The sequence below is a fragment of the Salvelinus namaycush genome, chromosome 41, assembly GCF_016432855.1.
Source record: "Salvelinus namaycush isolate Seneca chromosome 41, SaNama_1.0, whole genome shotgun sequence".
In the NCBI taxonomy this organism is placed as follows: Eukaryota; Metazoa; Chordata; class Actinopteri; order Salmoniformes; family Salmonidae; genus Salvelinus; species Salvelinus namaycush.
Window position 1 is genome coordinate 13,509,259 of NC_052347.1, and position 288,358 is coordinate 13,797,616.

The window sequence follows — 288,358 nt, forward strand, 5'->3', positions numbered from 1 at the left end:
TGCCAGGTACACAACTGAACTCACACGGAAGGGTAAATCTGGCACAAGGAAATAAACTCCCCTCACTCATTTATTTAGAACCAAATCTACAAAGTAAGCTCAATTATAACATGATCCGATTTTTCATCCTAAAATTGTATCATGACAAATTATTTAAATCCCATCTACAAAGGGGAGACAACCATCACCATACATGTCAACAAAGCCATGTAAACACTGCTATGGTGTGTTTGAACGAATTCTAGCCACAGATCACCTAATTCCATCCTTTTGGTTAGAAATGCGTGCATTTCTCCTTGCTGCTCTGGATGTAATAGTGTTGGGATATTTTCTAGCCGTTAGTGAGGAGTGCTGCTGTATGATGTGTTTGCTGAGGTCACAGCAATGAAAGAAGGTCGACTCCCCCAGCCATCAGTTAGAAGCGTGAGCGGCACTAAATTGTATTAAATGAAAGACAGGTGTCAGTGACGCCTATTCATCCCAACAGTGGAAACAGAGTGGTGCAAATGCTTCCTCTTGTGTGCAGTGGACACAGGATCAGTGCCAAAGACCGTGGTATGGCATTATGGCAATAATCACACAGCAATACAAAAGGGCCTGCAATTACTTTCGTCATTCATTATGCTTTGTTTACAATGACTGAAAACAACTTACTGTCACACCCTGATCTGTTTCACCTGTATTTGTGCTTGTCTCCACCCCTTCAGATGTCGCCCATCTTTCCCATTATCCCCAGTGTATTTATACCTGTGTTCTCTGTTTGTCTGTTGCCAGTTCGTCTTGTCGAGCATACCAGCGGTTTTCCCATACTCCTGATTTTGCTCTGTTTCCCCGGTTTTGACCATTCTGCATGCCGTTCTGTCCCTTGTGACACTACCCTGGATTACTGACCTCTGCTTGCCCTGAGCCTGCCTGTCACAGATCCCTCCGGAACTGTGTCATTACCACACCTGGTCCCCATTTCCCTGATTGTAATTGTATAAATGTGCCCTTTGGTTCAAACCATTGGGCTGTCGATTATTGTTCCAATGTCCGTTGGTTGTGTGAGTACCTGTGCTGTGTTTTGGCTTTTGTGCCGTTTGTATTGCGCAGATGATTACGGGTCTCGTCTAGTGTGATATCATCGTGTGCGTGTATGTTACGGGTCTCGTCCCGGTGTATTTATTCAAGGTACTCCTCGCTCTTTTGTTTGGGTGTCTACCCTGTGTTTTGTATATGTGTTTGTTTTGTCTTCGTCCCCGTGCCTTTACATGGCACGCCGTAATTTGGGTAAATAAAAATCCCTATTACGCATTCCAGCACCTATCTCCCGATCCCTTTACCGATGTGACAGAATAATCAACCATCAAGGGAGACAGCGGGAATTGCCCGTCCGACGACGCTGCGACTGGTCCGTCCGGCGCCGCCGTAACTTCAGCAGCTGCAACTGGGCCGTCCGACATCGCCACATCTGTTCCGTCCGACAATGCAACTACAGCAGCTGCAACTGGCTAGTCCGACGCTGCCGCAACTGGTCCGTCCGACGCCGCCGCAACTTTGGCAGCGGCAAATGGCCTGTACGACGACGCAACTTCGGCAGCTGCATCGGGTCCTGATCGACCCACACTGCGTTCCAGTGATCGTCCTCAGGGCTGGTGTGCGTCAGGGAGGGGTACTGTCACGGATCCCTCCAGAACTGTGTGATTACGCACACCTGGTCCCTATTCCCACTGATTGTAATTGTTTAAATGTGCCCTTTGGTTCACACCATTGGGCTGTCGATTGTTACAATGTCTGTTGGTCGTGTGAGTACCTGTGCTGTGTTTAGGCTTTCGTGCCGCTTGTATTGTGCAGATTACGGCTTTTGTCGTGTGGTATCATTGTGTATGTTACAGGTCTCACCCCGGTGTATTTATTCAAGGTACTCCTCGCTCTTTTGTTTGGGTTTCAACCCTGTTTTGCATACGTGTTTGTTTGGTCTTCGTCCCCATGTCTTTACATGACACGCTGTAATTTGGTTCAATAAAAAACCCTAAGGCGCAGGAATGCGTAAGTCTCCCGATCCCTTTATACCAACGTGACACTGCCTGCCATTCTGTACGTTTCGGACTCTGCTCTGAATTACTGACCTCTGCTTGACCTGTCGTTTGCCTGCCCCCTGTTTTTGTAATAAACCTTTGTTACTTGGAACTGTCTGCATCTGGGTCTTCTCCTGAGTCATGATACTTACTGTACTTTCATTGAGGTGGACGGACGATTCCATGCCACACCATCTTCCGTACTGCTAGTGAATGAGTGTTGTCGTCATAATGTATACCATAATTTGTGTCGTTTCAGTCATGACAGTTATTCAGACAGCAAGGACAAATCAACAAAGTGGTCCCTTAGACCTTTGACTGCTGTTTAAAAGAACAGTATTACAATGATCAATCTGCCACCCAGGGCATTCAAGTTGTTGCTTGATGGATTTTTCTCAATTTTGGAATTTAGGGATCATCTACCTCAGCATGGAACCAAGTCATTTCACCAACCAGTGCAAAATACAATAAAGCATTTGGACCTAATGGAGAAATTCACCATTGTCAAATGCATTCTTCTCATAGCTAGGCTGTGTTTTGTATTCTGTTTTTAATCCCTATATCATTTTAACCAGTTATGGCACCAGGTCACTAAATTTACGACCCCATTTACAGGAGGGGGCCACTTCCTCCCCCAGGCAGGCTCATGTCCAGTAATCCCATAAAGCCCTGCCTGTAACCAACTAATCTGTTTACTAGACATCCCATCAGAGGGGACTCTCACCAGTCCCCACAACACCTTTCACCTCTCACCAGGACAAGGGGAGGGACATTTACATCTGTAGATCCTTATTTACTGGCATAACGGCCCGTTCCGGTTGCACAGCACAGAAACTCTCCAGATTAAATCCACGGTGTATTGCATTAGCATGCTACCTTGTTGTATGGTTCTGCCATCTCGTGAGAATGTCAAAACACGGACATCCTCATGTTATCATGTGGTCTCAGCTGGGTCACAGAAGTGAAATTGACAGTGGGCAGCACACTAAACACCAGGAAAGAGGGGGGCCACTACCATTACTGAAAAGACAATACTATTATATGAAAGGCTAATCCCTGAGCATCCTTGAAGTCATTTTCCTGCTAAATTTTTTTGTTAAATTCCATTGAGTTCAATTTTTATTTTATTAGTTTTTTACTTTTTCTATTGTCGCATTGTTTAGAGGTGAACATGCAAGTAAGAATGTCCTTGTACTGTGTACAGTACATCACAATGTGTTTCTGTCCATGTGACAAATAAACAACTTTAACTTCAACAATTACCATCATATAGGAGTAATCATACATAGATACCAAAGTTTGTTTTGAAAAATGTAATGAGTGCTTATTTGAAAGTTTATTGGAAGAAATGGCTCTCACAATACTGAAAAACAAATCAAAGAAAGCTCTTCACCAAACATTCATTTAAATTATGTGTACAGCAACTCTTGAGAATCATAGCATCAATAAAGAACAGGTAAATGTGTACAGTACAACCTAGACATTTTCTGACTTCAACAATCAGAACTATAAAAATGTTCTACCTTTACCATAAAGACATAAGAACATGTGTTTGTGTTGTGATGTGAATTTCTATTTCTATTTAGCACCTGGAGCTGCAGCATCTCTCTAGATCTGGCATGTGTCAGCCAGGGAATCGATAGTTGGAGTATGATGGTGCATCTTTGGAGTCACCGCTGGAGGCTGCAGGGAGCAGCAAGAGCCCTGTAGTGACATCTTTTTTGCAGCGATCCATTGCCTCCTTGTACGAAATCTTCTCTTTCGTGATGGGGTCAATCAACTCTTTGGTGTGGGCAGACTTGTCTTGGAGGTTCTTGGCTACTGTGCTGTCGATTATCTTGGTGTTAAGAGCATCTTGGACACTAATGCGACCAGCTTTATGGGGGTTCACCAGCCCCCCAGTCAGGTACTGTGCTTCCATGTACCTCATGGCACTATCCTGAGGTATCCAGCCCTTCTCAGCAGCTTGCCCTACTGCGAGACGCTCCTTGGTCACAGGATCCTCCACTCCAGTGAAGGCCTTCTGAGCATTCAGCAGCAGATGCATGTGACTTTTGTCAATGAGACCCAGCTCAACTGCTTTGTGAACAGAGAACTTGTCCTTTCTGTTGAGGTCGACGATGCCACCCGTGGCTGCCTGTGCCTCCAGGAGATTCTGGGCTGTGGTTGGGTCAATAAGGTTTCGAGTCAGGGCACTACGTACAGACATACGGCTGTTGGTGGTGGAGTCCAGCACCCCAGAGATTGGGAAGAGCTCATCACCGCTAGAAATATTCAGGTTGCTACTGCTGCCGTATCTATTGTTTGTGAGACTTGAGTAGGAAGACCTTAGTGATGATGGCATTGTGCTCAAAGAAGATGCCGCAGTGGTCTTTGTCGGTGTCCTTGGTGTTGCGATTGGACCAATGTAAGGCTTTGGTCTGGAATCCCCAGCGACCAGGAGAGCAAATTCTGAGATAGGCATTTTACCCTCCTTGTAGCGGTGCAGATCGGACTGGGTCAAGCGGCCATCCTTTAGAGCATTCCTGACAGAGAACTGCTTTCCACTCTTGCGATCCTGCAGAATCGAGGTCTCCCCATCTGGACCCATTGAGGTGATCTCCTCCCAGTCACATTGTAGCTCCTGAAGGTGGATGTACTTGTTGCGGTCAATCAGGCCCTCTAAGTAGGCATCATATGGTGACATGTATTTGCCAGTCTCGGGGTCAAGGATGCTGATTCTAGTGGAGAGGTTGGTCTCTATGGTGTGTGTCTCAGAGTGGTCGTCTTTCTTAAGATTGTTCTGCAGCTCCATAATGTAGATCTCCTTTTGGTGTATCCGGTCTTTTTCATCCAGGATGTCCTTCTCTAGACGTTGTACCTCAGAATCCATCTTGAAGCCTCTTTGCCTGTTTATCTGGTTTCTCTCACTCATCAGCTTGGATTGCAGCTTGAACGATATGCTTAAATCATGTTTCTCAGACTCCAAAGTCCTCAGTGTTTTGAGGAGATTTTCCTTCTCTCTCATCAGGGAATCTCTATTGAGGGTGATGCTTGTTTCTTCGTGAGAGGTGCTTGACTTTGTTGTCTGGAGCCGGGTCACTTTGGTATTAAGCCTCTGGATTTCATCTTCTTGATCCCGTCTGGAACTTCTTTCCTGCAACACTAGATCTCTGAGATGGTCCCTCTCAGCCTCCACATTCTGGTCCTTCTCCACCCGAATCACCTCTTTATATACAGTCTTTTCAATGGACTTTTCCTTGCGCAGGATGTCCAACTTGATCTTCAGGTTTCGGATGTCCCTTTCCAACCGTCTGATGTTGGTTTCCTCCATATCCATGTCTGTGCGTAAGCCACTGGTTAGTTTCTCAAGCTTGGGGTCTCTCTCCACTTTGAGGACTTCCTCAATAATGATCTTCTCCGCAATGGGTTGAGGGGTATTTTCAAGCTCAAGGACGCGAGATTTGATCTGTCTAAGCTCTGTTTCTACTTGGATCTTTTTTTGCCGGTCTTCCATCAGTGCCAAGTTTTTCTCTTTCTCCTCAACCAGGGCTCTCAACTGTCGAACTTCCAATTCCAGTTTTCTACGGGATTTAACCTCTTCATCCAAGTTCTTGTTCAGCTTTTCATACTCCAGGAGTTGTTTTGGATCCTTCTCAAGACGCACCACATCCTGCATCACAATCTTCTCCTCTGGTTTCTGCCTTTCCACCATGATGTACTTGTTCTGCAGGTCAAAGACAGTTTCCTCCATGTTGCGTCGTTGCTGGATTTCCTCCCTCACATCTCTCCTCAGACGGTCAGCCTCCTTCTCCAGTAGGGGGTCATTTTCGTATTTGACCACCTCTTTGTTAACAAGCTTTGTCTCTAACTTAGACTTTTCGACCTTCCATTCATCTCTATCTTTGCGCAGGCGGCTCAGCAGATCCAGGGTGCTGTCATATGAGACCCGCAGAAGTGAAACCTGGTCGTTCAACCTCTTAATTTCCCTGATGACCTCTGGGCTCTTCTCCTCTTTAATCACTTCCTGGGTCACTTCCTTGTACTCTGACTTGGGTTTCTGGGAACGCAGAGATTTAAGATCCACCATAACTGAGTCGATTTCTTTCTCCAGATCAGTGCGGTTTCGATTAGAGTCATGCAGCTCTTTCCTTAGCCTCACCAGCTCCACCTCTGTCTCAGGGTCCACCCTGTAGATCTCATTGATGATCTCCTTGACCTCAAGCTTGGGCCGTACCTTCTCCACTTCACTGTATCGGATCTGGAGGCTGGTGAGTTCCTTCATCAAATCACTGTTGATCTTGTTCTCCTCTTCCAGGCTGGTGTGGATAGTCTTAACCTCATCAATAAGTTTTGGGTCCTGCTCCACCCTCTTCAGCACTTTGGTAACAATCTTTGGCTGGATTGTGGGAATGATCCTCTCAAGTGTGTTTATTTGGCTCCTAGTGCGGAATATGTCATCATTGAGGGACTTGGATCTTAACCCCTCCTCTGAGATTTCGGTCTGAAAGGTCAGAACTGCTTTCAGCATCTCCGGGTCCTTCTCCAGTCTCACCACCTCCTTTTTCACTACTCTCTCTTTGATAGTTGGTCTCTTCTGTGCCAGAACTGTGATCTCAGTTTTCATGTGGACCGTCTCTGTATCTCTCACCTGGACCTCCTGCTCCAGCTTGCGCATCTCCTCTCTCAGCTTGGTGGCCTCCTTGTCAAGCTGGGGGTCCCTCTCAAACTCAGTCAACACCTTGGTCAACAGCCTAGGTTTGACATTTGTCAGCTCAGTCTCCCGGCGGATGATATTCTCATTGACAACCTTTATCTCGGTCTGGGTGCCAGAGTGTTTTATAGTCTCATCTTGGATTCTACTCTTCAGGGACACCAGGTCACCCTCTAGTTTGGGGTCACGGTAGTACTGCACAACTTCCCTCTCCTCCATTCGTTCCACACCTCTACGGCTTTTTAGTGAAATAAACCTCTTTCTGTATGTTGCTAGGTCATTCTCAGCATGGGAGCGCCTGGTGATCTCATCCGCCAGCTCTCTCTTTAGAACGTCTGTTTCCTCCAGGTCTTTCTGCTGGCTCTGGAGCTGCCGCTGCTGTTTCACCACCACCTGGCTCACCTTCTCGTCATTCTGTTCAGAGCAGGTAACAGTGGACAATATAGTTTAACCTATACTAGAGTGGGTTTTTTAAATAGGAATTACAGAATCCACTGTGTTGATGTTTTAGAAAGTAATTGTGTCATACTTGGGCAATTATGTTCTTAGCCAATCCCATCTTGTTGAGAAGCTGATCATTCTCTGCAGACACCTCTGAGTAGAGGTTCAGTAGAGCTCTTTCCTGAAACAGAAACACACCGCCTCTAGTCAGATCATGGATCTTGAATCAATGCCCAAACTTGAATGCAAATTAAGTCAACTATAGGATGAGGATTGTTGCGGTCTCTCAGGTCCACAATACCTTTTTCAGCACAGCGTCAGCCATGGCGGATGTGTGGCGTCTTTTTGCATCTTCATCATCCACATCTTTCAGTGTACCACGGTACTTATCAGATTTGGCCTCATACTCCTATGAGACATGGTGAATATATATTTTCTCTTTTAAGAACAACATTGACCAAAACCCTTCAACTGATATGGACATTTTTAATGGTAGCTCTGATTAGATGTATTTTTTTTAACTCACATTGAGGACATTCTGCAAGTCACGGGATTGTTTCACTGCTAGGCCCACATCATCTGATTTCTTTTTTATGTCCTCCACCACTCTCTGAAACGAAAGCAAACACACAATAAGAACAAGAGAAATGTACTGCAGAAAACTGACGATGTTCATAGCAGCGACAATTGTTGAGATAAAATAACACAAAAATAAACCCACAAACCTTCTGAGAGTTCTGCTTGAAGTTAATTTGAGAAAGTCCATCACTTGGATTGATCGTATTATTAGGCAGGTTGGTCAAAAATAAGTTCAATGATTGGATAGAGCTCTGGAAGCCTTGATTCTTATTGGTTGCCTCTTGCAGCAGAACCGTTCTATAACAATAGATTTTTTTTAAGCATCAGTATATCATAGACCACAGAAGTAACCACAGACACAAGACATATACAACTCTGACATAAAAACTCAGCAAAAAAAGAAACGTCCTCTCACAGTCAACTGTGTTTATTTTAAGTGTAAATATTTGTATGAACATAACAAGATTCAACAACTGAGACATAAACTGAACAAGTTCCACAGACATGTGACTAACAGAAATTGAATAAGTGGGGGTCAAAATCAAAAGTAACAGTCAGTATCTGGTGTGGCCACCAGCTGCATTAAGTACTGCAGTGCATCTCCGGCTCATGGACTGCACCAGATTTGCCAGTTCTTGCTGTGAGATGTTACCCCACTCTTCCACCAAGGCACCTGTCCAGGTTCCCGGACATTTCTGGGGGGGGGGGCCTAGCCCTCACCCTCCGATCCAACAGGTCCCAGACGTACTCATTGGGATTGAGATCCGCGCTCTTCGCTGGCCATGGCAGAACACTGACATTCCAGTCTTGCAGGAACTCACGCACAGAATGAGCAGTATGGTTGGTGGCATTGTCATGCTGGAGGGTCAGTTCAGGATGAGCCTGCAAGAAGGGTACCACATGAGGGAAGAGGATGTCTTCCCTGTAACGCACAGCGTTGAGATTGCCTGCAATGACAACAAGCTCAGTCCGATGATGCTGTGACAGACCGCTCCAGACCATGACGGACCCTCCACCTCCAAATCGATCCCGCTCCAGAGTACAGGCCTCGGTGTAATGCTCATTCCTTCGACGATAAACGCGAATCCGACCATCACCCCTGATGAGACAAAACCACGACTCATCAGTGAAGAGCACTTTTTGCCAGTCCTGTCTGGTCCAGCGACGGTGGTTTATGCCCGTTGTTGCCGGTGGTCTGGTGAGGACCTGCCTTACAACAGGCCTACAAGCCCTCAGTCCAGCCTCTCTAAGCCTATTGCTGTCACGTTCCTGACCTATTTCTGTTAGTTTGTTGTATGTGTTAGTTGGTCAGGACGTGAGTTTGGGTGGGCATTCTATGTTTTCTGTTTCTATGTTGGTTTAAGGGTTGCCTGGTATGGCTCTTAATTAGAGGCAGGTGTTTGGCGTTCCTCTAATTGAGAGTCATATTTAGGTAGGTTGTTTCACAGTGTTCGTTGTGGGTGGTTGTCTCCTGTGTCAGTGTTTGTCGCACCATACGGGACTGTTCGGTTTGTTTTTGTACATCGTCATTTTGTGTAGTCTATTTTCCCTGTTCGTGCGTTCTTCGTGTTTAATGTAAGTTCATCGTCCAGGTCTGTCTACTCCGTTTGTTGTTTTGTTAGTTTATAGTGAAGTTCGTGTTTTCGTCTTTTCTTTAAATAAATTATGTATTCACAACCCGCTGCGCCTTGGTTCCATCACTACTCCTCCTTTTCGGATGAAAAGGAGGAGAACAACCGTTACAGAACCACCCACCAATCCAGAATCAAGCAGCGGTGTAATCAGAGGAAGGGACAGCGCAAGAAGGAGGAATGGACTTGGGAGGATGTATTAGACGGTAAAGGTTGCTACACATGGGAGGAGATCCTGGCTGGAAGGGATCGCCTCCCATGGGGACAGCTGGAGGCACTGAGGAGAGCAGAGGCAATCGGAGAAGGGAACCGGCGTTATGAGGGGACGCGTCTTGCACGGAAGCCCGAAAAGCCCGTGAGTACTACCCAAAAATTTCTTGGGGGGGGGCTAAGAGGTAGTGGGCCAAGGGCAGGTAGGAGACCTGCGCCCACTTCCCAGGCTAACCGTGGAGAGCGGGAGTACGGGCAGACACCGTGTTACGCAGTAGAGCGCACGGTGTCTCCTGTACGTGTGCATAGCCCAGTGCGGGTTATTCCACCTCCCCGCACTGGTAGGGCTAGATGGAGCATTGAGCCAAGCGCCATGAAGCCGGCTCTACATATCTGGCCACCAGTACGTCTCCTTGGGCCGGCTTACATGGCACCAGCCTTACGCATGGTGTCCCCGGTTCGCCTACATAGCCCGGTGCGGGTTATTCCACCTCCCCGCACTGGTCGGGCGACGGGGAGCATTCAGCCAGGTAAGGTTGGGCAGGCTCAGTGCTCAAGGGAGCCAATACGCCTGCACGGTCCGGTATTTCCGGCGCTACCTCCCCGCCCCAGCCCAGTACCACCAGTGCCTACACCACGCACCAGGCTTCCAGTGCGTTTCCAGAGCCCTGTTCCTCCTCCACGCACTCTCTCTATGGTGCGTGTCTCCAGCCCGGTGCCTCCAGTTCCGGCACCACGCACTAAGCCACCTGTGCGTCTCCAGAGCCCTGTACACACTGTTCCTTCTCCCCGTACTCGTCCTGAGGTGCGTGCACTCAGCCCGGTGCCACCAGTGCCGGTACCACGCACCAGGCATATAGTACGTTTTGAGAGTCCAGTGTGCCCTGTCCCTGCTCCCCGCACTAGGCTTGAAGTGCGTGTCTCCAGTCCGGTGCCTCCAGTTCCGGCACCACGCACCAGGTCTACAGTGCGTCTCAGCCGGCCAGAGTCTGCCGTCTGCCCAACGGCGCCTGAACTGTCCGTCTGCCAAGCGCCGCATGAACTGCCCGTCTGCCATGAGCCTACAGAGCCTTCCGCCAGACAGGATCAGTCTGAGCCATTCGTCTCCGCAGCGCCATCTGAGCCATCCGTCTCCGCAGCGCCATCTGAGCCATCCGTCTCCTCAGCGCCATCTGAGCCATCCGTCTCCCCAGCGCCATCTGAGCCATCCGTCTCCCCAGCGCCGTCTGAGCCATCCGTCTGTCCCGAGCCATTAGAGCCGCCCGTCTGTCCAGAGCCGTCAGAGCCGTTAGTCAGTCAGGAGCCGCTAGAGCCATTCGTCAGTCAGGATCTGCCAGAGCCGCCAACCAGACAGGATCTGCCAGAGCCGCCAACCAGACAGGATCTGCCAGGGCCGCCAACCAGACAGGATCTGCCAGAGCCGCCAACCAGACAGGATCTGCCAGAGCCGTCAGCCAGCCATGAGCGTCCAGAGCCGTCAGCCAGCCATGAGCGTCCAGAGCCGTCAGCCAGCCATGAGCGTCCAGAGCCGTCAGCCAGTCATGAGCTGTCCCTCAGCCCAGAGCGGCTATTTGTCCAGAACTGCCCCTCAGTCCAGAGCTGTCTCTCTGTCCGGAGCTGCCTTTCAGTCCGGAGTTGCCCCTCTATCCTGAGCTACCTCTCTATCCTGAGCTACCTCTCTATCCTGAGCTATCCCTATGTCCTGAGCTATCCCTCTGTCCTGAGCTATCCCTCTATCCCGGTGCTGCCCCTTGTCTCGATGTTACCCAAAAGATTAAGTGGGTGTAATATGAGGGTGGTCATTTGTAGGGGGAGATGTAAGCTGGGATTGACTATGGTGGGGTGGGGACCTCGCCCTGAGCCTGAGCCACCACCGTGGTCAGATGCCCACCCAGACCCTCCCCTAGACTTTGTGCTGGTGCGCCCGGAGTTCGCACCTTAAGGGGGGGGTTATGTCACGTTCCTGACCTATTTCTGTTAGTTTGTTGTATGTGTTAGTTGGTCAGGACGTGAGTTTGGGTGGGCATTCTATGTTTTCTGTTTCTATGTTGGTTTAAGGGTTGCCTGGTATGGCTCTTAATTAGAGGCAGGTGTTTGGCGTTCCTCTAATTGAGAGTCATATTTAGGTAGGTTGTTTCACAGTGTTCGTTGTGGGTGGTTGTCTCCTGTGTCAGTGTTTGTCGCACCATACGGGACTGTTCGGTTTGTTTTTGTACATCGTCATTTTGTGTAGTCTATTTTCCCTGTTCGTGCGTTCTTCGTGTTTAATGTAAGTTCGTCGTCCAGGTCTGTCTACTCCGTTTGTTGTTTTGTTAGTTTATAGTGAAGTTCGTGTTTTCGTCTTTTCTTTAAATAAATTATGTATTCACAACCCGCTGCGCCTTGGTTCCATCACTACTCCTCCTTTTCGGATGAAAAGGAGGAGAACAACCGTTACAATTGCGGACAGTCTGTGCACTGATGGAGGGATTGTGCGTTCCTGGTGTAACTCAGGCAGTTGTTGTTGCCATCCTGTACCTGTCCCGCAGGTGTGATGTTCGGATGTACCGATCCTGTGCAGGTGTTGTTACACGTGGTCTGCCACTGCGAGGATGATCAGCTGTCTGTCCTGTCTCGCTGTAGTGCTGTCTTAGGCGTCTCACAGTACAGACATTGCAATTTATTGCCCTGGCCACATCTGCAGTCCTAATGCCTCCTTCCAGCATGCCTAAGGCACGTTCACGCAGATGAGCAGGGAACCTGGGCTTCTTTCTTTTGGTGTTTTTCAGAGTCAGTAGAAACACCTCTTTAGTGTCCTAAGTTTTCATAACTGTGACCTTAATTGCCTACCGTCTGTAAGCTGTTAGTGTCTTAACGACTGTTCCACAGGTGCATGTTCATAAATTGTTTATGGTTCATTGAACAAGCATGGGAAACAGTGTTTAAACCCTTTACAATGAAGATCTGTGAAGTTATTTGGATTTTTATGAATTATTTTGAAAGACAGGGTCCTGAAAAAGGGACGTTTATTTTTTGCTGAGTTTAGCTGTGGGACAGATGGGGTTCTCACCTCTCCTGTAGCTGACTGTTGACGTTGGCATAGCGGTTCTTCAGGTGTTTGACCTCTGTCTGCTGGCGGCGGATGTCTGGGCAGTACTCATGGAAGCCCTTCTGCAGGGAGCTGCTCAGCTGCTCTGTGGACTCCAAGTCCCTGCTCAGCTTCAGCATCTCGTCCTGCTTTAACGCTACATCCTTGCGCATGTTCTGTTTGTAGGACAAGGGAGAAACACAGGGGACTGATCAAAGAGGATGGATCAATCAAAGCAAAACACTCACTGCAACTTGTAAGAGTCCATCATAATGACATGATGTGTGATGAACTTTAAGTAGTCATATGACTGAAATACTGTTACCTGAAGCTTCTGGATGCGTGTCTGGAGGATGTTGGGAACATCAGGGATGGCAGCATCTTCAGCCAGCTGCTCCTCAAAGCCAGAGACTGAGTTGTCCACCATATTGATCTGCCTCTCCAGGAACATGGAAGCTGTGGCTCTGGTCAAGATAAAGAAATTAGTGAGTGAGAATAATCTTGAGGAATTGGATGTAAATAAAATAAAAACAAGTAAAAAAATAAGAACATATAGTTAACGCAACCTTTACATAGTTTTTTAAAAATTTCACATTGTAAACTAAATTATTACTTTTTGTTGTACAGGTCACAGAGGACGTTGGTGTCGTCAAACTTGTTGTTAAGACCACTCAGTTTGAGTGACAGGGCGGAGGTGGTGGGCCCAAGGGGCTTCTGGGCTAGGATGAGATTCATATCTCTCTGGACCGCTGCCTTCTCTGCCTCCAGGTTCCTAACAGTCAGGGTGTCCCTCTGCAGGGCAAAACACACCATGGATATCACACTCTGGAACCACGCTGTCCATTATAATGATGCTATGTAGCAGCCTGCAGTGGTCTGAAATAAAAAACAATCCCTTCACCTCATGCTCCTTCAGCCTGTTGGCCAGGTCACGTGTGGTGTCACTGCGATCCAGAGGGGCCCTCAGCCGGCTCAGGATGTCCTTCTCACTGTGGTCCAGGTTCTTGCTGATCTTGTCCAGCTGGCTGGCCAGCACTGTGGTCTTTGTGTCCACTGGGGCATTAGCCACAGGGGCTGAGGACAAGCAGAGGGCACAGTGAGAAATAAGGGGACAGGAGAGGGCCACACTGAGTCTAGTCCCCTGTATCTACTCGGGTCCCACTGTGAGTTCAAACTAAGTGATTTCTGCTGAAGTTCTTAGCAAGTGGAGTGATGTTCCACTCACCTGCTCTCACTGAGCGCACCACCTCCACACCGGGGCTCCTCAGGGAGGCCATCAGAGTGGTTCTCTTTCTCTTCAGGTTAGAAAGCTCTCTGTACAGACTGGACATACAAACACACAATGTCATTACAGTTCGCCTGTGATGATGGTTAAGTTTTGGGTCATTGTAATAAGGAGAGTCTTTTTTTCTCCCTCTTTACCTTTCCACTTTCTCAAGGGCCTCAGTGTCTGGCGGTGGGACCAGGAAGCAGGCTCCAGGCAGGGTTTTGGTCTTCCCAGTGCTGGTCTGGACCTCCCACTTCTCATTGTCTAAGTTGGACTTTAGCATGAGCTTCTCTGCTTGAGACACTGAGTCCTAAGGGTGGCAGGAGTTTGCATCATTATATTGTGCTACAGCTGTCAATTGACAGGACATTAGCTTGCCCTTTAGCTTCTCAGAACTCTCACAATGCTATTCTATGAAGCTGTTTTCTACCTCTCCATTGGTCCATTCACACAGGGACACCACAGGGGTGGGTTTGGTGGGGCGGAGACGCCGCAGCTTCAGAGGGGCGATGGTGCTGCTGAACTCCCTCAGGGCTACGAGGCGCTGTTCGTTCCTCTCTATCGCTCTCTCATCACCCTGAGGATATGAGATACAGAAGATATTAGAGAACAGATTGAAATAATGCTGTATGTCATAGAAACGACTGAACTTAGATACAAAGAATAAGCCAAATCTCACCTCAAGCTGTAGCAGGATCTCTGGGTTGTTCTTGTTGTCCAGTGATTTGGGGTCCAGATTAGAGTTGAGTCTCTTCATGGACTCAGACAAGGTCTCTACATCCAGCTGGTACTGTAGGTAGGAACACACATAGGAGCAATGTTACATTGAGCCATGAGAACGAGCCATAAGAAACGTCATTTCCCAGGGTTAAGAGATTACATACCTTCCTGTAGTTATCTATGTTGTCAAGGTGTACCTCTTGGCAGATGCACAGGTTTAGGAAGCTCTGCCACTCGTTCTGCAATGCGTCGCTGTGTGCCTGAGACGAACCAAGCATATTGTCCCATGGAAGATCAGAGTAGATGATGAGGTGAGTAACTCATGGGGTGAGTAACTCAATGTCCTATACTTAAGCTATTACAATGGTAAAAGTTAACATTTTGTAGCCATATAAACATACCCGTATTGTGGAGCTGGCAGGGTGCTTCATTTCAATGAGACGATCCCCATCCATCTGTAGCTGGTTGGTCTCACTCTCATGTGTTAGCAGAGTGTTGTTTTTGAACTTCTCGTACTCCATGCGCACCCCTGGGGGGTCCAGCATGCGGTCGCTCCAGTCCTTCCTGAGGACCCTCTCCTGGTACTCGCTCAGGTAGACCAGCTCCTTACTGCAGCCCTGCATGTAGTCATACAGAGAGGCCAGGTACCTGTGTCTCCACAGGGAGGCCTCCTGCACCACACAGCATGGGGAGAGACAGATCAGTCACACCTGGACTATCTTATAGTCAACGATGGAGAGATAGCACAGGCACAAAGGTTCAAATACAACCACAACAGTGTAGCATTCTGAGCCCCTTTGAGAGCCATACTTTAATGCACACACATATGTATTACATAACTTCTGGACTCACCAAGAGATCTGTGTACTGTCTCTGAATGGTAGACAACTTTGCCTGTGGACAGAAAACAAACCATGAAAATCATTGTTTAGAGTTTCTCCCTAGTTTTGGTGAGATTCAGAATGAAGAAAGCAGCCGAGGGCTTTGTAGTCGTTACCGGAGAGCCAGTGCTGCTGCGGTTCATTTGGGAGCCGTAGGCCTCGATCTCCTGGTGCAGGATGTTATGAGAGGCAATCTGCTTCTCCACATCAGACAGGTTGGGCCCGTACCTCTCTGCACGTATCTGCTTCTATAACACACAGCACACAGGTACAGTAAATCCTCTAGAGTTCAGCTGTATGTTTACCTCAACCACATGTCTTGTTAACTTTGTTTGGCTGTTTTCCCCCTGGGGATAATAAAGTTTTGTACCACTACTACTACATTCAGAAAGATATGTTACTCCAAGCAACTAGGAGCTAATACCAAAGGTTTGGATGCACCAGCAGAAAGCGGTGGTCAACCAAAGTTGTTATATAATGGCAGGACAGTACTGTCTATGGTCATACTGACCTTGAATAGAGATATGGCCAAGGATATGGCAGGCTCACCTGTTTCTCCTCCAGCACCTGAGACCAGTCAATCCTGGGAGTGAGCTCCACCTCCTGCACTGCCTCATACAGGTCCCGGTACATGGTACAGTCCTTAGACCAGCGGTCATGGAGGTTTCTCACACTGAGGAACAGAAAAAAAGGAGAAATCAGAGGCATATTGAAAGAGGGAAAGAGAGAACATGAGTGTTCAGAACGTTCTCTGAGAGCCTCTGGAAAAGTATCTCTTTCACAAAACCATTGTTTCATATATTATAAGTGTGTGTGTGTGTGTGTGTGTGTGTGTGTGTGTGTGTGTGTGTGTGTGTGTGTGTGTGTGTGTGTGTGTGTGTTCTTGCTGGAACTCACTCAATCTCTATTTCTCCAGCCTGTGGGTGTGAAAGCTTCTTGGCCCGGTCCACATCCAGGAACAGATCCTTCAGCAGCCCCTCAGCCCCAGCTAGGATCTCTGTATTCTCCTTCTGGTGCAGTAAGGGCCTGTCCTTCTTGTCATTCACTGTGTCCTGGAACAGAAACGGAAAGGCACTCCCCATCATGACACATTTGTGTTGAATTGCACATTGATAAATTATCTGTGGGGGGATTGAAAAGTTTTTGCTTGATCAAGTGGAATTAAGGGATGCGTATTTCATTAAGTTGGGCATTGTAACGTGTTAGGTAAAGGTGTATGTATAACTGTGTAATTACATACACAGGCAGTGTGTGGGTAGGGATGGTAGGACCTCTTACCACAGCCATCAGCTCCTCAGAGCGCAGCACATTCTTCTCCACCTGGTCTGCATTGCTCTGCATGCGCGCCACCAGCACGGCCACATCATTACCTTGGCTCCTGGGAAGAGAAAAGACAAACCTCCATTCACATCAGTGTAATTGACACATTGTTGAAACCAGTAGGCCTATCTAAGAGAGCTCAGTAGAGCAACCTGGATGTTCAGGAACCAGATTCCAGGTTTGGTAGAATAATCCAAATGAGAACCAGACTCAGGCAGAACAAAAAGTATTCCTCAGCCTCCCCCATCCAACTTTACAAAGGACTCTCACTCATCTACACTCTTCTAGCAATCAACACATCTTTAAGTCTGTATGTTCTTGTACTTATTGTTCTGTCATTCCCACTCGTAGTCGCTGTTATGAAAGTCAGCTATTTATTCATACACACCCTCACATTGATGGATTATTGAGGAGTGTCCTCAGGAATTTACAGTGAATGGGTGACATAGCACATGGAATTCTACTGATGTCCCCATGAATCACTTTGATCAAAGTTAATAGCTGATGAAAGCAATTACATTCCAATGGGACAATAAAATGAATAGTGATAGTGGGGGGAGAGATTTACTGTTTTAACATTGTGGTATCCAGTATCTCACACATGCCTTGTTGACAGTTCTGAGTCATTTAGGCAACTGCTTATCTCTGTTAGTATATGTGGTTAAATGACAAAGTCCACATAGGTTTGGCAGACATATCCTGTCACATCCTAAAGAAGGTTAAAAGGAGTTAGATAATGCATAGCTACCGTACCAAAGCAAACAGCACACACACATGTCAGGGTGAGTAGGAGTGTGACAGGCAGACACTAAAGGGAAGCCTAAAAGTCACCCTGCTGGTTCTATAAGATAGAGAGCTGCAACAGATCCAGACTCTACACCCTGTCACTCCAAGACACCCCCCAGTGTAGGAGTGATGTGGAGGGTGTTCCTGCATGTGGTGAGTGACACAGTGTTCAGTGATGTAAAGGAACTGAAAGATAAGCCTCAGATTATTGATTTATCAATATACACAAATCTGATAGAACCTGTTTAAGCAACAGAACACACAGTACATACCCTCTTCTCTATATAAATATAAATCCTGAGTCTTCCAGCGATGTACCTAAACACATTCCAAATCTGCTGTCTGTCACTCACTTCTGTGAGATCACACTTCTTCAAACAGTGCTTTTATGTGCTCTGGGCTCTTTGTTACCGGGCCAGGCCACCTTAGTGTAACATAGTATTATCCATCAGAGCTATTGTTGCTCTGTCTACATAATTAGTCAGAGCAGCCATCTATTGAATACTGAGAGCAATGTGGAAGATCATTGCACCTTAATGTCACACCCCATTGCTAAAGGCACACATCAGTGGTTACATACAACACAGTCCAAATACCAATGAGATTACTCTTTTCTCAGTAAAGTAAACACATTGTGACAGTTACTACAGAAATGATTGTCTTGTCTCATCATCAATCGGCGACATATATGATATATTTAATGCTTATGTAAGGTAGCCATGAGACGTTACCAATACTAAGTCCTCATAGATCAAATCTGATACTTCATCTAAATCATCTACTGCATTTTCCTGGAAGACTGCAGACTCTCAAAAATACACTATCATTCCAAGTTGGACATAGAAAAGACCAGTCAACAAATGCCCACATGTGCAGTGGACTAGATTCCAGGTCGCCCCTACAGGGAATACAAGCAGGCTGAGATGAAATTAAAATAATAAATAAGAGACAGAGAAAAGAGAAGGAAAGAGAAGGAAACATGACACATCAAAGTTCAGGCAACGGAGGGAAAACTCACTGGGCCACTTTCACCAGGTCGTACTCCTTCTTCTTGCTGAACATCCTGGGAGGCTGTGTGTCCTGTCAGTCCCAGTGCAATTATCTTACTCCTCACTTCCCTCTCCTCGCTGTACCTCTCTCTCTAGCCGTGTCTCCTCTCTCTAGTTAAAGAGCAGCCACCTGTCTCAGCTCCACCCCAATGAACAGGTGTGTCATCATGAAGGCACTAGACCAGAGGAACAGACCGGGTAAACCTGTTCCTCTCTCCTGCTCTCCATCCTACTCTCTCTCTCTCTGTCTCTCTCTCACGTTCTCTCCATTCCTACACACCTGCATTCCTATCTTTTAATATATTTACTTTGTCTTACCTGGGCATAATCAATAAAGATAGTTTTTTTATAGACATTGTTGAATAGGCACTGCTTTTCTAGATCAAGGGAGTCAACACTAAGAGATACACATTATTATAACAGTGTGATTCCTCATTGGTAGACTTCCAATGGAGAAACACTGGAATGTGGCAGGGCCAGTCACCTGTTAGATTCCAGGGTGCTACTAACTCACATTTACTGACTTCAATCAAACCAATCTAAATGAATTTCCACCTTGAAACATTGGAAATTGAATTATCTAGTAATGACATTAAACCACTGATTAGTTGTCATTACAAACAGAATATCTAGATTCTAGACATATTTGGGATGAAATGCCAGAACACTAAAAGGCTATAGTGTAATGCCAAACAATACACCAACATCCACTTCGGCCTAAAGTTCACACTACATAAAAACATATCCAACAAGAATGATCATAGTTACTACTACATACACCTTTATTGAAGGTTGGGCACACCACATTCCAACTGTGCTATCCACCCAACAAGCAAACAGAGAAGGACAATAATGTTTAGAGAGTATCAGACTAAGAGGGTGTGATCTGTGGGTAGTAAAAATATCACAAAAATATCCAAGGGAAACGTAATAGCTATCTGTAGTAGTGTGATTTAAATGTTGTGTTAGCCCACTACAGAAAGGGTGCAGTGAAACTGGACAAGTTAAAACAAGTCTATCTTACAACAACCTAAGATAATAAACAAAACGTGACAACTTGACAAGCATTTGACATCACCATTGATCCTTTATTTTAGGAAGTCAAAACTGTGCAGACTAAAGTGGGTGGTCGTGCTTGTATTCTGTTTGTAGCTTAGCCATAGGGTACAGCATCGGACACTACAGTACAGTAGGCTACAGTTCCCCAGGCTTCTGAGTATCAGTGATTATCAGACACACACCCTGTTGAATTACCCCTCTTAGTATTTATATATATATATATTATTTCCCTTTATTTAACTAGGCAAGTCAGTTAAGAACGAATTATTGTTTTCAATGACGGCCTAGGAACAGTGAACAACTGCCTTGTTCAGGGGCAGAACGACAGATTTTTACCTTGTGAGCTCAGGGAATCGATCTTGCAACCTTTCGGTTACAAGTCCAACACTCTAACCACTAGGCTACCTGCCACACCTAGTATAATGAGTCAAGGTCTCAGAGAGGAATGCAGAGTACCCTTACCGCTGAGGGAAGAGCTGGGGCCTCTGCTGACGGTAGAAAGATAAATATTTATGAGTGTATGTGCATTGTGCCCTCGTAATCAAAAATCGAATCAAATCCAATTGTATTCATCACATGCTTGTAAACAACAGTGAAATGCTTACAGGCCCTTCCCAACAACGCAGAGAGAAAGAAAATAGAGAAATAATCTAAAAATAATAACAAATAATAATACAAGTTATAATAAATACACCATGTGTATACACCATATGCTGCAGTAGTTTATGTGTCGGGGGGCTAGGGTCAGTTTGTTATATCTGGAGTACTTCTCATGTCTTATCCGGTGTCCTGTGTGAATTTAAGTATGCTCTCTCTAATTCTCTCTTTCTCTCTTTCTCTCTTTCTTTCTCTCTCTCGGAGGACCTGAGCCCTAGGACCATGCCTCAGGACTACCTGGCATGATGACTCCTTGCTGTCCCCAGTCCACCTGGCCGTGCTGCTGCTCCAGTTTCAACTGTTCTGCCTGCGGCTATGGAACCCTGACCTGTTCACCGGACGTGCTACCTGTCACAGACCTGCTATTTTCAACTCTCTAGAGACAGCAGGAGCGGTAGAGATACTCTTAATGATCGGCTATGAAAAGCCAACTGACATTTACTCCTGAGGTGCTGACTTGCTGCACCCTCGACAACTACTGTGATTATTATTATTTGACCATGCTGGTCATTTATGAACATTTGAACATCTTGGCCATGTTCTGTTATAATCTCCACCCGGCACAGCCAGAAGAGGACTGGCCACCCCTCATAGCCTGGTTCCTCTAGGTTTCTTCCTAGGTTTTGGCCTTTCTAGGGAGTTTTTCCTAGCCACCGTGCTTCTACACCTGCATTGCTTGCTGTTTGGGGTTTTAGGCTGGGTTTCTGTACAGCACTTTGAGATATCAGCTGATGTAAGAAGGGCTATATAAATAAATTTGATTTGATTTGAATTGATGTGCAGGGGTACGAGGTAATAACTTGGTTATATACACAGGGTACCAGTACTGAGAGGATGTGCAGGGGTACGAGGTAATAACTTGGTTATATACACAGGGTACCAGTACTGAGTGGATGTGCAGGGGTACGAGGTAATAACTTGGTTATATACACAGGGTATTATATACACAGGGTACCAGTACTGAGTTGATGTGCAGGGGTACGAGTAATAACTTGGAAATATACACAGGGTACCAGTACTGAGTTGATGTGCAGGGGTACGAGGTAATTGAGGTAGACATGTACACATAACTAGGAATAAAGTGACAAGACAACAGGATAGATAATAAACAGTAGCAGCAGCACATGTAATAAGTAAAAAAAAGTTTGTGCAAAAAAGGTCAATGCAGACAGTCCAGGTTAACTATTTAACTAACTGTTTAACAGTCTTATGGCTTGGGGGTAGAAGCTGTTCAGGGTCACATTGGCTCCAGACTTGGTGCATCGGTACCTCTTGCCATGTGGTAGCAGAGAGAACAGTCTATGACTTTGGTGGCTGGAGTCTTTGACCATTTTTAGGGCCTTCCTCTGACACCGCCTGGTATATAATTACACAAGCATGTGCAATTAATAGAAAAGTGGGAGGTGGGAGTTTATGTCTGAGTTATATTAACGCTACTAACTCATAACGTGATGTCTATGGCTGACTGAAAGCTGTGGTTTAGCATGCTGTTGAGCATCAGGCTTGACGTAGGTATGTCTGGCTCACATCCATAGCGGGTACAGTACTCTCCTGACCAACGGCAACATGCCAGTAGAGAAACATGCAAGATACTAAAGATACAAAAAGTGAAGAGTGATGAATGAAGAGGGACCTACAGGTAACTGCCAAAATAAAGGAAACACTTGAGTAAATGAGGGATACAAAGTATATTGAAAGCAGGTGCTTCCACACAGGTGTGGTTCCTTAGTTAATTAAGCAATTAACATCCCATCATGCTTAGGGTCATGTATAAAAAGGCCCATTTATTATTTTGGTTACCATGGCTAGAAGAAGAGATCTCAGTGACTTTAAAAGAAGGATTTCAAAGATGCATAGGGGGTTTAAAGGGCATGTGTGTGTCTCAGTCACCAGATCTCAGCCCAATTGAACACCTATGGGAGATTCCTGAGCGGCGCCTAGGACAGCGATTTCCACCACCATCAACAAAACACTAAATAAAGGAGTTTCTCATGTAAGAATGATGTCGCATTCCTCCAATAGAGTTCCAGACACTTGTAGAACTATGCCAAGGCGCATTGACCCTGGCAGCTCGTGGTAACCAAACGCTCTATTTAGACACTATGCTGGTTTTCTATATTTTGGCAGTTACTTGTATGCCATACACTAAATTATCAAAAGTATGTGGACACCTGTTTGTCGAACATCTCATTCCTAAATCATGGGCATTAATATAAAGTTGGTCCTTCCTTTGCTGCTCTAACAGCTTCCACTCTTCTGGGAAGGCTTTCCACTAGATATTGGAACATTGCTGCTGGGATTTGCTTCCATTCAGCCACAAGAGCATTAGTGAGGTTGGGCACTGATGTTGCGCAATTAGGCCTGGCTCGCAGTCAGCGTTCCAATTCATCCCAAAGGTGTTTGATGGGGTTGAGGTCAGGACTTTTGTGCATGCCACACCGATCTCGACAAACAATTTCTGTAAGGACCTTGCTTTGTGCATTTGGGGTCATTGTCATGTTGAAACAGGAAAGGGCATTCCCCAAACTGTTGCCACAAAGTTGGAAGCACAGAATCGACTAGAAAGTCATTGTATGCTGTAGCATTAAGATTTCTCTTCACTGGAACTAACGACCATAATTGCTCCTCCATCAAACTTCTCAGTTTGCACTATGCATTGGGGCAGGTAGCGTTCTCCTGGCATCTGCCAAACCCAGATTCGTCCCTTTATCGTTCATTTAAAAAAGATGTAGGCCTATCTCACTTCATAATCCCAGTTAAAAAAATACTCACTCTGAGTAAAGCAGCAGTGCTGGTGATGACAAAATCACATCTTTCAAAGTTCAGGTTTTCCTAATGTGGTCATAAGGTGTGGGCTACTGGTGCTGCATATTATTGCATTGTAAATGTCCAATCTCATTTACTGACTTAACATGTAACTCAACCACACCCCTCCTCTATCCAACTACACCACAGGGCAGAACACATACCTGGTTAAATTCCACATTATGCAAACCTGGCTGCCATTCATCTGGGAGAGGCTCAGTCAAGAACACACAAATAATTTACAGAGAGAGCACATTTCAGTCAAGGTATGTAACACTGAAGAGCAGGGCTTGAACTACAAGGGTTATGGGAACAAAGCAAACAAGGGCATTCCCTTAATCATTGAAAACATCAAAATGGTCCCCAAGAGCAGGTGTTTAATACTTATGTTGGCCCAGGCCCCTATTTTTAGGGAAATGTCTAGTGAATATCAAATCAAATCAAACGTTATTGGTCGCGTACACATATTTAGCAGATGTTATCGCGGGTGTAAAGAAATGCTTATGTTCCTAGCTCCAACAGTGGAGTAATACCTGACAGTACAAAACAATACACTCAAATCCCCAAAATAAAAATAAATAATAAATATAGAGATATTAGAACGAGCAATGTCAGAATTCGGAACGTTGAATTTCTGGTCCAAATGCCGATCTAATATCCAAAAGTAATTTTCGGATGTAGGTAATAATGCAAGAAATGTTCTGAGCAAATAATGTAAGAAATAACACACACAAAAATATACTGCAAAATTGGTTACGAGCTAGGAACAGGGCGACCATGTCCATAGGCGCCATCTCCGCTAACGTGTCATTTCAACCCTGACAAAGAGTTCTAAAGAATCACTCTCTTTGAAACACTTCTTAATTGCACATTTACAAATTGAGACATGAATGGATGCAGAAGAACATAATACCTGTGTCTGTGATTCACTGTGGCCTGTTGCTTGGGACAGGACCTCCAAAACTGCCACTTGGATTATTTCTCACTGCTGGATCATGAGAAAGCACCAGTCATGAGAGGCGAGGCTGCAGCAAACAAGGAAAGATAAATATAACCAGCTTTCCTAGGCTAAAAAAGCAGGCAGTATTTACAGTTAACATGCCAAACATACACGATATATACAAAAGTATGTGGACACCCCTTCAAATTTGTGGATTCAGCTATTTCAGCCACACTTGCTGCAATCTCCATAGACATACATTGGCATTAGAATGGCCTTACTGAAGAGCTCAGTTACGTTCAAGGTGGCACCATCATAGGATGCCACCTTTCCAACAAGTCAGTTTGTCAAATTGCTGCCCTGCTAGAGCTGCCCAGTTCGACTGTAAGTGCTGTTATTGTGAAGTGTAAACATCTAGGAGCAACAACAGGAGGTGGTAGCTCACACAAGCTCACAGAAAGCGAGGTCCATACAGAAATGGTTTGTCGAGATCGGTGTGGAGTACCTTTATTTGACTAGGCAAGTCAGTTTAAGAACAAATTCTTATTTACAATGACGGCAAACACTGGCCAAACCCGGACGACGCTGGGCCAATTGTGCACCGCCCTATGGGACTCTCAATCACGGCCGATTGTGATACAGCCTGGACTCGAACCAGGGTGTCTTTAGTGACGCCTCTAGAACTGAGAACCAGTGCCTTAGACCTCTGCGCCACTCGGGAGCCCGACAGGCCTCCACAGAGCCCTGACCTCAACCCCATTAAACACCTTTGGGATGAATTGGAACACCGACTGCGAGCCAGGCCTAATCGCCCAACAGCACTAATACTCTTGTGGATGTATGGAAGCAAGTTCCCACAGCACTGGTCCAACATCTAGTAGAAAGCCTTCCCAGAAGAGTGGAGGCTGTTATAGCGGCAAAGGGGGGACCTACTACAAATTAATGGCCATGTTTTTGGAATGAGAGTTTCGACAAGGTGTCCACATATTTTTGGTCATGTAATGTACTTTAGGGCCATTCAGATCATCACGGTTGTGAAAATATGTACCTCTCACCCTCAAGCCATCTAGAAGAAACTGAGCTCATAAGTTCCATGCTTTTCCCCAGCAGGGTCAGACATCACAATATAGTCCCTATCTGCTTGCCATCTAGAATGGATACAGTACAAGGTGTCAAAACCTTTAATACAGTTGTTTCATCTGTGTTGAGCTTGAATAGATTTGTGTCATTTCACCCAAACAAGTCCCTGCCAACGCCTCAGTGGGCAGACAGGGTCAACCAGTTACCCAACCCTCACCAGCTTGCTAGAGGGATGGGTGAAGATGGTTTCATGTGCTGCTCAGTGAAAGCAGGCAGAGAAAGATGTTAGGTAAATACTTGAGTAAATCCAGGCCATAATGGATGGATGGCATCAGATGAAATTGACTGACAATTTTCCTTCCCCCAAAAATAAAATCGAAAGCGGCCACTTGAGTCAATAGTTAGAAGGCTGTGTTCAAGACATGACAGCTGGTATTGTGTTTCCAGTACAGACAGGCCCCTCCCTCCTTTAGGTAAAGTATAACATACACAGCGCCACTAACAGCAGAAGAAACCATGACTCAAAACTTAAACGGTTATGACATCAGCCATACCAGCTGAGAGCCTTTCCTAGCATTGCACAGCAGACACCTGCAAAACCGATGGGGGTGACATTTTATATGTGCACATTTGCCTCGGCATTTAGACAACGAATTAGGTATATGCAGTTACCCATCTGGTCAATTTTAGGGAAATTCAGCTTAGTGGCAGGTCAGACAGTACCCATTATCACTGACAAATGTGGAGGTTGTTTAATCAAAACCTTTAACCCCTGATTTACATAAGGTACATCAATAGGTTGACAATGTCACCATAGCACAAGCAGGGGGGGGGGGGGGGGGGGGGGTGTTATATTGAGTTGCTAGATGAGATAGCTCTGAACTCCTTGCCATTTGCAAAAAATAAATAACTCGAGGAAGTCTTTAAATCCAACAGTACTATTACATTGATTTGGCATAACTGCAAGTCTCAATCCCCAGTATTAACAGGTGCGGTGTAGTCAAGCATAAGCATTCACTAATTTAAGCTATTGACAATGTTCATAGATTCTGCTAGACGGAAGATTACCACTCCCGGGTGTTCAGCCATTTACCTGATGTTGAAGTAAAGCATTCACTGAAATTCATGTAATGGTGTAAAAGAAAAGACAACACGATATGCATTTTTGGTTTTTAATCGAAAGGCCATGCCTCCCAGTTAAGATCTTAACATATCACTTTAAATGGTACAGGTGGGACAAAACAATACATCTGCAAGAACTAGTACAAAATAAGACTAAACATCACTGAGGAATGTAACAAATTAAATAAGTAAAAGAAAGCAAAACTGTGCACCATCACTATTGCTGCAGGACCCCCCCCCCCCCACAAGGACTTGATAGAGGTTTTAAAAAATCAATTGAACCCTGTGTAAAAAATTAAACAGTACAATTTTGGATAGAGTATAGGACTAAACAAGACAAAAAAGCAATAAGTTACCATCTTTACTTTCATGTGGATGTTTACTGTGGGAATTGAGGGGGCATTGAGTAAGGCACCATGGGCTGTGGCGCTTGTTGCTGCGTGAAGGGGAACTGTTGATGGCTCATGCCATTCTGTATACCTCCCTGGTTGGCACTAAACTGTGGGGCCTGGAAGTTCTGCGTTGGGAACGCCCCGGCCTGGCTGGTACCATAGTTTGACTGGCCGTTGCTGCCGTAGCCGCCAAAACCATTGCCGCTTTTGTCAAAGCCACTTGCCCCATAGCCTCCACTCTGTGAATTTGTGCCAAAGACCTTCTTTGGTCCACTGTCAAAACCTCTATCGTTTTCCCTGTCCCTAAAGCTACTGAAGTCACGCCTGCCCCCGGAGGAGTACCTGTCCCGGCGGTCATCCCTAAATCCACTACCACCTCTGCCTCCCCTTGAATGACCTGAAAGGAACAACAAGAACAAATTAGAATGGGCTTTCATGCTAGTTTGAGTGATATGAAATGGGTACATTGGAAAACACTGTAGGGGGGTAAATGAATGGCTAACACAAAAATAAATCAAGATCCCATAGCTTTGACTGTGCCAAACCCATCCACGTCAACAAAAAGGGGGAAAAAAATGGCTGCAGCTGAACCACAGTTCCTGTATCTCACCAATTAGATTTACCTCCTCTGTCCGCCATCTGGAGGAGTTTAGGGTTGATGGCCTGGTTGGCCTCACGGAGCACAGCAACGAGGTCGCTGGCCTGCCTCATGTTGTTGGGGGTGAAGAAGGTGTAGGCTGTGCCAGTCTTTTGGCTCCGGGCAGTTCTGCCGATGCGGTGGATATAGTCCTCAGAGTTGTTGGGGTAGTCAAAGTTGATGACAAATTTCACATCTTCAACATCTGTAGGATGTGTTGCAGTGTGGCAACAAAAAAAAAAAAGCAGAGGGAGCGCACAAAGATGCACACCACAACAGCCAGACCAAAAGAGCAAAGTTAGTACAACCATTCACTGGATGTAGCTGGGTTTTCCACTAGGCTGTAAAGAATAGCATTAGACAACTTCAGAAAGACTAAATCTGTGGGGATACTACGGTGGGAAGAGAGAAACGATGCACACTCCAAATGCTTCCAATCCAGATAACCTCTCAATTAATTCTCAACAGCCCCCACCCCTAAACAAGGATCAGAAGTCTTACCATAAAGGAGTATGCATTCACTAGTCCATTCCCATTGCAGAAAACTCCCCACACAATGCCAAGTGACTGCAGGGTGCTTCTACACAGTAAGGCCACTATGCGCACTGTTGCCTCATGTGCCAAAACAAGGACCTTATGGTGATAACGAAGGCCCTTTCTTCCCACACACTCATAAGAAGCTCGCTATAAAGGCCACACTGCAACGTCTTGCCAAGACCATAAACAATTGGGAAAAGCTAAAAGATGGAGCCACTTACTCCTGTGACCCATAACAAAAGTACCCCCAGTCTCATCAAGAACCAGTGTTCACGTGATCAAATGTCTCTCGTTGGCAGGTCTCGACATGACTTGAAACGCAGGTGAGGGAGGAGTGCGAGCTTGGATTTTGTCCCCAGCCAACTGACATGACCCACTGACACTAAGCGCCAGTAGCCATATCATTACAGAGGTGAACGTGTAATTGGACTTACAACTGCTCTCAAAACAGAAGTTTAGGAAACTGCCACATTTGTCAAACATGTTTGAGAAAAGCTACACCTTCCAGAACTCGATGACTTGCAATACAATGCCCAAACCGACATGCAAGACATGGAAACAGCAGAGCCTGGTGGAGCCATGAGCTTGGGTGTGAAGCAGTCCAAACCGATGCCAGAGAACAGCTGCATTTACAGGGGTGCAGCGGCTAAGGCCCCCTTTTGGGCAGCCCAGCGTGATAGTCAGCACTCAGGCCCCGCCACCTCTGTATGTGACTGGGTGATGTCCCAGTCAGGACACCTCCAAGAGTCCTCCTTCCCCCTCTGGAGACCTGGGCGTGTCATGCCAAGGCCCTGCCTCAAAAGACCGCTCCTTCAGATAGGGGAGAAACTCAGAAGGCAGAAGTTACAGAAAGAACCACTTTCTCAGAAAAAAAGTTGGTACAAGGGACCAAGGACAGAATGAAACTAACCTAGACCCCTGGAAGCGACGTCTGTGGCAATGAGAATTGGAGCCTTTCCGAACTTGAACTCTGAAAAAAGGAAAGGAAATTGATAGCTGGACATAAGAGGTTGTCTCATACTAAATTGTTCTTGTGATAACTCACCATTGAGCACCCAGTCCCTCTCCTGCTGGCTCTTGTCTCCATGGATGCCCATTGCTGGCCAACTAAAAGGAGCAAGTGTCAATTAAGTCCAGTAAAACACATGAGTACCGAGTTTAAAGAACGAAGTATTGATGCCACTTACCCATCCCGCCTCATCCTCCTAGTGATCTCATCACATCGCCTCTTGGTCTCTGTAAAGATTATGGTCTTGTTCTCCTTCTCACTCATGATCTCCTCAAGTAGGCGGAGGAGTCTGGAAGGGGAAGGCCGGGAAGCATTCAATTAGTGACTAAACAAAAGCGTCTAAGTCATATTTTCCACCCATTACATATACAGTACAGAAATACCACAGGACTCACTTGTCTTCCTTCTCGCCATCATTGCAAACATCCACGATCTGCAAGATGTTGTGGTTGGCACTCAGCTGCAGAGCTCCCACATTGATCTGGACGTAGTCCTTCAGGAAGTCCTCTGCCAGCTGGCGCACCTCTTTGGGCCAGGTGGCACTCCACATCAGAGTCTGTCGGTCAGGCTGGAGAGAAGGAAGGTGTCAGAATTTTCCCTTGGCTGTACCAAGTGAGATCAGTAGACTATTAGCACATTAATGCATCACAACAGAACTCACTCTGATTTGGTCCACAATTTTTCGGATTTGTGGTTCGAAACCCATGTCGAGCATTCGGTCAGCCTCATCCAGGACCAGGTAAGTGCATCTGCGCATGTTGGTCTTCCCCGCTTCCAGGAAGTCAATAAGCCTGCCAGGTGTGGCAATGCAAATCTCCACACCTATAATAAACAATCTTGAGCACCAAATTCCATAGATTCAAATCAGCCAAATACATAGAGTGGTTGTGGAACTTACCTCTATCCAGGTCACGGAGCTGTGGCCCTTTGGGCGCGCCCCCATAAACGCAGACAGACTTCAGGCGAGAAGCTCTGCCATACTCTGCCGCCACCTGCTGGACCTGCTGAGCCAGCTCACGGGTAGGGGCAAGCACTAAGCACTGAAAGAAAGATTGAATACCATAAATCCATGTTGGGTGGATGCGAGATTAGATACAAGTCTGAATATCCATGGGTACTTACAATAGGGCCATCTCCACGTTCCAGGAAAGGCTGGTGGTTAATGTGCACGATTGCAGGCAACAAGTACTGCAAAAAGAAAAATTACATTGCAATAAAGAGAAACACTATCAGTCCTCTTATTTTTAAGAGCCATTCTAAGTTGCTGGAATAGTCATCAAGGCTAAGATTCTCACACTTACTGAGAGAGTTTTCCCAGAGCCTGTCTGTGCAATGCCAACCATGTCCTTGCCACTCAACGCCAGTGGCCAACCCTGTGCTTGGATCGGTGTTGGTTCTGACCATCCTGCTTTGTTAATGACATCCATAACGTAGGCTGTGGAAAAAGGGGGTTGTACATGAAAACAAACCCAGATTGAAGACACGTCTGGAACAAAAATAAATATTTCAACTGAATGTGTCAGATATTAGTGGATGTGCATACTTGGAAAACTGGCTTCATGGAACTTCATAATTGGATTAGGGCAGTCCCTCCCCTTCACAGTAACAGCTTTAGTACTTCTGTACTGTGTAACCTCTTGCTGCAATGACAAACATGTAGAGACTCAGATCAATTGGCATGGCAATGCAAAAGACAACTACACCAAATGGCCATTGGTGATATGGGGAAAAAAGGAACCTATGTAAGAACACATGACAATTGTAACATTTACAGAAAATTCAGCTGCATCTGGATTTAGACCACTGGATTACATACCGGAGATCTACGATTAACATCGGGGTGCTCTTGGTAAAAGTTCTTTTCAAATTTAGAGAGTTCGTCAAGGTTCCAGTGCTTCTTGCGCAGTCTATCACCGGGATTACCAAACTTCCCCCCACCTCCTCCTCCTCTTCCGCCGCCTCCAAAACGAGGTGGTCCGCTGCCATAACTGGGGAAACGGATGGTCTAATGTTAGTCACGCCAACCAATGTAAAAGAGATGTAGGTTACCTGTGGATAAACTCGCTTGAGTAAATACAATCAAAGAAAAGTACATTTTAGATTTAACAGAACTAGCAGTCAGCGTGTAACTAATTAAACATTACCCCAACTTCAATACAATGCAGAAACTACTGCCAGCGTTTCACCAAACTAGAAGAAATGCTTGGCTTATTGGACTCTGATTCACGTTAAAAAAAAAACACAGCAATCTTCAATATATATCCAGCACAGGAACAATGAAAAAAAAAACCCGGCCGGCATTTTGTATCCGCATTCAATAATGCCACATGGCGTACAAATATATTTAGTCGGCTAGCTTACCGGTTATCGGACATTTGCTGTACGATGAGGCACAATGTTAATGTTAAGATTAACGTTATGAAAATGTGATAACGTGAATTAAAAAATTACAACCGCGGACTAGCTTGTTCGTATTTTAATAAACAGGCCTCCAGCTAAGACTTTTCGGGTTCAGATCAGGCCTCTTGCTAGTTTCATGACGAAACGAGGCCTTTACAAAAACGTTGGTCCTTTCTGATTCTGAATACATTTCGATAGGTAACATTTTAAAAGTTTTAAAAAACGTCAATCTGAGTAAAAAAATAAAATACGAAATATACCTAGCTAGCTAAACGAATACGCTAGCTACCGTTATCCCGTGCGTCATGTCAGCCATTTCTGGCGAGACAACGAGGTGTTAAATTCGCCTAAAATTAATTCAAACACTTACCCTCTATCTCTACCACGATCTCTGTCGGAAAATCCAGGCATCTTGTAAACAAAGTGTATAAATAAAAACGATAAATAAACTACGCCTGAAAATCCGATATCAAACGCGAACTGCCGTGATGATGCTGAAATGCCGGTGAACTAAAAAAAAGAGATTCGGCTTTTATTGCATGAGGAAGTGTCACCGTCTGAGTGAAGTATTAATCCGCCATGAACTGACTACACCGCAGCACATTGCATAACGTCACATTCAAAGCTATTTGGAAGGAACACGTGCATATTTTGCGTCTATGTTCCGAAAATGTTGTGAAATGGAGGAGGTAATTTTGTCGCAATGTGTTTATAATGTTGAAAGCGCCTTATAGATAAAGTATCTGTATCCCATATGGAAATCTATTTTATAAAAAAAGGTTTTGAAACATAAGCTATGCCAAATTAAATCTCTAATACGACAGAATGCTATTGTGTACAATTGTGGAATTTAGCTAGGTATTATTGTCAATGTATCACATTTTATCAGGCGTATCACAATAACCACGTTTCCATCTAGTTTTATACTAGTAAATTCATACCGTATTAACAGCTGTGACATAAATGCCGACGGTGTGTCCGTAAAATGATTTATGTGAGAAATTCACGCGACGATATGGTATGACTCGGGAAACCATTCAGTTTATTGGGCTACATTTGAAATCAATTATTATGAACTTCACAGGTTGGTAAAAGTTCACGGTGATCTTGATGCTCATTTCCAATAAATATTGAGGGTCTAATTCTGGTGACATGATGATCGATGCTTGACTGCCGTTTGACAAACAAATTCTCGCTTTTAGGTGTATCAGAGCGATATATTTACACATAGCTCTCTGGGTGTTTCACTTGGGATTATTTAATGAAACCTGTTGGCGAAAGCATATGTACAAAAAAAAACAGTTGTGATCCGGTTGCTTTCCTTTTACCATAAGTGACGTCAGTGCTCAAAGAAAGCACATTCAGTAAAAAAAAATATGGCTAGATGGCAGTCTCAAACTAGTGCAGTCGATATGCAGGAACATCTCCCTAAAATTAGAGTTCTGCTGAGTACTTTAGCGTAAAATATGGTAGACCTAAAGCCACTTAATCAGGTTATGTTTTTAATGAATAATAGACTGTAAAGGGTTTTTGGAAATTGGAAAAGCTGCTCTGTAATGTGAAAATGTTGATTTACAGTAAAAGGTCCCTAACCTCAGAACTTGTTAGTGTAGTTCTGGGTCAGATGTCTATATATTTTTTCACTAAAATGCCTTTAATAGGCTACTGCCGTTAATTACAGTGCCTTCGGAAAGTATTCACCAATGGTGACTCTAAAACAGTTACTGAGTTTAATGTCTGTGATAGAAAACTGAGGATCGACCAACAACATTGTAGTTACTCCACAATACTAACCTAATTGACAGAGTGAAAAGAAGAAATCCTGTACAGAATACAAATATTCGGAAACCTGCATCCTGTTTGCAATAAGGCACTAAAGTAAAACTGCAAAAAAAGTGGCATAGAAATTAACTTTTTGTCCTGAATACAAGCATTATGTTTGTGGCAAATCAAACAAATCCCATTTCTATCACAGCCAGTAAACTCTGTAACTGTTTTAAAATAAGCATTGGCCTCATGGTGAAATCTCTGAGTGGTTTCCTTCCTCTCCGGCAACTGATGGTGCATTGATACCGCATCCAAAGGAATATTCAGTGTCTGCTTTTTTTATTTTCACCCATCTACTTATTTATGAGGCATTGGAAAATCTCCCTGGTCTTTGTGGTTTAATCTGTGCTGAAATGCACTTCTCGACTGAGGGACCTTACATATAATTGTATGTGTAGGCTACAGAGATGGGTTAGTCATTCAAAAACCATGTTAACTACTATTATTTGACACAGAGTGAGTCGGTGGAATCTATTATGTGACTTGTTAAGCACATTTTTACTCCTGAACTTATTTGGGGTTACCATAACAAATACTTATTGGCTCCAAACATTTCAGCTTTTCATTTGTAAAAATGTCTACAAACAAAATTGCACTTTGACATTATGGGTAATTGTGTGTAGATCAGTAACACAAAATCTAAATTGAATCCATTTTAAATTCAGTCTGTAAAACACAACAAAATGTGGAAAAAGTCAAAGGGTGTGAATACTTTCTGAAGGCACTGTACGTGATCAAGTTTAATATGCAGAGTGGTGTACCACTGCTTGGATCTACGAAATAACATCAATGTCAAGGTTGGCTGTAGGCTACCACAGAAACAATCTGTTTAGGCCTATACAGTCCATCGCACTACCAAAAATTACCTTATGTATGCCCATTCCTTTGTCTGAGCAAATAGATACTGATACCCCAAGCCCCCTCCTATCACCACCATCATCATTGATGAAAGCACTTCAGTTCACGCCTCTGGTGCTCAGGACATGCCAGACTCATTCTAATTCAAATAAATGCTCAAATTAAAATGAAAAGCTTTACAGCTCCCACTTTGTCAAGATTTAAAAGCTGGTTAAAGGATGACATAAAACATACTAGTGTGCTATAATACTTCATCTTCAAGTAAACACGGCCCTAAACTGACCTGTTTATTGTATCGTGGTAATCAAACTAGTGTAGTATTGTAATAACAGCCGTTACTCCAGATTTTGTTTAACATTTCCTGCTCTTATACTGTATATAAAATGCCCAATGTCATCTTTCTCATTTCCAAAGTAACCCTTCTCGTATCCCCTTTCCTGATTTGAAGTCAGAGACCCGTTAGCAGACAATACTCTTCATGTACTACGCTATTCTCAATTACAGTTGCTAAGGAAAATAACCTCTCCCTCAACGTCAACAAAACAAAGGAACTGATTGTGGAATTACCTTCCAGCGGGTGGTGAAGACAGCCCAGTACATCATTGGGACCGTGCTTACACCCAACCAGGACATTACTCGAAACGGTGCCGGAGGAAGGCACGCTGCATCATCAAGGACCCACACACCCAAACCACGAGCTGTTCTCTCCCTTACCGTCAAGGAGACGGTATCGGAGCATTAGGTTTGATACCAACAGGCTCAGATACCGTTTCTATCTACAAGCCATCAGACTGCTGAACACTTGAACTGGACTGATCACCTGCTGATTCTCTGCACCTTAGCACACATCACAACTGCTGCTACCAGGCTCTTATAATGCTGCTCAAATTATACACTTGCAATTTATACACACCCGAGTCAATACTTAGTAGAAGCACTTTTGGTGGCGCTTACAGCTTTGAGTCGTCGTAGGTATGTCTCGATCATCTTTGCACATCTGGATTTGGGGATTTTCTCCCATTTTTCCTTGCAGATTTTCTCACGTTTTGTTAAGTTAGATGGGGAGTGGCAGTGAACAGCAATCTTCAAGTCTTTCCACAGATTTTCAATGGGATTCAAGTCAGAGCTTTGTCTGGCCACTGAAGGACTTTCACATTCTTGTTTGGAAGCCATTTCAGTGTTGCATTGGCTGTATGCTTGTGGTATTTGTCCTGTTGGAACGTAAATCATTGCCCCAGTCTAAGGTCATTTAGACTGTATTTTGCTCCATTCATTGTTCACTCTATCCTTACAAGTCTCCCAGTCCCTGCCATTAAAAAGCATCCCCATAGCATGATGCTGCCACCACCATGCTTCACGGTAGGGATGGTGTTAGATTGGTGTTGAGCTGTGCCTGGTTCTCTAGACATAGCGCTTTGCATTCAGGCCAAAGTGTTAAATTCTTGTCTCATCAGACTACAGAATCTTTTGCCTTATGCTCTCAGAATCTTTCACATGCCTTTTTGCAAACTCCAGACATGCTGTCATGTCCCTTTTTATAATATAATATACTGTAAATAATATATACTGAACAAAAATATAAACACAAGATGCAAAGTGTTGGTCCCATGTTTCATGAGCTGAAATAAAAAATATTCCAGAAATGTTCCATATGTAAAAAAAGCTTATTTCTCTCAAATTTTCTGCACAAATCCCTGTTAGTGAGCATTTCTCCTTTGCCAAGAAAATCTATCCACCTGACAGGTGTGGCATATCATGAAGCTGATTAAACAGCAGGATCATTACACAGGTGCACCTTGCGCTGGGGACAATAAAAGGCCACTAAAATGTACAGTTTTGTCACAATTGGCATGCTGACTGCAGGAATGTCCAACAGAGCTGTTGCTAGAGAATTGAATGTTCATTTCTACCATAAGCCGCCTCCAACGTAATTTTAGAGAATTTGGCAGTACATCCAACCAGCCTCACAACTGTAGACCAGGTTTAACCACGCCAGCCCAGGACCTCCACATCTGGCTTCTTCACCTGTAGGATCGTCTGAGGGGGTGGTGCTGATAAGTATTTCTGTCTGTAATGAAGCCCATTTTGTGGGGAAAAACTCATTCTAATTGGCTGGGCCTGGCTCCCTGTCATGTTTAATGTATAGATTAGTGCCTAATGAATTTATTTAAATTGACAGATTTCCTTCTATGAACTGTAACTCAGTAACATCTTTGAAATTGTTGCATGCTGTTTATATTTTTGTTCAGTATAATATATCTCAGGAGGAACCCTTCCATAAAGCCCAGATTCATGAATTGCTGTAGACTGTTGCCCTTCTGGCAGGTTCTCCCATCTCAGCCACGGAACTCTGCAGTTCTGTTAGTGGTCATTGGGGTTCTTAGCCACCTCCCTGACCAAGGTCCTTCTTGCCTGATTGCTCAGTTTGGCCAGACGACCAGCTCTATATTTTCTCAATTTCCAATGATAGAGACCATTGTGCTCTTAGAAACTTTTAACACTCTAGAAATTGTTTTATACCCTTCCCCAGATATATTCCTCATCACAATTCTATCTTGGAGATAAAAGGACAGTTCCTTGGACTTCAGGATATAGTTTCTGCTCTGACATGCACTGTCAACTGTGGGACCTTATATAGACAGGTGTGTTTCTTTCTAAATCATGTCCAAACAATTGAATTGGCCACACGTGGACTCCAATCCAGTTGTAGTGACGTCAATGATGATCAAAGGAAATTGAATGCACAGGAGCTCAAATTGAGCTCCTGAATACTGCGAAATTCTGCCCAAATCCTTTGAAAGCCCCCAAAATCTCTCACATACACAGACAAAAGACAAGGCACAGCCACATACAAGGTGCCTCATATTATTTGACAAAGGCAAGTTTAATTAGACCTAAATTACACACAAAAATAAAATACTCTTACAAAAATGATAGTGTTAAGTACATCTAATTGCATCAGTCAGCTATAAGAGATATAGTCCTGCTCGTGGATCATGCAAAAAAATTAAGCAACAAAAAGCTGCATCTAAAATTTGACTTGTTAATAAAAAGTTCCATTCTTCAGGGAGGCAGCTATGGAGTAATGCAGAGAGATTGTGTAAGAAACAGACTGTCGAGGGATCTTTTTGTGCCTTTTAAAGTAAATGAATATGTTTAGATATAAAATCAATCAGTCCATGACCTATCTGGTAAATAGATAGAAGTCACCTAGTACATACGGCGACAAATAGTTCTGTATGTGTGAAAAAAATTAAAAATTAAGTTAAAGATAAATTACAGGTTGTGTGATCCACATTAATGAACAATAACCTATCACAGTACAAAGCACCATCTGAGGACACGTCACTTTGCATACACCTCTATAAAAGAAAAAGATGAGCAATTCATTTTCAATGTATGCTAACTTTAAGAACAGTCCACGGTCATAGATTGCTAGACAGGTAGCCTTTTAAAAAGAAGAAGAAAACATTCAACAATTTGTTTGAATGAGTAGAAAATAAATATGTTCTCCCCCAAACCCATACTTGTAGAGCTAGGTTCAGGTGAGTAGAATTAGGGGGTTCATCTCATTCATTCAGATTTAATTTATAGCCAATATGGAGATATAGAACCCCAACTATCACATGTCAATGTCTACTGTTGGGTTACAATACATATGACAAATGTGGACTTTATAGCCACTCAACATAATGTACTGTATAAGTCATTCAACCATTACAGAGGAAAAGGTTTTGTATCTGACCACGTCAGCTCCCAAATAATACAACAACTAATATGACATCTCCTGAGAATGTGGCTTGAGGTCTGAGTGATGTTTGTTCAATTCATTGCAACTTTTTGTATGTAGTTTGCTATGCGCCCATCTCAGCCCCAGGTATAAGACTGGTTGCCAATATCTTGAAAGAATTGAGCAAACTGCTGTCTTATTTAGCACCAGAAGACCATAACCGGAAGGTAGTAGTAGTTATTTGCCAGAATGACAAGAGTAGCACTTACAAAGGATGTGTGTAATCTTCACATAACAAAATGTATCAGGGTAGCAGGGACTCTTAGCCATTATTTTGTGGGGACAGAGCAGATCACCTTGAAGAAACAATCATGAAATCATGAGAAATTCCTATGGAACTCATCATACATACCCCACCACAAGTACCTACTGGATGATGTCACTGGAATTTAAAGGGTCAGGTTAATATCTAAATAGTTGAAAATATTCAGTCAAAAGTATTATGTCACTCAGAGGACTGTGTGTATTAAAGACAACCCACCCTTAAGACCACCTCTCTACTTACTGTGTAGGAAAGAGGCTATGTAAAGATTTCCCCCACAGCAATCTAAGTGTACTTCTTTCAAGCTTAAACAGTAACACTTTTAATATTGGCTTTTTTTTTCTGGAATAATGGCAAAAGCTTTCTGAAATATAACAGAAATAAATTATATATATTATATATAATTTTTGTGTTTATTTTTTAATTTTCCCATTATATAAAAATAACACCATTCAAGCTATTTATTTAAATTTCCAAACAAGCTTAGATGTCAGACGTGTGACACTGGTTTCTGGGAATGGAGCGCTGAAAACCAGCCCGCTTTCTTTGGACAGGGTCGTTGACAATGGGGCCCTGCATGTCTTTCTCCATAAGGTCAAGTTCTGAACATGTGCTCCAAAGTCCAGCCTCTGAGTGAAGATAGATGCCCCAAGAGTCCTCAGTAGTAGAAAAGGACTCAGTCACCAGGGGGTGCAAAGGAGCCTTCATGCTCCCTTCAGTCCCTGCCTCCAAACATACCAAGCACCATTCAGTGTTGTTGGTAACCGTGGGTAACAATGTACTCCATCAAACCAGTGATACCAGTCTTGTTTATGTGGCCAATGTTTTGTTTAGTTGTGGACTTCATGTTCTGCTTGGTAAGATGGTGCGTAGCTACATGGAATACTGACTATTTTTTATAATGCTAAAACTAAACTTATTAAAAAAAGGAAGAGCCAGCCATTTTTGCAGTTCCACAAGTTAGTAAATAGTCTGAGTTATTAGCAGCTGAAAATGTTATTTTTAAAAGAGGGGGGTGAGGGGAAACCCCTAGACAGACGAGACTGCTCGCTCAGGTCTCCTCTGCCTCCCCCCCTCGGCCTGGCCACATGTCCCTATTGTGGGCGAGAGAGTCCTTGGGCCACTGGACCACAGACGCCCCCTTCCCCTGGGTGAACTGGATGGTGGGGTCTGACTATGGTCGAGTTCCTCCACTCCTTGTTCCTGCCGACCCCTGAGTCAGCAGCGTCTCACTCCACAGCAAAGCCACACGTCTCCTCGATAGCAGTGAGCAGCTTGTCATACAGCTTGTCATAGTTCTCGTAGGGAGGAATGTCGACCCGGTTGAAGCTGAACAAACAGAGGGCAAGAGAGACTTGAGCCTGAGCCTTTGGTATTAGGACCTCTCTATGTTCATGGTTAACATATACATGGGTGGAAACCTAAACCTAAAGCATGATGTTGATATATCAAAGTGCCCTTCCCAGCTTTGACAAAGGCATACATTGTTCCTGAAGGGCAAGCTGCAGGGTCAGAGCAGACAGACACTCACCAGGTGTGGGCTTTGGGCAGGTTGTTGGAGCTGGCATCGATCTGGTGGATGGTGAAGAGTCGTGGGCCTGCAGCACCTGTAACATATCAACAGTTACTGTGAAGCACAACGGCAGAGCACACTTCACTCACACACAAAAGACATTACTGTACTGGACAGCTTGCTCAGCACTCTGCGGCGCCAAGTGTGGGCACTAAGAGCACTGGGTTTGTGTATGTTGTCATCGGCCTGCGCGGACCTTGGTATTGAGACCAGCAGCAGCGATGGTCCTGTTATGTAACATGGAAGAGCAGAGTGAAGCGGCATGCCAGACAGGAAGAGCAGTGGATCACAGTGTGTTCCGCACGCCTGGGTGCTCTCTGGGCATCCTGTCTGACAGACTGGATCTACTGAACTACTGGACTCTGCTCAGCCTGCTCTGCATAGAGGGTTCAGCTCAGGCAACAACAACAACACACTGAGGCCTGCCGAGCTGCCTCGGGGAACAGTAGAGTATAATACAAACAACCCTCACCCATCTCCCTCTGGCATAAACATTCGTTACGCTGTCATAACAAATGTTATAAGCCGTCATAACAATCAATATTACATGCCTATAGGGGGTGGACAAGGGCTAGCTAGCAAGCAACTCTCCCAGTGAAGCGCAGTGAAACACTGAGAACCTAACTATGTAGCTACTGTACATGTCCCAGGAGGGTGAGTGCTGTGAGGGTACCTTGGAGGGCTTTGAAGCCTTGCAGGGGGACCCTGGAGGAGCCAGTGACAAACTGCAGCAACCTGGCCCGGCGCTCCTCATCGTACGACTCCACGGCCTTCCAGAACCACTTGACGATGTTGGTGTCGGTGGTGCAGTGCTTCAGCCGCGTGTTGGACTTCCAGTCGTTGATGTCGATCTTACCCAGGCCACACACTATGAGCTGAGGTGGAGAGAGGGAGAGAGTGAAATGAAAGTCAAAGGGAAACTGTAGGGAGGAAATGGATGGGGAAAATGCTGATGTCTGGGAGAATGCAGTCCTTTGTAAAGGATGGACAGTGAAGATAAGTACTGCTAGTCTGGGGGATGTGTCTCATTCATACCTCCAGCTCTTTCTCGTCGAAGGCCTTGAGGAGGTGCTGGGAGATGACCTCGTTGAAGCCCTTCTGCAGGGCCAGGAACTGAGCCTCGATGCCTCGCAGGAAACGCCAGTTCACATACAGCCTGTAGGGAGCGAGGGAGAGGGAAAGAGAGAGTCAGAGATCGATGATTCATACTGGAACGTGAAGGCAAAGCCATGATTCTGAGCCTCTTTGAGGGGTATAGCAAAGCCTTTCACATATACTTCACTCCCTGATCCTAGGTCAGTTAACTGTGGCTGGTCACTTGCCGCAAAGCTCATCTGAAATCCAAACAGTATCTCCTCCCTGCTGGGCTTGACTGTCGACTGCTAGACCAACCCTCTTCCTGTGTGGTGAGGAGGGGTCGGTGGGGGAGTACTCACCTGACATACTCCTTCTTGGTGTCCTGGGTGACCTGGATGATTTTGCCGTTGGGTTTGAGTTCGTGCTGGATGATCTCCCCGTAGGCATTGTGCTCCACACAGAAGGTGTGGTCCAACACGCCTGTGATGTCATTGTCCCTGAGAGGTGAGAGAGACGGACAGGGGGGTTAGAGAGAGATGGTGCTGGGGGAGGGGGAATGTTAATGTATGTATGGATCAAAGTTCAGTTGAGGAGCTCATCATGTGTAGCTACATGATCATGAGTGGTTATTTTAGGGACTTTAAAAGTACACCAGTAGATGTTATAGTTCACATACACCAAATTATCACCCGATGAATTAAAATGAGCCATTACCAACTATTATCATTAAAAACCATGTTAATCTCTGTGTGCGCATCTTGGTCTGTGTGAGGATGTTGTTCCCATTTCCTTCCTACTCACAGGATCCAGACCAGGCTGTTGTGGAGGTCTGGGTCCACTGACTCCATGTCGTCCAGGGTGATGGGTTTCCCCAGCAGCTGTTTGTAGAAGGGCAGGGTGAAGCCCCCGTCTATGTAGTGGCCGTGGAACACCGCCATGCCCATGATACGACCCACAAAGTGGAAGTAGGACAGGTGTTCCTGGGGAGGGGGACAGAAATACCTTTAGTCCTCTTAAACACTTCATAGTACATCCATTTAGCATGGCATCTCCCAGTCTTCAGAGAATTACCAAGATTGAGCAACTCAAGGCAGAATCCTAATTTAGGATGCATGCATACAACTCAAAGTCATGCATTGATGTCGATGGGAGATTTGCGCTATAACTCAGATTTCCTCACGCATGTCTTAAGTTAGGTTTGAGCCCTTGGTAAATTATAAATACCTGCTATTCTTACAGCTGGGAATTTATTGCAGTGCGTAATCCTAACAAAGGTTAGGACTCAAAAGGTGAGCAGCAGCATCCAAACTATTTGCAGTTGTAAACTATTTCCCTTATGATGGATTTAACAACCAAATGCTATAGAGGCAGTAAAGAGTCTCAAAACAGCAATTAAATAGTTGCCTAATTCACCACCAGTCTCTAGGAGATCTAGCATCTAGCATGAGAACAGCTGATAGGGAAATGGAAGGCCAAACAAATAAACAGGCAGAGGAGAGACAGAGGCAGAAAGATTGTGCAAGACTAGAGCAGATGAGCGGTCCATGTGACCTGGTCTTTCACATTACAGTGGGGCGGGCTGGTGGCGGCGTCTGGGCCTCTGACTCACCGGGTTGACGGCTGAGTCGGGGTTAATCTGCAGGGTGTAGATGTCATCGCGGGAGTACTGGAACAGGCCGTAGTACGGATTCAGCATCTCATGGGACAGCAGATACAGCCACTCCCTGCACACACAGGAGACACAGAGAGGGACAGATAAAGAGAGACAGACGATGAGAACATCCATTGTGAAATCTCTTGATCCATTTAATATTTTTTCAAGGCAGGGAACATCAATTTCAGAAAGTGAATACTCCATGGCAATTTAAAAAGCAGAAGTATAATTCTCAGATTGGGTGCTTTAAATCAATATTACCCCTTGGGGGCCAACCTTGTTTCAGCAGATGGTGGCATTCAAATCAAAATCAAATCAAGTGTTATTTGTCACATATTTCCTAAACAACAAGTGTAGACTAACAGTGAAATGCTTACTTATGGGCCCTTCCCAAAAACGGAGAGAGAAAAATATAGAACAAATAATAACACGAGGAATAAATACACAACGAGATAACCTGGCTATATGCTTGAGTCAAAAGAGTTGGTGCAAAGAGGGTCAATGCAGATAGTCCGGGTAGCTATTTGGTTAACTAGTTAGTAGACTAATGTCTTGGGGTAGAAGCTGTTCAGGTCCTGTTGGTTCCAGACCTGGTGCATTTACTTCTCTAACACACAATAGAAATCTTCTTTGTTCCATGATGATGCATATTGAGCATAACTTAGTTTTTTCCTCATGCTTTGCTGTGGATTCCTACCTGGCCACTCCTCCGTAGTCCAGCCCCTCCTCCCCTTTAAACTTCACCATCAGTCTCTTCCACAGGTCCTTCGGCCTCATCTTCATCACCTGGCGGTAAGACTCCTGTAACACATACAGAGATACACCTTTGTAACGAACGGGACTGGGATGGAGGACTGCATCCCCAAACTTACTGAGTACTTCCATCAGAGACCATCTGGTAAATACTGTGCAGTCCAGGGTCTGTGGCCAGAGGGATGCATCTATCTGCACTGTAACGTCTGTGTGTGAGTGATGCTGGCTCTGGGGACTGAGCCAAAGAATAAACATTCCTGTGCTGTCATTTAGGACCAGCTTGGCTGGCCCCTGCCTGCCTAGCTACGCACTCTCCTCCCCTGCCAAAGTAACCTGAGTGTCCAGTCCACCCTTAATCAAAGCACATTATCAGGAGGTGGGGGTGATAAGAGGACATTCTCCAACGCGACACATTCCACCAAGCGATCCCGTGAGTCTCACCCCAGCCCCACCACTGTCCCAGTCTCAGTGGTTCATGGGAAACGGGGCAGGAATGCAGAGCATGAGTCTGGCCAAGCCCGGCTTGTCTGCCTGTCCTAAACATGCAAACCAAAGACCTGTGCAATTCCAAATGGCTTCAAGCTGAAGACAAAAAAAAACAAAGAAAAGAAGGAACTGTCCTGAAACAATGATGAGAAACACCCCATGTTCCTCGCCAGAGGGGGCTTCTGTAGAACATTAAACACCAGTGTTTTAGTAACAAACTTTCCCCCTGGTACTCAGAGTCTGGGATCATTACACCCCACTCTGGGTTGGTGCGTTCACCCCACATGCCGAGAGCTGCAGACACAGGCCCACAATGTCCAGCACATTCCAAGTATCGGGGACAGTCTCATTAAAAGTGGATTGTGAGAATGACAGTAAACAGACAGAACAGAAGAGTGGAACAATAACACCGCTTTCCCCCCAGAGCTGGTCCACCGTGCCCTCCAGTTACACTGAGGATGTGTCAGCGGTGACACCAGAGCTGGTCCACCGTGCCCTCCAGTTACACTGAGGATGTGTCAGCGGTGACACCAGAGCTGGTCCACCGTGCCCTCCAGTTACACTGAGGATGTGTCAGCGGTGACACCAGAGCTGGTCCACCGTGCCCTCCAGTTACACTGAGGATGTGTCAGCGGTGACACCAGAGCTGGTCCACCGTGCCCTCCAGTTACACTGAGGATGTGTCAGCGGTGACACCAGAGCTGGTCCACCGTGCCCTCCAGTTACACTGAGGATGTGTCAGCGGTGACACCAGAGCTGGTCCACCGTGCCCTCCAGTTACACTGAGGATGTGTCAGCGGTGACACCAGAGCTGGTCCACCGTGCCCTCCAGTTACACTGAGGATGTGTCAGCGGTGACACCAGAGCTGGTCCACCGTGCCCTCCAGTTACACTGAGGATGTGTCAGCGGTGACACCAGAGCTGGTCCACCGTGCCCTCCAGTTACACTGAGGATGTGTCAGCGGTGACACCAGAGCTGGTCCACCGTGCCCTCCAGTTACACTGAGGATGTGTCAGCGGTGACACCAGAGCTGGTCCACCGTGCCCTCCAGTTACACTGAGGATGTGTCAGCGGTGACACCAGAGCTGGTCCACCGTGCCCTCCAGTTACACTGAGGATGTGTCAGCGGTGACACCAGAGCTGGTCCACCGTGCCCTCCAGTTACACTGAGGATGTGTCAGCGGTGACACCAGAGCTGGTCCACCGTGCCCTCCAGTTACACTGAGGATGTGTCAGCGGTGACACCAGAGCTGGTCCACGTGCCCTCCAGTTACACTGAGGATGTGTCAGCGGTGACACCAGAGCTGGTCCACCGTGCCCTCCAGTTACACTGAGGATGTGTCAGCGGTGACACCAGAGCTGGTCCACCGTGCCCTCCAGTTACACTGAGGATGTGTCAGCGATGACACCAGAGCTGGTCCACCGTGCCCTCCAGTTACACTGAGGATGTGTCAGCGGTGACACCAGAGAAATAAGGCCTCTTATCTTTAATAGAATGTACACACTGAGACAGCTTGACAGTCCACCAGCTGACACTTGCCCACACAGTCGTATTTCTAACAGCTCGGCGTGTCCAGAAAAGCGATGAAGTTATGTCTAGCCTTAAAATCCACCCCCATCTCCCTTTCGTGTTGAGATCAGCCAACAAAAATGTCTTCCTTCAGATTAACAGACAAAGCTGTTCCAGCACATTCCATCACATATTTTACGAGGGTCATGTAGTCTGTTGCAGGTGTTGTTGCTCTGATGAGGCTCCACACCTCCCAAACTAGAAAACCTCCCCCACTGAGGAGTGCACTTCACAAAAGCCTAATTTCAAATAAGAGGTCTGCTTTGGATATGAACAAACTCTCTTCACACATCATAGATAATAGCATGGTGGATAACGCCGTGACAGAAACATGACGAGCAACGACCTTGAGAGGAGAGGGAAGTAGAGGATGGAAAACCATTGCTTGAGGTTTGAAAGTGAGGTAAACTATCTGGTATAATAAACTTTTACAAGTGTAAATGAGAGTGAGGAAAATGTCCAGAGTTGATGCTTTCCTTCAGGATCGGGATAGACAACCTCTTCAGTAATACTAATTAAAGACTCAATAATGCTGGTTGTGTTCAAGAACTGAGGGAATAACACTAATTCGACGGTCTCACCTCAAAGATCTCCTCGCGGGACACCTCTATGCGGCAGTGGCCTGCCTGGGGCTGCTGCTGGGACAGCTCCTGGCGGAGGATCTTCAGCTTCTGCACCAGGTCCCTCTTGTACTTGGGCACCGTGAGGCACTCGGCCTCCTCTGGCAGATTACCTGGAGACACCAGTGCCTGCTGGGCCTGCTCCTTCAGCTGGTTCTGACGGCTGGGGATGGAGAAAAAGAAGAGATGGAGAGGGAAAGATCATTGTTGAGACTTGGGGTCGGAACACATACAGGTACACAAAAATAAAACAAAAAAATTAAAATAGAAACCCTAAAAACTCCAAATAAAGCCAGGCAGGAATTCTGTCTCCCTCCTTTTGCTGACTGGAGAACGAGAGGTAAACACACTGAGGTCATCTGGGAAGCACATCAAGTCAAACAAGCTGCCATGTGCCCACAGACATAGGTGGAGGTGGTATTTCTGAACAAGCACACGAGGGGGCAGAGCCAGAGGGTGGTGTGATGTGTCCGTAGGTGCCACATTGTCTGTCTGCTTACAGGACGGAGGTGAGGTGCAGCCAGTGACCCTTCCTCTACGCCCCGCCAGGCTCTCCATACAAACGGCTCTGTCGTACTCTCCTCGTGGGCAACTCCGTGGGCCCCTGCCGTGCTGGGCTCTGCCAGCTCACAGGTGTGTGCCATGCCACCTCCACTCCCCACCTGGCGCTGGACCCACGGTGGTCTCACAGAGAGAGAGACAGCACGGCACAGACAGAGAGAAAATAGACAGTTCTACAGGGGGGGAAGCAAAATGTGGCTACAGCAAGAGACATCTGCAAATAGATTCAGTGTCGGTCTCATTCTGCACTGAGCAATGAGGGTTCAATGAGGGTGTGTCCATAGACCTCATGTCTTCAGCTTAAATTGTTCAGGAAGGTTCTTTATTTGTTTATTAACAGGAGTGACATTTCAATGCAAGTTCCTTCATAAGAGGATACGTGTTGCTGACTATAGGAACCCAATAAATGAACAACCAAGTTGTGTAGGGTCCCTAACAGCTAAGACGACCACCTCAGTGGGTGGCTGTAACTGTGATAACACATCAGTGCTGTAGAACGGTTAACCTCCAGATCAAAAGACAGGCTATGAGTATGATCTGTGGTGGTAGTGAACGAGGTCCTTGACTCCTGCCCAAATCTCTGGCATGAGAGTGAACTTCTGAACCACGGCAGTGGTGGTGGAAGGCTCTTCTGCTCAGAAACACGCATGCACACACACAGACACAGAGAAAGAGAGAATCAAAAGGCCCTTTATGGAGCCAGAAATTGAGGATTATTTGCATGCTGGCCTTTTGCACTTTAGTGGGGCATAGTGGGCACACTCACCCTCTGAGCAGGGTCATAAACACCAGGCTGTACAGCCGGCAACAAAGGGTTGTGTGTGTGTGAGTGAGAGAAAGTGAGAGAGAGTGAGAGAGAGGGGCAGAGTGTGTAAAGACATCCGCATGCTTTCCAGACGGAAAAGTTCAGAAGATCGTGTGCATATATTATGACAGCATTTGTGACGTTTTGGACTTCGGTTAGTTTTCTTCTTCTCTTGTTCGGGCACACAACATTTTCTTGCCGAAGTCAGTAGCTGAAGTCTACACCCCTTTGTCTGTGATTGGTCAACAGTAGGGATTCTTCAGTAAAGTCTTTGTTGTCATTCAACCAGAGATGACTCGTTTTCATGCACATTTTTTAATTTAGAAATATTACTGCACCAAACATCTTAGTTAGCGCTAAGATTTCCTCGGCAAAAACATCTAAATGAATTACAGATTTCTTGAGTTATCTTAGATTAATTCTAACTATTTTGAGGAAGTGTAAACTGGCTACGGCGTCTCAAAATTGACAAACAGTACTATTACTGCTTTCAAGCGAAGGTCTTTTATGGGAGTACGCCAACACACTCGTTCGATTCGCCTCGCTGACTACGGCTAGCCGCCAGGCCGAACTGAAGCATGCTGACGCCTTATGTGTGCGAGAGAGGAGAGTAAGTGTGAGAGAGGGTAAGCAGAGAGTCTGTGACAGGAGAATCAGGGAACAACAACCCATCCTGGCTAAATGGATTTACCTAGGCCCAAAAAGTACAGGATCATATAATATTGGATAGGCCAAAACCACTGAAATCCAGTCATTTCTAACAACTCAGCAAACCTATTTCTGTCTGGGACACCTACCAAACACCTGCCATTCACTGTACTATACAAAACCAGACAACCTTTTATTCGGTATAATGTCATAAAATATGGCAAATACACAATCCTAGCTCTCAAAAATATTTGTTTGGAGGGTCATACACTGAGCAGGAGTAATTGACAGTCATGTAGCAGCCATCCTGATCTTTATATCCACATAATACACAGTGACAGCTTATTCTAAGGACTGACTGCTCTAGACTCCCACCGTCTTTGGCCTCGTCTAGCTGAGCTGACCACTTCCTGCGATCCCACAGAGCAGCAGGGCCCCATAGGGCACTCCAGTCCTCCTCCTCAATCCCTTTATATCCTGCAGACTAGACTCAGAGGGAGGGAGGGAAGGGGGTGGAGGTAGGAAGGGCTGCCTCCGGACAGCACCCATACAGAGAGGAAGCCTCAGACAGGGAGAGGAGAGGTACCGAGCAACAGAGCAGCACTCCCTCCAGTTTCACTCATAAATCAAACATTCCTGCCCGTCACTCACACCACACCACACCACACCACACCACACACACACACACACACACACACACACACACACACACACACACACACACACACACACACACACACACACACACACACACACACACACACACACCGCCTAGTGCGCATTCTCTCTTTTTTTTTAACTTGTTTTAAGAGAGTAAGATGGCGTGGTGTGTTACCTGCTGAAGCTCAGACAGTAATACAGTGAACTCAGTGTAAAGCTAGAGAACACTAGACCCCTGGGAACTGATCCTCTGAGTGTTCATGCCAGAGTTCAGAGGGCAGATCTGAGGCCCAACAAGAATTTTGTTACCTATTGTCCAGTGACCAGGCTTAGAGTCAGGAGATTGCAACATCACAGGGTAAGTCTAACCAAAAACGTATTGTGGCCCGCTGAGGCAATGTCTTTAGCAAATAAAAGGGGTAATAAACTATAAGCTTGAAAGACACGTATATATCAAACATTTTTGTGGGATGACAGCATGAGGGGTGAGAATTTCTGAAATCGTTTTCCTTGATAAAAGGCAGATGTCTTGATGGAAAACCACGCCGGCCTTCTGATATCTTTTCCAGAGTTTTGTCGCTGGTTGGAATGTCACTCCCACCCCTCGTCTCAGCCAGAGTCCAGCTTCTTTGCTCCACAGTGGTCCGTGAGGGGACAAAATCAGAGAAGGTATTCTCAGATAGGATGATCCAGTCAGACTGGGTCAGGCCCATGAGCCCTCTGCTAACCAGCAGACTGCACACTCCAATGTGTGTTACATTAGTGCACACCTAGAGATCCTGTCGGCAGCGTTAACACAGGCAGCCTAATTCTGATATTTTTTTCATTCATTGGTATTTTGACCAATCAGATCAGCTTAGAAAAAGATCTGATGTCAAAGATCTGATGTGATTAGTCAAACTACCAACTAGTGGGAAGAAATCTGAATTGGGCTGCATGTGTAAATGCAGCCTTAGGTTCTCCAAGACAAAGCCAAGGGTTTCTCCCTTTAAAGCAGAACCCAGGGAAGGTATGTGGTTGGACCCAGGGCCCATCGTACATCATTCTAATCGCCACAAACCCGCTCTTGGCTCAGCTTAAACACCTTCCATTTCAATACAATTATTCCTCTAAAATAAAGACATCAATAACCTAGTAAACTCTAATTCCCAACTTTAAAGTGAAATAATAATCGGACCAGTGCTTTTTAAAAAGAAGAAACACTGTGCACTGCTTTTCACACATCTGGACATTATTGTGCTTAAGACAAGATTCCTGCATTACAAACATACATGGCGTGCCAGCCTGGGATTTATATGATTTTCAGAGGACCGCAGAAAAAGAAAAAGCACCAAAGTCCCAAACACGTTCTTTGATCTGTCAGAACAGGGGAAAATAACAGCAGATCTTTTCATCGGTGCATTCCGCCTCTCCCGGCACGGAGCAGGAATGAGGTCACACGGAGGAGGCCCACCGAACCCGCCCGTACTCTGCTCCACCTTTACACTGCACTGTGGGTAATGCTGCAGCTATCGTTACATGGGCCGTGTTTGAACAGCTGCGAGGAAAAATTCTGAAGCGCATGCACTGACGAACACTGCACACACAGGCACGCACCAACACACACCAAGACACACTATCATGCACACACACAATTCAGTCATTGACTCGGGCATCAAATTTATGCTCCGTTTCCTGGACGTAAGACGCTCCTCAGCCACAGACACATCAGTCTTGGTTTGCACATTGTTATCTGATGTCGAGCCAAAATAAGCTTTGTGACGGATTGTGTGCTAAAACCCCCGCATGATCAAAACCGCTGCCGGGCGGTGGAATGCAGCCTTGTGCGTGCAGTGTGTGTGTGTCTGGATGGGTGAGGTTGTGTGTGGGAGTGTGTGAGGGAGAGTGTGTGCACAGGAGAAAGGCTGCTCTGATAGCTGAACCCCAACAGGCGTTTAACACACCTTGGCACTGGACTTTCCTGTAAAGCATCCTGTGTGGGGGAGTCAATATGTCTGTGTGTGTATCTGTGTGTGTCTTTCTGTGTGCAGTCTGTTCTGCCTCCCCAGAACCAAGTGTTGAAGAAATAGAGGTCGGCCACAGAATAGAGGGGAGAAATAGAGGGCCTCACCTGATCGAACTGTTCTGAATTTCGATGCCGCTGCGGGAACCATTGGGGCTTGGGCTGCAGAACACAAAACAAAACACCACAGTTACACAGCCACACTGCCAGCCAGTCATACAGTACAGTTCTCCCTCAACTACTTCTCATTTTATCTGGGCTGTTATGAGGCTCTGGACCATGTTTAATTTGTGGCGCTGGTATAACCCGATACTCACTTAAGGACTAGATGCAGGTTGGCGGAGAGGCGCGGGTCTGTGAACTGCGTAGTGCGGTTGTTGTGGTCCACGAAGTAGACCCGGCCGGTGGCTGTGTTCCTGATCTCCCAGCCAGGGGGCAGTGGGCCCAGCTCCTCACAGTTTACATTACTCAGGTCTCTGGGAAGCACAAATCCCCAACACAGTCAGAGGTGAAGGGCAGAAAATAAAAAGAATCAAAGAATGAGACGTAAGAACAATCAAATTCAAGGTATGAATCAGACCTCAAGGCTGATGGTAACTGGGAAACAAAGAGACACGAGAAAAGATTCCAAAACGACATCACTTATATTCCATTCTTCTTCTTCCCGTCTAAATGATTTATTGCTGCCATGCAATCCTTTCAGCTGGACTCCTTTAGCTGTCTGTGGAGAGCAACTAAGAAATGACAGCAGCCCCACTTCAGAGGTAGTGACTTATCAGACTGAGTCCCAGCCAAATGACCAAGCCTCTCAGCACTGGGAGCTTGGCAGCCCAGCATCTGCTGCACACACAACCAGGGTGTGGCATGACCAAGAGGATAGCATCAAGTGCAAGAAAAACGCAATCTATCACACATATTTCCACGGGGGCAAGAGAACAGCAACGTCTAGGTATTTTTCAATCACTGACTTTCTTTCTATTGAGTCTATTCCCAGTAGACTGACGTGTTGATGTGTGATCTCCTCTGGGCCTGTGGTAATCCATGAGACACACATGCCTGAGTGAATGGCATCTCTGAGCCACATGTACAGTAGGGCTGAAGGCTGTGTGCTGAGGGTATGGAGTAGAGGTCGACCGATTAATCGGAATGGCCGATTAATCGGGGGCCGATTTCAAGTTTTCATAACAATCGGAAATCGGTATTTTTGGGCGCCGATTTGCATATATATATTTTTTTTTACACCTTTATTTAATCTTTATTTAACTAGGCAAGTCAGTTAAGAACACATTCTTATTTTCAATGACGGCCTAGGAACGTTCTGCCTCGACAGATTTTTAACCTTGTCAGCTCAGGGGATCCAATCTTGCAACCTTACAGTTAACTAGTCCAATGCTCTAACACCTGATTACATTGCACTCCACGAGGAGCCTGCCTGTTAGCGAATGCAGTAAGCTAAGGTAAGTTGCTAGCTAGCATTAAACTTATCTTATAAAAAACAATCAATCAATGACTGTCATTGCTCCAATGTGTACTTAACCATAAACATCAATGCCTTTCTTAAAATCAATACACAAGTATATATTTTTAAACCTGCATATTTAGCTAAAATAAATCCAGGTTAGCAGGCAATATTAACCAGGTGAAATTGTGTCATTTCTCTTGCATTCAGGGTATATGCAACAGTTTGGGCCGCCTGGCTCTTTGCGAACTAATTTGCCAGAATTTTACGTAATTATGACAACGTTGAAGGTTGTGCAATGTAACAGGAATATTTAGACTCATAGATGCCACCCGTTAGATAAAATACGGAATGGAATAAATGTTTTGTTTTCGAGGTGATAGTTTCCGGATTAGTCAAAGGTATATGGTTTAGAGAGAAATAGTCGACGCGTTATAATTCCTGTAATAACTTGCGGCTGAATTTGAAAGGGGTTCCTTCATTATTTTACCGTTCATGTCTTCCATAGAGAATGTCTTGATCTACTTCAAATAAGGTCTGTGTTTTGTGCAGGCTTAAACCGCCTCTACGTTTTGATACCCGTGTAAATCTCACTAGGATAAGGTAACGTTTGTCAACATATTTTCATAAATCCACTCTACATTTTTTTTTTTTATCTTCGCTTATATTTAGCCAATATTGATCAGAGTTACCTTTGTCTATGGATATCTACACAGTTATAAAATTGGCACGGTGATGTAAGCCTACACAAAACACAGACCTTATTTTAAGTGAATCTAAAAATATCCTATGGAATAAATGAAGGAACCGCTTTTCAGATTTTGCTAGAAGGTGTCATGGGAATTATGACTCGCACTTTGGTTGTCAATTCTTACCATGCCCATTATTAAAATAGAATTTCCTGCACATAGAAATTAAAGTTTTTGTTTTCAACATTCATCACAGGTAACTTAAACTCTATTTTTATTCAAACAGTTGAGAGTATTTGTCTCCTAAGCAGACTCTTCAGTATCATTGTCACTTCAGAGCTGTGTGTGTGTGTGTGTGTATTTATGTATTATATTAAGTTAAAATAAAAGTGTTCATTGTTCATTCAGTATTGTTGCAATTGTCATTATTACAAAAATGTGTGTGTGTGTATGATATATATATATTAAAAATTTTAATTTTTAAAATAAATTGGCCGATTAATCGGTATCGGCTTATTTTGTCCTCCAATAATCGGTATCGGCATTGAAAAATCATAATCGGTCGACCTCTAGTATGGAGGCAGAGGGCGTGCCAGAGGTGTCTGCTGTGAATCCTCTCAGATCCCTGTGGTTTAACATTTACATGCCATTTAGTGGACTCTTTTATCCAAAGCGGCTTAAAGTCATGAGCGTATACATTTTACATACGGGTGGTTCTGGGAATCGATCCCACTATCCTGCCATTGCAAGCACCATGCTCTACCAACTGAGCTACAAAGGACTATGACACCAGCCCTCTCTCTTAGCTTGTCAGCATGTAACCAGCAGCACAATTACAGAAGGGTCTGGACAAGCCTTAGGAGAGCTAGCCACTGATTGTGGTGGGTATACCTGGGCACTGTGTTTTCAGACAGTGGTGGTGGGTATACCTGGGCACTGTGTGTTCAGACAGTGGTGGTGGGTATACCTGGGCACTGTGTGTTCAGACAGTGGTGGTGGGTATACCTGGGCACTGTGTGTTCAGACAGTGGTGGTGGGTATACCTGGGCACTGTGTGTTCAGACAGTGGTGGTGGGTATACCTGGGCACTGTGTGTTCAGACAGTGGTGGTGGGTATACCTGGGCACTGTGCTTTCAGACAGTGGTGGTGGGTATACCTGGGCACTGTGCTTTCAGACAGTGGTGGTGGGTATACCTGGGCACTGTGCTTTCAGACAGTGGTGGTGGGTATACCTGGGCACTGTGTGTTCAGACAGTGGTGGTGGGTATACCTGGGCACTGTGTGTTCAGACAGTGGTGGTGGGTATACCTGGGCACTGTGTGTTCAGACAGTGGTGGTGGGTATACCTGGGCACTGTGTGTTCAGACAGTGGTGGTGGGTATACCTGGGCACTGTGTGTTCAGACAGTGGTGGTGGGTATACCCGGGCACTGTGTGTTCAGACAGTGGTGGTGGGTATACCTGCGCACTGTGTGTTCAGACAGTGGTGGTGGGTATACCTGGGCTCTGTGTGTTCAGACAGTGGTGGTGGGTATACCTGGGCACTGTGTGTTCAGACAGTGGTGGTGGGTATACCTGGGCTCTGTGTGTTCAGACAGTGGTGGTGGGTATACCTGGGCACTGTGTGTTCAGACAGTGGTGGTGGGTATACCTGGGCACTGTGTGTTCAGACAGTGGTGGTGGGTATACCTGGGCTCTGTGTGTTCAGACAGTGGTGGTGGGTATACCTGGGCACTCGAGGGTCGTGCCATGTGCTGACTCCTGTCTGGGTGTGGAGGAAGTAGACCTGGCCCTGCTGCGTGGTCCTCTGCTCTGTAAGGGGGGAACAATAGCATGGCTACTCATACAGGTATAAGAGGTACAGAGCAATGGTTACAGACAAGTACACACATGTGCGAGATGAGTGAGAGAGTGGATGAGTGAGAGATGAGTGAGAGTGAGAGATGAGAGAGAGATGAGTGAGAGTGAGATGAGTAAGAGGTGAGTGAGAGAGAGATGAGCGAGAGAGTGGGAGATGAGCGAGAGAGTGAGAGATGAGTGAGCGAGTGAGAGATGAGTGAGCGAGTGAGAGATGAGTGAGCGAGTGAGAGATGAGTGAGCGAGTGAGAGATGAGTGAGCGAGTGAGAGATGAGTGAGAGATGTGAGTGGATGATAAGAAAAATAAAGCTGTTAGTTATACATTTGTTCCACTGTGAGGATTGTTATTGGTGCGTCAATGTGCGTGCGTATCTTGATCCGAGCGTGTGTGGAAGCGTAAGAGAGATCACACAGACGGAGATAAAAGCAGGGATTGAGTCAGTTTGGATCCCAGTTGCGGGGCTGACAGGGGGAGAAGATGGTTGTCTGTGTGTTGGTGAGCTCATTCATCACAGCTTGACGGAGATATTTCCATGAGCTTGGAAGCTCTTCTCTGGCATTCCTTAGGACCCACCGCCCTGCCTCTCTAACATATGTGTACATAACTTCCACCTTCCCCCCTCCCCGCTGAGCACCGATGCGCCCAACGCATTCGACACAGAGTGACACTTCTTGGTCGACCTTGGCCCGCCACTGGGGCTGCTAACAGCGGTTCAGAGGAGCTGGCCCAAAAAGAGACAGCACCCTCCTAATCTTGAAGAGCTGGGCTGGGCTGCTGTGATTTACTCCTCTGGCCAGCACTCCTAAATCCTCAGCAAGACTACACAGTGTCTGAATATCAAGCAGCCGCCCATGGGCTGCATGTGAAGAAGGAGAGAGGAGGGGAAGGAGTGAGCGGCTGCCGCCAGCCTTTAACTGCTAGATCGATTCAATTAGTTTTTTTAAAATGGGGCCTGTCAGGCTGCTTATGCTGCGCTGCAGAGTCATGGTGGCTGTGCTGTTGGGACTGAATAGGGACATAGATTAGCAGGATGATTCAGCTGAGCGTTGGGCTGAAGAGAGGAGGAGGGAGGCAGTTAACACCGAGGCATTGCAATGACGACACCGGTCTTAAAACAGAAGGAGACATGTCTGTCATAGAGGATGTTCATAATACAGAATGCTCCAGTCTAGTCTGGCTGTGGGAACCGAAGTGGTAGTCCTATAGTGTGATTGTGTGTATGTTTGTGTATGTCCGGTGTGTCCATATTGTGTGTTAGAATCCTCTTTCCACTAACCGTATCCCTCAGGCAGGTCTGGGGGTGTGTGGAGGTGTGTCCTGCTCATGTAGTTCCTGTGTCTCTGGGAGCGGACGCGTCTCTCCTGGGCCCGCTGGTCGCTGGACGGGACACACGGAATGGTGGGCGTGGCCCCGTTGGTGCTCAGGATGGGCGTGTTCTCATCCACGATGCAGCTGAGAGGCCGGCCCGGGCTGGAGTACTCCGACGCAGGCCTGGGAGAGACAGGGAACAGGAGGAGATCACAGTCAGACAGGGAGGGTGGGCTAATGTTAGCTAGGCTAGGAGTTAAGAATTAAGGTTAGGATTAGCTAATATGCTAAGTAGTTACTAATTAGCAAAAATGCTAAAGTTTGGGTTGCTAGACATTCGCTATATACGCCCACCCATCCTACCCGACCAACCTTCCTCCTTTAGTGTTTTGGCTTCAGTAACCTTGTGTCTTATGTCATCATACCAAACATATCATACTAATTTGAGTGTCACAGATTTACATTTACTATGTTACATAAAGACTTTGAGGCCAGGCTGACTCACCTGGTAGGCCTCTCCCACTGTGTGGTGCGTGTGATGTGGTTCAAGTACTGGATTCGGCCAGACGCAGTCCTCCGCTCCTCCCAGCTGGATGCAGCAGATACAAACACATACAAAGCAGTGAGTGGACATTGAGGGCAACCAAGTTCAGGTAGTACCTCCTGTTTCACTGTTTCAAAACATTTCCCCCCTACTAAACATGACCCAGATATTCCCCACAGAGCGTCTTGCTAGCTAATAGGACACAGTCTCCCATCTGCTCACCCAATTCCTCTGGCGCACACCAACCCCAGACTAGACTCCCTAACCCCAGCCAACATCATTGGCTCAGTGGTGAGGTCAGTCGTGCTAAGCTGGTGAAGTGTCTGAACAGCAGAGCCTCTGGCTACTTAGATTGGAGTCTGGGACACCACACCACATGCTGTCTGGAACACTTTTGGTTGTGGGGCAGTGTGGTTATCATAGGCTCAGACTGGCCCTGCTGTGAGGGTATGATGTGGTGATAGTGGGTCCACTGTCCAGTACGGACAAATGTTAAATGGAGTTGTGGTGTGTTGGTGGGTATGGTACTCACCCGTCTGGCAGGTCATTGTCAAACAGACGGCTGCAGTCCACCACTGGGCCTCCTGTGCCTATCCTGTCTCTGGACTGCAGGCTCACTTTGGACACACAGACACATTCAGATACACATAGGAGAATGATTGGGTGGTAGAATCTCACTCTGTTCATGTCCTCTCATACCAGAGACTAAAGAGGAACTATTTTAAAACTGTGAATTGCTGTAATGCAATACTGTAATGATGTTATTTAGGGCTAAATGAGGAATCCATTTTTAAGAGGATCACATTGTCAAATCCTCTTGTGGGTGACAAGATGATCGTGTCTGGAAGTAGAAGTACCAGCCGTCTGCACTCTGACAGTGGTCTGACCAGTCCCAAATCCCAGTTCTGGAAAGGACCCAAGAAGTGAGTGGAGGGCACGTATCAATGCTAGACTCTATGTCTACTGTAGCTAGCTAACTCTGGCCTCTCTGCCACCACCCAGGCTGTTCAGTGCCCATGTTGGTGGGTCAGAGGTGCTGTGACTGTCTGTCACCATGCCCTGTTGTGCAGATGGAAGTGTGGGCCGTCTGAAGTCAGAGGGAGGCGCTCATCGAGCCTGGTGTCAGAGGCACGGCACGCTCAGGGGCAGCGCTCAACGCTTTACACACCAACGAATCACTGGGAAAATAAGTCCCCCTGCAGGCTCAGGTTACTGGAGGGAGCCTACATGGTGTTGGGAGGGTTTCTTGTTCTCTTTCCTAGTTCTCTTTCTATGCGTGGTGGTGTAGTGAGGTCTTATCAGCATTATAAAAACAACTGTGGTTAGCCTGAGGTTCTAATAATGGAGTGGTAACACTTCAGGTACATAACAGTGTTACGTGAATGTACGTGAGTGTGTGGTGAAAGTCTGTGTGGCCTGCTGGTCACTGCTGTACTCACCCACTATCTGACCCCTCACTGTGTCACTGTCATTGAGGCCCAGCTTGTTCATGTCCAATCTCTGATCTGTGGAGGAGAGAGGGGAAGGAGTAGAGGGAAGAAGAGAGGAGAGAGAGGAAAGGGGGATCGATCACTGTCTGAGAGACATGTAAACTAGCATGTGTTGGGAGGGTTTTTGTCCCCGCAGACAAGTCCCTTTGCTCTGTATCATTTACATCACCCACAGTGAATTCCTCTCTCTCCCCCCTCCCTTGGAGGCTGGGTATGGGATATGCACTGGAACAGATGGTCTGTGGAGTGGCCATGGACCGTAAAAAAAAATCACTGAGCATCGGTACCGAGCAGCCTGCAGTTCACTACAGAGGTCAAACATTTGACAAATCTCTGCACAAAGCCGGCACTATTCCACCCAGACTGAACATGGACATGAACCCCTGCCAATGTCTGGAAACTCTTTGTCTACGTTCTCAGCCCAGGCTGAAAAACAAAGCAAAAAAAAGGACCAAAGAAATATCAGGAATACCACGTTGCCTGCAGATATGAGAAATGCCACTATCTGTTCACTGTTGTCTGAGTGTCATGCAGATCAGCTCAGGATGTACGTCTAGACTAAACAGGGACCAAAACATGGTCGGTCAAACCATTACAAGACTGGGGCAATGAGCGTGCACACACAAACCCAAAGCCCCCTAAAACGCCTGTGGACAGGACACAGTGGACCAGCTGCAAAAAGCACAAGCAAAAGAATGACAAACATACACTTGAATAAGACCACAACCGAGGGACATAACAAATCTATGCTTACATTTAAATAGCTGTACAATTATGCATGTCTGAGTGAAATGACCGGTTGTCTAGATTTGCCGACCGAGATAAACCGAGGTTAGTCACTGTGGCGCATGCATGCTGCCAGTCTATGGGACAGACGAGGGTGGAGGGCGTGAGGAGGGGGGAATGAGAGGAAATGCAGAGGCAAACTACTCACAGCTGACGCACAGGGTTCGGGTTTTCAAGGAAAACAAGTGTCAGGGGCTTCTAGAAAAAGCAGTGGGATTTTGTCCTTTTTCCATCTACAAGACCATAGCAGGCCTATCAGCATAGTATACATACAGTGGGAGGGGGAGGCCCTTTGGTAAAGCCATCACTGGGTCCCTGTCTGGCTGCCACTGCTGCGTTGGCTTGGAGCGCCAAGCCTCAATCTCATTTAGCCATTCGCTTCTGACATGACACGTTTACAGTGATTGTGGGCTGATGCTGATTGTCTTTTCCTGTTCTGGCACTGCAGAATGTGACCCCTCTCACAACCTGGTCTGTGCCCTGTCAGGAATAGGGAGACAGTGTGCGCACTTGTGAGGGTACAGCTCAATGTGTCACTGTGACAGGAGAAGGGGATTATTAGCCTGTGACTCCGCTAGCCTGTGACTCCGCTAGCCTGTGACTCCGCTAGCCTGTGACTCCGCTAGCCTGTGACTCCGCTAGCCTGTGACTCCGCTAGCCTGTGACTCCGCTAGCCTGTGACTCCGTTTGTGGGACAGACAATGGGTCACTACACAGACATTACCTCACAGCATTAAATACACACACACGCACACTAATTCAATCAGGTAGTCCTTACAGCCGGTGTCTTTGAGGCGGTTGATGGCGTTGGATAGAAGGCGTACACAGCCCAGGAAGCCAGCCCCCTGCTTCTTATGGATCTTCTTGTGGTTCCACACGCTGATGGTGATGGAGTCAGACTTGCCAATATATCTGAGGAGAGAAGAGAGAGACCAGTCACTAACAATGTACTGTAGATGTTACTAAAGCCCGTGTGAATGCACTGTTCCAACAGGCCAGTCTTTGCCTGGATGTCCCCGCTGGGGAGGCACACATCCGCTCGGGGCTGCCTGTCACCGCGGGCTGCGTCCCCACAAGGACACAGTCAGGAGGTGTCTGAGAGGGATTTTCCGCCTGTGAGTCATAACTCATCCAAAGGCAGCCCTTCAACCCAAAATCACCCAGAGAAGGAGAGAGAAATGGGAGGAGGAGAGGCTGAAAGAGAGATAGAAAGAGGGATAGTGTAAGTGAGGAAAAGAAGGAGAGAGTGAACAGTTGAACCATGACATTACTCCCTGACTGCCTCTGTTATCACTCTTAGGTACTGTGTGTCAGTCGAGGCCTGGGTATTAAACTCACACTACGTGAACCTGACGTGGCACATCTGTTCTGCCCAGTTCCCTTCCTCAGTGTAAAACTAATCATCCATACAGTTAGCAGACTGCATCCCACTATAATTATCATGCTGCTTACCGAAACTAAAGGGATGTGAAACAATGGGGCTGTGAGTAAGATGTCTGGACATTTTGAGTAGAAGCCAAATGCCTGTCTGGGGTGCTATCTGAGAGCATTAGAATGCAGGACTGATTTGTAGGGGGGAATTATTAAATCCAACACAGATCTGGATATGATTATTGTATCTTATAATAAGAGCAGTAGACTAGATATTGGATTAAGCTTTCCAAAACAAGATACAGTATGTTTACATACACTATACACATGCCAAACATACCAAACTCTCAGATAATATGATTACTTGTAAGATAAGATAAGATAAGAGTTTCTCCTCTTAGGCCATCTCTATGTTATGTCTCTGGTTGGTTTAGTTACAGTATATGGCATATTGCATGGCAGTTGGTGCTAGGCAGGCCAGGCTGTCATACTTCCTCAGCAGGCAGGATAGGACCAGCTGGGTCCTGGGGACACTACCGCCACCTGTTCCCCCTGTCCCCATAGCTGCAGAGATGGGAAAGAGAGGGACAAGGGCCTGGGCCAGGCTATGGGAACACAACATTGTGCATGTGTCTTTTCATCCCAATACTTGTATCTATGAAGGTATAGGAGATTAATTAACATCTCATCATTATATATCAGTGACGTACACAATACGGAAGTGGTCCGACGAAGCAGATGCTAAGCTACAGGACTGTTTTGCTAGCACAGGCTGTAATATGCTTGGCGATTCATCCCAAAAAATTGAGGAGGTTACCACATCAGTCACCGGCATCATTAATAAGTGCAACATCCACATTGAGCTAAAGGCTAGAGCTGCCGGTTTCAGGGAGCAGGACAGTATTCCGGACACTTATAAGAAAAGCTGCTACAACCTCCAACGTGCCATCAAACAGGAAGTTTGTCAATACAGACTAAGATTGAATCCTACTACAACGGCTCTGACGCTCGTTGGATGCTCCAGGGCTTGCAAACTATCACGGGGAACAAAGGGAAACCCAGCCACGAGCTGCCCAGTGACGTGAGCAGACGAGATAAATGCCTTCTATGCTCGCTTCGAGGCAAGCAACACTGAACCATGCATACAGTTCATTGACTATAGCTCAGCGTTCAACATAGTGCCCTCCAGGTTTATCACTAAGCTAAGGACTCTGGGACTGAACACCTCCCTTTGCAACTAGATCTTGGACTTCCTGACGGGCCACCCCCAGGTGGTGAGGGTAGGCAACAACACATCCGCCACGCTGACCATCAACACGGGGGCCCTTCAGGGGTGCATGCTTAGTCCCCTCCTGTACTCCCTGTTCGCCCGCTACTGCATGGCATGGCCGCGCACAACTCCAACACCATCATTAAGTTTGCTGACGACACGACGGTGGTTGGCCTGATCAGCGATGACGATGAGACAGCCTATAGGGAGGAGGTCCGAGATCTGGCAGTATGGTGCCAGAAAACAGGAAACGGAGGGCCGAATACAGGAAACGGAGGGCCAAACATGCCCCCATCCACATCCACGGGGCTGTAGTGGAGTGGTGGAATTATCATGGTCCACACACACCAACACAGTCGTGAAGGCACGACAACACCTCTTCCCACTCAGGAGGCTGAAAAGATTTGGCATGGGCCCTCAGATCCTCAAAAGGTTATACAGCTGCACCACCGCTTGGCATCCGACTGCAAGGCGCCATCCAGGACCTGGACGCCAGGGAACTCGGCCCCAGTGATGTACTGGGCCATTCGCACTACCCCCTGTAGCACATTGCGGTCGGATGCCAAGCAGTTGCCAGTCATGGGAAGGCCTTCAAAATCGTCAAAGACTCCAGTCGCCCAAGTCATAGACTCTCTGCTACTGCACGGCAAGCGGTACCGATGAACTAAGTCTGGAACCAACATGACCCTGAACAGCTTCTACCCCCAAGACAAATAGTTAACCAGCAGCTACCTGGACTACCTGCATTGAGCCTTTTTGCACTAACTCTTTTGACTCATCACTTACGCTGCTGCTACTGTTAATTATCTATCCTGTTGCCTAGTCACTTTCTACCTATGTACATATCTATAATGTGTATAGCCAAGTTATCGTTATGCATTGTGTATTTATTATTACGTGTTTTATTTGTCTATTATTTCTCTATTTTCTTTCTCTCTGCGTTGTTGGGAAGGGCCCGTAAGTAAGCATTTCACTGTTAGTCTACACCTGTTGTTTTCGAAGCATGTGACAAATAAAATGTTATTTGACATATTCATTAACATATTATACTTCTTACTATAAATGTAGTTTGAAGCGTGCTGAACAAGAAACTGATAGGTTTGTCCCCTGGTTTGTCCCTAATAGGGCTACAGAGCCGTATTACAGTCCAGTCTGTCTGCTCCACATACTTTAACTGGGCTGGATAGGAGTCGAGGAGAGGCAGTTTGCCAGCGAGACACAGTCTGCTATCCTTGGCATACAGGCCACTTCCGCAACAATGCTGGCTGGGGTCAGCGGTCACGGGCCAGTCTGTTGGTCTGACCACTGACAGCACCACTGAGGAGGCCCTGACGTGTCAATGTTGCCATGAGCACATACACTTCCTCATGCTGTGCACATACAACCAATGGAAAAAAGCTTCAGTGCCAACTAAGCAAAGGCTTTTCTGGCTCTGCTGAGCGTGAGCACCAGGTGTTTCAGACACCATTTGAATATGTGTGAGTGTGCTCAGCTACCCTCAGTCAATTAGACTCCACACACTGAGGAGAGTCCATGTGCCTTAGCATGGAGTAGTAATCCTTAACCCTGACACACAGAGGGAGGGCACCTAAAGGTTTAACATAGTCATTAACAGGAAGAAACACAGGCAGGTTCCAAGTGAAAAAAAAAAAAAAATGGAGAGGTGTGTGTGCGTGCGTTTGGCTCCGTCTTGGGAGCACTCAGGTCGATGTCCTCCCATCCATCACCGTGTCCAGCACTCTCTCTCCTCCACAGTGGGACTGACTGACTGACTGACTGAGGGCTATGTTTCCCTCCTGTCAAACGGGACATGAACAGCTAATTAAACAGCCATGTTGGGAGAGGGTCTGGTATCCTGAGCAACCAAACAAACGGAGACATGTGCTTCCTCTTTCTGTTAGCTACGCGTGACGGCTGGATAAACACTGGGCAAATACTGGAAACTTTCACTCCCCAGGTTGTTTTCACAAGACAAGCAGTCTTTGGGAAAAGCGACATGGATGCAACAAGACATGCACATATTTCTGCCCAAAAGGTAAATGTTTTTCTTTTTCACGTTAACTACCCCAGTGGAATTGTCATTGCTGGCCTACAGATAAGTGCGAGGACAGACATAAACACAGCTTACTGTAAGGCATTCAGATCCTGCAGAATCAATGTGTGACACATCCCTGATGTACACTTGGCACATTGGAGTTGGGTGAGGGAATGCGTAGATCACAGGAAGTTGGTGGCATCTTAATTGGGGAGGACGGGCTCATGGTAATGGCTGGAGCGGAATGGTGGAATGGTATCAAATACATCAAACACATGGTTTCCATGTGTTTGATGCCATTCCAGTCGCGCTGTTCCAGCCATTATTATGCGCTGTCCTCCCCTCAGCAGCCTCCACTGGTGTAGATATAGCATAGAGGGCACTGGTGATAGTTATAGAGAGGGGCCGCAGTTCAGCAGAATGCTGGTTCATTACTAAATCAGCAGGTTAAGATAAGGTTTCTGTTAGATACACAGTTTCACATCTAGTCACAGCTGCTTCTATATGGATGGTATGTCAAGCGCAAGCTCTGCGCTATCCATTATGTGGGTTGAGTGATGAGGGGACTCACAGGTCGTAGTGCTGGTTCCACTTGGGGTCGAGGGTGTTCTTCACGGTGTCTGTGGAGTGACATTGTCCTGAGCCGTCCACCACCACTTTGGCAAAGGGATCAGGGAGGCCTGCAGGGGAACACACACACACACACTCTGCCTCAGCACACTGGCCTGGCCAAGGACAGGCTGTACTAGGAGAAAATGTTACAGGCATCACTCCATCATTATTTGATGATTTCATTATGCTGATGGAAGTGAGACTATCCGGTTTCTGAAAGGGGGAAAAGAGGTTATCTGAAGAAAACTACTTTTGAAGAATAACATTCTATGACAGTCTAGGAATGGCTGATGTGTGAATCTGATAGTGTGACTGAACCTGAGCCGAGTGACAGATATCTAGAGATACGGGTGGACATGACATTGACACTAATAGACAGACCTGAGGGACCTGTTGGATGACATTTACCTGCACATAGCCTGGGTGTGGTGGACACACAAGCTCACAGACACACACACACACATATGCCATGCAGGCCCACACAAACAAAACAAACTGCACTTAGAAATACTTCTCTCCGTATACATAAACACACTATCCCACAGAGACAAGCCTGCCTTGCTGCCACACAAGGCAGAGTTCTCTCCACCCAGGCCCTGACTGAGTGAGTGTTTACTCAGCCCCTGAGTGCTGGAATGGGAGGAATGGGCACCAGAGAAACCACCTGAGTGAGGGACCTTAACACACTCACTCTCCATGACAGCCTGACCCAAACACACCCAAACACTGGAGCCACTATGGACACCTAGCACACACTGAAATGCTGTGCTGTTTCACTCTGAAATGCACTAGCTTTAAATGACGGTATAAACGTTTTATTGATATCCCATACTTAACCTCTACAGAATTGCCCCAATTATATTTGGGCAGACTTAATACAACATTTTGAACATCCTGCAATGGTTCATTGGATCAGTCTAAAAATGTACACAAACACTGCTGACATCTAGTGGCCAGAATCGAAATTGCATCTAACCTGGAATAATACATTGTGACCTTTCATTGCATTTCAAAGATGATGGAAAAAAACGATTTGTATTATCTTTTAACAGATTAAATGTGTTATATTCTCCTACATTAATATCACATTTACACAAACTTCAAAGTGTTTCCTTTCAAATGGTATTAAGAATATGCATATCCTTGCTTCAGGTCCTGAGCGACAGGTAGCTAGATTTGGGTATGTCATTTTAGGCGAAAATTGAAAAAAGGGTTCGATCCTTAAGAGATATTTCAGACCTGTGTGACTCAATGCATGAAATGTGAATGAAACAAAGGGAATAAAATAGTCCTAGTTTATTGATAATATATATATATATATATATAACATTGATAATAATATTCATAATAAGCTACATCATTGTGACGTGGTGAGCTCATCTTTCTCCCCACAAACATATCAGTAGTAACATTACAGGCTACTAACCCTTTCCTCTTTGCTGGTGTATTGTAGTGGTTGGTTAAGTGTGTTAGCATGGCGTTCTGCTGGTAGGGAACTCTAGCAGCTGGCAGCAGGCCCTCTTTTATCAGCTCAAACTGACCCACATTTCACATTTCTCACGGGGAATACATATCTCACACTGCAGACATCAAAGCCCTCAAGCCCCCTGACTATGAAACTATAAAGCCATTTAACATGGAGTCGAGGATCAGAAACACAGCTTTCACTGGGTTACTTACGAAAGAAATCTTTCTTCACCAGGTTTTTGGCACAGAGGACTGAAAGAGAAGAGGACAATGAGGTGTTATTTTTAATCGTTGCAGATAGACACATATTACACACTGACAGGCTGTTGTGATCGTGTGGTTACATCACAGCCAAGGGAGAGGTTTGTGCAGGGCTGAAGTGATACACTGCTGCTCAGGGAACTGAATCGAAAAGCGCTCCATCTTGGATATGGATAGCCCTGGCTACATTACATAAGCAGCAAGAGCATTTCTTTTATAATGTGTAATGTAAGACAAGTAATGTGACTTTTAGGTGATAGAGAAAACACATGAACATATATCTTTAGCCAGACTGGATTGTGCCAGACCCTATATCTCCACATTTGAGTGTGTGTACTGATCATAAGCTGACAACCAGGTGATGACTCAATGACATGAGGAACTCTCCTGTTCCGCTCCAGAAAATAGACCCACATCAACATGCTTTATAGCTATAGTAGTTGATTAACAGCAACTCAATCAAGAAAGTAACTTGACGATAGTGCATATGGGCACTTGTTGGCGACATGCTGAATCATAGGGCATTCGCACATTAATTCAATATGAACTATTAAAAGGGAGGGGCATACTCTTCCCCACAGCAGCCAGCCTGCAGCAGCAGAGCAGTAGATTGGGCAGATCCCCAGTGAGAATCATGGAGGGGCTGCTGAGGCAATGAGGCAGAGCCACTTAAACACCCTCCACTGGGCCTGGATGAACGGCCACCTGGGTGTCTGGAGCCACCGACACACACTCAGTCACTTACTCAGCCCCTTCAGTACAGACACAGCCACAGGCAATAATGGCCTTTCTATTGTACTTCAATTACCTTTGTGTATTTGGTCTATGTATTTTTTGGGCCATCCCGGTCACATCCCACTGATCAAAATCCACCCACTATGCTCACTACCAGCGCTGTTCAATACCATCCCCATAGACGCCAGCTGCGGTGTGACAGCCGTCCATAGCTGCCATGTGAGTCGATTTCAGATCTTTGAGAGATGAAATCTGTCTCATGTCTGGTGGGCCCCGAGGCCGTTTGTGTGTCTTCTCTCTACAGAGACCCGCTCACATGCAGGTGTGTCCAGACTTTACTTTGTTAACACAAATAAACAAAGGCAGGCCCATAGGGGCAGACAGCAGCCTAAGCCATTGAATCTACAACCACCGCTATTCATCTGCCCCTCCCCACCCACCCACAGCTAAACACAGGGAGAACCACAGTGCTTACACTGCATGTGAAACATAACCTGACTCCTAAATAAATTTAGGGCTGAGCTGAAACAACGTATGAGAGGGAACAGAACACCCTTTAAGAGTGCCATGGACTGAATTAAACACACAAATCACAGACCACAGTGTGAAACACAAACATCTACACATGGTGTTTACTGATACACTCAGCACACACAAAGGGTTTCTGGGTTTAATGAAAATTACACCATTAAGATGGAGAGGAGGGAGAAAAATAGGTCTCAACCGAATCTAAACCCTCTTGGGGGATGGGAAGGGAGAACATGCTCGACAGACGAGGAAGAATTTCTTCCAGCAAACATCCCTGGGAATGTGTTCCGTTCCAGTGAAACCCACCTCATTACTCAAACATCTGGTATGCATCTCTCTCAGTCAGTCTCACACAGACACTGTATGCCAGTCATCACACACACCACAGGCCTCAAAGGGTCCACAACACCTCGCTCTGCACACCCGCTCTAGCTCCAGTGATCTAATTAATTCTTTACAGGCAGAGAAGTGTGAGAGAGAGAATGTCGGGGTGTGAGGTGCTGTGAGGGGGTGAGGAGTTGTACGAATCAGGTAACAGCACTCTGTGATATCACTATTCAGGTCTGGCTTCTTTTACAACCAAATACGGACAGAACGACATACGCTGGGTCCTGAAAACTAGCTACATAGTGTGTTTCTCAAAAGTAGATGATTTAAACAAAAGAAATGGACTCTCAAAGCTGGTAATTTTCTGTATTTTTACAGCTGCAGCGGAGCAAAGCTACAGGAGATGGCCATGAACAGTTAAAACGTTACAGGGAGTCCCAGTGAGAAAGGGTAATGGTGAGTCTCATATAGCCAAATGTAAACTGGGAGAGAGGAAGAGGGAAGAGAGAGGAGGCCGGTGACACAGTAGGCCTGTCTGACTGTGGTAGAGAAATGACACATCACGGAACACCAGAACTTGCAGTAATGTCCCTCTGACCGGGACATGAAAACCAACGGGCCTTCTGTAAGCATACCATTAAACCTAGCCATCAATACAGCAGGAAAACAACACTACACTTATACATGTAAAATATAGAACAGACCGAATTACAGCCGAGCACAGCGGACCCAAGATAAAACCACTGAAATTACAGAGATAACCAGACAATGGCAGCAGAGAAGCCAATGATGAGATAGACTGCAGGACATGAATGGAGCACCGGGCAGCAATCATCATCCAATGTAAGCCAACCATCAGAACATGAGAGGAGTTCTTATTACTAGGGCCCTGTAAAATCTGTGATGCGGAGAACGGCGATGGACATTAAAACAGAATTCAACCATATAAATTGTTTTATTGAACTTAGTAGGGAATCAACTAAATGTTTTGAAAATTAATTAATTTGAGCAAGCTTATCATACATAAGACATGAACAGAATACATCAGTGATATGTATTTCCTGCAACTTTCTGAAGAGTTAAACGAGAATTCCCCATCTGTGTATGCGCAGTGAGGGCGTCTACCACTTCGTATAGTCGTTAGCGATGATGCTAATGAAAAGTCTTCTGGTAGATGGAAAGGCTTTCCAAAAAACCTTCTCAATTAAATGTTAACTACAAAGTAACCTATGCTTAAATGGATTATTTGCATCAATCTAGTGAGTTTTTATTCCATGTGTAACTCTGTGTTGTTGTTTGTGTGGCACTGCTTTGCTTTATCTTGGCCAGGTCGCAGTTGTAAATGAGAACTTGTTCTCAACTGGCCTACCTGGTTAAATAAAGGTGAAATAAATCAAATACCATCACATACACTACAAAAATAACACTAAATAATAGCCTCTTGCTATGTGCTACACCCCAAAATCTACATTTATAAACAATGTCACAGACCTAAAGTGGTCTCCTGATGTGGTTTAAGCATTGTTGTGGACTTAGAACATCCAATTTTGTTGTTTTTCTATATAAAAAAAGTTTGATTTTGAGAGTGAAAACCTGAAGAAAAGTTTGAAAAGAGAAACCTTGAAAAACTAAACTGAGAATACGGAATCAGGCAAAAAAAATAAAACAGATTTTCTAGGGACCTACATTATATACAGACAAGCGTAAACTCAGACACCATGGGCCAACTGCCTCTCCTTCAGTCAATATATAGCCTAACCACCAAAATACGTGGTAGGATAGGTAGGTCAATGTTATGCAGGTAATGAGCAGATAGTCTGACTGATCACGTAGTAAACTAGAGAGTGAAGACCGGCTGTAAACTATAATGATGTACACATATTTCCGTGAGTCCGGCCCTGACTGTCTGATGGGTTTCCCTGGAGAAGGGCAGCTAAATTAACCTACCGTGGCTAAACATGGCGGGCTCCAGATAATGTGAGCGCTGGTTGACCCCAGGAAAGGGAACAACGCCGTGGTCGGATCGGGCTCTATGCCAGCGGCTCAGCAGGCTTCCCCCTTGGACGGACGGACAGACGGACTGCAGTAGGAGCCCGGAGATGGACCTGCTAGACGGTACAGGGTGTCCCGGTCCTCTCTTCAGGGGTGTCATCCCTTATGGGACGGAGGGCTGAATCGCTCGGCTCTGCTTTATACTTTTACAGGGAGAGGATTCAGTGAGTTATTGAATCTTACATGAACACAAAGGGTTATGGGACCCTTGGTTTGTACCTCACTGTCACTCCTTGTGGCCTCATTTTGGTTAGTTAGTGATTTCTCATGGGCTCTTTCCCATGGTAGCTGAGCACTTGCCTCTCGTGTGTAAATCTGAATGTCAAACAGCCACGCTCTTAAATGTTTCCCCGATGATGGTTGTTTAATACTTCTCATGGTGTTACATACACTACATGACCAAGAGTATGTGGACATGTGTTCGTCGAACATATAATTCCAAAATCATGGGCATTAATATGAGTTGGTCCCACCTTTGCTGCTCTAACAGCTTCCACTCTTCTGTGAAGGCTTTCCACTAGTTGTTGGAACATGGCTGCGGGATGGTCTTGCTTCCATTCAGCCACAAGAGCATTAGTGAGGTCGGACACTAATGTTGGGCGATTAGGCCTGGCTCGCAGTCGGCGTTCCATTTCATCCCAAAAGTGTTCGATGGGGTTGAGGTCAGGGTTCTGAGCAGGCCAGTCATGTTCTTCCACACAGATCTCGACAAACCATTTCTGTATGGACCTCGCTTTGTGCACAGGGGCATTGTCATGCTGAAACAGAAAAGGGCCTTCCCCAAACTGTTGCCACAAAGTTGGAAGCATAGAATAGTCTAGAATGTCATGGTATGGTGTAGCGTTAAGATTTCCCTACACTGGAACTAAGGGGCCTAGCCCGTACCATGAAAAACAGCCCCAGACCAATATTCCTCCTCCATCAAATTTTACAGTTGGCACTATGCATTGGGGCAGGTAGCGTTCTCCTGGCATCCGCCAAACCCAGTTTTGTCTGTCTGACTGCCAGATGGTGAAGCGTGATTCATCACTTCAGAGAACTCGTTTCCACTGCTCCAGAGTCCAACGGCGGCAAGCTTTCCACCACTCCAGCCGGCGCTTGGCATTGTGCATGGTGATCTTAGGCTTGTGCACGGCTGCACAGCCATGGAAACCCATTTCATGAAGCTCCAGACGAACAGTTCTTGTGCTGACGTTGCTTGCAGAGGCAGTTTGGAACTATGTAGTGAGTGTTGCAACTAAGGACAGACGATTTTTACATGCTCTGCGCTTCAGCACTCGGCAGTCCCGTTCTGTGAGCTTGTGTGACCTACCACTTCGCGGCTGAGCCGTTGTTGCTCCTATACCTTTCCACTTCACAATAACAGCCCTTACAGTTGACCGGGGCAGCTCTAGAAGGGCAGAAATTTGATGAACTGAAAGTCACTAGCTCTCCAGTACGGGCCATTCTACTGCCAATGTTTGTCTATGGAGATTGCATGTCTGTGTGCTTGATTTTGTACACCTGTCAGCAACGGTGTGGCTGAAACAGCAGAATACACTAATTTGAAGAAGATACTTTTGGTGACGTAGTGTATTTACAAGTAGTTTCTAAATAGAAAATAACTGATGAAGGATCTGAATGTTGAGCAAGGAAGAGAACTGTGGGGGGACAGTCAGAGAACCACCCTGGAGAAAGAGAATGGTTGCACATCCCATCTCACCAACACAGAATATTGCATTAAACGGTCCATAAGCCACTGAAGAAACATAGCAAACACCATATCGCTGACAGAAATATATTAGCCATGTGATCCAACCTATGGAACACCTACTAATCTACTTTCTATCACGATAGCTTTTTTTAATGACATAAATTTAAATGATTGTCCCCATTTCCTGCCAGCACACAGAATTCTTTAAATGTATGGGTTTATAGTCTGTCCTGAAGACAGGAGCCTTCCCTAAGAAAATGAAACCGGCCAGCTTGCACCTACAGGGCGGCATCGTAAATCTATTTTTATTGGTCACGCCGGGCGCACTTTCTCATACTCACACACTGACAAATATATAGCTCTCTCCATCCAGGCACATAAACATGGCCACACACACACATTTCAAGCATTTCGCTACACCAGCAATTATATCTGCTAAATATTTGTATGTGACCAATTAAATTTGATTTGACACACACATACATATAGAGAATGCAACATCATGGGCACTTGCACACACAGACAGAAAAAGCGCTACACTCACAATCCTGGGAAAAAATGTAGAAATGTAAAAAACATTATTTTGGTTAGTTAGAATCACATAATTTATTTCCCATGTCCACTTTTAACAAAATTATGTTCTCAAGGAGTTGCGATCGAGTAATGTATCGAGTAATGTACTTGCCAAAGTGAATAAGGGTGAAGGGTTTGATTGGTAGAGAGCTAGCTGGAGAATCAAAAATTGTACAAAAAAAGTGACAATTCTAACCAATTCCGCCTTATTACCCATGTGGAAGGGTTTTGACTAGATGGGATACAGCTTTTGTCATATTTTTCCTAACAGGTTAAGAGAACTTACACAGAAGGTTAGGAGAATTAGGTTAAGGTAAGAAAAACTTTTCTACTTTTGACGTTCATTTGACAAAAGCAGTTTCCCTTCTAGCCATGACCATGCGGAAGGAACAATATCAGCCATGTCCAAAATCCACCCCTGGTGCAAAACGAATTTTCCAAAAATTTCTCACCCTGTCTACCCCTACTAAACACTCCGGAAAAACATCACGTAACCCTCTGCATCCTGGCGCATCTTAAATCCTCAGTCGCCATAGCGACGGCGGTATCGAGTCAAGGCTGAGAGAAGGGTCTCTCTGTCTGTCTGTGTTTCTCATTCTGGTCGCGCTGCCGCCAGCTCAAAGACCCAACGACTGCAGTGTGACTGACAGGGAGGAAGGACAGCACAATTGAGCTGCTCACAACAGGAGAGGAGTAGGCTAATGAGTGTTGACATTTAAAACTATGAATACAGTAATGGAGAAGAATACCACACACAAACAAACACACACTATAATACAGGCGGGCTGAGGCATTCCTAATTGTTGAATAGCAGTGGAATGAGTTGAGTGTGGATATGACAGGGTGGACAGAGTAGACTTGTAGTGTACTGTTATTCAATGGTGTCAGCCTTGTACCAGGCGCGGCGCTGCAACATCAGTCAACTAAGGTATCTGTGGGGGTGACAAAGTGAGTAATAGCTGCTGTATATCACAGCTTGAATGCTAACGATAACCACGCCGCGCGCCCTTCCCTCCATCACCAGGCTGTCCACACAGCCTTCATAGGGAACCGGGATCACATGCAACTCTGATAAATGACAAAAGCCTTTTAGGCTAACACATTCTACATTTACTCCACATTCTTATCTAAATGGCTCACAACCAAACAGCTGGAGAGGAATTTGAAGCTGCAGCTGGACACACATTCAGAAACCCACCCACACACACTTCCCTCTTATGACCCATGAAGCCTCATCTCTTAATATCCTGTTAAAGATGTGGTATCACTTAATGTCCTCCTACAAGCCTTGAGTCGTTGGCACCGACAGGAACAAACAAGTGGAACATATCTAATGACTAAACTGGAACATAACCGGCATTCCAGCATAGGAAGCAGAGGAGTTGTGTGTCCTCCTTTTGTCGGACAGTCAGTCAGTGGGTTACATCATAGGTTTCCAAATCACAGACCAAACTAGGTAGTTTCCCCAAAGGGGGGGGGGGGGGGGGGGGGTGTCAGCAAACACCACAACTTCCTGGTCTTCTCGGTCAAAATCAATGAACAGATAGGTTAGAGGCAGGCAGAGACCTTGGGGGTAAAGTTAAAGTTCCACCTATAGAGAAAGAGAAGTGGGTGAGTCTCTCCCAGGGCTGGACACAAAGAGACCCAGTGTCCGGGGACTCAATGCACCCCACCACTCAGGCCACCTGGGGAGGGAGAGGTCACATGACACACTGAATGAGCAAACAATCACTAGCCAAAACAAAATGGAGGCACTTCAGCTGGATCCCACACATCTCCCGCTCTCTCTCTCAAACACACACTCAAACTCTACCACTCGAATGATAACCCAGTGGAATGGAACATGGGAAATGGATGCTGTGGGGAAAAAGGGGGATTCACAGTGCTGCCCTGGTGTACAGCTCTGTGGTTAACCATCACACTGGAGTGCCTGTGGAGGAGGAGGAAGTGGGGGTGTGGGAAAAGAGAACTGCCTTACAAAAACCCAACATTACCAGCCTGTCCAAAGTCAAAATCAGGTCTGGAATTTAACAAAAGAAAAAGAGGGACATGTCAAAATCAACCTCTTTCGGTGTGAAATCATAATTGCGTCACCCAAAACAATAGTGCTGCTGCTGCTAACCCCTGCACCACCCTTCCCCTCCACCTGGTTCTCCTAGTCCAGTGCCCTGACCCAATCCACCAGACAGTCTGACATCTCCCTGGAAAGCCCCCCTCCCCCCCTATCCCCTGCCTGCCTGCCTGTCTCTAGCCCTGTTTTGACTCCAGGACTGAGAGCTCTCATTCGCAGCATTGTTCTTCTGTAAACAAAAGGCTTCCTTTTCCCCCAACCACTCCTTCTTTCACTGCGCCTTAAAAAAAGAGAGAAGAAAGATGGAAGGAAGGAGAGGGAAAGAGTTCGGATTAACAAGTGTTGGAGGTGGACCAGGTCCTAATCTGTAATCACCAATCCGCTTCCTTCTGCAGCCTGATCCATCTCCTGGTTTCCCCACTCTTGAGGGCGAATATCCCTCTGCTTCCAGCCAGCCCATTAGGCGCTGGTGGGTTCTCAAATCCGGGCCTAGGCTCTCATTCCAAGAGAATGTGAGTCTTATCTGGGCTGGGGCTTCCATTGCCTCTCCACAGAGGAACAGTGACATGACAACATGATTCACACACACACACACACACACACACACACACACACACACACACACACACACACACACACACACACACACACACACACACGGGTTCAAAGAGAATCGAGACAGTACAATAAAGTCCTCATGGACATTCTATAGGGTAGTCGTAGACTTTAAATGAGGGTAGATCATTTATATGGCCTATGTGTTGTGTGTCATGGTATGTCTGCCTGGGCTGGCTGTGCTAACATGAGCGTGCCACACGCTCCAGAAAGCCCTGCGTAGTGGGACAGTCCCGTAGGTTTGCCGCTGGGCAGGACTCTCCTCTCTATGTGTGCACTCAGCTCTGCTCCGGACAAAAGTGGGTTGTTTTTTAAAGACCTTGCCACACGACTTAACTGTAGACCTGAATGTAGCCTAGTTGGGCAGGGTGGGGGTTAGTGGGGGAGTGCAGAGTAGAATTTCATCAAACCCAACTCTTCAGAGCGCAAGTGTGGAAATGTGGTTGGGCCAATGGACTGGTAGAAAATATAAATATCCATCCAAGGCATTTTTTACATTTTAGGAAATCCACTTATGTAAATATGCTAATCTGATAAGACTTCTGCTGGGCAAATAAATGCTGATATTAAGAGTCTAGGTAGGAGCTGAGTGATCAGGGAAGAGGCTGCCAGGAAAATCTTTAAAATTAGATGTGGGAAAAAAAAACACCACCAAGATCTCATCATCTCACCTGTCACTTCAGATCATAAGGAAAACAGAGAGCAGGCTTTTAAGAAAACATATTTTCACTAGGCTCAAAATCATAGGAGCATTCAAAGACATGCTTCATCTCCCACACTCTAGAAGTGCGCCTAGATAAATTAAGGGTTCTAGCTTTAATATCTCAAATATTTGTCATTGTGCTCCTAAATTTATTTGCGTGTGCCTACATTTTTCACACGTGCTCCTTATAAAAAATGTCAGTGTAGAGCCCTGCAACAACTAGGGAATGGAGAGGAAGGTGGGAGAAAACCTGCTGTGATGTACATTACAGCCACAAAAAAAATACAGCTGAATTGGATCCCCAGGACTACTATTACACACTGATGGACAGTGGAGCTGACATCAGGCACATCTGTCACACAGTCACTGTAAAATGACAACGCATGTTGGAATTACAGAGGACTCAAAATGTTCCACATACAAAAAGAGAAAAAACATAAATGTCAACCATCAGAGATGTGCTCCAAGAAACCTCTCATTATCATACTTAACACACCAGTGTTGAAAAGTGACGACAGAACTGTACATGATCTGATGTGCTCAAACTAAGAACCTGTACAGCCAGGTGACATGATGTCTGGTTGGACTGTAGAGAATGTCCACCAGGGGGAAGGTGGCATTCATTGTTGCCAAACTGAACCATTCTCCTGATGAAGACCATGAGGGAAGCGCTATTTAAAAAATATATTTCACCTTTATTTAACTAGGCAAGTCAGATAAGAACCAATTCTTATTTACAATGACGGCCTACCCCGGCCAAACCCAGACAACGCTGGGGTAATTGTGCGCCGCCCTATGGGACTCCCAATCACGGCCGGATGTAATACAGCCTGGATTCGAACCAGGGACTGCACTGAGATGCAGTGCCTTAGACCGCTGCTCCACTCGGGAGAGACAAGAGTCACACAGAGTCAGTAAAGCAACCTTTCACTGCTAAACATGTCTGACCATGCAAACAAAAGTGCTGACGACATTCTTGGTGTGAGAACATGTCATCCATCTTACATCACCCTTTCCTCCACGAGGCCTTGTGTAATTGCATAAGGAGTCCACACCAACTATTTTGAGAACCAAAAAGAAGGAACTCATCCCCATGTTTTTTTTGCTGTATTTTTGGTACCCCTGCGTAAGTAGGCCTACATGTGTTTTTTCCACTGAGTGATACAATGTGCCTGAGAGGAAGTCATCCAGTCGAGTAAAGTCTTCCACAGCACTGATGCTTAGTGAGGAGTCAAAACAGTGAGCACTCAGCTTCTGCCAGCTTGCACCACTGTTGGCTGGGACTGGGCAGTTTAGAGTGGCTGCATGGCTCTCTAAAGCTCTTTGGCTCCTCTGCACTTTCTGATGTAGACTAATGGAGGAGATGCCGGGGTAGAGCTACAGAGGAGAGAGGGATATTACTAACCTGTTTAACAGGCATGGAGGTCCGCCACGGCCTGGAGCAGAGAAATACTGCTGCTCCCTTCATTTTCCTCCCTGTGAGTTTGTTTCATAAAATGATTTCACAACTCTGTTTGAGAGGAGGGTTACATCATGAGCAAGCCACGATTTGGGCCATGCCAACCATCACACTGCCTCGAGTAGACTCTGATTCTTCTTTTCACCTGAACAGCAACGTAATACAATGAATGTGCTCCATCCCTTAACCTTGACAGCCTATAGGTGAAGACACAACAAGAGGGTAACCTAGGCCCTATGTACCGCCAATGATTTGGGCATAATGTTTTCAAAGTAAAAGAGACAATGTAGTCCACACACACAACATGTAGGCTAGTCACACAACATGTGTATCTGTTTATATGCATTCTTGGGGGACCCAGTCATCCTTGATTGTCAACATTAGGTACAGTGAACTCCAAAAGTATTGGGATAGTGACGCATTCTTTGTTGTTTTGGCCTGTACTCCAGCCCTTTGGATTTGAAATGATACAATGACTGAGGTGCAGACTGTCAGCTTTAATTTGAGGGTATTTTCATCCATATTGGGTGAACTGTTGAGAAATGACATAACTTTTTGTACACATACCCCACATTTTAGGGGACCAAAGGTATTCACGTGTGTAGTAAAATAGTAAAAAGATAAGTATTTGGTCCCATATTCATAGCACAGTGACTACATAAAGCTTGGGACTCTACACATTTGTCAGATGCATTTACGGTTCGTTTTGGTTGAGTTTCAAATTATTTTGTCGCCAATTTAGATGAATGCTAAATAATGTATTGTGTCATTTTGGTGTCACTTGTATTGAAAATAAGAATAATGTGGATGCTACCATGACTAATCCTGAACATATCATGAATAGTGATGAGTGAGAAAGTTAGACGCACAAATATCATACCCCTAAGTCATGTTAACCTCTCCCCATTACAATAACTGGGGAGGTTAGTTCTTTTTGGGGGGTATGATATTTGTGCGTCTAACGTTCTCACTCATCATTACTCACGATTCATTCCGGATTATCCGTAATCATTAGGGATGCACAATATATCAGTGAGCATATCGGAATCGGACGATATTAGCTAAAAATGCCAACATCGGCCCGATGTCTAGTTTAATGCCGATGTGCAAAATCTGACGTGCATACCTATAAAATACAGCGCTACACAGAAGAGGGTTTACATGAAATGTTACATACACAGCTGGACACGATGGAAACGGACACAGTAACAGTGCGTACCGAAGAAGAGAGGCCACGGACAGACAGAGCTGAAACTTCACTGCTTGACATGTATGATGAAATCCTGGTTGAGAATGAAAAGACTGAAAAATTAATAACGAAACAGCACAGCAAGTGAGTGAAAGAAATAGGTTTTGATTGTTTTTCTGGTAATGGGGACATATGTAAATGCAAACAAATAACGTTTTGGTCAGTGTGGTGTGGTGTGTGTGTAACCTATATTTAAAAATAGGCAAGTCAGTTAAGAACAAATTCTTATTTACAATGACGGCCTACCCCGGCCAAACCTGGACGACGCTGGGCCAATTGTGCGCCGCCCTATGAGACTCCCAATCACGGCTGGATGTGATACAGCCTGGATTCGAACCAGGGACTGTGGTGACGCCTCTTGCACTGAGATGCAGTGCCTTAGACCGCTGCGTCTGTGTGTGTGTGTTAACTATACAAGAATGCTTAAAGACCGCTAAAATGTAAGATATTGGTTATCGGTATCGGGTTTTTTGGCAAGGAAAATATTGGATATCGGTATTGGCAAAAAATATCACCGCATCCCTAGTAATCATTGTATCATCCATATTAATGTAAGTGTTTAGAAACATTCTTATATACAATAAAAGTGACTCCAAAATGACACAATACATTATTCACCATACATTTATATTAGGCACAAAATAATCTGAAACACAACCAAAACAAACAGCAAATGTCTCCAACAAATCTGTAGTCACAAACTTGATGTAGTCACTGTGTGCTATGAATATGGGACCAAATACTTACATTATTACTACTTTAATATACATAAGTGAATTTGTCCCAATACTTTCGGTCCCTTAAAATGTACAAAAAGTGCTGTAATCTCTAAATGGTTCACTCGATATGGATGAACATACCCTCAAATTAAAGCTGACAGTCTGCACTTTAACCTCACAGTCATTGTATCATTTCAAATCCAAAGTGTTGGAGTACAGCGCCAAAACAACAAAAAATGTCACTGCCCCAATACTTCTGGAGCTCACTGTATGTGCAGCTGACAGTCATTGAGCTCCATGATTAAAAACCATGAGCGAATGGCATAATGTGCAGGTGTCTACCATAAACAGCTTTTACTGGGTGTTTTGAAGTGTGTAACACGTGTCTACGCACCATTGTGTCATGTCTGTCCCAGCTTTAGCAATTGAGGGATGTGGGCAGAGTTGTGCCATGCTGCTATAATGAGATCATTCCAAGTCTGGGCAGCTCTGATTAGTGTGCAGGGAGATGGGGTTAATAAGGAGGCACGGTCAAAACTTTGAGATCTTATTTCTTGCTCTCACTTTGAAAAGGGTTATGGCCACTTATATGACAGCCACGTTTAAAAGCTCCTTGAACTTTTTGGGGTGTAAGATGTAGCCTAGTGCATTACACTTTAGTCACCTGTGGCCCCTCCCCTGACGAGTCAGACCAGGGCTGTAATTACACATCCCATCTGAATGATAATGCACATTGAAACCTTGACCTCATACTCTAGACTTGACTGGCTGGAGTGTCTGCGGCCTCTGATCCAGCTAAATCAAAATGAATCATCGGGCTATTGTTGTGATTGTTTTAATGGAGCGGTCCTGGATGGGGAAGGTACTTTCATAATGATTTTCCACCTAGCAAGCCACAACTTATTAAGGAGACAGTTACACAATAACTGGGTCAATCTCGCAAACAAGGCGAGTTAAAAAAGTTAAAAAGCCCGAAATCTGACATTGAGAGTCCCTCTTCTTTCTACAAGGATAAGTTTACAGACCTCATTCTGGAGAGTCCCGATAACTCTAGGACTATGGAATGAGTTGAAGGCTGTGCAATCATGTTGAGAGTAGTCCCTGTAATAACAGAGTTAACTGGGTCCTCTCAACGAGACCTTGTATGCAGCCATTTTAAAAGAAGGATACCTGGCCGTCCTTAAGACAGTCAAACAGCAAAAAATACTTGCTGAATTAAGTGTAATTCTATTTAAAAAGGAGAAGGGGCATAATGTTAGGTGACTTTCTAACTAGCCAACTACCGGACATGACACTCTTCAGAAATAGACATTTTAAAACAGTAATTCTCTTTGCTCACATGCAAAAATAATTTACAGGAAGCCTTGGCATATTTGTTCAACTTTAGTGGAAATGCCATTTGAAATGTGAGCTGGTGTGAATATAAACATCTCGTGATCTATCTCCTCAGAGGACCAAGGGCTCAACGGCAGGCTGGGCACAGACAGATACTTTGTGTCAGCTGTGAGTGCCTTGCGGGTTTTCACACCAAGCATCCCATAACACTGGTGACTTAGAGACCTCTATCTGCTCAAGGTTAGAGAGGTATGGGTTAATCACATCAATCCAGGTTTACAGCAGAGCCCAGGAACATTCTAGGTACCCCACCACCTTTTCCTGGAAACGGAAACAAGTCTGGATATCTAGTGTAGAGGTTGACCAATTTAATTAGGGACGATTTCAAGTTTTCATAACAATCGGTAATCGGCCTTTTTGGATGCCAATTATGGCCGATTACATTGCAATCCACGAGGAGACTGCGTAGCAGGCTGACCACCTGTTATGCGAGCGAAGCATCAAAAGGACCTTGTGGCTGTAAGGAGCCAAGGTAAGTTGCTAGCTAGCATTAAACTTATCTTATAAAAAAACTATCAATCTTCACAATCACTAGTTAACTACACATGGTTTATGATATTACTAGTTTATCTATCTTGTTCTGCATTGCATATAATCAATGCGGTGCCTGTTAATTTATCATCGAATCACAGCCTACTTCAACTTCGCCAAACGGGTGATGATTTAACAAAAGCGCATTTGCAAAAAAAGCACAATAGTTGCAGTAATGTACCTAACCATAAACATCAATGCCTTTCTTAAAATCAATACACAATTATATATTTTTAAACCTGCACACGTAGTTAAAAGAAATTCATGTTAGCAGGCAATATTAACTAGGGAGGAAATTGTGTCACTTCTCTTGGGTTCAGTGCAAACAGAGTCAGGGTATATACAGCAGTTTGGGCCGCCTGGCTCGTTGCGAACTGTTGAAAAGCCATTTCTTCCTAACAAAGACCGTAATTAATTTGCCAGAATTGTACATAATTATGACATAACATTGAAGGTTGTGCAATGTAACAGCAATATTTAGACTTAGGGTTGCCACCCGTTCGATAAAATATGGAACGGTTCCGTATTTCAGTGAAAGAATAAACGTTTTGTTTTCGGAATGATAGTTTCCGGATTTGACCATATTAATGACCAAAGGCTCGTATTTCTGCATGTTTATTATATTATAATTAAGTATATGATTTGATATTTGATAGAGCAGCCTGACTGAGCGGTGGTAGGCAGCAGCATGCTCGTAAGAATTCATTCAAACAGCAGCTCTTAGCAATGCTTGAAGCACAGCGCTGTTTATGACTTCAAGCCTATCAACTCCCGAGATTAGGCTGGCAATACTAAAGTGCCTATAAGAACATCCAATAGTCAAAGGTATATGAAATACAAACGGTATAGAGAGAAATAGTTGACACGTCATAATTCCTATAACTACAACCTAAAACTGGGAATATTGAAGAACTGGGAATATTGAACCACCAGCTTTCATATGTTCTCATGTTCTGAGCAAGGAACTTAAACGTTAGCTTTTTTACATGGCACATATTGCACTTTTACTTTCTTCTCCAACACTGTGTTTTTGCATTATTGAGCATGTTTCATTATTTATTTGAGACTAAATTGATTTTATTTATGTATTATATTAAGTTAAAATAAAAGTGTTCATTGTTTATTTAGTATTGTTGTAATTGTAATTTATTACAAATATATATATAAAAATTGTCCGATTAATCGGTATAAGCTTTTTTTGATCCTCCAGTTATCGGTATCGGCGTTGAAAAATCATAAATCGGTCGACCTCTAATCTAATCTAGTAAAACTCACCTGAGCAAACCATTACCTCCCCGAACCACAGAAAAAGAAAACAAGAATCACAAACAAGTAAAACTGATCACAAAATTAACTTAGTAAAAACCGTTCAAGAGTACAGTACCCAGGGATCCCCAGCAAAGTGGAACCCTGAGTGATGGAGCATAGCCTAAGTGATGAAGAATAATGGGGTCATGTGTACCTTTGCTCCTGTGTTAGTGGGAGGAAGGTCTGGTCTGGCAAGGTCAGACTAAACAACAGAGATGAGGAGGGCTGAGTGTCTGACTTAAGGCACTTGGCCATGCTACAGGCCCCTCTGTCCTGTTCTAAAGACTGCTACTGTACATGACCTGTTACACTGTGTGGATTCATATTTATTTATTTTACCTTTATTTAACTAGGCAAGTCAGTTAAGAACAAATTCTTATTTTCAATGACGGCCTAGGAACAGTGTTTCAGTGGCAGAACGACAGATTTTTTTACCTTGTCAGCATGGGGATTCGAACTTGCAACCTTTTGGTTACAAGTCCAACGCACTAGGCTACCTGCCACGCAGCAGTCTTGTCTTGTGTGGATTCATAGACATGTCTGAAGTAAAGCTTTTTTTCTGGATCAAAAAAAGGCTTAGGTGGTGGGCGTGGCAGGGTGCGCGGTCGGCTGAGCAATTTAAAAAACGAAATAGAGGCCCCCCATCTTGCTGGTGTAGAGAAGATTAAAACTTTTAAGCCAATTTCCTGCAATTAAAAAAAACTAAATCCATGTAGTTGAGATACATTTTTGCAAATTTTAGCAAATTTCCTGCAAATCTATACATTTTGCCACGGCTAATGCTGTGCTCTTTTACTCAAACATACTACAATATATACTGCTATATTCATTTCTTTTGGAATTTTCAATTCTCCCTGACCGTTGACCTTTTATTTTGGTGATTGTTAGTTCAAAGATTAAATTATGAAAAAATATATAGGTCCATTATCTTTTCTACATACTTTATATTTGGTTTAAGTCATTAAAGTTTACACTGAAAGTGTCTTTCCATCCCGAAAATTAACCCCAAAAAACACACACACACACACACAAACTCAGAAAAAAAAGAAACACTCTCTCACTGTCAACTGCGCTTATTTTCAGCAAACTTAACGTGTAAATATTTGTATGAACATAAGATTCAACTGAAACATAGACTGAAAAAGTTCCACAGACATGTGACGAACAGAAATTGAATAATGTGTCCCTGAACAAAGGCGGGGTCAAAATCAAAAGTAACAGTCAGTATCTGGTGTGGCCACCAGCTGCATTAAGTACTGCAGTGCATCTCCTCCTCATGGACTGCACCAGATTTGCCAGTTCTTGCTGTGAGATGTTACCCCACTCTTCCACCAAGGCACCTGCAAGTTCCCGGACATTTCTGGGGGGAATGGCCCTAGCACTCACCCTTCGATCCAACAGTTCCCAGACAAACTCAATGGGATTGAGACCCGGGCTCTTCGCTGGCCATGGCAGAACACTGACATTCCTGTCTTGCAGGAAATCACGCCCAGAACGAGCAGTATGGCTGGTGGCATTGTCATGCTGGAGGGTCATGTCAGGATGAGCCTGCAGGAAAGGTACCACATGAGGGAGGAGGATGTCTTCCCTGTAACGCACAGCGTTGAGATTGCCTGCAATAACAACAAGCTCAGTACGATGATGCTGTGACACACCGCCCCAGACCGTGACAACCCTCCACCTCCAAAACGATCCCGCTCCAGAGTACAGGCCTCGGTGTTCCTTCGACGATAAACGTGAATCCGACCATCAACCCTGGCGAGACAAAACCGCGACTCGTCAGTGAAGATAACTTTTTGCCAGTCCTGTATGGTCCAGCGACGGTTTGTGCCCATAGGCGACGTTGTTGCCAGTGATGTCTGATGAGGACCTGCCTTACAACAGGCCTACAAGCCCTCAGTCCAGCCTCTCAGCCTATTGCGGACAATCTGAGCACTGATGGAGGGATTGTACATTCCTGCTATAACTCGGGCAGTTGTTGTTGCCATCCTGTACCTGTCCCGCAGGTGTGATGTTTGGATGTACCGATCCTGTGCAGGTGTTGTTACACGTGTTCTGCCACTGCGAGGACGATCAGCTGTCCGTCCTGTCTCGTTGTAGCGCGGTCTTAGGCGTCTCACAGTACGGACATTGCAATTTATTGCCCTGGCCACATCTGCAGTCCTAATGCCTCCTTGCAGCATGCCTAAAGCACGTTCACGCAGATGTGCAGGGACCCTGGGTGTCTTTCTTTTGGTGTTTTTCAGAGTCAGTAGAAAGGCCTCTTCATTGTCCTAAGTTTTCATAACTGTGACCTTAATTGCCTACCGTCTGTAAGCTGTTAGTGTCTTAATAACCGTTCCACAGGTGCATTAATTGTTTATGGTTCATTGAACAAGCATGGGAAACAGTGTTTAAACGCTTTACAATGAAGATCTGTGAATTTATTTGGATTTTTACTAATTATCTTTGAAAGACAGGGTCGTGAAAAAGGGACGTTTCTTTTTTTGCTGAGTTATATACACTGCTCAAAAAAATAAAGGGAACACTAAAATAACACATCCTAGATCTGAATGAATAAAATATTCTTATTAAATACTTTTTTCTTTACATAGTTGAATGTGCTGACAACAAAATCACACAAAAATGATCAATGGAAATCAAATTTATCAACCCATGGAGGTCTGGATTTGGAGTCACACTCAAAATTAAAGTGGAAAACCACACTATAGGCTGATCCAACTTTGATGTAATGTCCTTAAAACAAGTCAAAACGAGGCTCAATAGTGTGTGTGGCCTCCACGTGCCTGTATGACCTCCCTACAACGCCTGGGCATGCTCCTGATGAGGTGGCGGATGGTCTCCTCCCAGACCTGGACTAAAGCATCCGCCAACTCCTGGACAGTCTGTGGTGCAACGTGGCGTTGGTGGATGGAGCGAGACATGATGTTCCAGATGTGCTCAATTGGATTCAGGTCTGGGGAACGGGCGGTCCATAGCATCAATGCCTTCCTCTTGCAGGAACTGCTGACACACTGCAGCCACATGAGGTCTAGCATTGTCTTGCATTAGGAGGAACCCAGGGCCAACCGCACCAGCATATGGTCTCACAAGGGGTCTGAGGATCTCATCTCGGTACCTAATGGCAGTCAGGCTACCTCTGGCGAGCACATGGAGGGCTGTGCAGCCCCCCAAAGAAATGCCACCCCACGACTGACCCACCGCCAAACCGGTCATGCTGGAGGATGTTGCAGGCAGCAGAACGTTCTCCACAGCGTCTCCAGACTCTGTCACGTCTGTCACATGTGCTCAGTGTGAACCTGCTTTCATCTGTGAAGAGCACAGGGCGCCAGTGGCGAATTTGCCAATCTTGGTGTTCTCTGGCAAATGCCAAACGTCCTGCACGGTGTTGGGCTGTAAGCACAACCCCCACCTGTGGACGTCGGGCCCTCATACCACCCTCATGGAGTCTGTTTCTGACCGTTTGAGCAGACACATGCACATTTGTGGCCTGCTGGAGGTCATTTTGCAGGGCTCTGGCAGTGCTCCTCCTTGCACAAAGGCGGAGGTAGCGGTCCTGATGCTGGGTTGTTGCCCTCCTACGGCCTCCTCCACGTCTCCTGATGTACTGGCCTGTCTCCTGGTAGCACCTCCATGCTCTGGACACTACGCTGACAGACACAGCAAACCTTCTTGCCACAGCTCGCATTGATGTGCCATCCTGGATGAGCTGCACTACCTGAGCCACTTGTGTGGGTTGTAGACTCCGTCTCATGCTACCACTAGAGTGAAAGCACCGCCAGCATTCAAAAGTGACCAAAACATCAGCCAGGAAGCATAGGAACTGAGAAGTGGTCTGTGGTCACCACCTGCAGAACCACTCCTTTATTGGGGGTGTCTTGCTAATTGCCTATAATTTCCACCTGTTGTCTATTCCATTTGCACAACAGCATGTGAAATTTATTGTCAATCAGTGTTGCTTCCTAAGTGGACAGTTTGATTTCACAGAAGTGTGATTTACTTGGAGTTACATTGTGTTGTTTAAGTGTTCCCTTTATTTTTTTGAGCAGTGTATATATATATCACAGGAGGCTGCTGAGGGGAGGACGGCTCATAATAATGGCCAGAATGGAGCTAATGGAATGGTATCATTCAGCTCCAGCCATTACCACAAGCCTGTCCTCCCCAATTAAAGTGCAACCAACATCCTGTGAGAAAGATATATATATTATATATATAGAGAGAGGGAGAGAGAGATTTGCCCTTGAGCAAGGCACTTACCCCTAATTTGCTCCAGAGGCACCATATAACTATGGCTGACCCTGTAAAACAACACATTTCACTGCAGCTATACAACATATAACGCTAGTTAGCATCAGCTCGCGAAACTACCTCGAACTTCCTTCATATTGCACGCAGACATACTTTTTAAAAATGTATTTCCATAATCTCGCATTATCCCTTTAAGACACTAGATATTACGACTAGCCTACATTGGTCAAGGGAGTGAGACCGAACACAACCCATTTCTAAGTACCCAATACTTTCCCTGTACTATTTAACTGAAAAACAACAAGGGCATCTAAAGTGAATCATAGTGAAAAAATACCCCAAAGTGACATTTCTCACTTCAAAGGCAGCGTTTGAGAAAAGAGCGCGAATGAGCATAGGGAGGAAAATAATGGAGTTCAGGCAGCAGTGATATGAGGAGCCTGCAGACAAGCATCAGATTCATTCTCACTAGAGCTCCCCCTCACCGCTAAACCAATTCTGACCCAATAACCGGCTCTGCCAGGTTAACACATCAGGCCTTTGAAGGACAGTGTTTCCTCTGTCAGACAGTAAGGTGGAGGGGCGCTTGTAAATAATGTCAGCCGCTGCCTGGAGAGCACTCATCAGAGAGGGGCTGGCTGCAGATGTTCTGTCGACTGATACTCACGCTCAGCACCTGCTTATCATTGGATGCCCTCTGGTTTCACAAAGAACATAGACTACAGAGGCAAGACAGAGCGGAGTATAGACAGACGGGTTGGTTGACAACGTCAAAACAATGATGCACTCACATCTAAGAGGCAAAAGGCTGTGTTATGATTCTGAATGGTCAGATGGCAGCTTCTTGCCATTGTTGTAGCTGTGGGGAATCATAGGTGGCTGTTTCAGCTAGTTGTCTTGTTTTGCGGTGTTTTGACTTATGTCATGGCTATGCCAACATGGCTAAAATTCGCTAGCTAGCTAATCAACAACTAATGATGCTTTTGAGAGACACCAGTGTTTATTGGGCAAATGTATTTATGTTCTCAATAAACATTAAGATGAAATATGGTTTACATGTCAATAATCCTTTGTAAGCCAACCCCATCTGTGCTGCCCCAAAGTTGTGCACGCATCAGTTCGTTTGGTAAACAAACCACCTGTCTATAGAAAGGGGAATGTGAGGTGGTCTGTGCATTTAGTTTCTAAATCAGACAAGGAAACTATAATCCAGTAACCCGACTTGAATGGAATGTATTGAGTCAGTGAGATAAGCACACAAACCAACCTAAGCCAGCATTAAGTTCAATAAAGAACTCTGAAGTTGGGAAAACAATCCACCACTGAAGATAATAAAGCTCTGTCTGATTGGGCCACCCTATGCTCGGCCTAGCTGGGAGCACCACTCTCCTAAGGTCCACCACTGACTGATTGCTCAAACACATTGCACTGTAGAGAGGACAGGCCTCATAATCCCCCCAGCAATCTGTGCAAAACATGAGGACCAACAGACAGTCCTACTGCGTAATAGGACTGCAATTCTTCACTTTATTATTACTATGAACCTCAAAGGGAGTTTCTCGTCTGCTCCCCACCTGTCAGGGGTGACATTTGGACAAGTGTTCATCTGTAAAGAGCTTCCTCTCCGATGCTGCCCACTCCGCCTCTATTGCTGGCAGCGGTTTGTGAGTGTGACCGCAGAAGCCTTCGTCCTCGTTGAAGAGCAGCTGAACCAACAGGAAAGCCAACCCCAGTCAATTAATTTATGGAAAAATTGCAATTATTGAAGGGCCCTCAGCGGGGGAAGGAAAACATTTACAAATGACGCGCAATAATTGCTATTATTTTGTTTTCCTTTTCTTTAAGCAAAATGTGGAACTGTTCTGCAATGGAGTAGCAAAGTCAACAGTTCCCCACATGTACCTAATCATTGTGTATTTACGATGTATCCCATCTGAACACCCAGATGACGAAAATCACTTCCATACAGGCACTCTGTAAAACGGCCTGAGTCACATGAACACACCAGGCAGACTCGGCACACATTTAGAACTCTTGATCATTAAGTGCTGTGCCTCTGTAGCACCATCTGTGCCCAGCTGCAAGTTTCCCCCCCACTACCTAACATGTTAACCCAATAGGCAGACTAAGGACTACAGAGAATGGATCCTTCATCAGAATTGTACAGCGAGAGAATGTTTAGTCTCGCAATCTATTGTCACAAGATTTTTTTTGGGGCTGCTTTGATTTAAATGAGACAAGTGCATCTGTGTTCTTTCAACAGCCCATTTTATAAGATCCCAGCGAGGTAGCTAGCAACTATAATCGACTAAATAAAATGTAGACATTTCAATAGGTAAACCTGACAAAGCTGCAGCTTTGTTCAATGCTGTCCTCAATAGTAGCTGGTTCCCAGTCAAAAGAAAGATCCAAAACCACTGACTGAGTCAGAGAAACCCAGCACCACACGACAGCTTTCTCTCTCACTGAGGGTGGGGGTGACACGCGCTTAGGACTGGGAGGGGAGCAGTTTACAGTCGGAAAGAACAGGACTGAGTGACTCACAGAAAGAAAGAAAGGGGGATGCTTTTGTGGAGAATGCTAGACAATCCCATAGTCAGCTCTTCCCTCTTTCCTGTACATGGCAAAACCCAGAAGAGTAATATGCATGCTAAACAAAGAGTTGAATCAACTAACAAAGGGTCAGACAATAAAACTAAGAACAGATGGCCCTTATATTTTTTTTTAGAACCTATTGCTAAGCGTTTCATTTTACTGATGCTATGGAGATCTCTTAATCAATGTCTGTGCTGTTCAAATCTGTTGGTGGGTGAGGCAAATTCAGCTCTCGGCTACAAACAGCTGGGGATCAGAGGCCTCAGTGTTAAAATGGAGGGATCACTTCTCCCTTCCACAGCTTCTTTGTTCAAATGACTTTATGGGAGACATAAGTTAGCATGTGCTGTGTCCTGACAAATTTATGGCTGTTTGGAATGGATACCATTTGGTCATGAACCATGTTTGAGTAATACAATTTAGAGCTGATCAGATAAGGTGCTCCGCATTGAGCCATATTTTAACGCTGTAATTTATTACTTACCGGATCATGTATTGTGCCATTAACCATGTTTGTGTGACATAATTTAAGAGTGATCAGCTGTAGAGCCTAATGGAAACCTGTCTTGTGTATTCAAGGGGCAATTCTCACCACAAGTGTTAGTTTTAGCGGCTTGCTTGCCATATTTTTCCAGTTTAAAAGCTGGCAACCGTCTGCAACATCTGGTTCGAATGGATGGGGGTATGTCAGCAAGGAGAAGCTCAGAGGAACGCAAACAGCGACAAGACTGCTCACATGTAACAACTCATCATTCAGGGTTTACCCAATAACAAACTCATCAACAGCAATGTGTCAAAGTCAACAAGCTGCTATTATCAATTCACAACTCATGCTCAGACCTTCATTACTTATACAAACTCACCTATCAGTAAGTAAACACATTAGATTTTCACAATCATGTCATCTTATCATGCCCAAATAGTGATGATTTAGTATATACAATATTTGACAGATGGAGAACAAGCTATGAAGGAAAAATATGAGTTTTGGTGAAGGTACAGCCAACTAGCGCAAAAATAATATTGCGATATTGTCCAAACGATATATCGTCAAATAAAATCCCGATATGTAACGGCATGTCCGATTAATTAGGGACGATTTCAAGTGTTCATAACAATCGGTAATCGGCATTTTTGGACGCCGATTACATTGCACTCCACGAGGAGACTGCGTGGCAGACTGACCACCTGTTATACGAGTGGAGCAAGGAGCCAAGGTAAGTTGCTAGCTAGCATTAAACTTAACTTATAAAAAAATCAATCTTAACATAATCACTAGTTAACTACACATGGTTGATGATATTACTAGTTTATCTAGCTTGTCCCGTGTTGCATATAATCAATGCAGTGCCTGTTTATCATCGAATCACAGCCTACTTCACCAAACGGGTGATGATTTAACATGCGCATTCACGAAAAAAGCACCGTCGTTGCACCAATGTGTACCTAACCATAAACATCAATGCCTTTCTTAAAATCAATACACAAGCACATTAACCTACATATTTAGTTGCCTGCTAACACGAATTTCTTTTACCTAGGGAAATTGTGTCACTTCTTTTTCGTTCTTTGCAAGTAGAGTTAGGGTATATGCAGCAGTTTGGGCCACCTAGCTCATTGCGAACTGTGTGAAGACCATTTCTTCCTAACAAAGACTGTAATTAATTTGCCATAATTTGACAGTTGCGCAATGTAACAGCAATATTTTGATTTAGGGTTGCCGCCCGTTCGATAAAATACAGAACGGTTCCGTATTTCACTGAAAGAAACTGCGTGTTTATTATAATTAAGTCTATGATTTGATATACCAGTGGTGGTAGGCAGCAGCAGGCTCGTAAGCATTCATTCAAACAGCACTTTCCTGCATTTCCCAGCAGCTCTTCGCTGTGCTTCAAGCATTGCGCTGTTTATGACTTCAAGCCTATCAACTCCCAAGATTAGGCTGGCAATACTATAGTGCCTATAAGAACATCCAATAGTCAAAGGTATATGAAATACAAATGGAGAGAAATAGTCCTATAATATCTACAACCTAAAGCTTCTTAACGAGGAATATTGAAGACTCATGTTAAAAGGAACCACCAGCTTTGGGATTGGTCTGCCTGTGTAAACGCAGCCATAGTCTCTCCATCTAGCTCATTTAGTCGCCATCTAGATGCTTCAATTATACAGATTGTGTAGTAGAAATGGCATTGTTTTATTAGCTAGATTAATAGCACTACAAATAAGTCATGTGGGACAGTGACACTTATGGCAAATAATGAGAATGTTAGTTACCCACATGGACATCACTATGGTATATGCATAGTTTAAAAATGAAAGAGGATAATCTATCCTAACAGTGTTCTTACACAAATTTGTGGACGTAATTGAATTTCAGCTAACACCAACTATTTCTTATCTAGAATGATTAAACAAGTGATGTTACTATTTAGTTAGCCAGCTAGCTACTAACAGTAATCCCAGGTGGATTACTTCTGTTTTGCCTGTGCTAACGTCAAATTAGCTGGTTAGCTAACGTTAGAAGCCAACGTTAACAAGCTAGCTATTTAATTTAGCAGGCGTTATAAATCATTTCAGAAACGTTACCAAGTTATCTAGCTACTGTGTAGTTTAGCTTAGTTTGTTTAATTTGTCACATACATAACGTGCCCTACTCGAAATAAAGTGCGCCCAAACTTTTAAACCACAGCAAGCACCCTTTCGAACACACGTTTGTCCTACAAACTAACGTCGTTAGCTGGGCTAGCGACACACAATAAACATAACTAGCTATAGTAGCTAGGTCGCGCTAAGTAGACACATTTGTGGAGGGACAACATTCAACATTTTGGGTCTTACCTGTTAAACGCAGTTTAACCGGACCATTTCGCCGAACTCCTTGGTTAGACATCTTGCTTCCAGCTTAATATTTAATAAGACTAACCAGTTTCAGACAGAAGTAACAATAATGGAGTGAAGGCATTGTTGCCCGGATGTAGACAGCACTGCTGTCATCATGATCACACAATCACTGTCGCGCACAAACAATTACTAGATAGGATGCCACAGAATGCATTTGATTTTGCAAGAGTATTTGGTCATCGGTGTTCCGGCCGACTAATTATTTTAGAGTAAGCAAGCGAACCGAGTTCACACTTCACATCTTCAGCGCGCTTCAGCTTCGGACCGATTGGAATTAAGTCCTCCTCCCAGCCAGACGAGAGTTGAACTGGAGCTCGTGCGCCCTTCAGTGCAGATCCCACTTCAGGGAGGCTAGTAAGTAAATGACCAATGACGACATGGGGATGGAAACATCTGCCTGTACGGCTTGGCTAAAAACTGACATGATCGGATGCCAAAATGCCAATGACTGAGAAAATACAACTTTGTCAGACTAGTGTAATTTAAAAAAAAATAACTGGCTCTGACAGTCCAGATACCGTAGCAAAAACCGCTTATTTGCATTTCGTTCTTACAGGGAAAAAAAAGAGGGTGGAAGCTATAAAGATTCATATTGGAATTCAATGCATTGCCAATCCACCCAAACCTCAAGAAATTACAGCAGTTGGAATCTTAATAAATTTATTTACAGACAATTATAAAACATATGTACATTTCAGACAATAGAAGTCCATTATTACAGAGGACAAACAGTGGCAGTATACAGTAGAGATGAAAGGAAAAGTGGTATTTAGAAGTTGAAAGTGCTTTGGTTCTCACTGATCTGGAATGCATAGCCATCAGTTGTCAATTCTGGAGCAACACATTGGTCTTCCTCTTCCTAGAAAACAGCACATGCAAGAAAAATTGAGGCAAAGGAAATACCATCTATAATAGGACAGGTTCAATTAGTCACCATTACACAATGCTCACCTCTCCAGAGAAATATTTCTCAATCAGGTTGAGGGAGGCCTTGTAGACTAGCTCATTCTCATGGGACTGCAGAGCTTCAATCTTGTCTAGCCCACCACATTCCTCGATCATCATGCACAGCTTTTCTGCTTCACCAATCTTATCTCCAGCCTGATGGACAAAACAAGTTAAAGAATAAATATGTCACCCGAATCTTGCAGTTACAGGGTACAAATGCTTATGTCTACACCGTTAAGATTTATTTACTTATTCTTGGTGAGAAAGTCCCCTTACCAGGAAAATGTTGGTGATGGCATCCAAGATGACAAGGATGGTTTTACTGTCCTTTGTTGAGAGTAGATTCAACAGAGGCTCCAGCACATTGGCTTGAACAAGGTACACAACCTGTTCAACTGTGCCCCCACTGGTAAAGTTGGTTATTGCCCAAACTGCCTCTTTCTGAGTCTTGTAGTCACCCTGTATAGAAATGCAGATGTGTAATAGTATTATAAAAAAAACATCCCACCATTCCTAATTATACAAATCCTATCATATAAGATACTACAGAAAACAAACCTACATACCTTGCGTAGGACATCTACCATGAGAGGGACCAGGCCAGCATTGATGATATCCTGGATCTGAGAGTCTCTCCCTGCAGTGATGTTGGACAGGGTCCAGGAGGCCTCCTTCTGGATGTTACTCTTGTGATGGCGAAGCAGGCCAGGGAACATGGAGAGGGCCCCAGCATTCAGCACAGCCTGAGTCTGCTCATCCGTGCCAGTCACCATATTTCCAATGGCACGCAGAGAAGGAGTCTGAAGGAGACAGGTCAAAGACAGTGGGCACTTGGGTGAAAACAGACATAGTACCATAGATGTTGAAATACACTGCTCAAAAAAAAAAAAGGGAACACTAAAATAACACATCCTAGATCTGAAAGAATGAAATATTATTATTAAATACTTTTTCCTTTACATAGTTGAACGTGCTGATAACAATAACACAAATGATCAATGGAAATCAAATTTATCAACCCATGGAGGTCTGGATTTGGAGTCACACTCAAAATTTAAGTGGAAAACCACACTACAGGCTGATCCAACTTTGATGTAATGTCCTTAAAACAAGTCAAAATGAGGCTCAGTAGTGTGTGTGGCCTCCACGTGCCTGTATGACCTCCCTACAACGCCTGGGCATGCTCCTGAGGCATCTCCTCCCAGACCTGGACTAAAGCATCCGCCAACTCCTGGACAGTCTGTGGTGCAACGTGGCGTTGGTGGATGGAGCGAGACATGATGTCCCAGATGTGCTCAATTGGATTCAGGTCTGGGGAACGGGCGGGCCAGTCCATAGCATCAATGCCTTCCTCTTGCAGGAACTGCTGACACTCCAGCCACATGAGGTCTAGCATTGTCTTGCATTAGGAGGAACCCAGGGCCAACCGCACCAGCATATGGTCTCACAAGGGGTCTGAGGATCTCATCTCGGTACCTAATGGCAGTCAGGCTATTTCTGGCGAGCACATGGAGGGCTGTGCGGCCCCCCAAAGAAATGCCACCCCACACCATGACTGACCCACCGCCAAACCGGTCATGCTGGAGGATGTTGCAGGCAGCAGAACGTTCTCCACGGCGTCTCCAGACTCTGTCACGTCTGTCACATGTGCTCAGTGTGAACCTGCTTTCATCTGTGAAGAGCACAGGGCGCCAGTGGCGAATTTGCCAATCTTGGTGTTCTCTGGCAAATGCCAAACGTCCTGCACGGTGTTGGGCTGTAAGCACAACCCCCCACCTGTGGACGTCGGGCCCTCATACCACCCTCATGGAGTCTGTTTGACCGTTTGAGCAGACACATGCACATTTGTGGCCTGCTGGAGGTCATTTTGCAGGGCTCTGGCAGTGCTCCTCCTTGCAGAAAGGCGGAGGTAGCGGTCCTGCTGCTGGGTTGTTGCCCTCCTACGGCCTCCTCCACGTCTCCTGATGTACTGGCCTGTCTCCTGGTAGCACCTCCATGCTCTGGACACTACGCTGACAGACACAGCAAACCTTCTTGCCACAGCTCGCATTGATGTGCCATCCTGGATGAGCTGCACTACCTGAGCCACTTGTGTGGGTTGTAGACTCCGTCTCATGCTACCACTAGAGTGAAAGCACCGCCAGCATTCAAAAGTGACCAAAACATCAGCCAGGAAGCATAGGAACTGAGAAGTGGTCTGTGGTCACCACCTGCAGAACCACTCCTTTATTGGGGGTGTCTTGCTAATTGCCTATAATTTCCACCTGTTGTCTATTCCATTTACACAACAGCATGTGAAATGTATTGTCAATCAGTGTTGCTTCCTAAGTGGACAGTTTGATTTCACAGAAGTGTGATTTACATTGTGTTGTTTAAGTGTTCCCTTTATTTTTTTGAGCAGTGTATATAAATATGGTGACTACTTCATCATTGTACATGACAGCCCACCACCTCTGCAGGATAACTAGACTGGGCACATACCACAACAGCGATCTCCCCAGAGCCAAGCAGCTGCACCAGGCGGGATATCAGGCCAGTCTGCACCACCACCTCAATGCGATCGTTGGGCCCGTCTGTCAGATAGGACAATGCCCAGCAGGTGTCTGCCAGCACACCCTTATCATCATAGTGCAGCAGACGCACCAGAGTGGGCAGGATCTGCTGCACGGCTGCCAGAGGGGGAGATGGGTTCTTGTTGCGGCACAAGTTTGACAATGTCCAGGTGATGTTCCTCAGGTAGCCAGACTGCAGAGAAGACAAACAAATATTTGAGAGGTGTTCATTAATTGAGTTACAGCACCTCCCAGTGGTCAGTGAGGAAAGTAATGTGGGGGCAAGGAGTTATCAAAAAACAAGACTGATACTTTGTAGCGTGTCATGAACAAGTCAAGTGACTGTCCATTACTTATGAATGGTTGCCAAGGATCACCGCATTAAGTGTCTAGCCACTAAGAATACTTACAGAGAACAAAGAAAGCTCAGGGACAGCGAGCAGACTAAGCAAGGGGGCCACAGCTCCATGCTTGATGACTTGGTCTCTGTAGACTGACCCATCACCTAACAGAATAAATCAAGGATGCAAGGTTAGGGGTGGGAGATCACTTATGCAGTTTAGGGCTCTATACACTGACGAGATGCTGTAACAAAAGAGGAAGGCTTTACCTGCAATGTTACCCAAAGCCCACACAGCCTGCTCACTGATGTGGGGGTGGGGAGATATGACAAGCCTGATGAAGGCTGGAATGGCTCCGCCCTCCACAACAGCACTGGTCTGGTCAGATGTTCCAGATGCAATGTTGGTTAGAGCCCAGGCAGCCTCAAACTGGATAGGGGGTGACTCCAAACCCAAGAAAGCAACTAACTTTGGAATCAGCCCAGCACTGATGATGTGGTCAATGGGAGGATGTCTCTCACGGGATAGCAACTTCCTGTAATGAGAACAATTGAAAAAGCAACAAATCATGATAGCCAACACTTAAAAATAAAAAGATTTCCCAGACAGTTTTACATTGATTACCTTGCAGCTTGCGTGGCGTTGAGCTGGGCATCAAGGTTGTTACTGTTCACACCTGCAATAATTTCCTCCACGGTCCACTGTCGAGTGGCCTGTAAATTAAGACAACAGGTTGTTGCCATTGGAATTATTTTACTAGGCAAGTCAGTTAAGAACAAAATATTTTACGGCCTTCTCCGGCCAAACCCTCCCCTAACCCGGATGACGCTGGTCCAATTGTGCGCCACTGGAATTGTATTAACAGACAGGCCTAACAAACTCACCTGACAGTTTTGGCTTTTCTCTTGAAGTGGGGAAGTTACCTCGTCGACCAAAGTGGTGACATTTCTTCTTTTGAAGATCTGATCGTCCTTCTTTGCCTTGCGAAGTTCGACGTTCACTTCTACTCTCCTGCGTCTAAGTTCCTGCAAAGTGATCAACAACCATCAGTGACTGTGCCTAGCCAGATTCATTTAGCTAGCAAGCCATAAACACTGAAAAATGTGCCATGCATGTCACTTACATTCGCATCTTTTCCTTTATTCTTGAACTTGTCCAGACGGACACCGTTCTCGTTGCTAGCAGACATTTTTGAGCAAACTGATAAAAATGTTCGATGAAGTTTGATAAAGAAAGATTTTTTTGAGCACCTAAACGAAATGCAACAAATAGTTTTATAATACGAATTGCTAGCTAGGATCCAAGAACACGTTTTTGGCTTTTCTATAAAGTTATATCAGTCACAAGTGACCAGGAAGAGTGGCTAGCAAACCCCTTCAACAAAGTAAAGCAGTAATATATAGAAGTACATCGAATATTTCCCAAATATGAGCACTTGACAAGCACTTACCCGGCCGGTCCTTCTTTAGAAATTCTAGCTAATGCATTGAACATTTGTACAGACCTTTAAATTCCTGTCACAAAGCTCCCCGATTGGTCAGTTCGATTAAAAGCATCACCCTATTGGACTGTTTTGAAAAATCACAGGGCGCTCTGGAAATGTTGTCACTAGAGACCTATCGCGAGATTTCAGTACTCCCATGCCCTCATAATACAATTTGTATCATATTAGTATCATATCAGAAACAATTTTACCAAACAAGTTCATGTTGGAACAGTTGTTTTTGTGTTATTAAATATAACTGTTCAAAATGTGTTTTCTGCTTAGGTCTGTGTGTGGAAAACAATATCTACATCTGATGCAATTCAAGGAGTGGTTTCAAACCGCCCAGAAGATACGCTTAAAATCAGAGAACCCAGACAACTAAAATCTGTTAAAATATATGGATAAACATTACACTGACTATTTTGTATCATGACCAATAATCAACATCAACCTCTGAATATAGCATTTACATGTGCTTCCGTATATGCATTACAATCCAGACATGAATGCCTGGAACTGGGGATAAAGGGTCACTGGACTCCTATCTGGTCATACCAGTCCTATTAATGGAAATTCAAATGATATAGATGCAGCTAGTTGATGAGATCATAAGGTCTTACCCATAACTGCCAATTAAATAATGTACAGTGCATTTTGTTACGTTATAGCCTTATTCTAAAATGTATTAAATATTTTTTTATTTCTCACCAATCTACACACAATACCACATCATGACAAAGCAAAACAGGTTTTTAGAAATTTTTGCATATTTATTACAAATAAAAAACAAATACCTTACTTACATAAGTATTCAGACCCTTTGCTGTGAGAATCGATATTGAGCTTAGGTGCATCCTGTTTCCATTGATCATCCTTGAGATGTTTCTACAACTTGGAGTCCACCTGTGGTAAATTCAATTGATTGGACATGATTTGGAAAAGGCACACACTTGTCTATATAAGTTCCAACAAGTGACAGTGCATGTCAGAGCAAAAACCAAGCCATGAGGTTGAAGGAATTGTCCGTAGAGCGCTGGAGACAGAATTGTGTCGAGGCACAGATCTCGGGAAGGGTACCAAAAAATGTCTGCAGCATTGAAGGTCCACAAGAACAGTGGCCTTCATCATTTTTAAATGGAAGAAGTTTGGAACCACCAAGACTCTTCCTAGAGCTGGCTGCCCGGCCAAACGGAGCAATTGGGAGAGAAGGGCCTTGTACAGCAAAGTACAGAGATCCTTGATGGAGTCCTGAGTGCTCTGGAGCAGGTTCTTAGACTGAGGCGAAGGTTCACCTTCCAACTGGACGACTCTAAGCACACAGACAAGACAACGCAGGAGTGGATCTGAATGTCCTTGAGTGGCCCAGCCAGAGCCCGGACTTGAACCCAATCGAACATCTCTGGAGACCTGAAAATAGCTCTGCAGCGACACTCCCCATCCAACCTGACAGAGCTTGAGGATCTCCAGAAACTCCCCAAATACAGGTGTGCCAAGCTAGTAGCGTCATACCCAAGAAGAGCCAAGGTTGTAATCACTGCCAAAAGGTGCTTCAAAAAGGACTGAGTAAAGGGTCTGAATACTTATGTAAATGTGATTATTATTTTAATATTTTTTTTTATACATTTGCTAAAATTCCTAAGCCTGTTTTTACCTTGTCATTATGGGGTATTGTGTGTAGAGGAGAAACAACTATTTAATTCATTTTAGAATAAGGCTGTAATGTGGAAAAAGTGAAGGGGGTCTGAATACTTTGAATGCACTGTAAATGCTTTAGGGAAAAATATTTTCATATAGCTAAAGCAATTTATTTCACAAAAGCATATGCCAACACTTTCAGTAGTGGAAGAGAGCTCAGTCTTCTCCATTTATTATGTTTAATATACATCAATCTCTTCAGCTGTAATACAAAAACAAAAATTCAAAATCTGACAAGTTTTACAAACAGGGCAGGATACCTTCAAATACATATTGTGTTTGTGTCATTACTGCTGGGCAATTAATACCAAATACTTTATTCCTTTCAGCATAGCTTGACTGAAATTCAAACTATTAGTGTCCAAAAAGCTAGTAGGTCCAAACTCAAGCAAGTCCTTCCCAATGAGATGTATCTTTCACACCACCTCTAATAAAGTGATTGAAAGGGTATAGACACACAAGTGTCACTGTGCAATCTGATACACTGAGTGCAACTCAGCTCAACATTTTTCAACGTTCAAACAGGCGTCAAATGTTGTTGTTTTTATGGGCATGGAAGCTTAAGCTTTTCTTAATTTCTTCAACTGGCTAGAGGGGTAACAAAGACTCAAATCAAGAACAAAAAAGGAAACATGAGATCGCCAAAGAAAGTATTTTCTTCAAGGTAACCTTTTTCAGAAATGCCTTTATTCAAACCCTCCATTTTAACCCCTTGTCAAATGTCCATGTGGCAGAGGTGGGCAGGCAGCAGCTCCACCTGACAGTTCTGTGGGAGCAGCGCTGCTGGTCTTACAGGGAGAATCTTCCTTTGGGGGCTGAGTAGTGGGGCCAGAAGGAGGGAGGAGGTCACAAAGCACAGAAGCCAGGTCCCAACATAGATTAATAGTTCAGAATTTAACCCAATTCTCGCAGAGTGCATTTTTTTGTTGTTCAAATATGTGGTATATACTAAGAGGTCGAAGTCTGTAGTTTGTTGTTATGAGACCTATAGAATGTGGAAAAGGGGAACAGTTGAGAACCTTTAAAAATGCTTATGAATAGTTTAAACATACTAACACGAACAAAAACAAAACAAAACAATGATACAAAAAATGAATGCCATGGGGTCAGGAAGGAGATAGAGCAGCCATGTTGGTCTAATTCATTGGGAATGCTTAGTCAATGAAAATGGTGTTTCACGTCTACATCCTGAGGTACCTTCATGCAGTAAGGCATGGAGTCCAATATAGTTAAGCCGTGACATTTTATTTATTATTTTAAGTCTGTATAAATTCCTCTGACCATAGGCTCTCTTTGTTTTAACCATAAAATAATCCTTCACAAAAGGATTAAAAACCATACAATAATAATCTTATTTTAATCACTAAATTTAAAACATCCAAATAATAAATCAACCAGTAGTTAAGCTGTAATTTACCTACAAAACCTGTGCACTATATTAAAATCATGCCCATTCATTACGAATGCATGATATTTAAATCAGCTGAAAGAAAGCCATGAGGAAGAGAGGAACTTAATTTGATAAATATATAATAAAATATACAGCTTTACATGTGGTCCCAAATGTTGTTTTTATAATCTCCTTCTCCATGAATAACTAACTACAAATAAAAAATGCATTTCTGGGTGAAGCTTATTTACACATTTCTAAGTAAAAGCTTCCCTGACACTTATCTTGCTGATAATTGATACGATTTTAAATGGTAAAATTACCAAAATAATAGAGAAAAAGCATATCCCTTAAACTTGATTTGTAAGTGTCAACATGGCTGCCATTTTGTGATTGTCACGGAAGGCATCTTTGGAATTTGGCTTCTATAATTGCAAATGTACTTTTAAGCATGGTTTGTTTCACTGAAAGAACACTTGTTTGTGTGTTTATCTCTTTAAATCTTAAATAATCACACAGAATTTCCACTGTTTATGAAACAGCAAGTTCCATGATTCACTACTAGAGACCCCAGCATCCAGCTCAGACTCCAGCTATTACGTCAGACTTATGACATCACAATCTGCAAGAAAGAGAGAATGAGTGGCATAAATCAAATGCATGCGGTACAGGTGAAAGAGACACAAATGCAAGGTGATGCATGACACAGAAATGGAGCAAACATTAATGAAGCTCTATTGAAAACTATTGCAGGGAGGATGTCTGAGCTGAAGTCAGCCCTGTAGGCTTTGGTAAGACTGCATCCCTCTACCAAGCAGCCCACAAACCACGGCCAGGTCTGTGGGGAAGACCACAGCCAAAGTCAGGCTACTACAACACAAACGGACATGCCCAGAGAGTGCATGAGGCTAACTAGCATGACACGGATGCATGGTTTAATGAAAAAGAAAAGATTAAAAAGGATGTTCTTGGGAAATTCTCAAAAGCAGATTCAATCAAAGTCACATGGAGTGTCATGAACATTATATGACTGACAAGCCATTACCCATGCCCTAATGTCAGATGAGACCATGGAAAGCAGAGGAGCATGACAGAGGGAGTCTTTTGTAACAGGAGACATAATGACAGGGCCTCTGAAGCTTTGGGAGTCATGAGAGCTCTGAACTTACCTGCTAGCTTTGAAACCTTTGAGCTTCTGTACAAAGAATGACTCCAGAACTTCGGCACACTGAAAGAAGGGGGAGTCGTTGGGGTTGTAGTAGCGGCAGTTGTCAAAGACTTTGGTCATGTCCGCCACAAACTCAGTGAGCTTGTTGTAATACCGTTTCTGTAATTTGTCTTCCATTGTGGAGAGGTCTGGGGATGAAACATAGAGAAGAGTGACCAAAGGTAAATGTCTTGGTCAATTATATTTTCTAAACTATCAACATAAACACTAGCCAAGTACACATTTTGTGTCTACTTTCCAACACATTCAAGATTACAATGTTTTTTCTAACAAGCATTTCGCTACACTCACATTAATATCTGCTAACCATGTGTATGTGACCAATAAAATGTAATAATAGCGACAGTCAATGACATTACAGTGATTTAGAGATCTGCCCTTACCCATCGGTTCCTTTATAACGCCATAATAATCAGGAGCATCGTTGGGATCTACTGGTTCAAGGAACGGCCACGCCATTTTGTGAGCCTGTTAACAGAAAAATAGATGTTTCACTAGATTTACAACAGTGAGGTATACTGAAGTATGTTGAGAATGTAGTGCCCCAGACCAGAACACTGGTCCTGCAATGCAACGTTATTTCATTTAATAATTTATTTTATTCAAGACAGGGTACATGATGTGACTCCCAACTCTGGCCATATCAAATGCATTATCAGTAAAGACACTGAGACCACAGGCTTTCATACCTGTAAGGAGCGCAGGATTCTTCTTAAACCCTCGTAGTCCTTGTCGGTTAACGGTGTGAGGACCGTCATGGCGTCCTCCGTGGATTGACACTGCGGGCACACGTACTCGTCTATGTGGGTGGCCTCACTCTGCAGAATGCCCACACAGCGCCCATGGTACCAATTCTGGCAACGGTCGCAGCCAATGTAAAACCTGGGAGAAAAGACATGGGAAGTACAGGTCAGGGATATTTGGACCTATAACATTCAGTTCACCCAAGCTATAACCTTATTAGTATTGTGTTATCATACTGTGTTTCATCATATGGCGTCCGGCAGATGCAGTACAGCTCCTCCGTGGTGCCCTCTGAGTCCTGTGAGTCCTGGCCCTGCTTGCAGCCATTACAGACGTAGTCATCCATCTTCTTGGCCTCCTTCTCCGTGATGCCCACACACGCACCGTGGAACCAGTTGGAGCACAGGTCGCACCCAATGTAGAACCTGAAACCATGTGGACTTAAGTTCGACGTCTTTGACATACATGCTACAGTTCAGTTACATGTTCAGTGTTTCAATGGGAACCCGATATGGTGCATCCGTATCTTACTTGGCCTCGTCATAGGGCGTTTTACAGACACAGTACAGCTTCACTTCCTTCTTGTGATCCTTTGAGGTAGTGGATATCATCTTCTTCTTCTTGGGCTTGGTGGAGGACGAGTCCCTCTCGTCGTCCCTCTTGCGTTTGTGGGCGGAGGAGGGCGAGGCCATGGTGGGGGAGAGGGATGAGGCCACCTGGGCTGTGGCAGCGGCTGCCTGAGAGGCTGCAGCTTGGGCCTTCTCCTTCTCCTTCCTCAGCCTGCTGATGTCCCTCCTCAGCTCCTCCTGAGAGAGAGAAGGACACAGGGGAAAGGAAGGGGAGAGAGAGAGAGACAGGGGAAAGGAAGGGGAGAGAGAGAGAGACAGGGGAAAGGAAGGGGAGAGAGAGAGAATGGTTGACAGTTGGTATCACAATGTAAGGAATTCCTGGGCAGTGGCCGCAATATTTCTCAACACATCCAATATCACACTTCTACACCCTACTGGAGCACTACAATACAGTGGCCTATGATGCAGAGGTGGCTATGGCACTTACCTGAACCTCCAGCTGCAGCTCCTTGTCCAGTAGAGCCCTCTTCTTCAGGATCTCAGCCTTGAGCTGCTCTTTGTGCTTGAAGAGCAGAGCCGAGAGCTTGGTGGCATTCTGCTTGCTGCGTTTCTGCTCCACAGACTCCTCCTTCTTCCTCTTCTTAGCCGCCTGCTTCTCATCCTTGTCGATCTTGTCCAGGATGAACTTCATAACCTGGTTGCAGACGATTATTCTGCTCAGCAGGGGATAGAAGAAGGGAGGGCTTGTCAGACTCATCATGGAATCAGACAAAATACAACTAACACAAAATAGTTGGCGATTGTTGGTAGGATTAAGCATAATAAGGTTTTGGAACTGACAAATAGATAAAACATGTACTGTAATTCATATGAATGTCGTTATGTTAGGGTCATGTCTGTGAACAATGACCGCCATACCTCTGGTTCTCCTCCCGCTCTGCTGGAGTCATGGTCTTCCTCTGTTTCAGATTTTCTATCACAGCATTCTGCTTCATCACCACCTGTTTCTGGATGATGTCGCTGGGGCTGGAGGCCTGCAGGCTCTGCTCCCTTTTGGCCTCCTGCTGCTTCTTCTTCTGCTGCTGCTCTCTGAGCTGCTGGATCCTCTGCAGGTGGTCCTGCACGCTGGCCGTCTGGATGGTCACCACGTTCTGGATCTGGTGGGCCTGCACCTGGCCTCCTGCCTGCTGGATCTGGATAGGCAGCTGCAGCTTGATCTGCTGGGGCACCGCCCCACCCTGCTGGGCCTGGAGCTGGGCCGCAACGTGGGTCTGGATGGTGCCCAGCACCTGGACCTGCTGCTGCAGCCCCGGCACTGTGATCAGCTGGGGTTGGTGGTGGAGCTGCAGCTGCTGCTGGGGCCTGATCTGAGCCGGAACCTGGGGCTGGAGTTGAGCATGGGCCTGAATGGGCCTCACTGTGGCCTGGGTGACAGAGGGGGAGACCGAGAGAGTCTTCATATGGACCGGTTGTGGAGAGGTTGGGATCTGGGCTATCTGCTGGATGGGTAATGCAGTTGGGGACTGGAGGGGGATGTGGACTTGAGTCTGAGGGGGTTGAGTCTGATGTGTGGACACTGGAGGGGGGGCAGGAACGAGGGCAGGGGGCTGGACTGGAGTGATAGCCTGTTGAGGAGGCTGGACTGGAGCGATAGCCTGTTGAGGGGGCTGGACTGGAGCGATAGCCTGTTGAGGGGGCTGGACTGGAGCGATAGCCTGTTGAGGGGGCAGGACTGGAGCGATAGCCTGTTGAGGGGGCTGGACTGGAGCGATAGCCTGTTGAGGGGGCTGGACTGGAGCGATAGCCTGTTGAGGGGGCTGGACACGAGCGATAGCCTGTTGAGGGGGCTGGACACGAGCGATAGCCTGTTGAGGGGGCTGGACACGAGCGATAGCCTGTTGAGGGGGCTGGACACGAGCGATAGCCTGTTGAGGGGGCTGGACACGAGCGATAGCCTGTTGAGGGGGCTGGACTGGTGGTGCCGGTGCTTGAGAGGTGGCGGGAGTCTGAACCGGAGGCTGAGACAGTGCTGCAACAGAGGAGAGAGAGACAGCAGCACAGTATTAACACATCTACACAAACTAGAGACCAATCCAAATGAACATTCTAATTCACAATTCTGCAAAGCCTTGTGTACAATGCTTGTTGAAGTGGCCTGGCCTCATACCTGGCCCTGAGGGTGTTGTTGTGGTGGCTGTGACGGGGGTGACAGCAGCACTGGTCGTGGTGGCGGGGTTGGGGACATGGGCTGTTGCCCCTGGGGTGAAGAGGAAGCGCTGCACCTGGCCGTTGGGCATGGCAGCCTGCATGAGCTGCTGCCCAGGGCCTGGGATGACTGTCACCCCCTGGGGGATGACCTGCAGCTGGCCTGTGGTCTGGCCCTGTCCCTGGATTACTACTGTGAGACCCTGGTTCCCTCCCTGGAACACACAGACACACACAGTCAGACATAGAAACACACAGAGAATACATCCAACAGGAGTGTGAGAGTATGTGTGAAAGTAGGTGTAAAAGAGAGCAGGTGGCTTCTCACCTGTGCCCCCTGCGTTAGCTGGGTGAGCTGGGCCAGGGTGAGTTTGACCTGGCCCTGCTGTGGTCGGCCGCCTTGGGGGGTGGATGGTGATGGGGACTGCCCGGAGGCAGGGGTGACAGGACGGGGGGACGGGGCGGCACCCAGCATCCTCTGGCCTGCGCTGGTCTGCACAGGGCTGGCACTGGAAACTGCTGTGGAGACAGGTTGGCCCCGGATGATCTGAGTCACCACCTGCTGCTGGCCTAGAGGACAGACAGTGAGGCAGACAAACGGACACACAAGTAGCCTTAAATAACAAAAGTGCATGGGACAGTCCCAAGACAAATCAGGTGGCTTATCATGAATGAATTGACTGGAGGTCATACATAAAGTTAACATCGGAGGACTACCAATACAGCTCTAAATATAATATCCATCCGAATAAAATGAATACGTATAAACATATCAACACAAAGCAATGTTGCCGACTGTCTGTAATGTGCATGCTGAGGAGTGAGCAGAGCCATGCAGCCACAGGTTGGGAGGCGGCAGAGGAGAGACCTACTGGCTGGTAGAATACCTTGTTGCATCATCAAGGGGGTTCTGATGATGGTTTTGCCCATGGTGGTGCCCTGCTGCAGGGGCGATCGGATCACCGACATGCCCGGACGGATCTGGGCTCCGGTGGCAATGACCTGGGCCAAAGAAACAAAACACAAATAAATGATACTGTACACATGATTATGCTAATTTCACTACATTCCAATTAAGATTATAACTCAAAGAAAGAGCAGGGGAGAGCATAAGAGGGAAAAAGACAGAGCAATAATATGTAAGAGAGGGATAGATCTGTTTGGATGTCTATTCTCTACCGGCTGAGTGGTGGTTGAGGTGGAGGTGTTGGGTCTGATGTTGATGGTTGCGTTGCGGTTCTGGAATGAGGAGTATGTCCGCTGGTTGCCTGGGGTACTGGATGGAATAATGCCCAGGACATTCTGCTGGACTTGCACCATACCTGTGACGGAGAGGGACTGTGTTAAGCAGTATGAATTCACTACAAGTAGATCAACAGTAGGGTGTTGAACCTCAATAATGAGATTTATAACAAGTCAAACGCCCTTGTTAAACGCTCATGGAACTAGGAATTCAGTTTGCCAAAGAAATACTAGGTTGAATCACATCTCCAAATATACTGGCAAGTCACAGCCATCAGTGGGAGAAATTTCACCTGCCCCTCTTGCAGATGACCTGGACAGACTGTATTGATCAAGCAGAACAGGTCCTTTGTGTTGAGACTGTCTGGGACGCAGCCAGACACCGTAAGGAAGCTTCCATTGGATCAATAATCTGACAGACAGGACAGCCATTACTGTGTCTGTTACTGAGCGAGACAGACAGGGCATCCCAGGGGTCCTCCTTCCTGGAATGTTCTTGTATTAATCAGTGGCATTTTCTACGTATTAGGGCAGCCAGCACACTCAAACCAAAAGCAACACCTCAAAGCCCCTCAAAGGTTCCACTGGGGTGAGATGGTTCATGGTTTTGCTAAGTGGGGGTAGGCCTGCTGAGTGGGGGTAGGCCTGGTCAATGCGATCATAGCGGCTAAAACCTTACAGACGGCAAGGTCATCCATACCTCCTTGTGTGGTTGGCATGTTGACTGTAACAATCTTGCTGTTGGCCGGAATGGGTAGCTTGGCGGTGATGACCTGGCCAGCCATGGTCACCGGGCTGGCAGAGATCTGGAACGTTTGTCCAGAGGTGGTGACCATGCTGTTGGCCACGGTGGCCCGTGAGCAAGTGGAGGCTGCAAGACACACCCCACCTGCAGTCACACACCGTGTGCAAGTGCAACCACAACAGCCAGGGTGTATAGCAGTGGTGTCCACTAGGGGTCCTTTCCCCCCCAGCTTTGATTCAAACAAAGCCGTTGCATAATGCTTTTTGGACTGATTATGATCCTGAAACTTTTTTCTAGGAGTCAAAAGTTAAGGTTTTTAGAATTCCCTTTCCCAGCCCCACACTTGACTGTGTTTCAGATACAGGAAGTGGACACCACTGGCCATTAAGGCATTTCAACATACCGTAAATATCTATCAAAATAGGTCAAATGAAAAAAGAAGAATCCAAACACTAAAATTATCTATGTTGTTGTAACAGTTTGACATCCACGAGTGAACTTCAATGGCCACCATTAAAAAGTGAATGGGGAACGAAAATGCCTTCTGACCAAAAACATGGAAATATGAAAAATAATATTTCAACACTGCTACCAAGGATCACTATCAACTTAAAACACACCCCCACAGTAGCCACTGCCATGATTTTGTATGAGCAGCTAGTCGTCACCAAACTCACCTGGACTACCCTGGCCCTGCTTGACCCAGGAAGCAAACGACTGATGGAAGTTCTTGTTCTGCTGGAATGTGACAGGTGTCCCCAGCTTGGTGGCCAGGACCAGTTTAGTCCCCGGGGTGACCTGGCTGGTCAGGGATGCCGGAGTGCCAGAGGCTGAGGTTGTAGGGGTGCTGGTGGGGGTGGAGGTGGAGGTGGTGGCACCAGGCTTCTGTTGCTCCAACCGTTTCTACAACGCAAAGGTTCAGATGCTAAACCTATGCTAAACCACATAGAAACACCAAACTCATTGGAAAGTGGAGGCCGGAGTAAAAGACTGTGAGTACAGAGTGAACATGTCTCATCTGAATAATACATAACATAACTTCCAATACACATTTGTAATTGCACATGGTTTAAAAGGACAATTATTTGGATCAAAACCAACCCAAACAGGGGCCCTTGAAATGTCCCAGCTCCCAGTGTTTAGTGTTTGTGCCCCCCCAGGTTTGGGCTGAGGGGGGGTGGATTGTAGGGAGGCTAGGTGTCACCATAGTGCAAGGTGAAAACATGTCCGATCTTCCCACCTGCTGAGCAGCCAATCTCTGGTGCTTTAGCTGAGCCTCCAATTGGGCCTTGGCCTCCTCTGCTGTCTTCAGCGTTCTACTAACCTTAGCCTGGTCTGCAGCCTGGGCCTTCTCCCTCTCCACCCTGTGACCACAAGAGGACAAGCCAGTTAGTCATACTACATCCAATGACAACAGACCTGGGCAGGGTTACAACAAGACATCTTGAGGGAAGTATAGGTTCAAAGGTCACATAATATCAAGCAGTACAGCAGCTTATTCACTCCAGCCCCAGCAACAAGGCTAAGGACAGTCCACCTGCTCACCTTTCTGAAAAGGCTCTGATCTCCCAGATCTCCAGCTCCTCCTCGGCCACCCACGTCTCTAAGACGATGGGCCCAGTCTGCTTGGCCGGCTCAGGCTTCTTTGGCCTCAGAGCGCTGGAGCGCAGGCCTTTCCTCTGGGGAGTGGGAGTTTCTACCCAGGAGGACAGAGAAAGGATGAGGTAGAGAATGAGGTAAAGGGGAAAACGACATCTGTCAATTAATGTCATCCTTTCTATTGTGGGATAAACAACTTTCTCAAACTCCATATTTTCACTTACATTGCAAAGGATTTGCCTACTCAGGTACTTGAGAGAGAACACTAGAAGGAGGTGAGGAACAAGCTGAGCAAGGCAATCCAAAGCAAAGATTCATGAGACCACTATAAGATTGTGACAGCGTGATCCTAAGAGAATTTGGGATGCAGTTTCATCCTTTTACCTTTGGGAGCATCGGTAACGCCAACGGGGCAGATGATCTTCCTGATGCAGTATTCAGACCGGATGCCGTGCGGCCCCACATCTCGCCGCTTGATGATCTCTGTTGTGGTGATTGCCGTCTCCGAGGATTCTGGGGAAAGCAGAAAGGAAATATGTCCGTTTGAAATGGTGCCTCATCTTCAAATTGAGAGACAGGAAGGAGAAGGGCAGAGAGAGGTAGAGGAGGGTAGGATTGCTGTGCACACACCTGTGCGGGTGGTTCCTACAGCAGGGGAGGGCTTGACAGCCATGTCATCCCACCTCAGGCAGGCCCAGAGCAGCCGCAGCATCAGACTGACCCCCGCCAGAGACTTCACAGTCTGGAGACGGTATCTGCATAGGAGACCCAAGTCAGTGAGTGTTATCAAACAACCTTTAACCAAACAGCTATATGGACAAATGTACATGGTTCCATGTTCTCAATGGTTTTAGCCCAAGTATTGTTGTCTTTCTGTGTTTTCATTTCAGTGCACGGCATATGAGGTGTCCACTGCGTGAATGGCAGCCTAATGGCTAAGTGACTAACCTCCACGTGATTCCAAAGGTGGGTCTGGGGGAGGGATAGGGCCAGATGTCCAGGGCTGGCTTGGCGTTGTAGTTGAAGATGGGTACCTCTCTGATGCCCCCTCTCCTCGCCAGCTTCTTCAGGTCATCATTAGGCAGTACAAAGATGCTCTTCTTGCTACTCTTGGTGACAAACTTGCGGTAAGAGGGGAGGGCCGTGCCAGAGCGGGTCTTCTTGGAGCGGGAGAACTTTAGCAGCCGGACACGGTCACTGGTGGAGTACTCCTTACTGACTGTCATGGAGGTGACTGAAGAGCCTGAGGGGCCAGATTTGGCATCTGTCAACGTTGCAGTGACAACAGTCTTGGTCTCCTCGGCGGCCCCGAGGGTCGGGGAGCTGACCCTGGTGACGGTGGTCTTGGTCATGGTGGTGAGGGTGGACACAGCACTGCTCTCTGCAGCAGGCGTCACTGCAGGCTTAGTGCTGCTGGAGACCTCGGCTATCTGCACCGTGCGAGACTCTGTTGACATGGTGGTAGTAGTGGTTGTGGTGACTTGAGTGATGGTCTTCAGCACCCCAGTACTGCTACTGCTGTTCTCTGTGGTGTTGTTACTCAAGCTGATCTTATTGGATGCCGTCTGCCCAATCTCCATTGGCTCAGACTTGGTGCTGTTGCTTACCGTGGGAACACCAGTGGGAGGCCCTAACATTGACGACGTGACGGAGTCTGCCACCCTGTCGCCATTATTCTCCAGTCTGGCAACCTTCTGAGGTGGCAGATAGTCAGGCTCGGACACCACAACCTTTCTCTCTACGTCCGCCAAGGCTGGGCTTGTGGCTAACACAGTGTTGTTGACCTTTAACCCGTCCTGAGAGAGAGTACCGTTCATAATGGATTTTACAGGCTCCTTCACTGGCAGTGTTTTGATCTCACCCTCTAACGTCTGGAGCATGACCTTGGTGTCCACATTGTTGGCCAGGTCTAAGTGCATCTTTGAGTCTACAGGAGCCTTGGTGTCAACAGCGTCTTTCCCGTTCACCTGCACTAAATGTTGTTTGCTTTGGTCTACGTCCATGCTTTCTATCTCCCTCTGTCCATTACCTTGCTCTGTCTCCTCATAACCTTGCTTCCTACCGTTTTCTCCTGCTATCGTCACTTCTGCTCTGGGAGGTTTAGCCGCACCTAAAGCCGATTCTACAGATGTCAAATTGACTTTGTTGTTGAGGTCTATGCTTTTCTGGGAGCCTCCATTCAGCTCTGTTTGAGATAACGCATCCCCACCATTGCCCTGAACGCTGCTCTCATGGTTGGCCAACCCTGTGGTGTTGAGGTTGGGGCCTGTGGCTCCTGCTGCCTGGGGTTTACAGGTGGAGCCTAATCTGACGTCTAGATTATCTGTCTCTCCTGAGGGCTGGGATTTCACTGGCTGCTCCTGGTCAAAGTCAAGCCTTTTAACAATTGTGTCTTTAACTACTGAGTCTGCTTGTCCCTCAGCTTTCAGACTAGTGCACGGTGTCACTGCTAACTTGTCTGCTGTAGAAGCTTCAGTCTTGATGGTGGTGGGAGTCCCTGTATTAACTTTCTCCTTGGAGACTGTGTGTTTGGCCAGGGCTGACTGCTGTTTGAGGCGCTCTAGCCTCTGCTTCTCCTCCAGGGTGAACTGTTTCACTCTGCGCTCCAGCAGCCCGTCGAGCTTGGACGTCTTCACCTTCTTCTTGTAGGCCGTACGGAGCTGGAAGCCCTCGCTGACGTTCACCACATCCCAGTTGAATGGGCGGACAGGTGGCTTGGCCTCAGAGTCCTCCTGCTTAGGTTCTTCTTCCTCCCCGGGCTCCTCCTTCACAGCAGGGTCAGTCAGTGACGAGGGGCATTTGCTGTCCACTATACCTAAAAGAGAGAGAACTCAATGAATGATATTAGCCAAAAAATGCAAACTGTGAGACCTGAAAGACAGCTGCTAAGTACCAGATGAATATAGAACACAGCCAATCATAGTAAGAATGGGGAAAATACCAAATGTCATCTAATAAAATGTCTTATTCAGATAAACAGCAGGGGACCCTCTTTGTTTATTGATGAAAAGTAATATCATTGTACCTTTTTCCTCACTGAGACAGGTGTATGGTGGACTAGAGTCAACATCCATCTTGTCCTCAGTCTTCTCCTCCACCTGATCATCTTTCTTCTCCTCCACCTTCTCTGTGATATTTTTCTCTTCCTTCTCTTTCAGAGTCTGCCCCTCTCCTGGTGAAGTGCTCCCAGATGACTCCATGGTGGAGGTTTCCTCCTTGTCTTTTTCTTCAGTAATTGGAGTAGACTCTTCTTTTGCCTGGATTTCCGTGCTTGTTGGTGCTTTGGGCAAACATTTTAGTTTGTTTGGGCCGGATGTTGCATTTTCTTTGCCAGTTTTAGCTGCTGTAGAGAGATTAAAATGAAAACACATGAAGCACCTAATTTATACTGAGGCATGCTGGAGCCAAATTTTCAGCTTGAGTGCCCTTGATCATCATCAGTGAGATAAGACAGAGACAATATGTGTACAGAAGAAACACTTACCTTCGAGTGCTTTGCGGTAGTTGACGTTGGTGTTCCCTGGTAGCCTGGGAACAAAGCGATGGACGTGAGTCTTACTGACCCAGCTCCAGCCCCCGTACCCAGTTACTCTGTACTCCTCCCCCTTCTGCTTCCACACCTTACACACAGAGAGAAAGAACCAGTTAATAAAAGACCACACAATCGCATACAAAAGATGGGATGATTATGTTGTCAGACATCATGCAGTCATAAAAGCCCAAACAGGACTTGAGAGGAAAGTGAACCCAGATTTACCTGGTGTTTGATGGGGATGGTGTACTTCACCCAGGTGGCCTGCTGCATAGTCTCCTCATCCTCCAGTTTTTTCTCTCTCTTTTTCCCCTTCTCTTTCTCCTCCCGCTCCATGGAGGTCATGCGATGGAGCCTGAAGGGAGAGGGAGGGGGGAGAATTAAAAAAAGACATAAAAACGGCAAGGTGACTCTGGCTTGTTTAGTCAGGGCCCCATTATCTTCAACAATGAACCTCCTCTCACTCATGGGAAAAGCGTCAGCTACTCTGCATACACTGCCCACACCACTACAGACCTCTGCACTGAAGAGAGGTGAACAGAATGCTTCATAATCAGCAGAGCAGTGAAGCAATATAATGAATTCAGTTTAGCATTGTACACTAGACCGCAGAGAGCAAGATGAGGGTCGATGTGGGTCGATGTGCTATGACTCAAAACTCAATTCAGCAATTAATTAAGTCATTTGATTCACAACCGATGTCTCTTACCTGGTGTGTCCAAGCGCATCTTTCCAGACAGGCAGCATGACCACTGGTTTGATGGCACACTCCATGATGGCCAGCGCCAAGGCAAACTCCCGAGCCTTACTGCACATCTGCACCGCTTTAATCCAGTTTGTCCTGTAAAATCCCAAACCCACAACCTCACTATATGGCAAAACATGATTTCACACATGACCTTATCAGTCAATAATATTCCATTTCTCCATTGTGTGAAACAGTTCTGAACCCCACTTTCCTATGCCATAGTAAGTAGTCTGTTCTGGAGCCTACCTGTGCGAGGCCCAGTTTGGGTGCAGGAAGGGGGCGGGGACATTGGTCTCCAGCTGGATGATGGTGAGCCGCAGGGTGGAGATGGTCAGCACCTTGGAGCCGTGGATGGAGCCGTTCCACTTAAAATCCCCGGCGGGGGTTAGGCTGAACTTATGGGAGAGGTGGCGGCGCTTGTCGTGGTCCTCACGATGCTGGTGCTTGTTGAGGCCCAGTGTGTTGGTGCTGAACTGGTTGTGGTAGACTCGGAACTTGCCCTCCTGGCCCAGCTTGAAGAAGTTGTTCAGGTTGCCCTTCGCCGTCAATTCTTTCTTCACAGTAGCCAGACGAGCCACTTCACTCTCAGAGCTGGGAGGAGATGTCTAATGGAGAGACACACAGGGGGATATATATACTGAGCTGAATAGAGACACAGCTAAGAAGAGAGACATCGTTTCCATAGGGATTTGGCAATTGGGAGACTACCGGCAGTTCAATTAACTGTGTAACATTGTGTAATAAAGAAGTGAGTCGATGTGGAACAGAGGACTGGATTTCAGTCTAGATGATTGAAAATATAGCAGGACAATCCATTTAATCCTGCTAAGGCTGCCTTTTCCTAATGTGAGAGACTAGGCTGTGGGTGAAATTCCACAGACGACAGAAGGTTAACACAATGTCTGGTTGGTGTCTCACCTCCTTGCTGTCCCTGGATGTAGGGCTGCCATCTCCCTGGGTCTTCTGCTGGCTCAGCTTGCTGTCCGGGTTACGCAGACGAGTCACTATGTGATTGTTAGTCCGTCCAGACACTGACCACTCACCATTCCCACTCTCCTTGCCTTCACCTGCGAGCAACAGAACACATCATTAAGATCAGTGATGATTAATTAAAATAGAAAGGATTCATGATTAATTGGGCCAAAAACCAGCACAGTGGAGGCAATGTTCAATGATACAAACAGTATCTCTAATGTCACTTGGTAGTCAAGGCCCTTGACAGTTGAATGAGTCAGGGCATGCATCAGTAACAGAGTGCCTCCAGAGGCCTGAGTGTATGAATGGTATGGCAACGGCGTACCCGTGTCGTCCTGGCTGGTGATGGAGGATTGAGAGGACCTGTCAGCGAGGTTTGGCTCTTCAGGCCTCCTGAGGACCCCAGGCGCTGAGATGTGGCTGCTGTTGCTGTTCTCGTCTCCAGGGTGTTGTGGTGTGGGAGTAGGCTGGCACTGGGCAGAGGGGTCCTCCTCTCCATGGGACTCTGAGTCTACAGGCTTATCATCTGGGGAGGAGGAGAGGATTGAACAGTGAGAAGCTGAGCAGCACAAACTCCTTAGGCTCCCTTTGTGTGAAAACATGCATCACCAGGCACTAGCTGTCTATACTGACAAAGTATTGCAAATGATGACGGCAATGCAGAGCAAACACGGATAAACAATTGTAAAAAACAGAATGCTTTTGGCTTGATTCCTTCCCTGCCTCACCTGTTCCTTAATGATCATGCAGACTTAACATAACACCAGGGAAATGCTTAATCAGTGAGTCTGAGCAAGAATTTGCACTTCAGCAGTCCAGGCTAACAGATAAGGCTAAAAAACACAGTGCAACACAACACAAGCAGTGCAAAACGCGGCTGCAGAACCAAATTAAGAAAGATATTGTGTATCTGAGCTGTGGGTTAAAATGGCCCTGCTGTATATACTGCACTGAGGTAGCAGGTGGAAGGTTCAGGCAGGCAGCCAGCCTTTCGTTTCCGCTAAAGGAACGGAGGCCAATTTCCCCAATGAATTGGGGTGAGAATAAGAGGCTGGTTGTGACAGACTTAGCGTGGTGGGCGCTGCCTGCCAGGGATGCTGCTGCCGAAACGCCATTATCTGAGAACAAGTTTTCAGTGTGTGGACCAGACAATGCACCGCATCAGGATCCGGCTAACACAATGAATGCATTGAGAAAATAGAACATGTAAGCAATGAACAAGGTGACTAGAATAACAACTGGCTACACTTACAGCCTCCTGAGCACTGTTCAGCCTTGCATGCTGAACACTACACAAGACAATGGAACACAAAATAGATGGCAAGAGCACAAGATCCCCAAAAAGGCACAATGCATCTGTGGAAGGAAGAAAATAACCAGGCAGATCTTGATCATATGAAGATGGATGAAAGACAAATTCTTGGAAAAGAAAACCACAGAAATAAAGGGATACAATAATGGGCTATTTAAACGTTACATAAGCAGATGTGAAAAGCAGAGTGCTTTAAGGAGTAAGAAAATACTTACGACAAAATCTGTTTATTCCTGAAGGATAATGATCTCAGTAAGTCAGCAACAGCGGTCAGTTTAATGAGTGATACTGAGGTGAGCAGTACTGTGGCAGAGTAGAGCCCCCTCTGTTACACTCATTACTCTGGACTGGGCGACTAAGTGAAGGTTGCCCAACAGAGTCCACTCACTCTGTTAGTAATCCATGTATTGAATTAGTAGACAGTAGATAACCAGAAAGGCATACTGTGTAACCGTGTTGCAGCCATTCAAGACACTCTCATCCTCAAAGGAAGCTATGACTTAGCTTTAATGGTCCAAGAGCACTCTTTAGTAGACTTTCTACCAAACACAGCCAATAATCAAATCAACAAATGGTCACATTGAGCAGCAGCCAACCAGCATGAAGATCATCATCTAGCCAAGAAGCAGCAGCAGCAAAAAGCCTGTAACAGTGACTCCAAAGCAATGCACCCTGTGACAGCAATCACATCACATTAAGCACAACTACAGTATGGAGGATGCTTTCAGACAGCCAGAGCACGAGACCGATGATGATGGATGCACACATGCATAGCTACAGCAAGGTGTGACAAGGAGGAGAGGCTGGGAGGAGAGATGCGGATTGCTGGGCGCTTTCTCCATCATGTACCTGGCCTCTCCTGCTCAGGCTCCATGGAGGCCTCCCCACTCTCCCTGCTCTCAGAGACGGCAGAGCAGGACACCTCAGCAGGCTTAGGGGGTTCATGTCTAGGGAGAGTGCCGTCCTGGGTGGACGAGCCAGGCTTAGGGAGGTGGACGGTGGTGTTCTCTTCTCCAGCAGGGGGAGCTGCAACTGCTGTGAAACATACAAGACTCACTCTGGATCTTTAACACACAACCGCCTCACCAGATCAACAAAAAGACGTAGCCATCCTCAAAAAGCTACATGAAAGATGCATCCAGAAAAGGACTTCATAGGCAATACACAACTCACATAGAAGAGCAACTCCAGTCTTCCCTTGTGAGCTTGCGTCCTCTTTATACTCGGGGTCTTGGAGCTCTCTGTGGTCTGGTAGTGGAGAGCAGTGTGTGGGGGTCTCTTCCTCTATCTTGGTGGTGTCTGTAGTGGCCTTCTCTGCCTGCTCCGCTGCTCGCCGTTCCTGCCTGCCCTGCACACGCTCCAGGATCTCATCTACACAAACAACAACACAGCTGATAAACAAATGGCCAACACCCACACACCATGCTAGGTCTGTTTGACCAGAGACTACGTTTCAACTTTATGTGTAAATCAGTAGGTCTACATGTTGTTTATCGTATTATTATGTAAATCAGTAGGTCTACATGTTGTTTACCACATTATTATGTAAATCAGTAGGTCTACATGTTGTTTACCACATTATTATGTAAATCAGTAGGTCGACATGTTGTTTACCACATTATTATGTAAATCAGTAAGTCTACATGTTGTTTATCGTATTATTATGTAAATCAGTAGGTCGACACGTTGTTTACCACATTATTATGTAAATCAGTAGGTCTACATGTTGTTTACCACATTATTATGTAAATCAGTAAGTCTACATGTTGTTTATCACATTATTATGTAAATCAGTAAGTCTACATGTTGTTTATCACATTATTATGTAAGTCAGTAGGTCTACATGTTGTTTACCACATTATTATGTAAATCAGTAAGTCTACATGTTGTTTTTCACATTATTATGTAAGTCAGTAGGTCTACATGTTGTTTACCACATTATTATGTAAATCAGTAGGTCGACATGTTGTTTACCACATTATTATGTAAATCAGTAAGTCTACATGTTGTTTATCACATTATTATGTAAGTCAGTAGGTCTACATGTTGTTTACCACATTATTATGTAAATCAGTAGGTCGACATGTTGTTTACCACATATGTAAATCAGTAGGTCGACATGCTGTTTACCACATTATTATGTAAATCAGTAGGTCTACATGTTGTTTACCACATTATTATGTAAATCAGTAGGTCTACATGTTGTTTACCACATTATTATGTAAATCAGTAGGTCTACATGTTGTTTACCACATTATTATGTAAATCAGTAGGTCTACATGTTGTTTATCACATTATTATGTAAATCAGTAGGTCTACATGTTGTTTACCACATTATTATGTAAATCAGTAGGTCTACATGTTGTTTATCACATTATTATGTAAATCAGTAGGTCTACATGTTGTTTACCACATTATTATGTAAATCAGTAGGTCGACATGTTGTTTACCACATTATTATGTAAATCAGTAGGTCTACATGTTGTTTATCACATTATTATGTAAATCAGTAGGTCTACATGCTGTTTACCACATTATTATGTAAATCAGTAGGTCTACATGTTGTTTATCACATTATTATGTAAATCAGTAGGTCTACATGTTGTTTACCACATTATTATGTAAATCAGTAGGGCTACATGCTGTTTACCACATTATTATGTAAATCAGTTGGTCTACATGTTGTTTATCACATTATTATGTAAATCAGTAGGTCTACATGTTGTTTACCACATTATTATGTAAATCAGTAGGGCTACATGCTGTTTACCACATTATTATGTAAATCAGTAGGGCTACATGCTGTTTACCACATTATTATGTAAATCAGTAGGGCTACATGCAGTAGGGCGGCACACAATTGGCCCAGCGTCGTCCTCGTTAGGGGAGGGTTTGGCCGGGGGGGCTTTACTTGGCTCATCACGCTCTAGCAACTCCTTGTGGCGCGCCGGGTGCCTGCAGGCTGACCTCGGTCGTCAGGTGAACAGTGTTTCCTCCGACACATTGGTGTGGCTGGCTTCCGGGTTAAGCGGGCGGGTGTTTAGAAGCGCGGTTTGACGGGACATGTTTTGGAGGATGCATGACTCGACCTTTTCCCCCCAAGCCCGTTGGCGATTTGAAGCGATGAGACAAGATTGAAATTGGGGAGAAAAAAGGGGGTAAAATACAACAACTAAAAATACAAGGGGATGTGTCAAGTAGCTAATTCCCAACCAGAGAAGCTATGCTAGACAATAAGAAATGGAATGGAGTTGTTTGGCTCACACTAGCCCTAGCCTGTTTGTTGAAATGATGCCTTTATATTACAGGATGGCATTACAAATATAATGGAGTCAAACCATAATTACTTTCCAATATTGCTCTCCTACACATTTTGAAACAATATAAAACCAGCTGGTAAAATTGCAATTGGAAAGTAACATAGGCCTATGTATAATGCTTGTAACATTGTCAAGATCATCCTGTCACTCAGTTAACCCCTTCCATCCTAGTTCTCATAGAAGCAGTCACTCACCTTCAGAGAACAACCACACAAACATATCAATCTTACAGATTGCTAATACACCTTCTAGCACTACTTGAGACTGTGTGAAGAATGAGTGGAAACGGATTGTGACCGGTAATAATAACCAAGTCACAACACGTATGATCACCAGCACAGTTAAATACCAATATAGTTAGCCATTGGCAGCTAAAACCAAGAACAACTCATTAGAACCCATGTCAGTGAGTCACTCCTGATTTGCTGTCTCTACTATTGTTCCCTGAAACGCAACAGTGGGTCAACGTTCCGGAGATGACATTAATGAAACTGCTGTCTGAGCACTAAAAGCAAGAGAGTGGTGGATCAATAATGTGTTCTATGATGATATGGTATAAAATCTCTCCCCATAAAAGGCAGACAGAGAGATTCCAATCTTAATTCAGGGAAATAGATCTAACAAAAAAAGAGGTGGACAGCCAGCAGAAAGCATTATGCCTGTGAAAGTATCCTGGGTCACAGAAGAAGATGAAAAATGAAATCAGTTTCCATTCCCCACCTGCCAACGGTTCATAACTGAGGTTTTCATAGGGAGAGAAAAAGGTGTCTCCACAAAGGGAGGATGAAGCAGTAGGCTTCTGAAGAGGATAAAATACCAGCAAGGCACATTCATCACTACAGATGGTACAGTTGGAACTAGACAGGAGAGAAAAGACTCTGCATTGACTTTAAAGAAAATCTACGTCGTCTTTGGAATATCTGTCAAAGAAAGTCCTCATTGTCTAACAATTGAGGAGACTGATCCCAAAACAGTACAACTAGAACCAAGCAAGCTTACCATATAAAGCTTGGTTTGTGTAAACTATGAAATCTAGTGGTCAGGAAATGCACAAACAAAGGAAGGCTCTATAACAAACAAGGAGGAGTAGAGTAGCCACACAGAGAAACCAACACCGGTTTAAAACCAACCTTCTCCCTTCGATGGAAATAAGAAAAACGCTGTTTGCATGATAAGTAAAAAGGCTGAGAGAGAAAGAGGAATAGCAACATCTATGATGTTTGATGCTTTTTTATTGTCACATACACTGGACAGGTGCAGTGAAATGTGTTGTTTTACAGGGTCAGCCATAGTAGTACAGCACCTCTGGAGCAAATGAGAGTTAAGTGCCTTGCTAAGAGCACAGACTGATTTTTCACCTTATCGTCTCGGGTATTTGAACCAGCGACCTTTCAGTTACTGACCCAGCGCTCTAACCGCTAGGCTACCTGTGGCCCTCTGACAGTTCTAATACATCAACCATCCTAAACATACTTCAGCACGAGGGAGAATGTACTCTCCTCACCAGGAATATATTGGAATGTAATCGCACAGGAGCTACACAACATGTAGCCTAGGGGTCATCATTGACATTTCTATATTGACAATGCATAGAAGCCATGGCCCAGCTAAAAATGCTTCAGTGTGACAGACAGTGATTCAGAGCATCCAGCAGGTGGCTGTCTAGCCTTACCGTTGGCTGCCGTGAGGAAGGCCTTGTTGTTGCCGCGGGCCTTGTTGGTGAGGTCCTCAGTGATGTCCATGTGAGTGTGCACCTCCTCTCTCATCTCCTCGAGGACGGCACACAGGTCGTTTTCCCAGTACTCCTTGTCTAGACACTCTATCAGTTCTCCCAGCTGGACCTTTGTGCTGTAGTACCAGATCTTCTTCTTCTCATGCTCCCCGTCCTCCTCACTGGAATAACAGGTCAACAACCATTATTAGAGTTGTGACAAATAAGATGGAATATAATTGACAATTAGTTTGTTTATAAAAACAGGTTCAAGGACCTTAATGAATAGGTCATGAGATGGCATCATTGTATGGCATATAATGCTGCATGAGGCATTGTTAACCGGGACAGAAAGATATCTTAACTTCAAAGGAAAATCAACACTGAATGCAAATTGGCAATAAGCTTAAATTCCATTCGAACGCATGTTGTTTTTCAGCCCCCTTATTCCTTTTTATTTGCCTCTCGCAAGAGAGACCAAGCAATTGTGAAGACATGTTCAAATGGAGGAGGCAACATGATGAACAAGTGGATACTCCAGCAGCAGTTCAGTAAACTCTCAGGGGGGCTATGGCATCACAGCACAGGAGTTTCACCCTAACTAAGGGCACAATTAACAATCACAGCACCCTCGCTGCGCTGGCTGATGTCTCAAACCGCCACTAATGATCCCTCTGGGACACAGCTTGTCAGATAGATCCCACTCTTCAGATTGAGTCATCATTGAAATCAGCTACATTTTTAACACGCAGTAAATGTTTAATCCAGGCTGCTTCTACATGAATATGGGTGATTACCAGCAACATCCAGCTACTAAAATTCAAGTTAAAAAATATATGTTCCAAGTAGAAATCAGCCCTCTCTGGCAATCTGTGTGTACATAGTGTTCAGCAACAAAATGTGTATTATTCTATCCACAAGACATGACTGATGTTATTCCAAGCAATTCAGCACTGGAAAAAACAACTAAATAATTCTGAAGGCAATCAAATAACTTGTTTTCAAGAACCTCAAGGACATACATCCACTCTCTGACTACATCACAAAACACAATGTATCACTCAGGTGAGATCACTCAGTATGGTATGGAGATGGTGCATAATATTGTTGAAGTCACAACAAGGGAAGTGGGGCGGGGGCCAGTAATTACTTACACAATTATCCTTCGGTTTAGGAACCAGTATTGCCTCCGGTGGCGGTCGTAGCCGATGGGCTCCTGGCGGATGTAGGGTTTGCTCTTCTGCATCTCTGTCACACAGTCTGTGACCCCGGGCACCTTGTGTGCCACGCAGATCTCACACTGCCATTCGTCCTCCGGCACCTCTACCAGCGGCGGCTTCACACACTCCAGGTGGTAGACTGCAGAGCAGGTCTCACAGCACAGCAGGTCCCCCAATCTGTGGCACACCCTGCAGTGGTCATCATACTGCACCACCCCCTCTGACATCAACTCCTCACGGGCGATGTTGGTGGTGAGGAACTGATCCACCAAGAACTGCAGCACCTTGATCTTACTGTCCAGAGGGCCGTAGGGGTAGTCCTCCACCTCCTGGTAGGGCAGGACATGGTGGTACTCCTGGTCGCTCTCGCAGTAGGCACGGACCACCTCGGGCCACGTCATACCATCAATGAAGTAGAGGGTGGAGTTGACGCTGTCCTTGAGGTCAGCAGGACCGAACGTGGTGTTGGAGGTGTCCTCTTCACGCAGGATGGCCTTCAGCAGGGCAGTGTGGGTCTCTGCCATCAGCGTGCACTGCTCCTGGCCTACCAGCGCAGCACAGAAGTCCTCAAAGCGGAAGGGAGAGAGCCGCAGCACCGTGCTGAAGTTGCGCAGGACCTCGTAGATGGAGGACACGTTGAGCAGTTCCTCGCTGGGCACCGTGAGGTCCTTAGAGGTTCTGGGCAGCTCCAGAGGAGGGATCTCCTTTTCCTCAAAGATGGGCGAGCGAGGGCAGTGCACCCGCGTCCTCTTCCGCCCTGCCAGACAGAGAGAGCAGTGAGAGTCTTTAAATCACATAGATTATGGCAAACTAAAACTGAAATTGCATTCTGTAAATCATACATAAAACCCAGACAAAGCAGAATTACATTGTCTCAAGGGCTTAAATCATCGATTAATGAAAATTCAAAGCAACAAGTTGAGGACAGAATTTACACAAGTGAAAAAATGTTAGCCGTGGCCATGTAAAAGGAGAGTTTGCAAGTGTCTCTGAAATCTACTGCCACAGAAATATGTTTGATTCTTTATATTGGTGTCAGGTCCGCTTTAAACAAATCAAGTCGTGGACTTGGCGAAACACTACACCAACTCAAAGTTGGCAAGGGTATTAAACCCAGGAACCAAGAAAATTGAGAGGGGTTATATTATTGCAATTGAGAAAGTCAAGAACAGCAATTTAACACAATGGACATTCCCTTCAATGTAAAAAATTACTTCTTAAAATGGGTCTAATCCAAACACTGTGATAACGTTTTGCAACAGCAACATAACCATTACTTTTCTGCTATTCTACAGATATGTTTTGTATCTTTCTTACATTAATTTGAAAGATACTGGCAAACATACTTTCCAGAAATAATAATGAACTTTAATATAACCTAAATTGTAACTTCTATCTATTGTGTAAGAAAATGTGCATCAAAAGTGTGTTGAAACAAATAACTTCTGCATTTAATTTCCAAAGTTTATAACATGTGATGATATTAAATAGTACAGATATTAATTTAACATTGAAATTAATAATTCCATTATGTATTTTGGGGAATGTAAAACATTATTGTGCTGCATCACTGAAAATTCTTCCTCACATAGTTACAACTGGTGAAATTGAGGGCGCTTATTTTCAAAACAATGGGCCACATGGTACCCTGTCCTGTCATTAGCTCGGGCTGATGTGAATTACTAGCAAGCTAGCTGGGTCCTCCTGGACAAGAGCACAAGCCCATGACATTGCTAACTAGCAAGCTTGAAGAACTCATCTGCTTCTCAGCTGTGAAAATATGCTGGATATGAGAAGCTAATGATAAGTAAGAGTGGGTTAAAGAAAAACCCCAAGTTAATTAAGTCTCATTAAATTTAAAGAAACATTTGACAAAGTATTTAACTAGCTAACGTTAGCTAGACATGCTAAGTAGCTATTCTCCTGCAAGGAAATGATGCATCATCAAGTGTTGTTTTATAATACGAAACACTCCAGTTATTAGTGTATGTTACTCACTCTGGAATGTTAATATAATGTTGTTGGTCATTTTAGTTGTTTCTAAATGATAAATCTGCATTCACAGCTGTTTAGCAGGTTCAGGCATTAGCTTGTTAGCCTAGCTTGCTAACGTTAGATAAGGTATGTTATAACTACCTAGCTATTGCAATAACCAAGTCAGATCCAAAACTAGCAAACACAAGTATAATAACATCTCGCACAATACTGTTAGTTAAAGATGTTTCAGAATTCAAAAATGTGCAATTCGGCTCTCGTGCACTGCCTAGATCGCTAAATGCAAAGCTTTCATTCCATCATCAACAATTTTGAACTCAAACTAGGCCTGTTTTTATACACAGTCAGTGCATTCTCCATTTTGAACAATACAGCTTCCTGCACTATAAGAACTAATGCTAATGAAAATACGCCCAGACAAATTCTAATTAGTTACAATGTCATTGTTTTCTAACATTCTCTAAGCAGCTTGATCAATATTGCGGTTTTACCCGGAGTGCTGCCATGAGTGCTCTGACTCCGAAAGCTGCTTTCAGTACAGTAGCTGGCATCATCATCCTCCTCGAGTATTTCCTCAAGCGGGTCTGACTCCTCGTTGAGGGCCTCTTCTTCCTCGTCTGTTATCGTCTCTTCCTCTATCAACTCGTCCTCCTCAGATCTCAAACTCACAGCATCATCATCTTCATCACTTTCATGATCATCATAAACCACAGATCTAGCGATTGACCGTCTGCCCCTAGTACCTCTGCCACCACCACCTCTGCCCCTACCGCGAGATGATCCCACTTTTCTCCTGCCCCTCGATGATGAGTTATTTCCCCTCTTGGGACTCTCAAAATCGACCTCGGCACTACCTCTCCCCTTTGCCCTCAACTCCCTCCTGGGTCTCAAGCCACGCTCCGGCTCGGATGAAGGCTCCTGCATCCGCAGGGTTTTGGGCGGCCTGCCTCTTTTCCCCCTCATTATATATAAAAGCTATTATTTTCTATTTCAATTTTTGCGTTTATTTAGCCTTCACAGAACCCAGAAAAACGGGTACCGCCAGAAAGCTTGATTTGCGTAGATTCCAAAGAAGTAGTCCCGTAAAGCCCCGGTCTCGGTTTACGTGAGAAAGCTCAAAACGAATAGTTGGCGTCCCGCTTCTGATCGGTCGCAGCCGCCATTTTTCTTCCTCTCCGACTACTGAAAACAGACCGAAGGCCCAGTGCTGAAGTCACGTGGTGACTGTTCTTCCAGTACAGTAGACCTGAACAGGCAAAGGGATTTGTATATACATTGAGTCATTGCACTCTGAACTGAAGTTTGCAATTATTGCCGAATTGCAAAAAATAAAAATACCGAAATTATGTTTCCTCAAGTAGGCTACAAAAGTGAATTATGAATATCTATAAATGGGAAAAAGATATGATACCTAGCTTGTTCCTATCTTGCTTTTCAAATTTTTTTAACAAACATTTGTTGATATTTTCTACATTTTCTCAAGTTATAATGTTCAATTATTATTTTGCCAATGCAAGCATACTCCTTCCTTTTTCATGTTCCTTCATACCCCTTCATGATCTTACTCCTTGAGTCATAGAGGTGAAGTAATTTTTAAAAATGTATTCTGCCAGGGTATGCATTGGTAAATACAAAAGGTCTGATAATGCGTTTTTTTATGTTTAATTTGAAAGGGGTGATGATCAATCTTATCTCCCACCACAATTACTGAAATCACATCATCAGAAGAGGTTATAATCTGTATCGGTCCGTGCTATACGGTATCATTGGGACGTCGCCAAACACCATTGACATTGGTTAGGGTTAAGTAAGGGCTATGGTTAAGGTTAGAGTAATTAATCCTTTGTGATTAAGGTTAAGGTTTAGGGTAGGAATGTCCCAAAGATCCCGGATAGCACTGACCAATCTGTATATCTCATACTGTATATCACAAGATGGCTTGTTGGTGTTGCAATGTATCAAATCATAAACTTATCTCCATCATAACATGACTATGTGTGATAACCTTATCGTAGTAACCAATGATGTACAGTACCAGTCAAAAGTTTGGACACACCTACTCATTCAAGGGCTTTTCTTTATTTTACTATTTTCTACATTGTAGAATATAGTGAAGAAATCAATACTATGAAATAACACATATGGAATCATGTTGTAAGCAAAAAAGTGTTAAACAAATCAGCCACCCTTTACCTTGATGACAGCTTTGCACACGCTTGGCATTCTCTCAACCAGCTACATGAGGTAGTCACCTGGAATGCATTTCAGTTAACAGGTGGGCCTTGTTAAAAGAGAATTTGTGGAATTTCTTTCCTTCTTAATGCGTTTGAGCCAATCAGTTGTGTTGTGACAAGGTAGGGGTGCTATACAGAAGATAGCCCTATTTGGTAAAAGACCAAGTCCAAATAAACAAAGAGAAATTACAGTCCATCATTACTTGAAGACATGAAGGTCAGTCAATGCGGAAAATGTCAAGAACTTTGAAAGTTTCTTCAAACTCAGTCGCAAAAACCATCAAGCGCTATGATGAAACTGGCTCTCATGAGGACTGCCACAGGAAAGGAAGACCCAGAGTTACCTCTGCTGCAGAGGATAAGTTCATTTGAGTTACCAGCCTCAGAAATTACAGCTCAAATAAATGCTTCACAGAGTTCAAGTAACAGACACATCTCAGCATCAACTGGCCTTCATTGTCGAATTGTTGCAAAGACAGCACTACTTAAGGACACCAATAATAATAAGAAACTTGCTTGGACAAAGAAACACAAGCATTGGACATTAGACTGGTGGAAACCTGTCCTTTGGTCCGATCAGTCCAAATTTGAGATTTTTGGTTCCAACCGCCGTGTCTTTGTGAGATTCAGAATATGTGAATGGATGATCTCCGCATGTGTAGTTCCCACTGTGAAGCATTGAGGAAGGGGTATGATGGTGTTGGGGTGCTTTGCTGATGATACTGTCTGTGATTTATTTAGCATTCAAGGCACACTTAACCAGCATGTCTACCACAGCATTCTGCAGCGATACGCCATCCCATCTGGTTTGCGCTTAGTGGGACTATCATTTGTTTTTCAACAGGACAATGACCCAAAACACACCTCCAGGCTGTGTCAGGGCTATTTGACCAAGAGTGAGAGTGCTGCATCAGATGACCTGGCCTCCACTATATCCCGACCTCAACCCAATTGAGATGGTTTGGGATGAGTTGGACTGCAGAGACAAGGAAAAGCAGCCAACAAGTGCTCAGCATATGTGGGAACTTCAAGATTGTTGGAAAAGCATTCCTCAAGAAGCTGGTTGAGAGAACGCCAAGAGTGTGCAAAGCTGTCATCAAGGAGGCAAAGGGTGGCTATTTTGAAGAATCTCAAATAAGAAATATATTTAGATTTGTTGAACAAATTTTTGGGTTATTACATGTTTACATGTGTGTTATTTCATAGTTTTGATGTGTTCACTATTATTCTACAATGTAGAAAATAGTAAAAAAATTAAGAAAAATCCTTGAATTAGTAGGTGTGTCCACTTTTGACTGGTACTCTATATAACAATATAGATCATAACACCATGTATATACATCATTGATTGTAACGTTACTGTATGTATGTGTTACAATGTCTCCAAAAGTGGACATTTCCTCATCGTCACGTTCAGGCTGATGTTGCTTTTAGCAGCAACCTACAAAAAAACTGTTCGTTGTCGGCAGGATTCGAACCTGCGCGGGAAGATCCCAATGGATTTCTAGTCCATCGCCTTAACCACTCGGCCACGACAACATCATACCACTTTATTAAAAACATTACTATCAAATAAATTACATTACGATACAAATTATTAAGCGGAAACTACATTTCATTGTAACACTTTCAACAAGAACTTGTTACGCGTTGTTATATAGATTACAAACATTTTTTAAAGCTTTATTATGAAGTTGTCGTGGCCGAGTGGTTAAGGCGATGGACTAGAAATCCATTGGGATCTTCCCGCGCAGGTTCGAATCCTGCCGACAACGGGCAATTTTTTTGTAGGTTGCTGCTAAAAGCCAATACAGTACACTGTCCAGTCTTGTGGTCTGGTCATAATTGGAGTACAAATGCAGTTCGTTCATACAGGAAAAGGCAGCATTTACAAATTAATCTCGAATGATTCTCGCAACGGACATATAAGGACGCAAAAACTACACCTCATTATCGTAGTGATGTACTTTTACAAAATGTATTTTAACGTTATTTTTTAAAAGAAGCTTTGAAAACATTGACATATGCATACTTTTATATCTAATAAATTGAAAACGGGGAAAATATTAACATTATTATAGCGCTATGCAGTGGTCGAACCGAATGGTGGCATGAGGAAAACAAATTAATTTCAGATGATGATAGCTGCCAGGAGGTGGCGATAATGCACTATGTATACCAGAATAAACATGTCTGTTTTAAGGCAGGGATTGCAGTCATACAAGGATGATCATCTTTACCACAGACCTTTTAATTGCGTCTGTATTTGATGTAATGTAGTGGGTACAACAGATTAGTTTTCCTATTGGCAACTATGTGTACCCATTAAAGGCATTGTAGAACAAACATGTTTTGGCATGGTTGATCTGACAGTCTGGGTTGTAGTGAGACATTTTGACAGTGTCATGGTGGTAGTGTAAAAGTACACCATTGAGATATCTCAGTCTGATAAGTAACGGGGTGACTGGAGTACAAAGAATCCAATGCTTGCATTTCACAGACTATTTGCATGAGGTTCAGTAAGCGGGTGAACATCAGTGGTGTCTTTATTCCTATTTGAATATGATGACAGCATAAAGAATAGCAGTGGGAAGATCTAGAAGGTTTTGCCTTCGAATACTACCTTCCAATAGTGGATCATGAACTGGTGTGGCCCAGGGTGAGTGATAGGATGCCTCCCACATGGGTGTTTAACTTACTCACTACCTTTTGACTTTTAATCCAAGAGACGACAGTAATGTGAATCTATTGTCTTGATCCTCTGAACAGGAGTCAGGGATGTTGGAAAATGTTTGGTGCCCAGGGCCCTCAGGTTTAATTTAATCTCCATACTACAATTGAGGCTTGTGTAGTGTATTACTGCTGTAGTTTAACCTGAGCATCCAATCAGTCCCTCCACCTGCCAAACCCCTACATTGAACACAGTAAAAAAGATGCTCCAGTGGTGTCAAAAACATAGGCCCAACACGTATTTCCACAAATGAAATAGGCCCCAGGAAGTATGACATGGGAAGTTCAGTGTTATTTCACTGTGTGTGTCAATGTCTCTAGATGTCTGAAGGAGAATACAAATATGTATTTCTCTGCACACACACCCACACCTCCGAATGGATAAACTGACGCGCACACACACACACCACGCTAAGCAGAGAGATAAACTGTACGTTGCATCTTTGCAAACAATTAATAATTTATGTAAACACAATCATGCAATAACACGCAGTGAATTGCATCAAGATCTATAAAAAATGTGTTTCCATGGTTTCAAAGCCAGCAAGTCCCTTAGTGGAAAATTTGACAGACAATTGATAATTTAATTGATCCTCAAATGGTGGGAGATAGGGACCCTGGGAAATTGTCTGACACATTTTTGGAGAAGACAGGTTTTGGTAAATGCTTGTGAAGTTCCCTGGCTATCCGGGACGTCATCAAATATGGCTGTTTATATTTATGCTGCTCACTTACATGTCTCTAGACTCCAGACCTGATGAGACTTCTTACAGTACATGACATCCTCAGACTACAATGAATTCCATGGACTGAGGATGGACTACAATGAATTCCATGGACTGAGCACTTAATGTTCCCAGTCCGCTGTTTTGTTAAAGAGTCCGTCAGTGGAAAGGCTGCCTGCATGTGACGCAACATAGTCAGAAAGTGGCCAGATTGGTTGGACGTGTTTAAGGGCTAAAAATAACAGAACACAAAAGCAGACAGTCCAACAGAACAAGGGTAATGCAATGTGTACATTTTCACCGGGCAGCAACCCCTAGTACCGAAGGCTGTGCTTAAAGACGCCAAGCCATCAGCTTCCTCTTCAAATGAAGCTTGTTCATTGCACCCAGAGGGACAGGAACTTGGCATTGGACACGTAGGGGAGCCTGATGTGTCAATATAGGTATTTATTTGTGATTCATGGCTGAACACTGCATGTCCCAGCCCCTACAGGTTGTCAGATGCAAAGCCAGGTAATGGGCTATTCATTTCTATACATTTTTAGACAGATGAATTTAGCCATCAAAAGGTTTGTTGAATCACAAGATAAAAAAATAACTGTATGTGACTATCTATGGACCACACCACATGGTATCTCTTTGTTTATTTGTAGAATTGCATTTTTATTTAAAAATTAAATTAAATTAAAAAAAAAAAAAAAAGAGGCAAAAAAAACAGTATCAATAGGGAAGAGAAGGCAAGATACACTTAAATAAGAAAAGTTCCATAAAAGAAGGGCACAATGAGGGAGGGAGATGTGGGGTTGATGGGACAGGTTGGATTATGTACATGGTTTCTCACTGCAGGATTGACGGGCCCCACAAAGGGGCTCAAAGCAGCAGGTCGGAGACACTGAAACACCAGAGAGAAAGGCACTATCCAGAGAGAACAAAGAAACTAAACACACACAGAAAAAAACACACCAGACCAGAAATCAAATGCTTAACATAAAAAGTGCTTGACACACCACAGACAGAGAAAAACAACATTGGTCAAGCTGATCTCTCAACTTTTAGCATAAAAGACACAATTTTCTCAAAACTGTTTATCACGCCATCATGTGATTATCCAACTCACCTACTTGTCATGTGTGAGTCTAACAAGGAGGGGATTGTTAATGTATGCGCGTGTGTGTTTGATGCATATTTTTCATACATCTCTCTATATAATCTTATATTGACACCATTACTAATTCAGCACTTCTCAGAAATCCCTTGCAGTTGTGTAGTTCAGTTCTCCGACCTTGCTTCCCTCATGTCAATGTCTATGGACTCAGTCAGCTACATTCACGGCCCAAGAGTAAAATGGCTGCAATAAATACATTGGCTTCAAAAGGTGGCTGGCCTTTTACAGGGTATCATAATACAACAGCTCATGCAGCATACATGGCTCTAACTCGCTGCCCGGCGTTAGCTTCCTGACACGATTGGTTTTGTTAGAAATAACAGATTATTCTCTCATTTATTAGACAAGGAAATTATTTCATGTTTTAAATATCATGCCATTTTAACTGGGAGCCCTCAAATAATCCAGGAAAAATTATACTGATAATTCAGTTTATCCCAGAGCTACTATTCCAGACTAACATTTTTTAACATAATTTACAAATGGAAAAAAACAATACAATTTGTGATGACTGGTAAAACACATACAAATATATATTCTTAAAAAATGGATTCTCTCTATACTGTAGGTGATTTATTTATACAGCCCTGGGCTGATGTACAATGCTCACATGCCAATGATCTTGGACTTGGTAACTTTCTGCAGAAAACATCTGTATTTTTTCAATCATTTAAAAAAATATTTGTACATGTGTTTTTATTTAAAACAGCGTTAGGATTTATTGGTATTTCATTTAGGTGATTAAAACATGCAGCAAAAAAGGAAAAGAAACGCAGAATGTGAAGAAGTAGAGGACAGAAGCAGCTGTGGGAGTCTAGGTATAGAATCATTCTCATTATCTTCACTTTTGGTGCACTATGCTTAGTTTCTCTGTGTTTTTTCCTCAATGACAGTTCAGTTCTGACTGAAGCGTTCACTATAGAGGCGAACATTCTCAGTGTTAAAAGTTGGCTTTGCTCAGCTGCCACCGACAAGGTGATGCAGTCCACAGAACTAATCCTCTATTTTTCATTCCTTGTTGCCTTCTCCCTCTCTGTTCCTGATATCTTCTTGATGGGTTGACGGGGGGGTATGGGGTGGTTGTTGATGTTTGTGTGTTTGTTTACATGTTCCGGTTGACTGGTGTGACGTAGTTGCGGGGGAACATGCCCGTCAGCCCGTGGCATCCTCCCTTCCACCAGTTAGGGTCAGAGTTGTCCAGGACCTGGATGAAGTCTCCGCGTCGGAAGCCCAGCTCGCCATCCTCCTGGGGGTCAAAGTCAAAGAGCGCCTGTACATATGTGGGATTCTGTGGGCCGGGAGAGAGAAAGAGAGCAAAACAAATCCATGAGTCCCAGACATGTTAACACAGTCTTTCAAAAGGATAAAGCCTCGGTTCTTCCCTGATTGTGTTTTCTGAACCAACCGTGACTCGTTGGTGAACTGAGCCAATGCCATGACATCCAAAGGTTAGGCCAGCAGGATGAGGGATTGAGTCAGCAACTCTGGGGCCAATCGGTCTCCCTCAAAGCTATTATTTTACACTAATAACCTAGTTTGTTGTTGTGACCATTAAGTGTCCTACAAAGCCACACTGGTAAAGAGCCAGAGATGAAGGTTAAGGGGGATGTGTGCTCACCTGGGAGACCTGCTCAATGTCACGCAGGAAGATCTGCTGGTTGCGGGATACAGAGGTGGAGCGGTGGTAGTCCACCAGCTCGTTGAGCGAGTTGAACTTTACCACCCACAGGAAGTACTTTCCTGCCCCATCACGCAGGACTTTGAAGTGCTGAACGTCATTTCCAAACCTGAGGAGACGGGGGACAGAGGAAGAGAACCATGGGTAGCTGGCCAGCAGCAGACAGACAACAGAAAAAGAACTGCTGAAACAGAACAGAGAAAAGAGATCCCAACGGCCAAAGGAAATACATGTGGACATGTTCTCTTAGCAACACATTAGGAAGACAGACTGTCTCTATAACAGTGTGAACACAGGTCATGACCCCATGGATGGTAACGCTGCAGACAGATATAAAACCAGCCTCTTCCACAGCCATCAGGGGGATTAGTCTCTACTAAGACAAACTCCTTGTTCTGTACTCAGAGGGCAATAGACAGCTGAAGTCACATAGTGATCACTTTAATTATCTTGAATTGTCTATCTAATTTACATAGACAGACACTACAGCAACATGACAGTGAGGGCTGCTGAATTGAGCCTTTTTAAGTAAAGCAGAGTGGAAACAGACTTGGGAAATCAAAGAGTTTGCGTCAGTATTGTGCAAGCTGGAAAGAGAGAGCTGAAATCCTGCTGTAAAATGACTGAGTGAGCTGGAGTTAATGCTCATAGACACCAGGGGGCAGCACAGAACACTGGGTAAAAAAGAAAGCAGCTAGTGCTGTAGTGTATTTAAACACAGGAAGAGAAAGAAGAGAAACATAGCAAATGTTTGTGTCTGTTATCCAATACATTGTACGGTGCGCAGAGCAGTCCCTCGCCCCAACATATGTAGAGCAGGGCTTCTAAACCTTTCGTGTGTGTGTTCATTTACTTGACAGAGAGGGAGAAGTCCCCTGGCGCACTCTCACTCTCTCGGATGAGGAAGGCCCCGTCGTGCCTCTGTTTGTTCAACATCTCCTCTGCCTTGGCACGGGGGATCTTGCCAAAGAACCACCTGGAGGGAGGGACAGCACCACACACACACACACACACACACACACACACACACACACACACACACACACACACACACACACACACACACACACACACACACACACACACACACACACACACACACACACACACACACACACAGGGTCAGGGGAGAGAACACAGCCGGCCCAGCATGAGGCAAACAGACATCTGCTCCCTCACAATCAGGGACGACACATGGTCATCTCCCACTGTTACAGTCCTAAGAGATTATACAGTATTTCAGATAAAGCCTCTGCCCCAGTCAACCGATTAATACTGCAGGTAGGAGAACCAGAACCGTGGGCGTTGTGTACAGTGAGGGCACAGGAGTTGAGGAGTGGGGATTGCATGCTGTGCTGTTGAAGCAGAGCCTGTCTCACTCCCAGCAAGGTCTGTGATAGCAGCCCTGGCTGGGCCAATGGCAGCTGTAGCAGCAGGGGGCAAAGAGAGAGCGAGAGAGAGAAAGCGCTCTCTCCGGTTAATTATTAACCAGAGCAGCCAGAGAGATGACATCTTGGCTCCTTTGCATGAAAGTGAAAATCAATAATAAAATTACCAAGGCTTCTTTGCATTTGTGCCCTCTATCGGCCGGCCCCCGCCTACAGCTCCCTGTCTGATAAAGGTGCCGGCAGAGCAATTAAAGCAGGCACGGAAAGAGCAGCCAGGCCATGTGGAGCCAGACTGGTTGCGTCTCTCTCTCTCACACACACACACACACACACACACACACACACACACACACACACACACACACACACACACAGATATAAATGCCACTATGGAAAAGCAATCTAAAGCTATTTTGACTCACTATAGCAGGCTCCCAAATGTGTTATTACTTACACCACTTCTACTATAAGGATGGTCCAAAAGTTCCATATTTCATGGTCTGGTCTGTGAATACATACCGGGAGATGAAATGCAGGCACATTAACATCTAGCGTTGGCTGAAGCTACTGTATTGCATGTGGATAGTTGCCATAGGGCCAAAACAAAAGTGAACAAATTATTTATTCAAAATTGAAAGTAAAAAAAGATATAGTTGCAAAAGCGTATATCTAAACAATTCAAAATGTTCTGTGGCCACTTTTTATTTTAAATTTGTATCCAATTTAATGAAACATTTCATGCATTAGTGCCTTGAGTTTGTCCTCTGGTGTGACATAAGTAATACTAATATGACGGTTTAATGATTCTCAAATAGACAAGAAAATAATTTTTACTAATTATCAGTTACTTAGTTTTTAAATCAGTAATCAGAGTTGAAAAACACATTTACTTGTATAATGATGATAACCAAGTGTCTCCCCGTTACATTTTGAGTAAAATTGTAATTTGACAAAAACCTAGATAAAAAGCAATTACTTTACTTGTGTACTATGATAATGTTAGCTGCTTCAACAATTATTTTACATTTTGTTCAAGAAAATCAATTTTTTATTGGTGTAACTCTATAGAACATGACGTCCCACCGATGGACAATACACAACAACAATGTTACGGTTAAAAAGTAATTATTGAAACTATGAAGTTTCTGACCGCTCTAAAATGCAACTTCTAAACATCAGTAACGGATCCTCATTAAAGTATTTAAAATGTACTCATAACAATTACAGGACCTCGAAAAAGTCCTGCACTGCTATTTTTCATCACTAGCTCCCCGAGTCGGGAGTGGGTAATTTGTGAGCCTGTTTCCTTCCTTGGATGTGGAAGCCGTTTCTTAGGCTCCGAGCCGGAATCTAACTCTGATTCCACGTTACCCATGATCACCATGGTATGCACAGAAAGTACCATCGGAAATTGATAGGGCACACAATCAAATTAGATGTCAGCGCCACAAAGGGCACGCCACCGATCGAGGTTATAGAGTCACTAAAAGCCTTAGAGTACCTGCATGGATTTTAGGTCTGATAAATACACACATCCCCAACGGTCAGCACTCGTTGGCATGTATTAGCTGTAGAACAGTTATCCAAGTAACGTTGGAGCGATCAAAGGAACTGATTTAAATGAGCCATTGGCAGTTTCACTGTACCGGCTGTGTGTACTAAGCCTGGCATGTCTTAATCTTTGAGAGGAATATGCTACTGGCAGGATCACTCAGGGAGACACCCCACGTGCAGCGATGTGCAGGGGCACAGTTATCCAGTGATGGAGGAGACCCAAACGAACCAGTGGGAGGCCCCTCTCCTACCAACAGCCGAAGCCGTGGGAGCCCGAAGCACCACTTGAGAGGTGTTCTGTTGGAGGGTTTTTGGAGTATATCGCAAAATGGGGTTTGAGAAACACAACGTGTCTCTGACACTGGTGGGTAATAAATTGGAGGCAGGGTTAACAATCTCCAAAGGAGGTGCCTACCCAGGGTGGATCACGTACGCCAATTGGACAGGAGTAATTGGTGGGATAGACAAAGACGGATCAAGGGAATGGATGGTCTAATGCAGAGAGTGATAACCAGTAGTGGGAGCACCACAGCCAGTCCCCAATATCACTAGGGCCATGTTAAAGAACCAGGCTTTCCCAAGCGGCAGAGAGACACAGATGCCGCCGGAGCAATGGTCACCTGCAGTGATTGAAAACCTGGCGTGGTTGCAAAAGGATACTGCACAAATAGGGTAAGTGTACCATCAAAATCTATACTGAACAAAATCAAACGCAACATGTAAAGTGTTGGTCCTACTGAGCTGAAATAAAAGATCCAGGAAATATTCCAAACGCGCAAAAGGTGTATTTCTCTCAAATGTTGTGCACAAATTTGTTTACATCCCTGTTAGTGAGCATTTCTACTTTGCCAAGATAATCCATCCACCTGACAGTTGTGACATAACAAGAAGCTGATTAAACATCATTATCATTACACAGGTGCACCTTGTGCTGGGGGACAATAAATGGCCACTCTAAAATGTGCAGTTTAGTCACACAACAATGCCACAGATGTCTCAAGTTAAGGGAATGTGCAATTGGCAAGCGGACTGCAGGAATGTACAACAGAGCTGTTGCCAGAGAATTTAATGTTATTTTCTCTACCATAATCCCCCCCCCCCCCCCCCCAAAGTCATTTTAGAGAATTTGTCAGTACGGTGGGGTGTTCAGTAGGAGTTTAGACATTTGTAACATTTACTGCTCAAATTTTTAAATTTATTTTAATATAAAATGAAAGACCTCACAAACAAAGTTTGATAACTTTACTTACATGTTTTAAGAAGACAAAAATATTTGATAGAATGTGTGAAAAGTTCCGACTAAGCTTAATGGGTACAGAGTTTACAGAGGGTACCCTTTAAGCCCATGGTTGTTCCAAATAAGCCCACCTCTTAAATAATCAATTTTATTTAGATTAATATAATCTCCCCCAAATTTATAAAAATAAACTGATCATTATTATTCATCATGAAAGTAGCACTCATAACAGGGGGGGGATGTCATATCCACAGAGATCAATGGACTTAGTTTTTTGTTCTTGCCGACCAGTACACACCCGATTCAACTAATCATAGACTTCAATCAAGACATGATTAGTTGAATCATGTATGTTATTGCTTGGTTAGAACACAAACCTGAACCCACACTGGCCCTCTGTGGATAAGAAGCCATGCAACAAAGACCATAACACACACAACTTTCAATGGATTATCTGAAAGATGATTCACATTTGATGTACTGAAAAACAAATTTCAGTACAAGATACAAATCCTATATATCCCACCTCCCGCAGCAACAGTGACTGGCAGCAGAGCTGTGCGCACTGAGTGAAGCGCTGAAGCCACTGTGCACAGACATAAAATCGGTCTAATTTACTTGAAAGTCTACAAAGTGAGACTTTGTCCTCATCTTTCTTGGCTATTTACATTTTTTTCGACGTTAGTTTGAGTCTGCTGCTTCAACTGATAGTAAACAGGCACTCTAATCAAATCCCAAATCTCTCACAGACACACATGACAAGACTTGAGTAGCCACGTTACCACGGTAACCTACCGCCCTAAACCTATTTAATCCCATTAGTCACAATAGTGACCGCAAAAAAACTTTCAGTTATAAGGCTCAGACAATTTTACGTAATGATGTATCAATACATTTCCATCAAATATTGAAATAATAAAGGGTCTCAACGAAAGATGTGTAGTGTCACATGTTTCGTGTAAATTGTCACATGACCAGAGCTGTTTACTTCCTGGTTGCACCATAAGAAGACGATGGCTGCATCAAAGCTCCCAAACAAAAGGTTAGTAAAGTATGTTAACATTAAGATAGGACAAAGATTTTTAATACACATAATCTTTAAAGGTTATATCCAAGATGGCATAGCAGTCAGACGTCCTTTGTCCTCGTCTTGTCCCGTGTATATATACATTTACATCTTTCTTCGCATATCTTTTATATATTTTCTTTTCCAAAAACTCAACTTCAAAACACTCTCCTGCAACCCACCTCACCAATTTAAAAAAGAAGAAGTATTATTTACCTCAAATCTGAAATCCACAATAGAAGCTAGCCAGTTTACTGGCTAACGTTAGTATTCAGCTAACCACGGTTTGTGGTCATCAGCTATCTAGCTCGAAAAGCTATCGCCAGTTTTGTACAACACGACTCAGACCAGAACATACCGGACCGGATCTATTTTTCTCCCCATATCCCCGGATTTCAACCGCAGGCTCTGGACATTTACACCTGGATCTCGCAGCTAGCTAGCTGCTATCCGTGTGACTATTGGCTTACGTCGATCCCGGAGCAAACATCAATTATTCCGGAGCTAGCCAGCTGAAGAGTTCCATCAGCCACTCCTGGGCTACAATCACCTATCCGGACCCGTTTTACTGCCGATGCAGAGCCCCACCGGGCCTTCACGACTGAACTACCGACGTTATCTGCCCGAGGGAGTTATCCAACTGGCCCCTCTGTCGCGACATTACCTGAACGCCCATCTGCGGCCCGCTAATCGTTAGCTGTCTTATCGGCTGCTATCTGAATAGGTCTATCGGACAATTTTTCTTGGGTCACTATAAATATATCTATTTTGCCAATTGGATTGATCCCCTCTACCACACGGAACCCCACTAATCTACCGTCGGAAACGCACGAGGTGGCTAAAAACAGACCTCCATCCTATGCTAGCTTGCTACCGATGGCCCGGCTAGCTGTCTGAATCGCAGTTACCCCAACCAACCTCACTACTCACTGGACCCTTATGATCACTCGACTAAGCATGCCTCTCCTTAATGTCAATATGCCTTGTCCATTGCTGTTCTGGTTAGTGTTTATTTGCTTATTTCACTGTAGAGCCTCTAGCCCTGCTCACTATACCATATCCAACCTTTCAGTTCCACCACCCACACATGCGATGACATCACCTGGTTTCAATTATATTTCTAGAGACAATATCTCTCTCATCATCACTCAATACCTAGGTTTACCTCCACTCTATTCACATCCTACCATACCTTTGTCTGTACATTATACCTTGAAGCTATTTTATCGCCCCCAGTAACCTTCTTTTACTCTCTGTTCTGGACGTTCTAGATGACCAATTCTCATAGCTTTTAGCCGTACCCTTATCCTACTCCTCCTCTGTTCCTATGGTGATATAGAGGTGAATCCAGGCCCTGTAGTTCCTAGCTCCACACCTATTCCCCAGGCCCTCTCTGACTTCTGTAACCGTAATAGCCTTGGTTCCATGCATGTTAACATTAGAAGCCTCCTCCCTAAGTTTGTTTTATTCACTGCTTTAGCACACTCTGCCAACCCGGATGTTCTAGCCGTGTCTGAATCCTGGCTTAGGAAGACCACTAAAAATTCTGAAATCTCCATTCCTAACTACAACATTTTCAGACAAGATAGAACGGCCAAAGGGGGCGGTGTTGCAATCTACTGCAAAGATAGCCTGCAGAGTTCTGTTCTACAATCCAGGTCTGTACCCAAGCAAATTGAAGTTCTACTTTTAAAAATCCACCTCTCTAAAAACAAGTCTCTCACCGTTGCCGCCTGCTATAGACCACCCTCTGCCCCCAGCTGTGCTCTGGACACCATATGTGAACTGATTGCCCCCGTTCTATCTTCAGAGCTCGTGCTGCTAGGCGACCTAAACTGGAACATGCTTAACACCCCAGCCATCCTACAATCTAAGCTTGATGCCCTCAATCTCACACAAATGTATCAATGAACCTACCAGGTACCACCCCAAAGCCGTAAACACAGGTACCCTCATAGGGCACCCTCATCCTAACCAACTTGCCCTCTAAATACACCTCTGCTGTTTTCAACCAAGATCTCAGCGATCACTGCGTCATTGCATGCATCCGTAATGGGTCAGCGGTCAAACCTCCTCCACTCATCACTGTCAAACGCTCCCTGAAACACTTCAGCGAGCAGGCCTTTCTAATCGACCTGGCCGGGGTATCCTGGAAGGATATTGATCTCATCCCGTCAGTAGAGGATGCCTGGTTATTTATTTTTTTAAATGCCTTCCTCACCATCTTAAATTAGCATGCCCCATTCAAGAAATTTAGAACCAGGAACAGATATAGCCCTTGGTTCTCTCCAGACCTGACTGCTCTTAACCAACACAAAAACATCCTATGGCGTTCTGCATTAGCATCGAACAGCCCCCGTGATATGCAACTTTTCAGGGAAGCTAGAAACCAATATACACAGGCAGTTAGAAAAGCCAAGGCTAGCTTTTTCAAGCAGAAATTTGCTTCCTGCAACAAACTCAAAAAAGTTCTGGGACACTGTAAAGTCCATGGAGAATAAGAACACCTCCTCCCAGCTGCCCATTGCGCTGAGGACAGGGAACACTGTCACCACCGATACATCCACTATAATTGAGAATTTCAATAAGCATTTTTCTACGGCTGGCCATGCTTTCCACCTGGCTACCCCTACCCCGGTTAACAGCACTGCACCCCCCACAGCAACTCGCCCAAGCCTTCCCCATTTCTCCTTCTCCCAAATCCAGTCAGCTGATGTCCCGAAAGAGCTGCAAAATCTGGACCCCTACAAATCAGCCGGGCTAAACAATCTGGACCCTTTCTTTCTAAAATTATCTGCCGAAATTGTTGCAACCCCTATTACTAGCCTGTTCAACCTCTCTTTCGTGTCGTCTGAGATTCCCAAAGATTGGAAAGCAGCTGCGGTCATCCCCCTCTTCAAAGGGGGGGACACTTTTGACCCAAACTGCTACCGACCTATATCTATCCTACCCTGCCTTTCTAAGGTCTTCGAAAGCCAAGTCAACAAACAGATTACCGTCCATTTCGAATCCCACCATACCTTCTCCGCTATGCAATCTGGTTTCAGAGCTGGTCATGGGTGCACCTCAGCCACGCTCAAGGTCCTAAACGATATCCTAACCGCCATCGATAAGAAACAATACTGTGCAGGCGTATTCATTGACCTGGCCAAGGCTTTCGACTCCGTCAATCACAACATCCTCATCGGCAGACTCGATAGCCTTGGTTTCTCAAATGACTGCCTTACCTGATTCACCAACTACTTCTCTGATAGAGCTCAGTGTGTCAAATCGGAGGGCCTGTTGTCCCGGGCCACTGGCAGTCTCTATGGGGGTGCCACAGGGTTCAATTCTTGGACCGACTCTCTTCTCTGTATACATCAATGATGTCGCTCTTGCTGCTGGTGAGTCTCTGATCCACCTCTACGCAGAAGACACCATTCTGTATACTTCTGGCCCTTCTTTGGACACTGTGTTAACAACCCTCCAGACGAGCTTCAATGCCATACAACTCTCCTTCCGTGGACTCCAATTGCTGTTAAATACAAGTAAAACTAAATGCATGCTCTTCAACCGATTGCTGCCTGCACGTCCAACATCACTACTCTGGACGGTTCTGGCTTAGAATATGTGGACAACTACAAATACCTAGGTGTCTGGTTAGACTGTAAACTCTCTTTCCAGACTCACATCAAACATCTCCAATCCAAAGTTAAATCTAGAATTGGCTTCCTATTTCGCAACAAAGCATCCTTCACTCATGCTGGCAAACATACCCTTGTAAAACTGACCATCCTACCGATCCTCGACTTCGGCGATGTCATTTACAAAATAGCCTCCAATACCCTACTCAATAAATTGGATGCAGTCTATCACAGTGCCATCCGTTTTGTTACCAAAGCCCCATATACTACCCACCACTGCGACCTGTACGCTCTCGTTGGCTGGCCCTCGCTTCATACTCGTCGCCAAACCCACTGGCTCTAGGTCATCTACAAGACCCTGCTAGGTAAAGTCCCCCCTTATCTCAGCTCTCTGGTTACCATAGCAGCACCCACCCCAGCAGGTATATCTCACTGGTCACCCCCAAAGCCAATTCTTCCTTTGGCCGCCTCTCCTTCCAGTTCTCTGCTGGCAATGACTGGAATGAACTACAAAAATCTCTGAAACTGGAAACACTTATCTCCCTCACTAGCTTTAAGCACCAGCTGTCAGAGCAGCTCACAGATTACTGCACCTGTACATAGCCCATCTATAATTTAGCCCAAACAACTACCTCCCCCTACTGTATTTATTTATTTTGCACCCCATTATTTCTATCTCTACTTTGCACATTCTTACACTGCAAATCTACCATTCCAGTGTTTTACTTGCTATATTGTATTTACTTCGCCACCATGGCCTTTTTTTTGCCTTTACCTCCCTTATCTCACCTCATTTGCTCACATTGTATATAGACTTATTTTTCTACTGTATTATTGACTATGTTTGTTTTACTCCATGTGTAACTCTGTGTTGTTGTATGTGTCGAACTGCTTTGCTTTATCTTGGCCAGGTCGCAATTGTAAATGAGAACTTGTTCTCAACTTGCCTACCTAGTTAAATAAAGGTGAAATAAAATAAAAAAGGTGTCTAGTATTGATATATGCATTTGCAATTACTTAACTTTGTTCAGTGTGGTCATAGAATGAGTAAACATGTTGACGGCAACAATAGTGACCGGCGGGATAACACAGTGCATCCAGGTATACACATACTGATACACATACATAGTTCTTGTTCTAACTTTCTACTCTGTTCTTTCTGTTAGTTTCACTTTGAGTCAAGTTCTGGATATGTTGGATCTAGGTGACTGCCCAGACAAGGCGTGCAACGTTGCAGTTATCCCTCAGTGATTGTGATAGCGATGGGTCAGATATGGACTATGAGGGGGAGACAGGCCATTTGCCAGCCAGGCTGTTGAATGTATATGCAAACAGATCATGACAGGAACAACATTATCAGTGATGATGACCTACCCCTCACCACGCCACACTCTCCTCCCTGAGACTGGGTTGGGTCATAGACCCAGTGTCGTTCTTGGTGTTGCAGAGCAATCTCAGGTGCCTCAAGGTTGCAAGTTCCTTCATGACAACCTCTTCACTTCGCTTGCACTCCTCGATGAAATTACAAAAAGAGGATACGGGAGTTCTGGAACGATAAGGCAAAATTGTCTGATGTCCCATTCAAGCCAAAGAAGGACTTCATGAAGTTACCCCGGGGTCCGGTTGCTGGTCCAGTTGCTGGTCCGTTAGAAAGACAATAACATTGTCACAGTGGCAACAAACATGGAGGAGAAATACAGTGAGACCTCTGTCAAGAGATGGAACAAGGAGCGATGTGCCTTTTCACAAAGTCCCACAACCAAAATGCATCAACCGATACAATGAGCACATGGGTGGTGTTGAACTTCACAACCTACAGGTTTCAAGATACCATATCTCCATCAGGTCTAAGAAGTGGTGGTGGCCCATCTTTGCATGGTCTCCCAACAGTGCACTCGTAAACAGCCATTTATTTTACAGAGATGTTATGGGAGGGACCATCAACCTGGTCACCTTCTCATTGAAAGTGGCACATATGCAAAAGTTTGGCACGAAACCACTGAGCCACGGAAGGAGATCTCTACTGGCTGCTACTGTTGAAGATCAAGCAAGATATGACTAAGCTTCTCACTGGCCAATCAACACGATGCACCGGTTCCATAGATGTCATCATTGTGACGAACGCACTACCTATGCATGTGAGAAATGCAAAGCGCCACTGCACATTGAGTGCTTCAAGATATACCATGGACAGTAGAAAGGGAGATAAGAGCGAATGAAAAAGGGCTGAAAAAGCCAATAAAAGAAAACTAGATAAGTCAATAAAGGGTGAGGAGAAGCAGTACAACGGACTCTAGGAAGAAAAGAAAAGTCGACGAAAAAGGGAAAAAGACCATCAAAATGACTGAAATGTTTTTGGAAAAGAGGATCAATTGATTCAAGACATACTGTATGCCAGTAGGTCTGACTGATCACAGTTCAAAATAGTGATGCACAAACTAATCGTGCACTTGGTTCTGAAGCCTACCTCTATGATATATATGTATGTATGTGTATAATATTTTTTTATTTTTTATTTTGTCCAGTGTAGGCCTCTACTTGAATGCATGTTCTACAGGCTACCTCTATCCTAAATGTTACCTTTATGTTCAATGTGAATGAATGACACGACTGCTATGCAGTTGTCATTGTGACATTTTAGTGCAACATTCACTAACAATGTTAATGAATATTACACTAAAGTACAATTTCAAATGTTACAATAAAGTAACAATATTAATGTTTCGATACATGTTGCACTAAAGCAACAATGTTACAATGTTGAAATACATTGATGGTTGTGTTTTTTTGTTTTTGCTCTGTATTCATATCGGTGTTGTATAAGGATTCTGATATGTAAAATAGCCACACTAGATTGTGATGGGCATTCTAGTGGCAATGCTGGGGACTGACAGTGACAGAGTTTTAAATGTGTTAATAACTGGGCTGGAATAAAGAATTTTCATGACTGCATTGGAGAAATATGTTAATTCAGTATACATCACATTATCCCACCGGTCACAATTGTGACCAACCATAAAACAGACTTTTTCACCTACTTTTCCATGAAAATGTAAAAAAAATTATGATTGATTATTTCAAAGGGTTACTAATGACACAAGATTTTGATATTTTCATGTCTGGGAAAAATTCAGGATGAAATGGGTTAAAGGGGCAGCTGAACATTTTGGTTAAAAGACTCGGGTCACAAAAATGTAATATAATTGAGCAATATACACCACATTACAAAGCATGGTCATCCGTTGTTTTTTTATATAATTATGGCGGAAAAATATTTTGCCGGGTAGCTCGTACATTTTTTCCATCTACCTGCACCAGTGGCTGGTTGGCCAAAAAGTAGGCCCTGATGGCAATGGCAGAAAAGTTAAAAAACTATTTTTTCTGTACTTCATTGCAAAAGAACCCTCCCCAGCGCAATGGTGCCCGAATGCTGGCTCGTTGTTTAATCATAGAATTGGGTCACACCATGTGGACATTGATTACATGTTGTCCCCAAAAGCAAGCAGAACTATTCGGAAATATAATGAACGGACTTGGGGACTGCTATTTCTTTAAACACACTCTGTGTCATAAGAACAAGAGTAGGGGAAGGGAATTGTATTCATTTGTATATTAATTAACAAACAGCAGTCCCACCATTGGACAATTACCACATTTGGTTCAAAATTGTAAGAAAACAAATGACACACTGCATGAAATTACTCATGATCCAAGCTTTTAGTCATAGGATGTCACAATTTTAACCAGTTAAATTAATGTGTTTGCTACTTTGGATAAAAAAGGTCTGTCACGTCAACTACCCATGGACTGTACCCAAAATAAGGCAGGCTAGTTGGTGTGTGTGCGCACTTGCTGCCTGGTGCCACTCCGTCACAGCTAGTCTATAGAGGGACAAAGGGCAAACTCCTGCCCCACTACTACTGGCATGGGATCAGATCACAACTGTCCCAAACACTAAGGCTACACTCAGGGCTTCCATTACACAGACAGACTGAGGGTAGGGACCAGACCCGAGATAACTTGTTTCTGCTGAACATCTCTTCCCCATGATCACAGCCACACCTGTTACTCACAACTCACACTCTGCCCACACCAGCTGACCTGACCTCTGCTTTCTCTCTGCTCATTAACACAGACTATGGATCAGCCATTTCTCACTATCCAAGTCCAGGCATTAATCATCAATAAATTGGCCCTGGAGCAGTTGCTAACAGCTTATACCTGCACTATATATCTGCATTCACTGTACACAGACAGACAAAGCCTAGGAATGGCATAGCTCCTTGGGACAGAGACAGCCAGACCCAGCCCCCTCCATACTCCAAAATCCCACCTGATAAAATCCCAGTGGCGATGAAATAAGGGTCAATATTAAATTAAGTCTAAGAGGCCCTGAGCACACTAATACAGAGAGCACTAATCTGGCACTGTGTGCTCCAGAGGTAATATCCTCTAAGAAACCTCAGTGCTTCAATGAACACACAGGGAGAAGATTCCACTGCGGTGGTACTGGCTATTTCAGCACAGTACTAGGAGTTGACGGGACTGTTCTGTTCAATTCAGACAGTTGTTTCATAGTGCCAAATCAATGTGATACATTGAAGCTGTGGCCCAGCGTGACCTGGCAGTCATGATGAGTCCTGTTTGCCTATACCCCGAGTCAGCAACAATAAGCTGGAGAGGTGAGTCCTCCTGAGTCATATTAGGAGTCTGGGTCAGGTGGTTCATACTTACGGATGTGCTTTCATCTCTATGTAGTTCTTGGGGATGAAGCCGTCTTTCCCGTTCAATTCTGCTTTGTACCAGTTCTGGTCACACTCTTCATTTAATACCTAGAGAAGGGAAGAGAGAGAGGTTAACAATATATCACATCTAGTAAACAGAGTACTTCTCTGGTCACTGTGAAGGGGGGCTGAAACGGTTTTGTATTCACTAATATGGCACAGCCATAAACGACAGACTGAGACACGTTTGTCTGTTGTGAGTACACTCCAAGCAAGCAAGCCTCCATGACACCAGGCCAGCTGTGGGAGCACTCTTGTATGAGAGACGTACGGTGGTTTGCAGGTTTGGGGGCACTGGTGCATGAGTGTGTCTAAGTTTGTGTGTGTGTGGCTGTTGTTGTTGAAAGACATGCACCTGTACACTGGTGCAGTTAGTCATGTAAAGCCTCTGGCTCGAACACTCATAGTCAGATGAAAGAAACTGTCGTCATCAATTCTCACCAGGGTTCTGACTCACAGTAATATATTGACACGTCCCACTCAAAACAAAGATATTCCAACCTCCATCTGTCCTGACTGAACACACAAATATCAGACCTTCCGGCTTCAGTACAGCCTTTCCATTTCAGAAGAAATAGGAGTCATACTAGATATAGTTTAGAATACACAGGTATTTCAATGTGATATGCTGACCACAGGCTTCAGTGTTGGGACACACTTCATGGTCTCTGCTTGGTGTTGAAACACCTTTAAACCATACTTGACAATGTGTGATCAAGGGAGGAACCCGGCCTACATCTTTTTGTCTGCAAAAAAAGTGTTGAGGAAATAGAGTGTGCAACATCCTTCCTGTGCACAGAGCACTGGGAGAGAGAGAGCCAGAGATAGAAAGGAAAGTGAGGCAGAGTGGGTGTGCCACCACTGTCACACCAGAGGGTTCTTAAAGCCTGCAAGGCTTTTTGGGCGACCTGACCAAATTCACATTGAAATGTGTGTTATAGATCTGTAATTCTCATTGAAAGCAAGTCTAAGAAGCAGTAGATCTGTTCTATATGCGCTATTTCTATGCTTCCCGTGCTTAAGTTTCATTTTTTGCATCTTTTACGTTCGGTTTTGTACACCAACTTCAAACAGCTGACAAAAAAATATTTTTGGTTATGGAAAAGATATTTCACAGCAGTTTAGATGGTACAATGACTATCTACACTATACTTGCTTGTTTTGTCACAAAAACTGAAATTAGGCAAACTATCAGAATTTTATCAACCAGGAAAAGCTGGAGCGATTTCTGCATATTGCATCTATCTTTAAACCTAACCTGAAATACCCAAGGGGCGGTTGCATTGCGTGCAGAATCAAACTCTTTTTGATTTACATAGATGGCTGACAGGTGAGGCAGTGATGATAAACTGAGTAACTAAACTTAAGCACCTGAATCCTTCGCAGATAGTGGTTTAGTGTTTAGTGTCTGCGGGTTCACATAACTTGGTCACACAGACCACATCAGAGTGTGTGAATTGGCCTGGAGGACCTGTGAGAAGAGGGGCTACAGATAGACTACAACCTTCAGGCACTCAGCACCTCAACCACATCCAGCAACAAGATGGCTTCTTAAGCCCCCATCAAACACAATACAGGCTCTGATCCAGAGCTATAAAATGATCTTCCAACTATCAGATAAGAGGGTTGCTCCGGGTGAGATTGATCTCACACAGACAGTAATTTACACAGTAGGCGTGTAGTTCCCCTAGAAGGGAAGGCAGACTGGTACAGCACAGTTTAGTTGGCAGGCTGTGTTGAACAGTGAGTTGTGCAGCAGTACAGAGGGCTTCTGGCCACAGAATATTGATCTATGCATTACACAGCGGTTGGGAAACATCTCCATAATGCATACACAACAATGTAAATGCAGCTAGACATGTTTTCTATCAGGTATCATTTTACATTGTTCACAAAAGAAAAGCTGCAGCTATGGTAGAGAGGAAGGACCTACTCATGTCACAACATCTAACCGTCATAGCCCTATCTGACCAGACACTACAGACACCAGACACTTCAACTTTCAGTGTCTTTTAATCCCGCCCCATCCTGTAAGAGTCAAGTTTTTCAGAACTCGTTCTACTTCGGTGTGTAGTGTTGATCTGAAGCCCACGCAAGCAACCAGTCCCCCTGGTGGTAAAAAGCACTATGGCTTAGTGGAAAGAGGCAAGCAGGAGACAACTTTAACAGGAGTCATGTAAGACTACGTGAAGGCATCCCAGGTCATCAGTGTCAGCAGTACAGTGTCAGTGGTGAGATTGACATTAGGTCTATCCACTCTTTCCACCACACCCTCCTACTTCTCAAAGCCCCGATGATGGGGGTCTGGCAATTTCCCCCCCAGCTGTTCACTGGCCTCAGTGCTCTCTGACCTCTCTGCTCCAGCTAGCCTGCAGCACAGCAGCTGTCACTGTGGAACCACAGCCACTACGGCACAAGAGACAAAATTACAGAGGGGGGAAGGAGGGAGGAGTCCATGCCTGTGGCACTATGATAATGTGAGTGAATGTGAATAGGTTGTGAGGAGCACAGGGGGGAGACGGGCACAGTGATGGAAGAGTATGCCTGTGGCAGTGTGTGTGTGGTCTTACAATTGGTGGGGCAATGCAGGCAGGCAGCCTCTGGGCGTGACTGATTGCACATGTGTAGACGTGGCAGACATGCGGTCTGGAACTCTGAACTCCAGGTGATCTCACTTTCTCTACATCTTATTACAAACACTACACTCCACCTTAGTCTCATCACCTACACAGTTCACGACTTATCTACCTCAAACATAACAGCTCACAGACACTCCCTCATGTTCTCTTGCAGATATTACAAAAGGCTTGGATTTTCGTGATTTTAGGGGTAAGGCCATTTGCCCAATCTACCAGGGCACCAAGGCAATTAACCAAAATAGTCAATTAAATTGATTTGAAAACCAAAAAACAACTATTCTCTTAAGAAAAGCATAAGTGTATGTAAATGTAAATAAAACATTAGCCTACATGTCAAAGTGTAGGCGATAGACTGTGTATTGGCTACAGCCTGTCATGTCCAGACCAAAGCTGACATGAGGCGCCTGAAAATGTAACCAAACTTTAAATGAGACTTTTAAACACACACACGGCTAAACACCAGTCATGTTTGACAAATATAATGTAGGATCATTATTAATATCTAAAGGCTTGACAATGTCGACACATATATATATATATATATCACACACACATATACATACACACATACATACATACATACATACATACATACATACATACATACATACATACAGTGGGGCAAAAAAGTATTTAGTCAGCCACCAATTGTGCAAGTTCTCCCACTTAAAAAGATGAGGCGCCTGTAATTTTCATCATAGGTACACTTCAACTATGACAGACAAAATGAGAGAGAAAAATCCAGAAAAATCACATTGTAGGATTTTTTATGAATTTATTTGCAAATTATGGTGGAAAATAAGTATTTGGTCACCTACAAACAAGCAAGATTTCTGGCTCTCACAGACCTGTAACTTCTTCTTTAAGAGGCTCCTCTGTCCTCCACTCATTACCTGTATTAATGGCACCTGTTTGAACTTGTTATCAGTATAAAAGACACCTGTCCACAACCTCAAACAGTCACACTCCAAACTTCACTATGGCCAAGACCAAAGAGCTGTCAAAGGACACCAGAAACAAAATTGTAGACCTGCACCAGGCTGGGAAGACTGAATCTGCAATAGGTAAGCAGCTTGGTTTGAAGAAATCAACTGTGGGAGCAATTATTAGGAAATGGAAGACATACAAGACCACTGATAATCTCCCTCGATCTGGGGCTCCATGCAAGATCTCACCCCGTGGGGTCAAAATGATCACAAGAACGGTGAGCAAAAATCCCAGAACCACACGGGGGGACCTAGTGAATGACCTGCAGAGAGCTGGGACCAAAGTAACAAAGCCTACCATCAGTAACACACTACGCCGCCAGGGACTCAAATCCTGCAGTGCCAGACGTGTCCCCCTGCTTAAGCCAGTACATGTCCAGGCCCGTCTGAAGTTTGCTAGAGAGCATTTGGATGATCCAGAAGAAGATTGGGAGAATGTCATATGGTCAGATGAAACCAAAATATAACTTTTTGGTAAAAATTCAACTCGTCGTGTTTGGAGGACAAAGAATGCTGAGTTGCATCCAAAGAACACCATACCTACTGTGAAGCATGGGGGTGGAAACATCATGCTTTGGGGCCGTTTTTATGCAAAGGGACCAGGACGACTGATCCGTGTAAAGGAAAGAATGAATGGGGCCATGTATCGTGAGATTTTGAGTGAAAACCTCCTTCCATCAGCAAGGGCATTGAAGATGAAACGTGGCTGGGTCTTTCAGCATGACAATGATCCCAAACACACCGCCCGGGCAACGAAGGAGTGGCTTCGTAAGAAGCATTTCAAGGTCCTGGAGTGGCCTAGCCAGTCTCCAGATCTCAACCCCATAGAAAATCTTTGGAGGGAGTTGAAAGTCCGTGTTGCCCAGCAACAGCCCCAAAACATCACTGCTCTAGAGGAGATCTGCATGGAGGAATGGGCCAAAATACCAGCAACAGTGTGTGAAAACCTTGTGAAGACTTACAGAAAACGTTTGACCTCTGTCATTGCCAACAAAGGGTATATAACAAAGTATTGAGAAACTTTTGTTATTGACCAAATACTTATTTTCCACCATAATTTGCAAATAAATTCATTAAAAATCCTACAATGTGGTTTTCTGGATTTTTTTTCTCATTTTGTCTGTCATAGTTGAAGTGTACCTATGATGAAAATTACAAGCCTCTCTCATCTTTTTAAGTGGGAGAACTTGCACAATTGGTGGCTGACTAAATACCTTTTTGCCCCACTGTAGTTCTGTGTATTGATTTTAAGAAAGGCATTGATGTTTATGGTTAGGTACACGTTGGAGCAACGAGTCCTTTTTCGCGAATGCGCACTGCATCGATTATATGCAACGCAGGACACGCTTGATAAACTAGTAATATCATCATGACTAGTGATTATGATTGATTGATTGTTTTTTATAAGATAAGTTTAATGCTAGTTAGCAACTTACCTTGGCTTCTTACTGCATTCGCGTAACAGGCGGGCTCCTCGTGAGGCAGGTGGTTAGAGCGTTGGACTAGTTAACCGTAAGGTTGCAAGATTGAATCCCTGAGCTGACAAGGTAAAAATCTGTCGTTCTGCCCCTGAACAAGGCAGTTAACCCACCGTTCCTAGGCCGTCATTGAAAATAAGAATGTGTTCTTAACTGACTTGCCTAGTTAAATAAAGGTGTAAAAAAATAAAATAATAATAATAATAATAATATCGGCAAAAATCGGCGTCCAAAATTATCGATTTCCGATTGTTATGAAAACTTGAAATCGGCCCTAATTAATCGGCCATTCCGATTAATCGGTCGACCTCTAGTCAGGATGAGCCTGCAGGAAGGGTACCACATGAGGGAGGAGGATGTCTTCCCTGTAACGAACAGCGTAGAGATTACCTGCAATGACAACAAGCTCAGTCCGATGCTGCTATGACACGCCGCCCCAGACCATGACGAACCCGCCACCTCCAAATCGATCCCGCTCCAGAGTACAGGCCTCGGTGTAACACTCATTCCTTCGACGATAAACGCGAAGACGACCATCACCTCTGGTGAGACAAAACCGCGACTCATCAGTGAAGGCGATGTTTGTGCCCATAGGCAATGTTGTTGCTGGTGATGTCTGGTGAGGACCTGCATTAAAACAGGCCTACAAGCCCTCAGTCCAGCCTCTCTCAGCCTATTGCGGACAGTCTGAGCACTGATGGAGGGATTGTGCGTTCCTGGTGTAACTCGGGCAGTTGTTGTTGCCATCCTGTACCTGTCCCGCAGGTGTGATGTTCGGATGTACCGATCCTGTGCAGGTGGTGTTACACGTGGTCTGCCACTGCGAGGACAATCAGCTGTCTGTCCTGTCTCCCTGTAGCGCTGTCTTAGGCGTCTCACAGTACGGACATTGCAATTTATTGCCCTGGCCACATCTGCAGTCGTCATGCCTCCTTGCAGCATGCCGAAAGCACGTTCACGCAGATGAGCAGGGACCCCGGGCGTCTTTCTTTTGGTGTTATTCAGAGTCAGTAGAAAGGCCACTTTAGTGTCCTAAGTTTTCATAACTGTGACCTTTATTGCCTACCGTCTGTAAGCTGTTAGTTTGTCTTAATGACCGTTCCACAGGTGCATGTTCATTAATTGTTTATGGTTCATTGAACAAGCATGGGAAACACTGTTTAAACCCTTTACAATGAAGATCTGTGAAGTTATTTAGATTTTTATGAATTATCTTTGAAAGACAGGGTCCTGAAAAACGGACATTTATTTTTTTGCTGAGTTTATATTTATATAAATACAAAAGTATGTGACACCCCTTCAAATTTGTGGATTTGGCTATTATAGCCAGACCGGTTGCTGAGCGGTGTATAAAATCGAGCACACAGCCATGCTTTCTCCATAGACAGATATTGGCTTTACTGAAGACCTCAGTGACTTTCAATGTAGCACCATCATAGGATGCCACCTTTCCAACAAGTCAGTTTGTTAAAATTCTGCCCTGCTAGAGCTGCCCCGGTCAACTTTAAGTGCTGTTATTGTGGCATGGAAACATCTTGGAGCAACAACGGCTCAGCCGAAAAGTGGTAGGCCACACAAGCTCACAGAATGGGACCACCAAGTGCGGAAGGGCGTAAAAAATTGTCTGTCCTTGGTTTTAACACTCACTACCGAGTTCCAAACTGCCTCTGGAAGCAACTGTTCGTCTGGAGCTTCATGAAATGGGTTTCCATGGCCGAGCAGCCACACACAAGCCTAAGATCACCATGCGCAATGTTCCAACATCTAGTGTAAAGCCTTCCCAGAAGAGTGGAGGCTGTTATAGCAGCAAAGGGGGGACCAACTCCATATTAAAGACCATTATTTTGGAATGAGATGTTCAACGAGCAGGTGTCCACAGTGTACAGGTCCTGTAGTGTACTTGAGGCACTGTTCGTTCACAAAGGAGAGAAAGGCCAGTGCCTGTTGCCCACTGAAACATCACCAACCTTGCAATCTGAGCGGAGGCAGTGAACATTTTTGAAACTATTTAACCATAATTGTAAATGTTGAAAACCTGGACGTTTCGTCATTTTATGAGGCATGTCTTACCATGTTCCGACCATTGGAATGTTAAGGGGATTCTTTTATAAACACTTCCTCATATGCCATTGAAACCAGTATTTCTCTCAGGTTCAACTTTATTTTGTTATCCAGCAGCCAAATTCACAATCCTAGTCATATTAACCCATGCTTGTTGTTGCGTCTTCAGATCTTCCCTCTTTCTACATTTCTGAAGGATATTTTCATCTCTGTCATATTCAACCGCTCGCATTTGCGGTGCACTTATGAGAACAGTGTTTTCCCGCTAATTGTATTTTGGAACATTTGCACTTATATCCTACTGCCGTGTGCGCATTGCTGCGCTTATAATGTGAAGAAATAGCCTAATAGTTGATCAACATTTTAAGCTAAACATTTTGATCTGTTGCATCAGCCTCATTGCTTTTTGAAGTTTGATGTACAGTGGTTGTATTAATTTGGGATCTGTTGTAACAACTGTCCCAGAGTCTATTTGGAATATTTATCTCACACACAGAATGAGAAGCTGACCAGTAGAATAGGTACATTTTTGTACTATGGGGGATAGTAGATTGACATAGGCTAGTGATTTTGCTGTTTGTTACTCATCTTGTTGGCTGACAAAAAGTAAATGTGGACAGTTCTAACATCTTCAATATGTGCCTCGGAATTCCATAAGGACGCGTGTCGTTGCAACTACGATGTGTCGGCTTTCACTTGTATATGCATGTATATTTTTTACAGCTCTCGGGATATAATTATTGTTTGGATAACCTTATTTACTATTATGTATTGTTTTTTATCTTAATTTGTTTCACTCTTTATGCGTTGTGCACTGCAAAGAACACCGGAAGAAGAATTATCACAGTGAATAATTGTAATATTTGTTTATGTGTCAATTAATCCCATAAGGGATGGGTTGCCAACTTGCGATTTGACACGAAAATAAAATGTAATTCACTGCAGCCTACTTCGGAGCTATGATACCTGAGAGAAGGACCAGATCGTGTGTCGGGCATTGAATAATAAGAATTTAGATATCTGAGAGAGCTATGTGAGTGAGAGGTGCTTCGGAGCACGGTGATTGGCAGCCAGGAGAAGGGAATTAGAATTATATTCAGCACTTTGGCCGTAAGGCATGGATTATTTTAGGGGAATTATGGCCATACATGGCGGTCGATGCCGCCGGGAAATGCAAGGCCTGTTAACACATATCTAAACACTCACTGCTGATTCACGCACAGCATCATTTTAAATCTGTGGACTACCAGTGCCTTAGGGGTCCTGGTAAAAGTGTGATCTAATGGTGTGAGTGACTGAAGCTCATGATGTGTGTGGGTGATGGTGTGAAAGAGCTACAAGTGCCACTTTACCCTGCATGGTGACCTAGAAGTGGTTACAAGAGTCAAGTAAAAGTGAGAGTAGGGCTGTGGCGGTCACGGAATTGTGTCAGCCGGTGATTGTCAAGCAAATAACTGTCCGTCTCACGGTAATTGACCGTTAATTAACATAAACACATTTAGCATCTCCTGGCTTCCACACATAGCCTACAAGCCACTGATGCAGGCCTTTGGAACATCTACATTTTAAAAAGTCTAATAAATCCATGTAATATAGCCTACACCTTCACAATAAATCCATATTTTTTTTAGACAGGTCTAAAGAAACATGATATGAAGAAAATATATTTCAGAAGAACAGAATAGCATACTCTGAGTTGTCCTTTTGTTAGGTCCTGATTTGGCTATGCCAAATGGCTGTGGGCTACAATAGTTCATTTAGCAGACAAGATTTGCTTAGAATTCCGTGGCATTATTTTATAGTATGAAGAATACAATTGAAAAAAAGCTGAATAAAATAGTAAGGATATTTTCTCCAAACGATTTGAGGGAGTGCGCACATATTCTGTGTTGAGAGGTTAACAAAGAAATAGGTCCTCCTATATGCTTAATTTAGAGTTATTAATGTAACTTTAGTTGTTCTAAAATGTTGGGCTATATATTTAGATGTTTTATATATTGAAAGGCTGCATGATGCGACTAACGATGATTTGAAAAAAGTAGCTAGAAAGGCATGAGCTCTGCTTCATTTTTTTGTGCAGCCTGTACACACTTTATCAGTCTCTCATTCACAATTTGACAAGCACTTGATAATGCCTCAAATTTCACAACAGCCTCCCCTTTGTGTGGCGTAATGCACCATGCCTTTTGCTGCTGTTGTGCCCTTGTCCCTGAGTTCTGCGTTGTGCCCTTCTCCCTGAGTGCTGAAAAGCACATCTCACTCACATGGCTCTCCATCACATGATTGGGTCTTTCTCACAGGCTACAAGTGAAGACAGACAACACTGGGGACGCAATTGCGCACGTCCTTATCCGAGGTGCATATATATACACTGCTCAAAAAAATAAAGGGAACACTTAAACAACACAATGTAACTCCAAGTCAATCACACTTCTGTGAAATCAAACTGTCCACTTAGGAAGCAACACTGATTGACAATAAATTTCACATGCTGTTGTGCAAATGGAATAGACAAAAGGTGGAAATTATAGGCAATTAGCAAGACACCCCCAAATAAAGGAGTGGTTCTGCAGGTGGTGACCACAGACCACTTCTCAGTTCCTATGCTTCCTGGCTGATGTTTTGGTCACTTTTGAATGCTGGCGGTGCTTTCACTCTAGTGGTAGCATGAGACGGAGTCTACAACCCACACAAGTGGCTCAGGTAGTGCAGCTCATCCAGGATGGCACATCAATGCGAGCTGTGGCAAGAAGGTTTGCTGTGTCTGTCAGCGTAGTGTCCAGAGCATGGAGGCGCTACCAGGAGACAGGCCAGTACATCAGGAGACGTGGAGGAGGCCGTAGGAGGGCAACAACCCAGCAGCAGGACCGCTACCTCCGCCTTTGTGCAAGGAGGAGCACTGCCAGAGCCCTGCAAAATGACCTCCAGCAGGCCACAAATGTGCATGTGTCTGCTCAAACGGTCAGAAACAGACTCCATGAGGGTGGTTATGAGGGCCCGACGTCCACAGGTGGGGGTTGTGCTTACAGCCCAACACCGTGCAGGACGTTTGGCATTTGCCAGAGAACACCAAGATTGGCAAATTCGCCACTGGCGCCCTGTGCTCTTCACAGATGAAAGCAGGTTCACACTGAGCACATGTGACAGACGTGACAGAGTCTGGAGACGCTGTGGAGAACGTTCTGCTGCCTGCAACATCCTCCAGCATGACCGGTTTGGCGGTGGGTCAATTCATGGTGTGGGGTGGCATTTCTTTGGGGGGCCGCACAGCCCTCCATGTGCTCGCCAGAGGTAGCCTGACTGCCATTAGGTACCGAGATGAGATCCTCAGACCCCTTGTGAGACCATATGCTGGTGCGGTTGGCCCTGGGTTCCTCCTAATGCAAGACAATGCTAGACCTCATGTGGCTGGAGTGTGTCAGCAGTTCCTGCAAGAGGAAGGCATTGATGCTATGGACTGGCCCGCCCGTTCCCCAGACCTGAATCCAATTGAGCACATCTGGGACATCATGTCTCGCTCCATCCACCAACGCCACGTTGCACCACAGACTGTCCAGGAGTTGGCGGATGCTTTAGTCCAGGTCTGGGAGGAGATCCCTCAGGAGACCATCCGCCACCTCATCAGGAGCATGCCCAGGCGTTGTAGGGAGGTCATACAGGCACGTGGAGGCCACACACACTACTGAGCCTCATTTTGACTTGTTTTAAGGACATTACATTAAAGTTGGATCAGCCTGTAGTGTGGTTTTCCACTTTAATTTTGAGTGTGACTCCAAATCCAGACCTCCATGGGTTGATAAATTTGATTTCCATTGATAATTTTTGTGTGATTTTGTTGTCAGCACATTGAACTATGTAAAGAAAAAAGTATTTAATAAGAATATTTCATTCATTCAGATCTAAGATGTGTTATTTTAGTGTTCCCTTTATTTTTTTTGAGCAGTGTATATATTTTTTTACCCCTTTTTCTCCCCAATTTCGTGGTATCCAATTGGTAGTTACAGTCTTGTCTCATCGCTGCAACTCCCGTACGGACTCGGGAGAGGCGAAGGTCGAGAGCCGTGTGTCCTCCGAAACACAACCCAGCAAAGCCGCACTGCTTCTTGACACAATGCCTACTTAACCCGGAAGCCAGCCACACCAATGTGTCGGAGGAAACACCGTACACCTGGTGACCGTGCACTGCGCCCAGCCCGCCACAGGAGTTGCTAGTGCGCGATGGGACAAGGACATCCCTGCTGGTCAAACCCTCCCCTAACCCGGACGACGCTGTGCCAATTGTGCGCCGCCCCATGGGTCTCCCAGTCGCGGCCGGCTGCGACAGAGCCTGGACTCAAACCCAGAATCTCTAGTGGCACAGCAACACTGTGATGCAGTGCCTTAGACCACTGCTCCACTCGGGAGGCCCCGAGGTGCAAATTGAAGATATTGGAAGAACTGTCCACATTTACTTTTTGTCAGCCAATAAGATGAGTAGGCCTAAGGAACAGCGAAAGCACTAGCCTATGTCAATCTACTATCCCCCATAGTACAAAAGTTGACCTACTCTATTCTGTGCAAGAAATAAATATTCCAAACACAATCTGGGACAGTTGTGGAATGCGATAGATCCCAAATTAATACAACCACTAGCATTAAAAAAAACTTTTTTACGCAATGTGGCCGACGCAACAGATCAGAACATTTTGCTTAAAATGTTGATAAACTATTTCTTCATTATAAGCGCAGCAATGCACACACGGAAGTAGGCTATAAGCGTGAATGTTCCATTAGCAGGAAAAAAACATGATCAAAAGTGACAGTAAATGTGATTATGTATGTATGCTTTTATTATAAACGGTGCAGTTATGGTGAAAATGATCTTCCCCAAACTTGAAACTCACGCACTGCGTACAGTATGTATGCCAGTTAGACTCTACACCCCTTGTAAAGCACATTAATGTGCTTAATTTTAAGAAGTAATTTTGCCACTTTAGTGATACAAACCTTATCAAAACACATATAGGCCTATGGGCTAGGCTACATGAGGTGTGAGACTATGATTTGAAAAAGTTGCAAAAAAAGGCATTGTTTCTTGCCTTACATTGGGCATCATTCACAAGTGATAGTTTATAATTCACAAGTGATAGGCTAATATTGTCAACCATCAAACTATTATTGATTTAATCTAGTCTTTACATATACTAAATAATATGAGATTTGTTTTGATTTAGAATGGACCATTATCATGCACTTGTCTCAAAACAGGGACATGGGAAAAATATACATGTAATCTATGCACTTTCCTGTGGTTCATTTTCATGCCAGCCTAGTAAGCTATACTCCTGTTGTAAAGACAAGCAATGTGCTTAATATAATGAAAGTTGAGAAATAAATATATTAGGCCTAGCCTATAGAAAGCTGACGGGATATCCCTCTTTTTAAGAGGCCATCACTATGTTTTCTCACGCAATTGCATAGCCTATAGAAATGTTGCGCACCATAAGCTAATGGGCTCTCATTAAGTGTTTGATTAGATATTCGATTACATTTGCATTAATGTCAGAGTGCTGAGTACTAGGCAGAGGAAGTTAGCAAGTTTGGTAGGCTACTAATGACCATCAGCAGCATCAGAGCTTGGAGAAGCCTAATTACCGTGTCTAAACGGTCACGTGGAATTTGACTGCCTTCATGACTCGTGACCGCCGGTGTGGCAGTAATACGGTCACCGCAACTGCTCTAAGTGAGAAGTGGTTTGTAGAGGCAAACAAAACACAGCCCCACCTCTGTACAACCCTGACACTCCATCAGCACCTAACTGCCGCATCCGAGTGAGTATGAGGTCTCAAGTAGAGATATCAGAGGACAGTCAGAACAGATCGCAGGGGTCTCATAAACATGTAAAAAATAGTGATAAATTGAGGCGCCACAGATTGAGAAGCAGATATTTTTTTCTGCGCTTTCTCTGTTCTCAGGTGAAGCTTGCATTCTAAACTTCACCTGAGAACAGAGAAAGCACAGAGAAATACCTGCTTCTCAACCTTGCATTCTAAACAGACCTCAAACTACTTCTCAACCCAACCAAAACCAAGTACATGACCTTGTCAAGCAAAAAAAACAACTCAGTCTCCAGCCGAACACACCCTCATTGTCAACAACACCTCCATTGAACAAGTACCGCATTACAAATACCTGGGCACCTGGCTTGATGAATAACTCAACTTCAGCACCCATATCATTAACCGCAAAATCTAATCCAGACTGGGCTTTCTCTACCGCAACAAATCCTGCTTTACCCGCCCCGCCAATGTCCTGTGTCCTCCCTCTGTTGGACTATGGTGACACTCTACCGCAACACCTCCAAAACCTGCTCTCAAAACTAAATACTCTGTACCGCTCAGTCATCAGATTTTCCACTGGAGCCCCCTACCGCACCCACCACTGTTCCCTCTATGAGCAGTTTGGACAACCATCCCTCACAAGCAGACAACAAATTCATAGGTTCACCATAATTTACAAAACCCTTACTAGCAAAGCCCCCCTCTACCTCTTTAAATTCCTCTCCATGTCCTCCTACAGCCTACATCTCCCTGTCTGTTCCAACATCCTGCTCCAACTCTGGCTCCAAAACATTAACACTCTGCTGCTACTGACTGGAATAAAGTCCAGCAGGACTTAACTCAACCAATTAATCTCCATTCCCAGTTTCATTAACTTTTTGGGGACAGGGGGCAGTATTCGGAAGTTTGGATGACTGATGTGCCCAAAGTAAACTGCCTGCTACTCAGGCCTAGAAGCTAGGATATGCATATAATTGGTAGATTTGGATAGAAAACACTCTAAAGTTTCCAAAACCGTTAAAATAATGTCTGTGAGTATAACAGAACTGATATGGAAGGAAAATCCATCTAGGAAGTGCTATTATTTTGAAATGGCTGTTTTTCCATTGAAAGTCTATCCACCATACAAAGACTTATGACGCAGTTCACGATCCCTATGGCTTCCACAACATGTGGCCAGTCTTCAGGCATTGTTTCAGGCTTTCACTCTGAAAAATGAGTGAGAACACCACTTTCAATGAGAGGCCAGTGGAAATTTCCAGAGATGTGTCCTGCGCGATCCCGAGAGCACGCCCTTCTTGTTTTTCCTTTTCTATTGATGAAGCTATTGTCCGGTTGAAATATGATCGATTATTTATGACAAAAACAAAATGAGGATTGATTATAAACATTGTTTGACATGTTTCTACGAACTTCTATGGTACTTCTTTGATTTTTCGTCTGCCTGCTGTGACTGCGCTTTGTGCCAATGGATTACTGAACAAAACGCACCAACAAAACTGAGGTTTTTGGACATAAACAGGGACTTTATCGAACAAAACAAACATTTATTGTGTAACATGGAGTCTTGTGAGTGCAACCATACGAAGATCATCAAAGGTAAGTGATAAATTCTTTCGCTATTTCTGACTTTTGTTACTCCTCTGCTTGGCTGGTTACTGTTTGTAATGATTTGTCTGCTGGGCGCTGTTCTCAGATAATCGCATGGTTTGCTTTCGCCGTAAAGCCTTTTTGAAATCTGGCACAGCGGTTGGATTAACAAGAAGTTTATCTTTAAGCTGATGTATAACACTTGTATCTTTTATGTATGATTATTATGAGGATTTCTGTTTTGTTGAGTTTCACGCTCTGCAATTTCACCGGATGTTGTTTGAGACAGTGGATTACTGAACAAAACGCGCTAACAAAAACTGAGATTTTTGGATATAAAGAGGGACTTTATCGAACAAAACAAACATTTATTGGGTAACTGGGAGTCTTGTGAGTGCAACCATATGAAGACCATATGAAGATCAAAGGTAAGTGATTAATTTTATCGCTAAAGTATTTTTGAAATCTGACACTGTGGTTGGATTAACAAGAAGGTTATCTTTAAGCCGATGTATAACACTTGTATGTTTTAGGAATTTTTATTATGAGTATTTCTGTTTTTGAATTTGGCGCTCTGCAATTTCACTGGCTGTTGTCGAGGTGGGACGCTACCGCCCCACCTATCCCAAAGAAGTTAACAGGTTAAATTAGCTGGTTATCCACCCCTGGGACTGCTTTTCGAGTAAGTGGCTACTAGTTGTGTCCCCTGTGTTTTACTGATGTGTTATAAAGATGTATTTTTTTTCTTCTGTTTTTGCGTGGAATGTCTGCTTTGTCTGCATGTTGTCATCTGTCTGCATTGCTGCACGGTTACTGCCCTCCCTTGGCCAGGTCATTATTGTAAAATAGAATGTGTTCAATGATTTACCCGGTTAAATAAAAGGTTAAATAAAATAAATAAACAGGCCTGCTTCCTTGCTGGAATATTCCTGGGGAAAGACCCAGAATAAATGTCAGCTCAAGGTACAGTCATAAAATGTAATTTAATTCAGGTTCCCATGAATAATTAACCAAATAAAGACAATATGCAAACTCTGTACATTCAACAGAACAAAGCAAAACCAAAATAAGTTATTGTACCAATATTTTCCCATTCACAATGAAAACCCTGTGATATCAGTATTCTACCAACATCCTGGGGAAGGTGTGTTTAAAGGTTGACTTGAGACCAAGAAGAAAAGTTTTGTAGTGGCAACCAATTTGCAAACTCTCTATCACATTATGTTGTTAGCTACCAGTTGCAGAGGTTTGCTCAGCCTGCGTAAAGAGATTACACTTCTCCCTGGGGCTCGAAGAGGACTGTTTACTCAGATTATGACCGAGTTGCTTTTAAAGGCTGAAAACATTCAATCTTCCATAAGTAGTTCCATGATAACATGAAACCACAAGGCAGTTCCTTTAAACGGTAAAGCCGTAAACCTAGTTGGCTTGTTTACCTCGCTTGGCTTAGTCTGCTTAACCAGTTTTGTTACTGTATCTCTTAACTGACAATGGCTATGAAGAACAATTCTCTCACATCAAATTCAACTCTAGGTCTAGTGCAAACGGTCTGATGACAAAAAAAAAATATGCTGAAAGAGCTGCAGCTGATGTGAAAAAGATTAAAACATTTGCTTTGTAGGCAGTTTCTTTCAGAGAAGGCAACACCAGAACTGTGACTGTGCATTGCTCTGTCTTCATGTGTTCCATGGCAGGCCTGTATTATGTTAATGAAATTCTGTGGGCACTCTGCATTCCCTCCCTCTAAAGAGATTTTTTTTTTTTTTTTTTTATCTGACTGAGGCACAATAGATTCAGGAGTTTCTATTAGCGATGCTAAAGTCCAGGGGATAATCTCCTCCACAGCTGCCACTGAGCAGACCGGCTCCCCCACACACACAGCGCTTCTCAGACCCCCGCTAAAACCCTGGTGGCCAAGCCTGAGACGCATAATGATGAACTCTATGCACCCCTTGGTCTGACTGACTACCATCCCCAAAGCAGACTTCAATGACAACCCAATGCAGATGAGAGAGTAGCTGACATAAACATGTGGAGCGGGTTTCTTCTGACGTTAGCATAGCTTACAGACCCAGCTGGTTACCTGGTGTAGCCTAGCATGAGAGGAGGAGGAGGGGAGGTGACTGATAGCCATGCGTCTGTACTGTGGACGCAATCCAGAGACCATTTCTATGAATCAAGACGGCGGATTATGCTGGAGTGTGAAATTAAGTGAGGCCAGTAGATAAAGATTCTTCAAACTATGGGCCTCCCAGGCCTGTTGTTTCTGTTAATGGACTTCTGTCGTGCATTTACAATTAAAACAACAGAGATAAAAACCCAAATGTTCATCCATCCAGCGATGAAGCAACGGCTGGTTCATTAACTTGTCTACTCACATTCAACTATTGTTCAGCTTTTTGAGAGACCGGAACAGAAAAACGAGGGTTATCTCTATCAGTTTACCCCATCCTCAACGCGCACGGACAATTGAATCGTATCAATTAGGATCATGACGGATAAATCCGCGAACAAGGCCTCTGTTCATCATCTGACAATGCTGCCTGTGTGTAGTGTATGAGCGCACGAGAGACAGTAACTGTATTCAAAATCTGTGAAAGTAACGTGACAAAGCAAATAGTTTGGCGTACATGGAATGCACCCATTGGAAGGCCTGGTATGTTGACACGTTGGCGGCTGTGCTTTGAGTCCAACAGACTGGGGAAGGTCAAGAGCACACTGACCCTCCTTCCCCACAGCAAGGGAGCAGACACTGGCTCTGAGGAGTGCTGAAATGCACCAGAAAGAGAAGCTTACCCTGCCGCTAATGAAGCACTCAAACACTTGTAATTAACACAATGCTAAGGGCCATTACCACATGGGGAGCCGCCTCGCCACCCCACAGCTGCATTCCCCTAGTCAGCTCAAACTCAACTGAGGTGACTGGACAAATACATGACATCATGAAATCACTAGGGCTTTTTAAGTACCACTTCATAAACCATGGCACCAGGGAAAGTAAAATATGAAAGGGTCTCAAGCAGGACTTCTAGTGACGTATATGTAGAGAGCAGAGATGAGGGTAATCCACATTTCAATTCTTGTCTGTTGGATTAGAATTTCTTCATGTCGAGAATTAAAAAGGACTAAATCTGGCACTGTGTACAGCCATCTGTATTGAATGCCAGCTGTTGTATGGAGTATGGAATTAGGGCTCAGCTCTGGTCAATGCCAGCTTTACCAACTGCTCAGTGGTGGAATGGACTACCCATTATTACAATGGCAGTCGGGTCTGTCTACTCTACACGATAATCTAAAGATTGTGCAACACGCTCTCTGAAACAGATAAGCAAGAGGCATTTTGGCTTCCATCATCAGCAGTGGAGGGTTAGAGAACAATTCAGACAACCCCATTACTGGTCGCGCTTGACACATTCTAAAACACTGAGATTAGCTTAGTACTGGAGATTCAGCCTTAACTCCACACTACTTCTGTGTAAGGAGAAAGGGCTCCAGTAGAATGTGCCACAGTGAAGCCAGTCAGTGAGGAGAGCAGCAGTCTGTTCACACCCCCTGCCCAATCCCCATCCCCTGAGGAGGTTTTCTGGGGAATGGGGACTGCCAGGGATGGGAAGGACCAAAAATAAGCAGCAACCCAAAAGAGATTGATACTGCAGGTTGATACTCACCCCTCTCTTCACATGAGCGCAGGAAGGGTGATTTGCATTAACAGGGAGGAGGAGACAGGGGCGGCAGAGGAGTCCTAATTACGGCTTTGACGCACTGCTACGTTGCGAAGCCCTGCTCCTCTCAGGAGGAGAGGCATGATGGACCAGTTCAGAGGAATCACACTCCTTGTGATCAGCTCAAGAAGAGTCCTCCGGGTAAATAGAAAATGAGGGCATCTCTATTTTATGGCAGCAGCCAGCCCCACACGGCGTGTATAAAGTCCAATTTAGCAGTAGCCTATATTCCATGTACAGTTTGTTCCCATGTAAACAATATAAGCAGAGGGAACAGAGAGGAGAACTTCGTGTGTGTGTGTGACAAAAATAAAACGGACAACAGAATAAAAAGATTCTACAAGTCTTTATGTTGGCTAGAATCATCCTTTATCGTACATACATAAAGAACCATTAGATGTGGTTTATCTGCAGCATGGAGGAGGCGGTGTGTCAGATGGTGTGTGTGTGTGTGTGTGTGAGTGAAAGAGAGATGTCTAACAGGGTGTTTATGTCCAGTAGCTGTGATCAAGGAGCATTGGGCCACCCTAATCCCTGCTTTAGAAGGGCGCTTTAACGAGCTTCACATGCCGCCCACAATGGATTACCGTATTAGAGTGCACGCTGGAGCCGCCTCCCTCCCCACTCTCACTAGCAAACTCACTCTCTCCATGTCGCTCTCCTCCTGAGCCCAGCTGAGACGTAGGCTGGCAGCAGCAGCCTGGGTCTGGTGGCCTCCAGGCGCTCATGTTGATGAGCTCAGGGCCAGCCGCTACTGGGGTAGGGGACAGACTAATCTCATCTCTCAACTACAGCACAGTGGAGAGGAGGAGTACGGGTGAAAGGATGACATGAGATAATATATGAGAGCGAGAGAGTGGGAGGTTAAGGGAGAGTGACTCAGTTTGTGTCCACCCTGCAATGCAGAGGACCCTGGGGCTCCATCCAACCCACAGGTGTCTGCCTGCCTCAATGCCCTCGCCCATAAACCGAGGCACACACAGGGAACCTGTGACATTATCTGGTTAGATATTTATCAGTGACTCACACACTCATGCAGCCATCAGGCCCAGTGATGACTGATTAAAGCAATGGCCTGCTCTGATCCCAATCTCCCCAAGAGTGCCACAAGCTGACACTGGGCAGATAGCATTTACTGCTCTGGCGAGCGCAGAGCCAGCAGACACTGTGGATTCTGTCCTTCTGAGGGCAGTGACAACAGGGTGCAGGTGGTGTCATGGACAGAAAGCCTTCCACTGTGTTGCTAAGGGACACCATGTTCACTGTTCAATCACTTCCTCCTCTTAACTTCTGTCTCCTAAACATGACTCACAGCCATGATACACTTCTGCAAGTCAGCCAGGTGCAGCGTTAAAACTCCACATTACTAAGGGGGGGCTGCCATGGCTCGTGTCATAGAATGTGTTCCAAGACAACTTCTAGAAAAGTTCCCCTGCTACCTAATAGGGTCACATTAGCGCTGTTCTGACAACAGAGGGGAGGGGGAGACATAGGCTTATTTAAGCCCCACTCTCATGGGACGCCACACTTAATTAGAGAAACCCCATGACTATCACTAGCTACACTTACAGCTACTGAAACACACAACGTGGCTGGTCCCTTAACACGGCAAGGGAACTTGGAAGGTTCCTGGCTGGGAGAATGGCGAAGTAGAGGCCCTCAGCTGAACCAAAAACTTCACACTGAGCACCACGGCAGGGATTTAACCATTTTCCACTCCTGCGGACTTAAAAACAGCCCGATAATTTAACTGTAGGGTTCTGGGAATAAAAAATAGAAAATACAATTACTGGATCTGATCTGGTTTGAGTCAACTTGTCTGCTCAGAGGATTCCTGATGTATTAATCAGGCTCTGGTCAGAACTGGACTGGAGTGAGGGGAATGATCAGCATAAGAGGGCACAGCAGGCACGGCTCTTCTCTCCTCTGTGGTAAATCTAATGGGAGATGGGATCGATAGCTGCGCAGAGAGCTAATAAGTGATAGGGGAGATTAATCGGAGGCTTAGAAGAAGTAACTGGCTAAAAGCTTCAGAGCTCCCCCTTTGAGAGTAAAAGCTAGTGGATAGTGATATGGAGAGCCCCCCCAAAAAAGGATCACAACTGAGAAAAAAGAACAAACTGCAATTAAAAAGAGAAAGGGGTTGAAAAGAGGGGTTGTCATGAAGTATGATTAAACATACTGAACAAAAATCTAAACGCAACATGTAAAAATGTCAACGATTTTACAGTTAATATAAGGAAATCAGTCACCAGAAATCAATTCATTAGGCACTAATCTATGGATTTCACATAACTGGGAATACAGATATGCATCCGTTGGTCAGAAATAACTTTTTTTTTTTTTTTTTTAAGTTGAGGGTATGGATCAGAAAACCATTCAGTATCTGGTCTTAAATACATTTACCTCGTGTAGTGCGACATCTCCTTTGCATAGAGTTGATCAGGCTGTTGATTGTGGCCTGTGGAATGTTGTCCCACTCCTCTTCAATGGCTGTGCGAAGTTGCTTGATATTGGCGGGAACTGGAACACGAAATGGCACGACAATGGGCCTTAGGATCTCATCACAATATCTCTGTGCATTCAAATTGCCATTGATAAAATGCAATTGTGTTAGTTGTCCGTAGCTTACGCCTTCCCATACCATAACCCCACCACCACCATGGAGCACTGTTAACAACATTGACATCAGTAAACCGCTCGCCCACACGACACCATACACGCTGTGTGTCAGGTACAGTAGAAACTGGGATTAATCCGCGAAGAGCACACTTCTCCATCGTGTCAGTGGCCATCGAAAGTGAGAATTTGCTCACTGAAGTCGGTTATGATGCCGAACTGCAGTCAGATCAAGACCCCGTTGAGGACGAATAGGATGCAGTTGAGCTTCCCTAAGACGGTTTCTGACAGTTTGTGCAATAATTCTTCAGTTGTGCAAACCCACAGTTTCAGCTGTCCGGGTAGCTATTCTCAGACGATCCCACAGGTGAAGAAGCCGGATGTGGAGGTCCGGGGCTGGCGTGGTTACATGTGGTTGTGAGGCTGGTTGGAAGTACTGCCAAATTCTCTAAAACGACATTGGAGGCATCTTATGGTAGATAAATTAACCTTAAATTCTCTGGAAACAGCTCAAGTGGACATTCCTGCAGTCAGCACCCCAATTGCACACTCCCTCAGAACTCAGAAGCATTGTGTTGTGTGACAAAACTGCACATTGTTTAAGTGGCCTTTTGTCCTCAGCACAAAGTGCACCTGTGTAATGATCCTGCTGTTTCAGTTTCTTGATATGCCACACCTGTCAGGTGGATGGATGATCTTGGGCAAAAGAGAAATGCTCACTAACAGGGATGTCAACAAATGTGTGCACAAAATGTGAGAGAAATACATTTGTGCTTATGGAACATTTCGGGGATATTTTATTTGAGCTCATGAAACATGGGACCAACACTTTAAATGTTGCGTTTGTATTTCTGTTGTTCAGTATAGCTAATTCAGCTACTCTTTGGTGATGAGTAAGAGACCCACAGGCTGGTGTATTCTTACATGCCGTTTTGCACTTTGTAATCCTGTGCAGCACTGTAGGTGTAGGGTGTAGTGATCGACTGTGCCGCGGAGACAGGAAGCTGCTGGGGGTGGAAGAGGCTCCAAACAGGAAGTTAGCTAAGCTGTGGTGAGAGCTGCACTGCACACACACTCATGTGCCAGTGCACAAGCTCAATCTGCATTCCAAGGTTCCCAGCACTCTGAAGTAGGAGGGACTGTCCTCTGGCATTTTGCTGACATTGTTCATTACGATAAGTTGCCTACACTATAGAGAAATGTAAAGTTTGAAATTAAATGTTTGCCAATATGGGGGGGTTGTTAATGGGACAATTGATAGGTACAACCATCAAACTAGTAGTTGTAGTAGTTTAAAGGATAATTCAAAAAAGGTGCACATTAAATGTTATTAACTTCAATTTATCGTTATTGCATGAATTCAGGCAATTTATCATGATATAGATTTTTGTCCATATCGCTCAGCTCTAATATAGACCAATTAAGGCCATCCTTTACCATTCACAGTGCCAATGGGAGAGTGTTTGCTCAACACCAGCCTCTAGTTCAGCAGCAGAAGAGTAGACGGGGGAAGAGAGAGGCAGAGAAGGGCCTTAGATCTTGCTCTGCGGGCAGGTTTCAAAGATCTGTTAGGAGCTAAATTTGCCAGCCAGTCAAGCTATTCATCTTTATTTATTTAAGAAGGAAATGAGTGTGAGTGAACGCTGCTGAAGGCTACCGGGCAAACTCTCCTCTGTGGCCTTCTCCTGGCCGTCAGTTATTGCTGCTTTATGGGAGCGAAAGTGGAGCACCGCCTGACTGGAGCTTATATCAGGACGTCAGGTTGTCTTGATAACCTGAGACGTGATTGGATACAAAGCAATAAGGTATCATCCAGCCACTTTCCCAGTGCTTAGGTCTAAAGAAAGGATGCAATATCTCTCAGAAATTGTTGTGTAAAATGGGACTGAGAAATATGTATTTTATAAACCTCTTTTATATACCCCAAAAGCGTGTGTGCCCCAGTTTATTAAAACTGAACTTGATGTGAGAATATCCTTTCCTCCATGTTAACATTTGCCATTAGTGAGAAGAGAGAAAATCTAGGCTGTGTTCAAATACACATACTGTATACTACATACTTAATGAGTATATACACACACTAAATACTATTAGTTCATTTTAGTATACTGTAAACAAACAGTATCCTTTCAGTTGAGCGTACTAGCGCATCGCCTGTCTACCGGAAGTTGTTCAATTCAATCTCAAGTGCCAGAGTGCGCTCTGGGCGTTTGTAAATCCAGAGCGTTGTCAGATTGTCCATTTGTAAATTCAGAGCACACCCTGGATGCTCTGGCTGAGGAGTAGGGTTGAGCCGGGCGTTCTGACCTCACAACGGCAGTCAAGCACCCAAGCTAACTGGCTAGCACGCCCATTTTCTAAAGAATCGCATTATGGGCCCTAAAAGCACGGAAATAGTGTCCACTGCTCGCATACTTCGTATTTTGGTGAATTTAGTACGACATCCGGGAACTTTTGGCATACTAACTATATCCATACGATGACCTATAAGCATACTACATACTCAATTTGAAGTCACAAATAGTACGGTTAGTGCAGTTAGTATGAGCATTCGAACACAGCTCGTGTTTTATTTTTGTAATCTAAAATAATTCAACATAGGACTCATAACAGAATAAATTCCTCACCTTTTCTGGCCGTGATGGGTTCATATTCCTGAATACAACAAACTGCCATGCACATCACTCGTTCAATTGAGCATAAGTGAACAGATAAGTCATGTATTTCATGTTCTGCTGTACGTGATCCCATAGGCAGCGCCGTTTATAGCCTACAGACGGATTGAACAGGTGAACAACAATTTGCCATTATATTCTCTTTCAGAAACTGTCGTCACAGTCCTTTTCTAAATACAGCATACATTAACATTCTGCCAACACAGTAAATAGACCGGTAGCTTATGTAAAATATTTGACAGTATGGGTAGGCTACAGTATTGCTGTGCGATAGGAGCGTGACATCATAAAACTATTTCATCTCAGAGCCTATACCAAGGCAGGACAGGGAAACAATTTATTGATGAACAAAATATTTAACAAATCGTTGTTTGTATAGAAGTATGGGCTGTAGCCTACATTTAAATTGATTCCAACATACAACCAATGTTGCAAAATATGCAGACAGGCAGGATGAATGCTGTTTGGAAGAAAAAAAAGTCACTGCAAAATATCAGAACATTCTGCCCACACATCTACAGAAATGTGATCAAATATGCAATTGCTGCTTCTTTTACAAAACTGCCGTGGCCTAATTCAAAATAGTGCCAAATTATACAGCAAATAAAGCGCGTTATTGTCACCATAAAAGGTGAATGGAGGGCATTTTCCGGGCAGAGTTTTATTGCTCGTTCACGGTGCAGGTCTGGTTTATAAGTGAAACATGAGTATGTATGGCATGCGCAGGGCCTCCCGAGTGGCTCAGTGGTCTAAGGCGCTGCATCACAGTGTTGCTGTGCCACTAGAGATTCTGGGTTCGAGTCCAGGCTCTGTCGCGACCGGGAGACCAATGAGGTGGTGCACAATTGGCCCAGCATCGTCCGGGTTAGGGGAGGGTTTGGCCGGCAGGGATGTCCTTGTCCCATCGCGCACTTCGACTCCTGTGGCGGGCCGGGCGCAGTGCACACTGACGTGGTCGCCAGGTGTACGGTGTTTCCTCCTACACATTGGTGGGCTTCCGGGTTAAGTGGGCATTGTGTCAAGAAGCAGTGCGGCTTGGTTGGGTTGTGTTTCGGAGGACGAACGGCTCTCGACCTACGCCTCTCCCGAGTCCGTACGGGAGTTACAGCGATGAGACAATTGGATACCACAAAATTGGGGAGAAAAGGGGGTAAAAATTAAAAATGTATGGCATGCGCCAAGTTTATCAATCTCAATATTTTTGTACACACAGACTTGTCAGAAATGGCGCACGCAGAAATGTACGCAATGTTTATAAATGAGGCTCCTATGTAATACACGATACAAGAAGTTACTCAAGTCACAAACCTAAACACTACTAGGCTATTCCCCTCTGGTTTTTTTTGTAACAGTGGATGATTTGAGATGGGTGACTAAATGTACAGTAAGCATAGCCTAAAAACAATAAAATGACTTTAAAAATCAGTAACATTTTTATTTCACATGACATACACTGACTGGACGCATCTGGCATCATGGCTCATGTAGCCTTAGCTTCCGTTGTGTTAGAAGAGCACAGTAACGAGGTATTGGCTACCCTGTCATATGGCATGACTGACTTGAGGTGCCCATAGGAAAAACATCTAGGGCAGATAAAAAAGGAGATTTACAGCTCACTGCTTCTACAATATGGCATTGGCCGCATTATAATGACACTCTGGTTCTCAAATAGAGGGCTGTCTTTTGCTGTACAAATAGATCTGAAAAAGCACTGGCTGCATTCATGCGTCTCAAAGGAGAACTAGCCAAGAGCATAAAGAATAGGGGGCCTCAAGTTCCATTGTCAGAGGCAGAGGCCCCATCTTTTGATTCCAATCCCATAATGGCATGAGATATAATAGGCCTCCTTTCCAACTGAGATGTAAAATGACAACTCAAGCAGATCTCGTCATAGTGAGATTAGTGTATCATTTTAAACCCTAACCCAAAAGGAGAATTCTTTGAAACCCCCCAAAACTAAAATGAGTTCCTTCCTCTTTTTAACGCTGATGCAAAATCACATGACACACTGTGAAACTAAGCCAATCAGCAAAATGTGAGGAAAAAATTAACCAGATATTTTTCTTTTTAGCTACGTACATTTTAGTGTGCGCTAAGATTATTCTATTAACACTTCACTATTTAGGTTAATATGTAAAGAAACTACAGAAACTCAAATATCTAACAGCTTTAAAATGTACGTTTAATAAAAACAGGAAGGTAGGAGTTACAGCTCTGTTGTGAACGCCATTTACTGATAAGCAATGTGCAACACCACACACAAAGATGTCTATATGAGGTACATGTTCTTCAATTAAAGTTAGCCTAATATGGACAGTATAATTCAGGGCCAAGACTACCATCAAGCACCTGAGAAAACTATTGGTAAGCTAAACAGAGCACGAAAAAAAAGGGTAGAAAAAAAGGCTTTTTTGTAGGAACATTTCAGCCCTTGTTGCTGTTAGAATGTGATTGTCCGCTTAGTCTGTGTGTGTGTAACAAATAAGAGGGATACATTTTGGTGTGTGACTCAGGGCTGCAAATTAGAGGAGCCCTGGCTGGTCAATCAGCTGTGTGAGTCAGTGGTAGAGGCCGAGGAACAGCGCAACCTGAATGCTCAACACAATGTGAAAACAACAGGACCATACACTGCACACGTCCCCACTGTGGTCAGAATCAAAAGGCAGGTCACATGAGTGGCTATGACCACTCACTCACACAGAAAACACTAAAAAGGCTATGCAGACACTTCTGACCTGCAAACCGATATTTAATTTCAGAATTTGTTCAAATTAGGTGAAGGGTTAGGGTCTGGTTAAATAAAGGAAAAAAAATGTAATAGTAATTTTGCAGGTCATCAGTGTTCTTACAGTCTCAGAAAACACATGAAGGGAAACACATTGAAAGGGTAACATCAAAGAGAACACAAATAGGCTACATATACATTCACACACAAAATGCATGCACAGATTAATTTCCACCAAACTTTCCCACAGCTCAATCATGGTAAACACAGACTTTTTGTCAGCTCTTGTGGAAATAGAACCAGTTTAAGTCTTACTTCCCTCTTTTCGGGCAATGGAAAGAACTCCCAAGAGCACCACGTAATTAGACAATAATGGCCTTCAGAAAACATGTAAAAATCATGACCAGCTCTACTCCAAGAAATACAAATAGCATGGGCTTTAGTGCACCTTAATTATTCAACCAGACATTGCATTCTCGCGAGAGAAATCAGTAACGCAAACTAATAATCCAAAGTGACTGCTGTCGTATTCACACACAAAACCTACTGACTGAATACTGAGGGAAAGAGGATTAAAGATATCTTGATTTCACATAGTCGATCTTTTGAATCTGGATTATAGAATGATTTATATTTCTGTAAAAAGACATTGTCATGTTTATGAAACACAACAAAAGGCTTACACAGCAGCAGCAGCATGAGGCGATTAATGCATGTTACATTCCAATCCCACCCCTTTCATCCCATCAATGGTCGAGCTTTAGATAACTAGTTATGTAAAGGGTCATTTCTAAAAGCAGGCGGAAATGAGGGTGAAATAAATTGCTGTGTGGCACCAGCTAGTCGCTAAACATATTAGCAACTGTTTGGATTAAGAATCCTACTTCGACTTTAAGAGGCCTTCCGTTGATATCCCGTGATTGACATACAGTTTATCAATCACTGACATATACAAGCATTTCTTTCATCAGCTACACCACCAGACTGTAGGCACTGACATCACAGCACAGCTTCTGGTTTGAGAGGGCCAACTCACGATCTTGTTCAGAGGACAGAGACTCTTACAGTCTAGGCTTCAGCCACCCAGAGACTAACAGTGACACACCGAGAGAGAGGTGACACAGAGACGACACATTGTGTGAAACACAAGGGCTCAACAGATGCTCCTGTGTGGTGGAGGGGGGATAGAAAATAGAATACAAACACCACATCTCTCCATGCTGGTGCACTTAAGGTGACTTTGGGGGCTTTGAGTAAACAAAGCCTCAACACAGGCCATCCTCTCGTGAGAGAGACCCCTTGTCTCAAAAGCAGAGATGCTTAGGCTTAGCACTAGCAGGCAGTACTGGAGATAGATGTTGAGAGAAGCGTGCCTCAGACACTGATACTCAATCTTGGATGGCTTTTTGAATGCAATACCCTGCATGCAAACTAAACTGGGTTTAATAATTCAGTAGACAGAAGAAACAGACACTAAGCTTTAAAGAGGTGAAAGTTACACATTATCATGATAAATACCTTGGAATAGATTAATGTAGGTATGTAGGCGTAGGCTAGACCTTGTCATCAATCACAAGACTACTCTACAGTATGTGAACCTGACAATTTGCATAAAACTGCACAGACTTGGAAACAGAATGGCTGAACTACCTAGTTTCCTTTCCCATTTTTAAAATATCACACTGACAGCTTTGTCTGCTATGATACCCTAAAATTAAACTGACTGATGCTTTATCACATATCGAAATGTCCAGACTGAATGGAAGTAGCAGTCTTGGCCAGCAAGTGCCAACTATGACAGACAAAACCAACCAACGACATAAAGCACCCACCAAATGATTATCCATTAAAACAGGCTATTTGGGGGAATTGAGGTTAAGATTCACACTAGGCCTATTTATGTGTTACTTTCCTTTCTGTGCCGTAGAACCAGTCATACAATAAGTAGACTTTATCTGAAGTGATTGTTCTGTACACAGAAATGATCACACTGCTGTTTGAGACATAAGGCAGACGAAAAAGGCCCATCTTGAGCACTAGCCATGTAGCAGGCCATTTAAAATGTGACCAACTCTACCTTGCAACTAGTGACTCTCAGCCCTGCTAGTTTGGGAGCAGGCCAAACCTAAAAAGAACAAATCCCACTCTCCTCAAATAGAAAGCGGCCAACCTCAAACGGTCACAGTGATATGGAACGGCAGCTTGACAAAAGGCAGAACACAACCCCTGGATTTCAAACTGCTGGTTTATAATCCAGGATTAATCTTTTTAAGTGTAATAATCCAGTTATGCTCGGTACTCTGATGATTACCTTACCTCAGGGGAACAATTGGTCTGAAGAAAAACCCATCTTAGCAAATAATGGTTGCTCCAAGCTGCCTTCAAGGTTTAGGTGGATGGCAAAGACTGAAAACACAATCTTAGGCATTATCGTATGTGCACTGCACATGTAGTAACTCTGCAATGGCATTTGCATTGCAGTCAATGAAAGGTATGCCTCACCAATACATGCCCCCCAAAAAACGTGCTAAACCAAAGCAGCCGAAAATAGTCCATCACATGGAAGTTGGTGCGCTCAGCTTCATTTCGTGGTTTAGCCTACATGCTAAACATGCAACGATGTGAGGCGCCTGTGGGCATTATGGGGGATGGAGAGAGAATATGGGCATGATCTGTCCTGTCCCACAGAAAAGTAATCTGGAGGGGAGAACATTCAGACATGCGTCCTGCTATCAGTAGAGTGAGAAAGGGGGGGTAAGAAATTAAGAGTGATAGTTGGAGAAAGGGAGACTTGTCAAGTGAACGGACTACGGTTCCCCTCAAACCTGGTGGTGCCAGATGAGGTAGCCATCAACCAAGCACCGCCTCCCCATTTCAGATTCTGTAGCCCCCCATTTCAGATTCTGTAGCCCCTCTATTTCTGTGAACGACTCTGAAGGGAAACCCTCAGTGAGTGACATTGGCAAGTCACTGCTACTGCAGAAAAACTGCTGTTCTGGGGGGTGTTGCTCTAAATAGGCTGACCATCCCCTCTCCGAAAGTGGAGCTTGCTCGGCACTGTTCTGTTAATGACCCCTCTTTCCCAGTCAGCTCACCCCCTGCACTCATTCACAAAAAACAAAGGCAATTATGATGAAAGGGTAATAAATCCATTTGAATTCAATCACTTTTTGACAGCACATGTTTTGTTTAAACAAAACCTTCCATACATATTTGCCTGTTGTAAGAAAGTTAATTTTTGGACATGAATGCAAAAACATTCAACAGATAAACGTGCTCAAAGTTCACCTATTTTGTATACCTGGCCATACTATGAAACATCAATGTCTTCAACACTGGAAAAGATAAACAGTTGAGATTAATATAATTTTAAAAGGTGTATAAATTTGTGATTTTTTTATTAATTTTTTTCCCAACATTGTCTTTTAACCTTAAAACGTCAAGGACCTAAAAACGCATATTGTTGGTAGAACAGCCATCTTTTTGGTAGAAGTTAAAAGTTTAAAAAAGTTAAAATATCAATTGCAATGGTGTACCAGCTAAATTGCAGTGGTATGAAGGGATAGGTCCATTCTATTAATTATATTTCTATAATTGAAATGAAACCCACCCTGTATCCAAGAGCATGTTGTGTCTCCGCCACACAGATATCCTCAGATATAAAATAGGGTCTAAGCCCAACCCTCTTCCTGGAGATCTACTGTCCTGTAGGTTCAGTCCAACCCTAATTTAGCATATCTGATTCAGCTAGTTAAGGTCTTGTTGAGCAGCTAATAAGTAGAACCAGGTGTGTTAAATGACTGTCCTGTGGGATCTCTTGGAAGAGGGTTGGGCCTGGTCTAAGCTATAACATAAGCGAATATTTTAAAAAAATCTGAGTTTACGTTTTTTTAGATAGGCATTAAAAAGTTAACAAATATTTAATTACACAACAAAAAATATAAACGCAACATGTAAAGTATTGGTCCCATGTATCGTGAGCGGAAATAAAAGATCCAAGAAATGTTCCATGCGCAAATGTGCCGTTTTGTCACACAACACAGTGCCAGATGTCTCAAGTTGAGGGAGCGTGCAATTGGCATGCTGACTGCAGGAATGTCCACCAGAGCTGTTGCCAGAGAATTGAATGTTAATTTCTCTACCATAAACCGCCTCCAACATTGTTTTAGAGTACATCCAACCGGCCTCACAACCGCAGACCGAGCAATTTGCGCTTGTCAACATTGTGAACAGAGTGCCCCATGGTGGATTATGGTATGGGCAGGCATTAGCTACAGACAAGTGTTAATAGCTACAGACAACGAACACTATTGCATTTTATCCATGGCAGTTTGAACGCACAGAGATACCATGACGAGATCCTGAGGCTCACTGTTGTGCAAAAACCTAATGTTTCAGCTTGATAATGCACAGCCGCATGTTGCAAGGATCTGTACACAATTCCTGGAAGCTGAAAATGTCCCAACTCTTCCCTGGCCTGCATACTCACGAGACATGCCACCCATTGAGCATGTTTGGGATGCTCTGGATTGACGTGTATGACAGCGTGTTCCAGTTCCCACCAATATCCAGCAACTTCACATAGCCATTGAAGAGGAGAGGAACAAAATTCCACAGGCCTGATCAACTCTCTGCAAAGAAGAGGTGTCGCACTGCATGAGGCAAATGGTGGTCTGATCCACACCTATCTTTATTTAAGGTGTCTGTGACCAACTGATGCATATCTGTATTCCCAGTTATGTGAAATCCATAGATTAGGGCCTAATTTATTTATTTCAATTGAGTGGTTTCAGTAAAATCGTAGAAATTGTTGCATTTATATTTAGTATTCTTTTTTTAATTATAAAATAGTTTGACAACCCTGTTTATAGGTTTTTATTGTCACATACACTGGACAGGTGCAGTGAAATGTGTTGTTTTACAGGGTCAGTCATAGTAGTACGGCACCCCTGGAGATTTTAAATATCAAACTCAACTGCTTATCTTTTCCAGTAATGAAGACATGGATGTCTCATGGTGGGGTATGCAAAATGGCCAAACATGTATGGAAAATGTTGTTTAAATAAAAAGGGATGCTGTCAACGTGACTGAATTCAAATGGGATTCACCCGTAAGTGAGAAGCACCAATCATTCTACTGAGGACCCCCTGGTGATTCCTAGAAATTGAATCCAAAACATGTCAGCCAAAGAACAAAAGCAGCACACAGAGAAAGGATTATGAGATGCAAGGTTCCAGGGACAAAGCAGGAGGGGCTAGCCAAATGCACTTACTTAAAGCGATTCTCTAGGACAATGAACCCTAGAGCTCCCCATGCTCTGGTAGTGCATACTCCTTTCACATTCAAACTCATGCCTCTGCAAGGTAGACAGGCTAACAATGTCCTTCTCCGTGTTGAGGATCTGATGTGATCAAGTGCTAAAAATTGATTTGGAAGGGTAAAGAACAGACTGTCTGAATTGCCCAATCAAAAAACATTTCACTCTGGGTAGCTTGCTGTCTACTTCTAGAAGTTAACTTCTTTCAGAGTAACACTAACAATTCTGGCTGTGAAAAATTAGATCACTTTTTCCTTCTGAAATTAAATTTAATAGGAACCCTTATATGTAGCTCTACTTTCTATGCCCTCTCTCCCCCAGATGAGATATGGCCTCTTCAAAACCCCACAGCGAACCACGTACGAAGACAAAAAAAACAGGCCAAAATGAATTCATATATTGCCACGTATATTGCTAAAAAGCAAAGTTGACTGCACCTAGTCTGCATACAATCCTTTTCATATTTATAAGTAACCATATTCAAGAGGCATCAGAGAACTCCTCAAGATCTTACTGACAGATACGAAGGGCTGGATGAAGGGAGGCAGAATGGACAAGGCCATTTAAACATTTCTACCACAGATATGAGACGTGTTCTCATATGGCAGGGCCTACTTATTACAAAGTTAGCACTTAGATGAGGGCTGAAATTAAACTGTTGGGGGGAGAACCTTTCAAGTACATGGTTTTTAGATGCCCATGCAATCAAAATTAATTCTGTTACTTCGCTCACACCAGTATTCCACCGGTATTTCTCTGATCTCTGTCGATGATGGTGCCGAGGCCATGTGGGCGGTCTAGCCTGTGGCTTAAGCAACTCCTGCAGGAATTTTAGAGTATCGCTGTGCTGCAGGCTTTGCGTTCTGCCATCAAGCTGCTCGCCGCCTCGCGCTCTGATTAATATTTAAGCAGAGCTCGATGCTGCTGGGGGCTTGGGCGAGGGGGGCGTCGGATCACAGGGGCCCAGCACCACGCTGGCATCTGAGGCTAGGAGGGACGGGAGTATATCTCTGGCTAGCCTACTCCTTGTCACCCCAGCGTTGGACCTGTCCTAAAGCTACAGAGGGTACTGCATATGGCTCAGTACATCACTGGGGCCAAGCTTCCTGCCATTCAGGACCTAAATACCAGGCATGTCAGAGGAAGGCCTAAAAAAATTGTCAAAGACTCCAGTCACAAGAGGTTCCGGAACATCAAGTTTAGGTCCAAAAGGCTCCTTAACAGCTTCTACCCTCAAGCCATAAGACTGCTGAACATTTGATCAAATGGCCACCCAGACAATTTACATTGACACCCCCACCCCTTCGCTTTTACACTGCTGCTACTCGCTGTTTATTATCTATGCATGGTCACTTTACCCCTACCTACATGTACAAATTACCTCGACTAACCTGTAACCCTGCACATTGACACGGTAACGGCACCCCTTGTAGATAGCCTCATAGTTATTTTATTGTGTTACTTTCATTTCATTTTTTCCCTTTAGTTTATTTAGTAAATATTTTATTAACTCTATTTATTGAACTGCATTGTAGGTTAAGGGCTTGTAGGTAAGCATTTCACAGTAAGGTGTAACTCTTTGTTCGTGTCACACTGCTTTGCTTTATCTTGGCCAGGTCGCAGTTGTAAATGAGAACTTGTTCTCAACTGGCCTACCTGGTTAATTCTTGACGCACGGATCCCTTTAGCGGGATCATTTTCATCAACAACCGCTGAATTGCAGAGCACAAAATTCAAAAAGAATTGCAAAAAATATTTATATTCATGAAATCACAAGTGCAATATAGCAAAACACAGCGTAGCTTGTTGTTAATCGTGTCAGATTTTGAAAATATGCTTTACAGCGAAAGCAATCCAAGCTTTTGTGTGAGTTTATCACTCACTAGACAAAACATTACAAACACATAGCAGCAATGTAGATTGGTCACAAAAGTCAGAAAAGCAATAAAATTAATTGCTTACCTTTGATGATCTTCGGATGTTTGCACTCACGAGACTCCCAGTTACACAATAAATGTTCCTTTTGTTCGATAAAGATTATTTTTATATCAAAAAAAAATTGTTTGGCGCGTTATGTTCAGTATTCCACCGCCTTAGGCAGGTCATCAAAGGGTGACGAAAATTCCAAATAGTATCCGTAAAGTTCGTAGAAACGTTTTTAATAATCAATCCTCAGGTTGTTTTTAACATAAATAATCGATAATATTTCAACCGGACTGTAAACTATTTAATACAAGAGAGAAAGAAAATGTCTAGCTACCAGTGTCACGCACATTAACTAATGGAAGGACATTCAGCTATCCACTGACGCGATTTGATAAATCTCGCTAATTTTTCTGAATAAAAGCTTGAAACTATGTCTAAAGACTGTTCACACCCTGAGGAAGCCATAGGAAAAGGAATCTGGTTGATATCCCTTTAAATGGACGAAAGGCACTTCCGGGTTGGATTTCCTTAAGTTTTCGCCTGCAAAATCAGTTCTGTTATACTCACAGACAATATTTTGACAGTTTTGGAAACTTTAGAGTGTTTTCTATCCTACTCTGTCAATTATATACATATTCTAGCACCTGGACCTGAGAAATAGGCAGCTTACATTGGGAATTTTATTTTTCCAAACATAAAAAAGTCTGCCCCCTAGCTTCAAGAGGTTAAAAAAGGTGGGGGAAAAAAGGTCTACACTTATATTCGGCACGTGACAAATAACATTAGATTTTAAATGTTGAAATATTGTGTTTCTGTGGTTATAGGGGTCTTGTGTAAGAGACCACTGTGCTTAACTAGCTTTAAACATTACTTAACTATGCTTTAAAACCCAGAAATTAGATAGTCAAGAACATATTTTCTGAGTGTGACTCATGTTGAAGAGGCTGGGTGGGTTTTAAAAATAAGTGGGAGATGACTACTGATACTGTTTCAACAGCAGAGTCCTCTCCAACTGCATGAGAGGCGGGTGGGTACCTGTTGCCTGTCAACACACACCGCTATTATGGTGTAAGAACAGGGACGGTCTGCACTGGTGTGTTATGTTCATCAAGTGTCCCAGAGGGGAAAACATCTCTGTTGACATTCATCCATGACATTAATACACAAATAGTGCATGAGGAATTCTGATGGGGTGTACGGACTGCTAATAGCCACAAAACACTACAGAATGCCACAAATAGTTCAAAGGATTTAAAGTGTACAGAATCTTACAAACATGTAGTTGCTAGCAAGAGAGAGGTTTAGCTCCATTTGCCACACACACACAATCATTTGAAACGGAAATCAGATAAAACATATGATAGCTGGTGTGCTTAGGCGGTAAATTTACCCCCTCTTTACCTAAAACCCATTGACATTCAGAGGGATTATGATGATTACATTTAAATCCCAGAGCACTTGCATATAATTTTTTGCTCCTAATATCTTGCAGTCCCATGATGATCAAGCTCTGAAAATGGACTGAGCTCTTTTCAGGGAGCATGAGAGTGAGGCTTCTTACTCAAGTAAGATGGCTGTCTGAAGTGATCCATTGGCCCCAGGTTGTCAGATTAGAGAAGTTGCAGGATTGGCATTTCAATACAGTGAAATAAACCCATCCACAAAGCCCCTGTGCTCCCTGTGTGGAGCCCAATCACTCTACTAGGCCTAAACCTTGTATTGAACGTACTGTGATGTTGGCTTATTCATTGAATAAGGTGTAGCTTTAGATACCGATACTATACTGTGTGTGAAGAACGGGCTGAGGAAAGAAAGTGCAAAGAGGAACATTGCAGAAGGCAACAACTCTGACAAATAAACTGTTGTCTAGTAAATAACTGCAACACATGACAAACATTTTATTGTAGCTGGTTTGCAATAGAAAAACATGTTTGTGTAATTCAAACGTAATTTTTCTTGACAATTGAGGGGCATATGATCCCAGAACACCAATTTGATGTGCCGGTAAAAATATAAGTAGATTAACAACCTTCGATCAGGTGAATTATACAATCCTTTAAAGCAGATAACTAGCAGTTACCAAGCCTTGCAATTAATTAATTTGAAGACAAAAAAATGCACTCATCCTACCTTTAGAACTTCCCCACGTTTAAAACTTAACTCGTCGTCAGCAGTGGCTTTGAAATCGTATTTGGCAATGGCCTCCATGGTACTGGTTGTTGGATAACCGTGGGTTTAGGGTACTTGTTAGGGTGAATGCTGTTTTATTCCCTGTCGTTGATGTGTGGAGACCAGCAGTGTCAAAATAAAAACACAGTTCAAGAATTCCGTGATCGGTTGCTTGCTCCGAGTCGCTCCTCCCGTCTATGACCCGTTCCTTTAGGGCTGGATCCTCACATAAAGCTCACAGAAGGTATCTGCAAAAAATGGAGAAACATGCCACAAATTAATATCTAGCATCTCTGTTTATGTCTGGATGTTGTGTCGGTCGACCACTGTATGATGATGGGACTGAAATTGACAGATGTTCTTCTAAAAAGAGATGAAGGCAGACAGTTGACATCTTTCGGGTGTGCACTTGATACATTTGATGCTGATAAAAAAACAAACCAAAAGGCAATGAGATGGGTGGAGCTCGTTTTGCATGGCTGGTGCCCCGGGTGGACGGAGTATATTAATTTTAGACCATTCCATTAGTCCTTAAGTGAAATCTCAACCCACCAGGAGCACCTGGCAATGCAAAACCAACTGTAGCAATGTCAGAATTAAATCCACACTAGTGGTTGGCCAAGATTTGACAATTGACAGGCCATTGTTGGGTCAAGGAATGGGGGAGCGCTAAAGTCTGTAGCTACTTGTTGTAGTGCAACTATCCTCATACGAAGTGGTTTACTAGCCCTCCAATCAGATTCGTTGTTTACTAAACATTTCTTAGCCTGCTTGTTACACACACACACCAATCAAAACCCGCACTGGAATATACCATTTCTGCATCAATTCGATACTTTCCGCTACGTAGGTCACTACTAGTTACCCAGGCTTACTTACCAACCATGCGAAGTACGTTATATTAAGTGACTAGCTAGCTAGTTGGTGAACAACATCTTTCTAGGTTATTATTTGACCATACACGTTATTGGGAGGCTTTCTGGCAACTCTCGTTATCAGTTTGTTTCCATCTGTGACAGAGCTTCCACTTGTAGGCAAGTCAGTTAACTTAGTTAGCTAACTAACGTTAGGTACCCACATTAGGGCCAGTGATATAGCCAATTCTACTACATTTGCGCTAAAGTGTTACAGTAGCTAAATTCACTTATTTTGGTTGTACTGTGAAACACCGTTTCCAGCTGTTTTGAATTAGAGTTATGAGCCAGTTCAAACGCTAGATATCTGAAAGCGGAAGCTAACGTTAGCTAGCAACTAGCCAAAACGAAAAAGCTAGCCGGTTATTTAGTTAGTTACTAACGTTAGTAACAACAAAAACACATACAAAACACCAACCTATTTAACTAACAGTTATTTGTTTAATATCCAGGTTAAATGTTTGTGTGCAGTTCTGCATGTGAATTCGTCGTTTCTAGGAAAAACTGCATGGCAAGCAGGTAGGCCTATTAGCTAGCTACAGTACTATAGCTAACCAAAGCAAAAAACGAAGAAAATACTTTCGTATGCTAGCGGGTACTGTAGCTGGCTGGCTAGCCCTTGCTTAGTATTCAGTAGAACGAGACAAAAACTCACCCGCCAGTTTAGCTGTGAAATGTAAACTTCTTGCTTGATCAAATGTCCTTATTGTTTAGAATCCACACTTTATAGTTTTGTTAGTGGAGGTAAATGTACAAAATCCGTCCGTTTTTGCTTAAACCCGAACTAGCCAGCGACGTTTATTTCCGCTTCCTTCCAGATGCTGCTGCTGCTTCGGCTCCTGCCTCGCGCTGTGAGCAGGGTGTCTGACCAGCCCAAGGGTCTCGCCTGCGATCCACTGGACAATCTATCGCGATACTTTCACCTGACAGCTAGCTGCATAAATCTCTGTGGTTGCATTGCTCGTTTTTTTTTTTTTTTTTAAGTACAGCGAAAATATATGTATCTCTGTCTGTCACATAACTTTGGTATGCCTGATGCAGCAATAGGCAATATAGATTAAAGTGTTGTTGTACTATTTAAAACACATTTCTGTTACATAGCTAGTTAGATGGTGAAAACATAGGAAAGTGCGTCACCTAGTGGCATATGGTGTCCACTACGGTCTACACACAAAATAATAATGCTTACACCCTGGTGTCAAGGGACGAAAGGCAAGGAAATGAATGATTGGAATACAAATAGCTACATTTAGAAGTATTGTCAATGTCCCCCTATCCTTGTGGCACGTTTTTTGTTCTCAGTTGTTGTCAATCCAACAAACAGTGCCATCACAAACGGGCATCAATCTTGACAGTGGCACTGTGTTACTTGTGCACCTAGGGCCTCCTAGGCACTTACAAACTGGTATCACACATAGCCTATTATTGCTACGATGTAAAATCAGTTGTCACTACGTGTCTCTATGTACCCCTCCTCTTTTTCTCTACCATATAGGGCAAGATGCGAAGCCACCATATGAAATGTTGGCAAGGCACATCACTGTAAACCTCACAGGCTCTCTTTCAAGAAGTATTCTTGTGTGAGGGAGTGCTTTGATTAGCAACACTACTGGTGTAAAGATAGAAGAAGACCAATTGGATTTTGAGGAGAGGCTACAGAAATAGAAGCAGGAAAAGGTCAGTTTGTACAAATTCACCCCGTCTCCACTGAATTACTTTGATTGATTGATTCATTGATGTACTAGAATAATTGGAGCCTGGTTCATCACCAATAATTACAGTGCACAGAATAGACAAGGGCGCCCGTGCCTTTCTTTGGGTCTAAGATGTTTACAATTCGGGTTGTAAAGAATGTTGAGTAGTTACAGATGTTTCACCTGAGAAGTATTATTATTATTATTTTGCATTGTTTTATATTTTTGAGACTGTGATGAGGACAAGGAATTTCCCGAATATATTTTGATGTCATTACAACAATTCTTGCCACTATGAAATAATACATTTCACTATTCGACTGCATCTATTTGAGCATGAAGTGGGTTTTATTGACAGTAGCCAAGCAGTACAATAATAGTATAGCCTACTGATGACAGAATATATATTTCTATAGTCTACTCTGATGGTAATTAGGCCTACGTTATTTGCCTGTTTTCACATAATTCTTCATTCAGAGGCCATCCTTTTGTTGAGCTTAGTCTAACTTCGAAATGGACTTCGAAAATGTATCGAATGAGAACTGGTCTCAGACGTCTCTCCCATCATACAACTCATCTGAAAGTCCAGCAGGTAGCCTGTGATTTTCCTGATTTCATGCATGAATGTTATAATGTAAAATCAATGTTAATGAATTCAATGTTATCCTGTGAATTTAGTCCTATGACTTTTACTTTACATTTTAATGAAATTATTAAATGTAAACGCGTGGTTTAATTTAACAACAAGGCCCGAGGTGTGGTATGTGGCCAAATACTACAAACCCCCAAGGTGCCTTATTGCTATTTTAAACTGGTTACCAACGTAATTAAAACAGCAAAAATACATGTTCTGTCCTTCCCCTGGGATACCATCTGATATACAACTGCATTCAGGGCTTGAACCACCCAGTTTATAATTAGCAATGAATATCAGCACCACATTAGTTGACAGCTCCCATCTCTGAGGATTAGTTTGGAGTCTTTGATCTTTGTGATGTAGCAGCGAGGAGTGACATTATACTGTTAGTAAAAATCAAGACTTACTGTATGCAAGCAAACACCTGTCTGAATGACACTGCAACATGAGACTCACTGTAATTTTCCTGTCATACTTACAGAAAATGATGTGCCCTACCACAGCGTCCTAATGCCCAGCATTTTCGGTGTCATCTGCTTCTTTGGGATTATTGGCAACTGCATTGTCATCTACACCATTGTGAAGAAGACCAAGTTCCGAGCCCAGCAGACAGTGCCGGACATCTTCATCTTCAGCTTGTCTTTAGTGGACCTCCTCTTCCTTCTGGGCATGCCCTTCCTCATCCACCAGCTCCTGGGCAACGGTTCCTGGTGCTTTGGTGACATCATGTGCACGGTCATAACCGCCCTGGACTCCAACAGCCAGATAGTGAGCACCTACATCCTCACCGTCATGACTCTGGACCGCTACCTGGCCACGGTCCATCCCATCCGCTTCAACCATGTGCGCACACCCTGCGTGGCGGGGGCTGCGGTGGGTCTGGTGTGGGTGCTCTCCCTGGTCTCCATCACTCCCGTGTGGATGTATGCTGGCCTTATGCCCCGAGGGGACGGCTCAGTGGGCTGTGCCCTCCTGCTGCCCAATCCAGCCACTGACACCTACTGGTTTACCCTCTACCAGTTTGTGCTGGCCTTCGCCCTGCCTCTGGTCATCATCTGCGTGGTGTTCTTCAAGATCCTCCAGAACATGTCTGCCACAGTGGCCCCCTTGCCCCAACGCAGCTTGAGAGTACGTACACGTAATGTGACCCGTATGGCTGTGGCTATATGCCTGGCCTTCTTCATCTGCTGGGCTCCGTACTACATCCTGCAGCTGGCCCACCTGGGGGTTCAGAGGCCCAGCTTTGCCTTCCTCTATGTCTACAACATTGCCATCAGCATGGGTTACGCTAACAGCTGCGTCAACCCATACCTCTACATCGTGCTGAGTGAGACCTTTAAGAGGCAGTTCATTGTGGCCATCCGGCCGAACAATCTTGCCTCTAATTGAGAACCATATCAGGCAACACATTAAACCCAACATAGAAACACAATACATAGAATGCCCACCCCAACTCACGCCCTGACCAACTAAACACATACAAAAACAAGAGAAAACAGGTCAGGAACGTGACATAACCGCCCCCTCAAGGTGCGAACTCCGGGCGCACCACCAAAAGTCTAGGGGAGAGTCTGGGTGGGCATCTGTCCACGGTGGCGGCTCAGGCTCTGGGCGTGGTCCCCATCCCACCATAGTCAATCCCCGCTTTTGTAGCCTCCTCCCAATGACCACCCTCCAAATTAACCCCACTGGACTAAGGGGCAGCACCGGAATGAGGGGAAGCTCCGGACTGAGGGACGGCAGCTCCGGACTGAGGGACGGCAGCTGCGGACTGAGGGACGGCAGCTCCGGACTGAGGGACGGCAGCTCCGGACTGAGGGACGGCAGCTCCGGACTGAGGGACGGCAGCTCCGGACTGAGTGGCAGCTCTGGCTGGTCATGGCTGGCTGACGGCTCTGGCTGGTCATGGCTGGCTGACGGCTCTGGCTGGTCATGGCTGGCTGACGGCTCTGGCTGGTCATGGCTGGCTGACGGCTCTGGCTGGTCATGGCTGGCTGACGGCTCTGGCTGGTCATGGCTGGCTGACGGCTCTGGCTGATCCTGGCTGGCTGACGGCTCTGGCTGATCCTGGCTGGCTGACGGCTCTGGCTGATCCTGGCTGGCGGACGGCTCTGGCTGCTCCTGTCTGGCGGAAGGCTCTGGCTGCTCCTGTCTGGCGGAAGGCTCTGGATGCTCCTGTCTGGCGGAAGGCTCTGGCTGCTCCTGTCTGGCGGAAGGCTCTGGCTGCTCCTGTCTGGCGGAAGGCTCTAGCGGCTCCTGTCTGGCGGAAGGCTCTAGCGGCTCCTGTCTGGCGGACGGCTCTAGCGGCTCCTGTCTGGCGGACGGCTCTGAAGGCTCATGGCAGACGGGCGGCTTTGCAGGCTCAGTACAGACGGGCGGCTTTGAAGGCTCAGTACAGACGGGCGGCTTTGAAGGCTCAGTACAGACGGGCAGTTCATGCGGCGCTTGGCAGACGGACAGTTCAGACGGCGTTGGGCAGACGGGCAGTTCAGGCGCCGTTGGGCAGACGGGCAGTTCAGGCGCCGTTGGGCAGACGGGCAGTTCAGGCGCCGCTGGGCAGACGGGCAGTTCAGGCGCCGCTGGGCAGACGGCAGACTCTGGCCAGCTGAGACGCACTGTAGGCCTGGTGCGTGGTGCCGGAACTGGAGGTACCGGGCTAAGGACACGCACCTTCAGGCTAGTGCGGGGATCAGCAACAGGACGCACAGGACTCTGGAGGCGCACAGGAGGCTTGGTGCGTGGTGTAGGCACTGGTGGTAATGGGCAGGAGACACGCACCATAGGGCTAGTGTGTGGAGGAGGAACAGGGCTCTGGAGATGCACAGGAGGCTTGGTGCGTGGTGCCGGCACTGGTGGTACTGGGCTGGGGCGGGGACGTGGCGCCGGATATACCGGACCATGCAGGCGTACTGGCTCCCTTGAGCACTGAGCCTGCCCAACCTTACCTGGTTGTATGCTCCCCGTAGCCCGCCCAATGCGGGGAGGTGGAATAACCCGCACTGGGCTGTGTATGCGAACCGGGGACACCATGCGTAAGGCTGGTGCCATGTATGCCGTCCCGAGGAGACGCACTGGAGACCAGACGCGTTGAGCCGGCTTCATGGCACCTGGCTCAATGCCCAATCTAGCCCTGCCAGTGCGGGGAGGTGGAATAACCCGCACCGGGCTATGCACACGTAAAGGAGACACCATGCGCTCTACTGCGTAACACGGTGTCTGCCCGTACTCTCGCTCTCCACGGTAAGCTCGGGGAGTTGGCGCAGGTCTCCTACCTGACTTCGCCACACTCCCTTGTAGCCCCCCCCCAAGAAATTTTTGGGCTTGACTCACCGGTTTCCAGCCTCGCTTCCGTGCTGCCTCCTCATACCACCGCCTCTCGGCTTTAGCTGCCTCCAGCTCTTCACGAGGGCGGCGATATTCTCCTGGCTGTGCCCATGGACCTTTTCCGTCCAATATTTCCTCCCATGTCCATGAATCCTGCGATCGCTGTTGCTCTCTCCCACGCCGCTTGGTCCTAGGTTGGTGGGTGATTCTGTAACGATCGTCTACTTCGTCCTCCTCCTCAGACGAAGAGAGGCGAGAAGGATCAGAGGACCAATGTGCAGCGTGATAGTTATATTACATAATGAAGTTTATTAAAGTAAAAGACGAACACGAAAACTCCTTAACAAACTACAAAACAAATAAACGACGTAGACTGACCTAAAACATGATAACTTACAAATACACGAAGAACGCATGAACAGGTACAGACTACATACACGAACGAAAACGAAACAGTCCCGTGTGGTGCGACATACACAGACACGGAAGACAATCACCCACAAACAAACAGTGTGAACAGCCTACCTTAATATGGTTCTCAATCAGAGGAAACGTCAAACACCTGCCTCTAATTGAGAACCATATCAGGCAACACATTAAACCCAACATAGAAACACAATACATAGAATGCCCACCCCAACTCACGCCCTGACCAACTAAACACATAAAAAAACAAGAGAAAACAGGTCAGGAACGTGACAATGCCTTAAACTGAAATGTGTCTTCCGCATTTAACCCAACCCCTCTGAATCAGAGAGGTGCGGGGGGCTGCCTTAATCGACATCCACGTCTTCGGTGCCCGGGGAACAGTGGGTTAACTGCCTTTCTCAGGGGCAGAACGACAGATTTGTACCTTGTCAGCTCTTTCCTTTTGGCATTATCATTATGTAATATGTAAACGATAAAGTAGTGTGTGTGTAGTGCATGCACTATTAGGCAGGCACAGATACTAACCGAGGCATCTGTTGACTTTTCCTGTGGTAATGGATTTGTGATGGTGTTCTTTTTTTTTTTACCCCTTTTTTCGCCCCAATTTCGTGGTATCCAATTGGTAGTAGTTACAGTCTTGTCTCATCGCTGCAACTCCCATACGGACTCGGGAGAGGCGAAGGTCGAGAGCCATGCGTCCTCCGAAACACAACCCAACCAAGCCGCACTGCTTCTTGACACAATGCACATCCAACCCGGAAGCCAGCCGCACCAATGTGTCGGGGGAAACACCGTACACCTGGCGACCTGGTCAGCGTGCACTGCGCTTGGCCCGCCACAGGAGTCGCTAGTGCGCGATGAGACAAGGATATCCCTGCCGGCCAAACCCTCCCTAACCCAGACAACGCTGGGCCAATTGTGCGCCGCCCCATGGGCCTCCCGGTCGCGGCCGGCTGTGACAGAGCCTGGGCTCGAACCCAGAATCTCTGGTGGCACAGCTAGCACTGACCGGTATGATTTTATTAGTAAAGAAAGGACATAGGCCCAAAACTAAACATGAAAACTTTGCCATATTACAAAATGAATGTCTGAACACATTAAAGAACAGTAATAATAACAGTAGTACTAACAATAACAAAAACATTAAAATGTTCACAATCTGTCAATCAATGGTGGTTACATTTTGTGTGTTCTCATGCACATGTTGGACAATACATGGTGGTTGTTGCATGTGCCTGGACTTGGGTTATAGATGAGTGGCAGGTGCTCCACCCACTTGTGCCAAACCTCTCTGATTGCTGCCGGCTTGTCTTGTTGACGGCGGCCTGGTCTTGTACCATGGTTCTCGAAGCGAATCACCCGTGACAACATGTGAAATGTCTGGAGTGACATAGTGGCACAAAAAATTGCCCGACCAGACTCTGCATCCCATATACTGGTGGTAGATTAGTTTCTGGATCTGTACACACCAGCCAAAATCAAGAGACCCACGTATGCTTGGACGTCTGTCTTGTCTACCTCCTTCCAGTTGTCTTTGTAAACACGTCTCCCCTCCAAGTTGGTCATGTTTATCACTATAGTTTTGATTGACTCTGTCAGGAACAGTTCAAATCAGGATTTTATGTCATCAACCCGGGATATGGTGTACCTCGTTGGCCCTGGGGTCATCCTGATAACATTTTCAGTCGACCTCTCCTCTCAGGTGGGGATGAAAACTAGGACAAATTCCCATTCTTTGACCGGAATGTAACAACAATCTCAGCAGGGCCCTCTTCCTTATCACTGGATTGTTCCTCATTGGTTGTCTCTTGGTCTGGATCCTATTCTGTGTTGTCTTCAACTTCTGACACTTCCTCCTCTAATGTATTTTCACTGTCAGTTTCCTGGCATCTCTCCCCTTGCCACCAGTGTCATGATCAAAGATATGACCAAGAGCCTCACATACAGTATATAATTTGGCATTTGTGCTGCCACAGAATGAATTGTGAGCAAGGCCTCAAAAAAGCTTAATATACCAGAGCTGTGAGAAAAGTTATATTATTTATTGAAACAATGTTGCGATTGTTTGTGAGAATGCCAACAGGCGTGGTTCCCGTGGGAGAAAGATTCTATTGGGAAAAGGTTCCCGTGGGGGTTGCCATGGAAGCCAAGTGTCACGACTTCCGCCGAAGTCGGGTCCTCTCCTTGTTCGGGCGGCGCTCGGCGCTCGGCGTCGCCGGTCTTCTAGCCATCATCGATCCACTTTTCATTTTCCATGAGTTTTGTCTTGTTTTTCCTCACACCTGGTTTCAATTCCCTCAATCACTTGTTGTGTATTTAACCCTCTGTTCCCCCCCCATGTCTTTGTGTGGGATTGTTTATTTGTAAGTGCTTGTGCACGTGTTGATTGGTGCGCGACGGGTTTTTGTACCCATGTCTTGTTATTTTGATGCCGTTGGTTTCGCTATTAAACTGCTCCGGCTATTACCTAGTTCTGCTCTCCTGCGTCTGACTTCCCTGCCACCGGTTACGCACCCCTTACACCAAGAAGGGGAGTGAGGTGTGTGTGTGTGTGCTCAAACACACATGCATTTGGGGGTCTGGGAGAGGAAGTGTGTCCATCTGATGAATGGGCATGTGCCTGAACTCAATTTTATACGCTAATTGTAGTCTCACCCATTAATTTCTACTGACCGGTCATTTTTGACCAGGAACACCACAGGTGTACAAAAGTTAAATAAAACATCTAACATTTTATGAAAATCATCAAATTATATTTTGTGTGTTCAGATGCCCTGTGTGGACAAAGTCATGGAACCTTATGACAATCATATTAAATGAACTACATTTTTGAGAGAGAAAACTTGTAAATTGGTCCAATTTGACCGGAACAAAACAGGAGGGTTAAATGACTTGCCAAGGCAACAGACATACTCCAATAACACTTCTCAACTCTTTTTCATCATAATATAAATAATTCCAGACTAAATTGTGATAAATTGATTTAAGCTCTAAATCATTGCAGATCAGTCTTTTGAACAGGATTTGATACTCTCCAATGTGTACATTTTACAACGAAGGCACTGTAAAATTCAGCATAGTAAAAGGAATACATGCATTTCTTTACATGATGTTGCACCAGTGAGTCCCTATCTATGATTATATACACCAAACACCGAGTTTACAAAACATTAGGAACACCTGCTCGTTCCATGACATACACTGACCAGGTGAAACCAGGTGAACGCTATGATCCCTTATTCATTTCACTTGTTAAATACACTCCAATCAGTGTAGATGAAGGGGAGGAGACAGGTTAAATAATGATTTTTAAGCAATGAGACAAGATATGGATTGTGTATGTGTACCATTCAGAGGGTGAATGGGCAAGATAAAATATTTAAGTGCCTTTGAACGGGATATGGTAGTAGGTGCCAGGCGCACCGGTTTGAGTATGTCAAGAACTGCAACCCTGCTGTGTTTTTCACACCAAATTTTCCTGTGTGTATCAAGAATGGTTCACCACCCAAGGATATCCAGCCAACTTGACACAACTGTGGGAAGCCTTGGAGTCAACATGGGCCAGCATCCCTGCGGAATGCTTTCAACGCGTTGTAGAGTCATTCATTAATTACTACCTCAATCAAAACACAATAAAAATGACACATCTGAGCTGACAGCAGTTTACATCCCTTCACAAAACAGAAAAAATGTGCATAGTCCTCCAGGCATATAGATAACTTCTGGTTGGAGTGCTTATTAACTGATAGGGCGAACTAGTCAAATGCTTTAATTAAAAACATCCTCGCTGTGTTTTGAAATGTCTGTTATTTAGAAAAGGGTGATAGAAGCAAGAGCTGAATGTAGAATGTTTCACCTGACATTTCATTGCACTGGGGATAACAAGGAGAGTCTGTATTAAAAATAAACAGAGAGGACCACACAGTTCAAACATGTGAGGTAAATATAAGTTTACTGATTAGATTTAGACATGTATAGCTGGTCTAAACTCAGCCTTTGTCAATCCATACAAACACTTCATAAACACACCATTCAAACACTTAATAAGCACACAATGTTTTTTGAACATACTGTATAGTAAGGCCTGAATTCCAGTCCCCACATCCTTTATGCTCAAAACCATTCATGTTCTGTTCCAATTGTCTGAAATTGAAGGTCTAATTCACTATCTAATGTCCAAATATGTATCTGATGTTCATATTGTTAAAACATTTCTAGCCTGTCTGTGGGTAACAGGCTTGACATGTTATGCTCAACCCGTTCAGTTTTCCACCACATCGAATTGCGGTGCTCCCTATCATTTCAATTCCAGCGATTGATTCAGCCCTTATTTACTTGAACAAAGACTCTTCAAAATGGAATCTTCAGCCAGATTTAAATGAAAGCAAAATGATTACTGGTACTCTGGAAATCAATTTGCAGAGTTATTTAAACTGCACTGCTGCTCCAATCAATATTAAGGCTGCTATGATGCAGTTTAAAAAAGAGTTTGGATCATATTTGAGTTGTACAGTATCATCCTAAGTGTTAGTGGCACTGCAGAATGCCATTAAGTAACCCATTACAGCTGTGTTTTCTTTACTGGAGCAGTAATTACACCCTGCAGGCTACTGAGCGCAGCACAAAGCAAGAGGGGACTGAAGAGACCAATAGCTTTTATTCTACAAAACATAAACATCACATCGGCCAAGAGAATGGGTCATCCATAAAGCTGCTGAACACAACATACACAACACAACCCAACACATACCTGAGCCTTCAGTGTGATCAAGTATACTTGTATGACTGACTTTATGAATTTTATTAGTAGAGTCAGTACTTTACCATCACTTTAATGTGCCAACACATTAGGGATTACATGAAAAGGAAAATGTATACATTTGTATTTTGTGATAATATAATATGTTGAGGCCATCGGTTAAAGCTAGAATCCTTAGATGCTACATCCCTTTTTGAACTTATAACGTGTAAATGCCTCATGAGCTTAGTTCAGCTGTCGAACCCAAAATATAAGCTTGTTTATACTCCAAAGTTTGTTTAAAAAAGTACAAATTAACAAACACTGTATAGCCTCAAAACATGGTTCATACTCCAATTTTGATATCATGGATGGTCAGTCCTTACATCCATAGCTCGGTCTATGAATTTGAGAGTGGTTACATTTCTCCAGGCCCATCCCTCAGCTTTGTTACCAAAACAGAAGAGGAGTGGCCGCTTTGTTATTGTTTCAATTAAGGATTCTAGCTTTAAGTGCATAAAGCTAATGCAAATGATACCGCCTTTCAACTGCCCCATTTCAGTGTCAGGCGTGTAGATTGAGAAATACATACGCCTTTGTATTTTAATTATAAATGTTGTAAACAATCAAGAAGCGTGGCAATATGCCAGAGAAATTACGCTTTGATTGAAGTCATGAAAAAGACTCCAAAATTACAGATGTTGAGATGTCAGTCTAAAATCTAATAAGCACACAAAGGAAGCGTACAATAACAAGTTGATGATTAACAAACACTACCATTTGGACAACCATCAGGGTGAAAGGAAAAGAGTGATATAGTATCTTGTTGAAGCATTTTTCTTTGCATGTCTCAGGTAAAGTGCTTTGTATTGTTTGCTAAACACAGAGGACCCTTACCTTGTGAAGGTAGTAGCCATGAATACATGGCCCTGAATGGACTTATGGGATGTGTGAAAATAGAAGGGAAGATATAACATAGGAAATGTCAACTACTTCTCTTTTGTCCATAACTTTAAGCAACAATCTACCTGGGTTATTGATATTCTTCAACCTAGGTTGAAAATCCTTACTCTTATTAGAAAAACTCTCAGAGATAAGGGAAGATATTTCATTGTTCCATATTCCATTTTGTTCTCTTCACACATGCAATACTGGGTATAACAAAAACTGTAATTATATTTCAATGCATTGTACTGTGACATCCTGCCTAACAAGAGATTGTTGTATCTATAGTTCAGTGATGTGCTTGAATCCCTAAATGACAATATTCTGACATCATAACTGATTATACTGCAGTCTGATTATGAGTGCCTATCTGGCTGCAGTGAGGAACCATAGGAAGTAGTGGATTTTTTAGAACCAGTAATGCTGTATTGTGCTGGTGAATTGGACTATAAGGAAAGGAAAACATGTTGAGAGATTAGAGCACCAAATACATTTAAAAAGACAACCATCTAGAATTATGATTTTCTATGTCTCCTGTCCCTACGCCCCAAAATCTCATCAAAGCCATTGTAAATGCAGTCACTGGCTTGCTAGTTCTCATGGCACAGGTGGGTAACTAGGCTACATCACAGGTTAATGTCCCTATTACATTAAAATACACTCCCCTCCATATGTATACTCTCCAACTTATTTATTTGGACAGTGAAGCTAAAACTAATTTAATTTGGTTATGCTATACACCAGCTGTCAAGCCCTGACCATAGTTTGCTTTGTATGTTTTATGTTTTGTTTGGTCAGGGTGTGATCTGAGTGGGCATTCTATGTTGTATGTCTGCTTTGTCTATTTCTATGGGTTTGGCCTGATATGGTTCTCAATCAGAGACAGGTGTTTTGCGTTGTCTTTGATTGGGAACCATATTTAGGTAGCCTGTTTTGTATTGTGGGTTATTGTCTGTTATGTTGCATGTTTGCACAGTGTTTAATTAGCGGTCACGTTCGTCTTATTCGTTTTGTTGTTTTTGTTTAAGTGTTTTTCATTAAACTTAGAAGAATGTATTCAAACCACGCTGTGCTTTGGTCCGCTTCTTACGACGATCGTGACAGAATAACCCACCAAACAAGGACCAAGCAGCGTGGTAACAGGCAACAGCAGCAGGAGAACCAGCGTTATCTGGAAAGATGGACTTGGGAGGAAATACTGGACGGCAAGGGACCCTGGGCACAGGCTGGTGAGTATCACCGCCCCAAAGCTGAGCTGGAGGCAGCGAAAGCAGAGAGGCGGTGGTATGAGGAGGCTGCACGAAAGCGCGGCTGGAAGCCAGAGAGGCAGCCCCAAAAATGTATTGGGGGGGGGGGCACACGGGGAGTGGTGTTAAGCCAGGTAGGAGACCTGAGCCAACTCCCCGTGCTTACCGTGGAGAGAGAGCGACCGGGCAGGCACCGTGTTATGCAGAGATGCGCACGGTGTCACCGGTGCGTGTGCATAGCCCGGTGCGGTACATTCCAGCACCTCGTATCGGCCGGGCTAGGGTGGGCATCGAGCCAGGTGCCATGAAATCGGCTCTACGCATCTGGTCACCAGTGCGTCTCCTTGGGCCGGGGTACATGGCACCAGCCCTACGTATGGTGTCTCCCATACGTGTACATAGCCCAGTGCGGCTTATTCCACCTCGCCGCACTGGCATGGCCACGGGGAGTATTCAGCCAGGTAGGGTTGGGCAGGCTCGGTGCTCGAGACCTGTAGTGCGCCTCCACGGTCCGTTCTATCCGGTGCCTTCTCCACGCACCAGTCCGCCTGTGGCAGCCCCTCGCACCAGCCCAGTACCACCAGTGCCAACACCACGCACCAGACTTCCTGTGCGTCTCCAGAGCCCTGTATGCCCTGTTCCTTCTCCCCGCACTCGCCTTGAGGTGCGTGTCCCCAGCCCGGTACCACCAGTTCCGGCACCACGCACCAGGCCTACAGTGCGCCTCGGCACGCCTGAGCTGCCCGTCTATCCAGCGCCGCCTGAGCTGCCCGTCTGTCCAGCGCCGCCTGAGCCGCTCGTCTGTCCAGCGCCGCCTGAGCCGCCCGTCTGTCCAGCGCCGCCTGAGCCGCCCGTCTGTCCAGCGCCGCCTGAGCCGCCCGCCCGTCTGTCCAGCGCCGCCTGAGCCGCCCGTCTGTCCAGCGCCGTCAAAGCCGCCCGTCAGTCAGGAGCCGCCAGAGCCGCCCGCCAGTCAGGAGCCGCCAGAGCCGCCCGCCAGTCAGGAGCCGCCAGAGCCGCCCGCCAGTCAGGAGCCGCCAGAGCCGCCCGCCAGTCAGGAGCCGCCAGAGCCGCCTGTCAGTCAGGAGCCGCCAGAGCCGCCCGTCAGTCAGGAGCCGCCAGAGCCGCCCGCCAGTCAGGAGCCGCCAGAGCCGCCCGCCAGTCAGGAGCTGCCAGAGCCGCCCGTCAGTCCAGAGCCGCCCTTCAGTCCGGAGCCGCCCTTCAGTCCGGAACCGCCCGTCAGTCCGGAGCTACCACTCAGTCCGGAGCTGCCCCTCCGTCCAGTGGCGCCCTCTACGATGGTCTTCAGTCCGGGACTCGCTGCAAGGGTCCCCGCTCCAGAGACGCCACCAAAGCGGGTTATGACTATGGTGGAGTGGAGTCCACGTCCCGCGCCGGAGCCGCCACCACGGACAGATGCCCACCCAGACCCTCCCCTATAGGTTTAGGTTTGCGGCCGGAGTCCGCACCTTGAGGGGGTGGGGGGGTACTGTCACGCCCTGACCATAGTTTGCTTTGTATGTTTTATGTTTTGTTTGGTCAGGGTGTGATCTGAGTGGGCATTCTATGTTGTATGTCTGGTTTGTCTATTGCTATGTGTTTGGCCTGATATGGTTCTCAATCAGAGACAGGTGTTTTGCGTTGTCTCTGATTGGGAACCATATTTAGGAAGCCTGTTTTGTATTGTGGGTTGTGGGTTATTGTCTATGTTATGTTGCATGTTTGCACAGTATTTAATTAGCGGTCACGTTCGTCTTATTCGTTTTGTTGTTTATGTTTAAGTGTTCATTCATTAAACTTAAAAGAATGTATTCAAACCACGCTGCCCTTTGGTCCGCTTCTTACGACGATCGTGACACCAGCATTTTTAATTTGAGTTAAGATATTTTACATGAGGCAACAGTACAAAATGTCACCTTTCATTTGAGGGTATTTTCAAACATATCTGTTTTACCGTTTAGAAATGTATGCACTTTGTGTACACCAATTTAAACGTGTCATAAGTATTTGGACAAATTCATTTATCGGTGTAAGAAATTGTATTAGATATTGGTAACTTGTTTTAACAACTTCTCAACATTAGCTATAGTTGACACAATATGCCCACACCCCCTCTTTCTCTTGGACATATGCTGGACTCATTAGACATATACACGACACCCACAACTCCCCTCCCCCATGACAATCACACAGACACACACAACTCAGGGTTGGAGCTCAAGACAAAGAACTATCTCAGGAACCAATGGAACGTGGACACCAGGCCTGTTCAGGACTACCCAAGACCCAGATCGACCAATCGGAAGGCCAGACTCGCAGATCAACCTACTTTGCTTGTTGTCTATATAAAACTGTACAACTGTTGAAACTACCCTCTTTTCCGGACGGTTCCATAAGAATCAGACAGAAAGAGCCTTGCTGCAAGATTTTACTAAGATATCTTTACATGTGATTAAACGGCCTTATTATAAAATTATCCACCTCGTCCTATTGTCTCCTCTTGTTCTCCTGTCAACAGTAAACGATTTATCAACATCGGGTATTACATTTAGTCAAAAGTTTAGTATTTGGTCCCATATTCCGAGCACGCAATGACTACATCAAGCTTGTGACTCAACAAACTTGTTGGATGCATTTGCAGTTTGTTCTGGTTGTGTTTCGGATTATGTTGTGCCCAATAGAAATGAATGGTAAATAATGTATTGTGTCATTTTGGAGTCACTTTTAAGTAAATTAGAATAGAATATACAGAACCTTCGGGAAGTATTCAGACCCCTTGACTTTTCCCACATTTTGTTACGTTACAGCCTTCTAAAATGGATTAAGTTAAAAAATGTCTTCAGCAATCTACACACAATACCCCATAATGACAAAGCAAAAACAGGTTCTTGAAATGGTTGCACATTTATTCAAAATAAAAAAACGAAATACCTTATTTACATAAGTATTCAGACTCGAAACTGAGCTCAGGTGCATCCTGTTTCCATTGATCATTCTTGAGATGTTTCTACAACTTGATTGGAGTCCACCTGTGGTAAATTCAATTGATTGGACATGATTTGGAAAGGCACACACCTGTCTATATAAGGTCCCACAGTTGACAGTACATGTCGGAGCAAAAACCAAGCCATGAGGTCGAAGTAATTGTCCATAGAGCTCCGAGACAGGATTGTGTCGAGGCACAGATCTGGGAAAGGGTACAAAAACATTTCTGCAGCATTGAATAAACACAGTGGCCTCCATCATTCATAAATGGAAGAAGTTTGGAACCAACAAGACTCTTCCTAGAGCTGGCCGCCCGGCCAAACTGAGAAATCGGGGGAGAAGGGCCTTGGTCACGGAGGTGACAGCAAGAAGCCAAGGTAAGTTGCTAGCTAGCATTACATTTATCTTATAAAAAAACAATCAATCTTCACATAGTCACTAGTTAACTACACATGGTTGATGATATTACTAGGTTAACTAGCTTGTCCTGCGTTGCATATAATCAATGCGGTGCCTGTTAATTTATCATCGAATCACGGTCTACTTCGACAAATGGGGTATGATTTAACAAAAGCGCATTCGCGATAAAAGCACAATCGTTGCACGAATGTGCCTAACCATAAACATGAATTCCTTTCTTAAAATCAATACACGGAAGGATAAAAAAAAAAAAATGCATATTTAGTTAAAAGAAATTAACTTGGGAAATTGTGTCACTTCTCTTGTGTTCATTGCACGCAGTGTCAGGGTATATGCAACAGTTTGGGCAGCCTGGCTCGTTGCAAATTAATTTGCCAGAATTTTACATAATTATGACATAACATTGAAGGTTGTACAATGTAACAGCAATATTTAGACTTAGGGTTGCCACCTGTTCGATAAAATACGGAACGGTTCCGTATTTCACTTAAAGAATAAACATTTTGTTTTCAAAATGATAGTTTCCGGATTTGACCATATTAATGACCAAAGGCTCGTATTTCTATGTTTATTATATTATAATTAAGTCTATGATTTGATATTTGATAGAGCAGTCTGACTGAGCGGTGGTAGGCAGCAGCATGCTCGTAAGCATTCATTCAAACTTTACTGCGTTTGCCAGCAGCTCTTAGCAATGCTTGACTTCAAGCCTATCCACTCCTGAGTTTAGGCTGGCAATACTAAAGTGCCTATTAGAACATCCAATAGTCAAAGGTATATGAAATACAAATGGTATAGAGAGAAATAGTCAACACGTCAAAATTCCTATAATAACTACAACCTAAAACTGGGAATATTGAAGAACTGGGAATATTGAACCACCAGTTTTCATATGTTCTGAGCAAGGAACTTAAAACTTCTAAGGGCTAGGCGTCGTACACCTGTCGGGACACCTGTCGAAAACTTCCGGAGAAATTGGAGGGGGCGCAATTCAAGTAAATAATTATAAAAATTATGGATATTAAACATTTAGGTACATACTTATATAGGTTAAACGCTTAAATTATTGTTAATCTAACTGCATTGTCCGATTTACAATAGGCTTTACAGCGAAAGCATGCCACGCGATTGTTTGAGGACGGCGCCCCACATCAAAATATTTTTCAACCAGCACAGGCTTCGTAAAATCACAAATAGCAAATAAATATTCACTTACTTTTGAAACTCTTCCTCTGATTTGCAATCCCAAGGGTCCCAGCTACAACATGCATGGTCATTTTGTTAGATAAAATCCTTCTTTATATCCCAAAAAGTCTGTTTAGTTGGCGCCATCGATTTGCGTAATCCACTCGCTCAACATGCAGAGAAAGGAATCCAAAAAGCTACCGCTAAACTTTGTTAAAACAAGTCAAAATCCACAGGTACCCTAAAATGTAATTAAACTATAATATTTCATACGGAAAGAACTCCCTGTACCAAAACTCAAAATTAGTCCTCGTTTGGGAAGAAACGAGCCTGAAACCTTGAACAAAGACTGTTGACATCTAGTGGAAGCCATAGGAATTGCAATCTGGGAGCTGGAATTGCATAGGAACCATAGCTTTCCATTGAAAGAGCATGGGCTCTCCCCCAAAGAAATATCCGGTTGGTTTTTCTTTGGATTTTCTCCTACCATATCAATTGTGTTATAGTCTCATACATTATTTTAACATTTCTATAAACTTCAAAGTGTTTTTTTATCCAATGGTACCAATTATATGCATATCCTGGCTTCTGGGCCTGAGTAACAGGCAGTTTACTTTGGGCACGTCAGTCAGACAGGAAGTGGAGAAAAATAGACCTTACGTTAGCTTTTTTACATGGCAAATAATGCACTTTTACTTTCTTCTCCAACACTGTGTTTTTGCATTATTTAAACCAAATTGAGCATGTTTCATTATTTATTTGAGACTAAATAGATTTTATTTATGTATTATATTAAGTGAAATAAAAGTGTTCATTGTTCATTCAGTAGTGTTGTAATTGTCATTATTACAAATATATATATATATATATATTAATCGGCCGATTAATCGGTATCGGCTTTTTTTGGTCCTCCAATAATTGGTATCGGTGTTGAAAAATCATAATTATAACCTCTAATTTAAATGACCTTCTTTCATTGATCCCTAATATTCTGAACCGTTCTCTCCATATATTCTAGTGAGTCTGTAGAGAACTCAAATTAAAGGTACACCCAATTTAAAGGGATGGCTTTAGATAAATGTACTGAAAACCCTATTGAATTAAAACTCCACATGGAATTCTGTAAGCCACACCTGTAAAGCCTGTTACAAACCTGCATAACTTAAGTCTGAATACCAACTACTGAGAAGTGAGTAGGAAAGGTGTGTGTAGGAAAGGCATACATTTCCCTAAGAGCACAGCTCACATGGCAAGAGAACTATTTGGAATGTGCTCTCTCAATATCAACAAAACGTGTACGACACACTGGATGATGAATTTAAGAAAAATATGGAATACAATTTTTTCTCCACAATAGATCAACTTTTGTTAATCAGTTGTTCTCTACACCTTGGTTTTGTAAGTTAAGCTGGTATGATGTGGTATGGAAATGAGCAGAACCTGAGGCAGTTCAAAGTCCAAGTTAGACAGATACAATGACATATGCAATTGAATATCTCCTCGTTTGTATTATGATATAATAAAGAGAGTAGTTGTGAGAAAAGCTGTGTTTAATTTGCAATTCAAATAAATTCCAGTATGGTAATAAGCAGATATTAGAGGCAGATACAATATATATGTTAAGTTCACAATTCAAGTCCACTTGTGCTTTATCCTGACGTTGCTCTCTGATCAGAAGCATACATTATCTGATTTGATCATCTGGAGCCTTCATTTACATAATTACAAATCAGGTATAAAATGTAGACTTTTACAAAAGTTGCATATAAAATATACTCAACCCATGCCCTCCCAATGAAAGCATCCTTCATTTAGGGTCATTTCCAAAACAAGTGCTCGTTTTGGTAAACAAAGTTATACAGAAAAGTTAAATAAGGTTGCAGAAACAATGAGAACAAGTGAATAAAAAAAAGGCATAACATTTGAGCTAGTGTCATCAGCCAATGTTGATGGTGTAGTGTCATCAGCCAATGTTGATGGTGTAGTGTCATCAGCCAATGTTGATGGTGTAGTGTCATCAGCCAATGTTGATGGTGTAGTGTCATCAACCAATTTGTCATGATGGTTGATGGTGTAGTGTCATCAACCAATTTGTCATGATGGTTGATGGTGTAGTGTCATCAACCAATTTGTCATGATGGTTGATGGTGTAGTGTCATCAACCAATTTGTCATGATGGTTGATGGTGTAGTGTCATCAACCAATTTGTCATGATGGTTGATGGTGTAGTGTCATCAACCAATTTGTCATGATGGTTGATGGTGTAGTGTCATCAACCAATTTGTCATGATGGTTGATGGTATAGTGTCATCAACCAATTTGTCATGATGGTTGATGGTGTAGTGTCATCAACCAATTTGTCATGATGATTGATGGTGTAGTGTCATCAACCAATTTGTCATGATGGTTGATGGTGTAGTGCCATCAACCAATTTGTCATGATGATTGATGGTGTAGTGTCATCAACCAATTTGTCATGATGATTGATGGTGTAGTGTCATCAACCAATTTGTCATGATGATTGATGGTGTAGTGTCATCAACCAATTTGTCATGATGGTTGATGGTGTAGTGCCATCAACCAATTTGTCATGATGATTGATGGTGTAGTGTCATCAACCAATTTGTCATGATGATTGATGGTGTAGTGTCATCAACCAATTTGTCATGATGATTGATGGTGTAGTGTCATCAACCAATTTGTCATGATGGTTGATGGTGTAGTGTCATCAACCAATTTGTCATGATGGTTGATGGTGTAGTGTCATCAACCAATTTGTCATGATGGTTGATGGTGTAGTGTCATCAACCAATTTGTCATGATGGTTGATGGTGTAGTGTCATCAACCAATTTGTCATGATGGTTGATGGTGTAGTGTCATCAACCAATTTGTCATGATGGTTGATGGTGTAGTGTCATCAACCAATTTGTCATGATGGTTGATGGTATAGTGTCATCAACCAATTTGTCATGATGGTTGATGGTGTAGTGTCATCAACCAATTTGTCATGATGGTTGATGGTGTAGTGTCATCAACCAATTTGTCATGATGGTTGATGGTGTAGTGTCATCAACCAATTTGTCATGATGGTTGATGGTATAGTGTCATCAACCAATTTGTCATGATGGTTGATGGTGTAGTGTCATCAACCAATTTGTCATGATGGTTGATGGTGTAGTGTCATCAACCAATTTGTCATGATGGTTGATGGTATAGTGTCATCAACCAATTTGTCATGATGATTGATGGTATAGTGTCATCAACCAATTTGTCATGATGGTTGATGGTGTAGTGTCATCAACCAATTTGTCATGATGGTTGATGGTGTAGTGTCATCAACCAATTTGTCATGATGGTTGATGGTGTAGTGTCATCAACCAATTTGTCATGATGGTTGATGGTGTAGTGTCATCAACCAATTTGTCATGATGGTTGATGGTGTAGTGTCATCAACCAATTTGTCATGATGGTTGATGGTGTAGTGTCATCAACCAATTTGTCATGATGGTTGATGGTATAGTGTCATCAACCAATTTGTCATGATGATTGATGGTATAGTGTCATCAACCAATTTGTCATGATGGTTGATGGTATAGTGTCATCAACCAATTTGTCATGATGATTGATGGTATAGTGTCATCAACCAATTTGTCATGATGATTGATGGTGTAGTGTCATCAACCAATTTGTCATGATGGTTGATGGTGTAGTGTCATCAACCAATTTGTCATGATGGTTGATGGTGTAGTGTCATCAACCAATTTGTCATGATGATTGATGGTGTAGTGTCATCAACCAATTTGTCATGATGATTGATGGTGTAGTGCCATCAACCAATTTGTCATGATGATTGATGGTGTAGTGTCATCAACCAATTTGTCATGATGGTTGATGGTGTAGTGTCATCAACCAATTTGTCATGATGATTGATGGTGTAGTGTCATCAACCAATTTGTCATGATGGTTGATGGTATAGTGTCATCAACCAATTTGTCATGATGATTGATGGTGTAGTGTCATCAACCAATTTGTCATGATGATTGATGGTGTAGTGCCATCAACCAATTTGTCATGATGATTGATGGTGTAGTGTCATCAACCAATTTGTCATGATGGTTGATGGTGTAGTGCCATCAACCAATTTGTCATGATGATTGATGGTGTAGTGCCATCAACCAATTTGTCATGATGATTGATGGTGTAGTGTCATCAACCAATTTGTCATGATGGTTGATGGTGTAGTGTCATCAACCAATTTGTCATGATGATTGATGGTGTAGTGTCATCAACCAATTTGTCATGATGGTTGATGGTATAGTGTCATCAACCAATTTGTCATGATGATTGATGGTGTAGTGTCATCAACCAATTTGTCATGATGGTTGATGGTGTAGTGTCATCAACCAATCCCCATTAGAAGAAGTTATGATGATGCATATGGGGCATCCCATATGGTCCAGTATATTGCATAGCTACTACTGTATGTCTGCTAACACAATCATACAGTATATGTCCTACACATTAACATTATAGTTTAGGAGAATAGTAAATGATTGTATAATTTCATTGGGTTTAAATTCTAGATCATTTCAGATACATGAAGTCAACTCAGTTGATGGCCAGTTGATGGCCTATGCTTCTCATGGGGTGATGGGCCTAAGTAATTAAGTAACTCAGAAATCTAATAGATAAATGCATTTACTCTAATAGTGTTTTTCCCTTTACAGAAGCACTGTATGCCATTGTGTTGGTATTATGTGTATTACTACTACATATGTCTATATACAGTTGATGAAAGCTCAAACACATGTGCTCCATCCATTGTTGCTGGGAAATCTGCACTGACTAGAACATACACAGAATGTGCATATATCTGAATTGGCATGTACCCTATGGCTGACAATTAAAATGCATTACAGCACTCTATAGGAAAAATTACTAAATGATCTTAATTTAATGTAATAGATCGTCATGTATATTGGAACCTCAGGCAAGAGATGTTTTGGGTTGAAAATGAATGAAAATCAAGACATCCCTGCCCCTCTGCAGAGTACATCAGACAGCAGCACCTTCACAGTTGGTATCTTGAAGGGAGTTTGCCATGGCAACAGGGGAGCAGGTTTAATGCCCCCTGGTGAGTTATTGTGAAACACAGGCAGTAACTTTCTCTGTAGCTCAGCAGTGGGGAGATACAGGGAGTGACATTAAAAGCCTTGAAATGGGCTGTCAGTCTGTCCCTGCTGCTCTATAAGGGGCTTACCTAAACCACCGGTGTGAGGAGGTTCCACAACAGTTCACCATCACATAATAGCACCCATCTAAGTTCACACAAGTCAATGTACAAAACTCTCAAGTGACTCTTTCTGATTATTTTACGAGATTATTTACTAGATTATCTAGACCTTTATCAGGGTCCTGATGAATGTTCTGATTGACACAAACTTTGGTTCAAGATCCATTAAATCTATTGTGGAGTATACAAGACCATCACTGTGCTGGAGTACATGGTGTGCCAACTACCCTCTTTTCAACCCAGTATTTCAATCATGTTAGTTACGAACATAAATCGGCATTTCATTCCTCTACCCTTACTTCTCCTCCAATCACACACCGTCGTTACAGTACGGTAGTCAGTAACAGGTGTGTAACAACCAGGTTATTACAGTACTTGTTTCGTTCAGTTGCCACTGACAGTGGATGATACATGATGAATATTAGCAATAACATAAGTGTGTGAGGTCCCAGCAAACATTTTCCAGTGGAAGCACAGACAGACAATCATTTAATTGAATCCTTTCGTGCAGGATATTCCTCCACGGCTACATCAATAGAAAATCAAGGACAGCATACAACCAAGAAAGATGCTTGACATGTCTGTGGAATAAATATGATCACAATACAGCAGTTGTACCTCTCCATTGTACACAGTCTGCATAGATTCATTTACACACAAAGACAATACGTCAATAAACATCAGTTTTAACAGAGGGTACATGATGCCCTTCAGAAACAACAGCTCTGCTGGCTATACTACAGAGACCTGGTGACCGTCTGGATGTGATGTGTGTCAATCAATAGCGTGGTTCCAGTGTTCAACAAACAATCATTCTGAGCTGTCACAGAGGCACTTACATTAACAGAAGACTATGACAGACAGTTAACTGTTACGCACTGCATTACTGATTTCAGCTGTTGGCAAAGCCTCCCCTAAGAACCTGTCTTATAGTAACAGAGTGACTATTCCTCTGCTCTAGCAGTGGTGGCCAGACTGCTCAGCTCACACTAACATGCTAACCCTGGCAGTAGCATTGGCACAAACTCTAAATAAAGAGACACACACTCCAGATAACTCTACTGCTGTGGCAGCAGCCAGTTAGCTTAGCGGTGAGGAGGGAGTCAGAAGCAGGACTCGGGGACGGGTCTCTGCTGCCTGCCCAGGGAAGTGGTGCTGTAGCGTGCCCGCTGCAGGGTGGCATAGCTGGGCTTGTCTGTGGCCAGGCTGCTGCGGGGGGCCGGGGGAGCTACCTGCCCGTTCTTCTGCAGAGAGGCACACCTGCGCAGGGTCAAGTCCAGTTTGGTCTGGATGTTACTGGAGCTGTGGGCACGCTTGATGTCAGCAGCAGAGCTGTGACTCCCTGCCCTCCCATTGACAAGCTGCCCTTTGCTGTGACGGCAGTCACTTCTAGGGGCGCCGTTGGCCCTCTTTTCCTCCAGCGCTGCGCCATTCAGGGTCCCATTGGAGAGGGAGAGTTTAGACGAACTACCATTTGCCACCTTGCTGGCTCGTCCGTGGCCATTGGCCCGGACTTCCTCCCCCTTGCTAGGTGTACTCTGAGCGTCTTTCTTCAGGAAGCCAGATTTGAAAAAGGACAAGAGGCTGTCGTGGCTCCTTACCTCCTGACCCCTCATCCCCTTCCTCTCCTCAGGGTGTAGACCAGCCTGCAGCACCCCTACCCTGGAGGTCAGCCCTGCTTGGGCCTTGGGCCTCTTCAGTGTGGAGTCCCTACTTGGGGGGGCACTGTGACTGATGTGGACCCCCTCAGTGGAGCCTCTGTGAGGGTCCACGGTTCTGCCCTGGTCCTGCCTGAACCTCTTGGAGGACCTCCGGCCCAGTGAGCTGTCATCCCTGGCTTTAGTGATAATATTGAGCCCCAGGCTGGAGTTCCTCTCTACGGCAGGCCTGCTCTGGCCCTCTGGTACTCTTGGGGAGTCGCAGGCCTCAGAGTTGGACCTGTCCATGCAACTCAGGCTGCTCCCACTGGGGGAGCTGCCCAGGTCCCTGTGCCCGCCCTGGGGTGGGGTGGCCATTAGGGTGATGATGGGGTCCTTGGTGCACCGCGGCCTGCGCCCTGATTCCAGGTACTCCACCAGCTCCCCTCGCCTGGGGGCGGAGGGTTTGGGGCGGTCCTTGGAACCAAAGGACCAGCGCAGGGGCAGCACTTTGCTCAGGGTGTCCTTGGTCTTAGTGGGTGACCTCATGCTCACGCTCCTGCCCTGAGTGCCTCGGACAAATAGCTTATTCTCAAACCCATCTGGACCCAGAAGAAAAACAAACAAAGTTAGGATTTTTCCTCATATTCCTCCTCTTTTATAATGGTTCATTGATCGATTTTTCTACATAATCATCTGCTTTTTAATGATGTAATTATCTCAAAGAGATAATCCTCTTTGAGTAACAACCAGAACTTCAGACCAATCAGACACAGCGAGCCATAGTGGTTTTATTTATTTAGAGAAATGGTGTCCCAATGGGCTACTCACCTGTCTCTGTTTTGAGAGGCTCGTCCTCGAACACAGGGAGCTCTGGGGATTCGGGGGTTGGTGTGGGGCCAGGAGGGTCAGAGGTGGACCCCCCAGAGAACAGGCTGTCCCGCGTCAGACGGATCAGCCAGTGGTCTGACGTGGAGGAGCTGGTGGAGCCTGTAGAAGTAGAAGAACACTGTTATACAGAGCAAAGTGCCTTCTACTGGACTCTCAACACAGCTAATACATACAAACCTGTCTCTTTTTCCTAGAGGGGGACATTTCGGAAGAGTTTGTTCATATATTATGACAACATTTTGTTAGTTGTTGTTAGTTTGGTAGCCGAAGTCTATGCCCCTTCGTCGGTGAATGGTCAGTAGGGATTCTTCAATAAACCTTTCTATGTGAAATAGTGCACCAAACATCTTAGTTAGATGTAAAAATGCACGACTAAGATCTCCTCGGCAAAAACGTCAAAATGAATGACAGATTTATTGTTGAGTTATCTTACATTAATTCTGACTATACGGCGTCTCAAGAGGGACAAACAGTACTATTGCTGCTTTTTTGTCATTTTTTAAGCAAAAGTCTTTTAAGGGAGTATACAATGCACAGATGTTCACTTTGCCTATCCGAGTTCTGCTAGGAGCAAACCAAACCTAGTATGCAGATGCCTTTACTGTACCTCAATCCTATGATGGACAAGGTTATTACACACTGCCAATCATATCCTCTTTCGATTTCAACATTAATGCTTTAAATTTCGAAAAATGTCTGGATACTGTCATTGAAGTGCCATTCATTATTGAGTGATGAAAGCCATCATTTCACCAATAATGGATTTCAGAAGCCTTATTTCCATTACATGGACTTACTTTCAACTGAAGACCTCTAAAGGGCAGTATTCTTCCAGAATTGGTATATATCATCTATTGAAATGACACAATAGAACTGCAGAACATATTGCAGACTGTGGCTTAATTAAAGGACTTGACAACACGGCTCACCTCTGAGAGAGGAGCTGGCTGACCATGGAGGGATGGTGTTGCGTCTCTGGTAGAAGAGGATGTAGGCTCCCCGTGTGCACACCTCCCCCTCTGTGACTGGCTCTGCACTGCTGTCATCATACCCATACCACTGGGCGTCCAATGAGTTCCTGCAGAACGCTGCACAGAGACACAGACACCTGTTCAGACATGCACAACAGTGTGTACTTACATACATACTGAACAAACCACCACCATATCTTTATTATCATCATCATCAAACACATTTTTGGACTGGATCTCACTTCAAGACACCTTGCTGATTAAGACCACTTTCAATGAGATTGATATTTCATAGAACATTTACAGGATGTGAATATGACAGCCAGACAGTCCCTCCATACAAACCTGTGTAATGTCCACCATGCATGCCTCCGTGGTGGTTACACACGGCATAGAGGTCATATAGGAAGTCTGGAGGGGCCACGTCGGGTGGGCAGGGCTGTTTCCAGGCCGGGTGCAGGGGGCCGGGGAGCAGAGGACCGTGGGGGGGCAGAGGACCGTGGGGGGGCAGCCGGGTGCTCTGACTCCTCTTCACCACATGGGGCGCCATGTCTAGGCCGTCCAGGGGGAAGCGCACCAGCGTGGCCAGCTTGTTGCGGCGCTCGCCCACCTGCCGGAAGCGCTTGAGGTGGAGGATGAGGATGTCAGGCAGCGTCCACAGGCTCATCTTCACCATGCCCTGCTGCAGCTGCTTACAGTGGGGACATTTCCATGCATCGTCTGGAGCCAGCTGGCAGAGAGAGAGAGAGAGGGGGGGGGGAGAGAGAGATTTCATCCATGTAAAAAAAAAATGAAATCTTGTCCTTCAATCAACCCACTGAAATCATTTCATAATACTCTCTAAAGGTGCTACATTGGATTGTTTTAAATTTTTGTATTGTAATTTCAGAAAATGTCCATAATATATCTGCCGCTAATTGTGGAATGATAATGTTTCACAGTATTACTTACAGTTTTACTCTCAGTGTTGTGATTGGCTGTGTGCTTTTCCTATTGATTTCTCCCGCCGGAGCGGCAGCTGTTCTGACTTTGTGGCTGTGTTATTTAGTGAAAATCGCTCATTCCTGGTTGCAAAAATTCTACATTGTTAGCTCAATTTCAGTTTATGTGAGAAAGCAAGCACTGAATAGTGTAGGGAATCATTGTACCATCTAAATCACTGTGAAATACATTTTCAATAAGCAAAAATGGTTTTCCCAGCAGTTTGAAGCATGTTTTAGACATGAAACATGGTCTGATACAGGTCGCGGTGGTCTTCAGTGATAGCTCTGTGCATGAGACCGTGTCTGTTTCATCAGAAGAGTAGGTGAAGCCTAATTTTTCAGACTTTCACAACCTGTTTCTGCGGCGACCGCCTCTGGCACTCTAATCCCTCTGATTAGTGTGCATGAAGAAGAGTGGAGGAAGGAGATGGAGGCAGCTGTATCCAAAAACCTTCATGTTCAGTCGAGGATACTAACCTGGTCACAAATGGAGCTAAAGAAAGCTTAGTCATTTGCCTCATGAATGGCAATGGGAAAGGATTCACTCCTATCAGAAGCAGACATAGGACTCAAACAATGCGCAGGAAGAAACTAAAAGAAGGCTCTTGAGGAGGACATGTTCTGGACATCTATCGCACATGTCAACTTTATAAGCTTATTACATAAACCAAATTACAGGCTTTGAAATTCCCGTACACCTCTATTACCTAACTAACATGGTCCAAGCACACCAAGACAGTCGTGAAGAGGGCACGACAAAACCTATTCCCCCTCAGGAGACTGAAAAGATTTGGCATGGGTCCTCAGATCCTCAAAAGGTTCTACAGGTGCACCATCGAGAGCATCCTGACGGGTTGCATCACTGCATGGTATATCAACTGCTCGGCCTCCGACCGCAAGGCACTACAGAGGGTAATGCGTACGGCCCAGTACATCACTGGGGCCAAGCTTCCTGCCATCCAGGACCTCTATACCAGGCGGTGTCAGAGGAAGGCCCTAAAAAGACACCCTAGTCATAGACTGTTCTCTCTGCTACCGCACGGCAAGCGGTACAGGAGCTCCAAGTCTAGGTCCAAAAGGCTTCTAAACAGCTTCTAGCCCCAAGCCATAAGACTCCTGAACATGCCTCCCGGGTGGCGCAGTGGTCTAGGGCACTGCATCGCAGTGCTAGCTGCGCCACCAGAGTCTCTGGGTTCGCGCCCAGGCTCTGTCGCAGCCGGCCGCGACCGGGAGGTCCGTGGGGCGACGCACAATTGGCATAGCGTCGTCCGGGTTAGGGAGGGTTTGGCCGGTAGGGATATCCTTGTCTCATCGCGCTCCAGCGACTCCTGTGGCGGGCCGGGCGCAGTGCGCGCTAACCAAGGGGGCCAGGTACACGGTGTTTCCTCCGACACATTGGTGCGGCTGGCTTCCGGGTTGGAGGCGCGCTGTGTTAAGAAGCAGTGCGGCTTGGTTGGGTTGTGCTTCGGAGGACGCATGGCTTTCGTCTCTCCCGAGCCCGTACGGGAGTTGTAGCGATGAGACAAGATAGTAATTACTAGCGATTGGATACCACGAAAATTGGGGAGAAAATGGGATAGAAAAAATAAATTAAAAAAATACTCCTGAACATCTAATCAAATGGCTACCCAGACTATTTGCATTGTCCCCCCCCCCCCTCTTTTACACTCTTTTACACTCTTGCAACCTTACAGTTAACTAGTCCAACGCAATAACGACCTGCCTCTCTCTCGTTGCACTCCACAAGGAGACTGCCTGTTACGCGAATGCAGTAAGCCAAGGTAAGTTGCTAGCTAGCATTAAACTTATCTTATAAAAAACAATCAATCATAACCACTAGTTAACTACACATGGTTGATGATATTACTAGATATTATCTAGCGTGTCCTGCGTTGCATATAATCTGACTGAGCATACAAGTATCTAAGTATCTGACTGAGCGGTGGTAGGCAGAAGCAGGCGCATAAACATTCATACAGCACTTTTGTGCGTTTTGCTCAAATTGCGCTGTTTATGACTTCAAGCCTATCAACTCCCGAGATGAGGCTGGTGTAACCGAAGTGAAATGGCTAGCTAGTTAGCGCGCGCTAATAGCGTTTCAAACGTCACTCGCTCTGAGCCTTCTAGTAGTTGTTCCCCTTGCTCTGCATGGATAACGCTGCTTCGATGGTGGCTGTTGTCGTTGTGTTGCTGGTTCGAGCCCAGGGAGGAGCAAGGAGAGGGACGGAAACTATACTGTTACACTTGCAATACTAAAGTGCCTATAAGAACATCCAATAGTCAAAGGTTAATGAAATACAAATGGTATAGAGGGAAATAGTCCTATAATTCCTATAATAACTACAACCTAAAACTTCTTACCTGGGAATATTGAAGACTCATGTTAAAAGGAATCACCAGCTTTCATATGTTCTCATGTTCTGAGCAAGGAACTTAAACGTTAGCTTTCTTACATAGCACATATTGCACTTTTACTTCTCCAACACTTTGTTTTTGCATTATTTAAACCAAATTGAACATGTTTCATTATTTACTTGAGGCTACATTGATTTTATTGATGTATTATATTAAGTTAAAATAAGTGTTCATTCAGTATTGTTGTAATTGTCATTATTACAAGTCATTTTTTTTTTTTTAAATCGGCCGATTAATCGGTATCGGCTTTTTTGGTCCTCCAATAATCGGTATCGGCGTTGAAAAATCATAATCGGTCGACCTCTAATAGAGATGGGGCATGACTGTAAACAATATATTGTGGTACAGTATAACTGGGAGCAGGAAGATCAATCAAGCATTCGAAGGGAAAGAAGTATTCTGATTCATAAGTCGTATAGACACCGACCTGGGTGCAGGTACAGTTAAGCGAGAGCATACAGTTCCCAGCAGAAACACAGCCCATTCACAGCTCTAATAGAATACCAACACTCCACTGACGGGAAAATAAAAGCCCAATTGGCAAGATTAATTCCACTACAAGTCATCTTGATTGATTTGACTCAAGGCAGATTTTGTTCTTGGCATCATGCCACAGCATTCACATCCTTTGTTACTGTTGACGTTGCATCTTATAACACTGGGGGGTCTGTAAGAAGCATGATGGATTCCATAATGATGTCCTTAAAGGGATTGTTAACCCAAATAATAAATGTGCATCTTATTTTTAAGGTAGCATACGATTAATGGATTAGCAATTTGGATGAATTTCCCTTAAAAGACTGTTTCAAACTAGAGGCAGTCTCCCCTATAAACAAAAATACAGTATATAATGAAAATCACAGGTAGGAAGGATTTCCTTGCTCCTCGTCAGTCATTCAGTCAGTGGGTTCGGTATATAAGGTTCTATGACACATGTCAAACTCATTCCACAGAGGGCCGAGTGTCTGCGGGTTTACGCTGCTCCCTTGGACTTGATTGATGAATTAAGGTCACTAATTAGGAAGGGACTCAACTCACCTGGTCGTGTAGAGCTTAAAACTTCTTGTCAATAGGGGGGCGCCATTTCGACTTTGTAAAAATTCGTTCCCAAATTAAACTGCCTCGTACTCAATTCTTGCTCGTACAATATGCATATTATTATTACTATTGGATAGAAAACACTCTCTAGTTTCTAAAACCGTTTGAATTATTTCTCTGAGTGAAACAGAACTCATTCTGCAGCACATTTCCTTTCAGGAAGTGAGATTTCTGAAATCGAGGTCCCTGTTCTAGGATCAGTTTATAAGTCCCCATGTAAGCTATGGGGCTACATGCACTGCATACGCCTTCCTCTAGATGTCAGTAAGCGGTGAGAATTTGAATGGAGTGGATTGCACCATCTGGGGCCCTATATAAGACCGTGGAACGGAAGTACCGTTCTTTTCAACGGGGCGCCTGGCGCAAGAGGGACATCACAATGGCGTCCTGCAAAGCTTTCGTTTTAGCAGTTCTATATCTCCGGTCATGTTTTTATTCGTTATAGTTGTTAAAGACATCATAAGGTAGTTAATTTAAACCGACTTATAGCAGTTTATATCAGTTTATTGCGATTTTCTGGGATTTCTTTGTGACGCGCTATCAGGAGTTGGACACCGTTCCGGCACATAGCTAACGTTAGCGGCTATTTCGACAGGAGAAGGGGACATCTTTCAACCAAAAGACGATTGTTCTGGAGAAAGGACACCTTGCCCAAGATTCTGATGGAAGCTCAGCAAATAGTAAGCAGTCTTTATGCTGTTAATTCGTATTTATGTTGACAAATGTCAAATAATAATTCCGCCATGAATTTCGGTGTGGTCTCGCTTTAGCGCACGCTGTATTGCGCAGTAACGTTAATTTTAAAAATCTAACACAGCGATTGCATTAAGAACTAATTTATCTTTCATTTGCTGTCCAATCTGTATTTTTTAGTCAAGTTTATGATTACTTATCGATTAGAATAGGTGCCTTTCCCAAGATTTCTCCTGACATTTTCTTTGCAGCTTGGCTACTTTTCTCATTGTATAACCACGATTTGTGCCGCTAAATATGCACATTTTCGAACAAACTCTATATGCATTGTGTAATATGATGTTATAGGACTGTCATCTGAAGAATTCTGAGCAGGTCAGTGAAAAAATTTATATCTTTTGCTGGGTTATACGTTATCGCTATTTTTGGCTTGAATCAATACTGTTGTGTGGTTTGCTATTGTGGTAAGCTAATATAATGCTATATTGTGTTTTCGCTGTAAAACACTTAAAAAATCTGAAATATTGGCTGGATTCACAAGATCTGTGTCTTTCATTTGCTGTACGCTGTGTATTTTTAAGAAATGTTTTATGATGAGTAATTAGGTAATACACGTTGCTCTCTGTAGTTATTCTAGTCGCTTTGGTGAGAGTTGTGATGGTGGCTGCAATGGTAAACTATGATTTATACCTGAAATATGCACATTTTTCTAACAAAACATATGCTATACAATAAATATGTTATCAGACTGTCATCTGATGAAGTTGTTTCTTGGTTAGTGGCTATTTATATCTTTATTTGGTCGAATTTGTGATAGCTACTGATGGAGTAAAAAACGGATGGAGTAAAAAAAGTGGTGTCTTTTGCTAACGTGGTTAGCTAATAGATTTACATATTGTGTCTTCCCTGTAAAACATTTTAAAAATCAGAAATGATGGCTGGATTCACAAGATGTGTATCTTTCATCTGGTGTCTTGGACTTGTGATTTAATGATATTTAGATGCTAGTATTTACTTGTGACGCTATGCTAGGCTATGTTAGTCAGCTTTTTTACTGATGGGGGTGCTCCCGGATCCGGGTTTGGGAGGAATTAGAGGTTAATTGAAAGGAAAAAACAAAAACCAGCAGACACAAGGCCCTCCGTGGAATGAGTTTCACACCCTCTATAGTGAGACAACATAGTGTACTCAGCAGTGGTTGTTGCCTGCCTGTAGGAGGAGATAATGTACCTGTTCCTCTTTAGTGTAGAGCTGAAAGCACTCGTCCAGGGTACAACTGTGCTGCTGGACGTGCTGCTGATGCTGGCCTCTCACACTCTCAGCATCCTTCACCACCTCCTCCTGGATGTTCCCAAACAGGCTGCAGGAGACCGACCAGACACAGACACAGAGACAGACAGACAGAGTTGGGAACATGCACACAGAGAGAGAAAGAGGCTGCCAGCCATTAATAAAATAAGGCACGTGCAGCAGCATACATACTGTTTTATGATTACAGCTGGTCTACAATAATTCAGGGCTAGAAAGTTATAGACTGTCACTGAGATTGACTGACCAGTCTTTGATTCTGTGTTCCCACTCGATGATGAGCTTCACATGGGGCGGTCCTCCTGAGCCACAGAGATTAAGAGCTCTGGGAACAAAGGGGTCAAAGGTCATCAGATTAGCGAGGTAAAACTTCAGCATAATCCCCTTCGCACACCGTCCACCTATTATTCAGGTGGAATGTACATTTTGTTATGGTGCTTTTCCATTGAGTCTTACCCTCCTCACCAGTGGGCCACCAGTGTTTTATGTTAATGTAGGCCAGCGTTTCCCAAATTGGGGTCGCAACCCCATGTGGGGTCCCCAGATTTGAAGATGGGTCACAAGAGAAACTCTGGAAAAAAATCATGCTTGGTTCATAGAACTGGGGTTATGTCAGTAACCTCCGGTAGCCGCTAGATGTGGTTGTAATAAACAGACATGTTTCTGTTTTCTTCCTACAAATGTGGCTCTATCCTTTGAACGGTTTAAGATACAAAATATTATGACCCCATCACTGAAAGATAAGACTCTCAGGAACACATGTGTGTCTGTTTCCCTCTACAATGCCCACAAGCCTTATTAGAACAGAGTGGACAAGATCAGGCACTAAATCAGGGAAAAAGAATATCATCAATGATTGTTATTTTCTATACAGAAGATCATAGAAAATTATTATCAGACTGATTTATAATAGATTGTCATAGCCCCAATTAAAAAAGTAAACATTGGCCGTTGATTCCATCACTTGTTTTACATGGTGGGGTCACAAAAAATGTTAATATCAAAATAGGGTTGCGGGCCAAACCAGTTTGGGGACCTCTGATGTAAACTATAGCGTTGTTGTGTTTCCATTAGGAGTGTGGCACTAAAGACTTATTTGCGAGCAGAATCATCAAGCTCTGCATCATTCAAGAATACTGTAGTTTTGTGAGAAGGTGTTAAAGTTCAGAATTAGCCATCATGTAAATGCCAGCTGAAAAGTACCCAGGGCTTTGCCATGGCTCCAAGTCAGAGCAGAGCCATGGCCTCGTGAGACATAGGTGCCAGCCCACGTAGATGGAAACAGAAAAGTCTGAGCCTTTTGGGTAAAACACTGGGGTAAATCCTCATTGGAAATGAGAGACCTTTTCAGAGAGGGCCTTTGTGCAGCAGCATGTATTTGTGGACTCTGTACAGCCACTAGGTGTCAGCATGACCTTACAATTAAAGATCCACCACATGCTGGGATTCAAAAAAAGTAGCAGATCATGGATTTCTAGATATTGCTTTCAGAAGTGAGTTTTCAGAGGATGAATATACAGAATATCCACAAACGATTCACACAACAACATAGGTTTAAAGCACAATCGATGGTAAGAAAGTAGTTGAAGAAAAAAGGAATGCCTGCAACTCTGGTATGCTCCCATGGTGATTTAATCAGACGCACAATAAAGATGACCTTTTGATCCGAGTTGGATCTTCGTCAGGTCAACAAAGTAGTTAAACATTAGCTGTTCATTCAGAGTCTGTGTTAACGTTACTGTAGGCCCCTTGAAACCTGGACAGCATTGAATATCATCATGTTGGGGGTCCTTTCCCTTTCCTTTCCTAAAGCATGTTATGAGTCAGATTGATTTCATGTAAAAGTCAAGTTTTATGTGCTTTACCAAACCCTAACAGCTAAAGCAATGCATGAGGCTATTCTTGGTGTGATAGGGCCCCACCAGAAACCCAGCTCCACTAATTGGGTCAGTTATAAATAGGATTTAAATGGTAGATGGGATTTTAAACAATTTGTGACAGATTAATTGGAGATTTTCCTTAATGCTAGTTATTCATGAGCAGTAGAAAAGGTGGAATGGGGACAATACAGAGAAACAATTTATTTTTCAGTCTCTACTACAATGGAGCGTGTTTTCTTGACTCAAATCGTCTGTGACAGTTGTGCTTTTATAATGGCCTCGAGAGATCCATCCAGTCTCAAAAGGACTCAATTATACAGTATTTGAATTCAGAAATATCTCTCAGAGCAGCTGGCAAGATTGTCTACAGTTTTCTTGGCAGAGAGTAGAATAGTAAGTTCACTATCACAATGTCTATGACTGTATAAATCTTGGCTCTGGGGGTCCTTCAGGTAAACTACATTATATTCTGGGCTGAGAGTCAATCAAAGCCAGCTGAACTCTTCAAGCGAACACTTCAAACAGAATTTCATTACACAGTGATCTTCATGGCTATGGGGTGCCTCTCAGTATGAGCCCCAGAGATTTCAGATCTGTAGAGACAGTACATGTATCTCTCCACAGGCTATAGCTGCTTTCATTTACCACCATCACAGCTACTATTATGACTCTACACAGCCCTGCCCGTGATGAAGGCTGGCTATGGACACCCACAAAATAGCAACAGGATAAATGCATCTATACTGGTCAAAGGAGCGAAGTGGGATAGCAGACAACCTATATGCTGGAAGAAGAATTTTCCTTCCTATCGCTTTATTTTCCAAAGTAAGGGAAAGCTATTGATTGAAATGCTAAATGCTTTTACTGATGGTGTTGTTGAAGGTTAAAAAAAAAAGAATCACATAAACCTTTGAGGGGCACTGGTGCAGCAATTTAGTAGTATTACTGAAATATCAATACATTAATGAGTCTTGTAGCACCATCATCAAATAGAAGTGTTCTGAATACTGTGCACACATGCACTTCAAAAGCACCACGCCCCCCAGAAACCATTCAAATGGATGAATGGACATTTCTAAGCAACTGGAGGAATTCTGCCTGAATAAAGCACCCTTTAAAATGGCAATTAGCTTCCACAGAACGTAAACCATTAGACACCCTCTCCTGAAAAGGAACCTTACAAAATGGCTGCATATTTCACTGCTGTAAGAAATGGGCATTACCTAATCCACTACACCGTATGGGCTGCCTCTCAGTAAAGAACTACCAATACTAAATATAGAGGGAAGAAACTGTGGTTTTGACACGTTACTCTTGAAATGCTTAGAAGACTTGCTTGAACACCTCTACTGCTTCACTTTAGCTTGATGAACTGCCTGTTCGCGGCCTTACCTTCTCATCTCACTACCTAACTGTCTGACCTGCAGACGCTTAGCTAGCTACAGTATGTGGCCTGCAGAGGCTGTCTGTCTCACCTGTTCACTGCTGGGTGGTAGAGCGGCCGTCCATCCTGGGGGGAGAGGTAGCTGTAGGACGCTGATCCTCCCACCACACGGATCTTAAACAGCACTCTGGCATTCTGCAAGACGAACACAGGTGAAAAATGATGATTATTGAATGAATCAATATTGGCATTGCCACTGGAGTTAGGAGCAGGGACTAGAGTAATGTACAACTACGAGTGTACAGTATAATCAGGGATCCCACTGGTCTTGGTGGACTTGCATATGGTGATGGATAGCACAGTTCTTTGAATCCTAATTTGATGAATGCAATACCCTCTAAAATCCTGTCTGCACAGGACAGATCAAGGTTTGTAGTCAGTAAAAAGTGCCCTATCATCTGATGTGGAGGTTGAATAATGATTTGTAAAGGCAACATCCCCCAGCAATAACATCCTTCGAATTGGCACTGTTTGTTACGGTCATAACCGCACGGCAAGTCTAGGTCCAAAAGGCTTCTTAACAGCTTCTACCCCAAGCCATAAGACTCCTGAACAGCTAATCAAATGGCTACCCAGACTACTTGCTTTGTCCCTCCCCCTCTTTTACGCTGCTGCTACTCTCTGTTTATTATCTATGCATAGTCACTTTAACTCTACCTACATGTTCCCATTACCTCAATTACCTCGACTAACCGGTGCCCCCGCACATTGACTCTGTAACGGTACCCCCTGTATATAGCCTCGCTACTGTTATTTTACTGCTGCTCTATTTTTTACTTAACACTTCATTTTTGGTTACGGTCTTGTAAATAAGCATTACACCTGTTGTATTCGGCACATGTGACAAATAACATTTGATTTGAATTTAATTGGCTTGAGAAAACACAAAAAGAGATTACTAAAAAGTTGTATGACTTAGACAGAAAAATAGAGAAAATAACCAACTTCTAATGGGTCCGTTTGAAATACTGCCACCAGAGAGAAGATGAGCAGCCAAGCATTCAAATCAATACATTGGAGAGTTAAGAGTTCCAAACCACATTTTTCCTGGCCAAAGCCTCAATCTTTTTGATAGGCTTGGGGCCCTGCACCAAACTTGGAGGATGCTAGGAAAGGGTGGGTCTTTCCAAATGAATCATCATTAAGATTTGTGTTAGTTTTCGCCTCATCTCTGCGAGATATACAGGAGAAACTGTTTACTGAGAACTGTTCTAGTTTGGAAGGTACTACCAGGAACACAATCAATAAAAAAATATATATTTTGCCTGGTTCCAAAGTTTCACAGGTTAATTTTTCGATGTGAAACACCCAATAATCCAAAAGATAATCACCCTCCTTATGCTTGTTTCGATTGCATCTGGAAAATCGAGAAAAAATGTGTTTATATTACTCAGAGACCTGCTGGGATTGGATGTTCTGAAGTGCTTTGCAGAAAATGAAATTGATTTCCTCTCTTTCAAATGAATTCCTGTGAGTTGCTGGCCGGATTCCAGGATAAACAACAACACTGATTCTTGTGAAGAGGAGAGAACCAAAAATAGGTGGTGAAGACATTATGTAAGTAGGAGAACACTGAACCGACTCGTCCTGCAAAGTATTGAAACACTACAGTCCTGAAAATACTGTAAATATTGCAAAGATGTGCAAGGTATTGCCTATTTCTACGATGGCTGTTGCTGCGAGTGTGAAAATGTTGACTTTGACTTTCCATGTCAGAAACAAACTAAAGTAAATCAGTTAATAACATAATAGCATGGCTTTGAAATTCATTAGGCGTAAATCATATAAGATCGACTAAACCTTTCCATTATTATAGCAGGATAAATATGGGATGGTTGCTGTTTCTCCAGTCATCCTGATGGGGGCAGCTCCCATCTGTCCAAACAGCCCTCTCAGGGTTTAACACTTAAAAAGAAAAATTCACTCCAAAACTATATTTTGTTATTATTTTCATTAGTCCACTGTTAATACAGTCCCAGAATCTTTTGCATGTCAGTAGTCAAGTTTTAAAGAAGCAAAGTGTCACTTGGCACATCACCATGATGATGTGGAACATGGTTATTCTGACTTTCAGGGGTGGTCAGAAGGTTTACAAACTCATGCCACCTGTTTAACTGACCCACATTTTCAGATATTGTACTGTTGCTGGTGGTCTGAAGGGCCATGTTCCCACCCATATAGGACATTTACTTGAAACGGTGCCTGAGGAAGTACAGCAGCATCGTCAAGGATCCCACACACCCCAGACATGAGCTGTTCACTCCCTTACCGTCCGTCAGACGGTATCAAAGCATAAGGTCTGACACCAAGAGGCTTAGAGAGGGTTTCTATTTTTTACCCCCTTTTACCCCAATTTCGATCTTGTCTCATCACTGCAACTCCCCAACGGGCTCGGGAGGTGAAGGTCGAGTCATGCGTCCTCCGAAACATGACCCGCCAAACCGTGCTTCTTAACACCTGCCCACTTAACCTCTCACACACACACACACACACACACACACACACACACACACACACACACACACACACACACACACACACACACACACACACACACACACACACACACACACACATCCCAATTGCTGCTATCAGACTCTCATTTACTATTGCTAATACTGCACAATTTCAACACTTCCCCCCTAATCCCCCCTTTCTCTGATACATGTGTAAATATTGGACTATAACTTGTGCTTTCCTGTATTATACTTATTCTAAAATGTTTATTCTATTTTCCTGAGCCAATTACTTTTTGTTCTTATTGTTATCTTTTATTATTTCTTATTGTTGTTGTATTGTCCAGAAGGAACCTGCAAGTAAGCATTTTGTTGTTACCATGTGTATCCTGTACATATGACCAATAAAACTTGAAACTTGAGGGAACGGGAAAATGGATGTCCTTAAATGGATTGCCAAAAGGGGGAGCCACTACTCCTCTTGATGCATTTGGATTGACATTATATTATGAACAAAATTGAAACGATGAAAACAGACAAATCTTTGCAAAGGTATACAGAATGACAATACTAATGAGGAATTATATGTAGAAAGCTGCTATGGGACTGTACATTAGGATGCCGTGTGGGCATACAGCTTGACACCGACCTGTCATGGGATAACCTAGAATAAAGATGCTAGATCTAAATTCTAGGACGTCGGGGGAATAACCAGACCTCATAAAGGAATCTGTGAGGCCTGCAGTTTGTCTAAATACCCTAGAGAGTCTTGAAGAGGGGTTTTTCTATATTTGTGCTCAACCTGAGATAGCGAACACAGAACACATTAAGTGCTCTTATGACTGCTCCAACTGAAATGCCAGAATGGTTTAAAATGGAAGAAGAATGGATTTCCCATTGGGTCATACTGTCCTCTATAAATGCATGTGTAAAGCAGCTACATATTTGAGGTCCTAGTGTTTATCGCATTACCCTCTGGCAGCTTTCCATGCCGTCTCTGGGATGTTTTTTGTGAACGCATTCACTTAGAATACCTCAACCTTCCCAAAGTCTTCAAAGTGAATTACCTGTCAAAAGCTTGAAACGAAAGATGACAAAAGTGGACCTGAAATTAGTTTTCCTCTCATCTAGTACTTAGCCACTTTGTTTAAGCCCTGTTTTCTGCTTAGCATGATAGACTTGTGTCTACATGCAAAGACCACCCATGCCACACACAGATACAGTATATACCCGTGTGTGTGTGCATCCCACCCACTGCGGGCTGCCATCTAAGAATGTGTGAAAAGCACTGGTGTGTGTGAAGCAGAAAGAGGCTCAGCTCAGGTGTGTGTGTGTGTATGTGCGTGTGTGACAGGTGTGTGAGAAGGTATGAGTAAGTGAGAGGGAAAATGAACAAATAAGCACCTAGGATTGGTCTGGCTCTGAGTAATGTCATACCCTGTCAGAATGACTGCTGGGTAGATAGGAAGAAAAACACAGCTAAAACTCAACAGCACGCAACACTACACCTCTGAGCTTCTACCTGTCTCAGCCAGAACACTGCATGAGGCAAGAGGAGACCAAACAATACTGGATTAGACACGAGAGTTGTTATAGTAGCACATGCATTCCAAGAGAAAATCATTGCTTTCAGTTTCTTTCATTCTTAAATTTACCTGGGTTAATTACTGCTTGTGTTAAGAGAACATTATGATTTGGTAGATAGCAACACTATTTACACGTGAGAATAATGTTCTAATGCTTTCCCATTACAATCTAAGCACTGACAGATTTCTGCTTAATCCCTCACATATTACCATAACATCATCTGTCTGTGACTGTGTAACATGGTCTGTCTCTGTGTGACAAATATCCATTCTCCATTCCACATCTACAAATCTACTCATCTCCCGTATTGCATCTTCAATTAAATCTCATCAGTTCCCCATCCTCACAGAGTGTGTCACTGTGAGGACATCATGTAGTGTCATGAATTACAGCTGTGAGTCTGAGCCACAGCCTGCTCAAGGAGGGGTGCTGTTATTCTCTAATTATACACAGTCACCAGCACCATGTCATCTGAATGGTTAGCGTAGCATACGTAGCATGTCACCCTGTCTGCTCTAGTGAGCAGCTCCATGCTGACTGAGATGTCAGGCAACGGAGAGGCAACATCAGGATCCAATCAGGCAGACTGACTGGCTTACTGCCACTGCTGCTATTGGACTCCATTGCTGTGGTCTAAAATTAGATAAGGGTAGAAAATCCACTTTTGAAAGTAAGTGATTGCTGCCATAAACCACAGGTTGACGCGTATCTGTCCTTTCAAGCTCTAGAGAATTGTATTTTTTGGGCAAAACATCCATTTGGAGTGTCTCTCTCTTGGCTGAGGTAGGCTCCTTACACTGATTTTGTAAGCTAGGCTTTAATTAAATAGCCAACTGGAGGTTTAAAAAAGGACAGGATAAATCCAATACAGAGAATTACTGAGAGTTTAACACTCTCACTCTTCCTTCATGGCATCTCTGTCTCTTCTCTCTTCACGGAGTGCTAACCTGTCATTTTCTTTTCTCCCTAAAACATCAGGACCCTTTAACAAACAGACAGACAGACAGACATGTAGTCTGGTGGCCATGCAGCCACCTGACAGAGTCAGACACTAACTGGAAAGCTGTTTGGCGACATGATTAACATCATGCTATGCTGCGCTGAACCGCAATCAGAGGTCACACAGCTGGGCGTATCTAAGCAGACTGTTTTGTTTGCATTTGTATCATTACATGTTTGTCCGATGTTCTGCAGTTGTCCCAACAAAGGTGGAGACAGTGCAAACAAGCCACTTGGTTTGGATCTTCCAGCAAGACAATAACCCCAAGCACACATCAAAATCCACAAAGAAATGAATTGGCCACAAAATCAATATTTTGTAATGGCCATCTCAGTCTCCAGACTTGAAACCCATTGAAAACCTGTGGTTTGAATTCAAGAGGGCAGTCCATAAGCACAGACAAAGGTTATTAAGGATCCAAATGGATTCTGTATGGAGGAATGGTCTAAGATCCCTCCCAATGTGTTCTCCAACTCATAGAAGGCTCAGTGCCGTTATCCTCGCAAGGTGAGGAATTGAAAGGTATTGAAAACAGGGGTGTCAAAAATGTTGATGCCTAACTTTTTGAGAGAAAAAAATATTACTTGTTAGACAAAATCAATTGTTTTCTGAGCAATTGTATTAGTATAATATAATAAAAAAATGTAGCATACAATATAGCTCAGTATTTGAATTATGGATTTTATACAGTAATTTCTGCTCATCTTTATCAATAATTTCGAACCTGACTGTATATGCACATACCGTAAGGTAGTTTTGGTTAGGTGTTTTTTTATACTCAAGAGGTAGCCCATACTGCACTCGAAGACAAGGCATAGAGAGATATGACAGGCAGAAAACACACTAGCACAGGGTTAGAGGTTAGGGTTGGAGAGTCGCTGAGCCATTAACTGTGTGTAAGCTATTGTCTTCCAGTGTTGTACCTGGGCCTGTGCTCCGTTGATCATCAGGTAGTAGAGCTTGCTGAGGATGCTCTGCTGCAGCTGGTCCCAGGAGATGGAGCGGTCCTCCCTCATCAGGAACGGAGGTCCAAACCTGAGGAGCAGATGGGAACACATGATGACCATTCAGTCAGAAGAGAGAGGATCTTAGACAGTTATCAATGGGATACGTGAAGTGAACTGATCAAAAAACTTAATTTCATTGATGAGCATGTTTGTGGTCAACTAACATTTCATTGACCCAAATGACTGTTTAATCAATGTACAGTGAGTGAAAGAGTAGAGTACACATCCTGCATTCACTTCTCACAATGTCATATAGGCAGAACCACACTAGCCCTGCTTAGGTCGCTGGTTTCTTTCTAGTCTTCAGGCCCCCTTCACATATCGTCACGGATGACGCTCAACCTACATAATCACCATTATACCAGAGCTCTCATTACAGTGTATCTATATGAGACACACAGAGATAATTACACATTATAACAATAGCATAGGCATGGCCCTGCATCAGAACTGAAGGATCACATGATGCTTTCATTAAACGGCACCTCAGATTGAGACCATGTCTCTGTCATAAACTCCTCATCTCTAACTGGGAGCGGCTGAGGCTCACACACATAATTGAGAGATTCGTCACAGGGTTAATCAAGTTGCATCTCAATGATCTATCAAATTAAGATTAAATATTTTCCTCAGTGTACGTTGATCTTGCAGGTAACACGACCCAGAGCTGAATATTTTGTGAATATTTTGCAAATATTTCTCTGGCCTTCACTACACGATTTTGCTTGATTAGGTCAACGTGAAAGTGCACGAACCATATCAAAATGTATTTCTCATCTGAGTCTTAAAGTAAAATATTGATTCTGTTCCCATTAACTCATGGAAACCATGTAGATACTCAAGGTACATTAAGTTGGATTATCGCTAACACTGTTCAACATTGTTACCATTAATGTCATTGTCCTCCATTCAACATACTGTACTTTCCACAGATTGTTGTGTAATTGCAGACCCACATTCCATGGTCACTATGAGCAACAGCTGCAACAACCAGGACAAAAAGCCTTTCATTTTCTGTGCTTTGAGGTGTTTGTTCCTTTATTTTCAGGACTTGGTATGCTGTTCAGATCATCGGCCCATAGTCTTGTCAAGCCCTCTCTCTATGGCAGGCCCTGGTACACAGTACTACCCCTCTCTCTTCACCTGAGAATGATGGAAGATTGGAAGTATGTCAAATTGGCTTACAGACGTGTCCATGTTCATCCCACAATGATCCCCACACAGTCTGTGGTGCCTCCGAGGCACCGTTTTAGCAGTAGCGTTGTAAAGTCTTGAGCTACTACAGCAGTCTTGTGAGTTGTCTCTGAAGCAATGTTGTGCTTTATTTGTCTTAGTGTGCACAGAGAAAACAGCAAGAAACAAATTGTCCACTGAGCTGCTGGTGGGCATCACTCAGACTGATGGATTTAAGATGTGAGTGTTGATCGTCAGATGATCGCTCTGATAGTTTTGTGTGGGATCATCCATCTAGAACAAAGGCAGCTGTGAGGACTAGTGCATGGCCAAGCCTGCCAACATCATAACCAAGGCAGCAGAATGGAGTGTAGCTGGGGTAGTGGTGCGATAACAATCCAAAGACATACTACAGAAATACACAGAATTAGCTCCATTGAGACAGACTTTTTCAGAGGACAATTTCACAAATATTTTCTGAAGAAATGAATCGTCATGATAACTAACCCCTGATTAACTAAGAGTATCACACACAGCTTTAAGAGGGTGCATGAATGATAAAGACTATACAGGTCAAAATGGAATAATTTGGGTTCATCTCAGGGCAAGAGCCTAAAAGACCCCAACCAGCTAGCACATAATGTTCTGAGAACGATATGTTTCTTAGAGCTTGGTGAGAGCATGCTTGTCCTATGGTTATTTTGTATACAACCTTCCCACAACTTTCTGGGAATGGTACAGGATAGTTGCTTGGCTTTGGAACATTCTCAGCACATTTAAGGAACTTGACTAAACTTAATCTTCTTGGTATTTCATTACTTTAACAGAAAGTTTCCTAAAAGTTCAAACATGTTTACATTTAATTTCAATTTTGGTAATGTTCTACTGTAGGAACATTGTCCAACTGGTTTGACATTGGGAATATTCTCAAATAGTTCAGAGAACATAAAAAATGTAAAAAATACTTCAGCATAACGTTTCATCATGGTTCTATCTAAAGTCATGTTCTCTAATTGTTCCAAGAATGTTAAGAAACAATGTTCTTCTGTGGGAATTTCAGTAGTTTAGAATAACGTTTCCTTCAGGTTTCATCATGGTTCTATTTAAAGTCATGTTTTCACATTTTTCAGAGGGAGTCTTACAAAAACTTTCCATAAAAACCACAGAAAACTTTAGTAACATTTAGAGAACTTTCTAAGAATGTTATTTAAAAACATATACATTCTGTTCTCAGCATTAACAAAACTCTATCCTCTATCTTGTTAATAAGTATGTTCAGGTGCGTTGGCCGCGCCCACTAATTGGCCACACCTGATCATAATGAGTGCTTGTTTCATATGAAATGGGGTATGTTTGAATAGACTAAAATGAACAACTTTTATTTTGTATGTGTAAAAAAACATGGCATGCTAGCTCAATCCTGGTGGCGCAGTGGACTAATTCCATGGATAGAGAAAAGAAGATTATATACTGGACAAAAATATAAACGCAACATGTAAAATGTTGGTCCCATGTTTCATGAGCTGAAATAAAAGATCCCAGAATTTTTGCATACGGACAAAAAGTTTATTTCTCTCAAATTTTGTGAACACATTTGTTTACATCCCTGTTAGTGAACATTTCTCATTTTCTAAAATAATCCATTCACCTGACAGGTGTGGCATATCAAGAAGCTGATTAAACAACATGATCATTACACAGCTGCACCTTGTGCTGGGGACAATTAAAGGCCACTCTAAAATGCACAATTATGTCACACAACACAATGCCACAGATGTCTCAAGCTTTGAGGGAGTGTGCAATTAGCATGCTGACTGCAGGTATGTACACCAGAGTTTTTGCCAGAGAATTGAATGTTAATTTCTCTACCATAAGATGCCTCCAACGTCGTTTTAGAGAATTTGACAGTATGTCCAACCAGCCTCACAACCGCAGACCACGTGTAACCACGCCAGACCAGGACCTCCACATCCAGCTTCTTCACCTGTGGGATTGTCTGAGAACAGCCACCCGGACAGCTGATAAAACTGAGGAGTATTTCTAAAAGTTTGAAAGGAAGTTATTCAAAAACCTCAAAATAACATATAATTTCTGTTCTCAGAGCATTAATAAAATCTCCCAGGAAAACTTTCAAGGAACCAGAGTAAAACATTTTCAGAACCTCCCTGCAACCTAAAAATAAATGTTCCCAGAACAGGCGAAATGTTCCCTTCTGTTCTCGGTACATTGAAAAAACATTCCTTTTACCAGTCACAAAACGTATGGCTTCGTTCCCACAACCATTGTGAAACCAAAAACATACGTTCACTAACCCACAACTTCCAAGGAACCACATTTTGTAGCTGCGCAGTCTTTGGAATAAATTGCAAAAATAATGCAGAGCTCATATCTCTTAATAATAATTTCACGCTTATGGCAGAGTCAGATTTATTTTCATCTGTCAGACCAAAACAAATGAGAAAGTTATTTGATCCAAAAAACATCTGACACTTGTGATAAGATTATCCAATGGAGACTATGAAATGTGTCAGAATTCCCACTGATCCGCATCGCATCTCTCTCCTCAGCAGGCAGTTTGTCTGCATGGAAATAAGACTCAGCATCTATATGGGTCACATTATGATTTGTTTGTCCTGTTCCACACTGTGCATAATGATGGGATCACTAGGAAAGAAACATCTAAGCAAATGCAAAATACATAAAATCAATATGGGTGAGGTGGCCTGCTACAAACAGGACTGGATTTCAGACTATAATGTCCAGCAATCTGGCTTTGAACGATCTCAGCGAGGAACTCACATCTAAAGCATGCCGTGTCCAGAGATGATATGGATTAGACAGCAACTCTTTGCTGTCTAACATTCTCAACTGCAGATATACTTTTGAGGAGATGGGAAACGCTGCACATGCTATGTCTATGGTACAGGCCGGGTGCATTCTGGGCGATCTGGGACAAGGACCGCTGTCCTTCAAGGAGTGAATGGGAGTAAATTGGGCGCTAGCTCAAAAACCAACACTAGCACTAATTTCGTCAACAAGAAGTACAACATTACAAATATTTACGAGATGTGAGATAACTACGTTGCTACCTGTAATATCGTATAGCTTTGGAATCGTGACATTACGTACTTTAGATGAAAATAGGCACATTTCTCGACATGTACACTGACTTTGAGAAGGGATTGCGTGACGATTAGTTTAGCAACCGTGTGACACAGCAGACAACGTGAACGCGAATGGTCGACAGTCTGCTGGGTGGGGCGTTATACGTTCCTTCATATCTCTGGCAACGGCACCATGCAATGCACCTTGGATTAAAGAGGCAGACAAACAGGAAAAATGGGCTAGACCCTCTGTTAAATAAAACATTTCTCGAGGTAGGAATATTGCAAAAATAAAACAAATGGCTCATTTAAGAGAAGACATCCTCCCGTGTTATGACATCGGCCAGTATTGAAATCTAACATGTATGATAGACGTTTTCACGATCTAAAAGACCTATTCCAGTGTAGTGAGAGTGACTTTACCACAGTGCTACGTCATACCGGACGGATTTCTGCCTGCTTGAACGCCAATAACTCAGATACACATGAAAGGACCCAGGGAATTGATAGAACATCACTCAGGGATGCACAAAAACAATATAACATTCAAAATGGGTGAACCTTTCCTTTAAATTGAGGTTTTACACACGTTTTTATGTTTACAACTCTGGTTGAAATGAGATGAAAACAGTACTGGTTGATTACTTTTTTCAAATCCAATGTATTTTCCAAGTTGAGTCCACATCACAATACGTTGACAAATTACGTTGAAACAATGTTGATTGGTTGTGAAGTTTGACTTCTGACACCAGTGTGTGGTGCCCAGTGGGAGGGTTAATCAGCAATGTTGAAGCATGGTAGAATGTTGAGAGACACTAAGCCTTCTGGATGGGATTGGATTTCTCATGTCCGACTCTGTGAGGTCTCCTGAGCGAGTATTGATCCCTCCACTGCTGTCGGGCTGGATGTCTGATGGATTACTCTATCGTGTCAGATGTCAAACTTCACAACCATTCAGTTGGAGACTCGCCTCTCAATTAGATTGACAAGAAACTCTTAGAGGCTGTGGCTCATTCAACTGTCACATGAGATAGTAGAGGCCTTTCTGTGCTGCATATTTCCCCATCGACATTAAAGTCGTGAGATGTTTTCCTGCTGGCCCAAAGTCGAATGAAAAGCCTACAATTAGAAATGACTCATGACCTTATGTTGTAACTGTAACTTTCTCTTTCACTTCTGAGTGACAGTATGAAGAGGTGAACAACACCAACCGCCCCTTAGACATCAGAGTGTGTTTGAAACAGTCACCTAACCTGACAGCCTGCTGGGCATTCCAGGCGGCGTTGCACACCAGCAACAGGATCTTCACCGGCACACCATGGTTCAGGAACTCTGATGACAAAGTTCCGGATGGAGGTAACCTTTGACCTTCGGGCCCGGAGGAGTACGGCGAGGACGGCAGGCTGTGGTGGTACCCTGCAGGAGAGGAGGAAAGAGGGAGGAGACGAGGGGGGGGGTGGGGAAGTGAAGGAAAGTTAAATATAAGACTTGGCGAGACATTCTATTTGGGGAGGAAGGGAGAACAGATGGAGCAGGCGCTGCAGACTCTCCCAGCAGGAGGTCTTATCTGATGCAGCTTTTCACTCCTGGTGGGTGCCAGCACTTCTCACCAGCTAACTTCTCTTCCCTCACACTGTGGAGTGTGACTGAGCAAAAGCCTGCTGAAATTACAGCACTCACAGACGTGACATTAGCAGATGCTGTGTTACCAACCTACTAACCTCATCCCCACGCACAGCGCATATAAGCCTGGGATATCAACCACTCAAAGTTGGCTTTAGTGAGTGACCATAGAATTATATGCAAGTGATTCTATGGCAAAGTATTTGTCATCATCTCATTTTAGCGAATCACATGTGCTTGTGGTGTGGTGTGCTTGTGGTGCTCTGTGCTTGTGATGTACTAGCGTAAGGGGGAGGGTTAGGGGGAAGGTGTTGTGGGAGATGATTGGTTGGTAGATTAGTTAGATTAAGCCAATGCCTATGTGCCAGGAGTTTCTCCCAGCTCTATGTTTTGGCCAAGTTTGACGCGCTGGTCCACCAGACTCTACGCACATTTGTGCAGGAGAGTCTGGGAACGAGATTACCAACCTAGACAATGCCAACCCATCAGGTGGCACTGGCTCCCCAAAACACTTGGTGATAAATCACATGGTAAATAGGACTGTAGACAGAAACGAGCAGCTATTGATTGGCCCGGCGACAGTGTTCTCCCAAAACCACAGCGTTGTATTAAACACCGCTGTTTACACCCATCCAGTTCACAATTAATCATCGCCAACGGTGAATGTCACGCTTGAAGGCCCCAAAGCCGCCAAGATCCTGAGTGTGCAAATATCCCACCATTCAATCCAGCCACACCACAGGTCTAATACCAGGATATAGGAGAGTGAAGGAATGCATGGAAACAAAGACCTATTCAATATCAATCAGACACTTCATGTAAACAGCTCTGATATGATATGATAGAGCCCTGACCCGAGAGTGAACATAATGAGGAAAAGTATTACTGCCCTTCATTTATTCATGTTCAACTAATGAAGCAGCTGATCAAACCCTCTTCAATCATGTTCTGCAATTTACATAAGCGTTGACCTCTGATCACTGTGAGGATGATTTATGTAAAGAATCCCTTCTTTAATGACTGGTGAAACGTTCAGAATTCAGCAGTAAAATGCAGAGGTCACCTCATGGACTGTCCCCACGTGATTGATGCTGGGAGGAGGTCTCTCATCAGTCATTAAATCAAAGTGTATTTCTTTATGTTTGGGCATCACAAATTTATTGTTTCAAGACATCTCCCCCAAGGTATTTTCACTGGTCTTTAAATTACAACCAGTTTCCTACCTTTAGGTTGATGTCAGCTTTTCAGAATGACGGATGGAGTGTCAAAAAAGCCCACGGCAGATTCCTGTAGATACACAGAAACTTAAACTTGTACACACACGCATGCACACAAATGTAATTTAATATGCCTGTTGATTGTAGTCTCCTGTCATGAGTGATATGACTCTGTATAAGATCATGGAATAGTTGTGTATTCACTCTCCTGTAGTCTAGGGTTACGTCTGAGAAACATTTACATTTTCAATTCCCTGACAGATGTGAAGGACAGGATGAGCCAGCCTGAACACTGTGAAAGCCAGTAATTAAACACCTCTGCCCCCAAAGAGATCCACTTCAATGACTGGATTAGCAGGGTCAGGTATTGACTGGTTCCGAGAAAGCCGTGAAGCCCTATAGCGAAGACAGACACCAAACTGACCACATACCGAGACTGAGACAGTGATTACTAGGGTGGTGGCGGTCATGAAATTGTGTCAGTCGGTGATTGTCAAGCAAATAACTGCCGGTCTCACGGAAATTGACCGTTAATTAACATAAACACATTCAGCATCTCCTGGCTTCCACGCATAGCCTAAAAGCCACTGATGCAGACCTTTGGAACATCTATATTTTAAAAAGTCTAATAAATCCATAGCCTACACCATCACAATAAATCCATTATGTATTTTAGACAGGTCTAAAGAAACAGGATATTAAGAAAATGTAGTCTATTTCAGAAGAACAGAATAGCATACTCTTTGTCCTTATGTTAGGTCCTGATCAGGCTATGCCATATGGCTGTGGGCTACACTAGTTCATTTAGCAGACAAGATTCACTTAGAATTTCGTGGCATTATTTTATAGTATGAATAAAATCGAAAATATATTTTCTCTAAAGGATTTTTGAGGGAGTGCGCACATCCGGCTATTCTGTGTTGAGCGGTTAACAAAGAAACAGGTCCTCCTATATGCTTAATTTAGAGTTATTTATGCAACTTTAGTTGTGATCAAAACATATAGAACAATTGTATTTTTAATACAAGGCTGCATGATGCCACTAATGATGATTTGAAAAAAGTCACATGAAAGGCATGAGCTCTGCTTTGTCATTTGCGCAGGCTATGCACATTTAATCAAATCAAATGTTATTAGTCACATGCACCGAATACAACAGGTGTAGACCTAACAGTGAAATGTTTACTTACGAGCCCCTAACCAAAAATGCAGTTTAAAAAAATACAGATAAGAATAAGAAATAAAAGTAATTAAAGAACAGCAGTAAAATAACAATAGCGAGACTATATACAGGGGGTACCGGTAGATGATAACAACAGACAGTAGCAGTGGTGTAAAAGAGGGGGGGGCAATGCAAATAGTCTGGGTAGCCATTTGATTAGATGTTCAGGAGTCTTATGGCTTGGGGGTAGAAGCTGTTTAGAAGCCTTTTGGATCTAGACTTGGAGCTCCGGTACCGCTTGCCGTGCGGTAGCAGAGAGAACAGTCTATGGCTAGGGTGGCTGGAGTCTTTGACAACTTTTAGGGCCTTCCTCTGACACAGCCTGGTATAGAGGTCCTGGATGGCAGGAAGCTTGGCCCCGGTGATGTACTGGGCCGTACGCACTACCCTCTGTAGTGCCTTGCGGTCGGAGGCGGAGCAGTTGCCATACCATGCAGTGATGCAACCCGTCAGGATGCTCTCGATGATGCAACTGTAGAACCTTTTGAGGATCTGAGGACCCATGCCAAATCTTTTCAGTCTCCTGAGGGGGAATAGGTTTTGTCGTGCCCTCTTCACGACTGTCTTGGTGTGCTTGGACCATGTTAGTTTGTTGGTGATGTGGACACCAAGGAACTTGAAGCTCTCAACCTGCTCCACTGCAGCCCCGTCAATGAGAATGGGGGTGTGCTCGGTCCTCTTTTTCCTGTAGTCCACAATCATCTCCTTTGTCTTGATCACGTTGAGGGAGAGGTTGTTGTCCTGGCACCACACGGCTAGGTCTCTGACCTCCTCCCTATAGACTGTCTCTCATTCACAATTTAAGTACTTGATAATGCCTCAAATTTCTTGGCGTCATCCCCTTTGTGTGACTATAATTCCCCTAAGAAAATCCATGTCTTTTGAGGCCAATGGCCGTTGTGCACTTGGGTTGAATATAATAATTATAATTCCCTTCTCCCGGCTGCGTGCTCCGAAACACCTCTCACTCTTATGGCTCTCTCAGATAGCTCAACTCTTATTAGCCAATGCCCGTCACGTGATCTATCACACCCTGATCTGTTTCACCAATTCACTTTGTGATTGTCTCCACCCCCCTCTAGGTGTCGCCCATCTTCCCCATTATCCCCTGTGTATTTATACCTGTGTGCTCTGTTGGTCTGTTGCCAGTTCGTCTTGTTTGTTCAAGTCAACCAGCGTTTTATGTCTCAGCTCTTTTCCGTCTCTCTTTTCTCACCCTCCTGGTTTTGACCCTTGCCTGTCCTGATTCCGAGCCCGCCTGCCTGACCACTCCGCCTGCCCCTGACCCTGCCTGCCGCCCGGTACCGTTGCCCCACCTCTGGTTTACTATCCATGCCTGCCTTGACCTGTCTATTACCTGCCGCCGTTGGTATATTAAACTATTGTTTATTCGACGTGGTCTGCGTCTGGGTCTTACCTTCATACTTGATAGTGATCTGATCTTTTTCTCAAGCTACAAGTGAAAACAGACACATCAGGGATGCAACTGTGCGTCCTTATCCAATTCCGACTCGCACATTGAAGATATTAGAAGAACTATCCATATTTACTTTTCGAGTAGGCCTAATGAACAGCAAAAGCACTAGCTTATGTCAATCTACTATCCCCCATAATACAAAAGTTGACCGATTCTATTCTGTGCGAGAAATAAATATTCCAAACATAGTCTGGGACAGTTGTGGGATGCAATAGATCCCAAATGAATACAACCACTAGCATCCAAAAACATTTTTTAAGCATTGAGGCTGACGCAACCGATCAGAACGTTTAGCTTAAAATATTGATAAATATTTAGGCTATTTCTTCACATTATAAGCGCAGTAAAGCGCACACGGCAGTAGGCTACACGCGTGAATGTTCCAAAATGCAATCAATTAGCGGGAAAACACCATTCTCAAAAGTGTGATTATGCATGTAATGCTTTTATTATAAAGGTGAATTTTTATGGTGAAAATGATCTTCCCCAAACTTGAAACTCACGCTCTGCGTGATTGTATGCCAGTTAGGCTCTACACCCCTTGTAAAGCAGATTAATGTGCTTAATTTTAAGAAGTTATTAGGCCACTTTAGTTGTGATACAAACCGTATCAAAAAATATATCCCTATGGACTAATGGACTAAGCTACACGAGACTATGACTTGAAAAAGGTTTTTTTTAAAGGCACGAGCTGTTTCTTGCCTTACTGCACAGCTGGGCATCTTTCACAAGTGATAATATATCATTCACAAGTGATAGGCTAATATTGTCACCCATCAGACTGTTCTTGATTTAATTTTGTCTTTACATATACTAAATAATATATGTGTGAGATTTGTTTTGATTTAGAATGGACCATTATCATGCACCGGTCTCGAAACAGGGGCAGGGGGAAAATGGACGTCATCTATGCACTTAAATAACGAATGGAGGGCACTTTTCCCGTAGTTAATTTTCCTGCCAGCCAGGTAGGCTACACTCCTGTTGTAAAGAGAAGAAATGTGCTTATATTAGGAAAGTTGAGAAATAAATATAGTAGGCCTAGCCTATAGAAAGCTGATGGGATCCTCCTCTTTTTAATAGAGGCCATCACTCTGTTTTAGCCTCTCATGAAGTGTTTGATTAGATTTTGGATCACATTTGCATTGATGTCAGAGTGATTAGAGGGACAATATAGTGCTGAGTACCAGGCAGCTTGTCACGCCTACTCCCCCTCCCTGGCGCCAGGCTACCCGTCTTTCCGGTCACAACTTGCAGACTTGTTTACGTGTTGCTGTGCGTTTTGTTGCCAACCTTACTTTGCTACCTGACAACTTTACGGTTTTTACTTTTTAATTACCGTTTATATTTTTAGTTTTTCCCTCACTCAACTTTTTTTCATTCAACCTTTTCACTCCGGACGCTTTATCTGGACATGGTTCGTCAGGACCTCCAACAGCCGAAGCTAAGTAGTAACATTAACATGATGCCTTCTAATTGCAGTCGCTGTACTCATAATATACAGGAGAACGATCGCCTTACGGCGAGGATAGCTGTGCTGCAAGCCCAGCTTCAGAAGCAATCGTTAGGCAAGGGTAATTTCAGTGTAGGAAAGGATGAAACAGCGTCTGTGCCACCAGTAAGTACAGATAGTAACGTTAGTATAAATCCCCTCGCACGGTCCCCGCAGCCGGACAACTTTCTCATGGCTTCTGGAGGGAAATGCTGTAGGAATGCTCAACCGGTGTTGCTCATTCAGCAGACAGAAACTTGCAACCGGTTTTCCCCATTAAGCAGCGAGTCGGAGTCTGAGGCCGAGCCTTCTCTGGTCTCTACTCCTCCCGTTACGGGGTCTGAGACGCTGAAGCTTCCCACCATTAGCTCTGACAAATTGAAAACCCTAGTCATTGGCGACTCCATTACCCGCAGTATTAGACTTAAAACGAATCATCCAGCGATCATACACTGTTTACCAGGGGGCAGGGCTACCGACGTTAAGGCTAATCTGAAGATGGTGCTGGCTAAAGCTAAAACTGGCGAGTGTAGAGAGTATAGAGATATTGTTATCCACGTCGGCACCAACGATGTTAGGATGAAACAGTCAGAGGTCACCAAGCGCAACATAGCTTCAGCGTGTAAATCAGCTAGAAAGATGTGTCGGCATCGAGTAATTGTCTCTGGCCCCCTCCCAGTTAGGGGGAGTGATGAGCTCTACAGCAGAGTCTCACAACTCAATCGCTGGTTGAAAACTGTTTTCTGCACCTCCCAAAAGATAGAATTTGTAGATAATTGGCCCTCTTTCTGGGACTCACCCACAAACAGGACCAAGCCTGGCCTGCTGAGGAGTGACGGACTACATCCTAGCTGGAGGGGTGCTCTCATCTTATCTACCAACATAGACAGGGCTCTAACTCCTCTAGCTCCACAATGAAATAGGGTGCAGGCCAGGCAGCACTGCCAGCTTAGTGGAGTCTGCCACTAGCACAGTCAGTGTAGTCAGCTCAGCTATCCCCATTGAGACCGTGTCTGTGCCTCGACCTAGGTTGGGCAAAACTAAACATGGCGGTGTTCTCCTTAGCAATCTCACTAGGATAAAGACCTCCTCCATTCCTGCCATTATTGAAAGAGATCGTGATACCTCACATCTCAAAATAGGGCTACTTAATGTTAGATCCCTCACTTCAAAGGCAGTTATAGTCAATGAACTAATCACTGATCATAATCTTGATGTGATTGGCCTGACTGAAACATGGCTTAAGCCTGATGAATTTACTGTGTTAAATGAGGCCTCACCTCCTGGTTACACTAGTGACCATATCCCCCGTGCATCCCGCAAAGGCAGAGGTGTTACTAACATTTACGATAGCAAATTTCAATTTACAAAAAAAAAAAATAAGTTTTCGTCTTTTGAGCTTCTAGTCATGAAATCTATGCAGCCAACTCAATCACTTTTTATAGCTACTGTTTACAGGCCTCCTGGGCCATATACAGCGTTCCTCACTGTGTTCTCTGAATTCCTATCGGACCTTGTAGTCATAGCAGATAATATTCAAATTTTTGGTGATTTTAATATTCACATGGAAAAGTCCACAGACCCACTCCAAAAGGCTTTCGGAGCCATCATCGACTCAGTGGGTTTTGTCCAACATGTCTCTGAACCTACTCAATGTCACAGTCATACTCTGGACCTAGTTTTGTCCCATGGAACAAATGTTGTGGATCTTAATGTTTTTCCTCATAACCATTTTATTACGTTTGCAATCGCAACAAATAATCTGCTCAGACCCCAACCAAGGAACATCAAAAGTCGTGCTATAAATTCTCAGACAACACAAAGATTCCTTGATGCCCTTCCAGACTCCCTCTGCCTACCCAAGGACGTCAGAGGACAAAAATCAGTTAACCACCTAACTGAGGAACTCAATTTAACAAAGCGCAATACCCTGGAACGGAAATGGCGCTACACCAAACTGGAAGTCTTCCGACTAGCTTGGAAAGACAGTACCGTGCAGTATCGAAGAGCCCTCACTGCTGCTCGATCATCCTATTTTTCCAACTTAATTGAGGAAAAAAAGAAAAATCCGAAATTTCTTTTTGATACTGTCGCAAAGCTAACTAACTAAAAAGCAGCATTCCCCAAGTGAGGATGGCTTTCACTTCAGCAGTAATAAATTCATGAACTTCTTTGAGGAAAAGATCATGATCATTAGAAAGCAAATTACGGACTCCTCTTTAAATCTGCGTATTCCTCCAAAGCTCAGTTGTCCTGGGTCTGCACAACTCTGCCAGGACCTAGGATCAAGAGAGACACTCAAGTGTTTTAGTACTATATCTCTTGACACAATGATGAAAATAATCATGGCCTCTAAACCTTCAAGCTGCATACTGGACCCTATTCCAACTAAACTACTGAAATATCTGCTTCCTGTGCTTGGCCCTCCTATGTTGAACATAATAAACGGCTCTCTATCCCCCGGATGCGTACCAAACTCACTAAAAGTGGCAGTAATAAAGCCTCTCTTGAAAAAGCCAAACCTTGACCCAGAAAATATAAAAAACTATCGGCCTATATCGAATCTTCCATTCCTCTCAAAATGTTTTGAAAAAGCTGTTGCGCAGCAACTCACTGCCTTCCTGAAGACAAACAATGTATACGAAATGCTTCAGTCTGGTTTTAGACCCCATCATAGCACTGAGACTGCACTTGTGAAGGTGGTAAATTACCTTTTAATGGCATCAGACCGAGGCTCTGCATCTGTCCTCGTGCTCCTAGACCTTAGTGCTGCATTTGATACCATCGATCACCACATTCTTTTGGAGAGATTGGAAACCCAAATTGGTCTACACGGACAAGTTCTGGCCTGGTTAAGATCTTATCTGTCGGAAAGATATCAGTTTGTCTCTGTGAATGGTTTGTCCTCTGACAAATCAACTGTAAATTTCGGTGTTCCTCAAGGTTCCGTTTTAGGACCACTATTATTTTCACTATATATTTTACCTCTTGGGGATGTCATTCGAAAACATAATGTTAACTTTCACTGCTATGCGGATGACACACAGCTGTACATTTCAATGAAACATGGTGAAGCCCCAAAATTGCCCTCGCTAGAAGCCTGTGTTTCAGACATAAGGAAGTGGATGGCTGCAAACTTTCTACTTTTAAACTCGGAAAAAACAGAGATGCTTGTTCTAGGTCCCAAGAAACAAAGAGATCTTCTGTTGAATCTGACAATTAATCTTGATGGTTGGTTGTAAAGTCGTCTCAAATAAAACTGTGAAGGACCTCGGCGTTACTCTGGACCCTGATCTCTCTTTTGACGAACATATCAAGACTGTTTCAAGGACAGCTTTTTTCCATCTACGTAACATTGCAAAAATCAAAAACTTTCTGTCCAAGAATTATGCAGAAAAATTAATCCATGCTTTTGTTACTTCTAGGTTAGACTACTGCAATGCTCTACTTTCCGGCTACCCGGATAAAGCACTAAATAAACTTCAGTTAGTGCTAAATAAGGCTGCTAGAATCCTGACAAGAACCCCCAAAAATTATCATATTACTCCAGTGCTAGCCTCCCTACTCTGGCTTCCTGTTAAGGCAAGGGCTGATTTCAAGGTTTTACTGCTAACCTACAAAGCATTACATGGGCTTGCTCCTACCTATCTTTCCGATTTGGTCCTGCCGTACATACCTACACGTACGCTACGGTCACAAGACGCAGGCCTCCTAATTGTCCCTAGCATTTCAAAGCAAACAGCTGGAGGCAGGGCTTTCTCCTATAGAGCTCAATTTTTATGGAATGGTCTGCCTACCCATGTGAGAGACGTAGACTTGGTCTCAACCTTTAAGTCTTTACTGAAGACTCATCTCTTCAGTGGGTCATATGATTGAGTGTAGTCTGGCCCAGGAGTGTGAAGGTGAACGGAAAGGCTCTGGAGCAACGAACCGCCCTTGCTGTCTCTGCCTGGCCGGTTCTCCTCTCTCCACTGGGATTCTCTGCCTCTAACCCTATTACAGGGGCTGAGTCACTGGCTTACTGGTGCTCTTTTCATGCCGTCCCTAGGAGGGGTGCGTCACTTTAGTGGGTTGAGTCACTGACGTGATCTTCCTGTCTGGGTTGGCGCCCCCCCTTGGGTTGTGGCGTGGCGGAGATCTTTGTGGGCTATACTCGGCCTTGTCTCAGGATGGTAAGTTGGTGGTTGAAGATATCCCTCTAGTGGTGTGAGGGCTGTGCTTTGGCAAAGTGGGTGGGGTTATGTCCTTCCTGTTTGGCCCTGTCTGGGGGTATCATCGGATGGGGCCACAGTGTCTCCTGACCCCTCCTGTCTCAGCCTCCAGTATTTATGCTGCAGTAGTTTATGTGTCGAGGGGCTAGGGTCAGTTTGTTATATCTGGAAACTTCTCCTGTCTTATCCGGTGTCCTGTGTGAATTTAAGTATCCTCTCTCTAATTCTCTCTTTCTTTCTCTCTCTCGGAGGACCTGAGCCCTAGGACCATGCCTCAGGACTACCTGGCATGATGACTCCTTGCTGTCCTCAGTCCACCTGGCTGTGCTGCTGCTCCAGTTTCAACTGTTCTGCCTGCGGCTATGGAACCCTGACCTGTTCACCGGACGTGCTACCTGTCCCAGACCTGCTGTTTTCAACTCTCTAGAGACAGCAGGAGCGGTAAAGATACTCTTAATGATCGGCTATGAAAAGCCAACTGACATTTACTCCTGAGGTGCTGACTTGCTGCACCCTCGACAACTACTGTGATTATTATTATTTGACCATGCTGGTCATTTATGAACATTTGAACATCTTGGCCATGTTCTGTTATAATCTCCACCTGGCACAGCCAGAAGAGGACTGGCCACCCCTCATAGCCTGGTTCCTCTCTAGGTTTCTTCCTAGGTTTTGGCCTTTCTAGGGAGTTTTTCCTAGCCACTGTGCTTCTACACCTGCATTGCTTGCTGTTTGGAGTTTTAGGCTGGGTTTCTGTACAGCACTTTGAGATATCAGCTGATGTAAGGGCTATATAAATACATTTGATTTGATTTTGATTACACGCACCTGTCACCATCATTACACGCAGCAGAGCTCATTGGACTCACCTGGACTCCTTCACGTGGTTGATTGCCCCTATATATCTGTCTGTTCCTCGGTGGTGTCCACATTAATTGTTGTTATGTGTTCCTGTCCAGACGCTGTTCCTGTTCTGTTTCATGTCCGTCAGTTATTACACCTTCACTCCCTGTACCTGCTTCCTATCACCTGCGTCAATCCTTTCACAGTTAGTAAGTTTGGTAGGCTACTAATAACCATCAGCAGCATCAGAGCTTGGAGAAGCTTAATTACCATGACTAAACGGTCATGTGTAATTTGAGTGCCATCATGACTCATGACTGCCGGTGTGGCGGTAATACAGTCACCGTAACAGCCCTAGTGATGACTTCATGGCGTTTGTCTCCTCCACTGAGTGACCTAGTTAGCCAGGCTTCTGAATGTGCCCACGCTGAGGAGCCTGAACTAATTATTGGGCTTTTCAAACAAGCGTTCCACATCAGTTCTACCTAAAATGGAAGCCCTGTCTGTTTGTTAGACAGTAAATTGAAGCACATGTGGAAAATCCCACTGATGCCCTGACAGGGGGAACTCTATGGCCTGGCAGCCAGACAGCATACTGTATTACAACCATACTATATTAGAGACACAATGGACAAACCATGTCATGGTGGGATGCAGGGTCGACTGAGTTTGGATCAGTCATTGATTAGATGAAGTCATGCAATCTGTTATTAATTTCCTTAATATGAGCCTGGTATGAACAACCAAGACACTGTCAACCCAATACAACCTGAAGAAGGGGAATACCTGATGGGGAAAGAACATGTTATCTGTGTGTATGATGCACTTCACTGAATGTGAAATAAGATACTTCTATGAGAATTGCCATGACAATGGAGCTCTGTGGGTACAGAATCAATGTTTACATAAACTGACATAGGAAGTGCTTACACCTCTCTTCCTATTTCACCATACCATGAAAGGTCAGGCAGGAGGAAAAATACTCCCAGACACCATCATCTCTCATGAATCTCTTGTGCCACACTGGGATATTCCATACATTGTAGATAGTTCATGTAAACCTTGTTGACAGTGACTCAATTACTCATTCTCCTCGCTGACAACCACCAAATGAAAATGCTGCCATGCACAGACACACGCACACTCCACCATTTTTTCTACAGGCCGCTCATCAAGGTGTGAAGTGACATTACTGATAGGCTGTGTGTCAAACAGAGGTGGACAGCCCCTGCTTCACATTTTTATGATTTTGAACATGATTCTAGGACATTTAGTGATAGCCATTAGTGACAGCCAGTCGCTGATGTGCTTAAAGTGAGTCACCCTCTGAATTCAACTAATGTACTGTAGCATGGTGCCAAGGCTCTTGTTTTTTTTAGCCATACAGTAAGTGCTACAATTCATTTGAGTTGATGCCTCAGCTTGACAGCTTCTATTGGTACCTGAGACACTCCATTCAGACAGTCTAGGTATTCAGACATATCCAGTTTGTCAAAGCACAAGCCTGCAACACTAGTGTTGAACATCTCTGTCTAGGAGTTATTATACAATTCAGGCGAGCTCAGGTTTTCTGTAACAAGAGCAAAGTCGAACATGAACACTTTAGGAACTTTAACTTCCAGCTATAGAGCCATTATGGCAGTCCTCCTGACCCAGAAACTGGAGAAATTAGCTGCTGTCTGGTCAGTCTTTAGAGACCACTTTACTCAAAGACACTGCCAGCCCTGTACCTGACCAACGCTGTCAATTGCTTATTGAAAGGATTTCTTCCAAGCAGAGAGGCTGAACAGAGCTCTGTAGAGTCCCACATGCTTTTCATACCGAGAGAAGTAGTGAGTAAAGAATGCTGTATGTAAACTAGAGAGTAGTACAGGAGTGGTATAGTAGAGGAGTCTTTTAAATCAATGTAGACACTGTTCTGGGGAAGAACAGATACGACTCCATTCCCATTCATAGTTAATGTGCGTGAGGTGCATGATCCCTAAAGGCATATTGATTTCAAGTACACAAAATGTACCTTCCATTAGCAGCAGTGACCATAAAAGTTTATGAGCAGTGACAACTCATCATGATAAGCTGAGGTGAAGCCTCCTCCGTCAGTACAGTACCACATTTCATGCCCGTCAGCTTTAGGCCAAATAGATAATGATTACAAAATGATTACTCAGTATTCATTGTGTAACAGTGAGTTTGAGTTCTGTTATCAGACTGGATGTGCATGAAATGAGAGGATGCTCTGTTCAGCAGGGAGGTGGTGAGAGAGGCCTCTCCATATCAACCCCACTACGTATACAGTCTGATAAAACATCCCAGGAGGATTCAGTGTCTGCCTGTGTGTGTGTGTGTGTGTGTGTGTGTGTGTGTGTGTGTGTGTGTGTGTGTGTGTGTGTGTGTGTGTGTGTGTGTGTGTGTGTGTGTGTGTGTGTGTGTGTGTGTGTGTGTGTGTGTGTGTGCAGACCAATCAAACTGAGTAGTCTATTATGTGTGGTCTAACCAAAGATGATAAAGGAGAGACAGAAATTTCTCTAATCACTTTGCTCAGTGGTGATGCAAAGAAGTATCATTTTCAGGGACAAACCCAGCTCTGCTCAACCCAGAGTGAAAAATGTGGTAAAACTATCCACACAATCTGGCTTCTGGGAACAATGTCTGTTTGCCCTTCACATGTCATCAGTACAATTACAGAGGAGAGATATTTCAAACATAAATCATTCGATGACAGCAAACCTTTGCGGAAAATGATGGTGATTTGAGTAGATCTGAGCATCTGAGTTTTATTGAAAATGTGTTTAAAATGTGTTTGTAAACACACATGTTCCCCAAGGACTTCTTATTCTACATTGTGAGTTCCTCCTGGAATCTATCAGACCCAAAGTACACAAACAAACATTCATTATCTTGTTTAAAAATAAACAATGCATTTCTCCTCAGTTGTTCATCCTGATGTTTGGAAGGCTTGTGCCAACAGTGCACAGTTAGGGTAAAGGCTACAGTACAAAGAGCATGTAATTATCACCACCAGAGGAAGGACAGACTTTCACATAATACCCTGGTATTTCACAGAGGTTGTATATCCCCATTCTGTTAATACAGTACCTCTGTATGCTCTTGACTGAGAAAGGCTTATTTCATAATGGGACTGTGATGACCCCTGCTAAAGTGGAAAAGGGACAGATTCTATTGGATGATCTTGGTTGATAGTGATGATATTGATCTGAATGTCCCTGGAATATGTAGTTGTTGCTACGGTTACCTGAGAATTGTGCAGAGCCTCCTCTGATGTATAGGGGCGGGGCCTGGAAGGCATAGATGATGTCAGTCTCGGCTATGCACGTCAGATCCTCCTCATCAAAGAAGGAGCGCTGAAAGCCTGTGGTGTAGATCTCTGTCAGGATCACCTGAAAGAGAGAGAGAGAGAGAGAGGGAGCGAGGGAGAGAGAGAGAGAGAGAGAGGGAGAGAGGGAGAGAGAGTGAGAGAGAGAGAGGGAGAGAGGGAGAGAGAGTGAGAGCGAGAGAGAGAGATAGCAAGAGTATCCATTTTATTTAATCAGAGACTTGGAAAATGGAGTGAGAGTGAATCTGAGGATAGTGTGCATCATCAAGAAGAGTGAGACAAGATCACCTACCTGGTCTGGGGAGATCTTCCCCTCATCCGCCAACATCCTTCTCAGAAAGGCCAGCGAGCCAAAGAGAGGCACAGCCAGCCCGATGCGCAGGTATCTCTGGCCCTTCGTACTGAAGACCAGAGTTACACACAGAGGCCTGTCGAGTGAGAGAGAGAGAGAGAGAGAGAGCGAGAGAGAGCGAGAGAGAGAGCGAGAGAGAGAGCGAGAGAGCGAGAGAGAGGAGAGAGGAGAGAGAGAGAGAGAGAGAGAGAGAGAGAGAGAGAGAATAGCCGCTGCATTGAAATCGCTACCAATTTTATTACAGTCCATGACCAGGAAGGGACATATAGTTTTCATGAATTAATCAATACATTTTAGCATTAATAATAGATCATTAGGACAGTTTTTTATGTGTAAGAAATAATGGAATCTGTATTGTGGGTCGATGCATTTTTAAAGCTGAGCACTTGGCTCTTACTTCTCTTTTGCATGGAGAAGCAGTGCTGACATAGGCAGGGTAAAGGGACAAAATGGCTTGTACAAAAACACTACACTGAAGAGATATGTGCCCTGTGATTCACCTGTGAGAGTCTATGTGTGTCTATATGTGAGGACTGTAGTCAGCCGAGTAGACACACCACGCAGAATGTCAGCCTCCTCCTCTGAGAAAGAGAGATATGGGAGCCAATGACAAAATGACATAGGCGGGAGGTCCCAAGTGTACAGCACCTCTATTCTACAGACAAGACTCTTATTTTTTTATTTAAATAGGCAAGTCAGTTAAGAACAAATTCTTATTTACAATGACGGACTAGGAACAGTGGGTTAACAGATTTTTACCTTGTCAGCTCGGGGATTCAATCCAGCAACCTTTCGGTTACTGGCCCAACGCGCTAACCACTAGGCTACCTGCCACCCCTTATCTTCTTACAGTAGAGAGTCCATGCTTACATAAGTACAACTCATATTGAAGGTCTTGTGAAAAAGCTCAGGCTCAATTTTTTATTTTAAATAAGTCATGTTTCTCTTTTGAAGCAAGAAAGAGACTTGTTTCCACTACCTTTTTGCCTGTAATCGACTATGGATGATACACTGTACTTGTTTGCCCCTGTGGCGTCATTACATATGCTGAACAATGTGTCCCATGGGGTGTTGTTACAAACTCCAATGCTTTCACCAATCATTGTACCCTCTATACCAGAGTGGGCTGGCCTTCATTAGCTCTTCAGAGACTAAGTCATTGATATGTTGTTATTTACAAGGCCATACTGAGACAGCTCCCATTTTACCTGTGTATCTACATTGTCCAGCAGACTAATGCCAATTATCAATTAAAGTGAGTTTTGTGATGTCTTGTTGATGACCTGCTCTATAATCCACCATGGAGAAGATTTAACATGATAGAGAGAGTGAGAGATGCCACTGCCAGCACACAGGCATTATCACACATGGGGACAGAGGACACACAGCAGTGGGGGATATACAGTATTATACAACGGGTGGGTCTAATCCTGAATGCTGATTGGTTAAAACCGCATTCCAGCCGGTGTCTATTCCACAAGTTACCACCGGCTAAATCTATGACTTAAAATGCCTATTTACTCTGTTCCATCTGACTGAGCAATCCACTGTCTCATCAGCCCAGACAGGCAATTTATAAACTCCACTATGAAAAGCATCTAACATTTCGTTTTCAACAGCGGAGATTTGTATAAACCTTGCTGCCTGTCTCTCCGACATTTGCAATATTGTTTCAATATTCAAATTTGATCTCCAGCTGTCCCATTGTAATGAACGTGTCGGGAGTCGTGATGAGACAGACAGGTAGGCAGCTTTCCTCAGCCAGTCTAAATCATGAATTAGCATAATTTCTATGGATATATACAAATAACTATCAATAGAAAACAGGTCAAACTAAACAAAGTGCAGCTAGTTTGAAGTTTTTCCAGCTTCAACTTGAAGTGATTGTGTTAGCTGTGTTGTTGGCTAGCTCTCAAACAACAGTGTCCTGACGAGAGAGCACATGTTCTACGCCAGGTGAAATTGTGCATCATTAGCTCATTGTTATGGATGTATCCAAATAAATGTCACTAGAAAACAGCTTAAAATGCAAATGCAGCTACTTTGTTGTTATTCTGGCTGCACTGTCGACGTGACTGCAAGTTAGCCGTAGTTGGCTAGCTAGCAAGCAAGGGATAAGAACGTTGCCAGCCAATATGGCAATGGAATATTTACAACGAACCAGTGGGTAGCGTCCATAGATAAAGAACAAAAAGACTGAACGACTGGGTTGAGTCTCTGGCAACCGAACCGATAGAACGAACGACCAGTCGGCTAAGGTAGCATCCCTAGATTTGTGTCGGGACTATATCTTGTGGAAGGATGAAATAGTATGAATAAATTCATCAAAATAACGTTTTTAAATCATTATTTGAATATGTTGGTGACCCATTGTATAAAAGTGACAATGCCCTCGAAGCCGGTGTTTGGAGGATATGTTGGCACGGTTTGCTGGCCCTCAACTTCTTCTCGGGCCTAACAACACTCGCGCCAATATATCCCCCAAACACCGGCTTCGAGGGCATTATCACTTAAGTAAGTAAAGGGTGTTGAGCTGTGAGATCCCCTGCTGTCTGGACTCAGGGTAACCTCTACACTGGCTGTCAAGGATTCTCAGCACACGCTATAGTGAGGGGTATGGGGAGATCTCCCCATATGATTTAGCCGGTGGCGCACCTGAGTTCATTCCTTTATCTGCCTTTGACTAGGCAGTAGGAACACCAAAACAGTGCCTCATATTATCAAGGTTCTTTTTGTGTCTCAAGACACAAACAGTGAAGGCAGTAGTTAATCAATGGTGCTCTGAGCAGGCAAGCGTTACTAATTCATACTAATTACCTTGTTTGGAACCATTCTGGGAGTGGCAAAACATCCCCACACACTCAACAGCTCAGAACTAGAAAGGCAGGCATAGGGATAATTAACAATCTATAACGTTACATGATGCACCCAATACCTATTATGGGAATTCAATTCCCAGTGACTGAATACTCAACTAAAGCTCTCAATTGAATGGTAATCTGAGTCTATGATTATACTAAGCTACTGCAAATAGTGGCTACATCCCGAGAACACCTTTCAGAGATTTAGCTCCCCGTCTCTGAGTACAAAGCTGAATCAATCATGATAATGAATCGCAAACCTTTTCCTCAGGAGGACAGGAACATTATACAACAAGATCTCTGATGGATCTTTACAGTAATAACATGATGATCTGTAATGAGCGGCTCATTTAGTGGAGTTAATGCGTTTAAATGGAGACGCCTGCCATACCACTCAGTCCATTACATGCTGACCAGATGTCGCATGCGTCGCAAAATAAATTTAGAAATCTATGTTATTCAATTATTGCGCCAACGAGCGTCTGCGATGCCAAGCGCTAAAATAGAAGTCCTTTCTATTTCTGACGCAGATCGCGCTGCAAGTCCTGCCTCTCCCATCTCCTCATCGGTTTATAGAAGCAGGGACCCACGTGCCATCTCCTCATTGGTTATACCCACGTGGGTGATTGAAAGATGAAATGTTTTGCCGGTTCTTGTGGTAAAAGTGTAGATGCCAATCACCATATAAGTTCAGATATGAAAAAAGCCTGGAAGGAGGAGAGATGACTAGAAACGATTCGGTTGGCCGTTTTATGTGTGGATTAATTGTCGAAGTAGAGGACCTTGTGTATTTCAGGTAAAATAACAACTCAATGTTTATATTCCAGGACAAATTAGCTAGCAACAGCAAGCTAGCTAAATAGGACAAATTAGCTAGCAAATGCAAGCTAACTAGCTAAATTGCCATGCATGTTTAATGTTTTTCGACCTGTCCCCAAATGAATGTCATTGGTTCAGAGTTTGTTTTGATATTTGAACCTGCGTGTCGTGATCGCGTTTGGTGTGAGGGGACAAAATACATTTATGCACGATAGCGCACGATGGCGCACGCGCGCAGCCGGTTTGGGTTCCATGTTAGGGTACAACATCAATATGGGTCCATGTCGGGCTGACTCTGCCACACTGGTTAACACACTAGATGATAACTAACCACATACTGTATATATGACATGTGGGAACACATTTCTGTCAGAAAATAGGTACTGTAGCAGTCCAATAAATAAATGTATATGTGTGAGGTTGGGGTTGGTGTAAATGACTGTTGGTGTTGAAAATCTGCACTTTAGTTTGTGTTAGGGTTTATGGAGATATACAAAACTATGACACTTTTTTTTACATGAACAACCATGTACAAAATCTTAAAAGGCAAACCATCTGTTTCTTCCTTTCATAACTGTCTACAGTATTCAATGCCATTAGCCAAAAGCAGAACGAATGAGGCGATTATGTAAAGTTTGCCTGGCAAGCTGTTTGTTAGAGCTAGATTTTTAAAAACGATTCTCCAATTAGCATAACAGTTTGCTTAAGGCCAGGCACCACAGGCTGAAATTAAATTTTTGCATCTACAGTGCGTTCAGAAAGTATTCAGACCCCTTGACTTTTTCCACATTTTGTTACGTTACAGCCTTATTCTAAAATGTATTCAATAGTTGTTTTCTCATCAATCTACACACAATACCCCATAATGACAAAGCAAAAATAGGTATTTCGAAATTTTACCTTAGTTAGTACTTTGTTGAAACACCTTTGGCAGCGATTACAGCCTTGAGTCTTCTTGGGTATGACGCAACAAGCTTGGCACACCTGTATTTGGGGAGTTTCTCCCATTCTTCTCTGCAGATCCTCTCAAGCTCTGTCAGGTTGGATAGGGAGCGTCGCTGCACAGCTATTTTCAGGTCTCTCCAGAGATATTCGATCGGGTTCAATTCAGGGCTCTGGCTGAGCCACTCAAGGACATTCAGAGACTTGTCCCGAAGCGACTCCCGCGTTGTCTTGGCTGTGTGCTTCGGGTTCTTGCCCTGTTGAAAGGTGGGCTCAGTCTGTGGTCCTGAGTGCTCTAGAGCAGGTTTTCATCAAGGACCTGTCTGTACTTTACTTTACTTTACTGCGTTCATCCCAGTTCCTGCTGCTGAAAAACATCCCCACAGCATGATGCTTCCACCACCATGCTTCACCGTAGGGATGGTGCCAGGTTTCCTCCAGATGTGATGCTTGGCATTCAGGCCAAAGAGTTCAATCTTGGTTTCATCACACCTGAGACTGTTGTTTCTCATGTTCTGAGAGTCCTTTAGGTGCCTTTTGCCAATCTCCAAGTGGGCTGTCATGTGCCTTTTACTGAGGAGTGGCTTCCGTCTGGCCACTCTACCATAAAGGCCTGATTGGTGGAGTGCTGCAGAGATGGTTGTCCTTCTGGAAGGTTCTCCCATCTCCACAGAGGAACTCTGGAGCTCTGTCAGAGTGACCATCGGGTTCTTGGTCACCTCCCAGACCAAGGCCCCTCTCCCCCGATTGCTCAGTTTAGCCGGGTGGCCAGCTCTAGGAAGAGTCTTGGTGGTTCCAAACTTCTTCCATTTAAGAATGATGGAGGCCACTGTGTTCTTGGGGACCTTCAATGCTGCAGAAATATTTTGGTACCCTTCCCCAGATCTGAGCCTCAACACAATCCTGCCTCGGAGCTCTACGGACAATTCCTTCAACCTCATGGCTGGGTTTTTGCTCTCACATGCACTGTCAACTGTGGGACCTTATATAGACAGGTGTGTGCCTTTCCAAATCATATCCAATCAATTGAATTTATCACAGGTGGACTCCAAGGATGATCAATGGAAACAGGATGCACCTCAGCTCAATTTCGAGTCTCAAAGCAAAGGGTCTGAATACTTATGTACTTATTTATAATTTCTTTAGTTTATCATTCTACCGTCATCAACATATTAATGCATTTGAACCACTTTAATCATTTTAAAGCTTACAACATTAAATTACACACTAATTTAGAAGCCCATTTCATAGCGAGCGTTACAAACTGGACTATATTTAGAAACTTACCTTGAAGAGATGATGACTGGGTCTAAATAGGCATTTGGTATTCTAAATTCAGTGTACTTTTCTTTAACCGCCATTTCCCGAAAGTCAGACTCTTCCCACACTCCCCCAAAAAATACTCAGCTTCAGAAGCATCTGCATTCACTAAATGTTGTGTGGTTATTAGAGGTCGACCGATTATGATTTTTCAACGCCGACACCGATACCGATTATTGGAGGACAAAAAAGCAGATAGCGATTAATCGGCCGATTTAAAAAAAAAAAATGTTGAAATGTATTTATATATATCATACACACACACACATTTTTGTAATAATGACAATTGCAACAATACTGAATGAACAATGAACACTTTTATATTTTTTATTATTTTTATTTTTATTATTTTTAAATTTGATCCCCTTTTCTCCCCAATTTTCGTGGTATCCAATCGCTAGTAATTACTATCTTGTCTCATCGCTACAACTCCCGTACGGGCTCGGGAGAGACGAAGGTCGAAAGCCATGCGTCCTCCGAAGCACAACCCAACCAAACCGCACTGCTTCTTAACACAGCGCGCCTCCAACCCGGAAGCCAGCCGCACCAATGTGTCGGAGGAAACACCGTGCACCTGGCCCCCTTGGTTAGCGCGCACTGCGCCCGGCCCGCCACAGGAGTCGCTGGAGCGCAATGAGACAAGGATATCCCTACCGGCCAAACCCTCCCTAACCCGGACGACGCTAGGCCAATTGTGCGTCGCCCCACGGACCCCCCGGTCGCGGCCGGCTGCGACAGAGCCTGGGCGCGAACCCAGAGACTCTGGTGGCGCAGCTAGCACTAAGTTTTAGGTTGTAGTGCAGAAAGCAGAGCTTGTCTGCATGGTCCCCTGTCAGTCTGCTCCTCCGCGAAACACAGACCTTATTTGAAGTAGATCAAGACATTCTCTATGGAAGACATGAACGGTAAAATAACGAAGGAACCCCTTTCAAGTTCAGCCGCAAGTTATTACAGGAATTATAACGCGTCGACTATTTCTCTCTAAACCATATACCTGTTACTAATCCGGGAAACTATCACCTCGAAAACAAAACGTTTATTCCGTTCCGTATTTTATCTAACGGGTGGCATCCATGAGTCTAAATATTCCTGTTACATTGCACAACCTCCATGAGTCTAAATATTCCTGTTACATTGCACAACCTTCAATGTTATGTCATAATTCTGGCAAATTAGTTCGCAAAGAGCCAGGCGGCCCAAACTGTTGCATATACCCTGACTCTGCGTGCAATGAATGCAAGAGAAATGACACAATTTCACCTGGTTAATATTGCCTGCTAACCTGGATTTCTTTTAGCTAAATATGCAGGTTTAAAAATATATACTTGTGTATTGATTTTAAGAAAGGAATTGATGTTTATGGTTAAGTACACATTGGAGCAATGGCAGTCATTGATTGATTGTTTTTTATAAGATAAGTTTAATGCTAGCTAGCAACTTACCTTAGCTTACTGCATTCGCGTAACAGGCAGGCTCCTCGTGGAGTGCAATGTAATCAGGTTAGAGCATTGGACTAGTTAACTGTAAGGTTGCAAGATTGGATCCCCCGAGCTGACAAGGTTAAAAATCTGCCCCTGAAGGCAGAACGACAGAGGCAGAACGTTCCTAGGCCGTCATTGAAAATAAGAATGTGTTCTTAACTGACTTGCCTAGTTAAATAAAGATTAAATAAAGGTGTAAAAAAAAAAAAAATCGGCGCCCAAAAATACCGATTTCCGATTATTATGAAAACTAGTGGTTATCCTTAGATATATTCTCCAGACTTGCTCAGAGGGAATTATTGATGTTGTGAAGTTTATATTCTAGATTTTAAAAAGTATTTGAAAAAAACCCGCATTTTACGTACATGTCTTTACTATTTTACAGATAGAAAGATTAAAAATGTATTTATCCACAATCTGCTCCGGACAAGTCTGGTCCTGGAGTGTCTTAATGAAATGAAACCAAATCATTTAGGGTGACTTCATCCAGTGTCCAGAAAAATATATTTGCGTGATATGCAAATATGAGCATACTAATGAGAATTGGCTCATTTGCATATTTTTTTATATAATTCGGAATTATGTTTATACAAAAAAGTATTATATTTGTGTCTACATTCAACGGGTAAAAGATGATTGTGATATGATTAAAGGGAAAAAAATTCTCTAGGAGGGTGTCGTGCCTGGACTTAACGTTTATTGATACTCCAGTTGCTCCAAAGAGACTGAGAACTATTTCAATGACTGTATGTGTCACAAATAGAGAGCTCTAAATAATACCTGTTAAAGCTAGAATCCTTAATTGAAACAATAACAAAGCGTGCTTCCCGCCCATTTATCACTAAAAAGCTAAGGGATGGGGCTGGAAATATGTAACCACTCTCATATTCATAACTAAGGACTCTAGCTTTACGTTGGATGCTCAGTATGAATGACGATCTACAGTATGAGATCAACGTTGTAGTGTCCATTTGTGGTGTAGGATTGGATAGATGAGTGTGTGTTAGGCTTTTGAATTTGCTAGGCACACCCTGGGACCTCAATAGGACACAGCTGCATGCACTTCTATGACACCCCAGCACAGGAATCTGAGATATGATTTAGAGTCAATCGATGAGTTTAACACCTCTTTCCAATTAGGACAACTCCTCCATCTGCACTGGAGAATAAAGGTGAGAACCATACTGTTTTGACTTCAGTTTTTGGTCAGGCGGTGTGTGAGAGGAAACATTATCTTCTGCTTTTAACAAAAAACAAAGTTGTCAAAAGTCTTCACAAAGAGCACAATTAATGAGAGGGTGTAGGTGCTTGAAGAGTAAGGGCTTGGGGGGGACTAACTCCTCAAAAATTGATTTCCTGAACAGGCTAACAGCGGCCAAGCAGGGATGGAGTGATCTTTGTGACCTGGGCATGAATGTGACATTGTTCCTGGTTTCTGAGGTGGTGCTCCTCAGGGCTTTCATCTGGGCTTCAAGTACACTCCATCTCAGCCAGGTCTATTGTTTCTCTGTGCTACTCCAGATCTTTATCCATTCCTCTAACATTATGAGCCTCTAGAGGACTGAAAGGGACGTTAAAAAGACACCAGTGCTTGAGTCTTGTCTACAGTGTATTTCTACGTCTGTACCTAAGGCAAGTCTTTCCGTCTACTACGGCTTTGACTCTCACTGACAGATGTCTCCCAATAGCTGCACGTAGTACCATGGTGTGGTGTGATGTGTTGCATGGTTGTGTATTCAGTATGGTTGGTGCACTAACCAAGGATATTACTCACCTGGTGTGGCGCAGAGGGATGGGAAGTGAAATGCAGAGGAAAGGGTCAAAGGTGTTGCTCTGTTTATGACAATGAGGGCAGGTCAGCGATGACCTGTGGAAAGAAAAACAAGATTGTGTGATGTTTGACGCCTGTTTTAGACACCTGAACATGCACTTCTGTGTCAGGCCAGCAGGAAAGTGCATCTTGCTATAGAAATGGACACACTGTATGTACAGTACGTCTTGATGTTGCTGTAGAGATTTTCTATGGGAAAGATAAGTGATGTAAGGGGGATGGGTAGTGGGAAAAAGCCTCACGGTGCGACTGGACCTTTAAATGGGAACCAGCACGCAGCGATTCCCTAATGATCACCATCATGGGGAGAATAAAGAACAGTCCTAAGAGATGGCTTGTTTCCTCCATATATGAATTTTCAGGCCATAGGACTCAAAGGACAGGAAAAGAGAGCAAATCTTCCAGTCTACCAATATTTCATTCCACACCTGGTTCACACACTGGCTCCAACAGACCTCTTTATGTTTAGGAGAGGAAGTTGCTTATTCTGGAAAATCACTAACTGTTTGAACAAAGAGTCAGAGGGTATTTCCATGGAAGTCCTCAGACTGAAGTGCTATTGAACTTGACTTGAAGTACTTCTAAATCCTGTAATAGTTCTATGGCAAGAACTCCATGACTGGTTATTCTAGTCAGGAAGCGAAAAGCATTTCACAAGGCTGCCTGAAATTATAAGAGCCTTTAGGACTGGAGTGGAATTGAGTTCAACAATGACTTTGCTGCATACAATCAAAACAAGTTGACAAAGCTATGGTTTCTTTGCAAATCTGAATTTCAAGCATAAATGTCCCTCTTCCTCTTTTACCCGTCAAGGCGATGTTTTAAGCCAGTATTTCTCTATTCCTTTGCTTTAGTATTTTTCATTGGATCAGTGCACAGAGCTTTCACTTCTCCAGCCTGCATGTCAGGAACCTTTACAAGGGGTAGCCTACCATGGGAATCTTAGCCAGAGCATAGCTGTTTAAATGTGTTTCCCTTCTAGGAAGGCACCTGACAGACCCACAGGGGCGAGTGGGGGAGAGTGAATAAAGCCCTATTCAACTCATCCCAGCTGACACTGGCTCTGAGTGGAGCTCTCTCTTGGCAGAGTGGATCGCTCCCCTATGGATGTCTTATTCTCAGCAGGAAACAGAGGAGCTGCCCATGTTCTTTGCATACAAATAACACTCCAGCAGCTCCAATAAAACATAGATGTACTGTGCATTGGTAAGGAACACTTAGGCCTAAAGGAAAAGGAGGTGATATTCCCGTGATGCCTAATGGATAAAGTGTGAGCAGCACTTGAGAGGGAATCCCTGTGTTTGAAGCAGTGATGCTGAAGGGTGAGAGTTTGAGTCAGCTTAAACACTAGCCCAGGGGTCGGCAACTAGATTCAGCTGTGGGATTTTTTGACGGAGCGGATGGTGGGGGACCAAAACATAATTATAATAATTTGTACACTGCAAATTGACCCCAACTAAACCCAAAATTAGATTATATTTGAAAATAACAATAATTTCATACCTTATTTACATTGACACACATTCAGATACATTGAGATACACCGAGTGTACAAAACAACCATTTGCCCTCAGAACAACCTCAATTCATAGGGGCATGGACTCTGCAAGGAGTTGAAAGCATTCCACAGGGATGCTGACCCATGTTGACTCCAATGCTTCCCACAGTTGTGTCAAGTTGGATGGATGTCCTTTGGGTGGTAGACAATTCTTGATCCACACGGGAAACTGTTGAACGTAAAAAATCCAGCAACAGGTTAGGGGAGGGTTTGGCCGGGGGAGCTTTATTTGGCTCATCGTGCTCTAACGACTGCCTGTGGTGGGCACGGGTGCCTGCAGGCTGACTTCAGTCGTCAGTTGAACGGTGTGTCCTCCGACACATTGATGCGGCTGGATTCCGGGTTAAGCGGGCAGGTGTTAAGAAGCGCGGTTTGGTGGGTCATGTTTCGGAGGACGCATGACTCGACCTTCGCCTATGCCGAGCCTGTTGGGGAACTGCAGCGATTAGACAAGATTGTAATTGGATTGCAATTGGATATTTTTATTTTATTTTAAATGTAACCTTTATTTAACTAGGCAAGTCAGTTAAGAACAAATTATTATTTACAATGACAGCTTACCGGTGAACAGTGGGTTAACTGCCTTGTTCAGGGGCAGAACGACAGAGTTTTACCTCGACACCTCAGGGATTCAATCCAGCAACCTTTCGGTTACTGGCCCAACACTCTAACCACTAGGCTGGCTACCTGCCGCCCCTAAATTGCGAAACTGGGGTGAAAAAAGGGGGTAAAAATTGCGAAAAGGGGGTATTTGTATCTGTCTCTCTCTCTATATATATATAGAGAGAGAGAGATATACAATAGTTCTTTAACCTGTCTCCACCCCTTCATCTACACTGACTGAAGTGGATTTAACCAGTGACATCAATAAGGGATCATAGCTTTTCACCTGGATTCACCTGGTCAGTCTATGTCATGGAAAGAGCATGTTTTGTGCACTTACTGTATGTTTCCTTTTTTATTTGTTGGAATACTTGGGAACAGATTTCCTAAATTAAACTATTTTCCTGTTAATTTTAGTATTTTATTTACCAAAAACGAACCCCCCCCAAAAAAACACTTGCGGGCTTGTTTTGGCCCACGGGCCGCCTGTTGCCAACCCCTGCACTAGCCTGGGTAAAACTCTAAAAGCCATTTTTCCAAGTATATGGGACATTCAGTGTCACCTTTCCTGAAAAATAAATGAATTAATTATATTTGTTATAACAGCTATTATTAGAACAATCTACTAAAGGAACCAGCAGGGTTCCCCCAATTTGGCCTGCAGGTGGTTTAATTTGGCCCCCCAAATTTTCAGATAAAAATAAATAAATAATAATAATATTATATAGTACCAGTCAGAAGTTTGGACACACCTACTCATTCGAGGGATTTTCTTTATTTGTACTATTTTCTACATTGTAGAATAATAGTGGACATCAAAACTATGAAATAACACACATGGAATCATGTAGTAACCAAAAATGTGTTAAACAAATCAGCCACCCTTTGCCTTGATGACAGCTTTGCACACACTTGGCATTCTCTCAACCATCTTCATGAGGTAGTCACCTGGAATGCATTTCAATTAACAGGTGTGCCTTGTTAAAAGTTAATTTGTGGAATTTCTTTCCTTCTTAATGCGTTTGAGCCAATTAGTTCTGTTGTGACAAGGTAGGGTTGGTTGGTATACAGAAGATAGCCCTATTTGGTAAAAGATCAAGTCCATATTATGTCAAGAACTGCTTAAATAAGCAAAGAGAAAACGACAGTCCATCATTACTTTAAGACATGAAGGTCAGTCAAAAACCATCAAGCGCTATAATGAAACTGGCTCTCATGAGGACCGCCACAGGAAAGGAAGACCCAGAGTTACCTCTGTTGCGGAGGATAAGCCCAAATAAATGCTTCACAGAGTTCAAGTAACAGACACATCTCAACATCAACTGTTCAGATGAGACTGCGTGAATAAGGCCTTCACGGTCTAACTCCTGCAAAGAAACCACAACTAAAGGACACCAATAATAAGAAGAGACTTGCTAGGGCAAAGAAACATGAGCAATGGACATTAGACCGGTGGAAATCTGTCCTTTGGTCTGATGAGTCCAAATTTGACATTTTTGGTTCCAACCGCCGTGTCTTTGTGAGATGCAGAGTAGGTGAATGGTGGATCTCTGCATGTGTGGTTCCCACCGTGAAGCATGGAGGATGAGGTGTGATTGTGTGGGGGTGCTCTGCTGGTGACACCTTCAGTGATTTATTTAGAATTCATGGCACACTTAACCAGCATAGCTACCACAGCATTCTGCAGCGATATGCCATCCCATCTGGTTTGTGCTTTGTAGGACTATCATTTGTTTTTCAACAGGACAATGACCCAACATACCTCCAGACTCTGTAAGGGCTATTTGACCAAGAAAGTGAGTGATGGAGTGCTACATCAGATGACCTGGCCTCCACAGTCACCCGACCTCAACCCAATTGAGATGGTTTGGGATGAGTTGGACCGCAGAGCGAAGGAAAAGCAGCCAACAAGTACTCAGCATATGTGGGAACTCCTTCAAGACTGTTGGAAAAGCATTCAAGGTGAAGCTGGTTGAGAGAATGCCAAGAGTGTGCCAAGCTGCCATCAAGGCAAAGGGTGGATACTTTAAAGAATATAAAATATAAAATCTATTTTGATTTGTTTAACACTTTTTTGGTTACTACATGATTCCATTTGTGTTATTTCATAGTTTTGATGTCTTCACTATTATTCTAGAAAATAGTAAAAAAATAAAGAAAACCCTTGAATGAGTAGGTGTATCCAAACTTTTGACTGGTACTGTATTTTTTAAACATTTTCATTGTTGGACAGTAAAAAAAACAGGATATCAGCTCCAAGTGATTTTAATTTTGAAAATCGGTTCCCAAGTATTCCCACGCATAACAGAGAGACACGTGATCATATACAAATATATGTAACGTTTGAAATTATGATTTTGTAGTCAAATATATCTGTTTGGGCTTCTTGTGGTCAATTTGCAGTCTACAAATGATTTGTAATTATGGTCCGGCCCCCGACCATCCTCTCACAAAAAACATCGGCCCGCGGCTGAATCTAATTGATGATCCCTGGCCTAAAGATTGGCTGTTAATTCTTCTCAGTGAGCCTGCAGCCTCACCTACTACTTGAAGATGTGTGCTTTTGTCACAACACTTCATCTCTGGGTTCAAAAGGTCATGGCCCCTTTAGAGATTGTTGATATGTAAAGCATCATTCAGCAGGTGATCCTGAGCATCCAGACAAAACAAAGGAATTACCTTGAGTCACAGTAATAATCTTAAAAAGGCTTCAAAGCCCTATTTATTCAAACCTCCTGCAGAAATATAAATAAATGAAGCGCTGAGACAAAACAAAGGTCACCCAGTCAAAATGATTCAGACAAAGAGAGGCGAGAAGCTCAGAGAGAGTGGTGGGTTTTCGTGCCGCTGTAAAAAGGCTGGGCTTCCAGTGAAACTACAGTACACCACGTCCGTAATCTGACATGCTCTGCTGCCTGCCGTTTGGTTTCACTCTAATGAGCAGCGCTTGACAGATAACACAGAGATTTTCACTGCATATTACCAATGCTAGGCAGTGAGTCATGCTGTGGGATGAGAACAAAACTAGCTATATCAAAGCTTTACCTTCAAGAACTGAGCAATGCATGATTTGATCAGAGTCTACAGAGTTGTAGAGAAACAATAAGTTAAAAATCAATACTTCCAGAGTTAGAGTAGGCACTTCACTTTTGCGGAGACATCACAGTCAGACAGAGAGAATTGTAATAATTGTACTGTACAGTCAATTGAATGGCACCAACGTGATGAACGACAAATCAAATCAGCATCAAAAACTTAGGAGACAAAAAGCATGTCAGTATATATGAAGCTTGTTTGTACACAGACTAAGTCTTGTCAAGTATAATGGGCCTGGTGATTGTATAGTGACAAACAGACCCATTACAGTGATAATACTCTGGCCTATCAATTGGCCTTGAGATTATATTACATACTGTAGTGTTACACCCAGGACTGCTGGAGGGCAATGAGAGAGGGACAGAGGAACCGTTAACAAACCAAAGATAGGGACTCCAAAGGCTGTTCCTAAAACAAATAGCACAACAAACATCTTAAGTATATGTCACTTATAGTATTATATTAGTTATTAGTATGACAAATATTTAATCATATAAAATACATATAGTATTTTAAAATGTAAAACACCACAGACAGGATGAGGATATTTATATTCGAAACAGGACACTTCTCTAACCACGGGGACTCTGAATTCCACTTTCACACATTATTCTAAAAAAGCTTTGACAGTAGCTTTTCAGTCTTACACTTTCACACCCAGGCCTCAATCCTCATCTCATACAATGATGCTGTTGCCTGAGTAAGTGATTTGGACTGGCCTAAGGGACAAAATCAGATGGTTATGGAAAGATATGGCTATGGAATATTCCTTGAGAGAAATGTCTATATAGTCTAAAGCTCTTTTCCACTGAACTAAATCCATACTGTAGCTCTGAAATGCAAAGTTATGCTGTTTTGAAGTTATACTGCATGTTTTACGGTTTGCTAGCAATCAGTGATCATCAGTCAAGTGTTGGATTCCAGTCTGAATCCTCCTGGCTGAGTCTGGCACAGTGTTTGAGTGGGTGAGCTAGCTATGGCTGCCGAGCTAGCTATGGCTGCTTCCTGTCTAGACACGCCCATTTCCCGGGTGTCAAAGCAGAAACATTCATCAGTGGGTAGCAATTAAGGGATGCGCTCTGACAGATGTATTAACGGCATAACACCAAGCTGACGATTTTTCAAGGAATTAGCAGATGGAGGAAACAAAAACAAGCAGGAAATTACAAAGCAAATGGAAACTTCCAGAGTGGCAAGTGTTCTAATTACTTCACGACAAAGTTAAAAGGTCCAAATATACATCTGTTCTATTGTGCAGTTGTTTGCATAATTCCTTGTCAATATAGTACGACATTAGTCAAGGTTACCCAGAGAAGAGTACAGCTAATGTAAAATTGGGGGCTTGACAGAGATTTACAGATACACTTGGCAGTTGGATGCAGAACTCTCATTGGCGCATTTGTGAGAGGAGTGGACAGCCAAATCATGATGAAGGTACTGCAACAGCTCAACTACCTTCAGCAGCTCCAGTGATCTCCCGACCACAGCTGTGAGATGCATCTGTTTCATAGAAACACTTAGGAGGCTTTATCTCCAAGATTAAATGAACACTTGTGAAGCTTCAGAGGCTCTGGGTTCAAAGCTGCTGTAGCAGGCGCTGAGGGGCTCTGAACACGGATTGAAAGGAATGTTATAAGGACTAAAACTGTGAAAACTCAATCAGATTCATCAATCACAGCTTATCAGGAAAGCTACTAGAGCAAAGATTGTATACGTTTATTCAATATGTAGGTAATCTATGCCTATTCGATTTGTACAGTTGTCGTTTTTCACTTGACCTCAAACAAAAACCAACCACCCCACTCATTTTACTCAGGACCATAAAAGCACTTGAAGGGGTCCCTAGTTACCTAGGAGACATAAAGGTTAGGTGGAGGGGCAGTCTTTCTTGCTGCACTCTGTGCATGGGCCTTGTCAGTATTGATGCTCCAGCTAGGCTCAGTAATTACTGGAATGTCTGCAGTGATTTAAGGAGGTTACTCTTCCTCCTGCTAATACATATACAACCTCTACCCACTTAGAGTTATAATGACATCTCCATTACACATGGTGTATCTGATAATTACAATTTAATCCAATCAATGAGAACTGGATCAATGAGTCATCGGTAATCGAACGTGATGTGGGAAAAAAGCCTCATACCTAACTTTGCAATGGTTGTACAATAATTGTAAAGAACTCATAGGAGAGGTGCAAAACCCAACAGACCAAATTACAGGCAGTGTGACCGATGGACTAAGCGTATACCAAGACAAGCATGAAACTGATTTCCACACAAATGACCATAATTGCATTGAACTGTATAACATATGGTTCATAATTAAAGGAAATGTATTAAAATTAGAATGGGCAACAAAGTTTTACCCAATAAGTTTTTGTTTAGCCAATTTACAAAGTTTTTCTAAATCTCAATCAATCTCTCAACAACAGACTCCCTCGCAACCTCATCCAGGTGCACTGACAGGAAGAGAACAGGTTATACAAAAACACAACTGGCTCCTAATGGAAATAAATAACAAAAGCTGTCACATTGACACTTTTTAATTATTTATTATTTTCTAGAATTATCATCTAAGGAGCAGGTTGAGCCATGAAAAATATTTCACAATGAACAAAGGAAAGACAAGTAACTCTTCTGTTTTACATTCAAGACACTGAATCGGAGGGAAATTGTTGACTGTCACAAATTTGAGAGACAATTCTCTGTATAGTAATTTGTTTATTTTTCACCTGTCCTTCAAGGTGCAAGGCAGCCGTTTTTACATTAGCTCGTCCATTACTTTCCAAATTAAGTGCCAGGGGTTGAGTCAACTGTATTCTACTCAGCTCAGCTCAGATGCCATCAATGCTTGCAGGACTAATGTGTAGATAGTAATAGGGCTATTCTCTAGCATTGCATTGAGAATACAGTATGCTATGGGCAGACCTGGCAAACTGGAAACTCACTTGTATTGTGCCTGGAAGTGTTCCTGTACAAAGCTGTGGCGTGCCCCGGGCTGCTGCGAGTGGGGAGGCTCAGTGACCATCGCCTCCTCTGATATACCAGGGCCCTGGAATAGAGAGTGGACAAAGAGAAACACATCATTGTAACATCTACAATCGCTAACAGTAAGAAAACATCAGGTTCAACTAAATCCACTGCTATTCGGATGACACCCAGATTTACATCCACACCAAACCCACCTCTCACCTGTTTCCCCCATCTCTGATCAACTGTCTCCAGGACATCAAAAACTGGATGACACCCAATCTACTCAAACTCAACAGCAATAAAACTGAGGTCATGCTGGTGGCTTCCAAAGTTCCCCTCAAGAAAGTGGGTGACCTTGTGATGTCCACTGATGGCTGCACCATCTGCCCATTATCTGAGGTCTGAAATCTGGGTGTCATCCTGGACCACTCTCTCCTTCGAGCCCCACATCAAGTCCGCCACCAAATCTACCTTCTTTCACCTCCTTAACATTTATTTTTATTTAACCATCCCCAAAACAAGACTGTGCACCATCGTGGACCGGGCTTTCAGCGCTGCTGCCCCCCAAAACTCTGGAACTCTCTCCCCCCAGCCACCCAAAACTCTGGGGGCATTGCTACTACCTACTAGCGTTAGCACAATGACATACTAGCTCTTCCCATAGATTTCCAGTCATCGAGCTAACAACTATCCATTTAAAAGTGCGTCTTGGCAGAAATATATACTTATTTTTTGCATCAGTGGCAACAATTTAGCGGTGGTCACCGCTGCTAAATTAATATAGGGGCTAACGCTGGACTGAGGGGAGGAACAGATCAGCATAAAATGTATTAAGTGAATATCTGTCTAGTTAGAACATTGTGAAATGTTGTTCAGCAGTCTTTTGTTTTCTATTAAAAGGGGATTTTCAAAGGCAGTGGAAAGTATTGACGTGAATGAAACCCGCTTGGGGTACTTCTCTCTTTATTCTTTAATCCACTCACCTACAGCAGAGCTGAACTGGCCTTGGAAAAAGATAAAAGAGGAGGAAAAAGCGATAAAACTAACAGACTGATCACTGAAACCATGTAAGGTAAAAAAAAAACAAGCTGATCTGGGACGGCACACAACGAGGGCATAGCCCAGCTATGTGATAATGAATGAAATGAATTGAAAATGGTCCCCATCGGTGCTGATTTGACTGAACTAATCCACCTAGCTGCACCATCAACAATAGCAGCAACAACAGCAGCCATGGTCTTTGCTCCTCCTTCATCGTCACTTCTGAGGCTGTCTCAAACACTTTCTAATGGTGGTTTGTGTCCTGTGTGACTCTGTGGAATTACAATTACTGCAGATACTGTAATGGCACACCATCGATGCAGTGTAGACATTTGAAACCAATGTAATGTCAAATCTGAATCATTCTCTCACTATGGTATCAGGGTCATGGCTGCACCATTTCATAAAACCATGTTGTCTTGTGACAGGAGAGCCTGTGTGGTTGTGATGGATATTTTGGTACAGCAATGGTAAAAACGGTACCATACCATGGCACTGAGACAGGATGGATGACTGAGAAAAAGAGAGGTAATACTGTATAATGTCATTAGGGGCATTCATTAGTACCCCTCTCATTTCCAGGGATAAAAAATATACACCAGATAGGTACTGTGAAATGTGTTGTTTTGTGTTGTTTTACAGGGTCAGTCATAGTAGTACTGTCACCTGTGTTCCCTCTCCGGCCTCTAGGTCACCAGACTGCTCGTTTAAGGCGCACACCTGTCACCAGTGTTACGCGCATTTGACACTCACCTGGACTCCATCACCTCCTTGATTACCTGCCCTTTATATGTCACTCCCTTAGTTTTTTTCCCCCAGTCGTCATTGTTTATGTTTCATGTCGGTGCGCTGTTTGTGTTTCTTGTTTTGTTTATTTATTAAACGCATTCCCTCCCTGAACTTGCTTCCCGACTCTCAGCGTACATCGTTACAAGTACGGCGCACATGGAGCAAATTAGGCCTAAGTGCCTTGCTCAAAGGCACATCAACAGGTTTTTCCCCTTGTTGGTTCGGGTATTCGAACCAGCAACCTTTTGGTTACTGGTTCAACCCTCGAACGGCCATACCTTCATGAATGTCTTTGAAAGAAATCATGGTAAATCAATTTAACAGCAAATAACAAAACGATTTTGCTTGCTTGATTTCCGATTATTACTGTAACTGAGCTCTCACAATCTCTCTTCGAAGACGTGTGAAACTTCAACATGCCTCTGCACTACAGTCAATATCAACTGCACAATATGTGCTCACTGACAACGTCGGTTATGAAAGTGACAAAGTAGAAACATTTTCTTACTGTCTATTTCCTGATTTATACAGTTACGGTTACAGTTACCGTAGCTGATTATGCATCAAAGTATAGGTAAGAGGACACAGTTAAGCCTTTATTCCAAAAAACAAGCACATTGTTGGATAACAATTGTTATAAATAAAAAATAAAGGGAGCATTATGCGCCAAAGATATGAAAATATTCAAGTGCAAAGGGAATTTGAGCTGTCATTTGCCTTTAGGCATTCAGGATTTAGTGAAGTAACATGATGCACTTCAGATGCCTAGTGGAGATATTTAATGGTACAAAATTGTACATTATGGAGTAAATATATGACTACAATACAGCCTTTGTGTCTGTGTCTGTGTCTGTGTGTGTGTGTGTGTGTGTGTGTGTGTGTGTGTGTGTGTGTGTGTGTGTGTGTGTGTGTGTGTGTGTGTGTGTGTGTGAAAGAGTGAGAGTGAGAGTGTGAGTGAGAGTGTGTGCATATGTGTAGCTCCCAAACTGAAACAGCTTTGACCTTGAAGGTGACATTTGTCACAAAGAACATTTGATGTGTCTGGATTCTTTAAAATTTCAAATAAAAATTTATACTTTCAACATTCAGCACCTGAACAAAGCCACTGGATGTACACGTTTAACTACGATAACAAATCTCTGACTCACCTTTTCTTATCAAGAGTGGTTGACTTGGAAAAGGCCAAGCTATAACCACATTTCCGTGTTAGCACATTATTACTGAAGTTACTAGAGCGCTGTACCTAGACGCCAGGCACTTGAAAATGCATTCAGTCATCATATCATTTTAGCCCTCATTTGACAGGCTCATGGAGGCTATCAGAGCATTATTGCTCGCTAAGTCTCTGCTGTTGTGTTAACTCTCTCTGTTGACTCTTTCTCCACCACACCACATCTCCTGTCCTGATCCCATACTGACTGCCACTGTTCCCAGGCAGCCAGCTCAACCATGACCCCGTCTCACAAATGGAGCTGAAAGGAGGTTTTCAATTTCGGTTGTGGAAAAAAGTGTAGTGTAGTGCTCAGGAGAAGAGTTCCTTTAACTAACCAACGCCACTGAGTCTTTTCTTCCAAGTCCACTTCAGCTTAGCACAGACCGGAATGTGACCGAAGCATGACCTTCCCCTCTTGCACGGGGCTTCAATAGGCATACAATCACAAATGTTCGCTCTTCTCTCATTTCCCTCCACTCTCACTTTAGTGAGTTCCTCTATGGTTTTAGCTCTCTCCATCACACTCTACCCCACTCAGTCACTCCCTCATCCTTCTCTCATAGCATTCTCTATTTTCCCCTCCCTGTGTGGTACGGTCATGCTCGGCTGAGCCTCCTGTTATTGGTCAAGGGGTAACAGGTCTTTAGAGCAGGCATTGAGAGCAGAGCGAGAGAGAGAGAGGTTATGAGGTCTGCTCTCCTGAGGCCTATGCTCCTACAGAACATATAGCTAGCTGAATTCATGCCTTACTACCACTCTCTGGCCTCCTCAGTGGCAGAGTTGACTGGAGCTGGAGAGATAATACATTCCAGAGTTATCTTTATGCAGAGATAACAACACAGCGTTCCGAGACCAATGAACCCAGCCCAGACACGGTCTTATCACCTCACTAAATTCCCTGGTGAGCCTGGCCAAGTCAACAGACTGCGAGGCGGCAGCAGCATGTTAGCAGCAACCGCTAGTATGGCTAGGACGATACCAGTATCGCAATCTGTTTCAATGGCAAAAATTAAAACACGAAGCAGACCAACTCTTTGGTCCTTTAAAAACCTGCTGTATGTAAAATAATGTGTGCTATAGTTTGGAAAGTAAATAAATGTGACTCTGGATGACAACATAATGTTTGTTTTCAACATTAGGGCTGTTTTCCTAAAGAAGTTAAAATCCGCTTCGTGTTTTGTTTCCTTGTCACTAATGAATATCGCGATACTAGTATCGTCCCGGCCCTGCTAAAGACGTGAGCACAGTGAGAAACTGAGACACACAGACATATGATTCAGTAAGGCAGAAGTCATCTAAACTGATCAGGCTAGATAACAATTCCCATTAAATTAACTAAAACTGCTACTGTGCTCAAAGTAATATTTTTATATTTTATTTATATACCATTAAACTTCAATGAATAACCCGGGTGTTTATTTGCTTCAATCACTGAACACAACCGGGCACTTATTAGAGACAGGTGTCTATTTCCTTAATGCACACAGCTTTTTCTCAATACAATTTTGAAAATACTACAAAACTGTTTAATGTGACCAGCATGACCAGTATAAACATTATAATAACAAATCCATCGCAGATCAGACTTGCATAGACTAGACTGCCTTTGGCGCAGCCAACGTTTTGGCGCTTCAGCACCCTTCTCTCACTCATTGCGCCTTGTATCCCCCGTAGTTGAGCCAACCATGTCAAACCACACTGCCGTCTCATCCTTGGAAATGATGTTGCTCTCCTCTATCTTCTTTTGCACAATCTTTACATTACTCACTGAAGTTCACTCGTAAACAACTCATTTAGACCCAGCGTTTATTCGAAAAAGGCTGAAATGTGTGTGGATGCCCGGCTATTAAAAGGGACAGGCGGCTATTTGAGACTGCGTTGAAGTTTTACGGAATGTGGAAAACTACAGTATGCATCTTGAGAGGTCTCATAGACTTGAATGTCCTGTCTAACATTCAGATGCTATCTTGGAAATCAGTTGTCAGAAAAAGGTCAAGCAAGTAGATATTAAAAGTAGATATTTTGAGTCAACATGGAAAGCCTGATTTTAGGACAAAACGTATTCCTTCTGAAAATATAGTCATTTAGTGGTAATGCTATGGTAATGTAGCCTACAGTAATGTATCTGCTGGGACAAATTTATGTAGCTCACTGTATGTTTAAACACACACACACGCACGCCCGGACATACACACAAACCCTCAAAAACGCAACAGACTGATGTCCAAGACGGAACATAATGTACTGTAATGTGTGTCCTTTATCAAACGACACCTCTTGTCATGGACACAAAGAGAAACAGCAAGTTGTCAAAAAGCCTGTGTTCATGTCTGCTGCTTCTTCTAGGCCATCAACTCTGTTACACAAAAAAGTAGTATGTCTGTGAAGGATGGCGCTTTAGTGTTCTGCTATAAGTGAAAATGGAGATGAACACATTTTCAAAAGGGAGTTTCAGATTAAATGAAAATGACTTGAGCTCTTTCCAACAGTTCTAAGATGAGGTGGCTGTGGTTGAGTGGTCTCACTGACAGAGCAGAGCCCTGTAATGGAGAGGAGGAGTCCAACTGATGAGGGAACATTTCATTAGAGGCAGAGTGGACAAATAATGATTTATTACTAAACCTGTATAAATAGCTTCATCAGCAAAGGCTATGATTGCTTGCTTGCCGCAGGCAACTTAGTCATGTTTATTTGACTTTGCCCTGCAATACTGTGTAAACAAACTAACAGATGTTTCATTTGTTCAACTTACTGCTTGATAGGGGTGATGAGAGGCATCACAACAACCTCAAGCACTTTAGCACCTAAATTGAGTTAAATAAGCTGAATTTAATTTTGTCAGCAAATATTGCCATTAAAAGCAACTACCCACTGGGCACAGACGTCAATTCAACGTATATTCCGCGTTGGTTCAATGTAATTTCATTGAAATGACTTGTAAACAACGTTGACTCAACCAGTGTATGCTCAGTAGGTATCCTTAAAGATTATATCAAGTAAAATAAAATAAATTGAAATTATGGCCAGCAATTATCCCCTTGAAAATAATTTCAGTCACAGATACAGTACAATATCACAAACATACAGCAAACCCACATGAAGAAAAGCTTGGTCAGTGGTTACAAGGTTGTGTTCAGGATGGACATACAGTAGATCAACATATACAGGGATACGTTGTCAGATCACATGATCATTTGATTGGCTGATTACAATGGCTTATCAAGTTGTCCTTTCAAACAGTTCGAGTGAAAGTTACTTCTAAAAAAAGTACAATGCTATATATATTTACAGTATAAGACCACACTTTACAAAGTGAATGAATATTGTGAAGGGGCACTTGACTGGGCACAGAGGACATTGACGGAGTCTGAAAAGAGAACATGGAGGAATTTCAGCCACTGTCAATTTAATGCACAAAACAGAACTCGTCATGTAGTAGTAACGTACGGCCGCTAATACCCGAGATATTTGTTGTATAAGTTGTGAAATTGTCAACCTTGCTTAATCCAAAAGACTCAATGCCAGGAGAGGTGTGTGCCGATACCCCGGGAGTAAGAAGAACATTAAAACTGATTGATTTCTAAAATTGATTAAAAATGATTTCTAGGATTTAGATAAATGACAAAGATACAGTTGCGAGCAACTGAGTGGAAGGACTAGAGCCTAGTTGCTAGTGCAGCACTGTCAACGAGGGGGACAGAGTTAATCTATTGTGATTCCTGAGCTGACTGACCAGAGAAAAATACTGCAGCATTGTTATCGGCTAGCGAAAGTGAACGGTGGCTCAAAGGGGTCATTTTCTGTAACCACCAGAGCATACCAGACAGTTTTGACAGCGATTTAAGTCCGTGTCCAGACATTGGTAAGTGTAAAATTGAAGGATAAAATCGAGATAATAAGCACTACAGTGCAAACAAACTCCCTGCTCTTACGACACTCCACCACGCTTGAGGCCATTCACTTCACACAGTAAACACAATTCTCCAGTTGAGATGCCATTAAAAACGGATTTGGCACTGGTAGCACTGAGAACCACAGTGATTCGCTTCTGAAAGATTTACCCATTGTCAACTCTCCATAGGGTGTAATGACAAGACTAAGACTGATAACTGGACTTTATTTCATTGTGGTGCTGACTGAGAGCCTGAAATCACACACATTAACAGAATGGTCTGTCCTCTAGTGAGGTCTTAAATAATTAAATGTCACCCATAGTGATTCATACCAGTGTTCAGGAACCTGGGCACTTTCACTCCACCGCAGAGGAATTCCGGCAAATATCCTGCACGGATCACCTGTCTCGTCCTGATGGGTTTTCAGGGATGGAGCGTAAAGGGAAACTAGGTTTCCCAGTAATGGGCCTGCCGTGAATAATTTAAGCATCCATGGAAACACAGAGATGGACATGTGCCTGTGGAAGGAGCAGAGCACTAGGGGAGAGTGATTGAGAACAGGGGCTGCAGCAGCAGAGCTCTAACCTCTCCAGTAGAGCTGATCACACAGACAGTGAAAGAGAGAGAGAGTGCACTACACAGCGCTGACATGCACAGCGTTAATGAATAATGGTCTCCCTCTGAGAAACCTCCTACCATGTCCCTCTCTAAAAAATAGCCCCTTCTTTAGTCAAGGTGGACAGGTGTAGCAGCACTACTGTCAGAGCCCCACCTCATAGGGAATCACTCTTTGTGGGAGCATCGTTATGGACATGCTAAGTGGGAATGCTCTGCTGAACAGGGTGAGGCTGACCTCAGTGTGTAGTAGGTAGGTAGTGGCCTGCTAGATGATGTGTGTGTCTGGTCAGGTCTGGTTAGTGGGAATATGTTAGAAATCAGACCTGTCCAGAGGCAGAATGCTAGCCTTGGTATCCTTCTGTGAGTTCACAAAGGGTATCAGCTACAATGACCCCTGGGATCTCAAGACTGGTTATACACAACATGAACAAAAGTATGTGGACACCTGCTCATCGAACATCTCATTCCAAAATCATGGACATTAATATGGAGTTGGTACTTCCTTTGCTGCTATAACAACCTCCACTCTTCTGGGAAGGTTTTCCACTAGATGTTGGAACATTACTGGGGGGACTTGCTTCCATTCAGCCACAAGGGCATTAGTGAGGTCGGGCACTGATGTTGGGCAATTAGGCCTGGCTCACAGTCTGCATTCCAATTCACCCCAAAGGTGTTCGATGGAGTTGAGGTCAGGGCTCTGTGCAGGCCACTCAAATTCTTCCATACCGATCTTGACAAACCATTTCTGTATGTACCTCGGTTCGTGCATGAGGGCATTGCCATGCTGAAACAGGAAAGGGCCTTCCCCAAACTGTTGCCACAAAGTTGGAAGCACAGAATCGTCTAGAATGTCATTGTTTGCTGTAGCTTTAAGATTTCCCTTCACTGGAACTAAGGGGCCAAGCCCGAACCATGAAAAACAGCCCCAGACTACTATTCCTCCTCCACCAAACTTTACAGTTGGCACTATGCATTCGGGCAGGTAGCGTTTTCCTCGCATCCGCCAAACCCAGATTCGTCCGTCAGGACTGCCAGATGGTGAAGCGTGATTCATCACTCCAGGGAATGCGTTTCCAGTGCTCCAGACTCCAATTGTGGTGAGCGTTACACCATTCCAGCCGATGCTTGACATTGTGCATGGTGGTCTTACATGCTGAGGACACCGCACGCATCGTGTGCGCGAGCATTGCAAATTAAATTTAAACATACATGTTATTCAATTATTGCACCCACAATGCTCGCGCGCGCCAAAGAGCGTCTGCGTTGCCAAGGGCTAAAATAGAAGTCAATTCTATTTGTGACGCTGATCGTGCTGCAAGTCCTGCCTCTCCCATCTCCTCATTGGTTTATAGAAGCAGATACCCACATGCCATCTCCTCCTTGGTTATACCCACGTGGGTGACTGAAAGACGAGCGGAGTTCGGTGGTGGTAAAACACGTTATGAAAGTTAGTTGCCAATCGCCACTTAAGTCCAAAGAAGAAAAAGCCTGGAAGGAGGAGAGATGACTAGAAACGTTTCGGTTGACCGTTTTATGTGTAGATTAATTGTCGGAGTAGAGGACCTTGTGGATTTCAGGTAAAATAACAACTATATCCCAGGACAAATTAGCTAGCAACAGCAAGCTAGCTAAATTGCCTTAAATGTTTAATGCTTTTAGACCTGTCCCCAAATTAATATAATTGGTTCAGAGTTTGTTTTGATATTTTAACCTGCGTGTCGTGATCGCGTTTGGTGTGGGGGGACAAAATCAATTTGCGCACGATGGCGTACACGCGGGGACGGGGGTTAGGCTTGTGTGCGGCTGCTCGGCCATGGAAATCCATTTCATTAAGCTCCCAACTAACAGTTTGTGTGCTGATTTTGCTTCCAGAGGGAGTTTGGAACTCGATAGACGATTTTTACGCTCTTCAGCACTCGGCGGTCCCGTTCTGTGAGCTTATGTGGCCTACCACTTTGCGGCTGAGCCATTGTTGCTTCTAGACGCTTCCACTTCACAATAACAGCACTTACAGTTGACCGGGGCAACTCTAGCAGGGCAGGACTTTTACGAACTGACTTGTTGGAAAGGTGGCATCCTATTAAGGTTCCGCGTTGTGGGTCACTGACCTCTTCAGTAAGGCCATTCTACTGCCAATGTTTGTCAATAGAGATTGCTTGCATGGCTATGTGCTCGATTTTATATACCTGTCAGCAACGGGTGTGGCTGTAATAGCCGCATCCACTAATTTGAAGGGGTGTCCACATACTTTTGTGTATATAGTGTACCATGATCTCTGGTTTGGTTCTGACGACAGCTGCCCACATGAAGAAAATACTATAGTATACTATGGTATAAATACTACATCATAAACTGGGTGGTTCAAGCCCTGAATACTGATTGGCTGACAGCCGTGGTTTATCAGACCGTATACCACGGGTATGACAAAACATGTCTTTTTACTGCTCTAATTACTTTGGTAAACAGTTTATAATAGCAATAAGGCACCTCAGGGGGTTGTGATATATGGCCAATATACCACGGCTAAGGGCTGTATCCAGGCACTCCGCTTTGTGTCGTGCAGAAGAACAGCCCTTGGCCGTGGTATATTGGCCATATACCACACCCCCTTGGGGCTTATTGCTTAAGTATTCACTTCAGTGTTTTTGCTGACTTTACTGTAGTATTCACTAAATCTGCAAAAACACTACAGTGAACACTGTAGTATTTACTGTAGTATTTACAGTTAACTATAATGTAAATACTGTAATAAAAGATAATATAGTAACTAATGTAGTGTTTTTGCAGATTGTAGTATACTGTAGTATTTACTGTAGTGTTTTTGTGGACTGTAATATACTGTAGTATGTACTTTAGTGTTTTTGTTTTATTATCTTTGATACATAGAAGTGGAGGCTTTCTCCTTGAGGAAACCTATTGGAGATATACTAAAAGAGAACATTTTCCATAACCTGTAGGTAGTAAGGACTAGGGTCTGAATAGATAGTTCAGAGCTTCGGCTCCTTCTTATAACCTGTAAGGAACACAATATATGATATATACTTGCATGTCGGTTTCTCACTTATGGGTGGCACAAATTGGGATATTGGGAGAGGAATGGGTAGGGAATATGCAAATGATATGCAAATTAAATACTGTAGTATTTACTATAGTTAAGAAAATTGTACACCACAGTCCAGATATAATTATTACAGTACCCTGAAAGCACATGCTATTTACAGTTAAGTTAAATTGTTTGCCTTGAATCTTTTGATATGTCATTCTCAGAAGTGTGGATCCTGGGCCTCCCGAGTTGTGCAGCGGTCTAAGGCACTGCATCGCAGTGCTGAGGCACCACTACAGCCTCGGGTTTGATTCCAGGCTATGTCACAGCCGGCTGTGACTGGGAGACCCATGGGGCGGCGCACAATTGGACCAGCATCGTCCGGGTTAGGGGAGAGTTTGTCCGGCCGGAATTTCCTTGTCTCATCGTGCTCTAGCAACTCCTTGTGGCAGGCCGTGCACCTACAAGCTGACTTCAGTCGTCAGTTGAACCGTGTTTCCTCTGACACATTGGTGCGGCTGGCTTCCGGTTTAAGCGAGCAGTGTGTCAAGAAGCAGTGTGTTCTGGCAGGGTCGTGTTTCAGTGGATGCATGGCTCTCGACATTCACCTCTCCCGAGACTGTAGGGGAGTTGCAGCGATGAGAGAAGATCGTAACTACCAGTTGGATAACACGAAATTGGGGGGTAGAATATTTATTTAATAAAGAAGTGCGGAACCTGGCTACATACAACGTACTAAATCTATAATCTTCTATGTAGTCATACATTTAGCTTTTTTTGCAATTGTTGTTGTTGTTCTTTTTTAAGTTGAACAAAAGCCTCAACTTGTATTACTAAATACAAGCAATATCAATGGAAAAGCATATCAACTCAATGTTCAGCAAAGACTGACATATAATAATGTAAAATGGAGATCTCACATTCAAGCACTTCCATGAAGCTATAACCAAGGATGTAGACATCCTTGATATAAGTGAATCAGCATTAAGGGGCTATGGCTCTTCATACAGGCAAGCTGTTGGCACAACAGATCATAATCTGCTCTAGCTGTATGCTCCAGACACACCATTCGATTGTCCGTTTCACTAAGCCAGTCAGATGGGTGGGCTAGTAATTAAATCCGAAAGTCTGGAGGTCAGAAATTCACAGAAGGGGATTGAGAATGAGACAGTCTCATAACTGAAAAGAAAAGACAGCAGAGGACTCTGTGAAAGGGAATTGTGTTATTTTACATAAGAATGAAGGAAAGAATAAAATGATTAGCGGTTTGAGAGACAGAGGGACATAGTCCTGGAGGGGGTAATGATATAATTGCTCTCACAGGAGAGGAGTGTAGAAGGAGTGTAGAAGCCCTCAATGCACGGACACTTCTCTGTATAGTTCTTCAGTTGGAGAATACAGCTAGTGACAGGAGGGTAGCTAAAGTGGTAGCGAGACCTCTGACAATGATTCTACAACAGTATATGAGATATCAGCAGAGTGGGTTCAGGCACAGTGGTTCGAGGTGAATGACGATATAACACATGATTAGTTGTAATGCATCAACTCAACCGACCCTAGCCAACCAACTACTTCTCAAAATGCTTGCTAGCATGCCAACTTTCCTCATTTGAGAGGGATTTCCAGACACCTACCAGCAGGTCTGCACTGAGGTCCACTTCCTGTCCTTTTAGTGGAAATAATAGCCAGGCAGTAGCTAGAGGTCAGCAGGGGATGATGATGTGACTTAGTCCTGGTCTCTCTGACCTCATGTCAGTCATGGCTAGTGGGCTACTCTATGAGAGCATTTTACAGATTTTCAACCATGGTAAAACCCACTGGTGGAGCACAATTATTGGCATCCTGTAACATTCTCTTATATAGTGTATGAGGTCATCTCCACAATGCTGCAGTCATTGGTAATCTACATTAGATATCATTCTATAGAGCAGACTCGCTGAACCTCCACAGTAAAAAGTATAATGACAGTAAAACATTACAGCCCAGTGGAGAGAATCATCGTCCACCAATGCTGAGTGGATCTGCCCTGCCGCCCCGCTGCTTGTTCTTTATGGAATTACCATCAAGTCTCAAACAAAAAGAGGGAGGAAACACAGCACTTTTTGGAAGTGTCTATGCGAGCCAAGAAAATACTTAGAGCTACTTATCAAGAAAAATGCTCCTAACACTTTTTTGGGTGGATGATTATGACTTTGTGAAATTAATCATTAGTGTCTCATAAGCCGATTGGCGTCAGCGGAGGCAGAGGAGGAAATGAATTGATATAAAGGCAGGGAGGTGGGTCTCCTGAGCTGATGGGGTTTATTACTGTGCTGCTGACACACTGTGGTGACAGGCAGGAGACAACACCCACAGATGGGGATGTAATGACAGGAGCAAAAGTCCAGAAAGACTAGTAACTATTTATATAGACCACCTCTGTGTGATGCCTTTGTACTATACTTACAGAAACATGTACAGTATGTCTAGCAAGAGCCATGAACTGTAAAGAATGTTTACAGCGAGTGTATAAGGTGTTATAAATGGTTTACAAAACATGTTACCCCATTCAAAATAACTTATCAAAGACATCCAAATAAAGTGAAATGGTCATGAAAATCTGCTGCCAACTAGCCTATATAATTATGAGCCCTTTTCCAGGTAGACTTGGAGAAGGCATTCCACACAGAAGTGGTGGCTCAGCGACAGTGCAGTGCAGTATATAGAAATGTCCTTAACCGCTCCTTAAACCTTGAGTGATACATTGGGGTGTCTGAGGCAGCTTAATTGTGTCTGTGCCAGTGAAAGCAACCCCGGCAGACTGCAGATAAATTAAAAAAGGTCCTTTTTCAAGAACAGTGCTCCTGGCAAAGGGAGGGACGCTCTCAAATTAAACCTCCATGAGAAGTCAACAATAATTCACACACACATGCACACAATCTCACACCCACAAATCTCACACACACACACACACACACGCACACACTTTCTCTTGCTCTGTGGGGAAGCCGATATAGAACATGAGCCCAGTATGTATCGGCCAATCAACACTAATCTGGGTTAGAGGTCAAAGGAGTACACAAACACAGAGCGGTCACATTGGGACCCTTTCCTCCAAGCTGCTTTTCCAGCTGGGTGGCTCCGAGTCACAGGAAGCCATTCTGTTCTACAGAGCAGACAAAATCAAAGTTGGGGAGAGGAAACACTCACAGGCACAATAGGCCTGCACCCTGCCCTCCCTGACTGGAAAACAGCAACCACACATGGCACGTTGTGACGGTCGGTGCTACTGTAAGTGATGTTGTTGAAGTCAGGTATTGGTGGTTGGCTTAGTTAGTGCAATCTCTGTAAATCACAGCAGATATTTATGAAGAGATAGGGAAGAGAAGAGAGGATGATGCCTTAAAAGGTTCTGAGGATAGTATTTCTAACCTTGGTGACCTTGATACTGATCGTTGTGATGATTGTGCTCAGCATGGCTGAGGAACCAGTGCAGGACATGAGTCATTTGACCCTGCATGGGAATGTCCTGCGTAGTGACCTTCTGTTGTTGAGTGTCTCTGGTAGCTCGCCTTCAGTGCTATCTCTTTTCCTGGCTTGCATCATGAGTACCACTGATAATCCTCTTTGACCCAAGATTGAACCCTGAACACTGTTCCTCTTCTCTCTACTCACACACCTCCCCTCTGCTTCTCTGTGGGCACAGATACAGTAGATTCCCAAGGCCCTCTGGTGAATATCCCATTCCCTAAAGTGAATGGCTCGGACCAGCTCAAATCTCTCAAAAGCTTTTTTTACTGCCTGTGTGTTTGCTGTGACAGCACTGACTGCATTACATCCACAGTCCCTTATTCATGTTCCAACTCTGTAGGAGGGCTGAGGGTTCACTGAGAGCAAAAGTCCTTACTGTACCCAAACTGCTCCTTGTTCTGGAAAAGTAAACACATTTGTAAATCAGATACAAATAATTGAAATATCATCAAACATGACAACAGTTGCTTGACTGTACTGATTCTACAACATTGCTGTCCTTGAATGGAGGTTTGCTTATCTGTCAGTCTGTCACTACCCGTTAAGGCTTCCCCACCCACAGCCACACTGTTGTACAGAGCCCAACACAACCCTGTCTCACCTCTCCCTCTCTTCACTAGCAGTGCTCAACAAGCGTCTCTTTCTTCCACTGGCTTACAAAGGGCCGCATTCATGATACAGAGAGAGAGCTTCACGCCAGCACTGTTTCCTAAGTGATAAACGGTCAACAAACTGAATGCCAGTTCCATGGTGTGACTTCAGTGCGTGTGATGTGTATGTGTATGTGCGTGTGTATTCTTTTTAAGGAACTCAGTCGAGCTTACAACTTACTCTTGATAATAGTGACAGTAGAATGCATAAGGTGCAATTTCGAAATTGTGTGTAGTGCATAGTGTATTAGCAGTTTTCCTCTTGTCATGTCAGTCATTGCAGACCTTAGAGAGCTATTTATAACTTGTCAGAAATGTCCAGATCAACCAGCCATTGTCAGCTAATGTTTTTTTTAGCTAGGTTGTTAGCCTGTTGATTTTGTTGTAATGTTTGAGTCACTCAGATATAACATGAACACACATAAGACATGGCAAAACGTGTAGAAATACAGGAAATTAGCTTTTAAACTGCAAAATGTTCTATCGGCCAACAAGACGGGGGTGAAAAGTTTGTGTCACGGACTGTACTTGTGCCCATCGAGGAAAGGCGAGACATGTTCCCCAATGATGGAAGAGGGGCCAGAATGAAAGTTTGGGAACCACTGACTTGAGCTTGGAAGCTGAAGTCAGAACTCCCACAGTTCATCCGGGTCTCCTGTGCTGCTTATGGTAACTGAACGTGTGCTGGGAAACTATTAATTCAGCCCCTGGGTTAGCAGAGCTCCCTCGCTGGGCTCTGTGGTGACATGAGAGGACTTATAAACCAGTTGCCTCACTCCCTCCATCCTCCCTCAGACCCGGGCTTACTCCACTGGCACGGCAATAGCTCCGGTAGGGTGGCAGAGCTGCAGCCTGCCACAGCACAACAACAAACACAATACAACAAACCCTTAAACTCCTCTGAACTCCCTCTTTCAAGACCCTTCTCCCAGACGTCAACAAGGGTTAGACTTTTTGTGATGTGAGAAGGATAAACACAGTTAGATGTGATAGATGTCTGAGCAGTGCTAAAATAAGAAGACCTCTCTTCATGGAGTCTGCCACCTGAGAGAGCCATTAAAAGCCTTCTCCCCTGAGGAGAGCTCCTTTGTGGGTGGCTAGCTGATACTACTGTAAATTCTTAGAGGGCTCTAAAAAGACCAATAAAGGGAAGAGTGAGTATGGTAAGTAGTGGACTTTGAGCCAGGAGAGAAGGGAGGGGGCACAGTGAGAATAGCAGGATAAATCCCGTTAGTAGGTAGTGTACTGTATGAGCCCTGGGATTATTTCCTTGGCTCTAGTCTATCAGGCCACATGTTTCCATACTGATAAAAAAATGAAATCCATGACAACGCCGGTGCTCAGTCCACTCATAGGCGGCTGGGAGAGGGTCTGGCTAAACATAAGAGATGACTGTCATAAGAGATGTTCTGCTCTGGACAGAGACCACACAGTGCTAGTCTATGTGTGTGTGTGTGTGTGTGTGTGTGTGTGTGTGTGTGTGTGTGTGTGTAAAAAAAAAAATATATATATATATATATTTATTCAGGTAAGCTAGTTGAGAACAAGTTCTCATTTACAACTGTGATCTGGCCAAGATAAATCAAAGCAATGCGACACAAACAACAACACAGAGTTACACATGGAATAATCAAGCGTATAGTCAATAACACAATAGAAAAAAAAGAAAGTCTATATACAGTGTGTGTGTGTGTGTGTGTGTGTGTGTGTGTGTGTGTGTGTGTGTGTGTGTGTGTGTGTGTGTGTGTGTGTGTGTGTGTGTGTGTGTGTACATGTCATTTATTGATATAGAGTTTATTCTGATAGACAGTATTCTTTTGAAAAAATAATTACAAGATTGTAGGAGGGCTTTTTCTACCTCAAAACAAGTTTTCAAGAAGAATACTTAATTCAGTCAGGAGAGAGGAGAACCTCACTACAAGCACAACCCTGACACCTGCTGAACTCCCACTATATGTTAGTCGATAGTCGTATACCTTTGTTGGCATACCCCATATCATTAGAGAACATGTAGCATTAGCTTAGTACAAATTGAGATGCAGCTGCATGAGAGGTGATGTCTGTCCATCGATTAGTCAGTCATGTATTTCAGGCTAAATGACTCAGTAGACTGTCATTATTAATAGCTTTGGCATTAATGAGGACATGCTAATGTGATTTCCAGGGCAGGTTAATAATGACTTCCACAGATCTAATTGAGGTCAATATGAAGCATGATTCCTAGTCCTGTCAGTATAAAGCCAACATGGAGACAAGCAACGAGCCTCTGGAAGGGGTTGTCTTTACTCAACAGCCAGAGCAGAATGCATACTGAAGCCATGACAAGACCCATGTATTTACAATGAAAGATGTAATGTTATTATTCAAATGAAAACAAAACTACTGAATTAGTCGTTAATGTCTTCATTCTCTCTGGTAACGAACAAAACTACTGAATTAGTCGTTAATGTCTTCATTCTCTCTGGTAACGAACAAAACTACTGAATTAGTCGTTAATGTCTTCATTCTCTCTGGTAACGAACAAAACTACTGAATTAGTCGTTAATGTCTTCATTCTCTCTGGTAACGAACAAAACTACTGAATTAGTCGTTAATGTCTTCATTCTCTCTGGTAACGAACAAAACTACTGAATTAGTCGTTAATGTCTTCATTCTCTCTGGTAACGAACAAAACTACTGAATTAGTCGTTAATGTCTTCATTCTCTCTGGTAACGAACAAAACTACTGAATTAGTCGTTAATGTCTTCATTCTCTCTGGTAACGAACAAAACTACTGAATTAGTCGTTAATGTCTTCATTCTCTCTGGTAACGAACAAAACTACTGAATTAGTCGTTAATGTCTTCATTCTCTCTGGTAACGAACAAAACTACTGAATTAGTCGTTAATGTCTTCATTCTCTCTGGTAACGAACAAAACTACTGAATTAGTCGTTAATGTCTTCATTCTCTCTGGTAACGAACAAAACTACTGAATTAGTCGTTAATGTCTTCATTCTCTCTGGTAACGAACAAAACTACTGAATTAGTCGTTAATGTCTTCATTCTCTCTGGTAACGAACAAAACTACTGAATTAGTCGTTAATGTCTTCATTCTCTCTGGTAACGAACAAAACTACTGAATTAGTCGTTAATGTCTTCATTCTCTCTGGTAACGAACAAAACTACTGAATTAGTCGTTAATGTCTTCATTCTCTCTGGTAACGAACAAAACTACTGAATTAGTCGTTAATGTCTTCATTCTCTCTGGTAACGAACAAAACTACTGAATTAGTCGTTAATGTCTTCATTCTCTCTGGTAACGAACAAAACTACTGAATTAGTCGTTAATGTCTTCATTCTCTCTGGTAACGAACAAAACTACTGAATTAGTCGTTAATGTCTTCATTCTCTCTGGTAACGAACAAAACTACTGAATTAGTCGTTAATGTCTTCATTCTCTCTGGTAACGAACAAAACTACTGAATTAGTCGTTAATGTCTTCATTCTCTCTGGTAACGAACAAAACTACTGAATTAGTCGTTAATGTCTTCATTCTCTCTGGTAACGAACAAAACTACTGAATTAGTCGTTAATGTCTTCATTCTCTCTGGTAACGAACAAAACTACTGAATTAGTCGTTAATGTCTTCATTCTCTCTGGTAACGAAAAACATATTTGAAATATGTCTCCAAATGCAACATATTTTTTTACTTGAAATCCAATACTTTATAAAATCTCTAGAATTAGTCAATAACAAAAACAACACTGTATTATCACAACTCTGTCACAGGTTTGTACAACTGTAAACCCTGGCCTTTATTTTATTTGACGTACTTTAACTTTTGAAAGTCAATTCGTGATTGTATTTTTTTAACTTTTAATGTTATTTTATGTTTCTTCAGAGACAATATACGTGTAGTGATGTCCTATGTTTCATTGTTCTTGTATTGTAATTTGAAAATGAATAATAATAAAAAATATATATACAGACGTGCTCAAATTTGTTGGTACCCCTCCACAAAAAACAAAGAATGCACAATTTTCTCTGAAATAACTTGAAACTGACAAAAGTAATTGGCATCCACCACTCTTCATTCCATACTTAATAGAAATCAGACTTTGCTTTTTATTTTATATTCAACATAATATTGGAAATGAAAATGTCATGGACAAAAATGATGGGACCCTTAACCTAATATTTTTTTGCACAACCTTTAGTCACTGCAATCAAATGTTTTCTGTAGCTCTCAATGAGACGTCTGCACCTGTTAAGTAGTTTGGCCCACACTTCCTGAGCAAACTGCTCCAGCTGTCTCAGGTTTGATGCGTGCCTTCTCCAGACTTCAAGTTTCAGCTCTTTCCATAGATGTTCGATAGGATTCAGATCAGGACTCATAGAACGCCACTTCAGAATAGTCCAATGTTTTGTTCTTATCCATTCTTGGGTGCTTTTAGCTGTGTGTTTGGGGTCATTATCCTGTTGGAGGACCCATGACCTGAGACTGAGACAGAGCTTTCTGACACTGGGCAGTACGTTTCACTCCAGAATGCCTTGATAGTCTTGAGATTTCATTGTGCCCTGCACAGATTCAAGGCACCCTATGCCAGGCCCTGCAAGGCATCCCCAAAACAGAACTGAGCCTCCTCCATGTTTCACTGTAGGTATGGTGTTCTTTTCTTTGAAAGCTTCATGTTTGTCTGTGAACGTAGAGCTGATGTGACTTGCCAAAAAGCTCCAGTTTTGACTCATCTGTCCAAAGGACATTCTCCCAGAAGGATTGTGGCTTGTCAATATGCATTTTAGCAAATTCCAGTCTGGGTTTTTATGTTTTTTGAGTCCTCCTGGGTCTTCTTCCATGGAGCCCACTTTTACTCAAAAAGCGACGGATGGTGCAATCAGAAACTGACGTACCTTCACCTTGGAGTTCAGCTTGTATCTCTTTGACAGTTATCCTTGATTCTTTTTCTACCATTCGCACTATCCTTATGTTCAATTTGGGGTCAATTTTCCTCTTGCGGGCACAACCATGGAGGTTGGCTCCAGTTCCATGGACCTTAAACTTCTTAATAAAATGTACAACTGTTGTCACAGGAACATCAAGCTGCTTGGAGATGATCTTGTAGCATTTACCATTACCATGCTTGTCTATTATTTTCTTTCTGATCTCCTCAGACAAATCTCTCCTTTTCTTTCTCTGATCAATGTTCAGTGTGGTGCACACAACAATACCAAACAGCACAGTGACTACTTTTCTCCATTTAAATAGGCTGAATCACTGATTACGAGATTGGAGACGTGTGATACTAATTAAAGAAGCTAATTAGTTTGAAATATCACTATAATCCAATTATTTATTATATTTTCTAAGGGGTACCAACAAATGTGTCCAGGCCATTTTAGAATATCTTTGTAGAATAAGCAATCATTAATCTCTTTTCACAGCTTCTTTGCTTTATTCTACAACATACCAAAGGCATGCAAGTATACATGATGAAATAGCTTTTAATTTAATCACTTTTCAGGAGGAATTAAGCATTATTTCAATGAGCTGTAAGGGTCCCAACAAATCTGAGCACGTCTGTATATACACTACCGTTCAAAAGTTTGGGGTCACTTAGAAATGTCCTTGTTTTTGAAAGAAAAGCAAATTTTTTTTGTCCATTAAAATAACATCAAATTAATCAGAAATACAGTGTAGACATTGTTAATGTTGTAAATGACTATTGTAGCTGGAAACGGCTGATTTTGTATGGAATATCTACATAGGCGAACAGAGGCCCATTATCAGCAACCATCACTCCTGTGTTCCAATGGCAGGTTGTGTTAGCTAATCCAAGTTTATCATTTTAAAATGCTAATTGATCATTAGAAAACCCTTTTGCAATTATGTTAGCAAAGCTGAAAACTGTTGTGCTAATTAAAGAAGCAATAAAACTGGCCTTTAGACTAGTTGAGTATATGGAGCATCAGCATTTGTGGGTTTGATTACAGGCTCAAAATGGCCAGAAACAAAGAACTTTCTTCTGAAACTCGTCAGGCTATTCTTGTTCTGAGAAATGAAGGCTATTCCATAAAAAGAGGAGTGGTAGGAGGACAAGTACATTAGAGTGTCTAGTTTGAGAAACAGACGCCTCACAAGTCCTCAACTGGCAGCTTAATTAAATAGTACCCGCAAAACACCCGTCTCAATGTCAACAGTGAAGAGGCGACTCCGGGATGCTGGCCTTCTAGGCAGAGTTGCAAAGAAAAAGCCATATCTCAGACTGGCCAATAAAAAGAAAAGATTAAGATGGGCAAAAGAGGGCCTCCCGGGTGGCGCAGTGGTCTAAGGCGCTGCATTGCAGTGCTAGCTGTGCCATCAAAGATTCTGGGTTTGTGCCCAGGGTCTGTCTCAGCCGGCCGCGACCGGGAGGCCCATGTGGCGGCGCACAATTGGCCCAGCGTCGTCCGGGTTAGGGAGGGATTGGCCGGCAGGGATATTCTTGTCTCATCGCGCACTAGCGACTCCTGTGGCGGGCCGGGTGCAGTGCACGGTCACCAGGTGTACGGTGTTTCCTCCGACACATTGGTGAGGCTGGCTTTCGGGTTGGATGTGCATTGTGTCAAGAAGCAGTGCGGCTTGGTTGGGTTGTATTTCGGAGGACGCATGGCTCTCGACCTTCGCCTCTCCCGTACGGGAGTTGCAGCGATGAGACAAGACTGTAACTACTACCAGTTGAATACCACGAAATTGGGGAGGAAAAAAAGGGGTAACATTTTTTTTTTAATTATAAAATAAAAAGATGACCAAAAGAACACAAACACTGGACAGAGAAACTCTGAGTCTGGCTGGCAGTGGCAGGAGTATGGGGTAATGTTAGTTACAGCATGTTGAGGGTGAATTAAATTCTTCAACATCTTGCTAGATAGCTAGCTAGCAATATTAGCGAAGCCAGCTGCAGCTACATATTGACTACCTAGCAACATGACATAATTTCTCATTTCTGGAGGCAGTGGAAATGCAATTTGAGCTAGCCCACCAAGACCAGCCCAACCTGGGTTGACTTCAAAGTGCCAATGGAAGCTGGGCTTAATGGGCCATATAACAGGGAGGAAGTCCCTCAGACAGAGAACACAATAACAAGTTCAAAAGTTCAAATGGGTCTCCTTCACACAGAAAGGTGAACCATTGGAGGTGTGGTGTGCGAAGATAGCCTAACCAAATTGATATTACCAGTTTGTCTTGCCTAAACTAAAGTAAAAGTGTGTAAAAGCAATGATGAAGCGGCGCGGGACGCTGTCAAAAACAGCAGATTTTCGTCCCTCACACCGTCAGACTCTTGGGTGTTAACAAAGTGTGGCAACTTTTTCCTTGACGTATTCCAGACTTATAATGACAGGCCTTATCAGCAGTCCTCCAGTCCCAGCCTCCTCTGATGTCCTCTGTGGCCTCATACAGAGAGACAGAGACACAGTCCAGATCACCTCCTGTGCCCTCTGGCCCTGCACTGAAGGGCAACTCATCTCAGACACAGATTGAAGCTTTGTTCAAGTATTGGATAGACACTGCATAGTACTGTATATGGCCAGATAAACAAAGAGGGGGGTGTCAACAGAAATATGGAGAGAGAGGGGGGGGGAGGAGAAGGATATATGGAGAGAAAGGGGGAAAGTGCGTGTGAGGGGACCGCATGTTCATTGCTCACAGCAAACAACCAAATTGAATTGCTCAATGAACTGAGGCCCATACAAACACTCACTGTCACACACACACAACTCACAGAGCATCACTTAGCCTACACACATGCATACACCCATAAACACAAGAACACACCCACCCATACGCAAACACACTAATCTGCTGGAAGATAGATGAAGTAAGAAAATCACACTTTGAGGAATCTTACATACAAGACCACAAAGCTGAGTTAACACTGGCAACTGAATCTCAAAACTCCTGTCTTAGCCTACACACAGTCTAGTTTCTAGTCTTAACCATCACCTTTGGTTCAGTAGGTCCCTACGTGGTTAGTGTCAGTGAGATTCACTTCAACAGACCACGGCTTGAGACCACCTCTTACTTTGATCTATTAATTCAAGTATGCAGAGTGTCAAATTCAATTGATGCAACAAAGACCAAGCTGTGTTTTATCCAAATGTCACACCCTGGCCTTAGTTATCTTTGTTTTCATTATTATTTTAGTTAGGTCAGGGTGTGACATGGGGAAGTTTGTGTGTTTTTTGTATTGTCTAGGGTGTTGTATGGTTTAGGGGGTTTAGTAGAGGAGATGGTTTAGTGTTCAGTGTAGGTGTCTAGGAAAGTCTATGGTTGCCTGAATTGGGTCTCAATTAGAGACAGCTGGTTATTGTTGTCTCTGATTGGGAGCCATATTTAAGGCAACCATAGGCTTTAGCTTTTTGTGGGTAATTGTCTATGTCAGTATGTAATGGTCAGTGTCAGCACCATTTTGTTATTATAGCTTCACGGTCGTCAGTTTGTTATTTTGTTTGTTTAGTTGTATAGTGTTCGTTTCGTGTTTTTTTCCCTCTTCTGAATAAAAGAAGATGTACTTTCCACACGCTGCGCCTTGGTCCAATCTCTCACCCAAAGACGATCGTGACAGAATTACCCACCAATCCAGGACCAAGCGGCGTGTCAAGCGGCAACAGGACCCACCTACACAGGATTCATGGACATGGGAGGAGATATTGGATGGAAAGGGACCTTGGGCACAACCGGGAGAATATCGCCTCCCTCGTGAAGAGCTGGAGGCAGCTAAAGCCGAGAGGAGGCGATATGAGGAGGCAGCACGGAAGCAAGGCTGGAAGCCCGTGAGTACAACCCAAAAATTTCTTGGGGGGGGCCTTAAAGGGAGTGTGGCGAAGTCAGGTAGGAGACCTGCGCCTACTCCCTGTACTTACCGTGGAGAGCGAGAGTACGGGCAGACACCGTGTTACGCAGTAGAGCGCATGGTGTCTCCTGTACGCGTTCATAGCCCGGTTCGGTACATTCCAGCTCCACGTATCGGCCGGGCTAGATTGAGCGTTGAGCCGGATGTCATGAAGCCGGCCCAACGCATCTGGTCACCAGTGCGTCTCCTCGGGCCGGCTTACATGGCACCAGCCTTACGCATGGTGTCCCCGGTTCGCCTACATAGCCCGGTGCGGGTTATTCCACCTCCCCGCACTGGTCGGGCGACGGGGAGCATACAACCAGGTAAGGTTGGGCAGGCTCAGTGCTCAAGGGAGCCAGTACGCCTGCACGGTCCGGTATTTCCGGCGCCACCTCCCCGCCCCAACCCAGTACCACCAGTGCCTCCTCCACGCACTAGCCCTATGGTGCGTGTCTCCAGCCCTTTACCACCAGTGCCTAAACCACGCACCAAGCCTCCTGTGTGTCCCCAGAGTCCTGTGCGTCCTGTTGCTGCTCCCCGCACTAGCCCTGAGATGCGTGTCCCCAGTCCGGTACCACCAGTTCCGGCACCACGCACTAGGCCTAATGTGCGCTCCCAGGGTCCAGTATGCCCTGTTCCTTCTCCCCGCACTAGCCTGAAGGTGCGTGTCCTTAGCCCGGTGCCTCCAGTTCCGGCACCACGCACCAGGCCTACAGTGCGCCTCATCCGGCCAGAGCCATCCGTCTGCCCAGTGCCATCTGAGCCATCCGTCTGCCCAGCGCCATCTGAGCCATCCGTCTGCCCAGCGCCATCTGAGCCATCCGTATCCCCAGCGCCATCTGAGCCATCCGTCTCCCCAGCGCCGTCTGAGCCATCCGTCTGTCCAGAGCCATTAGAGCCGCCCGTCTGTCCCGAGCCGTCAGAGCCGTTAGTCAGTCAGGAGCCGCTAGAGCCATTCGTCAGTCAGGATCTGCCAGAGCCGCCAACCAGACAGGATCTGCCAGAGCCGCCAACCAGACAGGATCTGCCAGAGCCGCCAACCAGACAGGATCTGCCAGAGCCGCCAACCAGACAGGATCTGCCAGAGCCGTCAGCCAGCCATGAGCGTCCAGATCCGTCAGCCAGCCATGAGCAGCCAGATCCGTCAGCCAGCCATGAGTGTCCAGATCCGTCAGCCAGCCATGAGCAGCCAGATCCGTCAGCCAGCCATGAGCGTCCAGATCCGTCAGCCAGCCATGAGCGTCCAGATCCGTCAGCCAGCCATGAGCAGCCAGATCCGTCAGCCAGCCATGAGCAGCCAGATCCGTCAGCCAGCCATGAGCAGCCAGATCCGTCAGCCAGCCATGAGCAGCCAGATCCGTCAGCCAGCCATGAGCAGCCAGATCCGTCAGCCAGCCATGAGCAGCCAGATCCGTCAGCCAGCCATGAGCCGTCCAGCCAGGATCCGCCAGAGCCGTCCAGCCAGGATCCGCCAGAGCCGTCATTCAGTCCGGAGCTGCCGTCCCTCAGTCCGGAGCTGCCCCTTATCCTGGTGCTGCCCCTTAGTCCGGTGCTGCCCCTTAGTCCGGTGCTGCCCCTTAGTCCGGTGCTGCCCCTTAGTCCGGTGCTGCCCCTTAGTCCGGTGCTGCCACTTAGTCCGGTGCTGCCCCTTATTCCAGTGGGGTTAAGAAAGCGGGTAGTGACTATGGTGGGGTGGGGACCACGACCAGTGCCAGAGCCGCCACCGTGGACAGACGTCCACCCAGACCCTCCCCTAGACTTTATGCTGGTGCGCCCGGAGTTCGCACCTTAAGGGGGGGGTTATGTCACACCCTGGCCTTAGTTATCTTTGTTTTCATTATTATTTTAGTTAGGTCAGGGTGTGACATGGGGAAGTTTGTGTGTTTTTTGTATTGTCTAGGGTGTTGTATGGTTTAGGGGGTTTAGTAGAGGAGATGGTTTAGTGTTCAGTGTAGGTGTCTAGGAAAGTCTATGGTTGCCTGAATTGGGTCTCAATTAGAGACAGCTGGTTATTGTTGTCTCTGATTGGGAGCCATATTTAAGGCAACCATAGGCTTTAGCTTTTTGTGGGTAATTGTCTATGTCAGTATGTAATGGTCAGTGTCAGCACCATTTTGTTATTATAGCTTCACGGTCGTCAGTTTGTTATTTTGTTTGTTTAGTTGTATAGTGTTCGTTTCGTGTTTTTTTCCCTCTTCTGAATAAAAGAAGATGTACTTTCCACACGCTGCGCCTTGGTCCAATCTCTCACCCAAAGACGATCGTGACACCAAAACAAGACCCAGCAGGCCTAAGCAGTAGCCAAGCCAATGGCTTCATTCTGGCCAGTGTCATCATGTAGTAAGCTGTGCTGGTCTGGAACAGAGCACCATTTACCCTTCCTCAAACCATGCATCTCACTTCTGCTACTTAACATGCAAAAAAGTGTAACAGATTGTTATCCGGGTGTTCAAATACCAATTTTATAAAGACATGTTGAATCCCAAATACAGTGATGTATTGTTCTGTGAATCTGAGACTGAAATTCCCCTCCACTAGAATAGCGATGATACAACAGAATAAATCAGTGGCGTAAGGTCTGTGGGAGAAGGGACACTGATATCATTTAGATTTATTTGTGATGACTCACCAAAAGTGAATTTAGCACTTGGTATGAATCATTTCATTGGTTATCACCCTGATAACACTGCTAAAGAGGGGGTGTATTTCAAAAGCAGAAATATATTTTTAATAATGCATGAAACTCCCTGCTAATGGGCACAGTGGAACCGATCAAAGGCCTATCCAGGGGGTGTCAGGCTCCACTGTGCCCACAGGCATACCTTCAGGAGGGGCCATGCACAGAGAAAGTATCAAACAGCAAATTACCCAGCTTTGATTCTACTCCTCAGGCTGCACAGAAGACATTATAGAACAAAGTTACAGGTCTCCTGTGAAAGCAGCAGTTTCACTTGTGGCATCAGCTAGACGGCTGCAGCACACAGGGCATATTCACAGACAGACAGAACTATGGAAACCCATCACAACAGCTCTAATGTGTTTCTCCCCACAAACACAGTTTGTCAGAGAGGCAATTGTTTCCAAACAGGTACATGAACAATTTCACCGAAGGGGGTAGGCAATACAAGGTATAGAGGGAGCTTTTTCCCTCACACAGGATTATCAGAATTATTTGTTGAATCATATGCCATTTAGAGCACAGGAGAGAAGGAAATATGTCACTTG

The 288,358-nt window shown here is 44.1% G+C and overlaps 8 protein-coding genes and 2 non-coding genes across 13 annotated transcripts in view; 2 read left to right on the top strand and 8 right to left on the bottom strand.

Annotated features, from left to right (window-relative positions):
* Positions 1-3,385: 3,385 nt before the first annotated feature.
* LOC120034004 (envoplakin-like) lies at positions 3,386-16,908 on the bottom strand. The gene is made up of 21 exons (XM_038980403.1): positions 16,825-16,908; positions 16,444-16,598; positions 16,096-16,219; positions 15,663-15,794; positions 15,518-15,559; positions 15,067-15,336; positions 14,830-14,925; positions 14,625-14,735; positions 14,376-14,522; positions 14,101-14,255; positions 13,904-14,001; positions 13,580-13,752; positions 13,292-13,470; positions 13,004-13,142; positions 12,661-12,854; positions 7,917-8,067; positions 7,718-7,801; positions 7,493-7,600; positions 7,280-7,372; positions 4,456-7,164; positions 3,386-4,350 (listed from the first exon to the last, which is right to left on the bottom strand). Exons 1-21 carry the CDS (start codon positions 16,885-16,887, stop codon positions 3,682-3,684), a joined length of 5,892 nt encoding a protein of 1,963 aa, XP_038836331.1. The 5' UTR covers positions 16,888-16,908; the 3' UTR covers positions 3,386-3,681.
* A 9,492-nt stretch (positions 16,909-26,400) lies between these two features.
* Positions 26,401-31,856, bottom strand: LOC120033915 (probable ATP-dependent RNA helicase DDX5). 2 transcript variants are annotated; one of them, XM_038980306.1, is made up of 13 exons: positions 31,710-31,855; positions 30,756-30,927; positions 30,483-30,579; positions 30,241-30,374; positions 30,062-30,127; positions 29,838-29,979; positions 29,601-29,761; positions 29,335-29,507; positions 29,118-29,228; positions 28,976-29,037; positions 28,841-28,900; positions 27,380-27,598; positions 26,401-27,153 (listed from the first exon to the last, which is right to left on the bottom strand). In XM_038980306.1, exons 1-13 carry the CDS (start codon positions 31,748-31,750, stop codon positions 26,744-26,746), a joined length of 1,848 nt encoding a protein of 615 aa, XP_038836234.1. In that variant the 5' UTR covers positions 31,751-31,855; the 3' UTR covers positions 26,401-26,743. The 2 variants fall into 2 exon arrangements, with proteins under 2 accessions (XP_038836234.1, XP_038836235.1); XM_038980307.1 differs by having other exon boundaries at positions 27,000-27,153; positions 27,367-27,598; positions 31,710-31,856.
* A 5,017-nt stretch (positions 31,857-36,873) lies between these two features.
* Positions 36,874-91,647, bottom strand: LOC120034150 (E3 ubiquitin-protein ligase SMURF2). Of its 2 annotated transcripts, XM_038980596.1 has the most exons (20): positions 91,283-91,647; positions 65,590-65,628; positions 63,869-63,977; positions 59,400-59,533; positions 57,785-57,850; positions 56,878-56,962; positions 56,307-56,390; positions 55,770-55,984; positions 54,362-54,446; positions 50,804-50,962; positions 50,595-50,648; positions 45,772-45,973; positions 43,078-43,181; positions 42,336-42,450; positions 41,528-41,706; positions 41,086-41,223; positions 40,685-40,805; positions 40,323-40,524; positions 39,608-39,683; positions 36,874-39,405 (listed from the first exon to the last, which is right to left on the bottom strand). In XM_038980596.1, the coding sequence occupies exons 1-20, from the start codon at positions 91,332-91,334 to the stop codon at positions 39,306-39,308; spliced, it is 2,319 nt and encodes a 772-aa protein (XP_038836524.1). In that variant the 5' UTR covers positions 91,335-91,647; the 3' UTR covers positions 36,874-39,305. The 2 variants fall into 2 exon arrangements, with proteins under 2 accessions (XP_038836524.1, XP_038836526.1); XM_038980598.1 differs by lacking the exon at positions 65,590-65,628 and having other exon boundaries at positions 39,306-39,405.
* A 341-nt stretch (positions 91,648-91,988) lies between these two features.
* LOC120034126 (importin subunit alpha-1-like) lies at positions 91,989-96,693 on the bottom strand. Of its 2 annotated transcripts, XM_038980567.1 has the most exons (11): positions 96,637-96,693; positions 96,310-96,436; positions 96,071-96,211; positions 95,811-95,899; positions 95,456-95,721; positions 95,256-95,350; positions 94,775-95,038; positions 92,860-93,093; positions 92,570-92,752; positions 92,297-92,446; positions 91,989-92,204 (listed from the first exon to the last, which is right to left on the bottom strand). In XM_038980567.1, the coding sequence occupies exons 1-11, from the start codon at positions 96,678-96,680 to the stop codon at positions 92,115-92,117; spliced, it is 1,683 nt and encodes a 560-aa protein (XP_038836495.1). In that variant the 5' UTR covers positions 96,681-96,693; the 3' UTR covers positions 91,989-92,114. The 2 variants fall into 2 exon arrangements, with proteins under 2 accessions (XP_038836495.1, XP_038836496.1); XM_038980568.1 differs by lacking the exon at positions 96,637-96,693 and having other exon boundaries at positions 96,310-96,624.
* A 1,816-nt stretch (positions 96,694-98,509) lies between these two features.
* LOC120034005 (nucleosome-remodeling factor subunit BPTF-like) lies at positions 98,510-124,064 on the bottom strand. Its single transcript, XM_038980404.1, has 30 exons — positions 123,394-124,064; positions 120,842-121,664; positions 119,649-119,869; positions 115,830-116,027; positions 115,506-115,691; positions 113,670-113,870; positions 113,288-113,436; positions 112,616-112,974; positions 112,331-112,462; positions 111,847-111,976; positions 111,574-111,709; positions 111,115-111,432; positions 109,038-110,904; positions 108,720-108,844; positions 108,474-108,602; positions 108,036-108,186; positions 107,815-107,854; positions 107,168-107,393; positions 105,683-105,825; positions 105,376-105,505; positions 104,832-105,073; positions 104,466-104,718; positions 103,217-104,327; positions 102,786-103,011; positions 102,261-102,535; positions 101,966-102,154; positions 101,675-101,867; positions 101,369-101,453; positions 100,927-101,113; positions 98,510-99,352 (listed from the first exon to the last, which is right to left on the bottom strand). Exons 1-30 carry the CDS (start codon positions 123,863-123,865, stop codon positions 99,316-99,318), a joined length of 8,934 nt encoding a protein of 2,977 aa, XP_038836332.1. The 5' UTR covers positions 123,866-124,064; the 3' UTR covers positions 98,510-99,315.
* A 2,529-nt stretch (positions 124,065-126,593) lies between these two features.
* Positions 126,594-126,675, bottom strand: trnas-aga. The gene has a single exon. It is a non-coding gene; the product is annotated as a tRNA-Ser (tRNA).
* Positions 126,676-126,829: 154 nt separating this feature from the next.
* trnas-aga lies at positions 126,830-126,911 on the top strand. The gene has a single exon. It is a non-coding gene; the product is annotated as a tRNA-Ser (tRNA).
* Positions 126,912-130,432: 3,521 nt separating this feature from the next.
* LOC120033929 (growth factor receptor-bound protein 2) lies at positions 130,433-182,586 on the bottom strand. Its single transcript, XM_038980333.1, has 6 exons — positions 182,382-182,586; positions 180,774-181,060; positions 145,037-145,134; positions 132,288-132,410; positions 131,375-131,543; positions 130,433-131,044 (listed from the first exon to the last, which is right to left on the bottom strand). The coding sequence occupies exons 2-6, from the start codon at positions 180,849-180,851 to the stop codon at positions 130,859-130,861; spliced, it is 654 nt and encodes a 217-aa protein (XP_038836261.1). The 5' UTR covers positions 180,852-181,060; positions 182,382-182,586; the 3' UTR covers positions 130,433-130,858.
* A 1,347-nt stretch (positions 182,587-183,933) lies between these two features.
* On the top strand, positions 183,934-188,131 carry LOC120034007 (melanin-concentrating hormone receptor 1-like; the record flags this gene model as incomplete). Its single annotated transcript, XM_038980405.1, is given in 3 exon segments — positions 183,934-184,012; positions 184,539-185,432; positions 188,100-188,131. Coding segments are annotated over 3 exon segments (1,005 nt in total), but the record flags the coding sequence as incomplete, so codon positions are not given.
* A 13,222-nt stretch (positions 188,132-201,353) lies between these two features.
* LOC120034596 (ubiquitin carboxyl-terminal hydrolase 43-like) overlaps positions 201,354-288,358 on the bottom strand; it is a 101,219-nt gene continuing 14,214 nt past the window's right edge. Inside the window, exons 3-15 of the mRNA XM_038981201.1 lie at positions 261,497-261,600; positions 253,237-253,329; positions 243,980-244,115; positions 243,607-243,751; positions 229,522-229,684; positions 223,908-224,019; positions 217,973-218,076; positions 214,865-214,942; positions 214,540-214,669; positions 208,466-208,850; positions 208,079-208,237; positions 207,090-207,248; positions 201,354-206,860 (exon numbers count right to left, since the gene is read on the bottom strand). Coding sequence (XP_038837129.1) covers positions 205,725-206,860; positions 207,090-207,248; positions 208,079-208,237; positions 208,466-208,850; positions 214,540-214,669; positions 214,865-214,942; positions 217,973-218,076; positions 223,908-224,019; positions 229,522-229,684; positions 243,607-243,751; positions 243,980-244,115; positions 253,237-253,329; positions 261,497-261,600 — 2,904 coding nt within the window. The 3' untranslated portion in view covers positions 201,354-205,724. The remainder of the gene's footprint in view (positions 206,861-207,089; positions 207,249-208,078; positions 208,238-208,465; positions 208,851-214,539; positions 214,670-214,864; positions 214,943-217,972; positions 218,077-223,907; positions 224,020-229,521; positions 229,685-243,606; positions 243,752-243,979; positions 244,116-253,236; positions 253,330-261,496; positions 261,601-288,358) is intronic.

Excerpts from the sequence above, each read along its gene's own strand:
- LOC120034126 (XM_038980567.1), bottom strand. The coding sequence starts at position 96,680 with ATGTTCAATGCATTAGCTAGAATTTCTAAAGAAGGACCGGCCGG. Across the intron at positions 96,437-96,636 it reads TCTAAAGAAGGACCGGCCGG|GTGCTCAAAAAAATCTTTCT; the intron begins GTAAGTGCTTGT and ends CATTTCGTTTAG. Across the intron at positions 93,094-94,774 it reads CTGGGGAGATCGCTGTTGTG|ACTCCTTCTCTGCGTGCCAT; the intron begins GTATGTGCCCAG and ends TGTCTCCTTCAG.
- LOC120034150 (XM_038980596.1), bottom strand. The coding sequence starts at position 91,334 with ATGTCTAACCAAGGAGTTCGGCGAAATGGTCCGGTTAAACTGCGTTTA. Across the intron at positions 56,963-57,784 it reads AGTGAGGGGTCAGATAGTGG|TGAGCCTGCAGTCCAGAGAC; the intron begins GTGAGTACAGCA and ends GTGTGTCCAAAG. Across the intron at positions 54,447-55,769 it reads AGACCTGCCTGAGGGATACG|AGCAGAGGACCACGCAGCAG; the intron begins GTTAGTGGAAAG and ends CCCCCCTTACAG.
- LOC120034004 (XM_038980403.1), bottom strand. The coding sequence starts at position 16,887 with ATGCAGAGCAATGCAGACCAGGTGGAGAAGAATGTGCTGCGCTCTGAG. Across the intron at positions 13,753-13,903 it reads GGTGCGCTCAGTGAGAGCAG|CCCCTGTGGCTAATGCCCCA; the intron begins GTGAGTGGAACA and ends GCTTGTCCTCAG. Across the intron at positions 8,068-12,660 it reads AACAGTCAGCTACAGGAGAG|AACGGTTCTGCTGCAAGAGG; the intron begins GTGAGAACCCCA and ends CTATTGTTATAG.
- LOC120033929 (XM_038980333.1), bottom strand. The coding sequence starts at position 180,851 with ATGGAGGCCATTGCCAAATACGATTTCAAAGCCACTGCTGACGACGAG. Across the intron at positions 145,135-180,773 it reads AACGTGGGGAAGTTCTAAAG|GTATTAAATGAAGAGTGTGA; the intron begins GTAGGATGAGTG and ends TCCCTTCTCTAG. Across the intron at positions 131,045-131,374 it reads ACATTGAGCAGGTCTCCCAG|AATCCCACATATGTACAGGC; the intron begins GTGAGCACACAT and ends CCCGGCCCACAG.
- LOC120034005 (XM_038980404.1), bottom strand. The coding sequence starts at position 123,865 with ATGAGGGGGAAAAGAGGCAGGCCGCCCAAAACCCTGCGGATGCAGGAG. Across the intron at positions 111,433-111,573 it reads CTACCGCAAAGCACTCGAAG|CAGCTAAAACTGGCAAAGAA; the intron begins GTAAGTGTTTCT and ends ATCTCTCTACAG. Across the intron at positions 99,353-100,926 it reads AAAGGTTTCAAAGCTAGCAG|GTCTCATAACAACAAACTAC; the intron begins GTAAGTTCAGAG and ends CACATTCTATAG.
- LOC120033915 (XM_038980306.1), bottom strand. The coding sequence starts at position 31,750 with ATGCCTGGATTTTCCGACAGAGATCGTGGTAGAGATAGAGG. Across the intron at positions 28,901-28,975 it reads GAGGGACTGGGTGCTCAATG|AGTTCAAGTTCGGAAAGGCT; the intron begins GTGAGTTATCAC and ends TCCTTTTTTCAG. Across the intron at positions 27,154-27,379 it reads CCAGATGGCGGACAGAGGAG|GTCATTCAAGGGGAGGCAGA; the intron begins GTAAATCTAATT and ends TGTTCCTTTCAG.